This window comes from Durotheca rogersii (assembly GCF_024521655.1).
Source record: "Durotheca rogersii strain YMJ 92031201 chromosome Unknown GGS23scaffold_8, whole genome shotgun sequence".
Classification (NCBI taxonomy): Eukaryota; Fungi; Ascomycota; class Sordariomycetes; order Xylariales; family Xylariaceae; genus Durotheca; species Durotheca rogersii.
Genome location: NW_026251239.1, coordinates 127,122 through 339,236, shown reverse-complemented (window position 1 = coordinate 339,236; position 212,115 = coordinate 127,122). Strand labels below are relative to the sequence as shown.

At 52.2% G+C, this 212,115-nt stretch overlaps 45 protein-coding genes and 1 non-coding gene across 46 annotated transcripts; 23 read left to right on the top strand and 23 right to left on the bottom strand.

Moving 5' to 3' along the window:
• The first annotated feature begins 28,572 nt into the window (after positions 1–28,572).
• Positions 28,573–33,519, top strand: GGS23DRAFT_509310 (uncharacterized protein). Its single transcript, XM_051514536.1, has 4 exons — positions 28,573–28,656; positions 28,706–29,462; positions 29,513–31,157; positions 31,213–33,519. The coding sequence occupies exons 2-4, from the start codon at positions 28,729–28,731 to the stop codon at positions 33,292–33,294; spliced, it is 4,461 nt and encodes a 1,486-aa protein (XP_051372367.1). The 5' UTR covers positions 28,573–28,656; positions 28,706–28,728; the 3' UTR covers positions 33,295–33,519.
• Positions 33,520–37,236: 3,717 nt separating this feature from the next.
• On the bottom strand, positions 37,237–44,156 carry GGS23DRAFT_620438 (nonribosomal peptide synthase side; the record flags this gene model as incomplete). The annotated part of the gene is made up of 7 exons (XM_051521103.1): positions 37,237–37,444; positions 37,558–37,672; positions 39,053–39,484; positions 39,569–39,857; positions 39,925–43,161; positions 43,231–43,939; positions 44,008–44,156. 7 exons carry the CDS (start codon positions 44,154–44,156, stop codon positions 37,237–37,239), a joined length of 5,139 nt encoding a protein of 1,712 aa, XP_051372366.1.
• A 583-nt stretch (positions 44,157–44,739) lies between these two features.
• On the top strand, positions 44,740–45,102 carry GGS23DRAFT_596159 (uncharacterized protein; the record flags this gene model as incomplete). The annotated part of the gene is made up of 1 exon (XM_051518441.1): positions 44,740–45,102. One exon carries the CDS (start codon positions 44,740–44,742, stop codon positions 45,100–45,102), a length of 363 nt encoding a protein of 120 aa, XP_051372365.1.
• Positions 45,103–53,651: 8,549 nt separating this feature from the next.
• Positions 53,652–56,527, top strand: GGS23DRAFT_564828 (putative amino acid transporter). Its single transcript, XM_051516164.1, has 4 exons — positions 53,652–54,617; positions 54,739–54,961; positions 55,059–55,171; positions 55,231–56,527. The coding sequence occupies exons 1-4, from the start codon at positions 54,352–54,354 to the stop codon at positions 56,240–56,242; spliced, it is 1,614 nt and encodes a 537-aa protein (XP_051372364.1). The 5' UTR covers positions 53,652–54,351; the 3' UTR covers positions 56,243–56,527.
• A 2,845-nt stretch (positions 56,528–59,372) lies between these two features.
• GGS23DRAFT_564822 (chaperonin Cpn60/TCP-1 family) lies at positions 59,373–61,924 on the top strand. Its single transcript, XM_051516163.1, has 4 exons — positions 59,373–59,712; positions 59,792–59,958; positions 60,022–60,343; positions 60,414–61,924. The coding sequence occupies exons 1-4, from the start codon at positions 59,667–59,669 to the stop codon at positions 61,550–61,552; spliced, it is 1,674 nt and encodes a 557-aa protein (XP_051372363.1). The 5' UTR covers positions 59,373–59,666; the 3' UTR covers positions 61,553–61,924.
• Positions 61,925–62,613: 689 nt separating this feature from the next.
• GGS23DRAFT_508948 (uncharacterized protein) lies at positions 62,614–65,268 on the bottom strand. Its single transcript, XM_051514534.1, has one exon. It carries the CDS (start codon positions 64,990–64,992, stop codon positions 62,749–62,751), a length of 2,244 nt encoding a protein of 747 aa, XP_051372362.1. The 5' UTR covers positions 64,993–65,268; the 3' UTR covers positions 62,614–62,748.
• A 914-nt stretch (positions 65,269–66,182) lies between these two features.
• Positions 66,183–70,368, bottom strand: GGS23DRAFT_604688 (uncharacterized protein; the record flags this gene model as incomplete). The annotated part of the gene is made up of 8 exons (XM_051519638.1): positions 66,183–66,468; positions 66,584–67,445; positions 67,502–67,512; positions 67,760–67,847; positions 68,169–68,217; positions 68,251–69,170; positions 69,234–70,107; positions 70,177–70,368. The coding sequence occupies 8 exons, from the start codon at positions 70,366–70,368 to the stop codon at positions 66,183–66,185; spliced, it is 3,282 nt and encodes a 1,093-aa protein (XP_051372361.1).
• A 4,298-nt stretch (positions 70,369–74,666) lies between these two features.
• GGS23DRAFT_508764 (uncharacterized protein) lies at positions 74,667–77,447 on the bottom strand. The gene is made up of 5 exons (XM_051514533.1): positions 76,884–77,447; positions 76,232–76,822; positions 75,819–76,152; positions 75,070–75,731; positions 74,667–75,006 (listed from the first exon to the last, which is right to left on the bottom strand). The coding sequence occupies exons 1-5, from the start codon at positions 77,123–77,125 to the stop codon at positions 74,907–74,909; spliced, it is 1,929 nt and encodes a 642-aa protein (XP_051372360.1). The 5' UTR covers positions 77,126–77,447; the 3' UTR covers positions 74,667–74,906.
• A 2,759-nt stretch (positions 77,448–80,206) lies between these two features.
• GGS23DRAFT_508728 (MFS general substrate transporter) lies at positions 80,207–82,490 on the top strand. Its single transcript, XM_051514532.1, has 3 exons — positions 80,207–80,886; positions 81,143–81,786; positions 81,861–82,490. The coding sequence occupies exons 1-3, from the start codon at positions 80,559–80,561 to the stop codon at positions 82,368–82,370; spliced, it is 1,482 nt and encodes a 493-aa protein (XP_051372359.1). The 5' UTR covers positions 80,207–80,558; the 3' UTR covers positions 82,371–82,490.
• Positions 82,491–84,620: 2,130 nt separating this feature from the next.
• On the top strand, positions 84,621–87,387 carry GGS23DRAFT_564776 (putative alcohol oxidase). The gene is made up of 4 exons (XM_051516162.1): positions 84,621–85,071; positions 85,191–85,275; positions 85,349–86,169; positions 86,259–87,387. Exons 1-4 carry the CDS (start codon positions 84,932–84,934, stop codon positions 86,878–86,880), a joined length of 1,668 nt encoding a protein of 555 aa, XP_051372358.1. The 5' UTR covers positions 84,621–84,931; the 3' UTR covers positions 86,881–87,387.
• Positions 87,388–87,544: 157 nt separating this feature from the next.
• Positions 87,545–87,618, top strand: GGS23DRAFT_t49. The gene has a single exon. It is a non-coding gene; the product is annotated as a tRNA-Val (tRNA).
• Positions 87,619–87,955: 337 nt separating this feature from the next.
• GGS23DRAFT_508356 (uncharacterized protein) lies at positions 87,956–89,013 on the bottom strand. The gene has a single exon (XM_051514529.1). It carries the CDS (start codon positions 88,878–88,880, stop codon positions 88,185–88,187), a length of 696 nt encoding a protein of 231 aa, XP_051372357.1. The 5' UTR covers positions 88,881–89,013; the 3' UTR covers positions 87,956–88,184.
• Positions 89,014–89,329: 316 nt separating this feature from the next.
• Positions 89,330–90,118, top strand: GGS23DRAFT_596151 (DSBA oxidoreductase; the record flags this gene model as incomplete). The annotated part of the gene is made up of 2 exons (XM_051518440.1): positions 89,330–89,377; positions 89,510–90,118. 2 exons carry the CDS (start codon positions 89,330–89,332, stop codon positions 90,116–90,118), a joined length of 657 nt encoding a protein of 218 aa, XP_051372356.1.
• Positions 90,119–90,235: 117 nt separating this feature from the next.
• On the bottom strand, positions 90,236–91,503 carry GGS23DRAFT_508685 (DASH complex, subunit Spc34). Its single transcript, XM_051514531.1, has 2 exons — positions 91,049–91,503; positions 90,236–90,958 (listed from the first exon to the last, which is right to left on the bottom strand). Exons 1-2 carry the CDS (start codon positions 91,111–91,113, stop codon positions 90,244–90,246), a joined length of 780 nt encoding a protein of 259 aa, XP_051372355.1. The 5' UTR covers positions 91,114–91,503; the 3' UTR covers positions 90,236–90,243.
• Positions 91,504–91,744: 241 nt separating this feature from the next.
• GGS23DRAFT_508673 (uncharacterized protein) lies at positions 91,745–92,672 on the bottom strand. Its single transcript, XM_051514530.1, has 2 exons — positions 92,047–92,672; positions 91,745–91,921 (listed from the first exon to the last, which is right to left on the bottom strand). Exons 1-2 carry the CDS (start codon positions 92,472–92,474, stop codon positions 91,894–91,896), a joined length of 456 nt encoding a protein of 151 aa, XP_051372354.1. The 5' UTR covers positions 92,475–92,672; the 3' UTR covers positions 91,745–91,893.
• Positions 92,673–94,180: 1,508 nt separating this feature from the next.
• GGS23DRAFT_596149 (uncharacterized protein) lies at positions 94,181–95,101 on the top strand (the record flags this gene model as incomplete). The annotated part of the gene is made up of 1 exon (XM_051518439.1): positions 94,181–95,101. The coding sequence occupies one exon, from the start codon at positions 94,181–94,183 to the stop codon at positions 95,099–95,101; it is 921 nt and encodes a 306-aa protein (XP_051372353.1).
• Positions 95,102–98,756: 3,655 nt separating this feature from the next.
• GGS23DRAFT_508270 (uncharacterized protein) lies at positions 98,757–101,346 on the top strand. The gene is made up of 2 exons (XM_051514528.1): positions 98,757–100,740; positions 100,888–101,346. Exons 1-2 carry the CDS (start codon positions 98,947–98,949, stop codon positions 101,143–101,145), a joined length of 2,052 nt encoding a protein of 683 aa, XP_051372352.1. The 5' UTR covers positions 98,757–98,946; the 3' UTR covers positions 101,146–101,346.
• Positions 101,347–104,436: 3,090 nt separating this feature from the next.
• Positions 104,437–106,555, top strand: GGS23DRAFT_508148 (proteasome regulatory subunit C-terminal-domain-containing protein). Its single transcript, XM_051514527.1, has 3 exons — positions 104,437–104,910; positions 104,980–106,307; positions 106,381–106,555. The coding sequence occupies exons 1-3, from the start codon at positions 104,625–104,627 to the stop codon at positions 106,522–106,524; spliced, it is 1,758 nt and encodes a 585-aa protein (XP_051372351.1). The 5' UTR covers positions 104,437–104,624; the 3' UTR covers positions 106,525–106,555.
• A 728-nt stretch (positions 106,556–107,283) lies between these two features.
• On the top strand, positions 107,284–110,131 carry GGS23DRAFT_604680 (acyl-CoA N-acyltransferase; the record flags this gene model as incomplete). Its single annotated transcript, XM_051519637.1, has 4 exons — positions 107,284–108,450; positions 108,538–108,675; positions 108,784–109,718; positions 110,110–110,131. 4 exons carry the CDS (start codon positions 107,284–107,286, stop codon positions 110,129–110,131), a joined length of 2,262 nt encoding a protein of 753 aa, XP_051372350.1.
• Positions 110,132–112,933: 2,802 nt separating this feature from the next.
• Positions 112,934–113,835, top strand: GGS23DRAFT_596145 (uncharacterized protein; the record flags this gene model as incomplete). The annotated part of the gene is made up of 3 exons (XM_051518438.1): positions 112,934–113,042; positions 113,201–113,534; positions 113,712–113,835. The coding sequence occupies 3 exons, from the start codon at positions 112,934–112,936 to the stop codon at positions 113,833–113,835; spliced, it is 567 nt and encodes a 188-aa protein (XP_051372349.1).
• Positions 113,836–119,982: 6,147 nt separating this feature from the next.
• Positions 119,983–120,548, bottom strand: GGS23DRAFT_507700 (uncharacterized protein). Its single transcript, XM_051514524.1, has one exon. The coding sequence runs from the start codon at positions 120,398–120,400 to the stop codon at positions 120,089–120,091; it is 312 nt and encodes a 103-aa protein (XP_051372348.1). The 5' UTR covers positions 120,401–120,548; the 3' UTR covers positions 119,983–120,088.
• Positions 120,549–120,675: 127 nt separating this feature from the next.
• GGS23DRAFT_596144 (uncharacterized protein) lies at positions 120,676–121,551 on the bottom strand (the record flags this gene model as incomplete). The annotated part of the gene is made up of 1 exon (XM_051518437.1): positions 120,676–121,551. The coding sequence occupies one exon, from the start codon at positions 121,549–121,551 to the stop codon at positions 120,676–120,678; it is 876 nt and encodes a 291-aa protein (XP_051372347.1).
• Positions 121,552–123,180: 1,629 nt separating this feature from the next.
• GGS23DRAFT_507616 (NAD(P)-binding protein) lies at positions 123,181–124,824 on the bottom strand. The gene is made up of 3 exons (XM_051514522.1): positions 124,106–124,824; positions 123,746–123,970; positions 123,181–123,650 (listed from the first exon to the last, which is right to left on the bottom strand). The coding sequence occupies exons 1-3, from the start codon at positions 124,503–124,505 to the stop codon at positions 123,430–123,432; spliced, it is 846 nt and encodes a 281-aa protein (XP_051372346.1). The 5' UTR covers positions 124,506–124,824; the 3' UTR covers positions 123,181–123,429.
• On the top strand, positions 124,825–125,867 carry GGS23DRAFT_507657 (uncharacterized protein). Its single transcript, XM_051514523.1, has one exon. It carries the CDS (start codon positions 125,144–125,146, stop codon positions 125,765–125,767), a length of 624 nt encoding a protein of 207 aa, XP_051372345.1. The 5' UTR covers positions 124,825–125,143; the 3' UTR covers positions 125,768–125,867.
• Positions 125,868–133,305: 7,438 nt separating this feature from the next.
• Positions 133,306–134,279, bottom strand: GGS23DRAFT_507572 (uncharacterized protein). The gene has a single exon (XM_051514521.1). It carries the CDS (start codon positions 134,108–134,110, stop codon positions 133,478–133,480), a length of 633 nt encoding a protein of 210 aa, XP_051372344.1. The 5' UTR covers positions 134,111–134,279; the 3' UTR covers positions 133,306–133,477.
• Positions 134,280–135,377: 1,098 nt separating this feature from the next.
• Positions 135,378–137,478, top strand: GGS23DRAFT_507479 (uncharacterized protein). Its single transcript, XM_051514519.1, has one exon. It carries the CDS (start codon positions 135,624–135,626, stop codon positions 137,373–137,375), a length of 1,752 nt encoding a protein of 583 aa, XP_051372343.1. The 5' UTR covers positions 135,378–135,623; the 3' UTR covers positions 137,376–137,478.
• Positions 137,479–137,841: 363 nt separating this feature from the next.
• Positions 137,842–140,089, bottom strand: GGS23DRAFT_507516 (uncharacterized protein). Its single transcript, XM_051514520.1, has 2 exons — positions 139,614–140,089; positions 137,842–139,458 (listed from the first exon to the last, which is right to left on the bottom strand). The coding sequence occupies exons 1-2, from the start codon at positions 139,907–139,909 to the stop codon at positions 137,883–137,885; spliced, it is 1,872 nt and encodes a 623-aa protein (XP_051372342.1). The 5' UTR covers positions 139,910–140,089; the 3' UTR covers positions 137,842–137,882.
• Positions 140,090–142,107: 2,018 nt separating this feature from the next.
• Positions 142,108–144,025, top strand: GGS23DRAFT_620414 (uncharacterized protein; the record flags this gene model as incomplete). The annotated part of the gene is made up of 8 exons (XM_051521102.1): positions 142,108–142,255; positions 142,355–142,380; positions 142,447–142,483; positions 142,540–142,610; positions 142,670–142,692; positions 142,755–142,911; positions 142,974–143,077; positions 143,151–144,025. 8 exons carry the CDS (start codon positions 142,108–142,110, stop codon positions 143,716–143,718), a joined length of 1,134 nt encoding a protein of 377 aa, XP_051372341.1. The 3' UTR covers positions 143,719–144,025.
• A 1,383-nt stretch (positions 144,026–145,408) lies between these two features.
• Positions 145,409–146,903, bottom strand: GGS23DRAFT_564674 (uncharacterized protein). The gene is made up of 2 exons (XM_051516161.1): positions 146,642–146,903; positions 145,409–146,554 (listed from the first exon to the last, which is right to left on the bottom strand). The coding sequence occupies exons 1-2, from the start codon at positions 146,660–146,662 to the stop codon at positions 146,057–146,059; spliced, it is 519 nt and encodes a 172-aa protein (XP_051372340.1). The 5' UTR covers positions 146,663–146,903; the 3' UTR covers positions 145,409–146,056.
• Positions 146,904–146,931: 28 nt separating this feature from the next.
• Positions 146,932–149,314, bottom strand: GGS23DRAFT_564672 (MFS general substrate transporter). Its single transcript, XM_051516160.1, has 3 exons — positions 148,614–149,314; positions 148,322–148,525; positions 146,932–148,252 (listed from the first exon to the last, which is right to left on the bottom strand). The coding sequence occupies exons 1-3, from the start codon at positions 149,051–149,053 to the stop codon at positions 147,331–147,333; spliced, it is 1,566 nt and encodes a 521-aa protein (XP_051372339.1). The 5' UTR covers positions 149,054–149,314; the 3' UTR covers positions 146,932–147,330.
• A 1,950-nt stretch (positions 149,315–151,264) lies between these two features.
• GGS23DRAFT_604674 (uncharacterized protein) lies at positions 151,265–152,311 on the bottom strand (the record flags this gene model as incomplete). Its single annotated transcript, XM_051519636.1, has 4 exons — positions 151,265–151,659; positions 151,744–151,925; positions 151,999–152,104; positions 152,197–152,311. The coding sequence occupies 4 exons, from the start codon at positions 152,309–152,311 to the stop codon at positions 151,265–151,267; spliced, it is 798 nt and encodes a 265-aa protein (XP_051372338.1).
• A 2,149-nt stretch (positions 152,312–154,460) lies between these two features.
• GGS23DRAFT_596134 (carbohydrate-binding module family 35 protein) lies at positions 154,461–155,951 on the top strand (the record flags this gene model as incomplete). The annotated part of the gene is made up of 2 exons (XM_051518436.1): positions 154,461–154,550; positions 154,662–155,951. The coding sequence occupies 2 exons, from the start codon at positions 154,461–154,463 to the stop codon at positions 155,949–155,951; spliced, it is 1,380 nt and encodes a 459-aa protein (XP_051372337.1).
• Positions 155,952–157,338: 1,387 nt separating this feature from the next.
• GGS23DRAFT_507074 (GTPase) lies at positions 157,339–160,244 on the bottom strand. The gene is made up of 5 exons (XM_051514518.1): positions 159,809–160,244; positions 159,602–159,735; positions 159,299–159,547; positions 157,633–159,226; positions 157,339–157,581 (listed from the first exon to the last, which is right to left on the bottom strand). Exons 1-5 carry the CDS (start codon positions 160,008–160,010, stop codon positions 157,421–157,423), a joined length of 2,340 nt encoding a protein of 779 aa, XP_051372336.1. The 5' UTR covers positions 160,011–160,244; the 3' UTR covers positions 157,339–157,420.
• A 6,745-nt stretch (positions 160,245–166,989) lies between these two features.
• GGS23DRAFT_564643 (uncharacterized protein) lies at positions 166,990–167,435 on the bottom strand. The gene has a single exon (XM_051516159.1). The coding sequence runs from the start codon at positions 167,381–167,383 to the stop codon at positions 167,072–167,074; it is 312 nt and encodes a 103-aa protein (XP_051372335.1). The 5' UTR covers positions 167,384–167,435; the 3' UTR covers positions 166,990–167,071.
• A 2,160-nt stretch (positions 167,436–169,595) lies between these two features.
• On the bottom strand, positions 169,596–170,817 carry GGS23DRAFT_620394 (uncharacterized protein; the record flags this gene model as incomplete). The annotated part of the gene is made up of 1 exon (XM_051521101.1): positions 169,596–170,817. The coding sequence occupies exon 1, from the start codon at positions 170,283–170,285 to the stop codon at positions 169,596–169,598; it is 690 nt and encodes a 229-aa protein (XP_051372334.1). The 5' UTR covers positions 170,286–170,817.
• A 2,985-nt stretch (positions 170,818–173,802) lies between these two features.
• Positions 173,803–174,284, top strand: GGS23DRAFT_596131 (uncharacterized protein; the record flags this gene model as incomplete). Its single annotated transcript, XM_051518435.1, has 2 exons — positions 173,803–173,889; positions 174,009–174,284. The coding sequence occupies 2 exons, from the start codon at positions 173,803–173,805 to the stop codon at positions 174,282–174,284; spliced, it is 363 nt and encodes a 120-aa protein (XP_051372333.1).
• A 3,425-nt stretch (positions 174,285–177,709) lies between these two features.
• Positions 177,710–178,591, top strand: GGS23DRAFT_564632 (uncharacterized protein). The gene has a single exon (XM_051516158.1). The coding sequence runs from the start codon at positions 177,841–177,843 to the stop codon at positions 178,294–178,296; it is 456 nt and encodes a 151-aa protein (XP_051372332.1). The 5' UTR covers positions 177,710–177,840; the 3' UTR covers positions 178,297–178,591.
• Positions 178,592–179,194: 603 nt separating this feature from the next.
• Positions 179,195–180,103, top strand: GGS23DRAFT_604671 (alpha/beta-hydrolase; the record flags this gene model as incomplete). The annotated part of the gene is made up of 1 exon (XM_051519635.1): positions 179,195–180,103. The coding sequence occupies one exon, from the start codon at positions 179,195–179,197 to the stop codon at positions 180,101–180,103; it is 909 nt and encodes a 302-aa protein (XP_051372331.1).
• Positions 180,104–180,951: 848 nt separating this feature from the next.
• On the top strand, positions 180,952–181,810 carry GGS23DRAFT_506975 (uncharacterized protein). Its single transcript, XM_051514517.1, has one exon. It carries the CDS (start codon positions 181,064–181,066, stop codon positions 181,574–181,576), a length of 513 nt encoding a protein of 170 aa, XP_051372330.1. The 5' UTR covers positions 180,952–181,063; the 3' UTR covers positions 181,577–181,810.
• Positions 181,811–181,822: 12 nt separating this feature from the next.
• On the bottom strand, positions 181,823–184,580 carry GGS23DRAFT_564630 (PTR2-domain-containing protein). Its single transcript, XM_051516157.1, has 3 exons — positions 183,851–184,580; positions 183,633–183,785; positions 181,823–183,555 (listed from the first exon to the last, which is right to left on the bottom strand). Exons 1-3 carry the CDS (start codon positions 184,116–184,118, stop codon positions 182,045–182,047), a joined length of 1,932 nt encoding a protein of 643 aa, XP_051372329.1. The 5' UTR covers positions 184,119–184,580; the 3' UTR covers positions 181,823–182,044.
• A 3,289-nt stretch (positions 184,581–187,869) lies between these two features.
• Positions 187,870–189,972, bottom strand: GGS23DRAFT_506914 (FMN-dependent dehydrogenase-domain-containing protein). Its single transcript, XM_051514516.1, has 3 exons — positions 189,598–189,972; positions 188,186–189,479; positions 187,870–188,111 (listed from the first exon to the last, which is right to left on the bottom strand). Exons 1-3 carry the CDS (start codon positions 189,739–189,741, stop codon positions 187,981–187,983), a joined length of 1,569 nt encoding a protein of 522 aa, XP_051372328.1. The 5' UTR covers positions 189,742–189,972; the 3' UTR covers positions 187,870–187,980.
• A 638-nt stretch (positions 189,973–190,610) lies between these two features.
• GGS23DRAFT_506869 (ASF1 like histone chaperone-domain-containing protein) lies at positions 190,611–192,115 on the bottom strand. The gene is made up of 4 exons (XM_051514515.1): positions 191,862–192,115; positions 191,748–191,787; positions 191,366–191,674; positions 190,611–191,286 (listed from the first exon to the last, which is right to left on the bottom strand). The coding sequence occupies exons 1-4, from the start codon at positions 191,968–191,970 to the stop codon at positions 190,887–190,889; spliced, it is 858 nt and encodes a 285-aa protein (XP_051372327.1). The 5' UTR covers positions 191,971–192,115; the 3' UTR covers positions 190,611–190,886.
• A 1,647-nt stretch (positions 192,116–193,762) lies between these two features.
• GGS23DRAFT_506825 (uncharacterized protein) lies at positions 193,763–197,622 on the top strand. The gene is made up of 4 exons (XM_051514514.1): positions 193,763–194,731; positions 194,810–195,238; positions 195,292–196,324; positions 196,378–197,622. The coding sequence occupies exons 1-4, from the start codon at positions 193,997–193,999 to the stop codon at positions 197,421–197,423; spliced, it is 3,243 nt and encodes a 1,080-aa protein (XP_051372326.1). The 5' UTR covers positions 193,763–193,996; the 3' UTR covers positions 197,424–197,622.
• A 2,512-nt stretch (positions 197,623–200,134) lies between these two features.
• On the top strand, positions 200,135–203,547 carry GGS23DRAFT_604666 (Piwi-domain-containing protein; the record flags this gene model as incomplete). The annotated part of the gene is made up of 8 exons (XM_051519634.1): positions 200,135–200,332; positions 200,433–200,558; positions 200,619–200,746; positions 200,798–201,018; positions 201,090–201,238; positions 201,298–201,427; positions 201,482–201,906; positions 201,970–203,547. 8 exons carry the CDS (start codon positions 200,135–200,137, stop codon positions 203,545–203,547), a joined length of 2,955 nt encoding a protein of 984 aa, XP_051372325.1.
• Positions 203,548–204,322: 775 nt separating this feature from the next.
• Positions 204,323–205,148, bottom strand: GGS23DRAFT_620384 (DUF1680-domain-containing protein; the record flags this gene model as incomplete). The annotated part of the gene is made up of 3 exons (XM_051521100.1): positions 204,323–204,585; positions 204,721–204,981; positions 205,041–205,148. The coding sequence occupies 3 exons, from the start codon at positions 205,146–205,148 to the stop codon at positions 204,379–204,381; spliced, it is 576 nt and encodes a 191-aa protein (XP_051372324.1). The 3' UTR covers positions 204,323–204,378.
• A 2,943-nt stretch (positions 205,149–208,091) lies between these two features.
• On the bottom strand, positions 208,092–209,918 carry GGS23DRAFT_506793 (uncharacterized protein). The gene is made up of 3 exons (XM_051514513.1): positions 209,595–209,918; positions 209,277–209,501; positions 208,092–209,192 (listed from the first exon to the last, which is right to left on the bottom strand). The coding sequence occupies exons 1-3, from the start codon at positions 209,786–209,788 to the stop codon at positions 208,307–208,309; spliced, it is 1,305 nt and encodes a 434-aa protein (XP_051372323.1). The 5' UTR covers positions 209,789–209,918; the 3' UTR covers positions 208,092–208,306.
• Positions 209,919–212,115: the final 2,197 nt, after the last annotated feature.

The following is a 212,115-nucleotide window of genomic DNA, read 5'->3' as shown; positions in this document are numbered from 1 at the left end:
TGTATTACGTGATACGCTACGATAGGCCTTATGCCTATATAGAGTAACCATAGCTCCCGTAAGTACGGAATATACTACGCTTATTATCGAGTTTATTACCTAGCTAGATTATTATCTTTATTATTTTTACCTTAATTAAAGATTCGTTTTTATTATTAGATTCGTCGTTCTCCGATTAATATATTTATTTTAATTATAGGCGCTTAAGTTACTTCGTCGTACCGCTATAGCCGAATAAGTAACTTTTGCGTTTTACTTCTTTTTTCCCCTTACCTCTTATGCCTTCGGGCTAGCGATTATTATATCTTTACGATTAAAGGACATAGCTAAGATACGATAACTATATTAGATTCCTTGCCTTTCGATTAATATAGCGATACTAGTTTTATCCGTTTTAAACCATCGTACGTACTATAGTCTTCGATAGAGTGTACTTTCGAATAAACCTATCCGGGTTTTTAGTATCGCGTACGCTTTACTCCTCCTTAGTAGCGACTACCTTATAACTTTTTCGACCCTTTAACCTTTAGTTTACGGAGTTTCTATTACGCTACTAGGATTTAAAGGATACCGATCGCCGTCGGCGCTACCATTTAACCCGCGAAGTAGCCCGCGTTTTACGTTAAATAAAGTATCCCGTTTTATAGTTATTCATTTACTATAGGAAGGTACGTATAAGCCCGGGAACCTTTACTACGATACCATAGCCGTTAGGATATTACCTAGCCCTTAATACTTATAATATTAATAAGCTATCGATACTACGATATAATACGACGACTAAACCGCGTTTATACCGATTAGGATATCCCTCGTATCGTTATTTACCTATTTATACGGAGGAACCCGTAAGCCTAGGGAACTATCGTCGTAATACTACCGTTACTAGGGATAGTACTTAGCCCTCGATATTAATCGCTCCCTCGAACCGCTAATAATATAATATATCTCGTACGAGTAAATAAAACTCGTAGCGATTAGGATAGCCCCCTTATAGTTATCTACTTACTATATAAAGGACGTACGAACGCCTTAATATAAATTACGATAACTTATACGACCCGTTACTCCCTTATTAATACTAAGGGCGGATAAAGGCTAATAGTAATTATACCTTAGCCGACCTTACGATAGCTTCTTTTTCCCTTTAAACCTATTAATCGATATAAACTAAATATATAAATACTAATAACTTATTATACTAGAGTTATTTTAGGATACCTAAGCGTAGCGACTCGACGATATAGTATACGATATAATATGGATATTTATATTAATAGTATAGATAGAAATTAATAGATTAATAGCTACTAATAACCGATAGTTTTAAAGAAAACTAGGAATTAATATTAATAGGACTACGTAAATATAAAGGATTAAGGAAACGGAACTAGAGTCGAGCTAATAAGTATACCTATATATAGGCTGGTTTTATATTACTAACTAATAGCTAGTATAACGAGAAGTATTAATATAGGCGTAAAACGGCGCTTAGCGGTAATACCGTTAATACTATTAAATAACCCCCGATAAATCGAAACCGGCCTATGGCTATAACCGGTATCGTATCTAGCGCGATCCTTTACTCGGGATCTATCCCTTATACGTATTACTTTAACGAAGGTTATACGTTAGGAGTTTTAGACCTTAATAAGAGGAATTATCGTCGACTTATTTATAATAATTAAACTATTAGTTTAGGGAATACGTATCGTACTTTAGTTAGGCGTTAGCCGATTAAAGAAGCTCGTATAATACCCGGATTTTATCGATCGGGATAATATAATAAATAATAACATACCCATACCAGAGGAAAAGTATTAGGATATAAATAATAACTATTATACCTTTACCCTTATATTAAATAATAAGACCCTTACTACCTCCCTTTTTACTTTATACCTCGTACCGATAAACTAAACGGAGTCCGTAACTAGGAAACGAAGTAAATCGCCGTTAAGACCCGAAGTAATAAAGACTAAACCACTAGTAAAGACCTTAAGAATCGATACTAGCTTTCCGCCCTTATATCCGCCCGAAGAAAAGAAGGACGACGATAAAACTCCTACTTAGCTACCCCTTACCCGCGGCTCTATACTTATTCCGCTAATCCTTATGGTATTATCTTAAAATAATAATAACGGAGCTTCTAGTAGCTAAAATATACCGGTAGCTACCCCGATTATCGTAATACTAGCTATTAAATTCCCTAACCTTATCGATTACCCTAGGCTTAAGTTTAATAAATATAATATAACTTAATAGCTAGAAAGGGTAAATCGATTATTTAACCGTTACCGTATAAGCGACGACGATAAGATTAAGAAGATCGGCGAATGGATTACGACTAAGACCATTAGGGAGCGTATTAACGACGTTACGAAGGATTAAACGATTTAGAAAGTTATCGTTATAGCCTTAAAGTACCGTTTTAGGATTACCGATAAACTAAGCTAAGTTAACGTTAAACGTAAACTCGTATAGCTAGAACGAGGTAACGTAATTAACGATCCTAAGGCGATTTTTACGTATCTTATAAACCATAAACGCCTTTCCAAGCTCGTAAACGATAACGGAAAGCTTCCTTAGAAAGTAAAATACCTAACCGATAAACTCCGGATATCTTTAATTATAAAGTTCTATAAGACGGGAAACTATAATTATAATAAGATCGGAAATGTCGACTATCGGATTCTTTATACTTAACTTTATAAGTAAACGAAACGTCGTATAGTAATATAAATTACCGATAAGGCCTAAGCCGAAGAACGACGATAATAAAAAACGATAACTTTCGAAGAACCCGAAAAGCCTATAATATAAATAGTTTAGCGATTAACGACTCCTAGCCTCTAGATACCTTTATTACCGCCTCCCTCGTAACCTAAATCCTTTTACGGCTACCTAAGTATTAGTTAGGAAGTTAGTATATAAGCCTTTTACGACCGACTTAACGCTTTAGAGATAAAGATAACTTCGTAGAACTATCGTTAGGAAAGTAGCTCTTATAGCCCTAAAGGTACGTACGGCGCCGATTAATAATATTAATAGGAAAACCCGTTCCTAGTAAACGCGGTTCGGAACCTAAGTCTTTATAATTTATAAACTAACGAAAGGACCCTAGTAGGCTTTAAACGTAGTACCATATTAAACTACCGAAGTATACGTAATAAGATTTTACTAACCTAAACAAATAACTATAAGGAATTCGAATATTAGTTTTATAATATTCTCGATCGGCTTTATAACTATAGCCGTTACCCGCTACTAATAAATATAACCTAAAATCGGTTCTACTATAGGAATAATAAGCGACTATACTACCTCGAGAACGGAGACCCGGATAAGCTAGAGTTAACGTTAATCCTAGGATCGATTATTACTTAAGCTAAGCGTAAAGAAGAACCGATCGCTTACTATATCTTATTTTACGTATACTAAAGTAAGGAATCTTTAGAGTAAGTACGTAGGATAATATATTATTACCTAACCGGAAAGCTAAAGCTTATACCCTTTAACCTACGATACTCTAAGAACGAGGAAATAATACTAAAGCAGGAAGAGATACCAAGAGCTATATCGGAAATTAACGTTATTTAAATAATCGAACGTAAATATAACTACGAATTATACGAAACGGGGATCTTAGGTTATAATTAAACCAAGGGTTTTATCGACGACGAGGATATCTATTATTATAAGGGTACTATTAAAACGGACCTAGTCGAAGTTAACGTAGTTAAGCGAGCTAAAGGTCCTAACGGCGAGTATATCGAAAGAGAAGTACCCGATTAAGAGGATATAAAAGTCCTATCGTTATAGCCTAAGCGTAGACCGACTAAAGCCGGTAAGAACGTTACTTCGAATACGAACGACCTAGCTAGGAAGGTAAAAACTATTAACGAGTTATTAAAAGAGTTTTAGCTAAATAAGATTAGTAAGAATAATAGGAAACGCTTCGAGGTTTCGTAGGACGACTTAATTAAATTTATACCTAGGTTTTCGGAATAAGTAGTTAAGTACCTTACGATACGCGTTATAAAGATTAACGAAGGTTAGCCTAAGGTTATTAAGATTATAAAGGAATAAGTATAAAAGGATCGGGAAAAAAGCGTTAAGATATCTAGCGTACCGTAAACTACCGCCCCGTTTATTAACCCTTCGAATGAAATAGCGGTAAATTCTATTATCGCGAAGGATACTAAAAACTATATCCGGCCTTTCCCTAAACTAATAATTAACGTAGGACCTAACGGGAACGAAGCTCTCGTATCTACGGTAATCGATATAGAGACGTAGTCTAGTATAATCGTAGAAAGCTATATAAAGAAGTAACGTCTTCTTATAACCGGTACTAAGGCGACATAGCGAGGTTTTAAATCCTTTATAGAGACCCTATATATAAAAATAATCGACGGTTCTATCTAGCTTACCGATTATTACCTTCGCTTACCGATTTACGTCGTTAAAAATAGGTTCGTTAGTTACCCCTTATTACTTAGTATAAACTTTATCTTTTAGTTCCGTATAAAACTCGAATTCGACGGAAGTACCTTTATAGGAACCGTTAACTTTAGCTCGGTCCGGATAATAATTCCTTTCGTTATTAACTTAAGAAGCGATACGCTACTAAGCCTTATACTCGGCGATTAGGAAAACTAGATGCTATTAATACCCTAGGCCGCTTTAATAACGCATATAGGCCTGAAAACGCGTTCCTAGCCGAGTACCTAGAGACCGACGCTAGCTTTTAAGCTAAAATTAATTATGCCCGCCTTTATAACGACGATATAAAGGTAATACTTATCTCCGAAGCCAAGGACTCGTCGGCCTTCGAACTTAATCTAAATAAGGGAAATAAAGCGATCGCTAGATTAAGCGATAAAGAATTCTTCTACGTCTTTAGTAAAGCCGTTACGAAGGTAATTCGATATACGACGTAAGAATCGAAATAATATAAGCGAGACCTAGCCCTTATTTCGGAATTAACTCGCTAAGCTAAACGTACGTTTTTAATTAATACTATATTATCACGTAGGCATGCACCCCTAGTAGGAACCACCTAGCTTACCTAAGCTAGCTAAGCACTACTATATATACCTATAGATCGCTCTATACTCTCTAGTAGCTTTCCTTCTTTTCTAGTTAGTTAATATATACCTTCTTACCTTTATTCTATTACTTTCCTTGCGAATAACCTATTAACCTAAGCTTAGCTCTCGCTAGCTACGTAATAATTATAAGCCCGGGGTACTTTTAAGGAGCTATTATTACTTAGGTTATTCTAGCGTAAGTAAGTAATATATTTATCCATTTCTTAGATCTTACGATCATACTCCCTTCTTATTTCTATACCGGTACTCTACTCTTACATCTAGTAATAAATAATCGCTTACTTATTTTACTATAATAATTAATACGTCCGAATTTTCCCTAGATAAGATTCTTATTAACGTTTACTTACGAACTTACGATAAATAGCTACGTTAGTTCCTTACGCTTAAGTCGATAGCTACTTAGTTCGGTATTTAAAAGGACGTTAATCTAGATAGAGCTAAGTTTAACGCTATTCGAGTCGTAGTAGGTACTCTTAAGGAATATATTACTTAAGAAAACGAACTCCTTAAAGAAAACTATAAGAAAGCTATCTACGAATAAGCGTCGATTCTAACCGAAGACCGAGGAGATTAGCTACCAAGGCCTAAGGTACGAACTTAAAAGTAATAAACGGTAGCGTATAATAAGCTCGTCTCCTAATAAATAACGATCGAGGCTTAGATTATAGCTACTAATAAGTAATATAAGGTCCTTTATAGTTAGATTCTCGTATCTATTTTTATAGGTTTTCTTAAGGTAGTTAATATAAAGATATAGTTCCTAAACCTTAACCCGATTATCTAAAATCTCGTAAAGATCCTCCGTAAGTAAATTATTCCTACCGAAGCCGCTATTAAAACGTTCGTTAAACGAAAATACCGTAAGATACTTTAAAGAGTAAAGGCAGATACCTATAATCCCGAGTAATTTTATACTATATAATAACATACCTTCCTTTACGCTCGCGCTTATTATATTAACGAAATTAAAGGCGTTATAGGAGCAAAGGATTTTCTCGAAGTAGTTAGGGCTAAGATCGTAATCGACTAAGCTATACGGGTATTAATCGCTTTTACTAAAGCTAATAAACTCGGCGAGTAACTAAAGACCCTTAAGTAATTAAGCATCGTATTTAACGCTTTCGCTACCGAGAATAAGTAAAAAAGTAAATTAGGTTATAAAATTTTCGTAATAGCCTACTAAGGACCGACTCTAGGACCGAAATTAGGTAATAATAACGGCTAAGGAAAAGTAACGAGCTACGAATACCTTTATAAGTCTAAAGGTAAACCATACTCATGAGTAACTCGTTTTTATAAAATCCTATAGAAATCCGTTACTAGTTAATCTATACGTAACCTAAAGCCGATCCCGGCTAATATTATACGAAAAATTAAAGCTAAATACGACTTACTTAAATACGCTAAGCTCCGAAATTAAATCAACCGCTAGGAATAAGACGTTCCCGTAAATAATGCATTTAATAATCGCTCCGGGAACGGGGGAGGAAATAACTCTATTACCTAGCTAGTTAATATTAACGTAATAATAATCGACCTACGTATTATATACCTATCTACCTAAACTAAGATTTACTTTATTATAAACCTAATCCGATACTTATTATCGGAAAGTACCGTCTTCGATAATTATAAAGTAATCTACCTTATTAATAATCGCAATCTTCTAATAAAAGGGTCGTTTATTCCCGCTAGAGACGGATAGACGGTCGAAGCTAATACCACGAGCTTTCCTATTACTAGCACGGGTCGTAGGATTATCGAAAAATATATCTTAGATTAATTTAATAAACCTACCTTTAATCTAAAGCTTAAGGACGTCGTACTTATTAAAGATTTTTACGTTAATATTATCTCTAAAGCGAAACTTCGTAGTATAGGTATTTAGTTTTACGGTTTAGATTATACTTTAAGGAATAAAACCCTCGAGAAAAGTACTATAATAAGGAAGCTAGAGCGACGCTTTAACCTAGTCTTTTTCGAATTTAAGTAGTTCTTTTCTTACTCGTAAGTCCTACCCGTGATACTATTTATAATACCATCGAGCATTCTACGTAACGTAGCGTCGATCGTAGTAATATCCTATTTCCCGGAGAAAAACGTCCGGTAAAAAAGATCGAGAGATACTACTAAACCGAGAAAAGACTCCGAGGTACTCTAGCATTAGCGAGTAAGGCATCTTAATCCTAAGGCGCTTAAAACCCTCGTTAAAAACGCCCGGAACGTTAAAATTAACGGTATACCTATAATTAAGTACGAGTATTATAGTTAAGCGATAAATAAGAGAGTAATCTCGCGCCGTTTATTAATATATCGCTCGCTACGTCCTTTTTAAAAGATATATTAAGATCTATTTAACTACTCGGAAGGTTACGACGGATCTAAGTAACTTATCGTAATTAAAGATAAATTTAACGGAATGTTATAAATTAAAACCCTAAAAAGTAAGCAAGGTTTATTAGTAATAAGAATTCTTCGATTCTTTAAAAGATAGGTTCGGAAGTAATTCCGATTCTTAATTTATAAGATACGCTACGATAACGAACGCTTAATAATAAGCATTAAAAGTATATCCGGATATAAGATCTAGGTAATAGAAAAGGGCATTAATCTCGAACTCCCGCCGGTTAATACTAAAGAGCTAACCGGTAGGAGGGAAAAAGCTAGATAGATTATTATCGTTAAATCGATTAAGATAAGGATTAAAGTAAGGCTACTAAAGAAACTATAGCCGGAAACCGTTAAAGCCGTAGCATATTTAATTAATATTAGCCCTAGCTAAGCTTATAATCTTCGTATACTTTACGAGCTCTTAAATACCTAGTTTAAGTAATACTTTAAATGGTATATTCTAGAGGTAATAAAGAAGCTAACGAGCGACCTACGACCGGACTAGAACGGTATCTATATATACGGGTATCGCGCGTATCCCTTAATAAGAAAACGTACCTAGGACCTTAATAAGAAAGGATTTAAAGTAAACCTACGAGCTTATATCGGATATTTAATAGGATATTATACTAATAACCTATACCGAATTTAGGTTCCTAAGCTAGGTAAAGTAATCCTAACTAGGAATGTAATTTTTAACGAAGAAACGTTTTATAACTAGATAGATAAGCTAAAAGCTTAGTAACTCGAACGGAAAGAAATTAATCGAATAAATCTCTCGATACGTATAAGTAATAACGTTACTTAATTAATTATCGAAGCACTAAACCTATAGGATTCGCTCGTATTATTTAATCGAGAGCTAAGTAACGAGCTAACTTCCCTCGGGGATAGCGAGCCTACCTCGGGTAACGAGGATTTAGATACGACTTAATCCGCCGGTCCTAGTTCGGGGGAGGAGTAGCCTTTAGAAGAAGAACTAGAGATAAATTCCGATAATTTAAAATACGAAACGGCTAGGTCTAAAGACGAATAACCGTAAGAGCTAATAAAATTACCCGAATTAATCGAGCAAGAGATATAAAAGTAACTCGAAGCGGAAACCTAGAAGAAATTAAACGAAGAAGCGGATATATCCTACGGGCTCCCGAGTTTAAGACTTACTCTAATCGTACCCGCGGAAGCTACGGGAAGTAAAAGTACTCCGATAAGGAATATAAAGTAACTAAAGTTAGGTACGGCTACTAGTAAAAGTACCGAAAGTCCGAAGCGGCGAATATACTTCGCCGACGGAATAAATACTCGGGAATAACCTCTAGAATAATTAACTAAAGAAACGCGTACTTCCTCCGAAGAAGAAGAATAACATAGCCTATCCCTATAAATTACTTAGCGTAAGTAGCGCAAGAGAAAGGTCTATCCTCCTATTATTCGTTATAGTAAAAGGAAGAAAGGAGAAAGCCCGGAAAGGGATAAAGTAATAGGTAACTTAAGTACTAAAGTTTACGTAATATCGGGTAACCTAACGGCTAGGAATAACCTCCTAAGAAATCGCTAGTTCGACTTCGTAATAACCTTCTAACCTAATTAATTAAAAGGGTAATAAGTAAAGAGCTACGATAAATATATTACGCTATACTTAGTTTTCGTAATAGCCGTTAATTAAACGAAGGCTAAGCGATTAAGCGTATCGCTTAATAAGATAAGAATTTACCGCGACGATTTACTTAAACCGCTAAAGATATAAAAGGACCTAAATAAGTATTTATTAAAAGAGCGATTTAAAGAAAACGCTAGATCTAAAATTAAGGCCTTCCTACGTACTAAAATATAGCGTATTATTAATCGCGAACGGATAAAAATAAAGCTAATTTTATTAATATAGGTCTTCGATTATAAATTCGACGAAGATAATTTCCTTACTACTTATAAGTTACGCTTAATAACGCGAGGAGATTTATAGCTTAAAGAGTTACTCGAAAGTACTTACGTAATTACGTTAATAGCGAAATCGTTCCGTATAATAATAACTATCGTAGCCTAATTTAACCTCGAAGTTAACTAATATAACATTAAAAACGCGTTCCTTAACGTAGTAAGACCGAAAAGCGACCTTATACCTATAGAGTTATTAAACGGGTTCAAGGAAGAGGGAAAATACGCCTTCGCTATAAAAGTAATATACGGGTTTAAAGATTTACCCCTACTTTAGTTTAAGGAGATCGAAAATATCCTTAATCGCTTAAGACTTTAGAGCTCTCTAGAGAAGCCGTACTTATTCTATATAAAAGGACGAGAAGTCTTCGTATTAATATACGTAAACGATATATTAATTATAAACCATAAAAGCTTAAAAGCGATAGCCTAAAAGGTAGCTTAAGGGTTAAAGGATACCTATAAAACGAAAGAGCTTAAACCGGTAAAGTAGTATTTAAGGATTAAGGTAATACGTAATCGTAAAATACGAACTATAACCTTAATATACGACGCTTATATCGAAAAGATTACTAAACGCTTTAAACTAGCGGATAATAATTAGTTTCCGATAATACTACTACTAATTACCGAGCTAGTAAAGTATATAGGCGTTACTTCGAAATAATAAGTCAAGGAATACCAGGAGAAAGTAAGGTTATTACTTTATAGCGTAATTATAATACGTCTAAACGTCGCTTTCGTAACGTCCTAACTATCTTATTTCCTAATTAATCTAGGACCTTAATACTTTAAAGCGATTAATTAAACGATTAAATACCTATATATTACTCGCTTCCTTAGTATAAGGTATAGGGGTAAAAGTAATAACGCTTAGGTATTCTTAATTAATAATAACGCTTCGTTTATAAACGATTCTAAGTTAAAAAAGTCGTCTTAAGGATACGTAATATCCTTATTTAAAGGTCCGATTATATGAAGAGCCGCTCGCTAAGATATAGTATTAATATCGACGACTAAAGCTAAACTACTCGTACTAAAGTATATAGCTAAGGAAACGATAATTTTTAAACCTTTCTTTAGGGATATTACCTTAGAGCTAGGAAAACCTTAGAGGATATATAACGATAACTAGTAAACGATAAAACTAATAATAGGGAAGAAAGAAAGGATTAATACTAGGCTACGTTATATAAATATATAGAATATATAGCTACGCTAAGAATACTAAAAGGATACCTTCGAAGTAATTTATCTCCCTACTAATTAAATATTAATAAACGGACTTACGAAAGCTTTATTACGTTAATCGTTCGAATACTTTAAAGTATTATTTAACCTATAAAACGCTCGCGGAAAAATAATTATAATAATACTTAAAGAATTACCGTAAGTACTAACGATACGTAAATTCTCCCTTTAATTAATTAATATATAGATATAAAGTACTACCGCTATATAGAAATAACTCTCCTTACCGCTAAATACCGAACTCGTATTATTCCTAGATCCTAGTATAGGAAGGCTACCTTAAGATAAAGAACTTAATTACGGAAGTAATAAATAAGGCCGGACTAGCGGGAAATATAAGTACTAGCGAGTTCGTTTTAATACTCGATAATCTCCTCGTATAAACGGTCGGCTTATCGATATAATACTTCGTATAGGTATTACTCGAAAAAAATAGGCGCGGGAGCGCGAGCGATTTTAAATATTACTTCCTTAAAAGATTACTCTTCGTCCTCGGAAGTCTCCTCTTTTCCTTTCCTTCCTTTAACGTCCTTTATCTCTATATTTAACTCCTACTTAGGGGCGATAACGAACGAGGCTACGTTAGGTACTACGGTCGATAGGCCGGCGGAAGCGTTACTTACGCCGGCTAAAGTAATAAAAGGACTAGTAGGTATAAAGCTAGGAACGGGTACGATAGGAACGGTCGATAATCCGGTAACCGAAGGACTTACGCTTAGCTAGGTAAACTAACCGGAGTTAGTTACGCTTCGTCGCGATTTTACGGTCTCGGAAACCGCGGATATTTACTCCTTATTTTAATAAAGGATTAAGAGCTCTTTTATTATCGTAGCGAGCTTAAGGGCCTATAAGTAACGTTAACGAATACTAACTAACGTAAAATAAAGCTTATATATTAACTAAGGACTCGATACGGGCGACGATAAGGTAAGTAGCCGGTAGGATTAAAGCGTCGGCCCTATATAATATTAATTCTAAATCTCGACGTACGGAAATAAGAATACTTATAAAGATACGTAGGCGTAGCCGGATAAGTAGCGGTAATAGCGGCCGGTACTCTAGAAAAAATCGAAGTACTTTTTAATAAACCTATTCTAAGCCGTATTACGTACGTAACTTAAGTAAGGAATTATACGGCGAGCTCCGTACTTTCGATTACGAATAACCGAAGTAGTTCCTAGGGCGACGGTAATAGAAGCGGAAACGGCCGGAACGACGGAGGTATTAAATAAAACCGCCGGAACGGCCGGGCTAAAGGAAATAATAGAAGCGGTAATAACTCCGGAAACCGAGGAAACGCTACGGCCTCGTCCTTATCCTCGTTTTCGTTTTATAATATTATTACGGATCGGTATAATAATAATAACGGTCGCTTAAGTTACGCGAATAACGGCGATATTATTAAAGAACGTAACTTAATATACGCGAGTTTAGACTCGGGTTTTACGCGAAAAAACCTTACGAGTAATTAATATAGCCGGGCGGTCGCTTTCCTCGACTACTCCCTCGTATAAGGAAGGGAAGTCTTCCTCGGAGGATTCCTTCTTAAAAGATTCGTCGGTAGAAACCTTAATAACTCGGGATACGGTACCCTAAGAAACGCGAGCTACTAAGGCCTAGGTACGCTACGCTAAGGCGTTAGGTATAATTATATCGACGTCGCCTTCGTCGATAAAAGGGTCCTTAAGAGGCTAAGCGATAACTAAGGCCCCGGACCCGGGAGTAGAAGATACCCTTCCGCGGCGGACTTAGCTACCGGCCGAAGTTCTAACGCTACCCCCCGTACGTATACGGAAGGTAAAAGGCTAGGTATTCGCGGCGAAAAAGCCGAGTACCCTTTACTTTAGCGAGGCTACGATACCCTAAAGCGTTAATACTATCTTACGAAGCTTTTAAGTATCGGATATATTAAAAGATCGTTAATTACGGTACTATACTACTACCGGTAAATAACGAGTAAATAATAAACGGATTATTTCGAATAACCCTTTATTTATTAATATAAAGTAATTAACGGTCGTTCTATCGTCCTAGGATACTTTAATACTAAAAGTAATATACTAATTATAAATAATAACCCTTACCGCGATAAGCTAAGATATTATCCTACGGTCGCTTAATAAAAGTATATTACGACTCGTATAATACGCGAGCTACGCTCTACGTAAACTATAAAGGAAGTAAACTTACCTTACGATAATAAATTAACGAAGCTTTACTAGTTATATTAGCTTACGATCGCGTAATTAATAGAATTACTTAATTATAGTTAGGTATATATACCTATAATAAATAACCTAGGAAAGAAAGAAAGAAAAAGAGATACGCTTAATTCGAAAGCGAGAAATCCGAGATATATTTATACTTAACCGCCTTCGTAAGAGAAACGGTAGAATCGGTTAATATAAGTAACGCGCGCGAACGCGCGCGATAGTAACAAAGGAAATCAAATCCTAGTATTAATACTAAAGCTATTATTATTACTACTACTATATTACCTATATAGCTAACTACCGCTTAATCGAAAGCGAATAATTATACGAATAATTATACGAATAATTACTTTTATTTATAATAAACTATAAAGTACTAAGTAAGGGATACGAAAAGTATATAACTTAGGAGAAAATACTACTAGTAATAAACCGGAACATATACGAATAAAGGGACATAAGAAAGCCCGAGATAAGGTACCTAGTAATCGATTAACCTTAACGAGGCATAGCGAAACTAAGGAACAACCCCTTAGGCTATTATCGTAAGCAAAGAACTATAATTAACCTTACTATCGTAAGCTTAACTAAGAGGTATATTACGTAAGTATATACCCCTAGTAGGAACTACCTAGCTTACCTAAGCTAGCTAAGTACTACTATATATACCTATAGATCGCTCTATACTCTCTAATAGCTTTCCTTCTTTTCTAGTTAGTCAATATATACCTTCTTACCCTCATTCCATTACTCTCCTTACGAATAACCTATTAACCTAAGCTTAGCTCTCGCTAGCTACGTAACATATATATAAACCTAAGTCGCGTAAAGTTTAACCCGTAGATAACGTACCGTTAAATAGTTAAATACCGCTAGGAATACTAGATTAAAAGAATTAGGTAATAAAAGAAGTTAAGTCGAAGTACGAACCGCTAAAGGTATTATAACGCGATAGACCCTATAAGAATATTATATTAAGATTCGCTAGCAACCCCCGAGGTATAGATTAATAACGGAAAGACTTAACGCTATTAAAGTAGGTTTATTAAATACGGAACTAACCGATTAAGAGAAAGACGTATTTATTAAGATCCTATACCGAAAAGAGATAGCCCTAGCCTAGGATTTCTCTAAAATCGGGAAAATCCGACCTAAGGTTTACCCTGACTATAAGATTAGGACGGTATTACATAACGCCTAATAAGCTAAGGGTATCCCTATCCTAATATCCCTTAAGAAACGAATAATCGAAGTCTTACGTATACGACTAAAGAACGAAATCCTAGAAGAAAGTTACGGTCCTTATCGAAATACGTAATTCGTAATCGAAAAGAAAGATAATAATTTACGACTTATTAACTTTACGATAAAACTTAACGCCTAAACTATTCGCAACGCCTTCCTACCTCGAGATAAAGACTCCTTTGCCTAAGAATTCGCTATATATTTAATCCTTATAATCGTCGACTTTTTCTCTAGGTACGATTAAGTAACGCTAGCGGAAACGAACCGTAACCTAATTACGTTCGCTACTTTTATTAGCCTTTTACGTATAACGACTCTACTATAGGGCGCGACGAACTTAATTACCGCTTTTCTCCGAACCGTTATACGAATTCTTTACGATTTAATTCCTATTAAGTACGAGCCCTTCTTCGACGACGTTAATATTAAAGGGCTAGTATCGAGATACGATAACTAAAAGGCTTTTCCGGGAATACGACGCTTTATCCTAAAGTACTTAAAGAATATCGACGCCGTCCTTTTAAACTTCGAATTAACCGGTACTACTACTAGCGCCGTTAAATCTACTTAGTATAAAGGTAGTACGGTAATCGTCGGATATCTATACGGTATAAACGATAGGAAGCTCTCGGAAGCGAAGATAGTTAAGATTTTAGAATAAAAGTTATATAAGAATATAAACGAAGTAAGGTCTTTTATCGGTATTACGGTTTTCTTTAGAATATAGATCGACTACTACGCCATAGTCGCTAAACCCCTCCTAATATTAATACGTAAGGAAGCATACTTTATTTAAGGTATCGATTAATAATATACTATGGATTCGCTTAAAACTACTTTTATTAACGTACCGGTATTAATTATTTTAAATTATATTATCGAATAATTAATCCGCGTAAAAGTCGACGTATTAAGAGACGGTTAGGGCTACGTACTAGGTTAGGATAACGATAAAGGTAACTTTAAACCTTCGAGATACGAGTTAGGGATCTAGAGAGGAACGGAGTTAAATTACGACGCTACGAAACGAGAATATCTAGGAGTCGTTAAGTCCTTACGACGGCTTCGAAACTACTTTTACGGCATCTACTTCGTACTTAAAACCAACGCTAAAGTATTAATCGCCTAGCTTAACGACGGATTCTCTAGTTTCCCGGGCGCTATCCTTATTAAGTAAATAGCCTATATTAAGATATTTAGCTTCGATATTTAATATATACCCGGCAAGAGATATTCCGCTACGGATAATTTCTTACGTAAACCTAATAACCTAAGCGACGACGACGACGATTAATAAGAAGGCGATATAAAGGACTTTATTAATATATAGCTTAATATAATATACGTAAATATAATCGTATTACTTAACGTCGTCGAATAATCTAGCGATAAAGCCCTATCATTATAACCGCCGGAAGAATAATCGATAAAGTCGTAAAAAATAATAACGTTTTTTACGCGATTTTAATTACCTAGCCGATTAAGAAATAACCGATTAACAGGGTACTAAAAGCGATAGACCCGGTTTAAAAAGGAAGCGCTTAAATACGTCGTTTCGGAGGATATCCTATAGAGGAAGCCCGAGAAATATAAGGACATACGACGAGTTATCGACTAAGAGAAACTACGTAAAGCTATAGTTAAGGATTACTATAAGGATTTCGGCTATAGGGGACGTATTTCGACCTACGATCGGATAATTAAACTATACTACTAACGCGGCATATTCGAATACGTCGCCCGAGAGGTTAAATCGTATCCTAAATACTAAAAAGGAAATAATACCCGGAAAGTCGACCCTACCTTATATAACGAGCTAGTTAACGTTCTTACTTACTAAGTAATAAACGTATAATATATACTAATAAATAACGGATTTATCGTAATAATCGAAGTACGAAACGAATTATCCGGTTTTCTCGAAGCCCGAGCTATTAAAAAAATAGATTCTAAAACGATCGCTAAGTTTCTCTAGGAGTAAATATTCCTATAGCACGGCGTACCCCTAGTAATTAAGTATAATAATAATTCCGAAAATAAAAAGGAGGTCCGTAAAGTAATAAAGCTAGTCGGTATTAGAGTTAAAGTCGGCATTACCTATTTCCCGTAATCCTAGGGTATAATCGAGGTTAAGTATAAAGTAATTCGCGAAGGCCTTATAAAAGGTATAAACGGTAGCGATCGGGAATAAACGAACCTATTAAGGGTAATTATATAAGTAAATAAAACCTCGACGCGTTTATACGGAATATCGTTATACGAATTAATATATAAGCGTAAGGCTATTATCCCGATAGAAACCGTTATCCTAACCTAGCGTATTATAAACTAAAAGAATATCCCGGACCGAGAATCGCTTTTAGCTATACGCGTACGACTAATCGAGAAACGCTAGGAAGATATATTAGCCGTAGCTAAGGTTCTAGCGATTAAACATAAGAAAGCTATCCGGTACTAGGACGAAAAAAACGCTTACCGGATACGAAAAAAGCCCCTAAAAGCCGACGACCTCGTACTACTATACGATACGCTACGATATATAAATAAGTCGATAACCGTAAAACTAAAATACTACTAGAAGAAACCGTACCTAATCGCCGAAGATCTAGGCTATAGTCGTTATAAGCTTAAAGAACCGGATAAAGTTACGCTATTATACCTAGTTTTAAGCCATAAACTACGGAAATTTATTTAAGATATTAACGGGTTTTAGGAACTAAAAAACCCGAAGGAGGACGAATAAACTATACGCTTATTACCGACTAAATATAAGAACTAAGAATCGACGATTACTAACGACCCCTAAGCTAAAGAAGGCCTAGAGCCTATGCCTTCGGTAATCGACGACGAAGAAGAAGAATGGTTAGCCCCGAACGACAAGATACGAATTATAGTAAAAATACTAAATAAAAAGCTTAAAGGATACGAAGTTATACCTAACGATAAACCCGGATTAAGAAGATCGACCCGACTTAATAAATAACCCTCTTACTATAATACGATAAGGCTATAGTACCTTAAAATAACCTACTTATACCGATCGAAAAGTAATAAAGCCTAGGAGCTTAACATATAGTCGCTCTCCTAAGTAAGGGAGAAAAGAAGTTATCCCTATATGGTTATTAAACCGGCAGCCTATATACGAAATTAATACCCTAAATCATAATACTAATAAATACGCCCCTCCCTTACCTCTTACCTTAAAAGAAAGTATGTTTCTATAAATTATTAACGCCGATTAACGCGTTCCTATACTTAAATAAGTTATCCTTTACGTTTATCGTTAGGAATCCGGGATATTAACATCCTAGTATTACGTAATTATTACATTTTAATATAGGTATATTTTAATATTTAAAGGGAAAGTAAGGAAAGTAATTTATATTAGTAAAAGCAAAAGAAAAAGAAAAGGAAAGGAAAGGAATACGCGTTTAAAAAAAAAATAAGCCAGAAGTAACGTATACCCGCCGATTAATACCTCTCTTTTCCTCTCTACCTTCTTACCCTATCCTTTACTTACTAATTACTAAGAAAACTAAAAACTTACTTGCTTCCCGACTCCCGAAAAATAGTAATCTTCGAGTCTATTATAAATAATAACTCCTTTCCCGTTACCCGTATTATAAGCGGGTATACGGCTTAGCTTAAATCCTTTATTAAAAGGGAATTACGATCTATTCTTACCCGTAGGTAGGTAAACCGCTCGTCCCGGAATTCATAACGTACCCCGTTAATAAAAAAGAGGTAGATACCGTAAGAATACCTAAAGATACGATCGGGGGCTAAGGATCGGTAGGAAAAGAAAGGCTATATACCTACGTATTTAGCGGTATCGGAAAAGGCGAGCCGGCGCTCGTAATACTAATAAGGTATCTCGTTAAATACCTTATATTATTAAACGAATAAGCTAACGACGTAACGAGGATCCGTCGCTAACCGACGGAAATACTCGCTAACCGGGCTCTTATTATTAATCTTTATAAATAACGTCCGGCGGCGAAAGGATTAAACGTAACGGGCGAGGGATATAACGTAGCTCTAAAGGTAGGTAACCTCCTAAAAGTCCTTACTTATAATCTCCTATGCGATATACCGGCCGGCCGCCGGCCTATCTAAAAAATAAAACCGGACGTTATAAATTATTTTATTATTAGTTAGTATAGCTTTCGATTAATAGATCTTATTAATATTAAGAGTTATATACCTAGCGTTATTAGTTTATTACCCGAATTTCCTCGATACTCCGGAGCTACCGGCCGATAATTACTTTCGGGCTTTAGTTTAACGGGCGGAAGTACGAGGCGTACGGTACCTACTAAGGCTTAGGAATTAGCCGATTAACGTCCCGGAATTCCTCGATAAAAGGTAGGCGGCGGAAGGATTCGTCGGGCTACTTATTCATTAGGTTTACCGGTAGCGGTATCGACTTAGCCCGTTAATACGTTACGGCCTTTTTCTTATTCTCCTTAGCCTTCTTAAACGCCCCGGTAATTTCCTCGTCGGTAATTCCCGTAGTCTTTAGCTACTCGAGTAGCTTAAGGACGGACGCCCGGTTTAGTTTAAAGAGTTACTTTTAAATAATAAGGTTTATTATATATATATATATATATAAAAGAGAAACAAGGACGACGAAATTATAAATCTAGAATTAAGAAAAATCGAAAAACGAATTAAAACGAAGATAGAGGACCTAGGGAATAAAAGAAAGGAAGTAAATCGGAACCATAGAATAGCGAAAAATAAGAAGGAAGGTCGGACGAGAACGAAAGAGTCGAATACGTTACTTAAATTATAAATACCGTACTTAGGAGAGTCTCGATAATACCTATCCTAACCTACGTTTAATTACGAGTCTACGAACGTACGTACTTATTACTTTACTAAGAACATATAATAAGAAGCTATAAACTAACGCGTCTCCTATCGTAGCTCTATACGTACGCGGGAAAACGCGCTTTCCTAAAGCGTTAGCCGTAAAGGTATATCTAACTATATCGTTAATACGTCTCCCTCCTTTCCTCTCTTTTTCCTCTTTAGGTATCTTATTCCGAAACCCTTTCCCTTATAATTATTATATTCCTATTAATCTCTAGCCTACCTTTCTTATTATTAATATAAATTCTTATTTTTACTTTTAACTTATTATCTTTTCTTTCCCTTTCCTTAATTCTTTTTTTTTTTCTTTTATTATGTCTTTCCCTCGTTCCGCCGGAATCCCCCTCTTCTTCTTCTTTCCCTCCGTTTATAAAGACGTACGTCGCGTCGATCTAACCGACTTAAATAAATTCCTACGGGAGATTTACGGTAATAAAGATAACTAAAGTAATATAGAGAAATATTAGCTTAATATTCTAGATAATTACGATTCGGGGAAGGATCCGATCGAGTTAGGATCCGATATAACCTAAGCCTTCCGGCTATCCGCTAATCGATCCCGAACTATAAACTAATAGCTATAGGAATAAACGAAGGTAGTCCTAGCTAACTCTTTCGTTTACGTCGCCCGTTACGATTACCTTATTAACGAAGATATCCGCGCCTTCTATATTATAACTAACTACGACCTCGAAGATAAGAAAGCGGCCTTCGAAATAGATCCGTATTAAACGATAAGCTACCGATCGATAGGATCGTTCGATTTCCTAACCCGCTAGTACCTCCTCGATAACCCTACCTTTATTTTAGTTTTTACGATCTATACGGATCTAATAGACCCCGAACGAGCTAGTACCGACCCTTTAAAGTTCTCCTAAGCCTACTTCGCCGTAATATTATACCTCCTTAAGCCCCGAAAATTATTTAGCTTTAATATAGTTAAGAACGGCGCCTTCGATCGGGCGGCGTACGCGCTCGGCTAGCTACGGCGGGCATAGGAAGACGGTAATTTCGAGCCTAATATAACCCCTTAGTTTACTTACTACGTCGCGTTAATAAACTAATAAAATAGCTTTAGTTACGGTTTTTAAAGCGGTATTTTACCGTATCTTATCTTTAAACGACCGATCGAAGTCGCGCGTTAAGCCTAAAAAAATAAGAGCCTCGATCCCCTTAATACCATAAGAAAATACGCCGAAGTAATAAAGTAATTTTATAGCGTTCGGGTTTTAAAGGAAGGGGTTAATATCGTTAAGCGTTTCCGATAAGCCGTAAATTACTAGAAGCGAATCGACCTTATTAACGCTATAGCCTCGGCGTAAAGTACGCCGATCGGCGAGCCCCCTAGCCGTAAATCCTCCGTCCGGTTTATCGCGTAAGCCGAAGTCCGTCGTTCCTTTATAGCCTTAGTACCTAATCCCCCTTACTCCTTCGTATTAACGGACGTAAACCTCCGCTATAATAACCTCGTTAAGGTTATAACGTATCCCTTCCCTCCCCCCGGACTAGAAAGGATTAAGGCTTTTTAATTAAAGGAAACCTTTATACCGTATAGGTAAAGGAGAAATACTTAATTAACCCTTAGGACGCGTCCGTTCCCTTGCTATCCCCTTAATTAAGAGGGCTAAAACGAAACTAAGAAAAAGGTAGCCGAGATAAAGAAGGAAAACGCCGATCGGGTTAGATCGGCGAGGATAAACCGGGCTAAGTTAGCCGTAAAGTAATAAAGAGGCCCCTTTATAATATTAGACGAGAAATTAAAGGCGCGGCCGTAATAATTAAATAATAACCGAAGGAATAGAGTTTCGCGGTAGTTTTTAAGGGGAAATATTAATCGGAACATACCGTATTATCCTTTTTAATTTAATTATTTCTTACGATATAATTAAACTAAGGAAGCTATAGTAATACGGTAAGACATATCCTTTTAATATATTACGTAATACGCTACGATAGGCCTTATACCTATATAGAGTAACCATAGCTCCCGTAAGTACGGAATATATTACGCTTATTATCGAGTTTATTACCTAACTAAATTACTATCTTTACTATTTTTACCTTAATTAAAGATTCGTTTTTACTATTAGATTCGTCGTTCTCCGATTAATATATCTATCTTAATTATAGGCGCTTAAGTTACTTCGTCGTACCGCTATAACCGAATAAGTAACTTTTGCGTTTTACCCCTTTTTTCCCCTTACCTCTTATGCCTTCGGGCTAGCGACTACTATATCTCTACGACCAAGGGGCATAGCTAAGATACGATAACTATATTAAATTCCTTGCCTTTCGATTAATATAGCGATATTAGTTTCATCCGTCTTAGACCATCGTACGTACTATAGTCTTCGATAGAGTATACTTTCGAGTAAACCTATCCGGGTCTCTAGCATCGCGTACGCTCTGCTCCTCCTTAGTACCTATCTTTAGACGTAAACCGCTAGGAGAACCCCTAGGAGGTTAGGACCTTAGGAACCTAAACGACCTCTACGACCTACTTAAACTTATTATAGGACGATTAGCCGTAGTAATAACTTAATTTAACCTATAAGTGGTTAGATGGTAGTAATTCTTAGCGGAGGTTACTAATTTACGGTAAAAAGTAATATAGGTATTAATAATAATAACGGACTTCGAGGTAGCGGATATTAATATCCTTAATGTTCGTATCATAGATAAGGCCCTAAGTAAATATTAGGAACGATTTAGAGGCTATAGTCTAAGAGATTTCGAACTTATGCCCGTTATTCTTCGCTCGTTATTACGGAATGCTTTAATAAGGTAAGGTATCTATATAGGAAGGAGTAATGCGAAATATTCCCGGGAACTTACCGAACTAATACAGGCGAAAGGCCTTCCGACTTAGAATTACTAGGAACTCTAAACGGCTAAGGCTAAATAGCCTAATATACTAGCATGGAGAATGCTAATAATAAAAACTAACTAAAGAACGGTATATCCTAAGCTAATAGGATCGATAAGGGGAAGACTAACTTCCTTATAGTTCGGGGAGGTAGCGGCCGAATCATTAGCCTAATAAACCCCTGCTCCGCTTCGAAGGGCTATATATAGAGGTAACCTTCCTTTTATCCCGGCTAATCCGTAGTTCGAAACCCCGCTTAGACATAGTTTCCTTTACCCTGGATCCTTTAACGAGCTAACGCTAAGGCCGTAGTAGGTAGGATTAGCTAAGGGCCGATAGGGATTACCGCCTAATCCTCCGTTAGTATCTCGAACCGACTAACCATAGTAACCTAACGTCCTAACCCCTCCCCCTCGAACCGATATCCCGGTAATACCTAATAATTCTTCCCTTCCTCGGTAGGACGTACTTCGTTAGTAGGTACCTATATCGTAGGCGCCTAGGGCGCCTTTACCCCCTTAATAACTACGGGTACCCTAGCTATTACCTTTTATACCTCTTTCCCCTCCCCTTATCGGATATTCATACCCGCTATACCTAGGGTACCCGCCGTATGGATACCCGCTATTTCCGCTATTAGGTCTCTAGACGGGTTATAAACCGTATAGGCCGTATAATTTATATAGCCTATGGATGCTATTGTTTTTTCCTTAGTTATATCCGTTAATAAAAGGAAACGATCGGGCGAGAAAGAAAACGTAACCCTCCCGGGGAAATTAATACGTTACTCCGGAGCTAGGATATAATTAATATCCTAGTAGCTAACCACTAGTAAGTTACTTAAACGAAGGGATTCCCGGAGGACGCGGTTCCTTTTCGTTAATAGGATAATCGCGTACGCCGGGAACTAAGCTACTACTACCGTCCGTTCTAGTACCGGAGCTCCTTCGATAGTTACCTATGCCCGTTAGGAATTAAAAGTAATAGACCTATTACGATATCCTACCTACGAAAGTACCGAACGAATTATGCCTCCCTATTATCGTAGGATACTTTAAGAAGGCGTAGAATAAGGAAAATAACTATACGGGGAAGGTATATAATATCCTAGAGGATAAGTTTAGGTTCTTCTTAAACGTTTGTTATATTATTAGGATCCGATAAACTTAATTTTACGCCGTTTTTTCGATAATCCTATTAGGAAAGGTAGCCATCTACTTCCTATATAACGTACTACGGTACTAGTATTTCGTGAATATATATCTAGCCATGAAACGCTACTTTAATACGGAATAGAATAAAGTCTAGTATTATTATAACTAAACGGCGATTATCTTTTATAATACGAAAGCTAAGAAGGGTAATAAGGATAAGTCGGACCTAGAGGTACTCTAAGCTATATTAGATAAACTAGCCCTGTATTAAAGGGCCCTCGGCCCCGACTTTAAGGGCGAATAGTAGTTAATCGTAGTAGTCTACCGAGCCTACCGTAACGTTCCTTAGTTATAATACGCCTTATTCGAACCTTTAGCGCGCTTCGAAGATATAGCTAGTAAGCTCCGTGCTTTAATTAATACCTACGAAAACCTTAAAGGAGTACGATAATTCGTAGTAGATAGCGACGACGATACCGATAAACCTAACTAGTATTACGTCGACCGTAAATACTACCGTAACGATAAAGGAGGTAAATATTACGATAATAAAAAAGGAAGGGGTCGATTCGGGTAATAGCGGGTATGGAAAAGAAGATGCTAGGTATATAAGAAAGAAGGGTATTAGTCTATTAAATACTCCGAGAAGGAAAGGAAGGAGGTAAGGATACGATGGAACGCTAGTAAGGATAACAAGGGTAACTATGCGACCTTTTTAGCCGATTACGAGGGAATTAAGAACATAGAGGAGATCTCGGAAACGGAACGGAAAGGCGAACCCGATACGGACTAATTATCCGACGACGAATAATATATAATGGCCGCTTATTTATTTAACTAAGCATTTTAGTACCGAATTACCGCTATTAATCCCTTTAAGGACTCGTCGGTATTAGGAACGTCCTTTATCCTCGACCGGTATATAAAGAAGGTATTCCAGGGTATTATATTAAATATAAGTACGGCGCGGGTATCTACTACCGGTAAGGAGTAGTATCTCGCGCTCGCTAGGGAATACCTAAAATAATAACTAAAGATTAATAGTAGCCGGGTAGGAGAAGCGAATATCCGATTCGGAGATAGGCTACTCTTCGGATCCCTAGGAACCGTATTAGTTAATACCCTATTCGGATAAGTCGATTTCTACGTTATAGAAACGGATATTCCATTCCTTTTATTACTTAAGGATATGAACTAACTAAGGGTATACCTTAATAATATTACTAATTAATTAATCTTAAAGGATAGTATAGTAATCCCGATTATACGTAAATAGGGATATCCGTAGTTCTAACTCTACGATAGGGCTTACCTCGCCGTAGCCTACTTTACGGAAACGGAACTACGACGGATCTATACCCGCTTCGGGTACCCCTTAGTTAATAAGCTATACGATTTACTCGATAAAGCCGGACATAAGGTCGACGTTAAAGACCTTAAGGTAATTAATAAGTTTTGCTACTATTACTAAGTTAAGGGTAAATCGTTATAGAGGTTTAGATTCGCCTTAAGGGACCTAGATATGGACTTTAACTACGAAATAATCGTCGATATTATATACCTAGACGGATAATTAGTGCTTTATATAGTCGATATAGTAACTAGCTTTTAAGCGGTAAGGTTTATAAGGAGTATTTCCGCTAAAGAGACGTAGGAAGCCCTTAAATAATGCTAAATAAATACGTACTTAAGGCCCCTAGACGTTATTACTTACGATGCCGGTACGAACTTTAATAGCGCCGAGTTCCGTAACGAGGTACGGCTCGTAGGGATTACCTATAAGTAGGTATTAGTAGAAGTATACTGGTCCGTCGGAAAAGTCGAAGAATACCATAGCCCTATACGTAGGATATACGAGATCGTTACGTAAGAAGTCCAGGGCTTAATAAAGGCATCCCGCTTATAGATAGTAGTTAAAGCCGTTAACGATATAGTAAATCCAGACGGATTAATCCCTACGCTACTTATCTTTAGAGCGTATCCGAAGATTAATATGGATTTATTACTTACCCCGTTATAGACGTAAAGAGCCTAAGTAGTTTAAAAGGCGATGGTAAAGGTTAAGAAGATAAAGGTATAGAGGTTTATACGGGATGCCCTTAATATACGTAATAAACTAAATATATTAAGGATATTACTAGCCCTTCTACTACTAGGTAGTAAGGTCCTAGTCTTCCGCGAAAAAGAAGGATAGAAAGGGCCGTATAAGGTTATTGCCGTTATAAATAAGGACGTAATTATTACCTTAAACGCGTTAGCGGGGACGTCGACCTTTAGAAGCTTTTACGTTAAACCGTATATTCAGCCTATAGATGGGTAACGGACCCCGAAGGATCTAAAGATCGAATTACCGAAGCCGGGCTTTAATCCGAAGGATTACGAGATCATCCCCGAAGAAGATCTTAACGGACCCTCCCCCGACGTATCCTACTTAAGCATAAAGGAGAAGGACGACTACGTCCTAGTACTAAGATTACGAGCCACGGGAAAGATTATCGCTCCTAGTTAACCGTATAAGGCATCTAACTTAAAGGAACTAAACGCGCTCTTCGACGAAGGCATCCTTTAACCCGAGATATACGACTACGTAGTTTATTAAGGAGCTATTATTTTTAAGTTACGAATAATTCGTAAGATTAAAGGCAAGAATATCCTAACGCCGTACGAGAAGTCCCGATTAATGGTTTAAGGTTATAGAAACCGCGAGAAAGAGTCTATAATAACGTACGCGCTTATTATATAGAAGATAAGTTAACGCCTAATACTAATATTAGCTTTAATACTTTAATAATAACAGTACGGTATAAAAATAATAATCCGGGATATTATAATGGCGTATACGTAATTAAAGACCCTAATGTAACGAATAATCTTCGTACGCTTATTATCCGAACTAAAAAATAAATACCCCGAGGAAACGCTATTACGTATTATTAAACCGCTATATAGACTCGCGGAAGCAGGCACGTATTAGTTCGAAACCTACTCGAAGTACCACTAACGGGAATTAAAAATGGAACCGTCGGTATTCGACCCGTACTTATTAATTACGAATACCAACTAACCGTTTAAAGTTATAGGCCTTTAGATAGATAATACCCTAAATATCGGTATAAAGGAATTCCTCGAATAAGAAAATAAGGCGTTAGTAAAAGTAGGAATTAAAGCGAAGCCCTAGAAGATATTTAAACCCGGGATAACTAAGGATTTTAATGGATTATGTATTATAGTCTACGCCGAGGGAGTCTCCGTAACCTAAAAAGGGTAAGTCGAGAAACTAAAGCCATTAGATCCGAAGGTAATTAATATAGCTAAAAGGTTCGTAGAATAACGCGTAAGAAGAGCATATATCTCCTTAATCTACTAACTTAAAGTAGCCTTCGATTATTCCACGGCCGCTTAATACGTTAACCCCGGGGCTAAGGAAGCGAAGGCTCTTAACACGAGAATTAATTAGTAAATAATTAATAAAGACCGAGGCCTTAACTATATCGCCCTCGACCCTAAGAACCTCCGCCTATATATCTTCGTAGACGGCTCCTTCGTTAATAATACCGACATAAGCTCCTAGATCGGTTACCTTATAATACTCGGAATTAAGAAACCTACTCCTACCGCTAAGGATAACGAGCTACGGATCGTCGGTAATATAGTCCATTAATCTTCGACCAAGTATAAGAGAGTTACCCGGAGTATACTCGCTAGTAAGATCTATGGGATGATTTAAGGATACGACGTCGGCTACGTTATCTACTATATAATTAATACTATCTTAAAGCGTTTAGCATTACCTCGGGCGCCCTTAATATTATATACTAACTCATTATCGCTATACTAATACTTGGTATAGATAGGTAATACCAATAAGAAGCGCCTAATAATTAACCTAATAGCCTTAAGATAGTTATATGAGAATCGGGAAATTAACGATATCAAATGGATCCACGGAAGCTATAACCTAGCTAACGTAATAATAAAGGCCTCGCCGAATAAAGCCATAAGAACTTTAGTAGAGGAGAATTACGTCGATTTAAGGTTAGAAGGATGGGTAAAGCGGGAGTAATGGTTCGTAATTAGGGACGGTAGTTTATAATTACTAGTCGCTAATTGCGAAAAGAAAAAAAACAGAGTAAGTAATGGTTTATTTATTAATTAAAGGTAGCGTAAGTACTTCCGTACTTGCGTGGCATATAAGGGACGGCTTCCCCGTCCTACTCTTAGATAGATAGCTCCTAGATCAGATATCTTAATATAACCAGTCTTACCCCTATTATTTCCTACCTACCTATTATTTACTTTGCTTTACGTACGTACCTACCAATAGGTAAAACGCAAAAGTCACTTATTCGGCTATAGCGGTACGACGAAGTAACTTAAGCGCCTGTAATTAAAATAGATGCACTAATCGGAGAACGACGAATCTAATAGCAAAAACGAATCTTTAATTAAGGTAAAAATGGTAAAGATAATAATCTAGCTAGGTAATGAACTAAATGATTAGCATGGCATGTCCCGCATTTACGGGAGCTATGGTTACTCTATATAGGCATAAGGCCTATCGTAGCGTGTTACGTAATGCATCAAGAGGGTATGTCTTACCGCACCACTATAATAATTAAAGATCTATTAATAAAACCTAATATTAAAGATAAATAAGTTTTAAGAAAGGATTTTTATTTAATTAATAATAATAATAAAATTAATTTTTTTTCTCGAAATATATAAAAGTATAAAGGTATAAAATGTATAAAAATCATAAAATTCGTGCATATTTCTAGCATAAAAAAACTTAAAAAACTTAAAAAAACTTAAACTTAAACTTAACTTAACTTAAACTAAAAAAAACTTAACTTAACTTAACTTAAGTAGAAAAAAACTTAACTTAACTTAAGCTGAAAAAAACTTAACTTAAACTTAACTTAACTTAAAAAACTTAACTTAAACTTAACTTAACTTAAAAAACTTAAACTTTTTTTTGTAACCCTGGCTGCTACTAGGGCAGGGCTTACCCCATGGCTGCACGTGACCGATTACGTGCTTGCGCGCCCACAGTAAGTCTAGATATTAAAAGCGGAGAATCCTACCCCGAAACGAGGGTTTTTCCCAAATGTAGCTATACGAGCCGCCTAAACACAAACCCCGGGCTGAGGACGAAGGTCGTGTCCCTCAGCAGAAATTGGAATTTCTTATCCTCTGACCCGGCGCCCTCAACCAGAATGATGCCCATCAGAGACAGGCTGCGGAGGGTCTGGCCGCATCATGGCAGATCGAACCTGGCCGCCACGCAGGCCCAGGGCCAAGCCCAAATCAGCGATGTCAATCAGCAAACCCCGCTCGCTGCGGCAGACTCATCCTCGGCAGCGACAGGGCCAGGCTCGTCTGGGCAGGAGAATAGTCCTGCCAGCCAAGAGCGGGTAACAGCCGAAGCGAGAGAAGACAGCCAGTATGGTACTGTTCCCCGACACGATTTGCAGGAGCATGGCCAAGAAAAAGAGGTGCAATCCCTCTGGGACCGTGCGTATGACGAGCTCAGAGCGAAGGAACCACAGACGGTCAACAAGTACGAGAAACTGCTTGAGGCAGAGCTGAAGTCAAGTCCGTTGTTCAACGTGAATACATCCCATAGCCACCGAATAACACCTTTCATAACAGACCCAGCAGAAAGCAGTTATTTTAAAGATATGAATCCAAAGCAACGACAAGCACAACTCGACATGATAACGAAAAACGGCCTTGATCGCATGCGTAAACATCTGCTCACATATACCGTGGCTGGCAACGAATTTGTCGTACGGGACCAGATGGCACAGGTTACGACGTTCGTGCTGAAGATAAAGAGCGTTGTGGATGAGGCTGTCAAGGCCTCCGTGGAAGCCTCAATAGTGTGGGCCAGCGTCTGTCTCGTCCTCCCCCTCCTTACCAACCCCAATGCAGCAGAACAAGCCAACAGAGACGGCCTCATTTATGTTACCTCTCGCATGCGCTTCTACATCGCCCTCGAGCCTCTGTTATTACCTAGAGATCAGAGTCGAAGTTCCACTATTCCCAAGGGCCTCAGAGTCGAATTTGAAATCCATGTTAGAGACCTCTACCAAAAGATTCTCGAATTTCAACTGCAAAGCGTTTTGCGCTTCTATGAAAGGCGTCTCAACAGACTTGGCAAAGATCTTGTCCGATATGAAGATTGGGAGGGCATGTTATCCGAGGTCCATCGCCTCGAAAACGTTGTTGATGGCGACTTCCATAAAATCAATGACGCAGCTTTGAGAGCAATGGTGGAGGATCTCAAGGATGACGCAAGACAGTCTCTGGAGTCTACTCAGGGATTATTGTCACTGGCAACGAAGCAACTCCGAGTTACAGAAGAGCATCGAGATATCGGATCAGCGCAACTACAGGAGCAGAGGCGTACAAAGTATGCTTCCACAGATAACTTCTCTCCGTCCTAACTAACGTTTTCTTTAGTGCACTCATCGCCAAGTCGGTCAATGCCATTCGACTGCCGACTGTCTCCAGCGCCGTGTACGGCAGTAGCGCAGATCAACATATTCCACTGTGCCAATCGGGAACAAGGGCTAGCATCTTGAAATACATCAATTCATGGGCAAATGACCCACTCAGCAAGACCATCTTCTGGCTTCAGGGTCCTGCTGGTACTGGCAAATCGACAATCAGTCGTACCCTGGCGCATGACTGGAAATATAATCATCGTCGCCTGTTCGCTAGCTACTTTTTCAAACGAGGAGAGAAAGATCGCAATGGTTCGGCTTTCGTATTCCCAACAATTGCTAATCAAATGACGAAACTTAGTCCAGGCTTCCAGACACATCTCCATTTGTCTCTCGAAAGCCTAGGCGATGACAAGATCGAAGATAGGGCCTTGGACGAACAATTCGAAATTCTTTTTTTGACGCCACTTTCTGAAATTGACCGTGATTCACCAGATAGTCCGGCGAAAGTTATTGTCATTGATGGCCTAGACGAATGCGATAACGCCCGGGATGTCCAATTGATTTGCAAGCAGCTATCTCGGTTTCAGGAGGTTGTTTTGCCGCGAATACGTATATTTCTGACGAGTAGGCCTACTGGTGCTATTACTAGTGCTTTCAATGGCCTTGACACTGCGAAATACACCAAATTAGCATTGAATGAGGACTTCGTAGGCGAAACGAAGGAAGACATATCTACATTCCTGAGCAAGCAGTTTGAGGACATCAAGCTTCGGCTGGAGATCGAAGACCCTTGGCCAATGTCAAAAGACTTAGAGCGTCTGGTCTCCTTGGCAACGACTCCGTGGCCATTATTTATATACGCATCAACGGTTTGTCGTTTTATTGACGATGAAGAGGGATTGAAAGATCCGGTGGAGAGACTGGAACTTTGGCTAGAACAAAGTGACGCCAACACTCCACAACTTGATCAGATCTATAACCCCATCCTTCATAATATCTTCTTCGGCAGCCACGATCAACGCGAGAAACCCAAGCCTCTCAGTGACTCAGAGAAGTCGGAACTGCGTGGAGTTCTGGGAGCAATAATTCTCATTGTCACCCCGCTACCGGTTCGATGCCTAGCTACTCTTCTCGGCATATCTCAAACCGGCCTGAACCGCTGGCTCCGACAACTCCGTTCGGTGCTAAATATTCCTAGTGACCAAAGCATTGCGATACCCCCACCGCACAAGTCATTCAGTGACTTCCTCCTCGGCCAAGAAGGTACCGGATCGGATTCTTTCCAGATTGATGCATTAGAAGCACATGCCGATCTCGCGTCAAGGTGTCTCAATCGCTTGAGGCACAAAGACGACGGACTCCGGAAGGACATGTGTGGTCTTCAAAAACCCGGGATATTGGTGAATGACATAGATCAAACTGTCGCAGCCAGCAGATTTCCTGCTGACCTTGTATATGCATGTGTTCATTGGTCGTATCACCTGGAGAGTAGTGTGGGTGAAAATAAGAATGCGGAAGTATCATTACGACTAGATCTATTGAAAGATGTCGAGGCCTTTCTTCAGCAACATTTCCTTCACTGGTTGGAATGTTTGTCCCTATTAGGCAGGTTCACAGATGGACTACTGTCAATCAGAAGGCTTCTCCGGATTGTCCAGGTATCTCTATCAAATCTTGTGTTGCTTCATGAATACTAACCGCTACCAGGGGCAGCCGGATATAAGTATGGAGCTGACTCGGTTCCTGAGAGACGCTGAGAGGTTTGCTCTCAACTACCGTTCTATCATCGAAAATGCTCCCCTACAAATCTACGGCGCCGCACTTGTATTTTGTCCGACTGAGACGGACACAAGAAGATATTTTTGGAAAGACCGACATCGGTTTGTTAAAGATGTACTGGGAATCGGAAACACCTGGGACCCGTGTCTCCAGACGTTCGAGTGTCATAATCAGGACGTCAGGGCCATTGCTTTTTCACCAGATGGAAAGACGCTCGCCTCAGCTTCTTGGTTCTCGCCGCTCCCTCCAGGTCTCCACGAGCATACTATCCGACTCTGGGACGCGGAGTCGGGCGCTCACATAAGAACACTTGGGACCTACCGTGGCGTGACGACCATCGCATTCCCCAACAATACGACGCTTGTGGCGGCTTCTCCAGACCATGTAGTTAGGTTTTGGGATATAAAAGAGGGCAAGCACTGGGGATTCCGAGACAGTTTTGCAGGCGACACCCAGAACACTGGGATATTTGATTTGTCGCCACATGGCACTCTACTTCCATCATCCTTTAAGGACGGCACAATCCGGCTGTTAGAAACGGAAAGCAAATGTTCTCGGCACAAATTCAAGTGTTTCGGCAGTAATTTTCACCACGTTACTTTCTCACAGGATAACACGTTGCTTGCGGCGGTTTCTGAAAATCCCCAATCGTCGGCCCGGGCTATTCAGTGTTGGAACATAGAAACAGGCGAGCAGTTGGTGTTCGAATGCAACGACAATTGTGCTTCAGCTATTGCATTCTCACCTGATAATGCAACGCTTGCTCTGGCATTCGAAGAAAAAACCATTCAATTCTGGGATATAGACTCCGGTGATCATCGGCAAGTCAATATCAGCTTCTGGCTTCAGCATATCACTTTCTCGCCAGATGGTAGAAAGCTCGCATCTACTTTCGAAGACAGTGTCTGGCTGTATCATATAGAATCAAACAATCAGCAAACATTCAAAAACCATACCAATTGGGTTAATGCCATTGCCTTTTCACCGGATGGGACAAAGCTCGCATCGGCTTCTGGTGACTCGACAATCCGCATGTGGGATGTTGAAATGAACAGTCGTCAGCCACTGGAAGGTCATAGTCGTGATATCTCAGCTTCTGCTTTCTCGCCGGGCTTCAAGATGCTTGCAGTAGCCTTTGCCAACGAGGAAATCCAGCTCTGGGACACGAAAACGGGTAACTCTCTGCGGGTCCTTCATAATCGGGAATACATTACAGCTATGGCTTTCTCTCCGGACGGCGCAACGCTTGCTTCAACGTGCTGGGAGTGTAAAGTTCAGACCTGGATCGTCGAATCAGGCAGCTGTATGTGTATACTTGAGGGCCATACCGATTACGTTCAGGCTGTCGCTTTCTCGCCGGATGGGCAAACAATCGCGTCGGCCTCCGCTGATCAAACAGTTCGCCTCTGGAAAGTGACGACGGGAGATTGTCAAAGAATACTCGACGGCCATTCCAAGGATATTACAGATGTCGTTTTCTCGTCGGGTGGCACCACGATTGCATCGGCTTCGCGGGATGAGAGGGTTCGGATATGGAATATTGAAACGGGCGATTGTTTGGCAATATTTGAAGGCCATATTGGTTACGTCTCAGCCATGGCTTTCTCACCAGACGACGCCAAACTTGTAGCGGTTTCTGGCAGGTTGATCCAGCTGTGGGATGTGAATGAACCTGCGCATTTGGGAACGGGGAGCCTTAATCAATATGTGCCCCATATATCATTCTCAAACGATGGTCAACATCTTGAAATCGACGGTTCATATTCAAAATACGTCTTAGCTATCGACGCTCTAGACATAGCACCCCACCAGATCCCATCGGATCCGACAGTCTATGTCAATGACGGCTGGATTTCGCGAGATGGAAAAAATCTTCTCAGGGTGGCTCCCGGCTATCGAGCTATCCGCTCCTGTCGAGTGATACGCACAGCAGACAATTGCCAGATGTTGGCCCTGATGCATGCCACGGGACAACTAGCATTCCTCTCGTTCACATTCTCTGAAATGACTATATGAATCAAGAATTTAACTGGTCTATCTGGAGCGAGGATGTCAATGAAGAGTGGTCGTTGTACGTACGCTATTTTGAAGCGACATATGAATTTGTCACGTAGAGGTGGCTCCTTAGGTTGCTCCTCTTCGTTGCTTACCTCAGCAACAGGAGCTCCTATATATACGCTTCCGTTGCTTCCATTCCTTTAGCTAGTTCTTAGATAGAACAAGACCTTTTCCTTCCTTTTGCTCCTCTTCCCGTTACTCGCCGCTCGTGAGATAGCTTCTCGCGCGCGCTCTCGCGTACGTAGTGCTAGCTACGTGATAGTTATGAGCCCGGTTAGCGCTTTAAGGACCTCTTGGAGCCGCAGGGCGCGCGCGAACGTTTAGAGCTCTTCGAACTTTATTTTTCCGAGCTTTATTTCTTCGACTTTCCTAGCGTTCGATACTTTCCCTCGTCGCTCGCCTTAAAGCTCGACTTAATCGGGTAGTAAGGTAAGCGGCGGGAGGCAGCCAGGAAATCCCTTGGGCTTCTCCTTTTCTCCGACTGCTTCGCGTTTCGGCGAGCGGGGTATTAATCGCTTTAGTAAGTAATAGGCTTTAATAAGTAACCCCGTTTCGGTATCGCTCCCGATTAATAGTAACGGACCTCAACTAGTTCTAGCCACGGGCCTTGGCTCGTTCTATTTTAAAGGGGGTCGATCCGAAGTCAGAGAACGGAGATTCAGGTAGAGATAGCTCGTCGAGGAGAGAGCTAGTTAATCGGGAATCGGTCCTAAGAGAGCTCTAAGGAGCAACGGCTCTTGCTCTCTTCGTAGCCGTGGTAGTTTCCTGCTGTACGGTAAAAGCCCTGGCTCCCTAAAAGTATTTTTGGCCTTCCTGTTTTTTCTGGCTCCTCCCTCCGCGATAGAGAGTAGCCCGAGGGGGTGAGGAAAGGAAGGGAGCTAGGGCGTTGATTAACGCCGCGAGCTCTTAGTTAAGCTACTCGCGGTAGAAGGCGTATGCTAGGAGCGTATACCTTTCTGATAGAACGCCGTTTTATAGAGCGCTACGAGTAACTACCGTAGCTTCTCTTCCTTTAGCCGAGCTCGAGCTCGGCCCGAACCTCGACGAAAGCTGCTTAGTACCGGAGCTCCGGTTATCGAGGATTTACGTAAATCGGCCGGTTTAATTAACGGCGTTTACGGGTCGATAGTAGCTTTCGAAAAGGGTTCGATTAACCCCGATCGTAGATCGACTATTCCCGGAAGGAGTTACCCCCGGGGTTTTAGTCCTACTTTTAGAGATACCAGATTAGTTCTTCGATCGTAGGTTTATAGGTCCCCGGGAGTTTTATTGGTTGTTCCCGGGTAGTCGACCGTTATACCCTCGGGGGGAGTTACTCCTGGGGTTTTCTCGCTCTCTTGCCGGTTATACCTGAGCCGTTTGGTATACGGCTAGTAAGGTACGGTAGGAGAGCTTTCCTTCGCCTTCTTGTAGGTTACTTTAGAGCTCGACTTGATCGGGTAGTAAGGTACGGTAGGAGGGCTCCCCGATAACCCTTACTCTTTCCTGTAATCCCTCGATCTCGTTCCTAGGAAGCAAGCGGCGGCGAGTTACTACGATAGCTCGCCCTTAGGAAACGAGCGGAAGAGAGGGCCCTTTTGTTGCTATACGGATGCTCTTACGCCGTTTAGAGCTATTAGTAGTACCCCCGAGAGCTCTTTCCGGGGGACCCCCCGTCCCGCGCTCCTCTAAGAAGGGGGCCTCGTCGGATGGTTACGTTAGCTCTACTAGTAGGTCGCATAGCGAGAGAGCTACTACCCGGGAGCTGCCGAGCTTAGTAACTATATCCCTTTTGCTCCTTTGATATTACGCCGTTGGGTGGCGTTTTGGTTAGGCTTTAGCAGAGGTGGATTTACCGAGAGAGAAGTTTAATTCTTCGGAGAGCAACGGACGACGAAATTGCCGGGCTCGCAAGAGAAGCGACCTGCCCGGCGCTTATCAACCCCGGGATCGCATATATACGAAAGCGACCTGCCTGGAAGAGCTTCCCGCCGTGAGGGGGCTAATAGCTTTTGAACGAGCTTTTCTTTTGTTATTTGGTTTGGTTTTCGAGGTAGCTTCCCTATGTATAGTAGATGGCTCGTTTTCGTTTCCGCGCCGTATATAGCTCTCCTTGCCTTACGTGAGAGAGTAGTTAACGCCGTTCGTGTACGTCGTCGACTGGGGGGTGTGTTACGTAGAGGTAGCTCCTTAGGTTGCTCCTCTTCGTTGCTTACCTTAGTAATAGGGGCTCTTATATATACGCTCCCGTTGCTTCTATTCCTTTAGCTAGTTTTTAGATAGAATAATATCTTTTCCTTCCTTTTGTTCCTCCTTCCGTTACTCGCTGCTCGTGAGATAGCTCCTCACGCGCGCTCTCGCGCATGTAGTGCTAGCTACGTGACAGAATTTAAATATGAGATAATATGAGATAGCCTCTTATATATAAGTAGTAAGTTCACCGATAATTAGTTTTCTCTAACTCGTGGTTCAAAATACAGACAGTACACTACACGTAAAAGGCTTTCGAGGGTGGCGTGTTCGTTGATGAACTAGGTCGGCCGTTGATATTCGGCCATCACGCTTAATATTTCCTATCTTCTACGGACGAAATTATTGCTGACCATATCTGGTCATCTGGTACCGCGTGATGTTACCATGATCGGGGTATCAACGATGTCTGAGTGTCTTCGCATATACTATGCAGTAGTTCAACAGGACAACTATAATCTACGTCCTTTGGCATTGTCTCAAATCCGTGTAAGAATGCAAATCGTAACTCACGGAAACTTCCTGTCGCTCTATCTGTGGTAAGTCTTAGTTCGTATTGGGGTTGGTCGTCACTCATCCAGCCACGAATAAGTGTTATAGCGAGAAACTATGAGTAAGTTTCGTCGACCCACTCTTACGACCAGTATCCCAACCTCTACATAGATATGGAGAGTAATCCTCTATGGGATAAGCCCATTCCGCGTTGTCACCCGATAGGTGTAACTCCGGAATCATGTACTGTAGTCTGTGGATTTTCTGGTAAGACTTCACTTCTGCCGCTGTCACGTAGCCATCTCGGAAGGAGTTGCCCAGAGGAGCGGAGATAGTAAACGATGGTAGCCACCAAATAATTAAATTGGTAGTTTCTATTTTGAAGTTTGTAGTAGGAAACTCCAGCAGTATTCGGCATGGAACTATGGAAACCGACGACGTCGTGATGTAGAAACCCTAAATCTCCAGCCATGATAGCGAGTCCTAAAGACTCTGGTACATTCTGTAATCATATAAACTCTTAAACCCGGTTGTCATGGTCCGTGTGCCTTATAGATCCGGTATATTTTGGTCACCAAAGTTACCTGGGGGGGATAGAGGGAGGGTAGTCGGCTTATTTCGGACAGCTATGGATTAATATCAATTGGCTTCGCCTGTGGGGATGTCGCTCTCATTGTATCCAACTTTCAGCCTCTCGCTTTTTCCTCAAGCTCCTCAATAGATATTGACCGTAATTACAGAAAAACGATTGGAAGATAAACTCTCCCAACACTTAGCATCTTACCATTGTGCGTGATCTACCACGTGACGAACATCCTGCGATTCTTTTGATCGTTCTTCTATTTGTCTGCATTGGCCGACTGGCTGCACACTGCTTCAGGCCACGGGCTACGTCAGTTGGTCTTTCTGAATAGACCATGGACTAAACATGAATGTTTAACACAATATTATTCTTTGGGAGTACTTGCTTAGAAATTAGACGGAAGATGCTATGATTCTACAGCAGCGTCGCTTGTGGACCTGGACTAGGACAGAAGCTTGTTACTCGAACAATGAAAGTGACTAGGCACATCCAATGGCGTAGCTTTGTTTGTAGTGTATAGACAGATTACGAGAGACAAATCTCAATTGATTCCTCCACTGATCCGTTTTATCTTTATCCTCGTTGGCCCTCCGCCGTCAACTCCTCGAGCAGTTTACTCCGCTCATAGCATTCGGGTATTGTCGATGATAGGAAACGGTAGTCATAAGCGTACCTCTACCCTTTGTTCCTATAATGGAATGGTCATATCTGGCATGAAAACCCTCGGCATTAGCGCCGATGAACTGAAAGTCGAACTTCTGGACCAATGTAGCGAGCGTGAAATATAGTCGTGCCCAGGCGACACTATATAGCACCGTAGCGCGTCAGCTACCAGAACTGGCCAATGTCAACTGTTGGCATCTGCAGGGGACTCACTATATGCCGAGACAAACTCACTTTATGCTCGAGCCACTTACGTTGCATCTACAACCCAGGCATACTTGTCCCAACGTCCATCTTGGCGATATGAGACGTCGTAGAATTCCGGATCATTGACATGAAGCTCGTACGGACTGATACGCAAGATTGGACCTATTGTGAGACGAAGTATTGTCAGCATAATGGCGTCATGGAGAATGCCGTTATGTCATTGATGAAGGAGGATTTAATACCATATATCTTATGTAGTTTAGCTATTTGGAATATGTAATGGCCGTTCTTAACGAGACCGTAATATCCTTGATAAAAGCGCGTGATGGCAGCTAATTTTAGGCCGGGAAAACGTGCCAGGGGGTGAAATAGAACTCAGACCCAGTTCGTACGTTTTCATAGCTAGGGTCATGTGTATGTCGCCGTGCTCCCGATTATATATCTATCAGGACATACAACCTGGCAGTTTTCTGGGGGCCCTTCCACGTGCGGCAACGAAATTCCACTCGTTCTAGAAATACTAACGAAAACCTGGATATTGGTCTATAATATGAACTCTGCCATACTAGGCTGGCTCTTGTCTGTTGATTCGCTGTTTGCGGCTTTAGAAGGTCGTGCGATCACATGGCCTCAATTATCTGATCGTGATCCTACTGACTGGATTCAACCCTGAGAAACGCCGTCTGAAGTGTTCGCGGGCAGCCACCTCTATCTAGTCACGGTGATAGCTGACAGAGCCTGATTCAGGTACTGATTGGTTCTCGTATGTCTCGGCAGTTCCTTTCGTCGTCTAGATTACTGATTCTAGCAATATTCCGGGTTGTTGCTCAGTCATTGTCTGGAGGGCACCCTTGCCAAAAGGTAGCCCTTATTCATCAAGAACACTCGATTAATAGAATTGCCGTGGGTTCGATTTAGACTGAGCTCCTTTGCGTCTCTTAAAAATGCTATCGAAAATGATTCTTATAAGGTACTACAGGTGCAGGGTGCGGTAGGCTTCCACCCCATCTCGTTACATTATTACTTGTGAAGGATTCTAATCCTCTTACCTATCATTCAACTATTAGTTAGTAGTGAAAGAGAACACTTTTTTTTCTCTTGCAGGCCATGATTTCGATAATGAAGACAATTTCGGACGCAGGTAACGGTGGTTGGATTCTGCTCACGTATCTATTATTAAAACTTATATCTCCCTGACGAAGTAATTAGGCATGCTTTAGGACGAGACATACATGATAAGGCATATTAGTAACAAGACTAACATGCCCAACGCAGCCTTTAGTAAAATCCAAAGAGATACGAACTTCGCTATGGACGTAATCACTGAGCACCCACTCGAAAATTAACCCTGCGCTTTTGGGAAGTCAAGTCTACAAGATAGGCAGTTGGAGAATCGCTGGTGATTGTCTTTTAATGTCAGTGAACAATCATCGTTCGATCATCAGAAAAAAGCACATGCCGTAGAATTATAAATCAATGCAAAAACTAAGCTAATTGTCTAACAAAGGGCAGATATACCTATCCAGTCATGATATCAAATACACAATTCAATATCGCCGTCAACGCCGAATTCCTTAATGCCCGTAACTACGTCCCAAATACCCGCGCCGCACTCCTTCGCTCCAGTTTCTGAAATGAACTTCTCATCATATGTTACCTTGATCTTGTACCCGTCCGTCATCTGCAGTCTGTGCACCTCAACCACCAAGCCGTACGGCTGCACCATCGTGACCTCGGAGCCTGCCATTACCACCCATCGCATGTCACCGGCCTCCCCGTCTCCCCCGCCAACCGCCGTAGGCTCCGGTACCGGCTCGAACGGCTGGAAAAGAAAGAGCGCCTTGTTTCCGTAGCGCGCGCGATCAACGCCTGCCAACTTGTAAATATCGTCAAGCCCTACGACATCGTGCTCCGCCATCTCCCAGAAATCGCTCTGTGTGCGCTGGAGATAAGCACCAATGGAACCCTTTACGTCTGCGTGTAAGGGAAGGAAGTTTGCTGTGCAGCCGTTGATCTGCTGTACGTCCAACTCGGCTGGACCTGCTCACATGTTCCGACCGGTCTGGAGATAATCGAAGTGCACGGCCCGCCGGCCCGTCTGGCGCGCCAACCACGCCTGGAAGCCTGCCTGGAAGAGTATGGCAACCGTGACGTTTGCATCTCGGGCCAGGGCGTTGAGGCCGTCGACGCGGCCTGGCACGACTACCGAACGCGTGGCTGCCGGCTCGCCGTCGATGTTCGGGTAACGGACAGCCGCATTTGGGAATCTTTCTGCATCCGTGGAGTAGGCTAGGGCATCATTGCGCTTCCGACGATCCAGGCCGGCCATGTAGGTAGTGTGCATAGTCTCGGAACTGGGACAGTCGCGGTAGTGAAGTTCCGTTATGGATGGCCTTGAAGGGTGCGGCAAGCACGCGCAGAAGCGTCCCATCATAGAGTCCATGATCCATCTTGGTGACTATTTCGACTCGACCCGTTGACGAATTGTGGATGGCGGCATAGCGGATAAAGGGCTCGCCGAAGCGAAAGCGCGAAGCGTAGGTGGCGTCAATTGCCTTCTGTCTCTCTTCGTCGGACGCGACGCGGATCAAATCCATCGTGATCTTGCTGTTCTTGAGCACGGCGCCGTACCAGGTGCTGCCCTGACGGGTGAAAGTGGTCCGGAGAATGTCGTCAACCTCTGTCAGACGCTCCACCGCAGACACCCGGGCCTGCAAATCATGCGGGGACGGTAGCGGTCGGACTGTCATGAGAACCCAACCTTGGGACACATCGCTGCCTCGGCTCAAGAACTCGGCTTGGCCGGGAGGACATACGTAGATATCTTCGACATTGTCCTCACTCAACCCAACTCTCTTCATATCCTCGAGTACGACAGGGTGCTTAGACACGCCCCGCGTTGCAACAACTCCCTCCACTATCTTTTGACTCTCAGCCGTCGAGATGAGATGCTCCGCCATGTCACACAGCCTCGGGTTCTTCAGAATGGCGCTGACTGAAATTGATTTCTTGTGTTTTCGGGCGTACGCTGAGAGGTTGATGGCAGTGATGGGGTCACCACCGACGGAGAGGAAGTTTGCATTGCGGCCGAGAAGCTTATAGTCAACTCCTAAGACGTGGTGGAAGGCTGACTCGAGGAACTTCTCGGCCGATGAGAAAGTTGCTACGGTAGTTGTGGTGCCACCAAACGCTTGGAAGTTATACTTAACTAGCTCCTCGCTGCCGAGTTCGCTAATCAAAGACACCAAACGCTTCCTGTCAGATTTGCCCGAGGGCGTCAGGGGCATCGTAAGCAAAGGAAACAGAACCTTGGGATACATGTAGTGGGCAAGGCCACTAAGCCTGCTTCTGAGTTCGGAAACAACAGCCACATACTGTTCCGGCTGTTGGATGCCTTTGGTGTCGCTCGAGTGGTCAAAGGATACAAATGCAGCAAGCTGGGGCTTGCCCTCCAAGTCAGCCACAACAACAGTGCATTGTTTTGGGAGCCCCGTTGCCATTATCTGCTCTTCAACCTCGGATAACTCGATGCGGTGGCCATTTATCTTTACCTGATGATCTTTTCGCCCGATGATTTCGAGCTCTCCATCGGGCATCCACCGGACCAGATCACCAGTGCGGTATATCTTAGAGAATCCGCCTAGGTTGATGTCCACAAACGCAGCGGCTGTGACTTCTGGCCTATTGAGGTAGCCCTCGCCGAGTTGGGGTCCAGCCAAGCAAAGCTCGCCGATGGCACCGTAAGGAACGAGCTCCTCGCCATCCCTCTGCAAGATGAAGGCGCGAGTTGTCGGGAAGAGACGCCCTAGGTTGCGCGGGTTCGGATCAGATGCCATGTCGCGCATGGTTACCATCATGGCCGTCTCGGTCGGTCCGAAACACTCGACTAGGCGGACATCCTTGCCCCATATTTCCAAGATGTCGTTGGTGACGGCCTCACCCCCGACACTGATGTGTCGAAGGGACGGCACGTCCTCGGGACGCAAGAGTCGCGCGACGGTGGGGGTTAGAAAGGCCTGGGTCACAAGCATCTCGTTCATGACACCCGCGAGGTCTGAAAGGAGTCGGTCTTTTGGCGCCATGCAGAGCGTGCTGCCTGAGTTGAGCGTGTTGAAGATATCAAGAACACTGGCATCGAAGATGCAGTTTGAGGATTGCAGCGCACGCCAGGAGCCCAGAATTCGACCTTCATACGCCATCATACTCTGGATCCCGGCGGCAGCCGCACCGTACGACATCTGCACACCCTTAGGAAGTCCTGTTGAGCCCGAGGTGTATATTATGTAGGCTATTCTCTTGCTGGGGATGTTAATGCCTATAGCCGCCTCCGAGTACTGAGTCAAGTCCACATCTTCGACGAGCAGCGTTCTGCCTACGACCGTGTGCTGCTCAACGTCTTGCTCGGTGACAGTAAGCCGCGCTTGAGCCTCGTTGATGATGAACAAGTTTCGGTCAGCTGGGTTGTCCGGGCTGAGTGGAACATAAGTAGCCCCTGCCTTGAGGATTCCAAGAATGGAGATGAGCATCATGGTAGACTTCTCGAGCAATACCGTAACGCAATCGCCAGGTGCAACGCCATACTGTCTTAAGAGGCGGGCCATCTGATTTGAGACCCGGTTCAACCTGTCATAGCTGTAGGACTCAAGACTTTGCCGTTGAAGTGCTATGCGGTGGGGATATCGCTCAACCATCTTGTCGAAGTTCGTGAGCATGTTTGGAGGCAGGTCGGTAGGCATTTCAACCGGTTCTTGGAGCATGGCAAGCTCGGCTGGTGTGATGAAGTTCAAGGTTGAGATGGGCCGTTCTGGCTCATGGAAGATGGTCTGCAAGGCAACAGCGAATTGGCTAACGATGAACTCGGCCCGCTGGCGTTCCATAGTAGTGTTGAATCGAATCTTGACTTGTCCATCTACTTGACGTAGTTCCAACGTGGTCATCTCGCTCTCCCATGTCACAGATTCTCCGGCAGCCTTGAAAACGTGTGTAGTCTCAGCTTGTGCGTCACGGGTCGGGAGAATGTTGATCATGGTATCGAAGATATCGAGGGGTTGAGACGCCGCCTTGAGGCTACGACGCATTCCATGCTGGGAGTGTGACATGATGCTTCCGGACTGTCTGTGGGCTTCCTCAGTAGCCTGGCGGAGGGTGCTCTGGCGGTTCAGCATGTGGCGTCTTGGCACAATAGTTAGAGTCGGTCCGTCAATCTTGTCAGCGTCGACGACTGGTATGTCCCGCCCTGCAAGGGTGGTGGCAAAGACTACATCCTCAGTCCCGATGTGCTGCGCTAGCACCAAAGCCCAGGCCGTGTAAACAACCGAACTAATGCTAACGCCCAAGCCCTTTGCCATCTCTTCCAAACTGAAAGGCAACACAGCTGTTATTATGTTTTGGCTCACAGAGGTCGGGGCGAAGTTGAGAGTGCACTGCGACGCCCCGTCGAGGTACTGTTGCCAGAAGTCATCGGCTTCCTTGCTATTGCTTTGCGCAATATGTCGAACGAATAGTTGAAATTCTGGTCTCGGTGTCGGCAATAAGCCGTTATAGAGTGCAGAAACATCATCGTAGATAAGCATGCTGGGACTAGTTAAGAATGCAATATGGAACGCAAGGCGAAGGCGCAGGAGATCGAGGCCTCTCACGTCCCAGACGCGCTGATATTATGTGCATTTGGTGCTTCCCTGAATGGTGGGGATCAGAACGCTTGCTTGGAACTCAGTTACTGGGAATGCGTCGATGGCCTCTTCCACGGACTGCATCTGCTGACGAAGTGCTGTATCCTGAAGAAGACTAAAGGGCAAAGGCATCATCTCGTCTTCAATAATATCCGCTTGCTGACCCAGATCTTCGACGCTGTCTTTGCGAAAGAAAGAGTCAAACGTCAAGCTTATCTTGTTGCTTCGCAGTTTGTTGAGCATTTGGACCGCCTGAAGCGAGCTGCCACCCAAGTCGAAAAAGTTGTCCTGACGACCGGTCTCCGACAGATTGAGGCCAAGGACATCAGCCCAAACACTAGCAATGGTCTTTTCTATTGGATCTTGGATCTTCGTCGTTTCCTTTTGGCGCCCGAGCATAGCCACAGCTGGAGTTTCCTGGATCAGCGCCTTGATCGCCATCTCATCAACCGTCCCGTTCTGGTTCAGTGGAACCGATCCAAGTTGCAGCCAATAAGTCGGGATCATGTAAGATGGTAGAAGGCGTAGGCAAAGACGTCGCAGCTCCTGGACGGCCTCGGACCAGTCTCGCTCTTGACGCAGCACGATAGCCGCCACGAGAGAACGGTTCCCCTCAACGTTGGTGGCGACAACCACATATTTTTCAACAGTGGGCTTGCTACTCGAACCCGAGGATTGTATGACATAGGCGGGCGATTCGGGAAGAATCTCGACCGGTGTGTCTCTGCCGCAGACATGGCTAGGGCCATTGTTGAGTCTACTTCGGCCTTTCAAGAGATGGTCGATATTCTCAATGGTATGAATAGGTGCGCGTGCTTCTTGGACGTCAAAACGAAAGGTGCCTGGAGGTCATCGACCATGAGCTCGGCTGGTTCCGCACCGTCGACCCTTCCGGATCGAGTAGCGTGTACGCTGAGCCCGCAGTCAGAACGCCTAGGATAGCTATTGCTAATGCTGGTGTCCGCTCCAGACATATCGGAATGATCGCCTGTGACGGGAGCGAAGAAGCGATGAGCCGGGCCGCATTAGCGAGTTCTGAGTAGGTGATGGCTTGGCTATCCTCCGTCTCGACCGCTAAGCCCAGTGGAAGGGCGTGCGCCTAGGCGAAGAACAGTTCTGTGATGGTGCAATTTTGCTGGGTCTGCGCCACTCTCTGAGCCCGTATGGTGAATTCTTGGACCGAGAAGTCGTCAACCTTAGACCAAGTGTCAACAATTTAGCAGCCGTGTTACTGTCCTACCTTCAATGAACGTTCAGCTCCCCAAACCTTCCCCGCAGTCCGGCCAGGCATTGCAATGGTAGAGCGGCTTTCCTTCTAGACGAAAGTAAAACAAGGTGGAATGAGACGTTTCAACACTCTATTTGCATCGAGAGACGAAGGAAATAGGAAAGGAAGAAAGCACAGGACAGCGAGCTGTCGATATTCGATGGTGTCACGTAGAGGTTGCGCCTCTCCTTGACTACCAATAGCATCTCCCGAACCCTTTGCTATTGTTTCTTATCCATCATCTCGCCAGGTCGCCGCCCGCGGCCATGACAGAAAGAGTTCAATCCAAGATGGATAGTCTTGCCTCTTGGCAAGCTGACCAGCGGCGCGTGCGGCCATTAGTCGATGGTGGCCACGAAGCAGAAGGGAATCAACGCGACGACGATATGATCATTCGAATATACGACATCGGTCGCGACTTATTCCAGGCCTTTGTGAGAGCTTTGAAAAACGTAGACGATTTACCCAAACCATTGTACCGTAGATTTGAGTGCGGGTATACTCGTTATGTGGGTTGGGCCCTCGACTACAATGTCCAAGACGATACGCTTGACCGTCTCCTTGCGGAGTCACGAAGGCTTCGTGAACTCACCGTGGAGATATTGATCGACATCTGTGCTCTACTTCGACAAGGTCAGACTCCCCTCCACTGAGAGCCTTTCTCAGCTAAATATGGCAGTCTGCTTGTCAAACCCATCCACGAAGGATGACAAACATGTCCGGGGACTCTGTCAAGCCGCGTTGGTGATAGCAGAAGGGGGCGCCTACACCATCCACACTACCGATGACCGTTGGGGGAACGAAACCGATGCACACAAAATTCATACTTATTCTCACGGGGAATCCCTCAACGAGATCGCAGAGGATTTGCTGACGGGAATTGGCAATCTTCAAGATCTTGGCCCAATGCTAGATAGAGCAGTACTGGATCATTCCCACAGAGTGGCCACGCCATCTCGCTCTTGGGACTCTAATAGGCAGCACCTTGCCGAAACAGTGCAAATTTTGTTTCCGAAATGCCACGCGACTTTAGCTAAAGATATAGGCACGGCAACTTACAAATCTTGGAAGAGGCTACGCCGTAGCCGAGCTGCACACTTACGCTCTGCAGAAGAGGGCAAGGATATCGAACAATCAGTATTACAGGGCGAAATGGAAACATTTCATAGAGACTCTGGTATAGGCACAAGTATAGGCTCCTACGCCGACACCGTTGTCTCGTATCGCAAGACAACTGAGGCAGGGGTGAGAATCCCACCAATGCCAAAACATGTACGCATAAACCAGCTATTCCCGTGCATCGCGTGCGAAAGACTGGTCAGAAAAGGGGATAATAAGGCATGGAAGTATGCCAGAGCCTATCTTTTTCCCCTTGTTAACATCCGCTAACCGAGCTTAGGCGACATCTACTCGCGGATCTTCAACCTTGGATATGCTGCCAACCCTCTTGCCAGTGTGATCGCAAACCATTCTTGTCACACGGGGATGGAACCCTGCGCCAATAAATCAGGCCATAAAGGTTAGGAGGATAATATCGGGTATTAAGGCCGTTACCTCGGCGACCTGCTAAGGAAAGTCCTAGATAAGCTTCGGATAGCTACGGTATTAAGGTATAAAGGTATAAAGGTATAGAGGTACTTCCGGGTTATATTAGGACGAGAAAGGAACGTAAAACTTAGAAGAAGATAAGGACCTAAAAGACCCCCTATAGAATTATTAATTAAATTAAACCTATTTTAAGTATATCCCCTTGTTATAGATAATTCTATATTATTCTTACCCTTATAACTTTATTATAAGTTAATAATAAAAAAAGCCTAAGCCGGCGTTATACGTTAAAGCCGCCGCCCCGGTACTATTACTACCGGATTAACCTCGATCCTTTACTAAAGGACTAGAGCCGTAGACTTTCCTATTCCTGCGACTAGCCGCTTCGGAAATAACGCCGATCTTTATAGCGAAGGTAGCCTAAATAATAGCTACGATTAACGAACTAAAGGCCGTAATAACGGAATTAAAGGCAAAGGACGCCGAACGAATTACTCTAGCGCTTTAGCCGGAGCTAACCTCCGAACTAACTAATAAATCCCTCGTCGTATACTAACCCTAGGAATATAAGGTAGTTATAATAAATGCTCCGGAAATCGCGAACTTAGAAGTAGTTATACGTAATCCTCCGTAGTAGATCGTAGATTTACATAAGTAAATAAAATAGGTATATTAAAGCCTAGTAATACTAGTTAACTAAGTCGACGTAGGATACCGATAAAATACGATCCTAAAGAAGTAATACGAATAATTACGATAGCTTTACTAAACCGCTACGGTAATATAAACTACCGGTATCCGAATTACGAAGATATAGATCTACGAGTTTTAAAAATAAGTCGTAGAGTAAAGTACTTACTTCGCTTAAAACGTATAGGAAACCGTAGCTAAGTTTACCCGGTAGGATAAAGTACGAATAGCCGTAATAAATTAACTTCGAAACGCCGTATTATAAAACTAACGAGCCTTAACCTAACTACGTAAGGAATATAATAAGTTAGTAACGGACGTTAGTTCCTAGGCTACGTAAAAGGATAGATAAATTAACGAGATCCTTAGTAAAGAATACCTTATCCCCGGGGCTATAAAGGAAAAAACCTAGCTAATTAAAGACGACTTTAAGGCTTACGCGGCTAATCTAATTAAGGAATATTAATAACGACGACTAAGTAATAAGCTAACGGATATTAAGTTTATTATTACGGGAGTTAGCTAGAGGATAAGAACGCTTACTCCCGCGCCGGGTACCCGTATTACGATAGCGTCTACCGGAAGATATATTAATAACGAAGCTAGAATAAGGGAAATTATTTCCGACGGCGTATTCTAAAACGCCGCGGCTAAATATATCGCCGCGCGCGTAAGAGCCCGTTTCTAAGACGCCGCGGCCGGCGCTTTTATATTAAGAAGAGCCGGGTAAGGACTACCGTAACCGCCTCGAACCCCGCGGAATATCCTAAAAGACCTAAAGGATTCCGACGATTCGGACGACTTAAAATCTAGGGACCCGTAAAGGCCGCGACGCCCGCCCGGCGCCTCTAAAGAACCGTAGGAGCCTCTCGACCCGGCCGAGGAACGTATAATTAGGGCTTAAACTAAAGCTATGGATAATTAACGAAGTATTACGGTAACGATTAATCTAGTATACCTTATTAAACCTACGGCTTATAACGATAAAAACTTAGCTAAGTTCCGACTATAATAAATTAAGGTTAAATCCTACCTCGAAACTTATAAAGAAAGCTTTACCCGGGACGTTTAAAAGATTAACTAAGTAGGATCGATACTTACCGAAAAGGCCTAGCTCTAATATTAATAACGGCTAGCCTAAGTAGAAAGGTTAATAATCGTCGATACGTAAGCGGGATATTCCTAAGTACTTTAAAAACGGTTTAAAAACCCCGCCGAACGATATCGTAACTCTAAGAAGATATAGGAACTAAAGTATTAAGGAGATATTTCTTAGTACCTTACCGAGCTTATAGACCTTAACGATATCGTCTAATGATCCGGAACTACCTTTTAAAATTATATCGCCCGTACCTTACCTAACGAAATAACTAAGTTAGTTTATTTACGACTAGGTAGTATTCCCGAAAGCGATAAAGCCTTCCTTAAAGTAATTAAGGAAGCCGGTTAAATCTACGAAAATATAATAGCTAACCTAGGGATTTCGGGAAAAGGAAGGTCCGCTTCGTAAAAGGAGTATACGAAAGCGAATTAGTAATAGCGGTAACCCGTAAAAGAAACTCGCTCCCGCTTAAGCTAACCGGTAAACGAACGTAAGGAAAAGGATAGTAAAAAACCCGTACCGGCTAAGGACTTACGATAGGTAGGTAATAAGGAAGCTTTAGTTAAGATTAACTAGGCCGCTATCGACTAGCAAAAGAAGGATAAGAAGGCTTACTAGAAATACGGAAGGAATAATTACTAAACCCTAGCCTACTTCGTAAAAAAGGACTTAAAAGGACGGGACTTACCGGCGCTACCTAAAAAAGTCTCATCGGGAAAAAAAGGAAGGAAGAAATCCAAACTACTACCTAATAAAAGGGCTAGGATCGATACTATTATACGATAGGAGGAAACTCTTTCCCGTATTATAGAGCTATCCGACTCTAATAAAGAACGGGATTTTTAAAAGCCCTTCCGTAAGCGTAGACGGGAAAAAGAGGCGATAAAAACTACGCGAAGATTACGGCTACTAAACGGCTTAGAACGTTAGAAGTAGCGGGAGCGGTACTAATAGCGAAAAAACTACGAGTCCCTTAGCGTAACCTTAACGAGCTAAGGTTAGGTAAACGGCCTATTCATACGATATAAATAAATTATCAGGGAAAAGAATACCCCTTACGAATCCTCTTAAATACCGGTAATAAAATACCCTTAATTAACGCCGCTAAAATCGAATAATTACGCCTTTCCGTTAACTAACGCTTTAGAGCTAGAACCCTAGTAGGATTCGATGGCTTGGAAATCTCGTTAGGAGAACTTTAATATACTAATAAAATAAAGCTCCGTAGCTACGAATATATCTACCGTATCGCTTAGGAAGTTAGTAAATTAAACGAAAAGGTCGATACTATCCTACCCTAGTAATAAATAAAAGAATATCCCCCTTAGGAATTATTTATAAACGGACGGTTATACTTTAATTCGCTACGATACTAGAGTTACCGCCTACGGCTAGCTCGCGTAGGAATAGTACGAAAAGTAAAGGCTTTAGTATAAGTACCGGAATAATTTCGTAACTTCGTTCCTATTATAACCAAGGAAGCCGGATAGCGGTTCCCTAATCGGTAACCGTAGGACTACGCTATTAAGCTCCGACCGGGAACTACCTCCCCGTAGGAACCTTTATATATCATAAGCGAACGATAGTTAAATGCCTTAAAACCCTAGCTCGACGAAATAATAATTATAGGAAGAATCCGAAAATCTAAGGCCCCTTACGACGCATTTATAATATTTATAAATAAGAAGGACCCGGGCGCCCTAAGACCGGTAGCGGATTACCGGGGGCTAAATAAAATTATAATACCCGTCCGATATCCGATTCCGCTAATTAACGAACTATAAAACCTATTTTAAACGACGCGGTAATTTACTAAGATTAATCTAAAATCTAGGTTCTATATAATACGAATTAAGGAAGGCGATAAATAGAAAACCGCCTTTAAAACGCGCTACGGGCTATACGAATATATAGTTATACCTATAGGATTAATTAACGCCCCCGCTACCTTTTAGGTAATAATAAATCATATCTTCCGCGACCTCCTAAACGCCGGGGTTATCGCTTACTTAAATAATATCCTAATCTATATTAATACGCTAAAGGAATATAATAACCTAGTTAAGGAAGTCTTAAAACGGCTTATAGAAAACTATTTAGCGGTAGCCCTAAAAAAATATACCTAGCGAACGTAAGAAGTTAAATTCTTAGGATATAATATAAGTCCTAGGGGTATTACTATATCTAAAGATAAAATAAAAGTTATCCTTAACTAGCGTACCCTAGCCATACTTAAGAACTTATAGAGCTTTATTAGGTTCGCTAACTTTTACCGTAAATTCATACGTAATTTCTTAGGCATAGCTAGGCTAATTATTAGCGCTAATAAAAGAAACCGTAAGCTATAGAAATAGAAAATCGAAATAAAGAAGGCCTTTTAAGAATTAAAAGAAACCTTTACGAAGGCCCCGGTACTTATATATTTCGACCCTAACCGAGTCCTAATCGTCGAAGCCGACGCCTTAGATTTTATTATTTCCGCGGTTTTCTTATAAAAGGATAATAAAGGAAGACTAAAACTAGTAGCCTTTTTCTTACGACGACTTACCCTAGCGGAAATAAATTATAAAATATATAATAAGGAACTACTAGTAATCGTCGACGCTTTCGAGAAGTAGCGATATTATCTCGAAGGTACTTAGCATTAAATAGAAGTATATTCCGATTATTAGAACTTAACGTACTTTACTACGGCAAAAGTATTAAATCGACGCTAAGCCCGCTAGGCCTAATAACTTTCCTCGTATTACTTTATAATATATTATCGCCTAAGGAAGTAAAATAAAAAGGCCGATATTTTATTTAGATTATTTTAATATCGCCTTAAAAAAGGAGGAGCTAAGGACTAGCCGATAGCGACGGTCCTATAGAAAAAGCATTTTTTAAAAAATTTAGGCTTACCTACGGTAATATTCTCTAGCGTACGACTAAGTAATATCCTAATACCCGCTTAAACCCTAAAGTTCGTTAAATAGGTTAAAACGGTAGCTATATAGGACCCGGAATACTAGGCCTAGCTAGCTAAATTATTCGGTAAGGAAATAAAGCTCTAAGAGGGCCTTCTTTATCGGCGAAACCGTCTCTAGATACCTAAGGACCTATAATAAGAAGTAATTAAATCGGAATACGATATTAAAATAACGGGATATATAGGTATAAATAAAACCACGGAACTTATTACTCGTAACTTTTAATAACTTAACCTAGAAGTAATAGTTAGGGAATTCGTTAAAGAATACCGCGAGTACTAGTAAAATAAGGTACCCCGATATACCCCGTTCGGATTACTATAGCTTATGGAACTATATTATCGATTATAATAAACGATCGCGATAGACTTTATTACGGACTTATTAATATCTAACGGTTACGATTCTATCTAGGTTATTATAAACCCTTTTATTAAAATAGCGTACTTTATTCCGTTAAAAAAGGACGGTAAAAAAGCCGAAGACTTAATACCTATTTTTATACGTAGTTATTAACGACTATATAAGATCTCCTTAGACATTATTTCCGACCGAGACTCGCGATTTACCTCCTATATATAAAAGGACGTCTTAAAACTCCTCGGCGTTAAACTTAGAATAAGTACCGCCTTTTACCCTTAAACGAATGGATAAACGGAAAGACTTAACTAAATCCTAAAAGCATACCTACGCGCCTTCGTAAATTACGAAATAAGCGACTAAGAAAGCTTACTACCTACTACCGAATTTACTTATAATAATACTACTTTAATAACTACCGGTATATTATCCTTTTACGCTAATTATAAGTAGTACCTAATAATATATAACCTTCCTCTAGGTATCCCTAAGAATCTAGGAAGTAACCTCTATATTTATTAAATAACTCGGGTATATAACGAAGCTAAGTAATATTTAGAAAAAGTACGGTAGCGGATAAAAGGATAGGTAGATAAATACCGAAAGAAGGAACCCCCTCTAAAAGTCGGATAGCTCGTTATATTAAATACCCGTAATATTAAAACCAAGCGCCTTATAAAGAAGATAGATAAAAAGATACTCGGTTTCTTTAAGATCTAAAAGGTCGTTTCCCCTACCGCCGTAACTCTAATACTCCCGAAAGGCTAGCGTATTTATAATACCTTTTACGTATCTTTTATCGAACCCTACCGCGCTAGTAATTAGGAATTACCTAACCCTAACTAGGTCCTACGGAAGGCAGCCCCGATCGAGGTAAAAAACTACGAGGTAAATAAGGTATTAGATTCCGTAAAAACCGGAAAAGTTATTAGGTACTTAGTAAAATAGTAAGGCTAACCGGCTAAGCGCTACTAAACTTAGGAACCATAGGAATACTTTACTACCGAAGGGACGAAAGGAGCCGTTAAGTTATTCTACCTATAGAACCCTAATAAACTTATTAACCATCGGGCCTAGGTATTACGCTTAAGGACGAGCTCTTCCGAAGAAAGGAGATAATATTACACGGGGATGGAACCCTACGCTAATAAATCAGGCTATAAAGGTTAGGAGGATAATATCGGGCATTAAGGCCGTTACCTCGGCGACCTATTAAGGAAAGTCCTAGATAAGCTTCGGATAGCTACGGTATTAAGGTATAAAGGTATAAAAGTACAGAGGTACTTCCGGGTTATATTAAAACGAAAAAGGAACGTAAAACTTAGAAGAAGATAAGGACCTAAGAGACCCCCTATAGAATTATTAGTTAAATTAAACCTATTCCAAGCATATCCCCTTGTTATAATTCTCGACCCGCGAAAAATGGATTCAACACCTAAACGAGGAGCACCAGCGCCATCCCGAATGGGACGATAAAACATGCCCTATCTGTGTCGATAAAGTTGGGGACTATGTTCAGATGGTTTCTCACATCGGGGATCACCTCCAAGAGATATCGTTCGCTACTTTGCCCCGCGCGCTACAAGATGGCGACGAGACGGGCGAGGAGGCATCCTCCGAGCTGCCGCCAGACAATGTAACCGAGAACCGTTGGCCGGATCTATCTGATTCCAGTATCACCCATAACCCCTCCCCAAAGCCGTCTTCGTATAAGGATGGAGAAATGAGGCCGACCGGGAGTGGTAATAATATCGAGCCCACCGATCTCCTTGTTAAAGATATTACCGCTGCGCTCCCTCACTTTCCCACAGCCGACGGGCCTCTGACGCGAGGTGGCGGTGGTGGTGGTGGAAGGGCACAGTCACTCAAGAGTGCAGCCGAGGCCAGGTATAGCAAGATACCTGAGTGGGTTTGCGTGCGTGTTCCTATCCCCTTGCTTAATCTATAATATCTTTAAATACTTACCGGGACGTTTAGTGCAACTGCGGTGACGGAGGATATCTTGTTGCTACTAATCCACAGTGCCCGAATTGCCAGCATAGAAAATGTCCCAATTGTACGGTCGAGATGTCGAAATAGACGGTCATGGGATATTATCGGTCTCTGATGCGTGGTTACATTCCGCCACAGCAATGTGTAGGCGGACGCTTGTAACACTGCCCATTTGGAGACGCAGATGGGGACAGACCATGCCTAGGTACATCGTGGACATCAAGGACGTGAAGGCCGATTCGAACAGTTCCTATCTAGAAGAGCGGCCGAGCTCGCTCGCTTCTCTCATTGCCTTGTTCTCGCTATCATATCGGCGTGGACCCGACCCGCAGTATCGATTGGGGGAAACGGGTACGGGGCAAAGACTATGTGAGCCGGGGTAGACTATATGTATGGCGAGACGAGGTTAGCCCGACGAGGTGAAGCGCTCGGCCCCATCGTCGGTGACCAGACAAGGCATCGTACCATGAATAGATAGGTAGTACTACGAGGATATACTATGAGTATTATACGTGTTGCCACATTCCTGCCGGCCCGGCTGCCTCAACGGGTTAGGCGCCGTCAGTTGCGCCAACGCTAGGCTGGATAGAGGAGACGGGTGCCGACAGCTGGGCGCGGTTGGGCGTCGCCACGCCACAATCGGTCACGCAATTTCAGCCGGGGATGAGTGGAGAAACGAGAAAAATGTTACCGATAAAGGTAGGTATAGCCAGGTTGTCGAGGTGGTATCCATCGCGTCCCCCGGTCTCGAGATAGCCAGCAGCCCGCAATCTCCACGGCGTCGTAATTCGCTTGGTTATCGGAATTTGTCCATTTATCTCGTTCCCCGGCCTGGTTTATCGCTCTCCCCATGGCCGCGCGCCTGCACACCGGCCCGACCTCACGAGGACACGCGTAGCCTGGCCGTCCGACGAGACGTCCGCCCTTCCGCGGCAGGGCGCGATCGACCTGGCCAAGTCGACGTGATATCGGTCTTCTCCCCCGCTCCCCCCCCGGCCCTGGACCAGATAGCAAGCACACAGGCCCCAGGATCGAGAGCGACCACGAGAAATCCCCCTTCGTCCGACGCATGGCCTAGCCTAGGGCCCCCACCGCCGTCCCTCTTCTCTTTTTGCCTTGCGAGCACAGGCCGTACTTGCGCCGTTGCTAAATACTCGACCACCACCCCTTTTTCCCGCTGCCCGCCGCCCTTCCCTCTCACCCACCCACCCAATCAGCCAACCAGACCCGGTCAGCACGCCATGGACAACCTCAAGTACGTCGAGGAGGACGAGGAGCGCGCGGGCGCTTCGCCGCCTCGCAAAGGCGACGTCGACGGCGACGACTTCCGCGTCATCGACCCCGAGTCCGGCGTCAAGCGCGGCCTCAAGACCCGCCATCTCAGCATGATGGCTCTCGCCGGCATCATCGGCCCCGGCCTGCTCGTCGGCAGCGGCAGCGCCCTCGCCGGGGGCGGCCCAGCCTCCCTGATCATCGGTTTCGGCCTTGTCGGTATCATCGCTTTCAGGTACGCCCCCCCCCCCCCCTTCCCGCCCACCTGCGTTTCTCTCTCCACCTGTTCGTCGAGGGGGCGTGTGTCGTGTGTCGTGTGTCGCGTGTGCGCTCGCGTGCTAACCCCGCGCGCGCAGCGTCATGCAGAGCATCGGCGAGCTGACGACCCTGTACCCGTCGGGCGGCGCCTTCATCCAACTCGCCTCGCGCATGGTCGACCCGGCCTTCGGCGTCGCTGTCGGCTGGAACTACTTCATCATCTGGTTCACCGTCCTTGCCAACGAGTACAACGCCGTGTCCAGCATTCTCGTCTTCTGGAGCGACAAGGTCCCCATCTGGGGTTACTTCCTCCTCCTGTGGGTACGTTACCGGCCAGAACCCCACCTCTCTCTCCCTTGTCTCCTCTAAATCCTTGCATCTCGGTTGCTGATCCCCGCGCGCACGTGCTTCCTCGCAGACTGCCTTTCTGCTGTTCCAGCTCTGCGGTGTGTCCACTTTCGGCGAGGCCGAGTTCTGGCTCGCTCTCATTAAGCTTGTGGGGCTGGTCGCGTTTTACATCTTCGCCATCATGTAAGCTGGCTGCAGACGATCCCAAATCGCTCGCGGACCGTGGTTCTAATCGGGTACAGTTACGTATCTGGCGGGGTGATCGGGGCCGACGCCATAGGGTTCCGGTATTGGCACGATCCGGGGCCGTTCGCCGACGGCTTCCGCGGTGTCGCCAAGGTGTTCGTCTTCTGTTCGACCTTCTATGCCGGCGTCGAGTCGGTAGCCGTCGCCGCGACGGAGACGAAGAACCCGGGCGTTGCCGTGCCGCTGGCCATCCGGCAAGTGTTCTGGCGCATCCTGTTCGTCTACATGGGCGCCGCCTTCTTCTTCGGCCTGACGTGCCCGTCGAACTCCGACCAGCTCCTCAACGGCCCGAGCCGCGCGCTGCAGAGCCCGATGACCGTCGCGTTGCAGAACGCCGGCTGGCAGGGCGGCGTCCACCTCATCAACGCCTTCATCCTCATCACCTGCGTCTCCGCCATCAACAGCTCCATCTACATCGCCTCGCGCACCCTGCTCTTCATGGCCCAGCAGCGCATGGCGCCCGCCGTCCTCGGGTGGACCGACCGCCGCGGCGTCCCCATCCCCGCCATCGTCGTCGCCAACACGTTCGGCGCCCTCTCGATGATGAACGTCTCGACTGGCGCTGCCAGGGCCTACGGCTACATCGTCAACCTCAGCGGCGTCTCAACCTTCATCGTCTGGGGCGCCATCTCCTTCACCCACATCCGCTTCCGCCGGGCCTGGAAGTCTCAGGGGCACAGCGCCGCCGAGCTGCCGTTCGCCTCGCTCTGGTACCCGTGGAACGCCTACTTCGGCCTGGGCTCGAACGTGTTCCTAGCTCTCGTGCAGGGCTGGTCCTACTTCTCTCCGTTCGACGTCGGCGGGTTCATCGACGCCTACATCCTGCTGCCGCTGTTCTTCATCATCTTCGTCGGATACAAGGTTATTTTCAAAACCAAGTTCTGGGGCCTGGCGGAGGTCGATTTGCACTCGGGCAGGCGGCGCGACTTAAAGGACGCCAACGAGGTAGCCGAGGCCGAAGGAGCGGCTGCCCAGCCTTGGTGGCGCCGTCTTTGGAATGTCATCTAGGCTAGCTAACGGGTCCAGGGATCGGGGACCGCCTCTCTTGGGACGCATGGGGTTGACTATATGCTTGTTCATGATATATTATATACCACAATCCATTCTAGACATGCAGTAACAAGATATAGATATGTTAACCAGTAATTAGTCCCTAACACATACCTAGCTAGTTCGCATATAGAGATCTACTACCATGTATTCTCGTTTAGGATTCTCGTTTAGGGCCACGGACGTCCGCCGTAGCGTTATTGAACCTTAGCCAACGTGCGAGCCCTCGGAAATAAAAATAGCGATTCCAAGAACTCTCTGGAGAGTCGCGTTTCGAGCACCGTCTGCATCACTCTTTATCTCCCTTTCTCCCTTCTTCAGCATGTGTGAGTCGGTCACATGTAAAAACTAAAACCGCCAGAAATCAGAAATGTTGGTGTGCATTCCGTATTATTATGTCTGGTTCAATTCTCGATTTTCCTGTTGACTTATCGTGACACACTACCTACCCTGCTAGCAGCGGAAGCTACACGCTGTTCCACGCGAGCGGCCGTAGTACTACTAGATCAGAGGAACCTCGTGGAATAAGCCTGCAGAGAGCCACACGGAACCATACTAGAGGTAAGCATCCCTTCGGATGGCTGCCATGGATTCGACCTGGCGCGACGTGGTAGCTTTAGCCGCGTAACCGATGACTATGGTCCCAGTCACCCCACGGACTTACACACACCGCTCCCCTGGCGGGATTACCCTATGCCAGGACGCGATTTCGTGACAGTGAAAACAGTCGAGGTTGATTAATCCGGCCCCAAACACCGTGCCGAACCAGATTGCCGTCACAGACATGATTACGTGTTCAACGGGTCGTACTGTCAACACTGATCTCCCGAACGTGGCCCTCCTGACAGGCTTTGTTTTCTAATTCTGTCATGCTGCCTCTCACTTCTCTTCCGTTACGTGAAAACGTAGACACCTACATCTCCCTCGTGGGACACGTAGGTTTGTAAGCACAGATTCCCTACGTGACATCTCCCGTTTTACCCCCTTACTACTACGGAAATCGCGTTACTTTACAAGAAGGGAACGTACCAAACCTGAATCATATTTTACCCCGAATGGCGGCGGATCATTCCACGGCAGTATACCCTTTTTAGTATGCATTCGTTCCGGAATCGTAGATGGCGTCAGCACATTTCCAGTGGCGGCTCCAGACGAGATATCGAGATAACATCGTTGCGGGACCTGTGCGCCTCATCGAGCTGATCATACGTATCAAGGATGAGTGGGTGACTCGGCTGCCATGGGGTGTCAATTTCGTATGGAAATATTGGCCCTCTAAGCGTGGTGGGTTTCGGGAAGATCCCCTAAGATAAGCTTAGCAACGTCGTACGGACGGTCATCAAGGACTGGCACGCTCACCCTATATCCTAAGCACTAAGTAGCTAGTAGTATCTCGTGGGCGCTTCCCGTCTAGCTTTCCGTAGAACGACGTGGATGTACTAGTGAGATGAGTAGGCGAGAGCTGAAGCGGTGGCGCTCCCCGTCTCGAGACGAATTAACTATTATGCGAACTGCGGTGGCGGTATCGTCCAAAAGGCTATCTTCGTAGTCATATTTGTACTCTAGCGATACTGAGTGATTATGAGGGTGAGAATAGTGAGGCGATTTGACACAAAGCCCTCCATGAAAGATGAGAATACAACGACAGGACGGAGCCAGTATTCTAACAGGCCGTGATGCTAGCTGGCGAGGTTCCAGACGCATGAAGCCGCACGAAAATATGAACTTCACTTATTCGCCATCAATGACAGCGAATAAATACTTAGTAGTGACTCGTGACAGCAAGGAGAACTTGGGAGAGGATCATTGTCTACGGGTATAAGTAGGAGGACGATGTTAGCACTCCAAGCGTGCTCAGAGGCAAATGCTCAAGACAGAAAAACGACCAAAATAACAGCGTTTAGACGGCCTCACATACGGGAGAAAACCTAGATTCGCGATCTGACGCAGTTATAGAGCCTGAAAATCCCACCACCGCTAAGTCGACTACGCGAGCTTCGACATGTGCAAATACTCCGAGGTCATTGTGAAGTGTCCAGGATGTCGGCACGTCCTGGAAGTGAAGAGAGACTGGAAATATTGTCCGGAAAAGGGCAGATGCGATGTTGTCAAGACGGGTTCCGGCCTTGTCAGCGCGCTCTGCAAAGATTGCCACAGTAAATATCACGTAAGTGCAAAGGGGTCTTTCGCTACCTCGTCTGGCCCGAGTTCCTCTCTAAGAACACCCTTCTCTCAAGGAAAGAGAAGATAAGAAGGAGCGTAGGCTCTGAGCACCGCTGACAAAAGTCCGATACAGCCCGACGATGAAGGGGAGGCAACGGAAAGGGAGAAGGGGCGGGAAAGGAGAAAAGGCCGTGGGGGGTAAAAGACAGGCCAAGAAGTAGAATTGGGTCGTGGATGCTCTTGTCCCAATTTTAGCAGAGGGTTCAACTAAGGAGAGCCCTAGACCGTGTCGCCGTCTGGGACCGAGGGTCTCGCGACAGTGACATTGCTATCCTCACTAGGAGCTCGAGTATCGAAATAGAGGCCGACATATTAGGGCTTTTTACATCCCTAGGTGATAACTATCCTCAATGAGTATTCTGTGGTCTAGTGCTACTGAAATACACCACTCGCTGCCCTGGAGTCCCCCTTCGCCTGTTCGGATTCGAATACACGCGTCCTTGCTCGTTGGTATTATAAAGTTCAGCACTTGCCTAGAGAACATACCTAGGTAATAATCAGTGTTGATGTGACAACGCGAGCAAAAGAAAAGGTTTAAGTGGTTGGTAGGTCAGGACCTGGCTAGCTGACCTCAAAGGTAAGTGTGAAGGTTGCTATCGAGGAGTGTAGGGCAAGCAAAAGGGGGAAGGGGGCGGTTAAGGAGACATAGGCTGGGGACTTGCATACAAGGATAGCCCGCATAAGAGAATGCAGCGCGACGCTTGTGCGGGTTTTGGGGGAGAGTGCGGGGCATGGTATGCGTAAGAGGCATATTTATGCGAATATAGCGGTTCTCATGCATATATCGGGATTCCAACTACGTAACCAGCAGCGAGAAGACACGGGTTGTGGTCCGTGCATGGCGACAGGACCCCACCTCCCCACCTCGCAAAAGGCATTCGTTCCTAATTTTTCGAAGCTCCCCACTGCCAACGGCGAAACGGGAGCTTCTCCCTCCCACTTATCACCCAGTCCGTCCCTCCCACGATCCCAAGTCAGGCCCCGAACCGGGACGATCACCAGATACCACGCTCATCCTGAATCTGCGGCTGTTAGCTTCCGAGCACGGGCAACCCGTATCGCACCGTCCACCCTCCGCCCTCTCTTCCACCTCCCTCGATATCTCCGAAGTTTACCGTAGCTATTGCTGCCCGCTCACGCGAGCGCCATCGTCGCCACCATGTCCTTCGGCGGCCAGACCCCCACCATCATCGTCCTCAAAGAGGGTGAGTTCTACCCGAAACACACATCTCCTTACCCTGCTACGAGGATATCCGCCTGACCGTTGGCATCTCCCTCCCCCAGGCACCGATACCTCGCAGGGGAGGGGCCAGATCATATCAAATATCAATGCCTGCCAAGCTGTCCAGGCCACCATCAAGTCTACCCTGGGCCCGTACGGCGGGGACCTGTTGATGGTGGATGAGAATGGCAAGCAGACCATCACCAATGACGGCGCCACTGTTATGAAGGTTAGACCCTCTCTCAATATCCTCTGCCGTTAGACGCGAGATATCTGACTGTATCCCGCGCAGCTTCTCGATATCATACACCCCGCAGCCAGGATCCTAGTCGATATCGCGCGGTCGCAAGATGCCGAGGTGGGGGATGGCACGACGTCGGTCGTCGTCCTGGCTGGAGAGATACTCAAGGAGGTTCGCGAACATGTCGAGCAAGGCGTCAGCTCCCAGGTCATCATCAAGGGCCTGAGGAAGGCGTCGAGCCTAGCCGTCAACAAGATCAAGGAGATCGCTATCCGAACAGACGAGTCCGACAGGCGAGAAACCCTCGAGAAGCTGGCGGCTACTGCTATGACGAGCAAGTTGATCAAGAGGAATACCACCTTCTTCACCAAGAGTACGTTGCCCTTGCCGTTCAGCATCATGGTGTATATACGCGTTGCATCTAGGAAGCTAACTGCCTCAAGTGGTTGTGGACGCGGTCCTGACGTTAGATCAAGAGGACCTGAATGAGAAGCTCATCGGCATCAAGAAGATACCGGGCGGCTCGCTGACCGACTCGCTCTTCGTCAACGGCGTCGCCTTCAAGAAGACCTTCTCCTACGCTGGCTTCGAGCAGCAACCTAAGTCCTTCACCAAGCCTAAGATCGTCTGCCTTAACGTGGAGCTCGAGCTCAAGGCCGAGAAGGATAATGCCGAGGTCCGCGTCGAGCAGGTCTCCGAGTACCAGGCCATCGTCGACGCCGAGTGGCAGATCATCTACAAGAAGCTAGAGGCCATCCACCAGACCGGCGCCAAGGTTGTGCTCTCGAAGCTACCCATCGGCGACCTAGCTACCCAGTTCTTCGCCGACCGCGACGTGTTCTGCGCCGGCCGCGTCGCCTCCGAAGACATGGAGCGCGTGGTCCAAGCGACGGGTGCGACGGTCCAGTCGACGTGCTCCGATATTCAGCCCCACCACCTCGGCACCTGCGGCTCGTTCGAGGAGCGTCAGATCGGCGGCGAGCGCTTCAACTTCTTCGAGGACTGCCCCGAGGCGAAGACGTGCACGCTCGTGCTGCGGGGTGGCGCCGAGCAGTTCATCGCCGAGGTCGAGCGGTCGCTACACGACGCCATCATGATCGTGAAGCGCGCCATCCGGAACCGGCTCGTGGTCGGCGGCGGCGGCGCCTGCGAGATGGAGGTGTCGGCGTACCTGCACGGGTTCGCCGACGCGAACCTGCCGAACAAGCAGCAGGTGGTGATCAAGTCGTTCGCGAAGGCGCTCGAGGTGATCCCGCGGCAGCTGTGCGACAACGCCGGGTTCGACGCGACCGACATCCTCAACAAGCTGCGGGTCGAGCACCGCAAGGGCCGGGTCTGGGCCGGCGTCGACTTCGCCACCGAGGGCGTCGCCGACATGGTGGAGCGCTTCGTCTGGGAGCCCGCCCTGGTCAAGACCAACGCCATCCAGGCCGCCACCGAGGCCTGCTGCCTCATCCTCGGCGTCGACGAGACCATCCGCAACGAGGAGAGCGCCCAGCCCCAGGCCCCGGGCCAGCCCCTGCCGCCCGGCGCCGCCCAGAGGGCCCTCCGGGGCCGCGGCCGAGGCATGCCGCGGCGGTGAGCGCGAGTGCTCTTCGCAGGGCGGCGAGGGGAAGTGGTGGCGGTGGCGGTGGCGCCCTGAGGAGAGGGGGTGCTACGGACAGAAATGGATAAAAAGAAAGCCGTACCTGATATCCCCAGGTTAGCGGCGGTGCCGTCGGTATGTGTGTGTACCTTTAAAAGATACCTGTGTTCTTGGAGGGGATAAAAAGAAACGCGGGGGAGAAGAGGAGAGGAAAAGAATCCCCGAGGACACCGAGAATATAGACGCTTTGCTACTACGAGATGGAGGGATGCGAGAGAGAAACAGTTTGAAAAATGAAGCGTGAGAGTGTGTGAAAAGGAAATGAACATGTGCACACTATGCGAAGACACACACACACACAGAGAGAGAGGGGGGAGGGGCCATGAGATGCCGCTTGCTGCTCCAAGCAGTGCGTCCGCGCGTGTGTGGGTACGTGTAGCTTAACATCGGACAGTACGGGCGCGAGAGCATCTAGGGAGTCGGCGCCCTGCCACGGGGGGGGGGGACATGCATCACCATCTCGGGCGTTGGCCGTCCAGGAGAATACATGTCATCTATGATCTATGGAAGAGTACTTATCCAACTCTGTCCCTCGTCCTCCTATACCTAGCAATTCCTGCTTAGAACCCAACCTCCCCATCACCCCTCTCCGCTTCCGAGACGGGTACCTATATATATATATATACCATACCCCCGGGGGGCGACGCACCGGGTTTCTACGAAGCGAAGAAGAAGGGGAAAAAGAAAACATGCATGCGCCCCAGGAGAGGCAGGCCGGAGGGATAGAGGGGGCTCAGACCCCAGACCTCGACCCGAGCCCCGCGCCCAGGCCAGCTCCTCCAGGGCAACTACCATCGCTCCTCTCGGTGCCTGTGACGGTACGGGATAAGCTGCTATCCGTAGAGGGGTCGGGCGCGAGGTGAGGAAGCTTGAGGTTTGGGTAGCTAGCTAGACGGGGAAGACCGCTCCCGCTGCTGCGGTTCCCGGCGTTGTCGCCTCCTACCACCTCGCCGCGGTGATCGGATTGCTCCCGACGCCCTCCCCTCCCCTGCCTTTCGCGTGCACATCTACAGAAACTAATTCGCACTGCGTGCGTCCGCCGTCCCGCTCCCACGTCTACGTATACGCATAGCTCCGTCGGCCCTTTCCCCCCGCGCGCCGCACTGGCCACCGGCGGTCGTCGGGGCTCGCGCTCACACGTGCTCGTGGGGGTCCGAGTCGAGGCCGTGGTCGTGATGCTGGTGCTCGTGGTGGTGGTGGTGGAGGTCCGAGTCAGGATCGGAGCCGCGGGCGATGACTTCGTCGATATCCATGTGGATTCCCGAGGGCGGGGAGGCGGGGCCGGGAGAGACGTGGAGGGATCCCGAGCCCGACGAGTCCGACGAGTCGTGGTGTTCGATGAGCATGTCCAGGTCGCGGTCCATAGCGTCCTGGTCTACCACTACCGAGTTGCTCGCATCGTGATGGTCGTGCGGGTCTACTACTAGATCTACTGGGTGGTGGTGGTGTTGGTGCTCGTGGTGGGAGTCGAGCCGATGGCGGTAATGCTGATGGTGATTATGATTACTGTGGACATGGTGGTAGTTTTCTGGGTCGGTGAGGGACAGAGCGAAGTGGTGATGGTGGTGATTATGATGATGGCTGGTGGGATCTAGATCAGACTCGTCGTGGAGCAGGGCCTGGAAAGAATCCGGGTCGTGGCGATGATGATTATGATGATGGTGGTGCATGGGAGTGTCGAACGAGGGATCATGGCTCAGCGCATGGATAGCGTGGAGGGATGATACGATGTGGGGATCGTGCGGACTGTACGGTTCGTGCCCCGACAGCGAATGGTGCGCGGAGTGCGAGCTATGATGCGGGATGGTATCCCTAGGATTAGTGTGAAAGGGGTCGAATAAATGGGGATGATGATGATGATGAGAGACGGAATGGTGGTGGGCGGCCTGGGATATCATCTGGGGGTCTATCGGGTGGTACATATCTACAGCCTCATGGAGCGAAGCGAGGGTCGCGGCCGAGTCGTGGTGGAGCTGACTCGGTAGCAGGGGGTGGTGTTGGTGGTGGTGGTGGTGTGATAACAACCCGGCGTCGTGTGACGACTGCATCGGAGGGGGATTCAGCAAGGATGAGATGTCACTGTGATGCTCGTAAGGGTTCGCAGGGCCAAGTAGCGGCGGTAGGTCATTGTGTGCCGGCGCCGGCGCTTGCAGTTCGAGGACCCTCCCGGTCCCCTCCGCGCCGTTGCCGCATACCCCAGTGCCTAACACGGGCGACGGTTCGGGCGAGAGAGGATCGACGCTAGAGCCGGCGGTGGCCCTGTCGGAATTTACGATGGGACGCCGGTAACTGGCAGTGTTTGGAACGGAGGGGATCTTGCCCGATTCCTTGCATTGGTCACACATCCTGATTACATCCGAGACCGTCTCCTTAATACGGCTCCAGTGATACTTCTCGGCAATGGTAGCGGTGGTCTTGTTGATGCCGGCGTGGCCACCAGCCTCGTGGAGACGGCGCGAGATATCCATCTGGCGGACGGGGTCGCTGATGACTTCTTTATCCTTCAACATCAGCACATCGTTGTCGAGCAGCTTATAGTGCGTCGCGGCGCTACGGAGCCTACTTTTCTCGGCGCGGTCAGAGCCATTCGGGTAGCGCCCGTACTTGAGATAGAACTTGATCTTGTCGAAACGCTCTTCACTCACGAGAAGGGGTTCGCCGCTGCCGCTGCCGCCACCCTCGCCGGCGTCGCCCAAGTCGCGGCCGTAGATGATGGCGTCGACCAGCCGGTCGGGATAGGACTTGAGATTGCCGCAACCCTTGACGCGGCCGATGCGCTTGAAGCCCAGGGCGTCCCAGATCCTACAGGAGGCGACGTTCGTCTCGTAGACGAGGTTAAAGACCGAGTACGTGTAGCCGAGCTTGGGGGCCCAGTCGAGGTAGCTCTCGCCCATGAGGCGACCGACACCGCGATTGCGAGAGGCGTCGGTGACGAGAAAACCGCCGTTGCAGACGTGGCTGCTACGGCCAGGGTAGTTGGGCTTGATGTAAAAGCTGCCGAGACACTCCTTGGACCAGTCCTTGCCCTCGACAACGTCGGAGGCACTTTCGATGCGGCCGAGCAGCATGATGCCGGCAAAGTTCTGCACCCAGTAGGCGGAGAACTTCTCGAGAGGCATGGGCTCGATCATGGGATAGGTGTCGCCGCCCTCGATCTCCTTCGCGAACTGGTCCGAGAGATACGCGAGCAACGAGGCGGGCACCTGGTCGCGCGAAGCGAAGGGCACGACGGTCGCAATGGTCTGGCGGTCACGCAGGGTGACTTGGCGGGGTAGGACATTGGGCGGGAGCTCCGGCTTGCCGGGGATTGGGTACGGCGCAGGCCCGGTAACACGGTGGATGGTGGGACTCGATGGGTCATCCATGATTGCCGGCATCGTGACCCGCAGGCCCTCCAAGGCCGTGGAGGCGGTTATGTTACCGGACCTAGATGTGTGACCTATCAATAATTCGCACTCGATGGATGAATAACTGGCGAGAGTCTCGTCATCTCCATCTCTTCGCTCCCCTCCTTCGTCTCCTCCCTCCTCACCTTCCTCGCCGTCATCGCTAGCCTCTCTTCTCCCTATTCCTCGTTTTCCTTTCACATCGCTAACGATGTCCTCGACCCCACAGGTGAGCACACACACACACAAATACACAAATACACACACACATATATATGTGTATATACGTATAGGTGTAGATGTATATAGGTGTATGGATCCCTAAGGGAGACGGGCCCCCGCTAGCATGAAAAAGGAGGGGTGTCAGACAACCCCTGCCTGCCGCCACCGGACATGATGCACCAGAGCTCGCTATGTATATAATGGCGGTCTTACCGGAGTTGGGACAATGGCTGGTAACAGAGAGATCCACGGGGACCGCCGCTCGATTCGGTGTCGGATAGGTATATCTGTCCGTACGACCGCAGCCAAGCGAGTCAAGCCTTATGGCACACTCGAGCCCTCTCCTCCGATAGGAGACGGGCGGGCGAGACGGACAGGGTCGGCCGAGCTAGGGGAGAGGAAGAATAGGAGAGCAATTTGGCGATGGTGATGGAGTGTGCGTCGGGAGGGGAAATTCGTAGGTGTGAATATTTTGGAACGACAGGCCCGCGGCGGCTGTGCGAGGTTTCTCTCGGCTATGCCCTCTTCCGGTGGCTGGTCCTGTGGCTGACTCGCCGACCACCGACAAACCGTCGGACTTATCTGTGGCGCATTGCCCGTCGAGCGCTTACCTAAGCTACGCTGGAAAAGGGGGGGAGAGAAGAGCCTAGGTGGGAGGGCTGACCTGGCCTCGGGGTGGTGACCACCGTCGTCGTGGCGGAGAGAGACTACACACATCGGCAACCACTTCGTCCGTACGGCTCAAGTAGGTAGGTAGGGGGTAGATACCTAGGTAGATGGACAACCGACCTGTTTGTCACTTCGTAGGTCGAACACGCAAGTGATGCTCGCTCCCTCCCGTTCTAACCAGGTTTCTTGAGCTTTAACTTATTTATTTTTCTCTGTGCATATACAACACGAGCGTATCTACAGCAATGGCACGTCCATTATCTCCCGATGTGCTCTCTCCCATCCGGGGTCTATACAAATCGGATCTTGTCCGTACCCCCCTCTGTCGCACCCCGTGCCTCGTTGGCCTCGCTAAATTCGCGCCAGGCCGCGGCGTCTCTGGCCGCGACCTCTCTCGCCTCGGCCTCCTTCGCTTCTTCGTTCGCGACCCCGGCCAGCTCGTTGCGCATAAACGCCCTGATGTCCATCGGCGTCTGCCAGGCCACGAAGCCACTCTGCGCGTCTTGTAGCCGGCGGCTGTGGCCCTTCTCGCCGGCCCGCCCGAGCACGCTAGCGATGACGGCTAGGCATCGCAGACTACACCAGTTGGTTAGCATCCCAGGGGGGGGGGGACGTAGATGCGTGGTGGGAGGGGAAGGGGGGTTTGGAGCCGACGAGGTGATGTCAGGAGCATGGATGGGACTAGACGTACCTGTCGTCGTTGGCCGGAATGACGTACGTCACCCACGAGGGCTCGGCGTTGGTGTCTATGACGCCGATGGTCGGCACGTTGACGAGGGCGCACTCGTGCAGGAGCACGTAGTTCTCCATGGGGTTGAGGCAGACGACGAGGTCGGGGATCAGGGGACGGCGGTCATTGATGTGGCGATCGAACCCTTCGAGGGGCTGGTCGTGCTCGTCGATGATCCGCAGCGGCATACCGGCCAGAATCACGTCGCTGTTCGTGATCGCCCCCGGCGTCCACTTCGTGAACAGGTGGCACCCCTTCGCCAGCCGTGCCGCCTGCGTCACGATCTGCGTCTGCCCCGGCCGGTTGCCCACGAACAGGATCAGCCCCGCTCGGTACGCGACCTCTTCTACCACTCGCGCCGCCCGCCGCAGGTGCGCCGCCGTCTCTTCCAGCGATATGATGTGGATTCCCTGACGAATACCGAATATGTATCGCGCATTCGCCGGGTTCCACAGCGAGGCGTGGTGACCCATGTGCGCCTGGGACGCCATGAGAAGCTCTAGCGTGACATCCTTCGGCCCGGGAGGATTTATAAAGACGTCGGCCGGCCTGTACGTCCGCTCGACCTTCGCGCCCACCCTACTGATCTTTTTCTTCAGCTCCTTAGCCAGGTAGTAATTCTCGACCGTCTTATCCTCCTCCTTGGGCTTAGGCCGCCGCGTGGCGGCTTTTGCATGGGCTTCGAAGATAGACGGCGGCTGCGCTTGCGCACTCGGGGGGGGCGGAGTCGGTGCTGCGAGACCGGTTGCGCCTGTCGGCGATGTTGGCTGTGTCGACATTGTGCGGAGGCGGGTTTGGCGCAAGGGTGCCGCCAATGCCCGGACTGCGAGGGTAACAACGTCAACGGATGCCAATGGCATGGAATGCCGACGAACTCACCTTGGCGGACACTGGATCCCCTTATAATCATGGTGGCGGACGTGTTTTGGCCGTCGCATGTAAGCTTGGGAGAGCTCTCGCGACCTTTTTTCGATAGAGGGCCAAATGCACGTTGCTTAGCAGATGGTCGAAAATACCTACCTGGGTACCGTTGTATGTACCTCCTTACGTAACTCAAAAGGTGGGGGTCTATCTCGATAGGTGGGGGATCTATCGCATGCCCCGGAAACCGAGTATCTCCTGTCCGCTCTAGCTTACCTCAGACTGGCTGGCTGGTTTCTTGTTAGTAATGGAGGGGTTCCCCTTGGCCGCTTGCCAAACCCCCTCTTCCTCTCTTCCTCTCTTCCTCTACCCCTCGTCTCCCCGAGTTCTCCTCAATAGGTACCTACCTTACCTACTTGACATCCTATTAAAGGTACCTACTGCTAGGACGTATGTCACGGGATATAGGGGAGCACGCGACATACGGCGATCCTTGCCGATCTATAAAGACCCAGAGACAACTCCATACTACAGGGAAATTCAGCCATAATAATAATCGCTTTGACTAAGTACTATGTAGGCTATTAAGTCTTATAACACGAGAGCTAGCGTCTATCCCCGGCTGCCATGCCACGAAATTGCTATTACCCCGACGCAATCGCGGAACTCCAGCGGCGCAATGCACCATCAATCAACCCCGGAAAGACTTCGAGTGACGGAACACGCGCACCTCCCTACCGGTTAGTGGCCCTCGAGATGGTAAAGACGCCGATGATGACGACCGCGAGGGTGACGATGGCGCCGGGAAGCAACAGCTCATTGGGGACACCGGCGATGAATTGCTCGGGCTCGGCGAACGAATTGGTCTTCCTACGACGCCGGACAGCCGAGAAGTCCTCTTCCTCGCTGTCTTCGTCGTCGTCGTCTACCGTACCCCGCCTGCGGCGCAAATCTGAAGGGGCGGTGCTGTGTGCAGGTGTGTGAACCGTAATCTCGGGCTGGGAAGTGGTGACGGGGGGCTTGTCGGGGTCGTGGACGAAGAGGTCAACCTTCTCGAGGTGGTGGTGCCGCGCTAGCAGGATCGCCTCGAGGAGGTCCTGGTCGGTTGTGATGCTTACCGTGTCCCCTTCGTCGTCCAGGTAGCTCATGGCAAACCCCCCCGGGATCACCTTGCCGTCTTCGTCCACATCGGGCGCGCCTCCAATAGCTTCTACCTCGGCACCGAGCTTACCTACGATGTTGGTAACGAATTCAGCGATACCGCGGTTGGCAATGACCTGAAATCGGTGCACGCGGCCGCTCGGCGCCTTAAACTTGAACGCGAAAGGCACCTCGGCCGGCGAGTGCGGGGCCACGGCAGAGTGTATCGGCGACGACTCGATACCCACGTGCGAGGCACTATCTCCGGGCGCGACGGTATCATTAAGACGTTCACGGCCGGCGTCGGGGGATATGATGGAGCGGGTCGCGATAGTGCCGTGATGGTGGCTACCGTCACCCGAGACCATGGACTCGGTCTCGTTGTCGAGCGAGAGCCAGAACTTGTTCCATGCAGGGCCCTCGTTATCAGCGGAGGTAGACATGGTGTTGATCTGTTCGAGTGTCGCATAAGTCAGCTTCAGCACATCAACCATGCCAACAATTTCGCCCTGGTCATTCATGACCGGGAGGTTGAGGTAGTGGCCATCTGCCAGACGCATTAGCTAAACAGGTTTTGACGTAGCGTTTCCCGTTGGTCTCGAGAGCTCACCATGCATTTTGCGCAGAGCGGCCTGGATGCTCATATCCATGGGGGCAAAGTCGGGGTGTGGCGTCATAACGCGCACGACGCTGCACGTGGCGGGATCCAGGCCCGGAGCGATGACGCGCAGGACGACATCCTTGCTCGTGAAGATACCCGTAATCTGGCCTTGGTCCTGGACTAATACGGCGGTAGTGTGGTTCTCCTTCATCATCATCGCAGCCTCCTTCACGGTCGTCCTGACACTCACGGTCGTAGGCGGCAAGCCGTTAAGGACGCTCTCTAAAGTCGGGCCAGACATCTTGGAGCGGAGGGCCTCGACATATTGGATGATCTGCTGAGGTTGGCTCGCACCAAGCTCTGACTGGACACCTTCCAAGGCGGCATAAAGCTTAGTCGAGGATGCATAAGCCCGTTCCAACTTTTCCATGGCATCGTAAAAGCACTTGGTGATGTCGAGAATCCCAGAGATGTCCTGGTTCTCGTCCATGACGGGTAGATGCCGGAACCCCTTGCGAACCATGAGATCCAAGGCATCGGTGGCGCTGGTGTCGGTGCGGGCGCACAACGGGTTCTTGGTCATGATTTCGGCGATGGTGATATTGTTGGCCTTCTGGCCAGCGCCGACCACCCGAAACGCGAGATCTTTGGCAGTGAAAATGCCGGCAATCCGGTCGTCGTCATCGGTTACCAACACGCAATCCTCTCGCTTAGCGGCCATCAGCTGGGCTGCCTCGGCAACCGTCGTGCCGGGCTTGATCTGAAGGGCAGGGCTCGGCTTCAGGGCGAGGACGGTTCCCGGGGGTGCCTTACGCGAGTGTCGGGCTCGGCTCGTGAGGTGCTTCTTCTTGGAGAGGTCGCTCTCCAGCTTACGACGAATAGCCTGGCGAATAGAAGGTCAGCATAGGGTCGGTTGGCTGGCGGGGGACAGACAGCGTGTCACGGGACGTACCTCATCCCGCTTGCTCTGCTTCTGCCTGCTCGCGCTGATGCCGGCGGCAGCATCGGGCGGAGGGGGTTGCGACAGGTGGTTGTCGAGGACGGGTCTCGGGATGCCGGAATTGGCGGGACTGGCAGGTCCGTAGGGGGCAGCAGATCCACGCCCCTGGTTGCGGCTGGGGGTGTTTCTCGAGGCGCTCGACATCGTGCCTGATATTTCAGGGATGGGTGCTGAGCGGATCCAGAGAGAGAGAGGATAGGGCTTGGTAGCAGTGTCGTGGACCACGGTGCTGCGTCCTAAGCGAGCAGGCGAGGATGGACGACGCCCCAGGATAGCAGCCGCGGAGGGAATGCGAAAGGAGACGGGATTGATTGGAAGGGGGAAAAGTCGGGTCGGCCAGACGTCGACTCTATAGTATCATTCGGCAGCGCGACTGGCAGCAGCAGAAGTTGTGGTCCAATTGTGTTTGCCTGACTCCCTATCGATGCTCAATGACGCCGTGAGGATTATCACGGAGCGAAATAGAAGCGCAGGTTGGTTGTGGGTAGGATAGACAGGACGGTTGGGCGGGCGGTCAGAATAATGGCGCGGGCCTATTCGGCAAAAAAAAAAAAAGAGAGAAGTCATTCAAGTGGTCGCCAAGGAGACGCCGTCTGGGACCGGCTGCCACACCTGTCATTCCCGCCCTCATCAGCTGAGGACGACTCGAGCCACTTCCGAGACAGGTGGTGCATGTGAATAGCACCGTTGTACCTCTCCCGTACCCTGACGTGGGGCAGCAGAGCTTCGCGCCACAGCACCGTCCACGTGGGGTCAGAGCAATACAAAGTGCCTTCCTAAGTACCCGAGGTACCAGCCCCCACCTGTTGCAAACGCAGATGTGCACCGACACAAGCAGGAAACAGCAGAAGCAGTACTAAGCAGGTACGTAGTGGCCGGTCAAGTCACAGCGGGCAGCGGCATGGACCTGAGAAGGTAGGTAGGTACCTAAGGTACCTACGTCAGGTGGGGAACGAGGCAGCTGTAGGTGCTAATACGTCGATGTACTGCTCGGTACCTGACCGACCCAGTCCCTCCCGTAGCGAGACGCTACGCATTGCGAACCCCTGAGGTGGGTGCCGTTCATTTCTCCGCCGCGGGCCAACAGAGGTATAAGAGCAGAACAGATGACATGATATGACATTGGTAGGCAAATGGAAAAAAATCGGAAAGAAAGGATTGGGGAAAAGAGGGGAAGAGAAGAGAAGGCTATGCTCGGAGCCATCCTATGGCAATTTGCAATCTTCAACATCTGATTGCTTCTTCAGCTGGCAAATGAGACAGACTATCATTCGTCCAATGTTCCGGCGGGACCCTTCATTCGGTACCTACATGGGTACCTGTAGGTATAGGGGATACCATATAGGGAGGGGGGGGTCTATGGATAGTATGTCAGCTATAGAGTCGGGGTACCGATACGGTAATAAAATCTAGTAAGGGTTACCTTAGCTAGTTATTCTTTCGGAGGGGCTAAAAGAATTATAGCAAGGGTCGCGGTACCGACCTTATTACCTTCCCTTCTTATAATTTTAGGATGGTTTTTATAACTACGTAGGAATTAATATCTAGACGGATATGATAATATTTAGACGGATATAATGTCTATATATTCCATAGGTACCTACCTACTTACCTACCTAGGTACCTACCTATCTAGGTACCTACCTACCTACCTACCTACCTACCTACCTACCTACCTACCTACCTACCTACCTACCTACCTACCTACCTACCTACCTACCTACCTACCTATCTATCTACCTAGACCTACTTATTATCTTCATCTTTTTTCTATAAATATTATAATCTATTACCTATCTACGAACCTATCTACGAATCTATTTACGAACTTATCTTCGAACCTATCTACGAACCTATCTACGAACCTATCTACGAACTTATAGGAGCTAGTTTAGGCGCGTGGAATCTATCTATCTTCGAACCTATCTACGAACCTATTTACGAACCTATAGGAGCTAGTTTAGACGCGTAGAATCTATTTATCTATCTTCGAACCTATCTTCGAACCTATAAGAGCTAGTTTAGGCGTATGGAATCTATCTATTTATTTACGAACTTATCTTAGAATCTATCTACGAACCTATCTACGAACCTATAGGAGCTAGTTCGCGCGTAGAATTTATTTATTTATCTTCGAATCTATCTTCGAACCTATGGAAGCTAGTTTAGGCGTATAGAATCTATCTATCTTCGAACCTATAGGAGCTAATTCGTACGTGGAATCTATTTATTTATTTTCGAACCTATCTTCGAACCTATAAGAGTTAGTTTAGGCGTATGGAATTTATTTATTTATTTACGAACCTATCTTAGAACCTATTTACGAACTTATCTACGAACCTATGGGAGCTAGTTCGCGCGTAGAATCTATTTATTTTCGAACTTATTTACGAACCTATAGGAGCTAGTTTACGTACGTAGAATCTATTTATTTACGAACCTATCTACGAACCTATTTACGAATCTATTTACGAACCTATCTACGAACCTATAGGAGCTAGTTCGCGCGCGTAGAATCTATTTATCTTCGAACTTATGAAAGAGAGGTAGGAGGTAGGTAATAAACGTAAAAGATATAAAGGTACAAAGGTACGTACTTAGTAACCTAGAGGTAACCGGGTAATCCTATAAAATATACCTTTTTTTAAAATAAAGACATTATATCCGGATAGTAACTATATTAGGAAATGGTAATAATGTTAGCCTAGAGTTTAACTCCTTTTTATTACGAGGTAGATACTATGTCTAGTTATAGAAAGGGTTGCTAACATAATATTAATAGACCCCCCTCTCCTTGTATGGTATGTAATGTCGCTAACTGGGGCATTAGAGGTACCTCAGGTAACCCAATCATTGCTTATACGTATCAGGTAGGTACCTCCTATTCCATCTTGCTATTGGCGTTGGGGGCGGGGTTAAACATCTAAGGTACATCAGGTACCTAAGGTACATAACGCCGACTCTTCAGCCGCTCCCTATTTGTTTGAAGCCGAGTCTCGTGGCGTCCTGCCTAAGGTACCTTAGCGTACTTAGGAGGTACCTACCTGTCGACGACCACGGAGAGGATCCATAGACTCATAGAGAGAAAGAGCCTGGAGAGAGAGGGCTAGCGAGGGCTAGCGAGGGCTTTAGGGCCTGTGGCATGACGTGCCGGGCAAGTGCCGTCGTTATCATACGAGGCGCGAAAACTAAGAGTTGGGATTTCAACCGCTCATCCAACAACAGCTTCGCATCGTCGCTAACAACCTCCTACGCCTCTCCAGTACATCCGGCTTCCCCCGAAACCTCCCATACGCTTGTTCCGACAGCGAACCCGCCGGCTACGAACAAGATGGACCGAGAGAGAGAGAGAGAGAGACTGTATTCTGCGTTTCCGAAAGGTGCCGGTCCCGGGATACAGCGGCTGTCCGTGCCTAGAGCCAATTCCGGCTTGCCACCTGCGATTCGATACCGACATACCTAAATAGCAACGGTCGTGTCAGGGAGGCCTAGATACCAGGTAACCAACCAACATGGGTCCCACGACACTGCCACGACTAGGAACGACGTGCGTAATGTTGGTGACCTGCCTAGGTATGTATGCTCCGCGAGCGGGAAACAAGACGGCAAACCCATCCGCCAGCATGGGCTGAGCGATGATGTGCATACATGTTTTCGAGAACAGCCCGCAGCCAGGATCGACGTAGACCATCCGAGACTCCTTCATCAGCCGACCTGAGAAGTCATACTTTGGAGAATGACCCAATTATTCCCTTCCCCAAGGATGCCTCAAAGAGGGAAACCCTTAGTGAAGTTGCCCGTCCATCTATACCTAGGTATATGTCCATATTCATCGAGACCGCTACCCAGTTTGAGCCATCATCATCCCGGCGCCGTTTACTCCCCTACATAAATCTTGACGGCAGGCAGCAACTGGTACATGGGCGTAAAGGGCGTCGGACAACATGACGCCGGCGGATCCGACAAGAAGGGGGCTCATCAACAGGCATATCCACTCAAGCATCGCAATTCGGTCCCCCCCAAAGAAATGTCAGGAGGGTAACCCGCTACAGACAGCTTCGTAAACGACCAATTATCAGCATGGGCGAGGGCGTACGTGCGGATGCCTACAAGAACCGAGGTGGGAAATGCGAATAAAGGTAAGACGGGGACAGTCCCGAAATCATCGCGCTTCACAGGCCGAGGTGAGGGCACATTTTCCATCGACAAGACCTAGATGGGGCAGCCCACCCGCGAGGACATCGCCTAGTATCACGATTGTGGCTCCAGTGCCGTAGGCAAGTGTTCCCTCCATCATCAATAGTCATCGCCAGAGCACACACCCACGTCGAACCTCCCCCGGACATCTACCTATCATATCGTGGAACATTAGGTATGTTGGCCCAGGAAGTTCGCCTGGCAGCAAATTGGGGATGGTTATGTGTAAAGCAACGCGCGCCAGGACCGCCCGGTCACCAACAGCACAAAAAAGAGAGGGAACACGTCAAGCTACGTATGTATGCTTGCGGGTAAACAGGGCCACGGTTAGATCACCAACTATATCACGCTTTGGTATCATAACGGTATTTGAAGCAGATCCGAACGCCGCCACCGCGCAGGTACACCACCATTCCCAGCCCACTTCTACGAAAAAGCACCCTCAGCTAGTTAGCGAGCCATATCACACTGTGACTGCTACCCTATCAGTGTCTCCCGGCGCCGCCGTACGGCCGCGGCGCACCCAGGTGCGTCGGGTCCTCAATTTTAGCTACAGGCGCGTAGCGCTTCCGCCCGCGGTAGAAACTATTGAGGGAGCGTACGCGTTAGCATACTGGCGTACCGGTGAAAGGGGGTACCGGGACTTACTATATCACAGAGGCGATGCCCGCGAGCACGGGGACACCGAGGCCGACGCTCAAGCCGATGATGAGGCGAGTGTCGACGCCGTTGACCGTGCCGAGGGGTTGGTCGGTCGACGTGATTTCGTCGGCCGTCGCCGCAGCGCCGTCTCCCTCGGTAGATGATGCCGGTGGGGGCGGCGGTACGTACGAAGCCGGCGCGCCAGTCGTCGCGGCGACCTTTACGGCGCCGGGGCCGAAGGGCACGGGCGAGGCGACCGTAGTCGCCACGGACTCCGGAAACACGGGCTCGTCCGCGCCTGATGGCACGGCTGTCACGTGCGTCAGCGTGCTGGTGACCTTGGTTGTCGTTTGCGCGGACAGTGGGCAGTTGACGAGTCCCGTGGTCAGGCACGCGATGCCGACGAATGTCACCTTCTTGGTCAGTGTCGTCGTTGTCAGCTCGCCGTCGCCATCGGCGCGCGCCGTGAGCACCGCGCTCGGCAGCGCTGTCACGCCGCTACCGCTCGAAGCCGCCACATTGGTGTCAACACTGGCGCTGGCGCTGGCGCTGCCGCTTACCGAGACGGTGGTGCTGCCGCTTGAGGCCGTCACCGCCGTTGTGGCTACGCCGCGGCCCTTTGTCGCGCAGAGGTCGGCGATCGTGGTATAGAAGATGGGGATATTGGTCTAGATACGCCGACGAACAAGGGTTAGCATACTCCGGATGCACAATTTGAAAGAAGGAGAAACAGCCGTTTCGAAAGGAAAGCTCACCTCGGGAGCAGGGCCCCATGTCTCAGCACCGATGGCGAGGGTAGCGCCGGCGGCGGCGCCGAGGCCGAACTGGTAGGTCTGCTCCATGACGAGGGCGCACTCGCCGTCGCCGGCGTCGGGTACGGCAGTGATGTTAGTAGCGAACTCGGCGACGTCAGCCCACACGCGGACGGCGACGCCAGCACTAGCCTTGGTCGCGAAGCCAACGCTCGGAATCGTCACGCGCGGCGTCTCAATCTCGAAGCCTGCGTTCACGCCGATCCGCAGCACCGCCTTGATGAGACCGCCCGCGCTCTCGACCGTCACGGGCAAGAACTCGAAGTTAGCGCCGTTGCTGTACGATTGCCAGACCGTTAGCGAATCGGGGGCGTGACTCGGACGCAGTGGCAAAGAGGAGCGCCAGTTTTACTTACAAGGTGATGCTCGAGACATTCTTCCCGAACAAGGCCATGTCGAGGCCAACACCGTCTTCGAGCAGGATATGGATGCCGCTGCTGATGTCGATCTCGGTGTCGACGCTCAGGATCAAGTCTACCGAGAAGATGACCCCGATGAACAGGTCGCTATTCGCGGCGACACCGATAGGCGTGTTAGACGAGAACAAGTTTAGGTTGTAAGTGGCCCCGGCAGTGAGCACGGTGTCAACCAGCATGTACAGCTCGAGGTTGTCGAACTGGAATTTTAGACGGCACTCAGGGATGTCGGGGATGTCGACGTTGAAGTCGATGTCCAGGGGAGGGAAGTCGAAGTCGTCCAAGTCGATCCCGTCCTGGAGATTGGCGAGTACGCCTGAGAAGTAACTCTGGACGTAGTCGATGGCCGCATCGGTGGTGTTCAGGACCTCCTCGCGAATTTCACCGGTGAAGTTTCTGACAGCGTTGGATACGTTGAACTTGCTGTCGACTGAGAACTCAGCCGTCGCCAAACCCCGGATATAACATGTCGTGCAGGTGATGTCGACACCACCTGCCACGCTGACGCCCGCGCTCTCAGTCTGGGTAGTCCTGGTGGCAAACACCGAATCAGAATCGGGCCCTCCGTCGGCACGGTAGTTGGGGTTCTTACATGCTAAGCAGCGTCGCGCCATCCCAGCTCTTTTCCAACGACGTGCTGTTCTTAAAAATCGTATCCCTCTTCTGGGATTGGAGCCTTCGGAGGGATCTCCCAAGAGCTTGGAGGGTGTAGGCTGATGAGGCGCCGGGCATATCTCTCACGCTCACCGAGATGTCCGACGAAGGTATCGTCGCTGCGGCGGCACCCCACACGGCGGCCCAGCCCAGGGCAACGAAAGAATTAGCTAACAACATCTTGTGATACGAGTTTTCTAGTTGGTTCGCAGACTAGAAAGTACAGAGCAGAGGTCCATCCGGGGGAAGGATCTCATAACTATCTTATATGGGCACATACCTACTACATCTCACAGAACAGCCACGCGATCCTTTCCTATATGCCTGTATATGCATACATCTACGTGCTCATACACACATTGTATCCCCCCTAAGGAGCGCATTTGCCAAACCGTGGCGGAGTCTCGACGATGCTCCCGAATATGGATCTAGGACATATTTGGGGGGCAGGGCAGGGAAGCTATTCCTCCGGCCTCGCGAAGGCTGCAGATGGCACGCCAAAAGCAGACGGGTGAAACTGTTTGAAACCAGTCGCCAGGGGCATCGCCGGACGTGTTACCAACAGCTCTTGAAGCTTCAGGTCGTCGAGAACTGGCACATCACTGACCCAGCTCGACGGCGGAATGCATCGCGGTAAGACGCCAGCTCAAGCTCGAAGATTATCGGTGCAGCGAAAATAGCATCGTCGTCGTCGTCTCGCCCACTCGAGCCTCACCCGTCGACAGCCCGAGTCATCACTCTCCCAACGGCCATTCTAAGCGCACCAGGCTCGAAGGATCAATAATAGCTTAGCCTGCAGGCGCCCCAGAGCCACAACCTACCTGAATGGGTAGACCAACACATGACAAAATGCCACCTTCAGCCGCATGTTATAAAAATAACATCCACAGTACAACGTACTACGTAGGTAGTAGTACCTATAGCTATCTAGTACGACTTGATTACCAAATGCCAGGCCGAGGACGACGGCTAGAGGGTTTCGGGCTAGGTAAGCGGGTGTCCCGCTCCTCCGCCTCTTTCTTTCGCCCACGTTATATCCCCATCCTGTCCAGGGGTGGGCTCGCCATCCCTGGCGTAGCGTGTCGAAGAACAAGCATCTCCAGGTGTATTCCCCTATTGGTCACCAGGCACACTCGGGTACCATCTCTCTACCGTGAGGTCGGGTGGCTGTGGAGGGAGAGGACAGGACAAACCCCGACCCCAACTTGTCTCGCTATTCAACGTAACATACATCGTACTGTATAGTACTGCCTAACGCAGTATACATGCGCATCGTGGAACTACTTAATATTGTGATTCCCCAGACTTACATACTTTAGGTCAAGGGTGTATCCAAAAATAATACTAGCGAAGGCCCCAAGTTGGTCCAGGGTTTCGATTCGGTAAAGCGCTGAAAAGGGGTTGCATGGGGGAGAGAGCGAAAGACTAGACTAATATTGATTCCAGCGAAGCGCATCTGGCGTGGCAGCGTTGGTGTTTCGTGTTCCCAGTCTGCCTAACACCAGCCTATTACATATGTACCTGGACGGCCAGCTCGTCTGCGACCTGAAGCGCTGGTTCTGGTCGGCCGGGTGTTCTTTTGAAGTCTCGTCAGGACCAGGACCCAGGTCAAGCACCTGCGCACTGACTTTGGGTGCAGATCTTTTTGGTTCTGGGGTCGAGAGGATCCCCTATATGAAAGGGAGATAAGGGAAGCAGTTCGGCCCCGCCTAAGCCTCGGCGACTAGGTGCTCGCTAGAACACGTTGAAGAATTCCAGCATTCAAGGACGGGATTCTTGTACAAGCTAAGCGGTTTGAAAGTACCCCCCCCCCCCCCCAAAGGAGATATGTATATGCATGAGTAGACGACGGATGAACTAAGGGGATGAGATGAGACAGGCTCGGCCGGGGATAGGCCGAAGCTCGGTGTATGTCTCGAGCAGACGGGTGAGGAACCGTTGTCGTGCCACGGTAAGCAAGGGAGGCTTTACCACGGCAAATAGAACCAAACCCCCCCCCCCCGGGGTGGTAGCAAGACCCCGAATGAGGAGAAGAGCGGAGAGCTGGACAGACAGCAACAAGAGATTACCAACATGGCCACACCGAGATGCAGAGATAACGAATGCGATTTCGGACGACATGGAATTGTTATTTTACATAATTGTTATCTCTCGTGTCGCCCCTCGCATCTCCAGCTATCGGTATGTCTGCTCGCGTCTCGTTCTCTCTCCCACGTCCGTTTCCCTTTCTCTCCACGCGCCGAGGTGAGGGCACCCAGGCAGGTAGGTATAAGTCGGCGTGCTATCGCCAATCGAGCGGCCGTAGACCAACACGTTGAGGTGCCACGCCGGAGAAGCCCACATTTCCCATTCTAAGCTGGCGCTGTCGTCAGATATTCGCGGGTTCTCGGCTCGGTCGGTATCGCGCCTAGGTACGTGACGACCAACGACATGTCTCAAGACGGCAGCAGAGAGACATGGATTCGAAGCCACGCACGGGTGTACGCACGTAATATTACCGACACCACGCGGCTTGTGGACTGACCAGGTAGTATCCGGCCAGGCAGAGAGAGCCATACTGATACGACATTCCTGTGATATATTCCGCCGACAGCGATTGGAGCAGACAAGAGAGAGATCGAAAGCTCTTTGTCCTCGTCCTCGCGCCGGCGTGCTACGTGGGGCCCCCTCACCGCCCGCACAATCTCTCATAATGCTCCCAGGGCCCTGCGATGCTCAGGGTTTACGTAAAGCGGCCGGCGTGCTGGGGGATCCGCGCCGACTCGGAGGTCGGGCTGCAGGAGGCTACGGGCTGGCTCTGGCTGGTGGATGTCGCCCGGCTTCGACGGCGCACATCCGCTTGTCCCCCCCAGACGAATCCGGCTAGGCTGCTTGAGGTTCGCGTCTTGTTGTGACGGCCAACAATTCATGCCGTCGCCTGGGGGCTGTTGGGACGAAACGGAAGGGCCCAATCGCCCAAACAACCCTTGCGAGCAAGGTTGAGAGACGAGAGTCTGGGGTTGATCAACCCTCCGGTTAGAGGTTTGGGTGAGGTACAGGGGGACCAGTTGGGCTGGTTGGCGACCTCGCAGCGACCCGGTCCGACGTCGACCGCCTCTGCCCAATGGCGAGGCACGAGGATCATCGACTTCTCCCTTTGCTACGTAGTCTCTCGACGATCGCCTCGATCCGTTCCGGTCTCCCCTTCACACCGGATGCCTGCACGTTGGCTCCACAGTGAAGACAGTCGGCACCGTGCTCAGGGCCTGTCGATGGGCTCGCACTGAGCTTTTGGGGAAGAGGAGGGGGCTCGCAAGTTGCGTTATCAAAGTCCCTTGGGTAATAACTTGGTCAAATGAGGCCGAAGACGGAGCGGTGAGACGGTCTATGTCAGTAGTAGGATTCGCCTCGTATTAGAGAAATTTCTTTCATGTCGCTTTCCCTCCATGTCCAGTCAATTTTCGCTTTTGAGATGGTTATCACCGCCGCGTTAGGCTTCACGGAATTCTGCTGCTTACCCGACCCTCGACCACACCAGCACCCGCCTCAGCCGCAACTACTGAACCGGCTGCTGTGCCGACCGTTGCAATAACCCCAAGCATCGCCCTCGCATTGAAAGCGAACACCGCCGGCCATGGCGAGCCAGGTCCGCGACCACGAAGTCGGCGAGAAGCCTCACGCCGCGCCGGACGAGTCCCACGACGACGGCGGGTCCCGCACGTCTTCCTCGCACGACGGCGATGGCGCCGACGCCGACGCGACCCGGGCGGGAGTCGCCAAGGACGAATCCCTGCCCGTGCAGAGAACGCAAACCAGAGACCGGGCCTCGAGGATCTCCGAGGACCTGAGGAGGACGACCAGCAACGTTCTCGCCCGCGTCGCCTCGCGCATGACTACGAGGACATGGCCTGAGCCGCCGCCGCCGCCCGACGGCGGCCTCAACGCCTGGACGCAAGTCGCGAGTATGCAAGCCTTTGTGATCACCCTCCCCCTTATACCACTCCCCTATTTATTCGTTTTTTACACAGTCTTCTTTCCCCTTCCCTCCCCCCCCTCCCTATTATTCTAAATGAGAGAGAAAGAGGAAAGGGAGGAGCAGGCGGATACCTTTCCCCCCTAGAGCCTACTTGCGAGCCGTAGACTCCTCGTGCGAGCTGTCGAGCTCCCCGACCTACTCCAGAAGTGTCGCGCGCGCGGGTTTGCTAACGCGAGAGACAGTGGGCTGGCTGGTCATATTCACAACCTGGGGATGGGTTAACTCGTTCGGCAGCTTCCAGGCCTACTACACGACAGTGCTCCCGCAGTCGCCGTCGACGGTCTCGTGGATCGGGTCGGTGCAGATCTGGTTCTGCCTCATCATCAGCGTCTTCTCGGGCCGGCTGCTGGACGCGGGCCTCTTCCTGCCCACCTTCCTCGTCGGCGCCGTCATCCAGGTCGTCGGCATGTTCCTCATGAGCATCTCCACCCAGTACTGGTCCCTCATGCTCACCCAGGGCGTCCTCACCGGCATCGGCAGCGGCATTTTCTTCACCCCCTCCCTCGCCCTCGTCGCCACCTACTTCAGCAAGCGCCGCGGCTTCGCCGTCGGCCTCGCCACCACCGGCAACTCCGCCGGCGGCATGATCTACCCCGTCGTCGTCAGGCAGCTGCTGCCCACGCTCGGCTTCGCCTGGACCGCGAGGGTGCTCGCCTTCATCAACCTCGCCTGCCTCTCCGTCGTCTTCACCTTCATGCGCCCCCGCTTGCCGCCCCGCAAATCCGGTCCCATCATCGATTTTACTGCCTTCCGCGAGCTCGTATACAACGGCGTGACGGTTGGGATATTCGCCACGTCGATGAGCAATTACTTTACCTTCTACTACGTGAGTAGCCCCCCTCCCCCCCTTCTCCCTTTCCCCTAGCATCCTCAGACGGGAATGTGCTCACGCGGCAGCAGATTGCATCGTACGGCAGGGAGATATTAGGCCTCCCCTACTCGGAGGCGTCGGTCATGGTCATCCTAATCAACGGAGCCGGCATCGTCTTCCGGGTGATACCGCCGCTGATCGCGGACCGGATCGGGCCGATCAACGTGGTCACGCCGGTGACCCTCTGCTGGGCGGTCGTGGCGTTCTCGTGGCTCGCAGTCGACAGCATCCCGGGGCTGTACGTGTTCACATGCTTCTACGGGGTCATGTCGGGCAGCTTCCAGTGCCTCACGCCGACCACGGTCGCCAGCATCACCGACAGGCTCGACATGGTCGGCACGCGGCTCGGCATGGTCTTCAGCATCTCCTCGTTCGCGTCCCTCACCGGCCCGCCCATCGGCGGCGCCATCCAGGCCGCCCACGCCGGCCAGTTCAAGCACGCCCAGGCCTGGGCCGCCTGCATGACGCTCATCGGCTTCGTCAGCTTCGTCGTCGCGAGGGTGAGCAAGGCCGGGCTGACGCTGAAGGTGAGATGTTGAATCGTGAGGGTGGACAGGAGAGGAAAGTGAGGGGGGATGGGAGAGGAAATGGGGGTGCCCCCCCCGGTCCGAGGGGACTCATGGGCTATTAGCGATGCTGGTCTGGGAATAAAACAACGATACCTCTTGGGAAGAAAAAAGCCCCGCAGTTGCAGGTACCTAGTTAATATTTATTGCCGGCGACTTGACCCTCGAAATAAAACGCGCACGAAGGTTGGTCGGCCAGGTAGTCTGCTTCAATGAGATATAATTATGAGCGCCTATTATTTCCTGGCTTACTTACACGCAGACAAATCTCCGGGAGGGCGTGGAATGACATACCAAAAAGGGGCTGTTGCAGTAAGCGATTCTGCTCTAACCTATTCTTCCTCTTCTTATCTCCGAGTCCCCCCTTGGCCTTCCAGGGGGCTTCGTGTTGGCTATGCTGGGCGGCCTATACAGTCCACTATTACGGTATAGGGCCGTACGAATCTCCAACTCTAGTCAATGTATGCCGGTACGGATACGGGATAGTCATTTCTTCAGCAATATTTATTGCCTCGGGGTCGTAGGCTGGGGGGCCTCTGCTTCGGGGCTTGGAGAGGGGTAATAGGGGAGGTAGGCGTAGTATGTGAGCACGGCAGTTATCGAACAGCTAGTCTAAAGTGATGGGCGTTCAGCTCACGATTCCTATATCTTCTAAAATCGGCCTTTTCCAAGCCATCGAATCCGGAGAGCCCGGATCCTGACCCCAGTTTCTAGGCACCGACAGTATCGGTCTAGTCAGCACATCAAGAGACAACATTGAGCCGGGGACAGACACCGCCGTCCAGTCTATACGTGCGTGCTGATATGCCAAGTCCTGGCCAATCGCTAGGACGGGGACCGCCGGTATAATCCGAACCAACCTGACTTCTGAGTTTTGAAAACATCGGCGTTTTCTGCCTTAGACTACTTAGTAATAGCGAATATCGAAGTGCTATGGGGATCACGGTCTAGAACATGCGTACCCGGTATACTTTTTCCCTTTAATCAGCCGTGAATCTAAGCCGTACTAGCTCCGGGGCGGTGGGTAAGATATTACTTAGTACTGCTGTTTACGAAATCCCTAGTATTGCTCTATATCATCTACTCCCCCTCGCCGACATCGACGCGCTCGGCACAGCTCACGCCCTCCCGATCAGAGGCGACCGCTGCTGACGAGCAGCAGCGGTATTACCGGTGTCAATCACACGACCCTCCCGTCGCTCGGAGAAGAAGGGGAGGGGGGGATTTCCGAGTCGCGCATGGTTTCTCACCCGTGGGCAAGTCCCGATGTATAGCGAGCCAGTCTAGTAGACCGATCCTGCTGTATCTAAGGGTTGTGGTGCTAGGCTTCTGGCTGTGGCTTTATTTTCTCCCAATCGGCTCTGGTTTCGCTTCCTAGTATTCCGGGTGTGGTTACGGGACACTTCCGCAGGTCCAGGAGAACTCACTCCCTTGCCGTCGTATTATGGTCGATCGCGGCCCTCCTCGCTGTCTCATGCAGGTTCCTGTTCTGCCCGTCACATCGCCTGCACCACGAACCATGCACCATCTCATTGGTACAGACTAAAAGGATGCCCGGTTCCCTTGGCATATTATATTGTGGCTTTTATGACACCCCTTGGTTGCCATCTCACTCATCAAAACCGAAGCGTCGCCCAATGAAAACTGCAGCGTGCTGTCTCGATAACTTGGCGGCGTGGAGAAGATGTGCAACCCCAGATTCTAAACCCTTCCTGGTATCGCCTCTAGCGGAAACTGATGGCCAAATCTCGCCTCTAGTCCTCGTTAGTCGTCGATGGTTGTACGCTCGGAGCTTCACCGCTTTATAGCTAGATGCCGAACTGCGGTTAAAGAGACCCCTATAGAACAAGGCCTTGGAGACATAATATGCATCAAGGGCACCTAGTCCTCGCAGCCCGCATCCGGCTACGCCTACGGAAACCAATGGCCGATGATATTACGGTATGTCCCGTGATCTCCCCGAGATAGGTTCCGAGGCCAAGGGCTCATCTGTGAAGTGCCGTAGCATCAGACGATCACAGAGAACAGTCCTAAGCGGGGGAGGTGTGCCTCATGACTAAACAAACTACGGGGGGGGGGGGGGCTTGCGCCGCATAGAGTGTTGTTAAAATGGATCTAAGTGTCAAGCAAGTCCTTTGTCAGATCGTGGACGGCCACATACGGTGCTCCCTGGAAATCTCCCCCCCCCCCCCCCTAATTGTATAATAACAACCCCCCCTCCCCCCAACGCCACCCCTAACAACTCTCCCAGACCATCCAATAACCAAAGCCGCATCTCTAAAGTCCCCGAGACACAATGGGCTTGTACCGAAAGCTGAACCCGAATATCGAGGAGGTGGATGTTATTATTGCCGGCGGCAAGTTGATCGTGCTGCACTAGTGGCGTCCTCGGGGCTAACCAGGGACAATTCGTAGGGGGCACGGCAGGATGTATCTTAGCCGGTCGCCTGTCCGCGGCCGACCCGCAGCTATCGATCTTAGTCATCGAGGGTGGCCGTGATAACTACGAGGACCCTACTATCGTGACGCCGGCGATGTACGCCTCCCACCTCTTCCCTGGATCCGAGACAGCGATTTTCCACAAGACGGTCAAGTCGAAGGACCTTGGCAACATAGAACGCATCGTCCCCTCGGGAGGGGTGCTCGGCGGCGGATCGTCCATAAACTTCATGATGTGAGTACTAATATGGTGACAAAAGAGGGTGGTCAGCTTTGGGTGTTGAAATGGAAAGGCTGCCCAGTCTCCGGTAGCACCGATCCTTTTCCGTTCCGTACGATTTATGCGGCTAGTAGGTACACACGAGCCCAACGCGATGATTACGACGCGTGGGAAACCCCAGGGTGGACCGCGGACGAGCTGTGGCCGTATCTTAACAAGGTACGTAGGCGATCTGCTGCGTGGCCCCGAGCAACTAAGCAACGTAGGGCTAATCGTGGCGATCTCCCCGCAGCTTGAGACCTACCATGGCCCTGGCGACCCAAAGCACCACGGCTCCGATGGCCCGATACAAGTGTCCGGAGGCACATTCCGCAGCACGCGTTTGGAGGACGAGTGGCTACGCGCCGCGGCGCAGGTCGGAATCCCGGAAATCGTCGACCTACAAAACCTCGACACCAACAACGGCTTCCAGCGCTGGCTTCGCTACATCTCGCCCGAAGGCAGGCGCTCAGACACGGCGCACGCGTACTTGCATCCCCGGCTGCGCGACGGCTTACATCCTAACCTGCACGTCCTGGTGGAATCAAGTGTCGTACGTGTTCTGTTCGACGAGGACAAGCGCGCTTGCGGAGTAGAGATCGTGCCCACCTCGCGGCTCAGCGTTCACTCTAGCTCAGCGCCGCATCCGAAGCAAACCGTCAAAGCCCGCAAGCTCGTTGTAGTATCTTGCGGCGCCTGCGCCACGCCGTCCGTGCTGGAGCGATCCGGAATCGGCGCTAGGGAGGTGCTGGGCCGGGCCGGGGTTCCCTTAGTCGAAGACCTCCCCGGCGTAGGGAGCAACTATCAGGACCACCACCTGGTGCAGTACCTATACCGGACATCTCTAGAGCCGCACGAGACATGCGACGCCCTGATTAATGGAAGGTTGTCCGTGGAGGAGGCTAAAGCCCAGAACCACCCCCATCTCGGATGGAACTTTATAGACCTCTCCTCGAAGCTCAGGCCGACGGAAGCGGATGTCGCAGAGCTGGGGCCTGAATTTCGGGCCATGTGGGACAGAGAATACAAGGATCGGCCTAACCGACCGCTCACGCTCCTAGCGATAGCCAGCGGGTATGTGTAAAAAAGCCCTTCGATGCCAGATAGCGCGCGGTGATACCGGGGAGGGGGAGCCGCGAGAAGCAACGCTAACGACACGTTAGGACTTTGGCCCCCGTTTCTGACTTGCCCCCTGAGCAATACGTCTCGGCGGCAGCGTATGCGGCATACCCCCTCTCGCGAGGACATATACACATCACGGGGCCCGAGGTCGACGACCCAGTCGAGTTCGAGCTTGGCTTCTTCAAAGGTGACGGCGCGATCGACATCAAAACGCAAATCTGGACGTACAAGAAGGCACGGGAGATCATGCGGCGCACGAGCATCTATCGGGGCGAGGTGACGAGGACGCACCCTCGTTTTCCCGCGGGGTCGGCGGCGGCCGCCGTGGAGGAGAGGCCTTCGCAGGCGGGCGGAGGCGAGGGGCAGGAGGCCCTCGCCGACATCGTGTACACGGCGGAGGACGACAAGGCCATCGAGCAGTACCTGCGCGAGAACGTCCAGACGACGTGGCATTCGATAGGCACGGCCAAGATGGCGCCGCGCGACCGCCTCGGCGTCGTCGACGCGAACCTCAGCGTGCACGGCGTCCGCGGGCTCAAGGTCGTGGATATCAGCATCGCGCCCGAGAACGTGGGCGCCAACACGAACAACACAGCACTCATGATCGGGGAGAAGGCGGCGGACATCATCGCCAAGGAGCTCGGCTTGGTCGCCGCGAACTGACCGATTGGCCCGGGGGGGCGAGCCTCTGAATGTAGCCTAGGGGTTGCACAAGTCAACCAAAGCCGTGAGAGAGCGGGATAGGCGAAGGGATAACGGCATAGCTATGCAGATAGGAGATAGGAGGTAGTCTCGAAGGTTCTGTCTGTCAAACCACTCGTTCAAAATAGTATAGTTGTGTAGAGATCTTATCAACACTTCAGCGGCCCGTTATTCCCCTTTCCTTACTACGCCGCCTCGGGCCGGCGAAAGGAGAGATGGCAATCGGAAGGACGAGGGGTCGTAGAGGTTACGTTACTAGACGACCCCGAGCCCTCTCGACGGGAACATGCGACAGAATCCAACGATCACATCAAGTCAGAAAGTCGTAGTGCCATGGCCTCGTATATATACCCATAGAGATAGGCCCGGCAATCCCCGGTACAGAAGTAGAAAGGGAGGCGTTGGTACACAGCCCATGTCGTCGATGACCTGGGTGAAAAAGGAGGAAGAAGGAAAAGGGGAAATAACCGATTGGTGATAAGGAAAGAAGGGAAAAGTGCCATTGAATATGCCCAAGAAGTAGGTATACGTAGATACCAAAGCTTGGCAATGCAATCTTTGCACTTAAACGGAATAACTCCGCTTGCTTCCAACGCATGTCCGATCCTCTCTGGATGGATACATCGGTCGGATGGTGTAGTTGGTTATCACGTCAGTCTAACACACTGAAGGTCCCCAGTTCGAGCCTGGGTTCGATCATTGCAATCCTAATGTTTTTGATGTTTTCACCCCCTATTGTGCGGGTAGACTTCTTTTTCTGTAACTACGGTTTCCACGTCCCTTGTTTTACAGCATTGATACCCTAGATGCGGAGAATTAAGGCAAAAACTGAACTGTATACTACCTGTGTTGGTGCCTCCCAAACGTTGACAAGGGCGACGTTCATCAAGTGGCCGAACCGAGCGCTCCTCGCCAAGACCCTTTCAGTCAGTTGGGTAGCTTGATCGAAAGAGGAAACAGGACATTGAAACACGTATATCTTCTTTTGTACCCACCCAATTCCTACACTTTGCCTATATTTAACAGAGATTGCGAAGGACGCCGGGCCATTTAGCCTCAGATAGCAGTGCTAGAAGCTGAGACCTGCCTGCCATCGTCTGCTTCAACGCGTCTGAAGTGTTTAGTTACCTACCTAGTTATTTCGACTTCTCTCGAGCGAAAGCTGAGCCTCGTTTACGACAGGCAGCCGTCTTACCCCGCCTAGGCAGCTCGGAGGAGCGGTTCCAGGGTTATCCTTAGCGAACGTGTAGAACGCCACCATGTACCTATGCTGGGTTCGAGGCGGGACAGGCGTGACCTCCACTCGACAGCTTGGAGATTCGGGCGGGAAGCTTTTCGGAAGCTAGACGCCTCGAAGAGGGACTCAGGAGTCGGCGGCAGAGGGCCTGCGGGGACATTGCCGGGAAGCAGATTAGCAGAGAATAGATCGAGGACTCTCGGATATCGACGATACCTCCTAGAGGGGTTGCCGAACTCGAGTCGGGGGTATGAGTATCGGGAGCTGCCCCGACGCAATCGCCCAACGAGCACAACCGGGCGAAGTGGTATCCATCTCGCGCTGATCTTCCTCCCACAGGGTGAAACTGCGATCCAAGCTCTGGTCTTATATACCTACCTACATTAACGATGAGGCCTTCCGGGTCGCGATGCGACGCGCTCCCGGGGCGGGACCTCCTGATAATATTCGCCCAATGCCGACGTACACATCGCCGCGATCCTTGACCCCGGAGATACTCGAACGCCGAGCCCACGGGCCAGGCCGTAGTCGTGCTGCTCCCCTGGTACGGTCCGTCCTCGAGGACGAGGCAGGGAATAGGAGGCGCATAGGAATCGAATTCGGGGTGATCTCGGCCCATATTTGCGCTCCGGAGGTTGCGATCCCGTTTGGACCCCTGGCGGGGTACGCGTAGTAGGCATAGACGGAGGAACGAGAGTGCCAGTGCAAGTGTATCGCGCACCATCTACTTAGTACGCACACAAGGCAACGATCGCGTGCATGTATCGTATCTGTGTGTATGTATACACATACGTCTACATTAGGTAGGTATACGGCGGCGCGCTATGAGACACGGAGCCGGACCGCCAAGGTCGCAGCGAAGAAGACAAAGCCAGGATGGCGGATGATGACATGTGTGGTTAGCCGGGGTTTAGTGGATGGTTCCCAGCGAACTACCCGTCCTTGGACTGGCGGTCGACGCCTCGCTCGCTCGCGGTTGGCGGGGCCAGGATGATACAGAAGCAGTGCGTCGCGATGGATTTGTCATACTCGCTAATCTCGTTGTCGCCTCCCCTCGGCGATCACAAACGCACACATATATATGCACACTTACCACTGCCGTCGCAGAACTCGAGGCATGAGCCATCTTCAATTATACCTCGCTCATCCCGCACACGGCGAATGCTACGCACCATGGCGAACATCAACATCAAGATAATATCCGACACCGTCTGCCCATGGGTGAGTTCTACTACCTACCTAGCCTTATACGAGGCTGAGGAAGACCGCCCTTCCCCACCCCCCTCTCCAAGACATTCGGCAGCTCGGAAGTGGCTGGTTGGCTGACGCGACCGGAATCGCCTACGCGCGCAGTGCTACGTGGGCAAGAAGCGGCTCGACAGGGCCATCGACTTGTATCGCAAGGTGTACCCGGGCGGCAAGGACGACACCTTCACCATCAGCTGGCACCCCTTCTACCTGGACCCGACGTCGCCGACGGTCGGGGTCCCGGTGCTGGAGCGGATGGCGCAGCGGTTCGGGGCGGACCGGGTGGCGGCGATGCAGCAGCGGCTGACGCTGATCGGGCGCGAGGAGGGCATCACCTTCAGCTTCGCCGGCAAGCTCGGCAACACGCGCGACTCCCACCGCGTCATCCAGCTCGGCAAGACCAAGGGCCCCGACGCCGAGAGCCGCGTCGTCCTCGAGCTCTTCCGCTCCTACTTCGAGGGCGACGGCGACATCACCTCCCACGACACCCTGATCGCCGCCGCCGAGAAGGCCGGCATCGACCGCGCCGAGGTCAAGGACTGGCTCGACTCTGGCAAGGGCGGCCCCGAGGTCGACCGCGAGGTCCAGGAGGCCTACGCCAACGACATCCACGGCGTGCCCCACTACACCATCCAGGGCAAGTACGAGGTCGATGGCGCCCAGGATCCCCAGGCGTTCCTCGAGGCCTTCGCGAAGGCCAGGCAAGGGAATTGAGCGGATATCTATGGAAAGCGAAAAGGGCTGGCGGAGTTGGTCGACGGCGTTTAAGAAGCACGTCGGTCGGAGGGGTTGGAGGGGGGGGGGGAATCGTAGGTGAGACATAGAGATGTATCTATGCGTTACATATTCAGGAGACCGCCGAGGTCCTTGTCCATCGCTTTTAAACGCTCTTGCAATTCCCGCTTCTTCCTGTCTAGTTCCCGGATTTCCTCCTCTCCTCTCCGCAAATCCTCTTCCGTCAGGATCTCCCCTTCCTCGTCTTGGCCCCTTTCGCCTTCGCCTTCGTCTTCGTCTTCCTCATCTTCGCCCATCCAGTGGTCTTTGTTCATGCGGCCGAGGGCTTCGGCTTGCTCGGCCACCTTCGCCTCGTAATACGCCAGCGTGTTGCGGCTGTGGGCGTACTTGGCTCGCTGGGCGGCTATCCTCTCGAGCGCGCCCGGCAGCGGGTAGACGCCGCACAGCTTCTCGGCACCCTTGAGGAGGATCTCGACGTCGACGTCTTCCTTGCCGCCGCGCCGTTCGCTGCGCCGGATCTGGTCGTGGAGCTGGCCGCCCAGCACGGCCGCCACAGCCGTGTGCCGCCGCGGCCCGCCCACGGCTCGCCCCGTCGCGCCGGTGCCGGACGTGGTCACCTCGCCGGACGCGACACTGAACACGGTCTGCCGGCGCGAGGACTGCTTCTGGGGCTCGGGGTCCTGAGACGCCGGTTGTTGTGGCGGCGGGGGCGGGGGAACGGAGAAGAGGGCACGCTCGTGAGCCTCAGTGTCGCGGATCAGCGAGGTGATGTCGTCGTTGGCGAGGAGCGCATTCGTGAATATCTTCGGCGGCGGGAAGCTATTTACGCGGCGCACGCGTTAACCAATTTAGCTATTCCGGGGGCGGATCCAAACAGGATGATGGCATCGGGGGGGCGTAGACACGTACGGGAGACTGTCGATGCCTTGGCAAGATATGGCGATCTGCTCAAAATGGGCGGAGAGGAGCGACATGGCTGCGTCGACGCGCGTCTACGCAACGGGACGGCCGGGTATGGCGGGTTGAAAACGAAAAGGAGGGAAACAAGGCTGCGATCCGATCAATCGATTCATCAGGCGACAATAAGCGGTGCTGCTGGCACACTATGGCGGGAGTTGTCCCGAGAACTGTCGGCTCTGCCAGAGCCGTACGCGACGTCACCGAGAAATGGATAGCGAGGAATTCCTAGGGCGTGTACCGGGTAGGTACCTAAAATATGCTAGCCCTACTATAAAGGTACGGAACCCCATAACTACCTAAGGTACCTACCTATCAGTACATTGGTGGACATGTACCCAGGCACACCTAGGCCTCTACCTAGGTGCCTATGTACCTTTCTCCGTACCAATTCTCCTCACCCGGCGGTGGTGGGGGAAATTGGGGCATCCCTTTGCCTGTTGTGGCTGAGCCACAGCCTGCCTATAGGCGGTGGAGGTACATATAGGTACACGCACTGATGGTGCCATCAGCCCATGGGGCCATGTTACAGCGAGGTACCCAATGCAGTTACATCAGGTACTACGTATAGGTACTTTCTTATCTGTGCCGGCCACCGACCGCCTTTTTCCATCGCCATAATTCCTGGAGCTTTTGGCATTTCATGCGGCCAGGGCTGAATTGTCAAAATCCATCGTTTCTATGCCTACGCACCCGCATCCGTCCGCCCAATCCGCCTCCGTGCCCACATACACCTCGCAGACGGGTCTACACACGCACACCCATCATTGCGCATCCCTACATCACTTCCGCGAGCTCTACACGCCTCGCCCTATCCGTACGGCTCTGTCTCTCGTGTGTGTCAGCAGTCCTAGGCCGCTCTAGGTGAAGAGAGCGAGGTGGCTCTCGTCCGGGGTTACCTTAGCAAGCCTCGCCTCCAGCGCTATCGTGTCCGGGTCAGCCTGGCCTACCTCTGACGCTCGGGGTTGATCTCGGATGAATTCGCCATCAATATCCTCTGCTCATACAATGCACTCACGACGGAGAAAGCACCCCAACCCACCGGGTTTGGCTCTCCTCTCTCTTCGCACCCCGCCCCTTTCCTGCCCCAAGTAGGCAGGTGAGGTCGGCCCCGGGGGCGGAGGGGGGAGCTGCATCGATTGACGAATATCCAGCGTGATTCAGCCAAAGCGGGCGGGAATTTACACGAGTCATCAATTCCACGGCAGCGTTGGAGAAATGTTGGTCTGACGGAAGCATCACGCACTTGTCCTGTAGGACGGACGGCGGAAGCACGATAGAGAAGAAAGCCCACGAAGGGACGGCCTACGACAGCCACACACGGGCTTGATATTACTTGCAGACCTAGTGCAGGCTTGGGCCGGATCCCTGACCTCATCGCCAGCCAAGCAGCGGATTTTTCCCTTCTCCACTACGGCTACTTCCCTTCCATCGTCTTCTTCCCTTGTCCGAGCTGGTGTCCCTCCAGTTCCTTAATCATTGGGCACGAGCGGCATGAGTGCTGCTACCTGACCCCTTGTTTAACTTCTTTTTTTTATCTCTCCTCGTACAGCTTCCTGAGGGACCGCATCCCGCCTATTCGGAACCGCCTACTGGCTGGTGTTGGCATTCGAGTCTCGTGAGTGGGCACCTTTTTTTTTTTTTTTCGGTCAGCGTCCGGGGTCTCAGAGGGCCATCCGCTACAGTACCTAGGTCAGTATTATCAACAACGAATTGCCACCGGGCCTCTCTCATCACGACATCGCCCGCCTTGGGTAGGCAGTTTGCTTTCCTCCGGTCGAAGGGTCAAGGCATTTTCACGCGTCTCTTCTCGCTCTCTTGTGTCCCCTTATATGCCTCATGCCGCACGCTGGCTACATGTCGTATTTTCTCTGGACACGCTATGCTTCCCACGGCATGTAGCCAGGGAGTCCTGGGAGCATTGGTGCCCAAGCCGTATCCTCTGCGAGATCGTCCCGCTGTGCGCTCCCCATAGGCTGGCTGGTTTGGCAGACGAGACCGAGAGAGACTAGTCCCCCTTCCCTCCTCACTCTCTCTCCCCCGACCCGGCAGCCCAGGCTCTATCTAATATGCTCACCACGCCCAAACTGCTCTATCATCACGGTATTGCAGGGGTGGTGAAGCTCTTATAATTGCCCGGCTCTATAAGACGGTTGGCTGTCCCGCCCCCAATACAGGTGCGTGCAAGGACATCTCCCCTCGACCCCCCATTTCGTTGTTTCTCTGCGCATACCGAGTTCCTCTCTCACACACGAATTGTTATTGCCTACGCAGTAAGCCCGGGCAGCGGGAATCCATACATACCTACCTACGTACATACATACATGCTACATGCCACATACAGACGCATACATGCGCATACATATAGACATATACATACGGGACATTGCCGCTTCTCGCACCCCATCTGGAATAAATACATTCATAACTTTCATTGACCGTTCCGCTGCCCTGCTCTCCCTGGGTCTTCTTAGCCCTCCGACCCAGGCGCTTCCTGGAGATCCACCAGCCCAGCGAGGGTTTTGGCACTACACAGATATTTCGAGCAATTCCCTCGGCGCGCTTTAATTGCCGCCTCGCTGTTTTCTTCTCCCTCTTATCTTGCTGTCGGCGGTGCACTTGTTCACCCCGACGCAGTCTTGCCTCGCCGCCGACAGAGACCGTCCGGGACTGCGATTTTCTACGCCCACCGTCTCGCCCGCACGTCTCTCGACCGCACATCGCCATCGCCCCAGGCCCTGGCGAAGTCCACAAGCCTCCGTAGGGTCGCATCCTCCCTCAGCGAGACGGCATCAACCCCATCGTCTTTGTGGAGGATCTGTGCAGCGGCGTCCGACCCCCGACCTGCTAGAATTCCCAAGAGACTAACATGACAAGTTACCGGAGCCCAACAACTTCTCCACGTTGGAGGTTTTTGCTCTGGGTGCTGACACCTTAAAAGTCCCCCGTTTCGCCTCTCTGCCCCGTCGCGATTCCTACCCCTCATTGTTACATCCAAGTCCATTGAACCCGACCAGACCCCAACCCAAGGCAAGGGACACGCAATTCACGGGCGAGGGCACACCGACGAAGCCGACACCCACCATGCGGCCGCACACTCCGTCTCTGGATACCCCCCGCGTAACCACAACCGCGGCGGCCGCGCCCACCTCGCCACCAGAGACGCCCACCACCGGTTCTCCCAAGATGAACCGCAAAATGACGAATGGTCGCCCGCGACGGCGCTCCAAGGGCCATGGCCACAACGGTCACCCCTCTAATCTGCGGCCTCTGGGCGGCACCAAATTCAGCTACACTCGCGGGCCTCGGCCCGAGGAGATATCGCCTCGTTCGTCCAACTCCTCCGACGAGGGGTCCGAATTGTCCGCGAGCCCGCCGCAATCGCCCCTCTCGGATATGCCCAACCTGCAACCCCAGCCGGTAAAGCGGGTTGCCCCGGTCCGGATCGATCAAGCATCGTTCTCCGTCGAGGAATTGAGCGACGACTGCTCGCTCAGCAGCGACTGGGATCACTTGGACGTCCTCCGGCCGTACGCGTTTGAGTACGCCGGGTCGGACCGAAGCCAATCGAAGCCTCGCCCTCCGCCAGATATGGACCCGACTGTCATGGCAGGCATAGAGAACCTGAACACGTTCGAGGACTCCGACGTCGATATCGACCACGACGACGAATTCACTCGGCAGCTGCAGAAGCGGCGCGAGGAACGCCGCATCCGGAGGATGAAGTCGGGCAGCCTCAGCAAGCGGACCGTGAGCGAGCGGGGCAGCGATTCTGATAGGGAGGATGTGCTACCGTATTACGAGGGGAACGACACCGGCCCTACTACCCGTCGGATGCGGCGCAAGGTCGGCGACCGCACCAGCATCCAATTCGCAGGCCCGCTGCCCGAACGGATCGAAGAGCTCAAGGAACCGAACAGCGACGACGAGATCATCTTGGACGACGCTGAGTTCTTCGCAAGAGAGCTGCCATACTGGACTTACATGGATGTCGACTCCGAATGAGACCAACGATGATACGTTTTAGAGATCGGACGGTAATACAAAAAATGAACGAGACGATCCCCCCCCCCTCCCCCAGCCTCATTTGGCCAAAAGAGAAAAAAAAAACCGGGCGCTAGATCAATTCGCAATTCACGCATGGCACGCCACTTACGATTACACGACACGACACCTCACGAATTATAGCCGGGCTCAGTCAGTTATCAGCACGTTTCCCCTCGTTATTGGAATTCGGCATCGCGACGGGATTTGCCTTAATTCGGAAATGGGCTCTGAACGGACCGTCGCAGGAGCAGAAATTGCGAAGGAAAAAGAAGAAAGGGCGGTACCCACCATATACCTAGCATATTGTGTGAATCGGGATTCCTTGCATAGAAGTTTTGGCTACGTGGCCTGGGGGCATAACCGCGGATTGCCCCATCTCCGTCTCGTACCGGACGGGGAGTTTTGTCACCATTCCTATTTATCATGATGATTATGTTTTTTGAGGGTGGCCGTTTCTCGTCTTGCTTTTAGATACCTCTTAGACTTGTGGAAACCTGACGGCTAGGAAGCGTGTGCGCGATTCGCGCTGTGACAACGACGAGGACGGGGGATGATCTGATGACGAGGTTTACGACATTTGCATCGCGGCTTGATCAAGAAGGGGGCGGGGAACGCGGCTGCGGCTTTCTCGTTTGGACATATAGACTTTGGGGGAAGAGGGGAGTGTGCGGCATCTCAATATATCGATGGATCGGGTGAGCAATAATGTGTGGTGTAAGTCGGGTGCTTCGGCGTTGGAGTGTGTGTAGTCTCTTTGGCTTAGAGGCCTGCCTGTGCAGGCTGCCTACGAGCGTCATGTAGGTAGACGTCCATCACCACCTCCTAGACCCTACGAGGGCCTCGTGTGTGCTGGGCTCAAAGCCATCTTCTCCGGCGTCATATCGCTATTTCGTATGCCAGTACATGTCTACCTACAGTGCCCCCCGTTAGGTCCCGGGATTATCGGGTGGGTGGCATCTACAAGTGCCTGTAGGTATTACTTACACCTAGGTATATCGAACGGCCGCCCGTCTTTGCGCTGCCTTTCTAGTGTCCGGCTGAAAGGGCGGGAGACATAGGCCGTATCAACGATGCAAGTACGTGCGTAGGTATTTATTGGCCGATCCAGGGCAAAAAATGGAGAGCAGCCTCGCCCTTGTTGCGTGCTACCCCATCGAAGATATCGACGATGGAGCGAATCTATCACCAACATCATAAGCTGCGTGACTCCTGGCTCTGCGGCTGATCTCAGCTCTGTGGGAGTTGATCTTAGCAAATCCTACCTAGCTAGCCTTCGACACAACCACGATAGGAGATATGAAGCACCGGCTCCGTGATCTTGTGTGGCATTGGAGGTGGGTGGGTGGTGAGGTAGGTAGGTATATTGATAAGGACGAGATACCTAGGCTTTCCCACTTGGGTATTTTGTTAGCTGGTTACCTAATATTAACACGGAGGTTCGTAGGGCCTCCTACTGCTTATAACTATTATACGCGAATACTCTCTGGTATCTAATCGATTACCTCTTCTTCCCAAGCCTCATGTAATTAGGAGTTGTTATATCTTCTGAATCTCAACCATCCTTTGACTTGCCCATTGACTGCCCTATTGACTACCTATTGAATAAAGTGGTATACTGCAATTGGTAATATTTACTTAAATTTAGTTGAGATAAATAAGCTTGATAGCTCCTAGTTATTCTCTTAATATTAGATCAACAAGATCGGGTTCAGTGTCTTAAGATTCTAAAATTACCTCAGTTACTTGCTAACTAGCGGGGTATACAATCTCGCTAACCTTAGGGTAGGTACTATTTATATACCATACAGGGAGGGGGGGGTCTATTGACACTATGTTAGTAACCCTTTCTATGACTGGACATAGTATCTGCCTCGTGATAAAAAGGAGTTAAACTTTAAGCTAATATTATTACCATTTCCCGATATAGTTACCATCCGGACATAATGTCTTTATTTTAAAAAAAGGTATATTCCATAGGATTACCCGGTTACCTCTAGGTTACTAAGTACGTACCTTTGTACCTTTGTATCTTTTACGTCTATTACCTACCTCCTACCTTTCTTCCATAGGTTCGAAGATAGATAGATTCCACGTGCGCGAACTAGCTCCCATAGGTTCGAAGATAGGTAGATAGATTCTACGCGCGCGAACTAGCTCCTATAGGTTCGCAGATAGGTTCGTAGATAGGTTCGTAGATAGGTTCGTAGATAGGTTCGTAGATAGATAGATTCCACGCACGCAAACTAGCTCCTACAGGTTCGCAGATAGGTTCGCAGATAGGTTCTAAGATAGGTTCGCAGATAGATAGATAGATTCCACACGCCTAAACTAGCTCCCACAGGTTCGAAGATAGGTTCGAAGATAGATAGATAGATTCCACGTGCGAACTAGCTCCTATAGGTTCGAAGATAGATAGATTCCACACGCCTGAACTAGCTCCCACAGGTTCGAAGATAGGTTCGAAGATAGATAGATAGATTCCACGCGTCTGAACTAGCTCCCACAGGTTCGCAGATAGGTTCGTAGATAGGTTTGAAGATAGGTTCTAAGATAGGTTCGCAAATAGATAGATAGATTCCACACGCCTGAACTAGCTCCCATAGGTTCGAAGATAGGTTCGAAGATAGATAGATAGATTCCACGCGTCTAAACTAGCTCCTATAGGTTCGCAGATAGATTCGTAGATAGGTTCGAAGATAGATAGATTCCACGCGCCTGAACTAGCTCCCATAGGTTCGCAGATAGGTTCGTTGATAGGTTCGCAGATAGGTTCGTAGATAGGTTCGTAGATAGGTTTACAGATAGGTTCGAAGATAGGTTCGCAAATAGGTTCGTAGATAGGTTCGCAGATAGGTTCGTAGATGGGTAATAGATCATAGTATTTGTAGAAAAAAGATGAAGACAATAGGTAGGTCTAGGTAGATAGATAGGTAGGTAGGTACCTAAGGTAGGTATGTAGGTAGGTAGGTAGGTACCTATGGAATATATAGACATTATATCCGTCTAGACATTATCATATCCGTCTGGACATTAGTTCCTACGTAGTCATAAAAACCATCCTGAAATTATAAGAAGGGAAGGTAATAAGGTCGGTACCGCGACCCTTGCTGTAATTCTTTTAGCTCTTTCGAAAGAATAGGTAACCCTTACTAGATTTAGTTACCGTATCCGTACCCCGACTCTATTACTGACATACTATCCGTAGACCCCCCCCTCCCGGTATGGTACCTATGCGGCTCTAATTAGGGACCTGCTCAGGTACCTCAGGCACCTAACACAACACTGAATGCCCGGCTGATAGGAGCACGAGCACATAAAGTAAGATGTATTAAATGAATACCTACATAGGTACCTACCTAGGTATGCCTAAGAGGCTGGGTACCTCAGATACTTAAGTCAGGTACCTGACTACATGTTATAGGTGCAACGATGTATATTACATACTAGAATATTACTTTAGGTACTTATCTCCGGTTCCTTTATAGCACTCACGGGGCTCTGCAGGGTCTGCAGGGGCTACATCGCTATAAGCAGTGTTGACTTTATCCAGCACTTGGCTATGGGGACTTTGTCAGGCTGAGGCTGGTAGCGAACTCTTCTTCTCTTCCAGCCTCAGAGCAGCTCAACCAACAGCGACCCCCATCTCCATCGGGGCCTGTACCAGATCAGCTCCTCATCCTTCCACCGTGTGTTTAGTTTCTCCCATCAGTATCCCTCAGCCGATTACCCAGAACGTAGCGACTTTTGCAACGAGACCCGACCCTTAAATTCACCAGCACGCGCACCCGAATAGGAATCGCAGAATGAATCCGCAGCCACAAGGCCAGGCCGGTCAAGGCCATCATCCTCCGCCCATTCGCCTCCTCCAACCTGAACACATGCGCAACCTAAACTATCTGACACCTGACGACAAGGCGAAGTATGAAGAGGGCCTGAAACTGCTATATGCCAAGATGGAGCAGTACGGACCCGAGACTGTAGAGCACCAGAGCGCGAAACAGAAAGTCACCGATTTTTCCAGAATGGTATTCACCAAGATTAAGAGTATACAAGCGAGGAATCAGGCCGCCTCCCAAGCCCAGGCAGGTCAGCCAGGTCAGCCAGTCCAGTCAGGGCACCCCAACGTGCAACCTCAAGGAGCACAGAACGGACAATATCAGAATGCCCTAGCGGCAGCCCAGGCAGCACAGAAACCCGGGATGCAGCCAAACAGGCCACCAGGGCCCGGCACCAGTGCTGGCGCTGCGAACCCCGGCGCACCAGCTTCGGGGACCGGACCGACCACCGGTTCCAACCCCCAACCCGTCTCCAAGCCCATCTTGGACCATGTCAACAAGTTGCCCTGGAGCATACTTCCGATCCCGTCTCAACTACCCCAAGACCAGGCCCAGAAATGGTTGGCAGAGACGAAGAATCGGTTTATACGAAACCTAACCCAGATGGAGAGTCTCAAGCTGAGATCCGCGAGACTGGATGCGCTCGTCAAGGATCGACAGGAAAAAGGGCAGTCTCTCCCACCTGAGGAGCTCAAGAAGATCCAAGACCAGAAAATACAAGATCAGAGGAGCTATCAGGACGCTGAGAGATTCATCAAGGGGGTCCGCGCTCAGATGCATGCTGCCGGGCAGAACGGTAGCTCCCAGGGGCCGAACGCTCAGCAGGCTCGGCCTCAGCCTATGCCGCCGCCTCAAAACCTAGCCAGCACAGCTTCGAGCCACCCGATGCAGGCTGCGTCGGCGTCCGTGACTGCGGCGATGGACGCCGCAAAAACTCAGCAGGCCGCTGCTGCTGCTCGTGTCACGGCACCAGGACCTACAGGACAACCTCAGTCTCAAACCCAGATACAGCATCCTGGAACTCCAGCCACCCCGGCAACGCCGATGAGTGCCCAGCAACAGCATAACCAACAACAACCGCAACCGCAACCTCCACAGACGCATCCGACCCCAGCTCCACAACCGCAGATCAAGAGCGAGCCTGGAACACATCCGCCGCCAGTGAATACCGCTCTCGCCACAGCCGCCTCGTCTGCTCACCTACCGGCCTCGGTGGGGACACCAACTCAGCCCTCGGCACGCGTTCAGACACCCCAATCTGCATCACAACAGGCGCCGGGATCCCGAGTACAACCATTGTCGCATGCGGCAGCGGTGAATCGCGCTAACTCGTCAGCGAACATCAGCGGCCAGCCAAGCAACTCTTCCGGAGGTATTACCCCTACGCCTGGGTCCGGTAACCTAGTCGGAAGCGCCTCTCACTCCGGCCACACGCACGCACACCCGCAACCCAACCCCCCGCCGGCCCTTACCACTAAGATGCCAATCAATAAGAATCTGCCGGCCAAATCGACCGAGACCCCTCAGCCGACCTCTGTGGGTGGCGGCAACACGCCCGGCCGTCCTTCTATGAGCGGAGGTGGCGCTACCGGCGGTGGAGTCATGGGGCAGACCGTCATTCCGAAGATGACCATCCCGCAGTACGATACCGAGGGCGACCACGTGTTGTCCAAGAAGAAGCTCGACGAGCTCGTCCGCCAGATTTGCGGTGGTGGCTCCCCAGGCACTGATGGCAACTATCTGACGCCGGATGTTGAGGAGGTTAGCTCATTGCCGTCCTCAAGAGAACCCGTCCTCTTTCCGCCCTCACTTACCCTTCTGTCTCTCTCTCTCTCTCTCTTTCTCTCTCCATCTTCTTCCTACCGCCGCCGATAGACCGTGTGCTTTGCTGACAATCCGTCTCGATAGTCCGTCCTAAGCGTGGCTGATAACTTCGTCGATAACGTCTTGCACACGGCTTGCCGCCTGGCTAAGGAACGGGGCAGCAAAGTGCTCGAGATTCGCGATATTCAACTCGTCCTAGAGCGCGTATACAACATCCGCATCCCCGGCTACACCTCGGACGAGTTGCGCATCGTTCGCAAGGTGCAGCCGGCAGCCAATTGGATTTCCAAGGTGCACGCCGTGCAAGCCGCCAAAGTCATGCCTGGCAAGGACGACAAGTAGGACATGTCTGAACTTGCAAGTAAGGCTAGCGGAAAGCGGAAAGCATCAGGAGTGACGGAAGAGAGAACCACCATCACGAAACGCAGCAGGACAACTCACCCAGGTGTCTAGGGTGTTGCGCATGTTTGCCGCGGGGGAGAGAAGGGAGGAAGGGGGCAAAACTAGATATACCCCCAAAGACTCCCATGTGCCTTGACAATGCGGCTATGCATAGTTTCTCAAGTGATGGGGACGGCGTTCTCAGGGACTGATTTGAGAGGGTTGTACGGCACGATGCCGATAATGCGGCCTGGAAAGGGACGGAAAGGAGGCCGGGTATAACTAGCAATCCACCCCCGGTTCGGCGTTCGCTATAGCTTATCTTTTTACCGATGCGTTTCTTTGTTCTAATACATCCTACTTTTACTCCCCCCCCCGGGCCATCTCTCTATTACCTGGGTGTGGCGGAGAAGGGAAGGGCGACGGATATGCTGTGGTGTGTGCACACAAACCGAACGCCACGGGAGGCGGATGGATGGATAGTATAGTAAGCGTGAACTGCTGCCGCCTCCTGTGTTTCCCACACAGTGTTCTCGAGCATGCGGGCTCCGGCGGCGTGCCGTCGGTGGGTGATGCTGGCATCTTCGTGGCCCATCCTCCGAATAGGGGGGGAGGGAAGAGAAAAAAGCAGTCGTCTTTCGGTATGGTCGGCAGGCAGGTAATTCGATTGATTGGCCGATTCCCCCCCAGCGACGCACGCCTGGTTCAGACATTGATATACAGCTTACGCCTCTAATTTCGGTGTTTTCACCAGGGGCTTATGGACCCTGCCTCGTAGCTATGCGGGCGCCTGTTGAGAGCCACTACCTGCCTGTATTTGCATCTGTATATATACATGTGTGTGTATGTGTGTGCGTGTTGAGAAAGGGAGTAAGACTTGCTCGCGCACCCACACATACTGTCTCCCTCTCCCCCTCGTCTTTACTTTATTTCACTTCCCCTGCCCTTTTCCCCTATGACTTTGATGACTCTCCTCCCCCTCAGAGATACCGCGATGCAGTTGTGTCGCGGGTGTACGCACCGTCGTATACACTTACCCGAGGTATAGATCTAGCAGCACAGGCAGCCGGCGAGAAGAGGCGTACCTCTCGAGTGCCGACATGTGGCGCTCCAGGCCCGAGGGGGGTCGGGCGGTGCGCCTATGGCGACTGGCGGACGGGATGGAGGAGGGGGGGGTGTGGATGATGGGGGAGTTGACCGTCGACTCTACCGTATTATTGGTACAAGCGGATATATATATACCTTTGTGCATGGTGCGATAGGTTGGAGCAGCGGCGGGATGACGACGGTGGTCGTACCGGCGTTGGTGGCGACGATGACGACGATACCAGGTGTGGTGTAGGAGATATAAGGAGGTGGCTGTAGGAGACAGCAGATTTCGATTGACCACGGCCGCGAGGGCAAACTCGGCGTGTCTCACTCAGGCGCGCTTTGCTGCTAGGAAAGGGTAGGGGATAGAGATGTGGACGAGGTTGAACCCGGCTGCGTAGAGAATGCCTTGAAGGGAAGCGTCGCGAACAGGGACGGCATATGTAGGTAGGCATACCGACGGTGGGGGATCGAGATTAGGAAATAATAATAATAAAGGAATAGGGAATTAAATAAATTAGAAATTAAATGCAATAAAAGAAATAAAAATCCTTGACTTCAGTATTAGGAGGTAGGTATATCAAAGCTGAGCTGGAGGAGTACTCATATGGAAGGTAAGCTGTAAGTCAGCTGGAGAGTTCCCGGTAAACGGGCGGTACCTAGGTATACAGGTACCTAGGTACCTCGAAGCCATAGATTCGGTCGGAGCTCTGGGTCTCCAGGCCTCGGAAGGTCCAGACAGGCACCAGTTCGCAAACGTCACTGCCTCGCCTCCAGCACGGGGCAGAATGCGGGTCTCTTCTGCGATCCAACCCACGAATGTACCTGCCTACTAGGTAGGTACAATTGATGTACCTGGACCCGAGGTACACATTGCCTCTCCTTAGGGCTGTGCGTACTGCGTTGGGAGGTACCTCCAATGTAGGTAGGCACCGTAGTTAGGTACCTGTAGGAGGTAGCAATGCCGGCACTGGGTTTGACGTACCTCCTACCTTCTACCTGCCTCTTGGACTGGCCTAGCCCCCCCCCCTCGAGTAGGTACCTCCCCGGTCCCAGCTTTGTACCCTAACTTGGCGCCCTTAAGCCTGCCTACGAGTACATATAGAGGTCGCATTCGACCGTGTTAGCACGCACAGCCCACTATCGGCCCACCGACTATCCGCCTGTAGGTACCTAGCTGCTACAGCTTCCGGTGTTTCGCCTGCTGAGGCCTGTAGGCGCTGTAAGTGCCCTAACGTAGGTGCGCCGAGACGGTCTAGGTACCTGTTGGATACCTGATAGGACACTCCCAGGTCCCGGGGCAGCAGGCATGTATATTTTTTCTGTCTTTCCGGTTCCTGTCTCTTCCTGTTGCATCACCGTGACCGTACGTAGAGGTAGGAGGTACCTCTTCCATCCGGTCCGCCCTCAGCGACCTACCTACCTAGGTACCTAAGGTACCTACCTCCTATGGCACATACACATACCCAACAGGTACCTAACCTAAGCGGATCTTGGGCAGGGTCGGGTCGGTACTTGGCGTCTGCGAAAGGGTACCTGCGACGTCGGCTTCCGCATGTAGATCAGATACGCTTACCGGGTCTGCCGCATACACGGTGAGCGCGCAGCTGCGTGGCCGCCTAGCTAGAGGTACATGGCTCGGGCGCTTCGGCGAGTATCCGGAGACGGAACCGACAAACGACATCGATCAGTCAGCCAAGTCCATCAAGGCCTCAAACTCGCCCTCTCACCTCATCATCCCTTCAACAACTGCTACCCACCACCACCACCACTACCACCACCACCAACCACCACGGCCTGCCTACACCTGTACTTTTGCCTACCTACCCGACTTATCTGCCCTGCCCGATTCTCTCTTCCGTCTACATACTCGACTGACCATCCGACTCGTTTCCAATTCCACAGCCGCCGCTTTCTTCCCGTTTCCTTCACCCGTACGTACAGCACAGTCAGTCTTCTTTCTCCTCTTTGTTGATTTTTTTTATCATTATCCAGACACGCACTCCGTGTTCCACCCCCGGCCGGCTGCCAGCCTTCGACCACACCAGCCCCGTTTCGGTTTCCCTGCGGCGCCCGATCCAGCGCGCCTCGCGACAGTCACCTGTCGACCCTGCGAAAACCCGGCGTCGCCTCTGTCGTCGTCACCATTATCACGGTAGCCCTCCCCCGTCTTCTCCATTTTCTCCGCCCGCCCTCTCTTCTCCCTTCTCCGGCGTCCGTCTTATGTGTTGACGCGGTCTAATCATTCGATATATGACTAGACGTCGACCCAAGCCGATTGATTAGCCCGCCCGCCACGGCCTAATACCGTTGCCTCGTCTCTTTCCTATCTCCCGTTTCCCACAACCGCTATGCCAGGGAAAACACCTCATGCAAACGGCAACGAGCCGGTCGAGAATGGTGTCCGGAATAACCAGGATGTCGACATGACTGACGAGAAGTCGTCTCTCAAGGGAAAGGCCAAGAAGGGTGTAAACGAGGGCGATGATATCACCGTTGTCGTTCCGCTAACCAAGACCACAAAACAATCGTCTCAACCGCCCCCGCCCGACGCTGACGGAGACGTTCCCATGGAGCTATCCGAGAAGACAGAAGACCTCGAGGTCAAGGTCGACCCCGTCACTCAGACCGTCGCAGGTGCGTCCCCAGGCCTGTCCAAAATGACTCGTTACCATCTGCGTGCTGACGTACCTCCCCACATCCCAGATATCAAGAGCAACTTCGCCCTACTCGACCGCGCAGTGGCCCTTTTTGATGCTAGGTTCTCATTAAGAGCTCTGCGGTCCATCTCTTCCCTCCGCAAACGCCTCACGCCGGACATTCTCGCCCAGGTCATCTCGGAGACGTTCTCCCCCACGAGCCCGTCTGCCAGCGTTGCGAAGCAGCTCCTGCTTGCCGTCGGGAAGCCAGATGTACCCCTGGGCCGCCAGGTGGGCCCGGAGATGGACGTCGATAGCGAACCGAAGGCGCCGGCTAAGAGCGGCAGCAAGAAGGAGAGCAGAGACATCATCCCGGAGATCGACATCTTCCTCAGCATCCTGGTCCAGGTCTACCTGTTTGACACGAAGCAGTTCCAGCTGGGTGCCGAATTTTCCAAGTACCTATCCGAGCGCATCCACTCTCTGAACCGCCGGACCCTAGATTCGTTGTCCGCCAAGATCTATTTCTACTACTCTCTGTTCTGCGAGCAGCTGGCCCCCCTACCACCATCGCCTCAGTCTCCGATTGTCGCCATCCGTCCCACACTCTTGGCTGCGCTTCGGACTGCCGTGCTGCGAAAAGACATAGACATACAGGCCTCCGTCATAGTGCTGCTGCTGCGAAGTTACCTCCTCACCTCTCACATCTCCCAAGCCGACCTTCTCGTATCCCACACCCAGTTCCCCGAGAATGCTGCCAATAACCAAGTCGCCCGCTTCCTCTACTACCTGGGCAGGATCCGCGCCATCCAGCTACGGTACACCGAGGCACACGAGCACCTGACCGCGGCCACGCGGAAAGCACCAGCCAGCACCTGCGCCCTCGGCTTCACCCAGACGGCGACGAAGCTCCTGCTCGTCGTGGAGCTGCTGATGGGCGATATTCCCGAGCGAGCCACGTTCCGCATCCCCAGCATGGAGCAAACCCTGCACCCGTACTTCCTGCTCGTTCGGGCCGTGCGGGTGGGCAACCTGGAAGACTTCGAGATCGCGATCGCCGACCACGCCGAGACTTTCCGTCACGACGGCACGTACTCGCTCATCCTGCGCCTCCGCCAGAACGTCATCAAGACGGGCATCCGCATGATGAGCTTAAGCTATAGCCGCATCTCGCTTCGCGACATCTGCATCCGGCTCCACCTAGGAAGCGAAGAGAGCGCCGAGTACATCGTCGCGAAGGCGATCCGAGACGGCGTCATCGAGGCTACCCTCGACCGGGAACGAGGCTTCATGAAGAGCAAGGAGATTGGCGACGTGTACGCGACCCGGGAACCCGGAGAGGCCTTCCACGACCGTATCCGAGCCTGTCTCGCCTTGCATGACGAGAGTGTCAAGGTATGTCGCCGCTTTTTTGTTTCAGAGCGCGCTATGTGAGACAGGATGCAGGCTAACTTGACGGGTTTCACAGGCCATGCGGTTCCCGATGAACCAGCACCGTCTCGAGTTGAAGAACGCGCAGGAAGCGCGTGAGCGCGAGCGCGAGATGGCCAAAGAGATACAAGAGGGGGACCTGGACGAAGACGATCTCGGCGGGGACTTCGAAGGCATGTAAAGACACGGGGAGCCGTGTGTAATCCGGGACGGGAGGTCTCACCGGCGCCACCTCGTGGCTCCTACCGACCCGTGACGGTGGTACGCGAAGTAGGAGCTGCTGGATGGACGGAGGTGTAGTTTGCTACAGATAAGTTTGAGGCTGCATCGCCGGCGCAGCTATTATAAACACGCGTCATCGGGCCCATTGTAATAGATACGGCAGACTCTTTTTTTATTTCGGCACCTGGAGGGTGGGAAATGGAGCGCGGTGGTTTGGCAAGCCTCTGACATCTCTTCGCACGATGCCGGTTGGCCCGAGGAGAGAGCCCCCTCCCTTCTCGCGCACAATTGATATCGCGCATTGCTAGTACTACTTGTATAAGCATATCTTGCACCGCGGCATATCCGACACGGGACGTGCTGGGGCGAACATATTGTAGCACTATACTGTATTATTACATCCGCCGCCTACGGTACGCGTGTGATGGTGATGGCGGCGTGCTCATACACGTAGAGCAGGGAACCACCGCTCATGTGTGTCACGTGACGACTCTCTACGTCAAGTGGGTCTTGAGGACGGACCGGTCTCCGCTACGTCTGCTTATGTAATCGTTCTCGAGTCGGTACTATACGCATAGTGAACCGTCGCTGACTGAATTCGACAACTTTACGGGATTCCCGTTTCTTTATCTTTCTCTACGAACTCATTCTGCTCAGTGCCGGATGTCAATGGTTAGTGCGATGACCTGGATAGACAGCGCTCTTGTTCGATTGAACGATGCCTCCCCAGAAGCGCAAGAGACCCCACGACACGGTCGCGCCAGAGACCTCGCCACAAGCTCCACCTCGTCGCGCGACTCGCCAGCATCCGCTCGCTGGCCCTGAGCCGAAACACCAGCTGAGGAGCGGTCGTAAACGCGTCAGTATCACCGAAGAGCTTCCTGCCGCGTCCGTGGAACTGCAGGCGCCAAGAGGCAGGAGAAATGACGCGCCGAAGACGACAATCGCACACGACGCCACGGTGCCCCCCGCGAAGAAACAGACGAGAGCGACGAGACACAGTATAGCGGAACACGACCCGGTAGAAGAGGCCGCTGCGAGTACGACCGTTAGCGCAATCGCAGCTTCGAAGGAGAATATAAAGCCCTCCTCCCCGTCCGAGGGTGAGGTCGGACACCGGAATCTGTCCATATCCCCCCTGGGACACGCACAAACGCTCCGTGTCTCCCCGGTGCGACTGCCGGAAGCGAGACCGATTTCGCCGACTCAAGTGCGCCATGCGCCGCTGCTGAAGACGACCCAGCAGTCACAAACCTCACGATTAGCCCATCCCACCGCGGCACCGGTAGCGTCGACACCTAGGCGCCCCGCTTCGTCCCCGGACAAACCGCCGAGGCCTCCGCCGACACCCCGTTCCGATCGTAATGTCGATAAGGTTGTGTTGGGGAATGTGTGTTTTAAAGCGTGGTACCCGTCATACTACGGGAAGGAGGTTCTAGGCGACCTGAGTAACAACCATGGCAACAGCGGTAACGGGGACGCCGGCAAGGACGGCGGAAAGCTGGGACGCATAGGCGGCGGCAAGAGGGCGACCGTCCCGCCGCCCATGCTCGACCGCCTGTACGTGTGCCCGTGCTGCTTCAAGTACTCGAGAGAGCTGGTCATGTGGTGGGAGCACGTGCGGACCTGTGAGCGTACGTTTCAGATGCCCGGCACGAAGGTGTACACCCACCCCAAGGGCACGAGGACGATCAGGGTCCCGGCCGCGACGCCCCCGGCCGCCGAGCACGGCGTGTCGGTCCCCGTAGGCGGGGGCAAGGGGAAGGGCAAGGGGAAGAGAGGCGACGTAGGTGGGGGCGTGTTCACACCTGTAGCCATGGAAGAGGTGGTTGTTAGCGACGAAGGGGAGTGGAGCGTCTGGGAGGTCGACGGCGAGAAGGATAGGGTAGGTGATAACATATTACCAGCGGCCTCTGCCTCATTACCCAGCGCTGAATCTAGTTTTGATGTTGACCTCTCCGTCATTCTATAGCTCTTCTGCCAGAACCTCTCCCTATTCGCGAAGCTTTTTCTCGACAACAAGTCCGTCTTCTTCGACGTTACGGGGTTTAACTATTTTCTCCTCGTGTACACCCCGCCGCCGCCGCCACCCGAACTCTTCCAGAATCCCGTCCTCCCGCCGCCCCCGCCGCCACCGTTTTCCGTTGCCATGGACTTGCCTGAACCCCCGCCCTATCCCCTGCCTCACCCCTATCCGTATCCCCACTCCCATTCCCAGCCGCAGACTCAATCCCCGCCTCCTCCGTCAGCACCTACGACGACCGACAGCCCCTCGCAACCGCCGGCGGGGCCATCGTCCCCGACGGAAACGGGAAAGGAGAAGCCGGCGGTGACGAAGCGGCGGCCGCAGGTCGTCGGGTTCTTCTCGAAGGAGAAGCTATCGTGGGACAACAACAACCTCGCGTGCATCCTGGTGTTCCCACCTTGGCAGCGCAAGGGGCTCGGCGCGCTGCTGATGGGCGTGTCGTACGAGATCTCGCGGCGCGAGGGCGTGCTCGGCGGGCCGGAGAAGCCGATCTCGGAGCTAGGGCGTAAGGGGTACCGGCGCTTCTGGGCGGGCGAGATCGCGCGGTGGATCCTGGGGCTCGACATGACGCCGTCGCCGCCGCCTTCGCCCGAAGCGGACGCGCGGAAACGGAGAGGAGACGACGCGGCGGAGAAAGAGCCGGATCCGGAACAGGAAGCCGGGGAGGACGGCGACGACGAGGTGGAGATGATCGAGCTAGGGGATAGGGCGGAGGACGAGCGGAGGAAGGACGGCGAAGGAGAGAGAGAAGGCGGGCCTAACGGGGGAGGGGCGGCGAAGGCGAGGGGACGAAGGCGGACTAGGGAGGTGACTGTCAGCGTCGAACAGTGCTCGCGCGCGACGTGGATCGTGCCCGAGGACTGCCTCGCGGTGCTCCGCGAGATGGGAGTGGTGGTGGCAACGGCAGCGGCCGATGAGCGGAGGGGAGAGGAGGATACCAAGGAAGAAGAGGAAGATGAGAGAGTGGAGGCGGAGGAGCACGAGGGCAAGACGCGGAAGACGCCGACGCGGACGACCGCGCCGCGGCCGCCCCGGGTCCTGCTCGACAGGGAGGTAGTCCGCCGCTGGGTCCAGGCGAACAGGGTCGAGCTCACGCGGACGTGCGACCCGCACGGGTTCGTCGAGGGGTACGCGCTGGCGCCCGGGGGCGAGGGCGCGGCCGCGGCGGCTGCTGCTGCTGGAGGAGGAGTCGGAGAGGGCAAGGGGAAGAAGGGGGGAAGGGAGGAAAATGAGGAAAAGGGGGCGAAGGGGGGAAAGGGAGGAGGAGCGGGAGGGGAGGGGAAGGGGGAGGGGTAGAGGTAGGGGGGTTAGACCGCGTGGAGAAGGAGAAGACTGGAGAGGAATCATAATAGCCAGGAGACAAGAGATGAGAGAAGTAGGCGAGCAGAGAAGGGAAGAGAGACAAGCACGGAACACATGGAGGTTGTACATGGCATAGGGTATATAGGCTACTGTGTATATATACATACATATCCGCGGACGCGGACAGCGAACATGCGGCCGCAAACACTCACGTAGATGGGCACGCCGCCTCCCCTAGCAATTCACCCAGCGTCTCTCCCTCCGTCCGTCGGACTGCGTCGTAGTCTCGGCGCCTCCCCGTTCCCCCACCCCGCGGGACCCAAGACGGCGGCTGTCCGCGCTCGACTGCGACGTGTCTGGCTATCTATTCTGTGCGGACGAGCACGCCGCCGGCCCCTTACGCGCTGCAGGGGGGGGCGACCCGGCGTCGGCGGGTTCGCGTGGCGGGCCGGGGCTTGCGGGCGCGGAAGATTGAGAGGCCGAGGGTGCGGGTGCGCTGGCGCTGGGCGTGGGGGTGGCAGGGGGGGTGGCAGGGGGGGGGGGGTTGATCAGGTGGTCAGCCATCATCGAAAAACTTTTTTTTTTTCCTGCTCTCTCCCTCGTCACACTTGCAGGAGCGGAATCTGATCTCAGCTCGCTTCGGTTCGTGCGTCGGGGGGGAGAAATAGGGAATTGAAAAATAAGAAAATAAAAATCCATCACAGACCCTGGTCGACGCAGGCAGTAGAACTGGTGCAGAGTGAGCCCAACAGTATTGATGTAGGTAATTACTGCTGATTGTGTGTGTTTCTGTGCTACTACGACGACGGCATACGCATGCGTCTACATATGGATGGACTCCTTTTTCTTCTTTTCTTATCCATCTTGTCTTCACGCTTTCCTCTCCATCCGACTTTTCTTTCCCATCTCTTTTTTTCGTCCTCTTTTCCGCGGCTACACTTCCGTGTCGTCTCTTCTCTCTCTACGTCCGCTCGCGTGCATTTACGCGTAGGTACTATAGGCGCGGAGGCAATGGCCCGCGGGTGGGTGACGGCGCAGCGGCGATGGCACCGAGTGATGACATCCTGCGGCAATGAGGCTTAAAAGGGGACATCCCTGGCCGCTGCAACGTCCGACCTGGCTGGCCCGAAAAGTTTTCGTGCCAGGCCCACCCGCTTCTTCCTCCTCCTCCTCCTCCTCTGCTTTACGTGTATTTCTCGGTATCGAGGGCACATTTCCAACGGAAATTCGCCCACCCATGTGAGAGTATGCAACCGCCAGTCCGGCTCGGCTTTTGCTGGCGACCTAGGAAAAGGAAGAAACGGGGAAAAAAAGAAGAAAAAAAAGGAAAACCAGGATGCTGCAGTACGTCGTCGTGGTCTTCCCCATTGGTCGCTTGGCCCATAAACAAGGGTTAGATCGAGAGCGACCTGACAGGTCAGATTCATCACACAGCTAGATGCCGGACAGCAATCCAGGGGTAACCTCTCTTGTTCGTCTTTCTCCTCTCCTTCTCACACGTACTTTTGTGCGAGCGAGCTAGGTGAGGGCGAGGAGAGGAGGGAGAGCGACAGATCAGACGCAGAACTGAATTGTCCGGGCGGAGGAACGCGAAGCTTATCGTGGCCTACCTGGCACGCCTAGCGAATACGCCCCTCCCAGTAAAGGGGGAGAAGAAGACCAGCGAGCGCACTTGCATACCAAGCGGTATGCGTACGTGTGGGAGAGTGCGCGAGCGAGTGCGGGAATTACTCACACCCGGGGAAAGGCGAGAAGCCGAGGGTGCCTCACGCTTTTTATCCTTCGCATCCAGACTACCGCCGGTTTACTGCGCTCCCACCAGGCTCCACCCACGTGTGTCTCTCCGAGTCGCAAGTTGTCGCCCACGAGTTGCTGGGGGAGGAGGAAGAAGAAGAAGAGGAGGGGAGAGTGTCGCTAGGTTACGACAGGTAGTGGGGGTCACTTTCATTACGGGTCTGCACATTTCTTGCTCCTTGCGCATCCTCGTTTCGTGTCGCCTGTGTCGCCCTACAGGGTGGGACACGCAGGCCACACACTCATCGAGGACGTGCTGGCGCTGGAAAAGCGAGATCTTGGTTGAGAAAAAAAGGGAAGAAAAAACCCCCCAAGAAACCAAGATTCCGCAGAGGCTGAAATAAGGACGCCCGTCCCATCTACACGCTATATAGATGGCGAAGACAAGGAAACGCAAGTAAGATGGCGACGAAGTATAAAAAAAGAGGATTCCTGGAAATACCTAAGCGGAGGGAAAAGAACTCGACAGCACCAGCGACAAAATAAGCTCGGGATCCCCCCTGTCGCAGCAGAGACCCGGTATTGCCCGACTGGCCACGCTCAGTTGTGTCCAACCATGATGAATTCTCGTCAGCCTTGTCCTCTTCGGGTAGTTCCCGACGCCGCCGCAGCCCAAAAGAAAAAAAATTGAGGAAATGAAAATTTCTCTCTGCCGCTTGGGATCGCGCTCCTGGCGCCCTCGTGGCCCACTGTCTCTTCTCCTTACGACGGGCTTCGAGCCCGTAGATTGGGCGTGCCGGCGTTGCAGGCCAGACAGAGATACCTAGGTAGGTATACCTACCTACCTAGAGGTATGGGTGTAGACATGTACTGGAGACAGGTATGTGTGTATGTATACATCCCGTACGGTACATCGTCTCTCGCTCCGCTTCCAGGTATCTCTCTTTTTCTTCTCTTCCCAAGGACCGACCGGATACCAGGTGTGTCTGCGCCTGGCACTGTGTCCCCCCCCTCCCCCCCCTCCTCCCTCTCAGGTAGGTACATCGCCTGTCACCGGCTACCCAGGCGACAAACTTGTTCCGGTTGCCCTCTCGCGCGCTCCCGTTGTTCTCCCGCACACCCTCCTCTCCCTTCTTTTCTTCCTTTCCCACACACACACAATACCTCTCACACAAAACACACCAAGTCAGCAAGCTCTTTTTTTCTTCCCTGACTTTTGTGCAGCTCCTCCGAATCTTCTCCTGCCCGTCAGCCTTCTCTTCTCTCACGTCTCTCCCCTCCATTACACATCCGTATATCCGTCACAATGGCCTCTGCTCGCATTGTCGCCTCGCGAATCGCCTCCGTGGGCACCAAGGTCGCTCGACCTGCCATGCGAGCTCCCTTGAGCGGCGTCGCTGCTACGCGAGCCATCAGTATGTCCTCACCTTCTCTTTACCCCTCATTGACGCACGGCCAAAGGGGCCACGATGCCACGGGTTTCTCATCTCAATGCCCCTTGACGACGTCGATGTGAAAAATTTTTTTCTCTCGGCCTCTGCGCAAGCCCATTGACTTAACCCGACCCCTCCAGGCACCGTCTCTCCCTTCCAGGCCGTCAAGCGCCAGCAGGTCTCCAAGATCCTGAGCATCACAACCCGCCAGGCCTTCCAACAGGTGCCCCGCCGAGCATACTCGTCTGAGATCGCCGAGGCCATGGTCGAGGTGTCCAAGAACCTGGGTATGGGTTCGGCTGCCATCGGTCTGGCCGGCGCTGGTGTCGGTATCGGTCTCGTCTTCGCCGCCCTCCTCAACGGCGTCGCCCGCAACCCCGCCCTCCGTGGCCAGCTCTTTTCTTACGCCATTCTGGGTTTCGCCTTCGTCGAGGCCATTGGTCTTTTCGACCTCATGATTGCCCTCATGGCCAAGTTCGTACGTGCCCCCCCCCCCCCTCCTCCCTCCCCAACACCCCCTCGCCTCGGAAATAAAATGCCGCACCCGCCGATTCCGCGACTACCGGCCTCGGCCTCGGCCCCGGTCCGGGTCCTCAGCATGGTCAATTGGTCCGATGGACTTGCTAACTCCCGTGTCCGAACAGACTTAAGCAACTTTCCCTCCATACTTACGGAGGCTGGGGTTCGCGCCACCGCTTGGGACGGTGCGGACGGACGGGCTGGAAATGCGGAGGGCCGCATGGCGGCATTGCGCTGCTCCGCCGTGTCCATTTAGGAGAACCAGCAAATAGAGTAATAGAGGTCCGTTAGAGAGGCTTCCTGTGCATAGGAGCGGGGGGGAGAGACGGCGGGAAACCCGACGGAGGCGGGAGCGGATCGGGCATCGATTGCATTGCATCCACGTGTAAAGATGGAAAGAAAAGCTTCTGCCGAAAAAAGAGAAAATAACCAACACTGCTGCCATCTCGGGCGGCCGGGGGCGATCTGTAACAATACGAACCATCTTGACCGAACCGATATCGATCTCGTCCCTCTTCTTCCTCCCCTTTTCCGTTCCGGCCCCTTGCCTTACCTCCCCCCTTCGAATTCGACATGGTCTCTAGCACACGGCGAAGCGGCGTATGAGTAATTTTCTCTCGGGATCCGTACAAGCAGATGTAAGCCGCCTCGAGGTCGTCCGCGAAGCAGGTACAATCGATGCCAGGCTCCTCCGGGATAGATAGATATCCCGTCGTGTAGCGGTCACATAGGCCGGCTGGAGAGCGGGTAACAGCTGGTTACGCTACCTCGAAGGGAGAAACCACCTGCGTACGAAAGAAACCCCGTGACTTGCGTAGTTTTTTTTCGGGCGGGCGGGTAGGACCCTACAGGTGCCTAACCCGCCTACAGGGCTGATCGGTGCAGCGGGTTGTAGCCCAGGAGTACTCGGGTTTTCAGGCGGGTGGCTGGCCCTGAGTATCCGAGGTTCGGGGCCCCGTAGGTACCCTAATGGAGGTAGGGTACCTAACCTAAGTTACCTGGATATCATCTCAAGTGTTACCTGCGTGGCACCTAGGAGCTGTCTGTTAGTGGTTATAGGTTAGGTTAGTTCAGGCCCCCGCCCCTTCTGTGGAAGTGCACAACTTTATGCACCAGCAAGTGGTGTATGGGTAAGTGTACCTCGGGTACATGCGCTGCACAGTGAGCATTGCACGGTGGACATCAGGCCGTGTAGGTACATGCCCACCTAGGTAGGTAGGTACCTAAGGTAGGGTTTAGTGCGGAGGTACAGGGCGATGGCGGGAAACAGACGAGAGAGACGAGAGAGGTACCTGGGGAGAAGAGCGAAGGGGCGGCCTGGCCCACTTGGTCACCCGCCCATCGCACCAACTAACTCATCGAACTGCTGCAACTCATCTTCCTCCCCCCCCCTCCCGTCCTCTCTCCCTTCTTCCCCACGGCCGACTCTTTCTGGCTTTTGCCGCACGACAGGGCTCCGAGACGGCTTCGAGAGGGCTTCTCAGCTAGAGTTTATCGTGTCTCTCTCTCGTAACGCATCTCCCCCCTCCCCCCGTACGTGCTGTGCACACTTGAACACGATACTTCCCTCTTCTCCCTCCTCCTCCTCCTCCTCTTCCCCCTCCTCCTCTTCTCCCTCCTCCTCCTCCTCCTCCTCCTCCAGCTTCTTCCAATCAGAGACGGCCGCTACACGCTACCACTGCCACTAGGCCGATCGTGTGGGGACGCTCGGGTTGGCGTGATGGGGAGGAAGAAGCGGAGGAGGGACAGGGAGCAGTGTGGGTAGAGGGTACTACGCAAGAAGAGGCGCCAGACAAACGAGGTACATACGACAAGATGGAGCGATCGGGAGGGATGGCGTCTGTACACACGTACGGCCCATCCCTCCCATGCCATCCATTGATGCTGACTCCTAAGGGGGTACATCTCAGGGCTGGTATGGGGGTTTCGAGAGAGACCGGGAGAGAGAGAGACGGACAGAGACGAGAGTACACATCGACACACAGACACACGAAGCCAGAAGACGGAATCGGGGACGGGGCGAGGTAAAATGGATGGACCCGACTAGCTACATCGGGTAGGTAGACTGCGTTGCGGGCTGGGTCGGCTCGGCCTTGGGCTAGTTAGTAGGGCTAACCCCTTCTCTCCTCCTTTCTTCATCCCTCTTCCTGGGGGCGAATCGTCTCTTGTTCTTCTGCGTTGCGTCGTGCCGCTGTCCCCGTCTATTCAGTCTGGGGTGAGAGGTGACATGCGTGGGTCTCCCCTGTGATCCTCACTCCCCTCTCCTAGTGTGTATGTATACATGCGTATACATACATGGTATATAATGGGAACACGGGAGATGGGGGTCACTCGTCGTCGGGAGGGTACGGTAAGGTGAGTGAGTGGCATCCAACAGCGAAGGGGGGGCGGTGGGTCTCTGACGCCGTATGGAGTGCGCGTGTGTGTGTGGCGATGGGTATACAAGTGTATATATATATCTGACGCCCCCCCCCCCCCCCCTTATCCCGTTCCTACTAAACTCTTTCTCGAGATGGGGCCTGAGTCGGCCTCCCCCATTTCTGGTGGCGATGCTAATCGTTGACGACTAACGGCCACGGTGATATCCAGCCTTCAGCGTCCCCGGCCATTACCATTCGTTACCGATGTTGTCGTGATCGTTACTAGAATTATCTGATGGATCGACAACTGTGCGTAGGCAACCATGTCATTCCTCAACCACCCCCAGGGGACGGCGTCAGGGGACATGGCGATTTCCTTCGAACGATTCGATCCGACAAAGACCAGACTCGGCTAGACCTGGAGCGATACTGACACGAAGCAATTCATGACGACGATTCGCGACAGACATTGAACAGGCCTGGCTCCTACATCAACGACAGCATCTCGGTAGCCACGGTCCGGTTGAGACGAGACGGGGCGAGACAGGCATGACGCCAACGTTGGCCCTGTTTGGTTCTGTGAGCTTGCTGCACCCGCGACAGAATAACATCGGTCGGTTACCGACATGCGAGACGAAGGACGCTACATCGTTAACAAGCCAGCCGGACCACCCGTGAGTTCCTACTTCGACCTAGGATCGGCCTCCAGACGATGCCAGAATCTGGTGTGGCTTTACCGGTGCCCAAAGGAAGTCCGGTGTGACTGGCCGTCCTTGAGAGCTGACCGCAGCCAAACCGACGAATAGCGAATATGGAAGGTATCAAGAAGAGGCTGGGACAGGTGGATCAACCAAGGAGCCTAACGATCGATAGATAGGCATGGATGCGGGCCGATGCGACACGCGCATGAACCGCTGCACGGCTTGACGCAGAGCAGAGAGGCTCCCATCCCATGTTTCGGTCAGCCACCACAGATCCCCGCAGCTCCCCAATATCGCCTTTCGTGGAAGCCGGCCCAAGGGCCTAGGCTGCTTGCCCATGAGAAGTTCCCAGACCCTGTCGTAATGATATGAACATCCAGGAACCAGACAGCCCCGTTAGCTTTGGCCAGTTAGTTGACCTCGCCAATGTCGGGCTGATGAGGCTACTCTTCGTGTTGTTGAGGGCCATTGGTGCTTCTGTGACGGCCATTGGTGCTTCTGTGACGGCAACTCCCGAATGCGGGCGGGTTCGCGTCAACTGCTGACCATAACCTAGAGTCGGCGCCCGAACGTATTGCACCATCGATACCCCGCCGTGGACGATAGATAGTCGCGATATCTCAAGATCCGGATGGCGTCCTTCCTACCGGATTCCCTCGAAACGATGGTACCGTCATTTCCTTGCCTTTCGGCACATCAACGCGATGGTTTCAAACCCATAATCGGAACGATTACCGATAGCATTAGACGCGTTAGCGGCTGGCAGCGCCCACCGTTCATATACCGTTGTGTCGGGGTCCCCCGCGCGGCCCAAACTCGAGGCCTAAGCCGATCCACCATAACCAACTGAGGTGTACTCGAGACGACGCAGAGTTCGAAGTGAGTAGGATAAAACAGCACCGCCGGGAGCACTCGATCCCATTAGCGGCACCACAGCCTCCTCACAGGCGAAAAAGAAAAACAACCTCGGCCGTGTAGTCAACGGAAAGAAAGTCTGGCTAAACGTGTAGGGCGGGTAGCCTATATACACGCTCAGGATTTCGAGTCATCATTCATTCGTCGTGTCTAGGCCGACGACGCGTCTCGTCTCGGGGTGTCTTCAGATGCCCCGAGAGCTATAACGAGTGAGGGAGGGGGGGGGAAATGCCGCGGTTAGGAATACAGGTGCGCACGATAACTTGAGGGGCACATGCGGGAATTAGAAATGAAAGGTATGTCGTGTCGGATGTAGATTCGACAGCCAAGGTAGGCGGACGAAGGCGAACCACCGTACCCTGCGGACGAAGCCGTGTAGCGACATGCTGGGCAGGCCGGATATCTATCCATCGATGTCGGGAAGGTCGACGAGGCGAAAAGAAGGGGAAAGAGGCCCAAAAAAGAGAGGCAGCAATCCCTAGACGACGTGAGGTTGAAATAAGAGTTCTCCGAAAACAGAACGGGGGAATGGAGAAGGGGAAGAGGGGAAGGGAAAGGGAAGAGTCGACGTCGTGCGGCCAGAACGATAATAATTAGCCGTCCATCGCACACCCTGTCCCCATCCCCATCTCCATCCCATCCAGTTCCGTTCCTGTACACATACGTACACACCGTCCTGTGCTCCCCCCCCCTCCCAGCGGGTTCTGAGCCCACTAACCTGGTCGGTCCACAGCCTGCTGAGCTCGTCTGCGCGTCCAAGCTCGGGTCCTTCTTCTCCTCGTTTCTCCATTCCCACTGCTTTCTCACACTTCCCTTATTTCTCCCGTTGCAATCTCCTCTCTCTACGTCTTGCTGACTTTCGTTCTGTGTCTCTTCCTCTCCTCATACAATCGTGTGCCAACCTTCCTGTTCGATCGGGCGTAATGCTACCCCAGACTGCTATTTTACCCCAGAACAGGGGGGATGGGCGAGGAGGGCCAGCCCAGACATGGGTACAGGAGATGCGTCCTCTTCCCCGCGTGGGCCTGGGGCGGAAAAGGCCTCGCTCGCTGCTGTCAGCCCCCAACGCGAGCCCGCTGATTCGCTGGCGATCCCTGATTCCCTGGACCCGCACGTCCGCCTCTCGCCGTTAGTGTTCTCCCCTAAGTGCGGCCTGAGTCTGGGGGATCCGGGGGCTAGCGTTGTGCGAGCGTGTGGAGAGACCGTTGCGTACTCGCCCAAGTGGCCTAGTCTGTGCCGTCTGATCTGTCTGTCTATCCAACTGTCTATCTGTCTATTCACATGTATGTGTTGTGTCGTGTGTGGACGTTGTGCGTAGGTGTCGCGTATGGTACGGGGGGCCTATGCTTGTGTGCGTGAGTACATGTATAGGTGTATGGTGGTATGGGGGATGGGATATAGTACGGACACGGAATCAGCTCTCCCCACGACGTCGCATGCGCATGTACAGGGCTCTACAATACTCTACATAGCTGCGTACACTCACATAGAAGCAGACACATAAATATACCTACCTACGTACACATACGTGCATACATACCTACAGACGTGGGTTGAGCATCGACAGATATCGTAGTCGTAAGATTTTCCGACCCTTTGGTGTGAGGGGATGGGTGCGTGCAGCGTGCAGCGCAGGGAGGGAGAGGACAGGGGGGAGGACGAGGGAGGGCGGAGGAGGGGCAGTGCTCTCGTCGTCGTCGTCTGAGCCAGAGATGGCAATTCAATTCGCTCTCCCCCCAAAACAAGCGCTCGTCTTCCCAATCACCTCGCGATCCGGGGTTCGAGACGGGGCACGGAATCGTCGGGCTCTCCTCTCCTCCGTCTGCCCTCCCGCTCCTCTCCCTCGTCGCTCCCGCCCTCGAACCTCCCGTCCCGCGCGATACACACCGCACCTATATGTGCCTATTTAGGTATACGTATGCGCATACAACCCGCCTATAGTGCGCACTCTCGATCCTCGCCGTCGTACGAGGCCGCGTTGACCACCGCACGGCCGAGCAGGCGAACGGGCGAATGAGCGAGCAGCACTTTGCCGGCCGGCCAGCGTGGGATGGGATATGGAGACGAGAGATCCCGTGTGGATCCGTAGTAGACCTGCACGTCCATTGTAGATGCACCCGCGCAGGGTTACATAGGGTATTAGCTATCTTCACCCATTCATTCGCTTCACCGCTTTGGCAGATCCTACGAGCACGTAGCAAGGAGAAGGCAAGGCGCAAGCTAGGCGCGGTGCGTGGAAAACTCAGACGAACGAGCGGGCATCATTATTCCATGTTGATGATGGCGGCGACAATCTGGTGTAGAAGCGGTGCTAAGTGGTAACGTCTGTCCGCCCTAGCGTTCCTCCTCCCGTCTCTGCCCGTCCCTCCGTCCATCCTGGTGTCTCGATCCGTTCTCATCCCTCCTCCCTCCTCCTCTGCCCGCCCGCCCGTCTGTCCATCCGTCCCCGGTGCAACCTTACAAACAACGACTGTACGTCGCCAGCAGATACCCAAGCTCCCAGTCCCAATTCGACGATATCCCAACTCATCAATCAGACCTCCCAGAAACAAGACACAAAAAAACACCACAAGCAAAAACTCGTAGAACCACCCTCGACCCGGCCCCGCGCCCCCCCCCCATACGGCCGCCCGTAAGATCCGAACGTCGGCCCAGGTAGGATGAGACAGGCCGCGGCGGACGTAGGTATTTGCTGACTGTGACTTTGCGGCGGCCCGGTTGGTCGAAGGTGAAGGCGAAGATGGGGGGGGGGGGTATTAGCCGAGACGAGGGTGAAAAGTGGAAGCAAAAAAAACAATCGAATCCAATCCAATCCGAATTTCACAAGCCCAAAATAACAACGCATAATATGCTCTCGCGAGCGCTCGTATAATACCTAACAGTGTCACGTAGAGTCGAACCAGCATCTCTGCACGCTGTCCCCCATCCCATCAACCACGTAGGTCATATTCTCCGCTTGCGCCGTCCGTCCTCAGCAACCAACGAGTGATATCAAAAGCATCCAGATTCCGTCTCTGTCTCCTTCTCTCCTTTTTTTTCCCCTACCGGTTTTCGTTTTCCCCAAAATCTTTTCTCATTTCTCCGTTCTCCCAAATTTTTGGTTTCTTTTTCGCTTTTCATCTACCGCTGCATACTCCTCTCCTCAGCTACCCCAGCCGCGGGGTTCTTTCTCTCTCTCTCGCCGCCGGCCCCGGCGCCCCGGGGCGCCCCGCTGCCTACCGGGCCGAAGGAAAGCGGCGCGGCCTGCTCGGCGCGGCGGCGCTCGTTGGGCGGGGGCCCGCCGGGGTAGGGGCCGGACACGCGCGCGTCGTCGGGGGCGGCGCGGTGGGGGGGCCCCGGCGCCGCGCGCCCCGGCGGCCAGCGCTCGCCCCGTTGGGCCGCCGCCGTCGCGGCCGCGAGCGCCGACGCCGACGCCGCGGGGCAGTACCACGACGGCGTCCGCGGCCGCCGCGGCGGGACGCCCCGCCGCTCCATCGTCCGCCGCGCTATGTCCGCGAAGAACCGGTCCACGTGCTCCCCGTCCTCCATCGTGTAGCCGCGCCCGCGGCACACCCGGCACCCGCGGTCCTCGCACACGCGCCAGTCGTTGCTGGCGCGGGCGCCGTCGTCTGCGGGCGCCTGGCTGGTGGGGCCGGGTCGGGGGGTGCCGGAGCTGGGTCCCGCGTGCGCGCTGTGGACGGGGTGTTTGTTCGCGGCGTCGATGTGCCTGGCGTTGCGGGGGTTGGTCACAATATTGGGCCTGTAGCTAGCCCTGCTGCTGGTGTTGTTAATGTTCGAGCCGGCTGCCCTGCGGTCGTTGCCGTGGTACCGGTTGTCTCTGTCCGACTGTGGGAACGCCGAAGCCGTACGAGAGCAGGACTCGCCATTCGTGTCCGGTGGGCGGTGCAACGAAGACTCCCGTGGTGAGATTGCCTCGTCGGAGATCGACAGGGCTTTGAAGTCTTTTGGCATGCGAACCTGGGTAGGGGGCTGACGGAAGATGATTGGGGGGGCCATTGCGTCCGGCGTTGACGCGGTCGCTTCCTTCAAGTACGGGGTCTCGCCCTGGCTGGCGAGGATATGTTTTGGGTATAGACGAAACGGGTTGCTCAATAAAGCAGGTCAATCGCCTAGAAAAACGAACTTTGTTGGCAAATCGGGTGCGCAGGTCGAGCCTGAAGACAGGAGAGAACAGGCGAGAGAAACGATATCTGGGACAGACTTCTCGTTTCCGTCTTTTCCCACGCTCTAAAAATGCCGCCGACGCGCCGCGGTGGCAACGCCTGCCTCTTCCTTTCACACGTTTGATGGAGGGAAACGGCCGAGGGGGGAGACGGTGAAGACCAAGAGCAAGAAGGATAAGAAGCGATAGGTTTTCCTCCCCACGCTTGGGGCTCAAGCAGAAGGCAAATAACGGCCAAAAACGAAAACGGGGCAGGAAAAAGAGAGATTGGGTGAAGAGGCTGATGGTTTCTGATCGTTAGATCTTGTGGCTCCTCCTTATGTACCCGTATGAATATTGCCTGTAGACGGGCCGGTATGCTCCAAGAGCGTGCTCTGTGCTTGTAGTAGCGATAGTGTAGCGATTCCCTGGACGATCGGTTGCGGCGATATTAGGTAAACAATATTAACTGACCGCGACCGCCTAGAGATGGTCTTGGCTGAACAGGGTAGAGCGGAAGGAAGTAAAGAACGAAGCGGGGACAAGGTAGATTAAGTAGATCAGAGGGCCGACAAGAACGAAGCCGAGAGAGGGTGGGTTGAGTAGAGCAGAAGGAAGTGAGGAACGAAAGAGGGGAGAGGGCGGGTTAAATACGGAGAACAGACAGTTTGCCTTTCCAGTAGTAGGTAATAGCGGACAACGAATGCAAGAGACATAGACGGGGCGGAGTGCTGCGTACAAATCCCCAACCCGAGGGCCTCTCCCCCTCTGAAGTTCCTAGTTAAAGTTTCTGGGGGGAGACATCGTGGAATTCGACAGAAAAAGGGGTCGCACCCCTCTTCAACTTATACTACAGAAACGTGTCCACGTCATAAGTATCGGACTTAAAGAGTCCGTTAATACGGCCCTCCGTCGCGTGAAGCTACATTGGGGGCTGGATGGGAACTCTAAATCTATGGCGTTGTCACATGGGGTCTCTATATACGCAACGTCCGGTAGTCGTGGCGGTGGTGGTGGTGAACGCGGCAGCAGTATTTGAGCACCCTAGAAAAGGCACTCCCTGTCTCGTTCTGGCCGCCACTACACGGTTGCGCTCTCCGCTTGTAACAGCCTCTCGGCCAGGAGTTCTGGAATATTCCCACCGCTATCCGCACCGGAACCCAGGCGTGATACCTCGTGACTCTGGATGTACGTCGAAGCTCCGTCCGAAGCTCCGTCCGATGGGCCTGTCCTAAGCACTCACACCTGCCATACACAAAGGAGAATCATTGGGGTTCTAGATTTCGAGATACCTGTATATTGTCAATTGGCTTTTCATTCGGGTGTAATTCTCCGCAAGAGGGATGAGTAGGATAGAAAACTGTGGCCCGAAAACATGGGACGGCCACACCTCGCTCGTGGGCTATGCAGGAAGACAAAGTTGAACGCCCTTCACAATTTAGAGCTACGCTGAACGTCCGGTATCGAATACGTACCTAATATTACGTGAAAATGTACCCAAGGAATTACACCGATGTAAGGTGCCAAGGCATGCCAACATAACAATGCCATTACTATGCCCAAGTGCCCAGCCGAGCCCGGCTGGGATCCCGCTGACTCCGTACGCAGTCGTCTCCCGCGAATTCTATAGCTACACGCTGTTTTTCCATCTTACAACCTGTGTACCGTTACCCGAGGCCCGAGGCCGACGCCCCCTTCAAGTGAGTAGTAGTATGCCGCTAAGTAAGGTGGCTTTAAGCCTCACCGCGTCTCCAGAACGTCTCCAAGTTGGCCTCCGTGTCCTCGTCGACGTAGTCGTGATGCGGCCGTATCGTAACCTTGTCGCCGTGGATCTCGGCCACGGCCCCGGACACGCTGGCGTCCCCGACCAGCTGAGCGACGCCGCGTACTAGCGTCTCCGGGGGCGTCACGATCATCTCTTCAAACAGGGCCTTCGATGGCGCGATCGAGCTCTCTGCAGCACGATTAGAACCGCATTCCTTCGTCGGCCGAGTTTCCGAGAGGTAGGCGTGAAAAAGAACACCAGGGGGGGGGGGGGGGGAATCTCACCGAGAACGGCAGGAGCCAGAGCGTTGATCTGGATGTTTACGCGCCCGAGGACGCGGGCGAGCGACCGCACGAGCCCAATGACGCCGGCCTTGGATGCAGCGTACACCGGCGCTACGGGGAAAGGGTAGAGACCCGCGTTCGATGCCGTGCAGATTATGCTACCGCGCGACCCCGTCGTGGGATCTGGCTGATTCTTTTTGATGTAGTGGGCCGCGAGCTTGACAGCTATTTCCGCATTGTCAGTCGCCAGAACGAGGGTAATTTGTCACACGTGCAGCCGAGCACGCAGAATTACCGTTTCTAGGGGACGGAGAAGATGGTGCGGGTGGGTGTTAGTCATGCACGAATGGCTGCACTTACTGTATATCGTGCCTGTGAGGTTGACCTCGAGCGTGCGCAATCGTGGTTGAGAGGGCTCTTCCTCGTCGACGAGCGTAAGGCTGCTGACGCCCTGCTCGGAGATGCCGGCGTTGGCCAAGACGACGTGGATGGCGCCGTAGCGCTGGTATACGTAGCGGAAGGCCTCGGAAACGTCGTGCCACGAGGCGATGTCGCAGCGCTCAAAGGTCACCGTGGACCCGGGGTTCTCCGCGGCAACCTGGGCGGCGACCTGAGGCCCGTTGTTCGCGTTGACGTCGAGAATGGCCACCTTGTGCCCCTGCGATGCGAAATGTTTCGCCATCGAGAGCCCGAGGCCGCTCGCGCCGCCGGTGACGACGACGCTGAGCTGCCGCGTCTGGTTGGCCGAGTTGCTGCCCATTGTGTGTAGCGAGCAGGCGGGTTGGGCGGGCTGAGGGAAGAGAAGCTTGAACGAGTAGTACCTAAACAACTAGGATGGGTCGAAGCTGGGTGGAAGTGAGCGGCTGTGGAAAGTGGACAAGAGTCGTCGAGGCGGCAGAGAGACGTGAGGTTAATATGAGATCTCAGTCAGGCTTGTCGGTGTCGATTCTGTAGGCGTGTGCCGAATCGATTGATAGGTAATGGCGCTGAGCGCGGTTAAGGGGTGATGCGCGGGGCTGTTCATGCCACTATACCCGGGCGGGTTATCGTAAGTGGATCGCATTGTGTAGTCGGCAGTTGTCGGCAAGTCATGCAACAGCTCAACCTGGGCAGGGCGGAGAACACCGCCTGATGGAATGCCAACACAATGCCCTACCTGCTCCGTCTTCGAGCCCGAAGGATTCGGCTCGGTATTAAGTTATAGGCAGGTAGTGCCCGCGAGGCCCCCAGGAGGCGATGCCTTCTCGACGATGCTGGTCGACACCGCCGAGGTCACGATGCTAATTGACGCCGCCGAAGCCACGAGATTTCCAAGTGCACACAATAGGTACCTATCGTTGATGGTTTACGACTATTGGTAAGCCCGCGGAAGCTTCGCGGAACACCGTGTTTCTCCTCATGACTCCTCGTCTCGGCTTCTCGTCCATCCCAAAGTCAAAAGTGCCTCAGCCCACCCCGGAACCGCCAGCTCCAGATGCAATCCTGTCTCAAGTGACACGCGCGGGGGCGGTGGCGGTGCATAGCGTTACGCGTCGACCCCAGGCATCCTTACTCACTGATATCGATACCTGGTTAGACTCGTCTTGTCGGGCGGGCGTGGCAGCGAGCGCGGTCCGTCTACTGGCCTCGGTTCTTCTCCCACTGCTTCGGCATGCCCCGGAAGTGCGTGGGCAACTGCGGTCGCGAAGCGGGTTGCGAGGCGGGTTGCGAGGTGCTGGACGCGGCATCGGCAGCAGGGCCGTCGGCCTTCTTGTCCTCGCTACGATCTGCCGGAGCTGTGCCGTGGGAGGCTGGGTCGTCGGCTGGCTTAGCCGTGTCTTGGGGAGCGGAGACTCCCTTGTTCTGCCTGTCGTCGGCCATTTTTTTAATCCAGCTCCGCTAGGACGATGGGGGGTTGGAGTAGGATGCAGGGAGCGGGGAGGCGAGCCGGCTTCGTCGGTTGATGATGCGATGTGTAATCCTTCCTATACAGGTAGGGCTGTCTATGTGCGGGCAAGTCGTAGGGAAGAGTGTGTCTGGTAGTTGAGCAACTGGAGGACTGAGATAGAGGACGGAGGAAAAACTGAGCACTACTTCTCAACATCGGGGAGGTTCGTCTATGAGGTCACTTACCTACCTAGGTGGTACCTAAACCTGCCTACAGATCGACGTAATAGAGGTAGGTACCTAGGGTAGGTACCTCCTATAATCCACCCAAGGGAGGTACCGCGCAGAAAAGTAACAATGACCGACTTTTCCCCACGTCTTTGGCCGGAGGCCGTCGCTGACGCCGTTGACGTCGTTGGCGTCGCTTGTCACCCACGAGCGTGCCGGATCGCAGGTCTCCGCCTCCCATTCGCGTCAATCACAACTTCAAGAGCGGGGTATCAAAATATTAACTGCCGTAAAAGATGCTCGGGAGAAGGTTCCGGAGAATGGGTTGCGTGAGCTTCTGGACACTAGGTATCCCTGCGCGACTTTAAGCTGTAACTGACGCGAATGGGATGTACACGAAATTCTAAGTCGAGAGCACCAACCTCATACAATCTTTTTGCCTCCTACCACGTATCAGGATAAACCATGCTGAAAAGGAGGGAGAGATAGCTTAAAACCGCGCCAGGAACTGCCCTTAAAGAAAGGAGAGAGAATACTTAGGTGTGGCTTACTCGTAAAACGCGTAAAACGCGCGCCACGAAACAGCAAGATGTTACCTAAATAGGGAGCTAAATGCTAGGTGTGGCTATCTAAGGAACGGGTGAATAGTTAATTGAATTATAGTTATTTACGTAGCCTTTTGGAGCCGTTTTACGTGCCTTTTATATCCCGATTAGCCCTCGTTAAGGCAGGGCTTACCTTATAGCTATACGTAACCGATTACGTACTTACGCGCCTATACGCCTTCTTAGCCTAGGTAAGGCTATCGTTAGGCTCTTAAATAACGTAAGGCCTTAATTCCGTAGTATTTTCTTCCCTTATCGCTTTATTTATATACTTATTTCGTTTAAGGAATAAGGCTATTACGGGTCCTTTAGATATAATAGCTTAATAAACCTCTGGTATTCCTTCGCTTCTAAAGGCTTCGTAAACCTATTAGCCGCGTTCTTAGCTAATAATACGTATCTTAGCTTAACGTATTCCTCTTCTACCTCTTACCTTACGTAGTAGTAATCCTTTCGGATATACCGCTTTTATTTATTTATCGCGGTTTCCTTTACTTACGTATTCGCCGTCGTATTATCGTATCGTAAGGTAATAAGGCCTACGAATATTACGCTTAATTCCGTAAGAAAATTACGTATTTACGCGGCATTTACTACCGCCGTCGATAAAGCTATATACTTAGCCTCTTCCGAGCTTTGCGCGACTACCGACTAAAGCTTCGATATTTATACGATCGAGGCTCTTATTATAAAGAATACGTAATTATTCGTTAACTTAATTATAAATATATTTCCCGCGTAATTCGAATCTACGTAGCCGTAAAGACTTATTTCGTTATATTCTTTATAAGGATAATTTTCGTTTAATTACCGATACCGGATTCCTCGGCTTACCGTTCCCTTAAGATATCGCATTACGCGTTTAATTCCTATTTAATACTCTTATAAGGGGTTATTTATAAAACGCGCCTAGGTCGAAGCTACGTAATTAATATTAGGCCTCGTAATATATACCGAAAAGTTTGCTTTTCTTATTAACGAGGTATACTTTTAAACCTTTCGTAGGTCGGCTTTATCGTTAGCCTTTTTCGGTACGACCGCGTTCTAATTCTTCGGGTTATACGGTAACGGGTATAGCTTCGTATCGCCGTAGTTAAGTTCCTTTAAAGCCTTTTCCGTATATTACTATTAATCGAGCCGGACGTCCCCCGTAAGAAACGATCGTCTTATCCGGATCCCGAGAAATTAATTAACGTTTCCTAAGTTAATTACCTTAACCTCCTCTTTAATTATATTCGCGAGTTTATAAAGTCGTTCCTCTTTAGGTCCGAATAATAGGAAATCGTTTACATACGAAGCGATTACGTTTCCTATTTCGGGTTTTATATAAATAACGTCGTCTAAGGTTAATAAAACGTAGCCGTATTTCTTTAAGATACCTCTTATACGTTATTACTACGCGGCTTTAGCTTATTTTAAGCTATATAACGGGTTAATTAGCTCGATAATCTTCGACTCGTTATAACTATAGGTTTATTTCTCTTTCTTATAAGCCTCGAAATACTTCTTTAATATAAGGAATTATTTTATAAAGATCCTTTCGTTTAGCTTCCCGTTAAAGTAGGCGGTAATAAAGTCGATCTAAAGGATATATTATTAATAAATAACGGCTAACGCTATTAGCATTCTTTACGATATTATCCTCGCCGTTATCGCCTTAATTTCGTTATAATCGATGCCTTTTCTTTATATAAATCCTCGGGCGTAAATCCGTACCTTTAGCTTATCGAGATCTCCGTTAAATAGAAACTTTTTTTTTAAGACTTATTTAGCGTCGATAAAATAGCCGTTAATTACTTCGCTCGGTTATATAAACTTAAACGTATTACGTTCTAGGTTCTCTCGGATCTCCTTAAAAACGGCTTAGGTCTAAAGATTACGCTTTAATTCCTTTATTACCTTTTTAAAGAGCGGTTTATTCTCGTTTATCTTAAATAGGTCCGCCGTTATTAATGCTATTTACCTATGGCTTTACTCCTACGGTACGGTAGTAAGCGTATTAATATAATATAGCTTCTCTTAAGGCGCGTTTCTAAACGCGATTTTAAGCGTATCTTATTCGCCTTTAAATACTCCCTTTAACTTACTTTCTTACGAGCCGCTTAGCGCTAAAACGGAACGTACCTTATTTAACTTAAGTAATACCTCTAGCATATAAATCTAAGGTAGTTTCTTTTTCGGGCGCCTTTTCCGGGGGCGTATCTTATCCTTATCTTCGTTTATAACGTTTTCGTCGACGATATTATTATCCTTATTACGAACGCTAGTCGCCGCGATCTTCTTTCGATGCTATAGCCGTTTTTAAACGTACTTAGGTAAGAACCTAACGACGTTTCTTAGGTTTAAGGCCCTTTTAGAATCTTTTAGTTCTTCGTAAAAGATAACGTAAGGCGTTTTTAAAAAACGACCTCCTTTTACGAATTAAACTAAGTAGTTATATTTCCCTTCGTAACCTATAAAAACGGCGCGGGTTTTACGTAGTTTTATCTTCTCGGAAACTACCCGATAATTCTTATCGATATAGGCTACGTAACGGTTACCGACGATACGTAAATACGCGTTATTAGGTTTATAGTTCTTTCCTAGCTCTATGCCGTTTATAAATCTCTCGTATAGCGTAAGCTTTTTTACGAACGAAACGCTAGTCCTATTAATCGTATACGCCGTTACTACGAAAACGTAGTCCTAGAAGTAAGTAAGGATCTTTATTTAAACGTAGATTACTTTAGTATCGTTTTATAGGAAGCGTATGCTCCTTTCCGCTACGCCGTTCTAATATTAATTATCTAACGTAAAGGCATTTAACGTAATATTCCTTTCGTTATAAAATTATTCGATAGCGCTTATACCGAACTCTCGGCCGCCGTTAAAGCGTAATATTCTTATTTATCGCCGGCTCTTATCCGGGGCGCTCGGTAATACCTTAAATAACTAATAAACTCGGATAAGATAAGTTATTAATACTTATTAAGCCTTTTCCTTAGACTTATATTAGGTAAATTCTTTATTTCGGCTATCGTTATTTACGATTAATATAAAATAACGGTAGTTTTCGATCGATAGAGGCTATAACTTTCCGAGGTCGTATTAAGTAATTTCCTTAGGGATCTAGGTACGCCTTTAAGGGTCCTTCGAGGATATCCTAGTAATCTTTACCCGATTATACGCGTAATAAGGCACCGTTTTTACGAGTATTAGGTTTAAGTCGATCCCTATCGACCTTTTAATGGTTTATATAAGTCTCTCCGTACTAGGGTAATAAAGGCGGCGATACTATAATATTAATTACTTTATAATATTATCGTCTAGCTATATTAGTATCGCTTATAGTATCTTATTAAACTTACCGAATTAGTACCTTAGCGCGCCTCCTTAGTACCGTTTAAAGGGAAGGAGTTTCGGCTTTTCTTTCTTATGTTCCTATAATAAGAAACCTCGTTTCTTAGGGTTTAAGGTCGTTAAAACGGTCCCGTTAGGGTTTATAATATTATTCTTATCTAACTAACCTCCGCTACGATAAAATAACTCTCCCGAGAAGATCTTAATTAAAAAGGAGCTAATAAATAACGTATAATTTAACTACGTTCGGTTATATTCCCCGTCGTCGCCGGTAAGGTAATAAATAGCCTTACTTATTTTCGTAACGTTTATAAGGCTTCCTTTCGTATTAATAACGTAACCCGGTAGTAACGTTATTATCGTTTTTAGGTCTAGATCTCTTAAATCGTTTGTAACGTAAACGTTAGCTTCTATATTGAAGAATAGGTAATCCTTATAAGCGTTAGCCTCTGTTCCGTAATTAATTCTTAAAGGCTTTACGGGCCGTTCGCCTTTTAACGGGTTAGTTATAATTAAGTTATTACCGGGGTTAATAAGAATAAGCTTTTATTTAGGGTCCTTCTTACGGCGTAATTCGTTATAGGCGTTTATTAACTTAGAGAGCTTTACCGTATTTATTTTCGTTCGATATATCCCGCCTCCGTTATCGTAATAACCGAATTAAGGTAGCGTATACGATACGTACGTAGTATATTACGTCGACGGTTATTTTAAACCGCCCCTTAATCCGCCGGGAGCGCTATCGCCGTTATTATTACCGCCGCCGTTACCTTTGCCCTTTCGTTCCTTTAGCGGTTTCGGGTAATCCTTAGTTTTATACCTATATTCCTTATAATTAAAGTAAAGGGGCTTTTCTTATTAATTTTACGAGGGCTTCTTCTTCTTATCCTTTTCTTTGCCTTAAGCGTTATTAGCCTAGTTATTATTACCGCCGTTACTCTTATTATCCTTATACTTATTAATCTTATTACGGAACTTTCCGCGGAAGTTATTAAGTACGTTTAGTAGGTTTATAGGTCTCATTTTAATTATAGTATTTACGATCTTAACTTAGTTAGCTACCTTATCTTATATATAGCTAAGGAATATCGTAATTTATTATTCTTCGCCGATTACGAGGCCGGTATTTATATATTAATAAACGGTTAGTTATTACTTAAACGTAAACTCTACCGGGTTCTTATCGTCGTATTTTATTTTAATAAGTTATTCCTATAACTCTTATTAACGAGCCTTTTCTATAAAGGCATAGGTTTAATCGAATATCTTTAGTATTTTCGTACCTAAGCGTACGTTTGTTATTAATTATAAGGGTTAATCCCGGTAGGTCCCGGCGATTACTTTCGCTAGGAATATCTCGTTTTATTCGTCGAATTCTATTCCTTTTCTATACCTTACTTTCTTTATAAAGAGTATAAATATATCCCGATATAAGCTTTAGTTCGAGATTCCTTTAAAATAAGCGTCCTTATCGGGGTTAAAAACGAACTTCTTTTAGTTAATCCTACCGTCCTTCTTAAACGTAATACCTTTATTCTTACTTCTTATCCTTCGGTTACGTCGTTTATCGTAATCGGAGTTACTATCGGAAGAGCTTCCTAATAAGCTACTTAAGCTACGGCCCCGGCGGCGGTAGCTCTTACGCCGGGCTAAGCGCGAGGTACGATAGTAGCGGCTATCCTCGCGGCTCTTACGGTAGTCCTTACCGTAAACTCGTTAAGTCTTTATAGCCGACTTATTTAATTTCCTCGGAATCTCTAGATCTTTAATATAAGGTTTATTCTTACCTTCGTTAGCGTCGGTAAAGTCGCCTTTTTTTATTAAATCGGCGACGTCTTATTAAGATTAACGATAACTTCCTTACCGTTATTCGCTTATTATTTCTAACTTAATTATTATTTCCTTAAAGAAATACTTTACGGTATTTATACGCTAATTAATATATTCGGTCGTTTTACGTAAGCCTTCCTATAGCTCCTTACGTATTTCCTTACGGAGGTTCTTTAACGCGATATCTTACGTAATCTCTTATTCGGTTCCTTCCTCGGCCGCCTTATCTTATAATCTCGTAGCTATCCTCGTAGCTATCCTCGCGATTTAATCGTTTAACTTATCGATAACCTCTCTCTACCGTTAATCGTAATTATACGGTTACCCCGGGCCGCTCGTTTATTAGAGCTTTCGTTACTTAATTACCTCCGTAGCGTAAGTAGTTAAATAATAATAAAATAACGTAGTAATAAGCTTACGAAACGTATAAGGTATTACCATATAGCTATCTAAGGAACGGGTAAATAGTTAATTAAATTATAGTTATTTACGTAGCCTTTTAGAGCCGTTTTACGTACCTTTTATATCCCGATTAGCCCTCGCTAGGGCAGGGCTTACCTTGTAGCTATACGTAACCGATTACGTGCTTGCGCGCCTATACTAGGTATAAATATCTTGTCTTAGCGCATCCTTAGTACCCTAAGGGAGGCCACGGGATAGCCATAGGCGGTTTTTGCGGGCGTTAATCAATACTACGTGTACTAGGTATTACTAGGTAGGTAGTATGTAGTAGCTGCGGACTGAGCTCAAGCGGGTCCCTCCAGGTAGCCCACCCCCTATAAGGGACCAGTTTAAGCCTGTTGAGGTCGCCTATGGCTTCGCTCGGGCACCCGAGGCGCCTAATAGCGGGCTTGAGGTCCCTTCCGGAGCCTCCCCCCCGACGCCCCGACATCACCTGCGTCAGCCCCTAGCCACCAATTTACGAGTGTCTCTTGCTCGATGTCACGTGCTACTCTAGGCAAGTAGGGAGAAATCGTGCAACACCGTCCGTGCCCTGACCTCCTCTCCACTCCAACTACATCAGCCACCGCTGGAATTGCTGTCTACACGTATCCTATAGTAACATCACGCTCGAAGCGCCCAGGCGATCTTATGCGGCTGCTGCGTGTATCTAGGGCTTACACCGAGTACAAGTCAACTAACTCTGACCGGGCCGATGACTGCCTCGGAACCCATACCTATATCCCGGCCGCACCTCGATGATTTCTGCCACGCTGCCCTAGCTGGACGTGCCTCTCACGAAGCGTTCAATCTCCCGATACGGGAGCGGCTCCCCCGATGCGACCCTGCCGCCGATGTTCCCCGTTTAGGGCTCCTTTCACGAGGGGATGCGACGGTCCCACCCGCGGTGTGCTGCTTTTTACCGTAGACCACGAGAGCGGTTGGCCTACCGCGTATCGGGGAGGGAAAGGGTGGATCGATATCGTCTTCCTTGGGTATCAAAACCTTGGGTTCATGATAGAGATGGGTAGGGTACCATGTCCAATTTCTACTTCATTTGCCGTACTATCTCGTGCTTAGGACCAGGCAGGCTGGGCGCATGCATGACGCATCACGTCTCTGAAGTGGTCGACGTGACACGCACCCGGGTCTTGTGTGAATTGGCAATGGAAACCAAATGGCAACCTATGGACGCTCGATCGATCAACTATTGGCGGAGCAATTTCGCTTTTTAATCTGTCAGACTCGGCTGAGTTCATTTCCCTCGCTTCGGAAGACGCCATTGTCTGCCGACTAACCTACCACGACGCATGGTCCCATCTTCGGAGGAGTCCCGTCTCCTCTAGACGAGCACCTATGTCTATTATCACTATCTACCTATGCGTAGGTGCTCGTTACTACGGAGTCGCACACGCAATCCAACCTAATTGAAGCAGCAACATACTGGGCATGGAACCCCTCCGAGGATGACGGAGAGATCAAGCGGCTCATGACAGGTATAGCACCGGGGTGCTGTCGCACAGCTCGCCAAGCCTGTTTCTTGTTTTCCCCCATGTTCTCCGCGGCGGGAGCTATTCTCGAGCTCCTCCCCCGAAGGCTGCACCGCTGCCCAGTCGCAGTCGGGGTCGTTCCAGAAGGCGTTAAGAGTACATGTCCTCTTTCTTTTCATATGTTCTTCCTCCTCATCCTCGTCCTCCTCGTCCTCATCAGCGCTCCGAACAACACCCCAGGCGTCGTTGTCGCTGTCGCCTGCTCTTCCCACGACTTCAGCGGGCCTACTCTGGTCTGTCTTCCACGCCATATCCGAAGGGTCCCGGGACGTGTCAGTAGTGGCAGAGGAATACCCCGAGTGCATACAATTGTAGGCATGGAGCAGATGCAGGTCGTAGGGGAGGCCGAACTCACCGGCGTCTGATTCAGAGGGTGTGGATGGGGTGAGTTCGACCTCTGACAGGGACACAGACTGAGCGGACGGTGAAGAGGTGCTCGTATCTGTGCTCCTGGCTGCGCTTGATGAGGGCGTACACGACGGCGACGACGAGCCTGATTGGTCCATGGCAAGGATGCGCGGTCACGTCGGATGGGAACTATCAACTCGTATAGCACAGGTAGATTCCCCGACGTAATTGAGTGGCTAGCCCCCTTTGCCCGCTGCGGCCTAGCTACCTATCTGCAGAACTCTTACTTACCGAAAGCCTGTTAATAGTTACCTGATTTCCGACGCAGAGCGCTTCAACTTCAACCCTCTAAACAGGATATTGGGGATAGATAACCTTGGGTTAGCTCTCAAAGCAAGATAAGCAGAAGCTGGCAGCACACTAGACGAAACCGCGATGGCCCCTAATGGGAGGAGCGTGTGTTATACTATCGTGGCTTGGCGCTAGGCGTTCAGTTTCATTGTACAGCACACGGCTCGCGGCTTAGGAAAACAAAACTACATATCAAAATAGCAAGAAAGAGGTAGGTCGGTAGGAACAATGCCTCTGTTATAGGGTCTAGTCGGATGGGAGCATCATTTGTTCTGTCGCTTTCTTCTAGGTCTCGGATCAAAGTGGGCGAGAGGGGTGCTTTGTACTCTTCTGTCTCCTTGCCCCGGGACGAGATGCCTTTGGGTCGTGGGATGCTTCTGCTGGATCTTTGCATTGGTATGCGGATCAGGGAGTGGGATATTCATCGGGACGTTCTCTCTAGATAGAGGCTCCCGTCGGAGTGTTCCGCTAGTTAGGCTTACGGTGTTCGATGCTTAGGATCCATGGTGGATGGAGATTTGACAGCCTGGCCAATTGGTATCTAGAGACACAGCACATTCACGATAACGAATACTTCTGTACGTGAGACACCTAACCAGCTAGTATGTGACGATCACTTGTTATCCTAACTCGGCCAACCGTCGACGTCGAATAGTCTTCCTACCACCTCGGTAAGCAAGACGGGTAAGATGCTATACGGTGAGTCTGGTTCTAGGAGATAAAAGAGAGAGAGAAAGACGTCGTTGACATTTACGATTCCAGCAGGCTCAACGGCACTCCGCTAAGTGCGTCACCTCTGAGGTAGGCAGGTACCTAGGTACATCCCAGTTTCTGTGTGAATACCTAAGTACCTCAGATATGCACAATTCTGTCTCCTGGGAGGCAAGTACTTGCCTCCTCCTATTCTAGGTTAGGTACCTGGACTCGACAGGGTACCTAAATTTACCATATCGCCACATACATAACCCTACGTAATGATGTACCATCTCAATCTGCAGTACCTGTGGACCATACTTCAATAAGGTACCCCTCGGTACACGGGTACAACCTGCCTGCCCCCATCGATCTCCTCATGAACATCCATTGGGATAGAGCTGAGATCTCCGCCCCCCTCCGCCCCCTCGACGTCTTTCCTCTCTCCATCCTCTCCCACCATTTCCAGTCTTCTTTTCCCAATCGCCTCCAGTCCAGTCCTCGCCCTCTCCCTAGAACGTAGTAGCAGCAGCATCGTTAGTGCACCCGGCTGGCGGCCATGACGGTTCTACCCCTCTGAATCGACCTGCCTCCAAGACCGCTTCCTCCCTCCGCTTGACAGCTACGATGAAATTCCTTCTTGGCAAAATCCGGAAGTCGGCGAATATGCCAGGAGGCGGAAAGGTCGATATCGTCAGTCGCCTACCTTTTGAATTGCACATTCTCGTCCTTTCTCATCTCGAGCCTCAAGACATAGACGCTGGCCTAAGCGCATCCCACCGCTGGCGAAACATCTGGCTGAGCGGCGAAATATGGCCTAGGCTCGCCGATATATGGTTCCCAGGTCTAAAAGACTACATCCACGGGTCTGTAGCCGATGAGAAGTCCGCTGGTGACATGTTCCGGCGCACGCTGCACAAGGTCCAGAAGAGGGTGGGTGGCAGGTTTGCATCCGCTCTGCGCAGCGAGATGCGCCTGGGGTCCGACCAATTCACCTTGAACAAGAGCGTCTCCGTCAAGCAGGGCGGCGTTCATTCATACGCCGATGTCGATGGGCTCGAACCCGAGTTTGGCCAACATTTCCCCTACTTCATGCTGTACAACAATGGCCGGCTGGCCTGGTGGCCCGAGGTGAAGATGCTTCCCTATTTTGCCGTCGTGGACGACTTGCGTACGAGAGAGCGCCGCGCCTACTTGTTCCCCGGCCATCGGGGTCAGACCGAAGGCTTCAAAACCACCATGGGGGACAAGCTCTTCCTCATGGGCCATGGGAGGACACTGCACGCCTGGCATCTCGAGAAGGACCGACTTTGCTCTATCGAAATCCCGCAAGAGTTTCATCGGTGCAGTGCCGAGGGGGAAACCGTTCTAATCGTTGCGAGGAATGCGCAACTCTTTCTATGGAACTTCGGGCACGAGCTACAGCACGTTGCTGTAGCCGATTTTGGCCGCTTCAAGAGGGGCCCGCTCGGGTCACGGCAGTCTAGCAACATACTTTCGGAACAGTACTTTCTTCGGAGTGCCGGTACGCGCCTGGTCGAAGACGGCACCCAGTTAGAATTCATCGTCTCTCCAACGGAACGTAATGTCTTCTTTGTCGTCACCTTTAGCCAGTCGCCCGCGTACGAGCTCCAGGTGCACGAAATACGTAACGGTGAGCTTTGCGGGACGTATACACTAGATAAGAGTGAGTGGTCCGTCTTCGGTATGTCGCCTATGACGACGGGATTCCGCCAGGAAAAGGCCGATTCGTACGGCGGATACAGTTTGCTACATGCTATATTCGAACCTCCTCGAGGCATTCTGGATACAAACGGACTTGGCTGGGATTCGACCCGTCACAAGACCACTTGCGATGCCCAGAGCAGTAGCCTTAGATCTGTGTGCTTCAACATCTACACGAAGTCCTTCACCGTCCTTCATTGCCATAACATCCTGTGCTACACGCCTCCGAACCCGTTCCAAATCTGGAACGGTCGAATAATCGTAAGCGATGCCGATAGCTCGGGAGACCCGGTCGTGTCCTTGCGTGCTTGCGCTGGCGTCGCCTATCCGCCCGTCGACCCGCCTCCGACCCGTCTCTACACGACGATACCTAGTGGGCAAGGCGATCTCATGCGACGGTGTAAAGTCCCCCCCCAGAGGCACCGGCTCGGCACCGAATTTGCCGATGCCGACTTCGCTCTCGATCCTTGCCAGCGCTTTCTCGGCGAGCTTGCTCAGAGCAACGGCATCGGGCTCCCCAGGATCGTTGGCGACGGCGAGTTCCTGATCCTAGTTACGGAGCCGTCGTACATAGCCTGGAGTTTCGGGGGCGAACTCGGCGGCGAGCCGGCGGCTAACGGTCGTCGCATCCGGTGGAAGAGTCTAATCCGCTGAATGTCGCGCTTCGGGGACGTGTGACGGAACGGAATATATCACCCGTCCCCTGGGCTGTAACTCATCGTTTCGTGGAGGAAAATACACGTGTATTTTCCCATCTTGGCTCTGCGTGAGGCTACGTCGCTTCGTGAGAAGCATAGTTCTTCCTCAGATTGTAGGTGCAGTGCGTTTTTGCTTCACGTGGTTTGGTCGTTGTTACCAGCATGGTCGCGTTCCGCCCGAGACACGGGGCCGTCGGTGACGGAAGAAGTCGACATTACCATGGATCTGAGATCCATTGCGTCGCATGTAGGAAGCTATGTAGACATGCATATCCAAATAGGAGCTGTGGGCGTCTATATTTCCTTGTGAGGCAATGGGGAGAGAAGTTTGACCAGGGCACGCCGGAATGGGTACCGAAGACTGGGCCATGCTCTGGGTGATTAGTGGCAGGGGATGCAATTGGTTGTTCTATATACATAAATGCCTCTGCGGTCTGGTAAGTTCCGGAGGACAAGGAGGCTTCTAGGGCAGCTGTACTCGCATTTCCGCGGCCTGGTCATCACCGTCCGTGTCGGTGGCGGGAGCTCTGCCCCCATCGGCCCTGCACATGCGCCCCTCCTCGCTGACAGTCCAGAACTCGCTGCCGACTGTGACGGCGCCGTATAGCAGCCGGTCTGGGTCATACTTCTGCTTGACGCGCAGCAGCGCGGGGTAGTTGGCGCCGTAGAATACGTCTTGCCAGTCGGGCTGGCGGAAGTCGGCCTCGTTGATGTACGCGCCGGAGCCGGGCGTCGCGGCCTCGATGATGGGCTGGATGACATCGGTGATGCGCCGCTGTTCGGCCAAACCTTGCTCGAAAGGGTCCTGAGAGCCCCAGGCGAGGGTAAGCGACGCAGAGACGAGGGTGTCGCGCCACTGTGGCAGCACCGCGTTCACTCTCTCGCCGCCGCCTTTCTTGCCTCTCCCACCCCTCCCGAACCGAGACACGTCGAGCCCGACGCCGATGAACACAACGCCGAGCTCGACAAGCTTCCGCGAGGCGGGGCCGAAGCTCGGGAGTTCCGAGCGCGGGATCAAGCGCCCACCGAAGAGCTGCGTACCGACCTCGATGTTGCCTGCAGGCGGCGGGCCCCAGTAGTGGTTGTAGTGGTCTCCATAGCTGTCGAACTGGGTCAGCGTCGGCGCGAGCGTGACGTTGAGCGCGGCTAGCGCATTCCCCAGCGGTGTCAGCATCTGCGCTACGTCCTCGCGTGTCTTGCCGTACGCCGTCAACGCCGGAACACGTAGGAACCCATCGCCGAAGAAGTAGATGACCATGGCGCCGGCATCGACGATGGCCGGCAGCGCCGCGTGGAAGGTATCGATCACCTCAGAGAGGAGGTTCTGTTTACCATTTTCTCCTTCGCATGGGGAAGACGAGCATGAGGAAGAGGGGACGTTAATATCGAACGAGGCGCCGCTGACGACGGTGTCCGGGTGCGCGCGCACCGTGATAGCGACTACCACACCGAAGGCGCCGCCGCCGCCGCCGCTCAGCGCCCAATAGAGGTCGCTATTCTTCGTGCGCGACGCCGTTAGCAGCTTTCCCCTCGGCGTGACAACATCGAAGGACAGCGTGTTGTCGGCCGCGAGCCCAAAGCTCGTGCTCAGCGCCGAGTGGCCACCACCCTGGACGTAGCCGCCAGCGACGCCGACGGAAGGACACTCGCCCGTGAGCACGACGAGGCCGGCGGCGCGGGCGGCCGCGAGGGCCTCGTAGCCGAGGACGCCGGCGCCGAGGCGCATCGCCTTGCCCGAATAGAAGGGGGGGTCGCGCCAGTTGACGACCTCGATGCTCTTAAGGCGACGCGTCCAGACAGCGAGGGCGCCGGCGCCAGTCGACCGTCCGAGATAGTCATGGCCCGTGTTACGGACGACGAAGCGCAGGTTACGCTCACGCGCGAAACGGAGGGTGGCAGCGATGTCGGCGGCGCCCGAGACCTCGACGGCGTAGCTCACGTAATTGCCGAGTGCGCAGGGGGTGCTGCGCGGCTGCTGCCACGGGTCGCAGCTCTGGTTTGCGAATATCGGAGCCATCACCGATGACGAGGATTCCAGACTAGATTATTTTCCCGTCGGAGTCAGTAGTTTAGCTCTATAAGATATGTTGCGTTTGCGGATGTATGCGTATAACGGAGAAAGTAATTACAGCAATGGTAGGAGAGCAAGAAGAGGAGAGGGAGAGCAGAGCGGAGGAGATGGGTTCACACTCACTGGATCGCGGAATCGTGCCACTGCTCTCTCAGAAAGTTGCACTTCTCTTCATCGAACGTCGGGTCGTGGCACGGCGAGCCCAGGGGAACGGTAGCGATGAGACGGCCACCCACGGTGCGGTTGAAGGCGTCCCAGGTCTTTACCGACGGCCAGCAGGGGTCGGTGGGCAGACATTTGCACCTCGGCGCAATGCCGCCGACGGCGACGGCGCTCGCAGACGGCGCGAATAGGGACGGTACCAGCCCCAATACAGCCGGGAGAAGAAGACGAACTAACGACGACATGATCGAGGTCATTCCCTTGTGGCGTTATGACCGATGTCGTCCCGCTGGGCCCCCGGTTCCTAGACCCTCCCCTCTCGCACTGACAAAGACACAGCTTATCGTGGTGGTACAACCATATAGACACCGAAAGACTCAGCCGTGTCAGAGAGCTCGATTTTTTCCTCTTCTTTTTCAGCACCACCCCCAAGCGCGGGTGACGATGTGGATATAAATAATAAGGGCGCAAGTGTAGATATGTGTGTTGGCTGGTGTTTAATATGCCGGTTGGTTGCGCTCCTCTCGAATTCGGACCTGCCTACTCCAACTAACCCAACAACTTCCGGGAAGCTTCTCAAAATCCTTGCGCACTGTAGAAGATCCCCGGTGATCCTTCTTAAAGAAACCCAATCACGGAAGACGAACGTATCGATGTTCCTTTTTCTCTTTCTTTTCTGTTGAGACGGAGCTGACATCGCCCTGCTCTTATCTTCGCTGTCACCACCGGCTGACGGAGGCATTTTGCGACAAGATTACTTGACGGCTCCCCTATCGCTTCGTCCTGTGATAGCGGCTCACCAGACAGCGCCGCCGGGACGAATATGTAGCAGATTGCCGCGTCCCCAGACATGCATAAACACCTCGAATTGGGGATGGAGGGGAGAGGGGCTTCTCCTCCTTTGACCCCGATGACCGGAATGCCCGGCTGCCCTTCGGCAACCCAGTAGGTACCATCTTTCCCCAAGCCCGAGCGACGGGGTCGTCACGTCACGAGCGATCGGGAACTACATGTGCGTTTACATGTGTGTGTGTGTGTGTGGTGTGTGTGGGTGTATGCATGTGTCTCGACAAGCAGTCCGGAAAGACACTTGGCAAAATCCCAATACCTCATCGGCTCGTGAGAGGGGGACGCAGGAGAGGCAGTGAGGAGCAGGTGTGAATGTATTTGTGTTTCCCTCCCCTCTCTCATGTGGGAGCGCAGGAGATGCTGCTTGGATTCTCGGAGCTCTATCTATTCCTGTGTTAACGGCAATTATCATCGGTCCCGGACAGCTAACTGCCTACCTACCTAACTTACTGTCACAATTCACATGCCTGCTTGCGTTGCAGCATTGGCAGCGAGGGCGAGCGCGCGGCCTGTCCTCGGTGGTGTCCCCCATACAGGCCACCCTCCGCTCGGCGTGCCGAGAATGGAAGCCGTTTTATCGTGATTCACGTGGCATCGATGGCAAGCAAATCTTAATGATAGGTATGGCCGCCAGCCTGCTTGCGCACGCCTACTTATAATACCAAGCCTGCTTGCACGTGTTGCGAGCGCGGGATGTGATGACCAGGCCGACTACACGGCGACGAGAGCCCCGTCCAGGTCGATTGGCAATATACATGGCGACAATTTGCGCCTGCATGAGATGCACAGCCGGTATTGAGAAGGACCGCAGCGATCGTCTCTTACGCGCACTGCAATCCCCGTATGCGCGTAGCACAGCACGGGTCTCTCTCTCCTGGGTAGGGTCGCAGCGTCTGACCTGCAGGGCGCCGGATGCGACGTTGAAGAAATATTAAGCTCCCATCGCTCCCGTCGCTCCCGCAGGGCAACCCACGCGGGGGGTGGGAAAGCGAGGGCAGGCCCGCTGTAAACGAGCTGCGATGAAAACCGGCGGCGTCGATATTGATCCGGCATGGTTTCACGTGCGGCGGCTTGGTGAAGGAGAGGGTGTGGATGGCAGTTGACGGTGTGTGTGTGTGTGTGGGCTCGACGATGTCTCTTCTGACTCGCCCATCCAACTTGGTCCCAAGTCACATCATATAGCGACCGGCAGGGATTCCCTGCCTGCTTTTGCATGGCGAGACGGCAGATTGGAAACAAGGCCATTCGAGGCCGTCATCAACACCTAATAACGCTGAGTTGCTTTGGCAGTGATCAACACGCATGTGGGTGTGCACGCACGATTCTGCCCTCCAGCGAGACCACCCTCCCTCATCCCGCCTCCTCGCCTCGTCGTTCTCGTCAGATCTCACAATACGTATGTGCCGTCTCTCATACACATATGTACGTGTACAAAATGCCCGGCCCTTCCCCCTCTCTCCCTCATTCCCCACAAACCCGCTTCCCGCTGAGAGAAGAGCAAGATCGGGAAGAGACTCGATGAGCGGCACCTGACACTGTCCATCTATTCCCGCGCGTTTCGACGGCGCCCGGCGCCCTGTACAGGCAAAGGTATACCTATATCACCATGGGCTGGACGTACAACGCCCCCGACGGCACGCCGACGAACGGACCCCGGATCGTGGCCGTCACGATCACATTTACCGGCTTCACCCTCGCCATAGTCTGTCTGCGGGCCTACGTGAGAGGATGGATGGTCAAGGCTTTCGGCCACGGTGAGTCCACGGTACCCTCGAGCTAGCTTCGGTAGATTGCTATCCTCCTCGCCCCCCTAAGGTGTATATGCTAACGATGGCAATTCCCGCCCGATATAGATGACTGGATGATAATGGTGTCGTGGGTACGAAAACCCCCATCCCAGAGCCGAGTGCCGTGCCGTGCCGTGCTTATTGACAGACGACTCTAGGTCGGGACGTGCGTGTATTCGCTGTGCACGGTAGTTCGTTCGTACCCCCTCCCCTTTTTCTGCTCCCCTCGCTCTCCTCTGACCGTCGGTCAGAGACGAAATGGGGCTTGGGCGTGATGAGCCTCGAGGACATGCCCCCCGGAAACGTCTACAATTTCGGACTGGTGAGCTTTCCGCACCCGCGCCAACGTGGTGGAGCAACATGATGCTTATGGTTAGACAGGTCCAGTACATCGGCGCTCCGTTGTAAGTCGTCGGACGAATGCCGACCCGAGAGCTCGACCGCTAATCGCCGCCGTCGGCGCCAGTTACGTTGTGGGAATATGGGGGTTTAAAATGAGCCTGCTGCTGTCGTACCTCCGGTTCTTCCAAGGGAGATATCACACAGCAGCGGTCTTCGTAGGGATAGCTTGCACGCTGGCGCACATCGCCTTCGTCTGTGTCTTCCTCTTCCTCTGCACGCCGGTATGTTTCCCCCTTAGAGAATGTCCGGTTATGACCGATGTCGTTTAACAAGCGCGGCGTAGATAAGCAAGCAATGGGATCCAGCTATCACGTATGGACACTGCGCCGCAGCGGTGCCATTTTATTTGAGCTTCTCGTCTCTGACGATCTGCTTCGACCTGATGGTGTAAGTCCCGCCAATGCTATCGCGCGCCCGTACCTATCTCCCACAGACTCTAACCAGCCGTTGGGGCGGCCAGTATCATCCTCCCGTTCCCAGTGCTACTGCAGTCCAAGATCCCGCGGCGGCGGAAGGCGGCGCTGCTGATCCTCTTCGCGCTGGGCATCTTCGTGACGGTGATCCAGGTGATCCGGATCCAGACGATCCGCAGCCTGGCGAACTACCTGGACTCGGCGGAGCCGATAACGTGGTCGATCGTGGAAGCGAATATCGGGGTGACGATCGCGTGCATCCCGACGCTGGCGCCGCTCTTCAAGTACTTCTCGGAGCGGTCGCGGAGCGGGACGGGGTCGGGCTCGCGCCGGCCGCCGGAGCTGCGGTACGCGCTGCGCACCTGGGGCAGCGGCACGCGCGCGCTCGGCCACCGCAGCCACAACGAGACCGAGGTCAGCGGCGTGCGCCGCGGCACCGGCGACAGCACCGAGCTCATCCTCGACGCTGACGGCATCACCAAGACCCTCGACGTCACCGTCACGCGCCAGCCGCACCAGCCGGCGCCCGACTCCCGCGCGAGCGCCGACACCCTGGACGACGACCGCGGCCACCTGCAGGTCCCCGCGAAGGCTGCGGCACCGCAGGACATGTGATGGGGGGGTCAGTTCCGACGGCGCACAGGGTAAATAGGGGGGTTTTTTTTTTTTAAAAAAAGGAGTAAAAAACCCCGGAAATCGGGAACAAGGGATAGAGGAGGCAAAGTGGCGCAGGGCAAAGGGCAAAAGGGAAGGACGGAAAAAAAAAAGAACAACTGGGATAAAGTAACTATGATGCACGGCAAGACAGGTTCGGGGTTACAACGGTATACTACACGAAGATATTACACGGCGGCGCGAGGGCGAATCCGGGATATACAAGTAAAGGGGGGGAGGGCTTTTCAGGTTCGGGTTCACGGAAGCGCAAGGGCATCGCGTTGCGGGTCGGGCCAGCGGCAGTTGGGTGTTCTATGAGTACTATCTAGTTTCTCTCGGGCGGGACCGCGCCGGCGATGCGGCAGGGTGGTCCTCTCTATTAATACCTTGTGTCGGCTTCATTAAGCAGTTTCGGGTACCTGTATCATTTACGTCTCGAGCGAGCGAGTTCTTGGGAGTTTACGATCTGCTTCGGGGCCTGCTATCTTTTTCCAGGACCTCCTTTTTTTTTGCCCTTGTGTAGTCCCTCGCGCTGTGCTCCACGTATCTATTCGCGCCGCCACACGTGGCCGCTTGGGTTAATACCTACCTACGATTACAGCGTGTCTAGCGTTAGGAGACGAGTTCCCGCTCATGAAAAAAGAGCACTGCTTCCTCATACACCGTTTCGTCAGGTCCTCCATCATAGGGACGGGCACCCAGATCGGCCAACTCAGCCTCTTCTTCCCCTTCGTCCCCAGCCCTCTCTCTCTAGCAGCGGACGTAGACTTCGGACCCCCTGCGCAGACGGCCATATCCCACGGGAAACACTAGCGAGCGCGCGAGCGCAGGATGAACTCGCTAACGGCCGCTCTGTAGTTGTGGCGTCGCGTAGAGGTCGCTAGTCAACCTGCGGGAAGAGCCGTGGGAGGCGCTGCTGCTGTGACAGCGAACGTGGAGTAACACCGTAGGAGAGAGCTAACGGGACCGGTAGAGGAGCCGTCGGTGTTGGTCGTGGGAGAGACACGCAGGGAAGAGGAGGATGTAGGTATTCGAGAGGCAGTCGCATCGCCTAGTCTGGCAGTCCGCGTCCGCATGTCTTGTAGAGACTTGATAACCTGCTTCACGATGAGCAGGGGGTGTCTAGCGACGTACCGAGTGCCATAAGCTTGGCACCGAGGGCCTTGGTCCCTGATGCTATGGCTCTTACCACCGCTATTACTACTACGGAACGGCGAGGCATGCTCGAACGCGAACCTTGCCTCGCCATCACATAAAACGAATAAAGGGGCGTTGATGGTGGGATCGAAAGTCGCTCTGTTTATTCTGCATACTAGACTAAAGGAGGAGGCTAGGCTGTCGGACAGTCCTCACATGCTGGGAGCTGAAGTTTCCAGGAGTGCCTGTCACCGAGCTCATAAACAACGAAGTAATAATACCGATGCAATCTCATGGCCGACTTCCTCCCTAAGAACGCCCTAACTCCTGCGCAGGGCTCCCCCCGCTAACCTACCTGGAGTTGGGGCACTGAACACGCCCCTACCGCGAAGTCGAGAGAAATTGGTACCTAGGCAAATGTTAGTCGGCGATGGTTAAATAGGACTGGAGGCTTCTTTTGCCCACCTACCTCGTCTCTTTTCTCGCTCTAATACCCCCCCCCCCCCCCCCAAGTCCTACAGACGATGAATACGGCGCGGGCCTCTCTCGCAATCTGGGTACGGTGATGGTGAATAGCAAATCGTTAGCGGCTGGCACGACCTGGGCGTAGCCATTCCGATGGAAACCGAACGACAGAAGCAAGGCCCGAGCCGCAACGTAAAACGACAATTAATAACAAGAAGCCGCCTCGGATTGGCATCTCGAGAGATGGGGAGAGTTGGGTCTGCCACAAACGACGGCTCTAGAAGAGGTCGGGCTGAAAGGACACGGCGAAGTCAAGGGTGTCCTCGACGACCTTCACGTCTACCTCCTGCCTGTTGTCGCGAAAGACCTTGCGCACCCTGCCGGCGTACTTCTCGGCCATGCGCTGGAGCGTGGCGCACTGCGGTTCGTTGTAGCGGCGCACCGCCGCGTGGTAGGGGTTCATGCGGATAGCGCCGGCGAAGTAGGGGTTCGTGCGGAGAGCGCCGGCGGACCGGTCGATGGCCATGAAGCCAAGCTCGTCAACGTCGCCGGGGCAGCTGGGGATCGGCATCCAAGGACACGGCGCGCAGATGTATAGTGTCTTCAGTGCACACAGCTGGCGGAGCACCATCTTGTCCGCCTGCGCCAGCGACCGGTTGTTCGGGATGTTAATAACCAACTGACGGATGTGTCGGCACTAGTGACCATCGTCGAGCTGCTTGGGCGCCTGGCTGTTGATCCGCGGGTACATGAAGCGCAGATGGCCCGGCATCTCGGACCACGAATGGAAGAAGAAAAAGTCCTTGTGGAAGTTGACCCGGGCGAAGGGCGAGCGGAGCGGCCTCCCTATCACGTTGTAGTCGTACGAGACATTGCGCAGCTCGTACCAGCTGTCCGCGCTGGCCACCTCTCCCGTCAGGCGGATCTTGATATCCATGGGGTCCACCGCCTCGCCCGGGGTCAGAAGTGGCCTCGGGTCTAGGAAGGCTCTCGTGGCCATGGCGCCCTTAGACATGTCGTAGGCAGCGTAACGGCGCTTTCCGTCACTGTCGGTGAACATGTAGTGGCGGATGATGGGTTGGGACGCCCGCCAGAGGTCCCAGATCATCAGTTGAAGCTCCATGGGCAGCTTCGAGAAGAGGTGGAAGCGATCCAAGATTTTTTGCTGCTGGACCGCTCCGCTCTGGGATGGCCGCTGTCAAGAGGCTATCGTCAGCACGCTGCCATTCTAGGTACAAACTGCTGCGTCGGGTAGGTGGATGATAGGTAGACGTATACGTACAATCAAATTTCCGGAGGGCATCTTAGCGGGCAGGGACTGGTTGATGTTTGTCGAGATGTCTGCACAAGCACAGCCTGTGCAAAGCCGATATGTTGGTGGCTTTGTTGGTGAAAAGGAGAGAGAAGAGAGAAGTGGAATGTGTTGGTTGGACCTGATAATAGTACTGAGGTTGAGAGTGCGGTTAGGAGAGAGGAAAGGATTTTCCCTTCTCGGTTTCCGGATGGGTTGTTATAAATTTAAGAAAGTTGGGTTTGGGTTGATGTGGGCGAGTTAAACATTAGGTGACTAGGGAAGAATACAGTTGTGAGAATTCTCAAGGCAACCAACCAACCTCGTGAATACCGGAACTTGATGCCTCATGTGGCCGCAACATCGGGCCCCGGGGCACCCACCACCGTGCGGTTACCGTGTGCATTTCTCCGTATGCTCGTCGGCTGCGGGCAAAATAAACAAACAGACTGGTCAGGATGCTAGAATTTCTCTTGTTCCGTTCGGATATATGTTTGTACGCGAGGGACGGACGCAGTAGAATTCCGTGTTGTCTTCAAAAAGTATCGGGGATTGTGTTGAAAGAAAACAACCAGCCAGGGCTGGAGGAGGAAAGGAGGGAGTGTCAAAAATCCTTCTAAATACCTAGTTCAACTTCGGCCATCTTGTCAATATCTATCTTCTATCGACTCCTTTCTGTATTACAAGACATTTGGCCCATCTTCATCGCGGCCATTAATTTCCGGGACGCGTACGAATAGCGATAACACAAACATAGCAACACAGGTGAGCGAGACGCCGAGGTAGGGTAAACCGATCCACCCGCCGCCCCATCGCATGCCCAGGGTGAAAAGTGCCGCCAGAGCAGGCATAGCCCACACATTGCTGACAACATCTAGGAGGGACATGAGAGTGAACAACCTCGATCTATGCTCGGGATCAACATGCAGCGCGGCAATGCTCTTGATAAAACTTGCAGACCCGGATCCGAGAGACATGACGACGAGACCGGCGACGAAGACGGGCAGCGACGGAGAGATGCTGAGGATAAAAGTGCCTGCTACGTACGCAGCGTAGGACCAACGGACCAGAACCAAGTCCCGGCGGTTCTCGTTCGGTGCGCGTAGCCAACTGGGCAGCGACGGTCGGACTATTAGGTTAGAGATGCACGGAACTATCAGTAGGACCACGACTATGTGGGCAACACCATAGATGGATTGGACGTAGCCGGTCTGTTCTAAGGGGATCTGATAACGTTTCGAGATGAATTGCACCATAAATTGAAAGGTGCATACGATCACCGGGAGCGACAGGAGACAGATGGCGAGAACCAGGGATATTGAAGGTAACCGTACGATAGACAGGGTGTCTCGAGCCTGGGCGATGCTTTCGCGTGCGCGCGCTCGGATGGTGAAGGGCTGGGACTCGGTGCCGTCAACGTGCGGACTCCGGCGGAAAGTCTCCGGTATGAAGACGACGAGTGCGGTGGACACGGCCCAGAGGACGAGGGTAAGTAGCATGACGGGCCAGGGGCCAGTCGAGGACATCATCGCCGACGACAGCGCGGGCGAGATGAGATTCCCGACCAGGCTCGTGACGTGAACACGCATGAAGCTGATGGACCTGAACGGCGCGATCAGCACGAGAGTCGGAAACGATACCGGCCAGAGCAGGAAATCTATGCGTAATTACCTGTTAGACTCTGGCACGAGATCGGTGAGAATGCTATATATACAAGCATTCATGACCGGACTACCCCCGAGCAAGTAGGCAACGGCGGAGAACCAGATGGACCGCGCAGGCAAGATGTCGGAAAACCAGGCGAGCACGGTCATCATCAGGATAGAGAGTGCGATGCCTGAGGCACTCGAGATGTACACCGGCTTGCGGCCGACGCTACGACGCGTAGGTAATAGTGGTTAGCTCAGTAGAACGCAGTGGGGGGGGAGGGGGGGAGAGACTAGGCTGAGGGACTCGATCTCACCGGTCGGCCACGATACCCCAAGGCATGGCCACGAGGCAGCTAATGACGGAATTGAGGGACTCGAGGACGGCAAGAAGGTATGCTAGCCTGGACTGGACGATGTCATTCTTGCAGTCTCCGGCGTCGAAGGGCGTGGTGTCCCGAAGATCGTCGTAGTACTGACGACACAGGATATTCTCGTATATCTTGGTGATGGGAATCTGATAGAGGGCGCCGGCGGAGGAAACGAGGAAGATTATGAAATAGAAGAGGCCGATGATGGCGGGCTTCGTGCTGTACGGCGTCGAGGCGCTAATGCTGCCGCGGGAGAGGGACGGGGCCCTAGACGGCCCCGAATGGCCGGACTTGCCAGGCGATGCGGGGGCGTCCGGCCCAACTAGCGGAGTACGCTCGGTGGCGGGCGCGGAGACCACATCGTCGCCGGCGTCTTCTCGGCTCATATTGGCAGTCGACGTCGGCTTGGAGTTTTGTTTGGGTGGTATTTCGAATCAGGGGAGCACATGGGGGAGGGGGAGTAGGAGAAGAAGAGAGAGAAGCGTCAGCAAGAAGGGATCCCGAGTGACACTCGGGTCAAACCCGTATTACCACCTCAGATGGCAGTAACAGGAAAAAGCAGCAGCGGTATTGTTGGCAGCTTCCCCCCCTTGTTCCCTCCTTCGCACTCGTAGGTACCTCTACCGAGCAAGGGAGGTACCCGATTGGGTGCTCGCGGTCCCTTTCCCACGCAACCTCGCCGGCTAGGGTACATGCCCAAGGGGTTCTCTCTACTTACCATTCTCCTGCTGTATGAGTGTCTTCCTGTCGCCGTCGCGCCTGCCTGATGTGCACGTATGCGCGCATGCAGTCATTGTGATGGTCCTTCGCCCTGGTACCTGCTCATAGGTACTTCTTCACGGTATAAAGTGGCATCTCACCACTGTAAGATTAGGTACCTAAGGTAGCCCTAAAGGGGGCAAGTAGCTGACCCGGCGCCCCTGCCCAGGCGGCCCTTGGCGTTTTGCGAGTGCCGGCAGGATCGGATCGCTCTCGTTCCTAACCCGAGCCGGAAGTACAGACACTTACATAGGTAGGTATGTAGGTACCTGCACGCATTGATCTCAAGCAGGTTAGGTACTTAGATACCTAGGTCCCTAAGGACCTCAGTAGGTACCTAACCTGCCTGACCTAAGGCTACTTTACTGATCGACTTGACTGATTGATCCCGATGATGATGATGATGGTGATGATGCCGGGCAACAACACGGAGGCATTGCTCAACAGCCAGTGCGATTCCCATATTGCTCCCCGACCTGGAGTTGACTATAGGAGCCCCCGGTACGTAATCATGTCCCCTGCCTGAATCCTCACGGACCTCCTTGTCGCCACGAACTTCCATGTGAAGCGCGTCGTGTCGCGTCGCCTTGTCGCCGACAGGTGATCAGCCTACAGTCTAACATGCCTATAATTATCCTTTCGGGGCTTGCGCTTTCCTGCCGGCTAACCACCTCGACGACTTTTACATCCACCCCGACCAGGTCAAAGTCGCCCACCAGTCGGTAAGCAGGCAGCACGCATACCGGAGAGCTCGCCCGCGCCCTAGCTAGGTGGGCGGCCGACGAAGCTATCGAAAACACAGGTAGCAGCCACCACCATCACCATCACCGTCCTGATCTAGCCGGCAAGCGAGTTGAGGCCAGCACTGTTGCTGCACCAAACCGTACGGCTACCTCCTCCCCCCGGTGCCGGCTGCTCCTCTGGCAGATCGAAGGCGCGGTGCGCGACGAGTGCGAGTACGCGGGGACGCTGCCGTGCCCAGACAACGCGCGACCCCTTCAGCTACGCCTCGATCCCGCGCTGCCTCCCTCGACATGGCCGACGATACACACTCGTACGCTCTTTCGGGAGGGTCTCATAACTGCTACCGCTCGAGGTAAGCCGTCCTATCACAATCGATCTTGAGGACAGGACCAGGCGAAATCTAAGCCTATTGGAGGCATACACGCGCCAGCGGCCTGGGAGAGTCTTGTAGTAGTAATCTCCGGTAAAAAAGGGGAAGTTGGTAAGACCGTCACCACACTCCCGTGTGGTGACGGTCGGTTGGTTCTGAGTTTGGACGACGCGTTCGGCTATTCAGAAGCGATTCCTCGGGGCCTAAGTTTATAAACATTTGTCAGATTGCCACAAATCTGACAACTCTGGTGTTTCCTTGCAGACTCCTTGGGGCTGATGTCGAAACTGCGATCTCAGAGTGCAACAGGTCGTGTCGTGTAATGCCACAGACACCCGAGCCTCCACGGTGCCTATCGCGGTTCGGTCAACCCCCGTTTCAGCGTCTCTTAAACCGGAAGTACCTTACATGGAAACGTACAGCATCCTGCCTAGAATACCTCATACTCGCCGGCTAGGCACACGTCTACGCCTAACTTCCAGTAGGGGATCCTTGAAGTACGTCTGACCTGTCGTGGCCGATGCCCCTTTTTCAGTTAGCCAGCCCTGGTGAAGCACCACAACAAGCCTCTGGGTACGAGAGGAAAAGAGCGGTTCACGGAAATACCAATCTCTTCTTTTGGGCCTATAACCTTGTCGATTTCCTCTCTGTCCCTTTGATTAGATACCAGCATGAGCAGGCCGGCAACAACCGCGACAGCATGGGGCGAGCTGCGGCCGGCCTCCTAAGCCGGCGGGGTCTTATCGGTGCTCCTAGCCACGTCCTCCCACGCCTCGCAGATCTTCAGCGTGTCCTCGCACTTGGCCTTGATGCGCAGCCACCCGTCGGTGCCGAGCGGGACGCGCAGCGGCACCTCCCGGCCCGCCGCTGCGCCCGTCCCCTTGACGAGGTCGATCATGCGGTCGACCGCCTTGTCGGCGTCGCCGGGCTCGTGGCCGATGACGCCGGCCGCGTAGGCTCGGCTGCTGGCCTGAAAGGCCCCGTAGTCGGCGGCGTTGCGCAGCGGCGCGAAGCTGATCTTGCGGAACGCGTGCGTCCCGAAGTAGCCCGGCTCCACGAGCAGCACCCTGATCCCCGGCGCCACGAGGGCGAGCTCCTTCGCGAGGCACTCGGCCATGCCTAGAGGAGAGAAAGTGGGGGGAGTCATTATCGCTGTTCTAGTTTGCAGGGCTGAGGAGTCGATGCTGCGAGGATCCAACGTACCCTCGAGGGCGAACTTCGACGCGCAGTAGCCCGAAGCGCCGGGGTCCGCGTGCCACGCTGCTTGCGAACTCATGTAGAATAAGGTGCTGTGGCCCTTGGCGCGCATTTTGGGGAGGACGGCTTGGGTGATGTGAAAGGGGCAGAAGAAGTTGGTCTTCATCACGTCCTCCAGCTCCTTCGGGCTATGCGCCGTGGATGTTAAGCAACGTTGCACATCATGTATGGGCTCGTCACGTAGGTAGGGGCACCCCTCACCTGAGCTCCTCGACGGCACCGTTTAGGATGTACCCGGCGTTGTTGATGACGACGTCGATGCCCTCCGGGTACAAGCCCCAGGCATGCTCCACCTTGGCCTTGATAACTTAACCGAGGAGGCCTTCCGAGAGATAGATGAACAGGTATGGATGCAAGGCTACACAAGACGGAAGACCACACTGCTATATTTATAGGTACACCATATCGCCATTCTCCGCTGGATAGTGCTGATCGCCACCCCGCGGTTCACAGAGTTCCCTTCTGATGTAATCCGCCCGCCCTTCAACTCGTCCCCAGCAACGTGTCGGACCATGGCTGATCCTGGATCAGGAAGCAGCAAAAACCGCAAGCCATAGGCTAGATGAGGCCACTGGGATGCGCAACCGACCTTGAACTCCGCAAGTCCGGCAGCAAGTAGATAGAAGTGAATTGTTTACGGCGGAGCATCAGCCTCGATCTTTGCTGCCTGTAGCCAGGACATCGTGTCTCGCCGGCTTGGGCCTTCATCAAACGAATAGCGCCGTAGCTGATATAGTACTACCGTCTCACGGCGACTTGGAAAGCTTCGCCTTTTTTGGGAGCCATGTCTGCTTGGTGAGGGTCAGGGATGGATGCGTCGCCGCTTGTGCTCGAGATGGGCTTGAATAGGGTTACGCATGGCGGGGCACTAGCCCCGGCACATGAATGGTTTCTAATAGGTGCATCATCACCATCATTTCTCGTCTGGGTTTCGAACGCCGAAAGATAATAATAAAAATCGCCATGTCACTTAGTATTCGTCGCCTTCGGACCCTGGGGACGGCTCATCTACTGCCGATTCCAAGTTATTAGCAAAGTCGGTTTCTCCGAGCTCAACCCCGGCCGCAAGCTTTGCTTCCGTGCTGTGGTGCAGCAACCGCCTCTCCAGCTTGGAGAGGCAGCAGATGAACTGAAGGTGCGCGTAACTCAGAAGCCTATCCTTCGATTCTGCCAGGGCCCTCCTTACAACATATTGCGCGCTGTTGAAGCCTGGCGAGAACGTACGAATTAACAGTAAAGGCCCATGTTGTCAAATAGTCTTAAAGGGCCGTCCCCGGCCTGAAACTCCGGGCCTCACGTGATGGATCTAGCTCAAGCTTGAGCGCCGGAAACGCACTACGGCTAACTAGGTATTCAACTGTTCGGCTGCTTGGGCTAGAATCTCTATTGAATCTAGGAATCGAGGCGTACTTCGCTCCTTTCGGGCATGTAGGCCAATCCCGACAACCGGAGAAGACACGGAAAACGATACAGCAACTGTGAGATGCCTTAAGAACGTCTGTGTGTGAGATCCGTCGGTCATGGAAGCGAATACTTGGGCGTATATCCTATACGTGGCAGCGGATGGCAGCTTTTATCACGAGAAGCAATACTCTCATGACTCACGCGTCCGGCCGTTTTGTAGTTATATACATCACCGAGAGATGTCCTCGTTGACAAATTACCGAAACGACAAGACCTGTCGGTGTCGAGCTACGGGAAACTTGGTTCCCTGAACGCGCCCCAGAAACGCAGGGAGTTCGTGCAGAATACGACGGCGCCCCATACTCCCTGTCCGCCAGCGTAGCATCGGCTACCCACTCCCCCCCTCGAGGGGGGCATCGCCAGCATTTCTTGGTACCCAGAGCGGTCCCATTGATGGGACATTTCCCCCTTCCACCCTCCACCCCCCCCCTTCTCTCTCTGCGATCTGCATGCAGCCGGCCGGCCGGCGGGCCAGGAAAACCCGGCGTGATATCAGCCCAGCCAGCCAGCAAATTGGTGTTTAGCCGCCCCTATAAACGTGGCGCGACTTAGCCGGCGCGAAGAAGAGAACGGAGGAGGGGGGGGGGGGGCACGCGCAGAACCGCCAGGACCGGGGTGCGAGGTCCAAGGAAGACGAGCGAGAAAAGCAGAGGCGGGGAGGCGCTGCACGTTGTTGGCTGCCTAGCATCGGCGCTGTTGTCTCAACAGAGCAGCTCGGAGAATAAAGCAAGAAGACGCATGATGGTGGTGCTCTAAGCGACCCGCTCGCCGCCCGCACGCGGCCGCGTGCTCCGGTTGGCGCGCTTGCTCGCCCTGCCGTCCCCGGCTGGGAAGCGTGGAGAGAAGGTCTCGACTCGCGACGGCAGATCGCAATCAATTACGGGTGATGTCCGCCGAGGAATCCGGTTCGAGATTGCCTCTCTCTCCACCGCGGGTGGAAGCATTCATCTATGTAATATACCCTTGCGCCCCCCCTCTACCCCCCGGAGCTGTCCTATCGCCTATATTTATACCTACGTAGGGGCACGGGTTTCTCCCCGCCCTCTGCCGCTGAGCAGCATGTAGGTCGGCGATCTCGCATGCACATCTCGGTTACCTGCCTGCGTCCAACCTATATGAGGTAAGTAGGTCGGCAGATTGTGAGCTCACCTCAAGGTTATATACATACACACCTAGGTCTACACGACAGAAGCGCAAAGATGCATCCTCTGCGCGCGCTTCTCCTTGGGGCGCTTGCCTCCCTCGCGGAGGCGACCCTGCAGATCGTTCCCGGCGCGACTTGGACTACTGTGCGTCCTCCACCCCCCTCTCTAGGCTCCAGGTGGCCATCTACCACGGCCACCAGAAGAATCCTACCTACGTGAACAACGCCCCCCCCCTCTCTGACCTCGTGGAACCAGTCAAACAACGAGCACCTGCAGGCCCACGGCCCGGGCGTCATCAAGGTCGACTCGACGTACTACCTGATCGGCGAGGACAAGACCAACGGCAGCGCGTTCCAGAACGTCAACTGCTACTCGTCGCAGAACCTGGTCGAGTGGACGTACGAGGGCGCGCTGCTGTCGCGCACGGCGGAGGCGGGCGACCTCGGGCCGAACCGGGTGGTGGAGCGGCCCAAGGTGGTGTACAACGCGCGGACGCGGCAGTACGTGCTGTACCTGCACATCGACAGCAGCAACTACGGCGAGGCCAAGGTGGGCGTGGCGACGGGGACGTCGGTGTGCGGCACGTACGCGTACCGGGGGTCCTTCCGGCCGCAGGGCCGCCAGAGCCGCGACATGGGGCTCTTCGTCGACGACGACGGCGCCGGCTACCTGCTGACCGAGGACCGCGAGAGCGGGCTGCGCATCCTGCGCCTCGCCGACGACTACCTCTCCGTCGCCGCCGACACCCACCTCTGGAGCGACAGCATCGAGTCCCCCGCCCTCGTCCGCCTCGCCGGCCGCTACTACGTCTTCGGCTCCAAGCTCACCGGCTGGGACCCCAACGACAACGTCTACAGCACCGCCACCGCCCTCGCCGGCCCCTGGTCCGCCTGGCAGACTTTCGCCGCCGCCGGCTCCAAGACGTACACCTCGCAGACCAGCTTCGTCCTGCCCGTCGGCGGCGACGCCAACGGCTCCGCCCCCACCGGCGCCCTCTACCTCGGCGACCGCTGGGTCAGCCGCAACCTGATGGCGTCGACGTACGTGTGGCTGCCGCTCCGGATCGCGGGCGCCACCGTGAGCCTGGACGACGCCGAGTCGTGGGTGCCGGACCTGGGCGCGGCGTCGGGCGCGCGCGCCAAGCCCGCCGAGACGAGCTACGAGGGCGAGGCGGCCGCGTACGGCGGCGGCGCGCGCGACGTGCAGTGCGGCGCGTGCTCGGGCGGCGTCGCGGCCGGGTACCTGGGCGGCCCGGCCGCGGCCGCGGGAACGGTGACCTTCACCGGCGTGCGCAGCGACGCCGACGCGCGCACCACGGTGCGCGTGCGCTACGCCAACGGCGACTCCGCGCCGCGCTATGCCCGCGTCCGCGTCAACGGCGGCGCCCCCGCCACCCTCGCCTTCCTCCCCACCGCCGGCGCCGTCAGCGCGAGCACCCTCCACGCCGACCTCCGCGCCGGCGCCCAGAACGAGATCGTGTTCGAAGGCGTCGGCGACGGCCGCTGGGGCCCTGACATCGACCGCCTCATCGTGCCGGTGCAGTGAGGGCCGAGGAGCGGGGGCGAGCTTACGCAAAGGGTGTATCTAGGTACGTGGCTGCTTCGCCGACGGAGGGGAGGTGTCGAGGATGGGTTGGGGAGAAGGGGGTGTAGAGAGAGAGAGAGAGAGAGAGCACTTACACCATCTGCTTGTGTGCCTCGGTCTGCCGGAGATCAATCTGAATATAGGTAGTAGGCGGTTTTTGACACAATCGAATACGACGGCGATACTGATGTGGCTCTCGTCGGGATGCATTCCCCAGCAACGGGAGGCTGTTTTCGTTAACTTCATGAATCTGCGCCTGTGCCTCTTGTCTGCGCCTGCGTGTCACGATGGTGGCTACGCTACATATCCGCAGTCCGCACATACATACATATATAGTGTATATATGTCAACTGAGTGAGCGATCGGTCTCTTACAATTCAACACCACTCCTCCCCCCACCGCCATCACCACTGCGTAATAAAAATAAAACAATAAATAGCTCGCAGGTACAGCAGGATTCCTTCGAAAAAATAGCGTAATGACAACTCTGCCGCCGGACCAGCCGAAGTTCACCAAACAGCTAAGTAAAGCAAGCGGGAAACAGGAACTCGTGTGAGCGTGTGGAGAACGCCCGTCCATCCTATCCCGTTCCATTCCTGTCCCATCCACCCTCTCCCCTCCCCCCTTTCGCTCTCGATCTTCCTCCCGTCTGATAAACGAAAGAAGAAGGCCCTGGAGACCTCGACGATTAAGACGAACCGTCTTCCGCCTCTGTCTTCCCTTCCACGCGAACGGGGACCTCCGACAAGTCGGGTCTGCATTCGAATCACATACGTAATCGCAAGTCGCAAGAGGCCCTCGCCTCTCCTTCGGTGTTGTCGCTCGCTCGCCGACTACCCGGTCCTACCGAATAGGTAGATGTGGCCAGAGACTGACAGTTGTTATTCCGGGCCACCAACTCCGTCGAGAAAAAACCACGCCACATACCCGCGCGCGCGCCTGTCATGGTATACCACGATTACTATTAGGGAGTGGAAACGGAAAGGAAAGGAAAAAGAAGTACTAGGGAAGCCACCAAATGACTCCCTGCATATAATAAAGAGATTCATGATTACGGCCTGGGAAACTGGGCATGATGTTTTTGATAGGGATCGCTCGGTCTAGCCTAACCCGCCGAGAGACGAGGGTCCCAGTAAGATAGATTGTTCGTATGAGTCGTGAGAAGTATGGGTTGACAGGTAATTAAAGTCTCCGCAGTCCGCCTCCAACAGTAAAACAAACACCTCCGTGTGCGCGCCAGCCAAGGCGGTGAAAGCACACGAGCCATACCCGGAGTCGATGTTATGACTTGGGCAATCAAATGAAATTGGTATCACGTCGTAATCAGCCGTAAACGCCGCGCCAAGTCCTAGAAACGAAGGTGCCGCAAATTGCTCGGTAACGAGCCGCAAAGGCCCGGGGTATGTCAATAAGATGCTGCCGGTTCGTGATCACCAGCCTTTCTTCCTGGCAAAGCGTTTGTTTAATAAGGCCAACACCTTGGTGACGTTGAACTGGACGTATTCGAGATCCAGATCGTCTTGGTTGTCCTTCTGCATCTCCAACAGGTCGTCGAGCTTGAGATCGAGTTCCAAAAGGCCACGGTTGCGCCCTACGCAAGATTAGCTGGGGGATGATGTGATGTGCGCGAACCCTGACTTACCTTTGTAGTGCAGGGAGATTACAAAAGTCCCCGGAAGCGGGCTGGTGAAGTTGAAGTAGATGTTCGCTCTTCTATTATCAGGAACATTGCTCTTTTGGATCACGCCCTCCTTCTCTAGTTGCTGATGGGTGAATTTGTAGGGCCCAAGCACTTGCTGTTTCTGCTGCTTCCGCCGTGTGCCCTCGGACTGGCTCCGCACGTTGTGGAGATAGCTCTTATACGTCTCAAGCTGGCCGTTGAGGTAAGAATTATGATCCCGAATCGTCTTGTACACCTCCTCGAGCTTTTCCGTCTCGGCGATGACGCCGTCCTTGAGGGAACCTAGGTGCTGCAATTCTTGCTCGACCTCATCCCTCAGGAGGCTGAACTGGTCCGATTTGTCGATTACTTTCATCTCCTGCAGTTGGCTAAGCAATTCCATCGCCCGGATTCCCTTGCGCACCATGACCGCGTCGTTCCTTGACGTGGCTGCTGCGTCGGCAATTCTTTCCAGGCGCAGCGGTCTTCGAGCGACCGAGCTGTTCGCGGGTATAGAGCGCATGACCTGGACGAATATGGACTTGGCCTCCATGAAGAAGATCTCCTCCTGAGTGATGTCTAGAGCGGCGGTTAGGTCGTCTATCGCGGTTTCCCAGCGGCTAAACAGTGGCAGGTTGATGGCGCGATTCTCCTTCCGCGGTACCTGCTGAGGCGCGTGGCCCAGCTCTGATATAATTTGTGACAAGTGCGAGTTCTCGTCCTTGCACAGTTCTCCCGTGTGCTTTTCGATCAAGCCGTGCATGGCATATATCTCGTTCAGCGTTATGGAGAGCTCGAGATCCTTCTTCGAAAGGGCGACGTAGTTATCCATCTCGAGGCTCTCGTAGAAGTCCTGAACTTCGCAGAGGTCAAGCATGAACTTGTTGACGCGGTCCTTATTCTGCTGGATAAACGGCTGCAGCTTCGCCATGTAGGGCTCCTTCGCATAGGAGGGCTTGTTAGCTAGGTTCTGAAGCATCTTCGCAACCAGGGTAAGCGTCCGCCGCGGCCGGTCCGAAGGCACTCCATCGATGAGCATGTAGGACTTGGGCGTGACTATAGCGGGGTTGATGAAGCGCAGGAAGAAAAAGCCGCCGATTAGTGTGCAGATAACCTGGTCGTTCGCGTCGGGATACTTTCGCTTGGTCAAACTCCGGATCTGCTTGCATATCCATCGAATACCGTATGGGGCCTCCTCGAGCCCGTCAATGATCGTGCTTAGGAACCCATTCGCGATCTCGGTGAGCATCGTCAAACGCGGCTCAATGATAGCTTGCACTTGCATGTTTTCGGCTGCTTGCTCGCCCGTGATACCCCTAGGGAGCGATGGTGGGAGACCGCCGGTATCTTCCTCGATCTGCTCACACATTCGTTCGTAGACTTTCAACGGATTGATCTCGAGATCCAGATCGGTCAGCTCGATCAAGCTGTTTATTCTATGGGCCAACACCGATCGCAAGAAGCTCTGCCCCGGTCCACGGCGAGTGTAGGTGGTCATCATACGAGAGACTGGCGTGTTGGCTCGGAGAAGGGACGAGTACTCGGGAGTCGTATCGAATTGATAGGTTAGGACGGACTACGCATCGACGAGATTAGTCAGCAGCTAGGCGAAACCACTTCTTGAACGAAGAGGAGGAAACAATCGTACCTGAAACATGGTTAATAGGAGGTGCTCTTCACGACTCTCGTACTGATTCCCGTAGATGGTGAACATGACGGTCTGCAGCAGAGAGTCGATCTCGGACATGGATACAAGACGACACAGATGAGCGATATGCCTCGGCTCGGACTGCAGGAGAAACATGAGATTGCCGTATTTCTGAGTCTTGTCATCGTTCGGAAATGCGCCCTCTTGCAATTCGGTGGCGTCTTCGAGATGACTTGCTACTTCGTTTTGCTAATTGCGGTGTCAGCTGGGAAATCATAACCGCCGTGGAGAAATCCCACAAACCTCTTCCAACGCCATGCGATTCTGGATAAGCAGGGCAATGCGAGAGTCGAGGTATCGGACGTCCTTTTCGAGCACGAAGTTCTTTTTGGACTGCGAGGAGATCTTGGATTTTAGCTCGCGAAGTATCTTTTGCGCTGTAAAAATTCACCGTATGTTAGCATCAATTTCGAAGCCGGGAAAGACTCATGCGGCACAGCGCCGTCCCACCTTTAGCTAGGTCGTCTTCGATCTCGAGGTCCGACTCGTTGGCCGACATGGACAGGTACAGCGCGGACATGGAGTACCGCTTGGATTGGCGCGCGGAGCGCGACCCTTCGTAGGAAGACATGGTGTTCTGGCGGGAGATGGGTTGAAAGGATGACGACGAGGCTGTGGATGCCCTCGATGGTGTTTGCAGCATAACGGACATGTTCGGCAGCAGACACCGCCCTAGAAAAGTCGACGGGGTCCCGAGTCTTTAACTGCTGCTCCTTAGACCATCAATATCGACTGCAGTATCGGGCTGGGGATGACGGTGGACGGGGGGGACCATTCCACTCTTGCCAATGCAGGACAATGCAAGCCTATACGTAGTGCGCAATTGGTAAAGTCCTGTTTATTCAATACAGATCGCGCACGGAGGGGGTCGTTTCGTGAATGATGACAACTTGCAGCCTATCCAGCTTCAATTGGCCATGTGTAGTCCAAATTCAAGGGAAGCGTTATACAAGGGGGCCGTCTCGTCGTCGGTTCGTGCCTAGCAGGTTTGTGTTAATGCGGTAAGATTTATTTATTTAGTGGTCTGCGCGGACGTGTTTGTCGAGCCAGGACGCCAAGTCGATCGGGGCTGGTCGGGATCGCGGTTGGCACAACGGGCCAGCGGAGCGCCAGTGTCGATATGGTTAAACCGGAACACAGCCTGGGGCGGTCGAAACCTGGTGAGGCGACGACTCGGGTCCCGGAAGGGAGAGCAGATACTTTCGGTCGTTCGAATCAATTAATAGGAGAGCGACACGGGAGAGGTGGGCGTATATGGTTAGTTATATGGCCCAAGGCCGGCGTCGTCGGCCACGAGGCAGGATCAAAGACGGACGGGCCAAAAGGCTGACGGAAATGGCTGTGGCGATAACCAATTGGGGGGGCTCAGGGAAGAGGCACTCAAGGTAAACTGTACCGTTAGAATCGTCAATGCTCGCTCGGCCAGTAGATGAAGGTGTGATGGCGCAGGGCGTGCGGGCGGTTGCGTGCAAGGGCGACGAGAAGGGCGGCGCGGCGTTGCGCTCCGACGAGGAGAAGACGGGGGGGGGGGAGTAGGAAGAAGAGGAGGGCCAGGAGGGCAGGGTGTGGTAGAAAGGCAGGTCGCACGCAGATGGGGCGGGCCGTTGTCGAGACACAGGCTCGCGCGAGCTTGTCGTGCTGGACGCACGGAACTGATTGGAGATCGAGTGGACTTACTAGAACAAAGAGGGGTCGGCGCTCACGACTGGGCTACGACAAGGGCGCGCAAGGCGGTCGGGCGTGGGACGTGTGGTGCAGCGCGTGTGTGATGCGAGAGAGGTGTGTGTGGTGTAGGCGGATATCAGACTGCGGCGTCGACGACGGCTGGCGAGGGTCGCCGAGAGAGAGGCAGAGAGGGTAGGGATCGTGGGAAGGGGTAAAAGGAAGGGTGTTCGGTGCTGGGACGTGTTGGATGTGTGGGCGTGCCGGAATGGCAGATACTAACGAGCCCGGTCAGTGAGAGAAATGGACGGACACAGCGAGAGACTAAGCCAAAGTCGAGTCGCGGCGAGAAGAGGGGAAGAGAGGGCAAAATGGGTCAGGAAAACGGGCTGACTGTGTGTGTGTATGTACGCGTAGATAGACAGCGAGATGCTCACGGAAAATGGGGGGGGGAGGAAATAATACACCTGGACTGGGGGGGATGAACGGGTTCGGCCACTTTCTTGGCGCTTGCGATAAACTCGGGGCTTCGCTTGGTGGATTTTCTGCTTAACGTACTAGGGTTTCTCTCCAGGGGTCGGGGCCAGTGGACGTGACGGGAACACCAGGGGCAAATGCCTGGCCGCTTCAGGTACGCATGCGTATACCGGGGGCGGAGGGCGTGTATGCACATATGCCTATATACATCCTACGCATGTGAAAAGGCAAGGGGGGGTTGATGGAAGGTCGCATGGATGGAGAGGGGGAGGAGGAGGTACCTACGAGGCAGAGAGGTGGGAAGGTAGCGTGCCTCTAGGTACCCAAATGCTGGAAGAAGGGCCGGAGCTATAGCGATTAAACCGCAAGCGGGATGGAATCAGAAGCGGGAGCCCTCATCGGGCTAGCGAAGCAATAGTGCTCAAGCGGGCGGAGGATGGCAATACCTAGTAATAACGACAATAATAATAACAAGAACAAGAACGAGGGTACCTCAAGGCTGGCAGGCTGGCAGACAGACAAGACAGACAGGCAGACAGACAGACAGACAGACAGACAGACAGGGGCAACTAGCCCAGAGAAGCAACGGCTAACCCCCAAAACGCATCTATAAAAGGTCGATCGATCTATATGTGGTGAGAGGTATATGAGTACGAGCAGGCGTGCAGGCTTGAATCGAGGTTCATAGCTAGCTACCTACCTACCTACTTGGGATATCCGTCCTCCTCCTCACCGGCAAGAATGGAAGCAGAGAAAAGACCTACCGATATCAGATATCGACTATGGCGGCAGGTTGAGGCAGGCAAGGCAAGTATGCAACGCACATACTACGCAGTATATGGGTGGGCGTAGATAGGAGACGTCTTGGAAAGCGGGGGGGGTGCAGGGTCGAGAGAGACGGGATAATGGGGACAGCAAGAGGACAGATTGGACAGGTGAACAGATAGGCGCCAACAACGGCAAGTCGAATAAGATAGGATGCCGTCGAGTTACGTCGACTGGGTATGTAACAGAGGCAGCCTAGGCAAGGCGATGGTCGATAGGGCCAGAGTGAAGAGACGGACGGACGGCTTTGCACCGCATCTTTACTTGGACTTTAAATGCGTCGAGAAGAAACGAACCGAAAAAAAAAGAGAAAGAAAAAGATTTAAAAATAAACAGATAAAATAAATAAATATAGGAAAGGTAGATGAGGCTCAATATTGAGGACCTCGATCTACAATTTTTTTTTTCTTTTTCTTTTTTCGCTTTTTCTTCCCTCGTCGTCTTCTCTTTTCTTTTCGGTGAAGGGAAGGCCCTGGGAGGGTAGCATTTTAAATGGTATGCGGTGCAACGGATGCCACTGGGCCAGGGGGGTTTCTCGCCTGTCTCTCTCTATCTCTCTCTCTCTGGCTCTGCCTTTGGCGGTCAAGCAATTCAACGCCATTCGACGGGTCGCACAGTCGCAATCACAAAATATGGACATCCATGGATGGTACCTCAAAGGCAATTCCCGCAAAGAATATGCATATAGGTAACCTTCCCCGTAGGTTCCTTACCTAAAAGGGGCAGGATTGTATGTACATATTTTCGGTTAGTAAATTTCGTAGCAGTACGGATTGCAGTTAATATATTACCCAGGTACCTGTATAGGTATACATGTGTGTATATAACGTATGCATACAAAGGAGGTCGTAAATATATCAGCACATAAATGTTTCAATAGGGTCAATCGATCATTCCACGCTAGACCCGTCTGCGTGCGACGTACCTGGGTATCAGGCATGTATGGATCATAATGTACTGCTTGTGCCATTCGCCACCTTTCTAGGCGAGATGGTACCTCGCTGACACTATACCAGGCACCTCTTAGGTAGAAGCCAAGGGAGTCGAATCTCTTCTCCACAGCAGCAGGGACAACGCTTCTGAGATAGAGGGAGAAGGTGGTGATGCGGGCGGGGGTCTGTGGATTGTGCATCTACCCCATCCAGGTTGTGGTCGTGCTAGTAGGTGTACGGCAGGTTCCTTGTCGATACCCTCGCGGGCATATGTATGAGTAGTTCGGTCGTTTGATGGCTTGAAGGGACCGACAGATCCTACACGACATCATTTTTCCCCGTTCGCCCCGGCGCCACCCAGGACTCAGATATGTAGAGTACCATAGGTGGTGGGCTAGCCGCTCACCTCGCCCGCGTGCCAGCCACCGCCGCCGATGGGCCAGGATGATGGTTGACAAGGCGCATAGGATGGATATGGATGTGCCGATGGATAGGCAGGATCTTGACGCCGTGGCTTGGCTGGTCAGCCAGTGCATTTATTTCGTGAAACACCTCGAGGCAATCCCCGGCAGGGTCGAAACGACGAAACCAGGGCCAGGTCTACATATAGAAGCTGACGGCGAGAGAAGACATACGTGCGTACAACAGGCAGACGACGGACAAGCAACAAAGGCTTAACTGAGTGCCCTTTTCATCAGCCTGTTCTTCCGCCTCGCGTTGAGGAATCCCGACGGGGAAAGGGGCGGAGAAGGGGGGGGGGGGAGGGGAGAGCAACGATCATGCACCAGATATTGATCGCATCCCATATATGTAAGTAGTTCCACGGACCCAGTGCATCCCACCCCGTCCCATCCTCGTCGAATCCAAGCCATATCACGGCCGCGTTGTCTGAGAAATACAACCATATCCCGTAGGAGTGGTTAGAGAATGCGACTCTGCGCAAGCACTGACTGGCCCACCACGGAAGACATGCAGGGCCCTGGACGGTCTTGGCCCTTGGCCCGGGCACAAGCAGGAGGGGAGGGGGAAAGCCAGGTACCTATAATGCTGGAGCCAGAGGGATGATTGTTGTATGCCTTAGGTACGCATGTGCTGTCCGGTTCCTGAGATCTGGCCCAAGTTCGACATCGTAGGGTTCCGAATCCATACACGCATAATACTCATACATCCGTGGAGAGGCACCGGTGCGTCTGCGAGGCATGTGTGCGGTTTTGGCTGGCTGGCTGGCTGGCTGGCTCGCTAGCTGGCCGCGACCGAGACACGCAGGGAAACCCAAGGCGATTTGATCCCCAGCAGTGGCCGTTTCCAGCGCGCCGGATCATCGCGGGCATTTTGGTACGGCGGACGGCTCGGACTCTCTCTATAATCGTATAAGGTACCTTGCCTAACCTAGGGAGGTAGGTGCTTATATATGTAACAGGTACCTCAACACCATTCAGGGCGTAAATCCGGGACGAGGAGATTGGTGAGGGCAACTCCCTAACGTAGAGGTACCTACCTAAGCTTAGGTACCTGTCAAGTCCCGTAGCCAGCATCCACTTGTACATCAACGCATACTTTACATGCAGTAGATACCCTCTTGCCAGGGTCCCTGAGATACCCCCTACAACAGAGGTACCTCTCTCCTACTGCGCAGCATCAAGGTCGCAGCAGCGCACGATATAGCTACCGCAATAGTCTTAGTCTGCTCTTCGGAATTAGCCATCTAGCCTAGAACAGCCTCCCCCCCCTCCTCTCTTGCGTCGTGCTCCAGTTATCCAGGAACGGCCTTGATGATGACTGCCAATAAAGGTGTCCGTCTGACAGGGGCAGCCAGGGGGCATGAAGGCTCGAGAAGGGAGGGGGTCAACAGTCATGCATGTACCCCGTTTATGCAGTACCCGGATACCTGCCGAGACGCCAATAAAGCGATTTCCGGATTATTCGATAAAAGATGGGAGCTAGGTATGTTCTGCATGATCCAAGCCAGCGATCCAATCGAGGAAAATTGCCATCCACCAAACCCACGTTCCGGCAGCCGACGGAAAGCATTGCGTCAGGGCGAATCGCTGTGCCTCACCCTCTACTCATAGGACTGTTGAGACCCTGGTCAGCTCGTAACGTCCCGCGTCATTCGTCGTGCGAGCGACGGCTCGTCCGTCATCTTCTCCATCCTCAGCATCATCGCCATCTCTAGTGCTGCCTGCTATCGTCACCCGTCATCATCGCCGTCGTCGTTATCGTCCGCATCGACAGCCTCATGGATGTCTGCGTACGCACGTACAGCACGCATAGGTGCGATGTACTCCGTACAAAGTGCGTATTATACCCTTGATCGTATCCGTTAGGCTTGGTTAAGCGTGCAAACTTGCACGCGCGATATGTCACGTATGGCACGATGGCCTAAAATGACATACGATGACCGGGGCCGAGTTGGGGATGACCAGCCGTAGTCTGGCACTCGGACTCCCTGACGACCTGCCCGCTGCCCACCTCGGTCCCAGCCCTAGCTGGCACCCCCCTCTACTTGCCTATATATATAGGTATATATATAGGTGTGTGTGTGTGTGCTATATACATACAAGGTGCCCTACTGGAGAGTGTGTGTCTGCGTACTTACGTAGGTGTGTATGTGGGTGTGCGTCGACAGGTGCCGGTACACGCTACAGAGGGTGGGCTGGATAGGTATCTGACACGTGCGATCCCGCCGGCTACGGTTGCGACGGCGTATTCGACGTGAGGAACCGGTGTGTCAACGAACGGGCTACGTCACGACTAGTTCGCGGCCACCCCCTCTCTCCATCCCTCTAGGCTTCTCTAGGCCGGCTTCCCTCGCTCCGTCCCAAGGCGCCAACGTTGGATCCGCCAGATCAGGTGAAGGGAAAAGAACGAGATCAGGTTTGGAGATAAGCGACAGGGATCTCGCACCAATCGCCGCTGGCAGCCGGGTTTGCCAACCCCCTCGATTTCTCAGTTGGGCGAGGACGTCGAACAAGAGCTCGCTCCCTGGCTTCTTCTTATTTCCAGAGGTCCCCAACCGAACCACACAAGATTCCTTTGTCATCGAAACACCCATCCACACATATTACCTGTGTACCTGCATACCTCACATAGCACCATCCCACGTACTTACGTAGGCAGGTAGATGGATGGGTGACACGTAGGTATGTATTATGTAGGTCTGTAAGTACGAATGCCGCCTGTAGACTCATATGGACCGCGCGGTGGACACATAATGCAGCAACCCTCTTCGCCTCGCGTCGCTTCAGAGTGAGCGAGTCCCCTCTCGGGCATCCGAAGAGACGCCGTAACCAACGAAGCCAAAACCCAACCTCGGTCTCGGCGATCATCGACTCTACATGCATGTTTACTTGCGTCACTTACTGCTTACCTACCTACGTACATGTACGCGAGTCTGCGCTTCACCTGCTGGGACCGAGTCTGCCACACAGTACGCAAGGGGTCGACCCAACTAGCTGTCACCGAGGGTTAGCTACCCTGGGCCCCCCCCCCTCTCCCTTCGTACCCATAGTCTATCCCAAACCGTCTTCCCCAAGCGTCTCACCAAGCGCGTTCGTATTCATGACAGATGACAGCGCGCTCTGGTAACACCCATCTTAGCGCTGCAGCTGCAGCTCGTCGGACTCTGGGGTTTCGGAGCATTTTAGAATTAGCAACCAGTCCGCGAACCATGGCGACTAAGCCGTCCGCCCACGCCCGGCTCGTTCACTCGCCCTAATTAGCCTACCTTGTGTAGGCAGATTCATCATACCTACCTCGGTGCCTAGGAGGTGTGCATCGCCTGTGGGCATACGATATTCTGCATACATACATGCCTCTATACATACATACATATATATATGCATATATAGAGGCATGTATATACTACCTGCCTACCTCCTGTGTATGTTAAGTAGGAGTAGATATAGACATGTATATAAGGCGCATATATGTATGTAAGGGATGTGCCTATATGCAGCTCTGTCCCATTTCGGCGTGTCCGGACGCGGCCATTGGCTTTTCGACAATTGGGCGTCTCGTGCTCCCAATCTCCGCCGCGGACAACCTCGAAACGAAACCGCCGAATGCCCGCGCGAAAGAGAGATCCCCCTGGCGCCGTACCAGAATATATATATATATATACATACATATATATATGTGTGTGTGCAGCGCGCCTGGGTTTTATGCCCGCTTGCCCAGCCCGTCGGTCGGGCTATCCAACAACCATAATATCCAGAGATATAGGATAGGGGCCGACTCCAACTGGTCGGGACCGTTCGTGATGCCCCCTTCTCTCCGCCCCCCTTGCCTGCCCTGCCTAGAGATACGACGCAGACGTGCATACACAGGCGCATACAGAAACGGACAGACCCAGGATGACATGGGTTTCCGACGCCGTCCCTCGACAAATCTCGTGCTCGCCTGTGGCTGTGGGGTAATATCTCCGCGTCTCCCACATCCGTCGTCTCGTCTCCTTCGTTCTGCATTTTGCGTACCTGTCCTAAGGGGCATGCATACACATACATTACTTGCTTACCTGCCATGCATACAGACACGGGCTACAGACACCTCCTAGGCAGACCTATAGGTACAGATATCATCTATACCTACGTACCGTAGACTGTCTGCCGCCCTCGCCGATCTATATTAACGACCAGACAATCTCTGCCGCGGATCGCTTCCTCAGCTTCGCGCCCACCCGCCTACACGCGTATTTCCGCCCATGGGGTAAACCCGATCGGGACCTATCCTCGTTGCTTTTTCTTATTCTCTGTCCTCTCCCTCCCTTCCTGTTGTCCTCCCTCGGCGATCACGACCAGGGTCCCCCAAGGTCTTAGCGGGATAAGTCTTGTGACGGGCAATCCAATATGACTCAGGCTGTGTCGCGTCTCTCGCACTTCCATCCTTCGTTTCTCGTACTACCCGACGGAGCTTAGACCTGGGGGCGCGAGGAAGGACGTCGCCGTCATGTATCCAACTCTGCAGACGGCAAAGAGGGGGTAATAGCCTGATTCTCGCTATTATTACCGTTATCAGCAGAGCATGTGGAAATTGGTAGCGCATATATACTACGTAGCACGCAGGTATAACTACCTACCTACCTAACGTAGGTTCTCAGCAACGTGGGTGTAAGCCGGGGCTGCATCTCGCTAGACCTACCTAGGTAACGAAGGCATGTAGGTAGAAAATCTGTCACCAACAAAGAGAGCGAGAGAGGGGAGCGGGATGGGGAGGAGGGTGGTGAGGTTGACTACGATATCGAAAAAAGGAATAAAAACAAAATAAAATAGGACGAAACCCCAAACCAGAACTTCTACACGGCTTCCATGCGAGCAAGGGTCGGTATTAGTTGGCGCAGGTATTGCCGAGCTATACCCCCGGGAATCGTGATAGTCGCCAGGGAGGGGGATCGCATCGCCACCATGGCTCCGTGCCAGTCGCATCCCCACTGGCCTTCGTTTACGAACGTCATCCGTAACGCGATCCCATGCAATAAATAATATGTAGGTATGTACATGGCCCATGACCGGGGTGCTGCCGGAGAGCCTTTCGGTTCCGGTGTGATCAACTAAGACTCTTTCTCTCTCTTTTTTTTTTCTTTCCCTTTTTCCCTTGCTTCTCTTTCTTTTCGGAAATCATAGGTACACGTAGGCAAGGCACACAGACACATCGCGCCCCCAACTAAGGAGAGGATGTCCCCAGTCCCGCCACGCAACGACGCAACGCCACTGCGAAAAAGGGCGCGCGGGCTGAGAGAGGAGGGTGTGCGAATTCTGGATCGCTTTTCGCTAGCTTCCGCTTCACCCCGAAGCTCCGAGGGCCGCGCGAGCTTGTAAGTCATCGTCTGCTGCGTAGGTACCGTTCGCAGAACGTCCGTATGGAGGAGGGTTGACTGCGCGTGCGCATCGCGCGCCTCCGTACATAGGCGTCGGTATTGTGCATTGCTACGAAAGACGAAGAGAGAGAGGCTCAGTACCTGGCAAGGACCGCTACACGCAGGCAGGTGAAATGTACGGACACTGAGACAGGTCTCGGATACGGTTGGTTCTTAATTCTCTGCACCAGCTACTACGTAAGTATATTATTGTGTGCATACGCACACGAGACGTAGCTACGGTTAAAGGGCAAGGGAAGTTAAGCAGGCATACAGGCAGTCATAGCACCGCACGCACATCCATACTGACACGACGGCACAGCAGCCGAAGCAATTCGCACACACGACATCTGTAGATATCTATCTCCCTAGCCACTAGCCCCGCCTGAGCTTTCCTCCTAGGTGCGTATGAAGTTGGTTAGGTTTCCTCCGCTTGCGCAGCTCCCGGTTCCCGCGCTGCCCTCCCGCTCCCAGCCCTCTCTCCGTCCTAGTCCGCCGCGGCGCACGGCTCAGCGGGCGGCGCCGCCGGCTCCACGGGCATGGTGCTGGCCTTGACGGGGCGCGGCCTGCCAGCGGGGCCTGCGCCCTCCCGCCTCCAGCCGGCGCCCTCGGTGAAGCGGCGCAGCAGCGAGCGGGGGCGCGGCCCCCCCGCCGCCGCGGCGTTGTTGTTGCTCTGGCGCGCCTGCCAGCGCTCGAGGATCGCGATGCCGGACCGCCGCCGCGGCGCCGGCGCCGCCTCGCCGCGCGGCACGTACTGGCACGGCCCCGCGCGCGGCACGAACGCGTCGCCCGACGCCCAGGGCGCGCGCGCCTGGCCGCGCGGCCCGTCCGCCGGCAGGTCCGCGGCGGGCCCGCGGAGGAGGAGGGCCGCCCGCCCCCGCGCCTGCGCCTGCGGCGTCCCCGGCGGCGACATCCAGCTCCCCCGCCCAAAGTACGACGTCGCGGCGCCGCTCGCGCCCGCGCACGCGCCCGCGCTCGCCGGCGGCGACGGCAGGTCCTCGAGGTCCGGGATCGGCGCGAGCGCCGTCCCGCCGCCCGCGCGCTGGCGGATGCGCGTGCGGAAGCTGAGCGTCTGGGGGGGCGGGGGCGCTGCCGCCGCTGCCGCCGTCGGGGGTGTATCGGTCATCGGGTCTGCTGTGACGGTGAGCGCGATACTGTTAGAGTTTTGGGGGAGCATTGATATTTTTATTCAAGAGGGGGGGGACTAAAGGGGAGGCTTTGTCAGAGGGAGGACGGGGAGACGGGCCGAGACGGGAGCGGGAGTCCCCGCGTCTGAGTCCTGACCCGGGCGATCCCTGTGCCCGGGAGAAGTTGCGGTCTCGAGGCTACGTGGTAGTTGGTACTGCGGCGGCGCGGCTTGATTTCCGAGCGTGGGAGTAGTATTGCGTAGTTTGTGTGCTCAGCATAGTTTTATGTCTCGACATTCGATCCTCGCAGTCGAGTACGAGGGACTGGCGTGGCTATCCGATCTAATATATGGGAATAGTTCCTCGGCGCCACGAGCATAGAAAGGAAACAATACGGCTGTTCTGCATCAGCCTTCTTTGTCTATCCTTGGTGTGAACGGTCTCTTGTCACGCTTGTTTCGCCCCTCCACAACAACCCCCTGGAGTGTGTCTCGGGCACATGTACGGCAATGTATGTATGTATTCACAGGTAGCGGCAGATGACAATTCATAGGTCGATGTCTGCATCTTTATACTAGTGGCTTCCCTTTTGCATCGTCTTCTGAGATGGATGTGCCTGTCACCTTGGCCCCTGGATTTCCGGCCCCTGACCGCCCCGGACCGATCTTTGGCCCGCGTGCCCTACGAGGAACTCACAGCCCTTTACTCTTCCCTCCTCCCGAGCTTTCTCTGGCCCTGCCCCGTTCCATGCCATACTTACTTACCTACGCTCCTCTCTCCTCTCCCTACCGACCCCACCGTGCTGTTGCCCCGGAAATTTGACTCTGGTCACGGAGGAGTTCCCTTCGCATGGCCCTCTCCGAGTACGATATGTAGCGGCACCGGCTAATCTTTAGCTCACGCCGAGTCGGTCGTACTCTACGCGTACTAGACGTAGTTATCGCCGACTTCCTAGTTCAACGGAGTCTCTCACAGCCTATGAGGCCAGAGCGTACGGCTCCCTGACGCTGTATAGTGTGAGGCCAATTTCTCTTTGAACTCTGTTTCCGAGCGCTACCAGGGATTGTGACGGCGTTGACCCCCCCGAATATGCTGGTGTCAAGTGACGTCGTATTTTCCGTTCTCTTCTCACCTGGTCCATAGAAGGCGTACAGAAAACAGTAAAACAGCGCGGTAGATGATCTGACTCTCAGATCGAAAGGTTCAGGCAACACGTGCGTTTCCGCTTGCCGCCTCAGGATGAGCTCTGTGCGTCCTCAGTTGCTTTATATCAAGTTCGAACCATGTTATGCCCTGTAAACGCCAAAGCTTCGAATAAAGCAAGTTAAACAATGAAACGGGGGACAATAGGCTTTTGCCGCATCGAAACGGCCGAGTATGCCCGATCCCTAAGCACAAATACATACGTACATCTACGTTTCCCGCCATCGCATCTTTAAACGGAGCGGACTCGAGATCCCTGTAGAACTGTCGTCTTTATTCCGTCTACTGTTTTGACGGCTTACGCGGAGGTTTCGTGGGCTGATATGGTTATACCGGGTTTCACGACCAGGTTTCCTGTTCTTTGTTTGATCGGTATCTGTCACTGCCTAGCCAACATTGCCGGATCCAGGTCTCTACTATGCTATGGGTGAATACACACTTCCGCATGTATCGACCGTCTATGCCGTAACTCTGATGAAGATCCCTCAAACGCGGCTGCAGATTGGCCATGGCCTAGACTCTTTATGCATATAGAAGTCGAAGGCAACGCCGGTGCCCAGCCGGTTTTCTCGAAGATCACTCGGTGATCCTCCAACTATATCAGGGGTCTCGACAGCTCGTTCAACCTGATAGGGCCCCTCCTCCGCATATGCTCTGGGAGGCAATTCTTCATCACATGCCAAGGGTATTGCATCCAGGTCGACAGTTATCACGGACCACTTGGCGATTCCATCTCATTCCCGGGTGTCTCTCGTGTTAGGGTAGTCGATGGCAGCCAAGAATGCAAGCATCTCCTGATCGGGAATGCGTGGTCTGGGGGATATGCTAGATAGGCAATTTGCCGGGGCTCAGGGGCTAGAAAGGGGTGGAACCCGGTACGTTGGTGTGATGTGACGGCAAAGTCGGATCAGCTCTAGATACACCTTACTCTCCACGCAGACATGCAGGATTGCTTCGGAAGATGCCTATCGAGTCCGAAACTTCGTCTGAGAGGCCTGTGAAGAATTATTAGGTATGATATAGGCGGTTGCGGCGAAAAGAAGTTGATGTTTCGTACTCTGACCTGCGCCAAACAATCACCTATGAGAAGTCATCCCTGTGTATACTCGCTCTGTCTCCCGTCGATGCCCTGTAAGCGCTCATCTACACCCACACTCGGGCTGACGTGTGCGCCGCTTGCTCTGTCCGGGTCCTCATCAGCGTCTGTCAAAACTATCTGGTGGTCTTTCAACGCGACTGCTGTGAGGTTCGCCGGGTCGAAGCTGGACCGCCTCCCTAGTTTGGCCTGAAGGCGCGGCGGGACGCCGCAGGTCGAAAATAAACAAATCACCGTGCGGAAGCCGGCCGGTGGAGCCGAGGAGGAACTCGTGGGAGTCGGCTGCTCGCAAGATACGGTGCCAGGTCTGTTGCCTCTGGGTCCCGGTAGTTCTCACAGCGCCCCACCGCGACCACCCACGGCGCCAAAGGACATCTCGATGGCGGCTTCATGAAACGGCCACGCCGGGTGGTGGCTCGCTATATGTCGCAGAAGAGCGTCCACTATTCCCTCGTCATGCTGTAGACAGGCCTAATGCAACGGGGTCCGGCCGTCGTCGTCGTCTGCCACGTCAACCAACGTGCTGTCCTTTTCAAGTACCCTAGGGATAACTCACCCCGCCGCGCTTCCCGTGGCGAGATGTAATGCCTTCCTCTCCGAGACGTTCCCGCTCGCTGCCCTCGCTTCGCCGGTGGTGGTAAATAGCTTCAAGAGGTCTAGACGGTCTCTCTTAGCTATCAGGAGAATTGGAAGCCGGCCTATCGTGTCCTGATTCCCGACGACGAATTTGTACTCCCTGTTTGCCCACTCCGTTCGATTGTGCTCGCCGTTGCCGGTAGTGGCGTACCAAAACGTCCGTCTGCCCTTTAAAGATAGGGGATGTCACCGCCATGGACCACGTACAGGGCGAAGGATACCGCCGCATGACATAATTCATCATTGTCATAATAGCAAATTCCGTCTGTTACACGTACGGCCTGCCTATTACCCTCTAGCTTGTAACCTTCGCGTATGCGGTGCTGCCTACTTGATAGACGCTTTAGTAAGCTGTGCTATGGTCAGCTGGGCATTCTTCTGACAAGTTTTGGGAATACCGGACAGTGAGGAAACCGGGAATGGGGGTGATAGGTACCTATCGAGACGGGCTCCAGGTGAAGTCGGTCCTCATCACTTATTTGTGGTCGACACGTTGGTAACTAAGTATTTCACAGTCATGTACCGTGTTACGATGTTAAAAAGACGCCGACATGGACGTATCGGATCATTAGGACCCTGAAGTGGTCGACCATATACGGACCGCAGTTCACACACAAAGCTAGACGATGACGATGACACGAGCATTGCTTCCAGCTCTTAGCAGCCCCCCGCTGTCGGCCAAGAGGGTCTCGATAACAGCGGTGACGCCGATGAGATGGGTGGGAATCAAAGGAAACTCTCTATCAAAGAAAGGCGCGTGGGTTTATCGGGGGTAATATAAGGGACGGCTGATGCAGCTGCTGAGTAGATTGTGGTAAGAGGCATCAACGGCGACTAGGAGTATTATGTAGAAATTGGGTTTGACGTTTCGGACCTCACCATCACTCACTTCGCTGTAAGCAAATGGCACCACGCCCTGGACCGGCGTCGAACACAGAGCGAGGAGGACAAGGTTCATCTCCCGGAGCTCCTCATACGGCGCGCCCTCAAGAGGAACCTGGAACCCTTGGGAATCAAATTCGACATACAACAGCTAAGCACTATCTTCTATGTCGCCTTGAATTTCTACTTTGACGAATTCGTTAAGCTTTTATGCGACGAGACAGGAGGCTAAGCGTTGAAGTTCATATCCATCCTGAACAGGGCGGTATCCTTACCTATGCTGTCTCTCATCTCGCAAAGCTTTCTCCCAAAACATTAGCGATTCCGGATTCTGAGATGAAAAGGGGCGAGTAATATATCGCAATGGGCAAGAAAACTGCATCCGCGGACCGGCCAGAATTGCCAGCTTCACAGCGCCTTCCGGTCGCCGCGAGGATGACTGGCACGAAGATGTGAGGAGCTTTGGAAGCATATTTTCGCTACCACGGGAACGGAGCACGAAACAAATTCTGAAGTTGCGATATTCTAATAACGGAAACGGACGGTCAGGCGGGCTGTCATGAATAACGTGGCGCCGAGTACCAACCAAAAAAAGGAGGTCGACGAGCTGAAGAGCTGGATTACTGCCACGAGGCGTACATCGTCTATCCAGTGGCAAGAGCCTGGCCTTCGGCACGGAAAACACGCGCACCATCTTCCCGAAGCTGACAGTAGGGAGCGCCAACAGAGGGGCGGATGTCACCAGGCTCTTCGAGGGCGCGTCTAAGCTGGAAGATATAAGACCAGGATCGAGGCACTGTGTTTATCTTCCCGCGGACGGGCAAGACGGTCGGCCGTGAGGAGCCCTCGTCGCCGCAGGCTGGTTCGCTGAGTGGGAGGAACACGTTCAACCGGGAGACGACGGGGAAATAGGAGGGTGGTGGCACCAAACGTAGGAAATGACAGTGACAGGCCCTGTCGTATGTTATCACGCCCGGTGACAGATAAATATTCCTCGAAAGCTTTTGTTTACGTTTCGCAGCGGGTGAAACATACCCACGCTGCTATTCTGAAGCTACCTTCCCCGGATACTGTATCTATCACGAAGCGTTAAGTGCCCTTGTCTCATAATTCATGATATACCTACGTGCTATGCCAATTGACGTCGTTCACGCTCGACCATTCTCTCCTCCGTATTGGGCAGGATAACCTTTTTGAAGTAAAGAGCCTCAAAACACCCACGGAGTTGCCAAAGCATCGCCGCAGAGAGGCGCCTGTCCGGGAAGGGGAACTTCCCATGTTCAACCAGTTCCCCCCGTGGTTTAAACGCGTATTTCCCTGCCCTGAACCTTTTCGATCATCGTCCTGTATACACGCGCCAGTATGGACCAAGACACCTGAGGCAAGTGGGATTCTAGATCCAACACGCCCGGAACTGAGCCCCCCTCTGTCAAAGCTTACCTTAGAGATTCACAATTCCTACGCTATTAATAAATCCCCCATACAACCCCGGATTTCAATTTCAGATCCACGGAACGGTTATCATGGACAATCGTATGGTGGATACAGTTGCAGTACTCCCCACTAGAGTGGTCATAGTCCCCTCGGTTAAACTTACGATGGACGAGGTCCAAGTAGCAAAGAAGAACGTCGAGATTAGGTGCTTCGGATTGGGAAGGTCGGATATTGTCCATGCACAAGCTGGGTTTAGGGCCGAAGACTTCGCTCCGTGTGAGGACGACCACTCCGTAACGGTGGGCAACGCTAATTACGATACCCTGGGTGAAGATTATGACGATAACCACGCCTGAAAGGCACCGTTCGTTCTATACTCGTTACTAGAAGCGTGCTTCGATTAATTATTAGAACGTAACGGTGGAGGGATGACATCACGGGGCCTACCGAATAATAATACAAGAAACTGACTGGACCTGAATGTCCGCCACGAGGCCGGGGAAGGACACTCGTGAACAACGAAAGTGAGAACGATCTAGCGTCAAAAGCTAACTCCAGACTCGATGATCGTAATCAAAAGGGTATCCTCGGGTAACCCTGGCGAGGTTGGGCCAGAGGAGGGTGAAATATGGATGGGAAGAGGCGAAATCTACGATACGCGAACACCCCCATTGATCCATAGGGAACTGCTGCCTTTGGGATAGAATCGGCGGGACTGCCCGTTCTGGACAAGAGGGTGGGCGGTGACGTATGATGCCTTATGGGGGAGGCGTGTCGTGAGACGGTGGCTATTAAGCGATGCGGCGAATTTTGGGAGCAAGGGTCGTGAGAAAAGGAAGACGCCGAGAGGAGCCAAGGGCCAAGGGCGAGTTAAGCGCAGGTGTTGTAGCAGTGCTACATACTAGTAGACATTTGCATGCACACACGGTTAATCAAACCAACCTCGCATCCTGGGCTGGAGAACGCCCAGGGGCCGCCGGTCAGGTCCACGGAAGATTACAGACTAGCTGAGATGCAAGAGAGAAAGATCAGCACACATCTAGAAAGCTGAAAAGCTTCCATACATACGAAGGACCCGGTTGCCCGGCGAATATCGAATACAAGGAATGACAAAACAGGCAACGGACGTGGCCTGCCAAGAGGTGTCAACTTCGGCAAACGCGGACCGGTAGAGCTGGGAACAGAGGTCCTCGACGTCGCGGCGCGCGAAGGCTTCAACTGTGGATCGACGAGCTAGGGCTGAAGGTGGGCATATACGAAGACTCTGGTATAGCGTTGTTGTCTTTGCCCAACGTAATAATCTCCATCCCTGCCATACTACTGTGTACAGAGGCAATAGCTATGTACTTATGGACAACCCCTAACGGTCCTAGAGACTCTTGGGCGGTTCATGCGATCCGATATGTATACACCCACTTGGGATGCAGGCCTACAAATCTGGGTACCCATGTGTGTTAGCGCGTGCCTACATCGACACCTAACATACGAACGCGAGATGGCACCAAGTTGCGGGCACGATACAGAGGCAGGTTCCGTGTAGACGCAAGCGGAATGTGAGAACCGAGTCGGCGGTCGAAGACGGCAGCGGATGGGGAGAGGTCCCGGTGCCTTGGGACGAGCACGATAGGTATATATCGTCGCCCAGCGGGTAAGAAGGATGAACGATGTAAGGCTATATATATATATATGTCACTATAAATATGCGTTCGTCTATTTTTTTCTTTTTTTTTCTCGTCCGAAGTGGAAAGCAGGACAATGACGAACTTCAGGCAAGGGATATTTATGTATGCAAGTAGCGTGAACCAACCCCACGGGACCATACAGAAGCTTGACCGTTCTGTCACATATCACATTGATATGTCCTCAGGCAATGAATGCGTACGTGCATTAGGTTATGTAGGTTAGACATGGATGGATGTAAATGTGGATGGGGAGATGTAGACACAGGTAGTGCTACGACGCAGTATAGGTATTTACTTGCTGCCACCCGAGACGAAGATCTCGCGTAAACACACGACACGGTGGGCTGGGCCAGGACGTATGCTGCCCGTCCGTCCACCACCATCCGCAGCACACATGCGTACATATACGGATACACACCAGCCAGCATGTCCGGAAGGCGTAGGAATGGTCTCCGGAGGGTGGAGACGCGAATCAGTCACACCATGTTTGGGCCGAAACAGGCGAGAAATCGTCCAAGCAGTCCTCGCCAGCGTGATCCGTGCCATTCCGAATTTCCCACGACGAGACGATTGTGTGTACACTACTATGTGAGGTATGGGACGGCGCGCACCGTGGGGAGATGATGTAGGAATTCACAGCCGACACCGACAAGGACTCCGGTGAATTCGATTATGATGTCGCTCGACTGCATCCTCCCGTCCACGTCGGGGCCCTTCGCGCTCGCTGAGGTTTGTCTTGGTGGACCGTCTCGGGCAAGGGGTCTCGTGTGTGTGTGGAGGCCAAGAGGAGCGCAGACAGGCCTGTCTACCAGCTTCCCGGCAGGGATGGTCGCGACCATGTCGGCACTACGATGTGTGCACACATACCTATCACAATCCCTATTATCTGCCGCACACACCACCTCCAATGTAGACGTGCAGCAGGCCTCTCTGCAGACGTACTCTGGACAGGAAGACCACCACCACGGCGCAGTCATTGCCGTGGTGGTTAGTCTCATCTTAGCCCACAGGCTAGCCATGGAACAAAACTTGGTTCTCGTCGAAGCCTGTGCGTCGTTGCTCGACGGGGCTCGGGTTCGAAAACACACAGGGTTTGGTTGCCATCCCCAGGCATCCTGGACTTGCTAGCACGGATACCGATTCTCTCTAATCCTTTAGTATAGCCAGACGGGGCCGACGGGGGCCAATGGGAGACAACGCGTCGGCACATTATCGTAGAGAACCCTTGCATAAACCGCCAGCCATGGCTTTGGAAAGACAACTAATGCGCGCTCGCCTGGGTTGAACCATGCTGAACCCACCACATCAAGAAGGGGGAGGGGAGGGGAGAGAGAGAAAGAGAGGAGGAGGGAAGAGGAGGAGGAGAAGGCGAGTATGGAGAAAATAATAACATGTCACCTGTCTCGCTGATGGGGCGCCTGTCTAAACAAGCTCTGCCCCGGCCAGGAGCCAGCGATAATAATAAAGGGCTTGATCCCGATCAGAGGGGCCAGAGAAGAAGGGGTCCAAGGGCAGCAAAGTTGCTGCTACACCTTTCCCGTCTTTGTTGCGCTTGCTTGCCCACTCCGTCGTCAGTCTGCCCATCGAACGAATTCGGCACTCTCTCCTCGCCAGCGCCGTCGTTCTTCATCCCCCAAGACTCCCTCCCTTTCTTGCCGCTGACCCCGTCGTCGGACAAGAAAGCGTAGCGTTGTCGTGCCTGGAGAAGGAATGGATGCCCGTTTAGTACCTAGTATCCGACGTTTGAGATCATCATAGGATGGACGGACGAAACGCGACGCCGCTCACCATGCGTAGCGCTAAATCGTCGGCGACGACCACTAACAGTGACGGCGGCAGTGGTGGCGGCAGTGGTGCCGATGCTAAGACTCCCGGTGGTGGTGCCAGCGGCAATGCTGGCAGTGGTGGTGCCAGTGGTGACGGTGCGAACACCGGCGGCAGCGGTAATGCCGGCAATGCCGCCTGGCGCAGCAGAGATACCCTGCCCGTGGTCAGCAGAACGATATCGACCAGTAGCTGGACCACGATGAGTGTACCGGCCGATGCGAGCACCGAGGGCCTATTCTTCAGCTCGCTCAACCCGCTTGCGCCCATCACCATCGTGTTGCTGCATGCGCTGATGGGTTCCCATCTCGAATGGGCCCATTGCTGGCCCAAGCTGTCCGAGTACCACCTCCTCATCCCCGACCTGCCGCAACACTCGCGCTCGCGGCACGTCGGGCCCTTCTCGTACCTCCTATCCGCAGATCTAATCGCCAAGATCATCCGAGACCACGCGCACGACGGGCGCGCCCACGTTGTCGGCGTGTCGGCCGGCGGCTACGTCGCCTTGGAGCTCGTCAGGCGGCACCCCGACACCGTCCTGAGCGCGTTCGTGTCGGGCGCAGCCCCGCTCGAGGACTTCTGGAAGAGCTTCAACTCGCAGCCCAAGATCGCCCAGATCGGCCTGTCCGTCATCCTGCACAGCCCCAGGAGCGTCATGACCAAGGCCACCGGCTGGGCGCCCGAGCTGCGGAACGACGAGCTCGTTAAGGAGATGAAGCGCAACAACACCGCGCGCCTGTACGAAACCGGCTGCCGCGAAGCGCAAAATTGGACGCGCGAAAACCTAGAGGAGGTCGGGAGGAGAGACAAGCGGATCGCTCTAGTCGCCAGCAGGCACGAGAAAGTCGAGCACATACAGGAAATGGCCCGAGTTCTGGGAGCCCTAGGCTCAGACCAGGGCCAGAAAACCCGGGCGTTCCTCGTAAAGGATGCCATCCAAGCTTGGAATTTGCAGAACCCCCAGCTGTTTGCCAGAGGGATCAGGGCTTGGGCAGAGAAGATGCCGATGCCGATGGACTACGAGCCGTTAGAGGGGGAGGCCGGCGCCAACCCTCGTCGAGAGGTGCCGAGTAGAGGTCAGAGCAACCGAGGACCAAGCTCGAGCAAGTAATGACTGGAGGGGAATGAATAATAAGGGAGCGGTGCCTTCTTACACCCTTCGAACGGCGGTCTCGGATCCTGGCCTACGAGGCCCCAACCAGACTACAGCTCGTCAATAGTTGCAGCCAGGTCGTCGGGCATGATGATGCTAAGCCAGACATCAATGCGACCTCTAGCAGAGCGGCGAATCACGACGCGCGCGCGCGACTTGGCGGTCGAGCCAACGCGAGAGGGACGCAGCGAGCTGAGGACAGACGACGGCTCACCGTCGCACCCAGCGCAACACAGGGCGACGTCGAGGATGCCCAGCTACACTTGTATACTATTCATTGGAGAGGAGCCCACCGTATGAGGGGATAAGGGACTTCTTGCGAGTCGATGGGCGTAGCACGCCGCAGTCAACTCCGTCTCAACGAGACCAGCAGCCTGCGTCACGAAAGAAAGAAGATTGCGTGGCGATACCTAGCGAGCCTTACTAATGATATATACCTATGGCCGCATACAGAATCAGAACTCGTACTTCACCCAGTCAGGTGCCGTGACAGGAACAGAGCCGAGGGGATCTCTTCGTACTACAATAAATTAGCCGGCGTGATCATCCCCGTTGTCTTCTCTACCAACTCCGCCCCTCGGTTGCCTCGCTCAACATGTCGTACACCTAGCTTCTTCTTTCTTCATAAACGAACTGGCCATGCCTTTCAATCAACAGTCCCCAAGATGCTGAACGCGTTAGCACTCGACGTCTGAGGTAGAGTATGCCGCCGACGATGGTCCCCTATCTAAACCTCTTTCCCTTCCTGTCCTTGGTTCGTAGCTTGGCCCGCCAGGTACAGAATCCGTCGTAAGCTAGCGTGCCCGTGACCACAACAGCTTAGGAGATCCACGGCGAGACGCTTGCCATGATCGACGACACGAGCGCAACTTCTCCTCGCCAGATAAACTCTAGACACACAGCCTCGAGAAAGCTACTATGCGCAACGCCCACACGCGCGGATTAACCCGCAGTCGACGCACTACCATGCCTGCTCCTCTCGCCCTACCTCCCGATCGATCCCACCCGCCCCAGACACACTTACAACAAGACACCCCTATCAAGAGAAACAGAGAGAGGCAGCTAGCTCACGAGCCTCTACCGACGAGGCCCCGTCGACTCGTCCTTAGCAGCCCACCTCAGCGAAGGGGCCAGCGGCGTGCGCTAGAAAGGGGGGTGGGAGACGGCCGGGCGGCCCGGGCGGTCGCCAGAAGGACTACGTCGTCGACGCCCCAAGAAACACGCGAGACCCAGACTCCCCAGGCTGACCTAACTAGTATCACGCCCTGTTGTCAGCGTGGCGGCCTCGCCTGTCGTCTTTGTTCCGGGGGGGTCCTTTGCCGCACGTTCCGGTTTCGGGCGCGGCTAGACGCGGCCGCCAGCTTTTGGAAAGCTAGCCCGCTGCTGGCTGTTCTTTGCCCCCTCTGCGCATTGGCCCCGGTCTGGGTCTAGATCCGGCGGGCGTGGTGAGGAGATGGGCCCGCCTTTGAGAGAGGTCTTACATGGTCGTCCGGGGTCCCCTTAATCTTGCACGCTAGCCTAAGGTCGATTGTCTTGTCTCCAGCAATCAATTCCAGCCTGTCCTTTCTGCCCGACTCGAGTCGATGGTGGTGGATTCAGTTTAGTCCTCAGACCGCGTAACACAAGGTCGATTCGCTGTTGATACAGTCAGGATTGGTAACGCCTAAAACGCGGATAGCGAGGAAATAGATCACAGGGCTGAATTAGCTCTTCAATATGGGGTATATATATGACAGGTATCTACTGCAACATCGATACAGGTAAAGGGTATTATTCCATTTCCACCTCCCCAGGAACAAGGTGGTCCTCGGTTCATCTCTATGCGCCCAGCCAACTTCGCTGTGGAAACACGTGTGCGGGTCCTTAAGGGACTATTCGAGATCCAGTTGTCCGAGGATCCTACCCCTGAATCTTGTCTAGTCCTTGCGCGTGCCTGATCTTCTCTTGCTCCGCCTGAGCCGCCTCAATGGCACTCAAGTCCGCGTCCTTATTCCTGCTCCCCTTGAACACGCTGTCGGGTAGGGCGTTCAGGGCCTCCTCCTCGCGGTCTAGCTTCGCGAAGTTGAACCAGAACCCGACGCCGCCGATGGCCGAAATGATGGCGATTGTCATGTACAGCCATACCAGCAGAGGGTCGGTGGCGAGGGGGACGAAGGCCTGGCTGATGGCGGCGGAGAAGGCCTGCGAGAACCAGAAGACGCCCGTGATGAAGCCGCGCATATTCTTGGGTGCCTTGGTGAAGGCGTACTCCAGACCCGTGATCGACGCGCAGATCTCGGCCAGAGCGATGGCAATGTATGCCGGCGTCTGGATCCAGACGCTCAACGGCGGCTTAAAATCGGACTCGGGCGCGTCGGCGGGGAGTCCGAGGTGCGCTCTGCAGTCATCGACGTATCCGTATCCGGCCACGTCCCGGCACGGCGATTGCATGTAGATGTAGTGCTGGATGATGGCAGCGATAACCATCGACAAAGTACCGAGGATGAATCCGCCAGTGATCTTCCGGATAGGGGTGAGGCGAACACCGGCGCGCCTCAGAGCGGGATATAGTAGCTTGTCGCAGATGGGAATGAAGATCAACAAGGCGATAGGGTCAAGGTTGTTGACCACGTCGTTCGGCACGCCTCTAAGGGTCATTGTAGCAGCTTGGGAAACCAGGTTGTTGTTCAGCTGGTTGTACGAGAGCCAGTAAATCGGGTACCAGACGAAGACACTGCAAGCCTTGAGCCCTCGGCGCACTTCATCAACCCAGTGGTCGTCGAAGGTCATCCATTCCGGGCGTTCGGACTCGGGGATGTTGCTGGGCTTTACCCTCTCGAAGAACCCAGGCTCGCGCATGTTCTTAATAGTGGTGACCGGGTTGAGAGACCAGCGACCCTTCATAGATAAGCCGATCAAGCCGAGGGCCTTGCCGAGGACCGAGCCGGTAGGCGGGTTACGCACGTACTTGCTCCTAAATGCGAGCAAGACTATCGGACAGAAGATGAACATGGCAGTAGGCAGCGTGTACGAGAGCCAGAAGCCAACGTATTTCTCGGCGTACACCATAGCGATAGACCCGACCAAAGACCCGACGTTGATGAAGAAGTAGTAGCGCATATAGATAACCGAGATGGTCATAACGGGGTCGACGATGACGCGCTCGCCGCTCTCCAAGACCTGGATGACCGCTCTTGGCTGCTGGCTCTCGTACTGCTCGGCAATCATCGGCGAGATGTTGGCCTTGAAGAATCCGACGCCAATACCGAAGAAGATGAGACCGACGGCGAAGCAGCCAAGCGAGCCCCGCGGGTTCGCTATTACGGGAGGTAGGGCGGCGATGATGAGGATGATGTGACCGAACATAGCTACCACGATGGCGATGTGGATCGTCTTGTATTTGCCCCAATACGTATCGGCGAGGTATCCTCCTGTAGAAGGGAACGGAGGAGAAACAGTCAGTTATCGGCTGCATCACACGCCGTAGAGTCCCAGGAAAGCTGCTTACCGAGAAGAGGCATCAGATAAGACCAGAAGCTGTTAAACAATACGAGACCAGTTGAGGCCTGTTGGCCCTGGTCAAGAGCACCGGCCTGTAGGTGTGTGCCACCGGCGCCGGTAGTAGACCCGGCGGGGAGCGGCTCCGCGATGAAATTGACGACTATGCCAAGCATATTAGACGGATGATGGGCGATGCGGGACTGTGGTTAGGCTAGGTAGACGTACAGACAGCGGTCGTGCCATAGTAGGCGAATCGCTCACAAAGCTCGATGAAGGCGATGGTGTAGATGATCAAGTTGATGGGACCTTTCACGCGACGCAGGGTCTGCAGCTCGTCGTGGGTCGGATACACCTCGCCGTTCGGCCCTCTCAGAACTTCATCGACATCCGACCCCGGCGCTTCGGCACCTGATTCCTTCGGTATCTTATCCTCCACGGGAGAAGGGCTGCCCTTTGCAGCATCAACGCCGCTATCAGTCGCGCCGGCCGACATTGTAGACAAGACAGCAGGCCAGAGCGCGTCCTGATTCTTCGTAGTCGACAGCAGTGCAGAGAAGCGCGATTACGGTATGGCGATGCGCTGACAATGATACCGCTGTCTTAAATGCAATACTCCAGCGCCCCCCACGTCACTCGATAGACTTTAAGGGAAACCGTCTAGCGAGCAGAAAACCGCGTTGCTGAGGAGGGTGAGTGAGACGGAGGGAAGAAGGGAGGGGGGAAGGGAAAAAGAGAGGTACAGAAGCGAGGCGGGTGTCGTGGATGCAACCAAAATATAAGGTACTCCCTGGTCGACGTGGCCAAGAAACTCAATATGGAATGCTTCCTTACCTCTGCCATCATCTCCGTCCCGTCTTGGGTCCCCGTCCATACGGAGGGTAGAGATAGATAGGTAGGTAAGTAGGCATGCATCACGACCTACCTAGTAGAGGTAGGATTCGCCTCTGTCCGTCTCGTACCCTTTACCCTCTGCCCTCCCCCAATCCTGTCCCTCCACTCACTCTGCGATCCTCGCCGCTCCGCGCCCCAGTCCAACAGCGCGTACCATGGAGCGAGCCATGCACACGCGCTTACACATGCGGTGCTACCCTGTCCATCTCCACCCGTCTCCGGATCCTGCCTGTGGTTCCTCTCACAGTCTGACGATCTTAGCCGGATTGACGACTCGTTTTGGCGGGTGAGCGAACTGCCCAGTATGGGAAATCGGGTCACGCCACAGCCCGGCTGCCCAAGGCGTAGGCCGCCATTGGCTTATCGCGACATTGCCATGCTGACGGAGAGCCAAGCAGCGGAATGGATGAGTTAGGAAGTTCAGTTCCTCGCCACGAAGTCCGACAGGCCACAAAGTCGCTCTGCTCAACCTCAGCTCGCAGCCTAGCCAGGCGACGCCAGCTTCCGCGCTCTTGTGCTCATGTCGAGAAGATACCCGTTGAATTGGCATCGTCTTACAATCTCGGCTCTAGGGCGGAAAATCTCGACAGGCCGCACGCGATCGGCCAGATGTCGAGCCGTAACTCCAAAGATGACCGAGGCAGCTTCCGCCCTCCGGCCCCACACAAGTCGAGGCGATGGCTCCAGAGATGTTGCCCTCTGGTTACGTTGTATTGTGAGGCTCGCCGTCTGTCAGCGCCAACGGCCCTTCTGACCGCCTTCTAGAAGCCGGCGCGCAAAAGAACCCATCACGCTGCTCGATATTTTGCGTCTTAGTCTCGCCGTCCTCACCCACAATCAAAACGCCTATCGCAATGGTGGCGTCGCCAAGTCTCCCTTTCGGCCCGTCCAGGTCGCTAGTTCGATGTCGCGCAGTCCTTACGATGTAGGTAATACCACGCACAGCAGCGCTCTTTTTCCCACCGAGCTGGTACCTCCTCAACGCACGGGACAGCCGCAGTTGTTCCTGGGCTGTGCAGCGGCGATCAACCCGTAGCACTGTAGACGTTTATGTATATATGTATAGACACGCAGACCGGGCGCAGCGGGTAAAATCGAGAGCTACTGTACGGCAGAGGGAGATTGGGTGGACCGGTCTAGGCATCGGCTTTCGCTCGTGTTCCGAGGCTCTCCCTCGTTCTCTGTGCCTACACGGACCAGGGAAGAGTCCCTGCTTGCCTTGGCGTCAGATCCAAGAGTCGCCCATGCAACCAACCGACGGGTGGGGTGGCCGGGGAGCACCAGAATGCCGCATCGGGAGTTTTCTTTGTGTTTTTCTTGCTGTTGTTGTGGGCGTCGATCTTCCTACCTCGTTCTGGAGCCCATGGTCGATCGGCGTGTGTGTGATGGTTTCGGGAGTTAATTCGCGATGTCGAACGATCAACACATCGATACGGATACTTGCCATGCCTGGTAGAGACCGCAGACCATCGCCCACGTTGTCTTTGTCAGGTCTATCTCACCTTCTTACTAAGGTAGGTATGTGACACGTATTAATTACCTACCTATATGGAGGTAGATTGCTGTCAGGAAGATAACGGATATACGCAAGTATCCGGGTATAGACTGCCGCTTGAGATCTTCCTACGTGCACATATACATATAAGCGACCGGCTCCTCGCGGCAATCCTTCGTCGCGGGGTTGTCCCTACATATTCGCGCGCGTCCTCTTTGGTCGCGTGATTCCCGGTCCCCCAACCCATCGCCGACACACACGATCGGGTCCTAGGCTTTACATACATATTTCATGCGTCCGCCACAAACCAACGAGCGATGCTCCCGTCGACTAGTGCTTCGCCGAGACGCTCCCGTCTCGTTGTTGTCAGCTGTCTCTTGGTTAGGTGGGCCGCCAGTCGAATCGAGTAAGCCGCGCCCCCCGCTGGCTTGGACCGGGCTGGAGCTCTGTAGCGGAACGGAGCGGAGCGGATGCCTCCTACGCGCCGTCTCGCAACCCTGTTCTGACCTTCTAGCGGTCTTCTCTGCGTGCGGCCCTCGAAATCGTGGTTAAAATCGCTCCGGGCAGGTGAATTGTCACCGCCGGTGGTGGTGGTGGTGGTGGTGGCGGCGGCGGCGCTCCACGACGTATGATTTGTCTAGACCGATTCCCCATCATTTCTCGTTCAGAGACTATTGGGACCGTATATCTGCTCCATGTGGGAGGGAAGCTACTTATCTGTCAAGGCTTGCGATCTGGCGACCTATCGCTACCTATATCAATTGCACCTTTATGTTTGCTCTTTCTAGGAAGACAACAGCGCCGGCAGTGGATATGACAGGTAAGACTCCCAAGACTCAGGCTAACGGAGCCGTACTGTTCGTCAACTGCACGAGCCTCTCGTATAGTCCACATCTCCCTCATGGCGAGGGCGGCCACGTACGGTTCTCCCCAGCTCTAGAACCCTATGACAGCCAGCCACTCCCGGAACCGCATACTAGCGACATCCGAAACCGGCCGTATATCGCTCCCCCGTCCCGTCAAACTTGTTTGCAACAAACCTCGACTGTTTTTTGTAGATGCACGTACTTCCCCGTGCTAGAATGTCCCTCAGTATCTATGCTTGTGCAAACTAGAGAGATTCTACCTATGAAACAGTGCTGCGGCTGAACGCGGTTCCCTGATGAGGAACTGCCACACCGCCGGGTGCCCTGCTCAGCATCACACCGCGTTCACTGTAGATACGTGATAACCACTTGTACATGGTGCCATGGATATATAACCGTAAAACAGATATGTCAGTGATCGTTTCTTGGAAAGGGGATCATAAGGCAGTAGAACGGCAGATATCTAACGGCGGTGAGGTACTCAGAACAAAGACAGCTGAAGACCCTCATTTCTAAAATTTGAGGACTCGTGATGCGTAATTTCGTTCTTCGCCTTGGGCGTGGTGACACGACCACGTCGGAGCGCAAGCTGTTTCTATTAAGGAACCCTTAAATCTAGAGGGCAATTGTGGGTTGTCGGACATATTCTGGCAAAGTGGCTGACGGAATGCATGGAGTTCTGAACATAGTCGGGGGGGTTGAGTTGTGGCTAATGGAATGACTCTGGATTTAACGTAGTAGTCCGAACAAGATGAGCTAGAGACGTTCAAGATAGTATACCTAACTAGCACGAAGGTAGATACGTAGAGATGAGGCAAAATGATAGGCATCAAAGAAAGGGTAGACAGGCGTACGGTATAAGGAGAGACACACGGTAGCATATTTGGCGACAGGCTGGGGTTGACAGAGGAGATTGTGACGAGGAGAACGTAACTTAGGTCTCAGACCAGACAACAGGGCGTGAGATGGTCGCTCAAGTACACACACATATTCGGTCTCTGCCTGCAAACTTCATGTAGGTAGATCTAGGGACACGACGCTCTAACCCGCGACAACTCATAAACAAATGCGTCAAGTATCCGCCGTGGTACAGGAGCGCCGATTCACAGCCGGCTCTTCTCCGGATACCATATCTCGTTCATCAGACGACTAGCATTCACCCTGTCGGGCCGCGCCTCGTCGAGCGACGAGATGCCGAGGAGCCGCATTCCCGTGACCAGCTCCTCCGAGAGGACTACACGGAGACGCAGTGTCAGCGAAAACTCCAGAGCGGGGGGCCATAGGGGAAAGAAATGGGGGGTAACGTACTATCGATGCACCTCTCTACACCGCGGGCACCATACGCCCCGAGCGCATACAGGAAGGGCCGGCCGATACCCACCGCGGTGGCGCCGAGGCAGATGGCCTTGAGCACGTCGGCGCCGTCGCGCAGCCCGCCGTCGACGTAGATCTCGAGGTGGCCGAGGACCTCGGGGCAATGAGCGCGGATCTCGAGCAGCGTCGACAGGGCGTCGGGCGCGGCGTGGGCCTGGCGGCCGCCGTGGTTGCTCAGCAGCACGCCGCGCAGGCCGTGACGCAGCGCGAGCCGGGCGTCCTCGGCGCACTGCACGCCCTTAAGCAGGATCGGCCGCTCGTCGCCCCACTCGCGCCGGATCCAGTCGAGGTCGGCCCACGACAGCGACGGCTGGAAGTGGTCCGGCGGCGCGTGGCTGCGCCGGCCGAAGCCCGCCTGCTCCGCCGCGTCCTCGAGCCCGGCGTCGAGTGCCTCGGCCGCCTGCAGCCGCCGGTCCGGCGTGCGCTTGCCGAGCGCCGGCACGTCGACGGTGATCCACAGGCTTTGGAAGCCGGCGGCGCGCGCGCGCCGGATGCGGGCCACGGTCACGGCGCGGTCCGAGTGGACGTAGAGCTGGAAGTGGAGCTGCGAGGGGGGGAAGAGGACGGCGTCGGCGCGCTCGGCGTCGCCGCGGCTGCCGAGGCGGCGCTGCTCGGCCCGTAGCGCCTCGGCGATCTCCTCCATGGGCAGCGTCGACTCGTTGCTGACGAGGTAGTGGACGCCGCGGCGCGCGAGCCCGCGCGCGAGCTCGGCCTCGGCGCCGGCGTGCGCGCGGCCGAGCTGGCCCATCGGCGCAACGAAGAAGGGGAAGGGCGAGGCGAGGCCGAGGATGGCGGTCCGCGGCGAGGCGCGCCGCACGTCGCGCAGCACCCGCGGCCGGAACGTCACGCGTGACCACGACGCGAGGTTGTTGTCCAGCGAGGAGCCCGCGTGCGCTGCGCTCGCCGCGTACGTGTACGCCGTGCGCGACAGCACGCCTCGGGCCACGTCCTCGAAGTCGGTCACCCGCACGCAGTGCGCGATGTGCGGCACCTGGCCGTCCCGGACCTCGAGCTGCGGGGAAGCAGGCGGGGGCGAGGCCGAGGGCGGGGACAGGGAGGGGGACGGAGGCTTCGTAGCCGCCGTCGCAGCGGCGTCGGCTGACTGGCTTGGGGTCCCCGCGGGGAGCGAGGCTACATCTACGGGGTTCATCGTGCCGAGGTAGCTCCCCTTGGGCAGATATTCGAGGACGTCCGGGGAATGGACCGTGCGGAACTCAGCGGTGGCGTCCTGTTTCCTGATTGTTAATTCTCTCCGTATCTCGAGCGTGCTGATCCCCCGTCAGAGAAGGGAGGGTTTCTTGGTAGACTGGGGTAGGCAATGCCAGTTCCTACGGATTCTCACTTACTCGGCCGCCCTGCTTCACCAAGATCGCTGTTCCTCCAGGATGCTCCTCGAGATACGGCGTCACGTCGTAGACTTTGTTGTCGATGACGATCCAGCACGAGGAAATCGACTTGTGCTTGGAGACCTCGGCGGCGCTGAGTGCCATTATTCGTGGCGCAGTTCTGAGCGGCGGTCGAGAGGAGTGCAAGAGGTGGTTGCTTGGAACCCGCTTGACAATCAGACTCGTCGGGAATGCCTCCAACAAAAAAAGGAGGGATGCGGGATGGCTTTCATTGGAAAACGGGGGGGGACCCCCATCGGCAGCCAGATGCGTATATGTATTGCATCGCAGGCTGCCCGCCCCGGTATCTGCTCTCGGGAATGAGCTGGAGCTCCATCAACAGAGGACAGGAGGATGGATGTCTGTGTGTTCTGTGACCCCGCCATACAACTACGCCCCACATGCATATTCAGGGCCTCCCTATACCTATAACCTCCGTATAGGGAAGGTCGTGCCAGCTAGATGCATGGGAGTTGCGATCAGACCTATCGACCATCACGGCATTAGCTTTGGGAGAGGTCCAATTGGTTGGCTTACAACCTCGGGGTCGCGCACGGAGGTGAGGTAAATACCTCGATACACGCGCATTTCCGCCTGGGACTTGGAGGTGGCTCGACGTTGAATAAATACCCGGGTGCTGCGCATGGGCAGGTAGGTGTATTATGCAGTTACCAACGTCGAGCCTGAATCATCCAAGTAAAAGATCCGACAGACCCGGCATTCGCGAGTTCCAGGCTACGTAACCATCTCGGAAGCGGTACGATGCGAATAGGGAATAGGGCGTATAATCGAGAGCCCGAGCTGTCAACTAGAAGCTTGGCTTCTTCTTTCGGTGGCAAAGGGAGATATTGGGGTTGAACACCTTGCATAGACACGGCGCTGGCTTCACCACGAGACAGGTAATCGGTGGAGCGGGTACAGGTCGTCTACGAAAAGGGGCGCGCCCACGGAACGCAAGTCCCGATCCGGTTACGCATCACAGGCATGAGATCAAGTGGTATGTAGTGTATGTATTAACTCAAAGGGGATCTACCGTGCCGTGTCCTCGTACCTGAATGCGAGTTCCGTACATAGGTGCTCGACCCATCACTCCATGTTCCAACTCGTATGCCTCAACTCTCATGCAAACCTTCTCATAACTTCGTATGTCATTTCATCATTGCCCGCGGAAAGCGGGAAGACCCAAAGGGGGGATAGAAAAAAATGGTCACGCGACGAGTTGTGCGGAAGGGCCAGCGGCGAGACGATGACTAGTGAGCAGCGACGCCTGGGGGTTTGGTCGAACCGGCGGCGGGCTTCTCGTCGACATCCATAGCGTCGTCGCCAACCTCGCCAGCCTCGCCACCATCGCCCTCATCGACTTCCTCGAGCTCATCCTCGCTCTCGTTCTCTAGGTCGACGCTTCCCTCCTCGGAGATCTCGTCCTCCTCGGCCGGCTCTCCGTTCTCCACGCCCGCCATCTCGGCATCTCCGTCGGCAGTGGCTGCGGCGGCGCTGCCCTCGCCAGCGGTTTCGGCGGCCGCATCGCCTGCCTCGTCCTCCTCTCCATCCTCGTCAAGCTCGTCAGCTCCATACTCCTCCTCGTCGGGCTGCAGATCGGCCTCTGGCTGCTCGGGAGGGAACTCTGGGGGAGCAGATGCCTCGGAATCCCTATCACGCAGCGTCAGTATTTATTTGGAGAATGGGTAATTTTAAGAGGATATAGCTGCTTGCTTGGATGCTAACGTACCATTTGATAGCAAAACGAGTAACTCGGGGCTTGTCAGCTAATACGTTGCGACGGATCTTCTCAACAATAGGCTTTGCGGGAGGGTCTGCGCTAAGCTCGTCCGTCTCGTATTCGTTGTTTACATAGTATCCGACACGGACAAACTCGCGCCCATCGTAGGAACAGGTCAGAAGGACCACGGTGACTCCGAGGATGTCGGCATCGGGGATACGGTTGGTCTTTGGGGCGTCGGCTTCAAAGATGAACTTATTGACACCGACAGGAATAGGACCGACAAGGAGAGAGTCCAGCTCCTGGTCGTACTGGTCGCTATTATGCCAGGATGGGTCAGCAACGGCCAGGGTAGCAGGGGAGAGACGCGAGCCATCAGTAGGAGACTTACGAGGTGGCAGAGCCAACATAGGTGAGCTTCCACTCAAGGTCTGGTATCATTTAGTTAGCAAGCTCGGCCCCATTAACGATTGGTTTAACGGGTGCCAAGAAATAGGTGCTGTACCTTTTTCAAGTTGCTCGAGGCACTCAAAGGTGATCTCGAAGACGTAGTTGTCGGTGAACTTGGCGGGGTTGTTTAGGATGTTCACACCCAAGAGAGAAACGACCGACATTGTGATAGGTACTGGCGGTGTGCAAAGTTGAAAGATGTGGATAAATCAGAGGAGACAGCGGAAAGGAAAAAAAGGAGAGGTTGGAGAGGGGAAGAGATGCCGAAGACCAGTTTGTTAGAGGAAAGGCGTGCAGTTGTTGTAGGTTGGGAGGTTTGGAGGTTGTGTGCTGCGTGTCTCGAATATTCGGGCAAGATTGTTTTTTCGCGACGAAGGGAAGAAAAGGTTACCCAGGTACCCAACGCTGGCCTGTTGGACTGGGTCCTTATTTTTTTTTTCTGGGACTACCTCCAGCTAGGAAACGCGCTTCTGGCGAAAAAGCGCGTTCAGTGCTTGCATGGGTTCAAACAGGGGAAGAAAGGCACGTACTCTGTACACGTAGATCCTGCGTCTGTCCAGTGGGTGGGCAGGTATCAGCAACAAAATAGTGAGGTCTGATATTTATATAACTACCTAAGGTACCTCTTACCTGCCTAAGATAGGTAAGGTGATATCTGCTTTGTTATGCATCTAACACATGTTGGATTCGATACTTAGATCTGTAGGTACCTACATCCTAGGCACCTTCCTACCTTTACTCATAGGTGTAAACAAGCCTGTTACAGGTAACCATCAACCAACGTGCAGTAAGCCTAACCTCTCAGGAACCTGTGCTTATAAGATCTCCAATTAAGAGAAGACATTGGATGGTACTTAGGGAGGTACATTAAGTACCTAAGTAATGTGCTTGGCTATATTTACCTACTTAGGCAAGTTAGTATCACGTTTTATTCTGGAGGATAAAAACCAAGATAACACTCTTAAATATAGGTAAGGCGCTAACTTAGGTACAACTGTGTTGCTGCAGTACTTGTCCTATTTACATTGGTTAGGTACCTAACCCAGGTACCTACCTACCTTTCTTTAACCTTTGCCTTACCTGCAGATGAGCTAAATAACGAAGACTACCAAGTAGTGCTGTTAGGAATCGAACCTATCCCTTGTTAAGTGTGGAACCTACTGATCTCCTACCTCCTCTAGGTACCTTGGTACCTACCTAAGGAGGTACCTCGTGTGGTACCTTCAGTACATCATATTAAATTCGGTACATACTGTACTTTGCCTAGATACCTCTAGGAGGGCAGGTACCTTTTACTGCCTCTTATTATAAGTACCGAGGTAGATACCGTACCTTGTATTTACTTGCCTCCTTAAGTGACTGGATTCAGCACTTTAGGAGGTCGGTGGGCAGGCGGGTTATTCATTCTAAGATAGAAGGTAGGTAGGTACCTGGGCAGGTAGGTACATGAACATAAATGTCTGCCTGTATTTATCAAGACGAGAAAGTACTGGGTACCTGAGCTAACAGGGGTTAGAGCTCTGGATGGGTGAGGTCCTTTGCAGGTCCTGTCCATCTTATGTAACTAACCTTACTAACTGTGACATATCCGTCGAGGTACCGAATTGGATGAAGTTTCTTTGAACATCTTTTTTCTTCCCGTTGTTCTCGTCGAGAACCTCTTCTTCTCATCTCGACATCCATCAACCCACATCATTCGTGCGTCTATTGATACAGGCTGATCGCGGATATCCTAGTGCTGGAAGATAAACCAGAGCAGCTTACTCAAACGTCACTGCCATTGTCATCAATTTTTCCTTCACCTCCGTCCCCATCCTCGTTTCCTTCACGCGTTCCCTCTCATGACCTGACCGATTCGCGACGTCTTTGCACTCTCTTCCCCCACCCTCATCCCCAGCATTGTCAACGTCGCCAACATCGCCAGCATCACCAGCATTGCCAGCATCTCTCAAAGGCAACAAGCTAAAGGCCCTCTTCAGTAGTTGTGATAAGCTGTATCGTTGCTAGAATCAATACCCAGCCACCTTCATACCTGACGACCTTTCCCACCTCGAACCGAACGCGCGACCGACTCCCTAGGAGATAGGGCTTTCGTTATTGCTCGACGCCCTGGATCCCTTGTCATTCCTGTCGCCGATCCCTTCCCGAGTATTAAACCTAGGCCCTCCTCGGCCTCCCAGCTCTTGCGACATGGTCTCCGAAGGCTCAGGGGGGGCATCCGCGCAGGAGGGCAGCACCCCATCCTGGAGTGCAGATGGCTGGAGTGTCGCCCTAGAAAATCCAAATCCCCAGGCTGAAGCTGGCGATCAGCCTGCCCAAGAGCCTCCTGTTCTTCCTGACCTCGCCCCGCACCACTCTGGGAATGCATCCAACCAAGACGAGGATGAGGACGAGGAAGTGGAAGATGAAGATGAAGGTGGGGAATACGACCCCGAATCTGTTACAATCACTACTGCGCCCGCCCCGGTTGTAGAGCGCCCTTCTTCGGATTCTCCGCGTCCGTCTAAGAAACCCAAGACAGCTGGAGGGTTCATCGTCGGCTCGTCTGATGACGAAGATGACACGCCGGTTCCGGCGCCGACCTATCCCGGCGCCTTGAAGCCAACTCCCTCAGATATACAGGCCCGGCCTTTTACTAGAGACACCCCCGGCTATTCCCATACGCAGGCAGGAAACGGCCCTTCAGCTCCACCAGATCTATCTGCTGATGTAACTGCCCCTACTGGCGTCAATGCTTCCGCTGCCGCCACAGCACGCTCGAGACTCCCCACCGATGTTGTGGGCCTCCTTGAAGACCGCATTAAAGAGGATCCTCGGGGAGATCTAGACGCCTGGTTGGCTCTCATCGACGAGCAAAAACGACGACACAAGATTGAGGATGCTCGTGCCGTCTACGAGCGCTTCCTCGAGGTTTTCCCTCAGGCTGTAAGCTCATACCATCGCATCGAATCTGCCCCCTGTTTATTCTGCTCTTTCATGGGTCTAACTTGCCATCTCTTCTAGGCTGAAATTTGGGTCGCATATGTGGACATGGAACTAAGTCTGAACAACTATAAGGAAGCCGAGGGCATTTTCACCCGCACGTTGTTGGCGGTGCCTAGCGTCCAGCTGTGGACGACTTATCTCAACTATGTACGCCGCATCAATGACCTTAGCGACCCGACGGGTCGAGCCCGCCAGACGGTTAGCCAGTCCTACGAGTTCGTTTTGGGGACAATTGGCCAAGATCGGGATTCGGCAGCCTTGTGGCAAGACTATATACAGTTCATCAAGACGGGGCCCGGCCAGATCGGCGGGGCCGGCTGGCAGGACCAACAAAAGATGGACCTTCTTCGTAAAGCCTACCAACGTGCTACCGCGATTCCTCTCCCGAATCTGAGTTCTCTGTGGAGAGAGTATGATTTATTCGAGATGGGTCTGAATAAGATGACGGTGAGTCGTCCGCTGTGGCTCGAGCGGACACGTTACTAATAGGTCACCCCCAGGGACGGAAATTTATCCAAGAACGATCTCCTTCGTATATAACTGCCCGGAGCGCTCATACCTATCTGGAGAATATCACGCGTGGCCTTCAGAGAACAACTCTGCCCCGCCTACCTCCTGCTCCCGGATTCGAGGGGGATCAGGAGTATCTAGAGCAAGTCTCGTTGTGGAAGGGTTGGATTGCGTGGGAGAAGGACGACCCGCTCGTCATAAAGGCTGATGATCCGGAAACCTATCGGCTACGGGTTCTCCACGTTTACAAGCAGGCGCTCATGGCGTTGCGCTATTGGCCTGAGATGTGGGTTGATGCGGCGGAGTGGTGCTTCTCAAACGGCGTCGTCAGCAAAGCAGGCCAGGACGCCGGTCTCCAATTCCTCATTGATGGCATCGAGGCAAACCCGGAAAGCTCCTTATTAGCCCTCAAACATGCCGATCGTATCGAGTCCACCCAACCCGCTCGCGATGATGATACAGGGAAGGTTGATCTCGCGCAGTCTATCCGGGAACCCTATGACAAGGTCCTCGAGACGCTCTACGGCATGATTAAGAAGTTGAAGGATCGCGAAGCCGCGGCTATATCGAAGATTGAAGAGGAGGCGGCTGCTGACACTTCCGGTCCCGAAAACGTCGATGCGGACGAAGAGGACGAAGGGGAAATCAAGGAAAAGCAGTCGACCGACGCCACGAAGAGTAAAATCAAGGCCATACAGGATGGCTTTGCCGTTCAGATCCAGATGCTATCCCAACATATATCTTACCTCTGGATCGCTCTTGCGCGCACTTTCCGAAGACTGCAAGGGCAGGGGCAGGGCAAAAGCACACCCGCTACGGGTATACGGGGTATTTTCACCGAAGCTCGATTGAAGGGTCGCCTCACGAGCGATGTCTACCTCGAAATCGCTCACATGGAGTGGGATGTCTACCAGGATAACGTGGCTACGAAGATCTTTGATCGCGGCGCGAAGCTATTTCCGGAACAGGAATACTTCATCGTTGAATATCTGAAGCACCTCCACGCTCGGCGCGATTTTACGAGTGAGTCTAAACCGACCCATCAAGCGGAGTCACAGTATACTAATGCCATCTAGACGCTCGAGTCGTGTTCTCGCAAACTGTCCAACGGTTCAAGGGGAAGCCAGAACTCGTCCACAAGTTGAAGCCGATCTACGCCTACTTCCATAGTTACGAAGCGCGTTTTGGCGAATTGGCCCAGATCAAAGAGCTCGAGAAACAGATGGCCGAACTCTTTCCGGAAGACCCCAGTCTTGCGCACTTTGCGGCCAGATTCTCCACGGATAGATTTAACCCCATTACCGCTCGCGTCATAATCTCGCCAGCGAGACAGATGCGTCCCAAGGCCGTCATGCAATCCGTCGAACATACGTCTCTGTCCGCCCGCAGCACCCCCCACCCAGCGCCCCAAGCCGAACGGAGCCCGCAGCCTCAGTATTTACCAACCGTCAACTCCCCGAAGCGCCCCTTCCAAGCGGATGACCAGGACGACTACCCTCCACGCAAGTTAGCCCGCGGAGCATCGCCGCTAAAAGGAGCTGCCGGCCGGCGGCTCGACCAGCAACGACGCGCACAGCAGGGTCAGGGCGCTTCCTCCCACGCCAATGCCCCCGCCCCTATTCCCAGGGACATCACGTTCCTACTCGGCCTGATTCCGCCTGCCGAGGCATTCCGTGTCTACCAATTCAACGCCGAGGGTATGGTACGCTTGATTCGGGATACCCCGGTACCGAGCCTCAGCGAGTGGAGGAGCTTGAAAGAGGGGAACGCCTTGCCACGTATGCAAAACCGACACGCCGCCGCTGATTACCCGATATACACACACTCTTCAGACTCGCCGGGTTCCTCGGGACGACCCACCAGCCCCTTTGGCGGAATGAGCAGAACACAATCGTCTGCTCCTTACCGTAATTCGCCGCTCCGACCCGGCTCGAGCGGATCCTACGAGCCGCCTCCTGCCGTCTACCAGGCTCCCGGGACGGTTCAGTTCAACCCGTTGGCGCCCAGTTCCGCTGCCGAGAACGCAGGGTTTGCCGGCTGGCCGGGCGGTTTTCTGCCATCTACCCAGTACAACGTGGCGCAACCTCAACATCAAACGTCACAATACGGTGGATATTACTAGTAGTAGTCGGGTTTATCGGCCAACCGTCCCGGCATGAGGACGTGGTCGGCAACGAACCTCGGCCGGGTGGGGCGGGGAACTCTAGCGGACAATCGTGGCCAGCAATCCGTATGACCAGCCGCGGTCGTTACGCCGATGGTTCTCGTATTGCTGTCCCGGTGCCTCTTGCCGGCCCGAAGGAGAGAGGCATTGATTTGCGGCGTTGCGAGGGAAGGATCTGCATCCGGTGTGTTGTTACGATGTGCATTTTCCGGCGTTTTCTTGTGGGACATTTCGGCGGGCCTTATACGCTGCTTCACCGTGGGGGGGGCACTTGATGATCAAAATCTTCGGCCTGGACTCTTCGGGACTTTGTCAACCTGGTCGGTCCATAGATGGGTTTTAGTCGGCGGATGGCATGTTAATTGATAGCCGATACCAGTTCTTTGTTGTCCCACATAATACCCAAGTATCCCGCATGAAGCCGGTGTCCGCGACTCACCATCTGCGCGCGTGCGCGGGTGTCGACGTTCACTTGTTCTGCTGCTGCTCCTCGTGGCGTGGGCTAATTCGGATTCCTGACCTACGTAGGTAGGTATCTACCTACCCATTCCCTACCCTACTACTGTAGCCACCACTAAGAGCAGCTTGCAGTGTGATGTTGTACCTATTAGGCGGTACCTAACGTAGGTAGGTAGCTTGTAACAATAACAAAAGATACTAAAGGTAGTTGACCTAGCCCGTTAGGCCACCAGAAGCGGTGATTCTGTGGGTGCTTTCTTCAGGTACCTAACCTCGAATGGACTGAGTGCTGATTGGGGGGTCTGCGACATCCCCGACTGGGTCTGCACTGTCTGCCAGTTGGCTGCTATACTCCCAGCTTGTTGGACCAATCATCTGATGGTTTCCTATTCGTGTGCTGCTCTTCTTCTCTGTGGATATGAATAATATTGAGCTGAACTTCCTTTCTGGCGTTAACTATCTGTCTGGGATGCTACGAGTGTTTCTCTAACTACCTCGGGTACTTTATTATATCGAAGCCTCCTTACTTGAATGAGAGCTGTCGGGGAATATGCTAATGAACATGCTAATGCAAAGTAGTCGTATTTGGTCGTTCTGCCCTGCCAAGGCATGTGTCAAGTGTATTAAACGACTGATGTGAACTGTAGCAATCAACTTCCAAAGGGTATCTAAACCGTTGGGGGACGTCTGAAGAGGCAGGCACCTACCTAATCAGCTAGATCGACGACATCCATGGCACCTTCCCATCGAAATATCTTTCCCGGTTCTGACGCCCTCTTCATCTTCTCATCTTCCCCTTCCCACCACCAACACCCACCAGGAGAGCTCTCCTTCAATAACTTCAACGTCGGCATCGACATCTCCAACGTCCCAGATACCATTCTAATTGCTGGCTTCGGCTTCTGAAAGCTCACGGAATCGCCGAAGGTAAGAGTGACGAGCCCAGCACCCGCCTTGGCCGTCGTACCCTTCCATCTTCCCGAGCTAGCCACGATGTCCACCCTTCTCTTCCCTGCCTCTCTCCTCCCGAGCCCTCGTGCCTCATCTGTCGTGCCTCATACCAACGTCTCCTAACCCATCGCCGATTCACGCTCAGCTCTAACCCTACTAGACACGCCCTCTCTTGGGCCAACGATCCGAATCAAGGTATTCGCCCGCCAGTTTCTTAACTGGCAGCCGCTTCAGGTAGGAACTTGATCTGCCACTCGCAGCCCTCCCCAGCAGACCGACATCAACGAACCGCCACATCCCGCACCGAGCCCGTTATTAATCCCGTTCCCTCTCTCCTCTCATGCCCACCAACCTCCCTGCCACAGGACAAGCCCGCACGCCGCTCGCACACGCTTCATAGAGAGCAACAATACATTTCCCATACAGTGCGCTGAAGCAAACGTTGCGTTGCTCTGTCCCCATCAAACTTGCTCACAGTGTAAACAGTGCAAGTGTCCCATCACCCCTTCCTCCTACCTCGACGCCTTCCCTCGAAGCACCCCCTCGGAGAGCACACACACACACACACACACACACACACACGTGTCCTCATAGCCCATCTCTCTCCATCATCTATAAACACCACACACACACACACACTTGTCCTATTAACCCTCCCTTCTCCATCAACATCTGAACACCAGCACAACACCAACACAACACCAACACGTCCATTCTTCCCATCCTACTTCCTATCGCTAGGCATCGGACTGAGTCCATCCCATACAAATACAACGACGGGGCTAGTATTGACGACAGTCGTACTCACAGGGAATACCGATATCCGCCGCGTCACGCACAGGTAAGTAGCTACCCAGACCGCAACCGAGGTTCAACGTCGCCATTGGAACATTGCCTCGCCGCTCCGTCGCTATATCAGCTTCAGATTCTTCCACCGGTTCCCTCTCGTTCCTCATGAGCACTATCCCAACCTAGGCCAAGCTTCCCAAGGCGGATGGTCCACCGCAATAGATGTCATTTCCTCAAATCCCGTAGGCCCTTTCTCTCACGTACAACTTCTACTCCAAATACGACACTAACTGCCCAACACCTCTCCATCCTCCCTCCCAAGAGCCATTGCTCCCATACTCAAATTGTACCCATTCCCGTTCTAACCCTATCTCGTGAGGTTCACGCGATTTCCGGTGCTGCCAAAAACCACCCGCTTACCTTGCCTGATTCTGTGCTAACACATGTCCCAAGTCCCTCCGGCCGCCCAAATGTCGGGCCATGCTTCCACGGCCGGCCAAGGCTCCCGTCACGATTCCCCTGTAGCTTCTCAGGCTGGAACATCGCACGGGGGCACCGCGGACCCCTCCTCGCACCAAGGAGGCAAAGACAATAAGCCCAAGTATGAATTAACAGACGCGCAGTTGATTGGTAGGCGGGTTGACCTACCTGCAGAGGCATTCCACAAGGTACGTTTATAGCTACAGCCTCACGTCTGGAATATAAACATTCCATGAAGACACGGTTCCCGCCAGTCTAAATTCAACTCCAACTGACCGATACCTATAGGCGGGTCAAGAGCAGACTCGTTTCACGGCTCGCCCCGGTTATAATGAGAAGGGCAAGCCTATCAAGGTTCAGTTGAACCTATTCCCCGTTTCCAGCTGGTCGGACTCGGAGATATACCAATATGACGTACGTTAATTATACTCATCCCAAAGTTTCGAGTTGTAGCTGCTTCTGACATCCAGCTAGATCAACGTTTCTCCAAATATCCACGACTCTCGCGGTTTGGTGACGAAAGTGTGGAACACAACGACAGTCCTGGAGGCTCTAAGGGCCAAGGGTGGCAAGTGGCTGTGCGACGGCCACAAGCTTGCCTGGTAGGTGATTTTATATCTCGATGTGGAGAATGTTGGCTAATATACTCGAAGGTCCTCCGAGAAGATTGATCGTAACGAAACACGCATTGTTGTTGACCTGGATACTCTGGAAGAGAAGGAGGCCCAGAGCCCCGAGGTGTACAAGAAGGTGGTCGATAGAAACAGCGTCTATTATTTGACAATTCGCCAGACCAAGACGATCCGTCTTTCCTATCTCAAGGCCTATCTCCAAGGCAAGATCCCCTGGGACGCCCATGTCCTGGAATGCATGAGTAAGTACAGAAAACAGGCAGGGAAAGAATTCGAAGGAAACTATATAGATCACCAGCTAACGGGTCGATAGACTTCTTCGATCATTGCATGCGCCAGTATCCGTCTCAGAAACTGTTGTGCATCAAGCGCAACTTCTATGACCGAGACCGCCCTAAGGCTAAACTTGGGTTTGACCTGGTCATCAATCAGGGAATTTACTCGACAGTACGGCTGAGCGAGGTAAGCTATACGTCACCAAGGGCCACGTACTGACGGTAGCTAACCGAATGTTCTCGCAGGCTATCAATCGCGGTGGCACAGGACTTGCCATAAATGTCGATAGGTGCAACACAGCGTTCTGGCCGTTCGACAGCCTGGACCAATTGGCCCTTCGAATGGTGAATTGTCACAAGTATGACTGGTCACATGGTAAGCCGTCACGACTCCGAATAGAAAATGCAAGATCTTAATTGACGAAAATAGCCGACATCAATAAGCTGGTCACTTATCTGAGACCGGAAGAGAGGGTGCACCCAAAAACAGGCGAACAGGCGTGGACCATGTCTGAGGCGTTCTTATGCTTGCGTCGAATGACGAAGCTTAAATTTGTCGTGAACCATCGTGGAAAGATGGGAGAGACTAAGGTCTACACGCTCAAGCGTCTCATCTTCGAGCAGAAGTATGGTCGTGACGGCGCTCATTCAAAGGCTGTCACTTTCGAGAAGAAGATGCCAGATGGGACGACGAAAACCACAACCGTACACGACCACTACCTTGAACGCTGGGGCTTCAGGCTCCTTTACCCCTATTTGCCGATCATAGAGACTACACGTGGTGGTCTGTATCCGATGGAACTGTGCAATACATTGCCAGATCAGCGATACTTATTCAAGCTGAATCCTGAGCAGGTAATATCCCTCGTGTGGCAACCTTGCAACGGGCTGAGTATCATGGGCTAACTTTACACACAGACCAAAGATATGATCAAGAAGGCGGTTTGCAAACCGCCTCAACGACTGAAAGATATCATGGAAGGCGTTAGGGAGTTGGATTGGCCGAAAGATCCATACCTCAACGCGTTCGGAATCAAAATCAGTCCCCAAATGGCGGTAACTCAAGCCAGACTCCTGCAAAACCCGGAGGTGTCATTCGGCAATCAGAAGATCAACCCAGGCACCTCCGGGAGATGGGATCTTCGGGGCAAGACATTCCTAGAGCCGAACGCCTATGAGCTGAAGTCATGGTCATTCATCTGCTTAGGACAAGCCTGCAAACAAAACGAGCTAGAGAACTTTGCCAGACAGTTCTCAGGTGCCTATCGAAACCATGGAGCGAAGATCACAAAGGCCCCTTACATGCGGATGATGTCGTACAGCGAAGGCAACTACTCGGATCTCGTCAAAATAGCGGTCCAAGAAACGACACGTTACTGCAAGGAGTACCCGCAAATCATCTTCTTCCTCCTAGAAAACAAGAATATCCTCTCGTACGAACGTATCAAGAAGACCATGGATTGCACGTTCAATATTGTGTCGCAGTGCCTTCAGGGAGGACACGCCTCAAAGTGCAATGCTCAATACATAAGCAATCTGGCGATGAAGGTGAACAGCAAGCTTGGCGGTGTCACTTGCAGGGTTCCGGTGAGGGAGAATCGTGCACCAGCTTTCTGGTCTCGGCCTACCCTCATCATAGGCCTGGACGTGTCTCATGGTGGCGCCATAGGCCAGAATCCGTCTATGGCAGCTTTGACTATGTCTCTAGATAAAGACGCAACGCGCTATGCTGCCGCTTGTGAGACCAACGGTTACCGCGTTGAAGTAGTCAGGGCGACGACCATGCACATGATGCTTCCCAAGCTTGTTCGACACTGGAAGTCGATTAACGGATGTGCGCCGAGGCACGTTTACTTTATTCGCGATGGTGTTTCCGAGGGGCAGTTCCAGGATGTCCTCGACATAGAATTGGGAGAGATTCGACGAATCTTTAGAGAGAATGACTGCCACCCGCAGTTTACTGTCATTATTGCGACAAAACGCCATCACGTGCGCTTCTTCCCGAAGTCGGGTGATAGGACGACCGCTGACCATAACGGAAACCCATTGCCCGGCACTCTGGTTGAGCGGGATGTGACACATCCTCAGCATTTCGACTTCTACCTCTGTTCGCACGTGGCAATTCAAGGCACCGCTCGACCGGTGCACTACCAAGTCATCTTGGACGAGGCAGGTATCAAGCCTGACGACCTTCAAAAGATGATTTATCAACAGTGCTACCAGTATTGCCGATCGACTACGCCGGTATCTCTTCACCCGGCCGTGTATTATTCCCATTTGGCGTCCAACCGTGCACGCTGCCACGAGAACATCGACCCCGATCATCTTATCCTGGCGTATGGTAAACCTGGTTTCCCATACGGAAAGATGCCGGAGGAGATTTACCCTGACCACGAAGAACAGTCCGCCATAGCGCCATACCTGATTCCCATGGCTGCCCGGGGCGTGTCCAAAGACGCCATTCGATTCATGAACACCACGATGTGGTACGTCTAAGCCGGCTCTGGGTGGTTCTCAGAGAATCCTCGTGCGTGCGGTCAATAGTGTCCATCGATCAGCCGTGCTACCGTACACCACTGCTTTAGTAGCACGACTCAATATGCGTCTCGTTATGGCTGGCCTGCAGAAATTCTTCTCTTGCGGTTGTTACCGAGTTTAGCTAGGCCCCGAATAGCCTTATTTTCGGGTTTCTCGATTTCTTTCCTTTTCTTCTCGATTGAGACGAAGACCTCACAAGTTCCGATTTGCGTATTGCCGGAACCTGTGGGGGATTTGTTCTTGTGATCAATCGCGAACCATTTCATTGCGGTCATATTAGCTTCAGGTTGAGCCTTCTCTGCTCCCGGTGGACAAGGTGGACTTCGTTAGAAGCCGAGTTAGCATTAAGGCCACGAAGCTATTCGCGCAGATTTCGTTGTAGTTGCATTCGATGAAGGAGGGCACAAAACGCTCGGTTTCCGGTAGCTAGATAGTTAATAGTACTCGGAGTGAATTCACGCTTATGAATGAACTAAGTCTTGATATGGCATTGATATATGCGTCTCCCCACAGAATCCAGAATGCTAGGTTGAATGATCATCTTCCACTACGCTTTAGGGTAGGGGAAGACGTGGGCTATCACTTTTGAGCACTGTTATGACCTTGGAGGCATACCTATTCCCGGCTTCTCTCAGCGTAACAATGGTCAGCTAGCCCTTGGGCAGTCCCACCCTCCATATGTCCGTTTCCTCCTCGATTTTTCCAAAAACAGTATGACACAGACACGATCTCTATCTCCTCGCCATAAGTTTCTCAACACTTTCTCGCGTTCGCCCCGGAAGCCCTTATCTAGCCGTGCAGAGCGCGCATCCGGTACCTCGTCCGCAACGCTACGTACTCCTCGCCGGTTGGCTCATGGACTCGCCCCCCTTCTGTGACGACCCCAGATGATTCCTCTTCTTGATGAATGGCGACGTCTTTGAAGTGATTCGTCTCCCAGGCGTCGTCCGCGTCTCCGGTGCAGTAGACGATGGGGCCGCGGGCTAGGGCTAACGTCTGTCGGTTCGTGCGCAGGCGCGGCGTGACGTATCACGGCCCGAAGTGCCTGATTTCGAGCACGAGGGCTAGGTACGCGGCGCGTAGGTAGCTAGTAACGAGCGCCAGGTAACCCCTTAACTATGCTAACCTAACCTGCGGCGGGGGCGGCCAGCTGGAGAACTTGACGGTGCCCTCCCAGGGCCATCTGGACCGCGGCTCGCACGGGACGGTCTTGCCGCCAACCTCGAAGGTCACCCCGGCGGTCGTGTACAGGTGGACGTCTGCGAAGACACTGTCGGTGCCGTGGCCGACGCCGTAGTCCCCCACGTAGCCGCCAAGGCTGCCGAACGAGCGGGCCATGCTGGGCGGGCGGCAGCCGCACCAGAACCAGCCGAAGCGCGTCCGACGCTCTTGCTGGCGTCGGAGCTAGCGAGCTTGTTATCGCCCGTGAAGGCCTCGTGGTCGAGGCTCACGGCGGCCATGACGCTGTTGTAGAGGCACAGCTCTATGACGTTGGCGAAAGCGCGTCGAGGTCGAGGTGCAGCAGCAAGGAGATTCCCTAAGAGGATTCCCTCGCGCATTACCTACCTATATCGTGCTCAGCCAGGCCATACTCGAGGACGACCAGGGGGAGGGCTTCCAACTCGCTTCGCCGGTATTCCTGGTAGAACGCGCCGCCCCAGGACAGAGGAGGGCGTAGTCGCGTAGCGAGGCTTGGCTCAGCTAATCACGGCTCAGCATAGCACACCCCACTTTCCTAATTAGCCCCTCGACGGGCTGCTGCACCAATGAGCGTACTTTCTGCTTACTTGCATGTGGACATGTACATAGCCAGGTTAGCCATTTACTGGGCAGTTTACCCTGGGAGACGAGGGAAGGCAAAGAGGACACGGCAGATAGCAAAGAGCGCTGCCGTTGGATTTCCATGTAGGTATAATGTGTAGAGTAGTGGCGGAGAGGGGCAAGGGGTGAGTTGTAGGGAGGGATCCGATCTGACGGATGGTCTCTGAGCGCGGTTAAGTACCTATATCCACATGTCACCACAAGATAGCGAGATGTAGACACGTCCGCAGTCGGAATCCGAGTATGGGGCCGTATGGTATGACAAGAGCTGTCTGGCAAGTCCGGTCCTTATTTATCCTATTCATGTATCTCGCTATGCTTCCCGGATCCTTCAAGAACTGCTGTAGCTTTTTGAGATTTTGACAGGAAGCATAGTTGGGGACATGCTTATGAGGTACGTGGGTAGGTATCGCATGGGCCCCTACGACTCTATCGAGGAGGAGATCGTCGCGTGTCTCAGCCTCTGCTTACCCATAGCCCTGGTTTCGACAGGATGCTTGTCCGCGGGAAATGAACGCACACGTAAACAAACACGAACGCGATCCATAAACTCGCTGGATTGAACCTAGCTTGCGCGAGCCGTGCTTGGCAAGCCAGTATTAGTGTACGTAATATAGCTCGACACGGCCCAACCCGATTGTCTTCCGTGGCTCCCTCATCTGCCCTTCTACCACTGAGCAGAGAGCGTTATCGCGGCTACAGCAGAGTACTACGATCCCAATCTAGGCACGCAGCATCCGAGTCCCTGCTTTCGCGTGGCCCGGCGTATGACCGGACCGCCCTATCGTTCCGGCGAACCGAACGATCCGCATACCTACATATGAGTAAACCCGAGACGAGTGTCTGTAGACTACAGGCGCACGGATGGGAACGGCGGAACGACCACTCAGTTCTTACAGACGAGGAGGGGGAGGGGGGCAGATATAGCGTAAATTTATATAAGCCAGTCGCTGCGGATGGCGGATAGCATAGATGCGGCGCCGTGACAAAAGACGCACCTATCTGAGCGACGACGTGACCAGGCAGACAGGTAAGTTGGCAGGTACATCATCGACCTGCCTACGGGCAAGCGCTGGCGTGGCGGGAGCAAAGAAGAGCTGAAACGTCGTGGCCATGGCTGAGCTATTACCTACCTACGATTCAGTCGAGAGATCGTAGCCCCCGATCAGGAGAACACATAGAACACGCCCGAGGAAGGGGGTTGTTCCGCCCCGTCGTTGCCGAGCGCGAACTTGGGTATTGCCCCATGTACGGAAGCCTGCTCCCTCTCCGAGTCCCCTTCTCGCTAATAAGTCGTGGTTCTGTCCCTGTCGCCTGTTAATATTAGTGAGGTAACAAAGTCTGACCAGGTACTATTCGCAACCCCTTTTTATAAAAGAGATCGGATATACAACTTTGTTCCCTTTCGTACCCTGCATATCCATGAATACATGGTCACTGTCCCAGGCGCATCAAATCTACCATCCCCCCGTAATATTTTGGAGAGGGTAACGAATGGATTGGCTGAGAAAACAGTTATCATCGCCCGCCTTTCCCCCTGAGCTCCCTCTACCTGCCCCCATCACGCTTACGGGATCCTTCATACGTGTTGAGTAGGGCCCAGAAGTGTAGTCCCCCTAAACGGCGCGGTATCCGATATATGTATATGTGTAGGTATCAACCTACCTATGTACAAACGCCCCTCGACCTCACGCCCAAGCCGATGCGAAAAACTCCTACCGGACGAAAGCAGCCCTTTGCCTGGCGCCTCGAATACGATCACGAGGCTTCCGCTGTTAATCCCTCTTGGTAACACGATGCGCCGAGACACATTTGCGTCCTCTCCAGCCTCCGCGGGCCATAGTCATACCTCCCCCCTCCCCCTTCCTACTCCCGCAGTCGAAGTAGAACAGCATATCCCCGCAAGCTCTCAAAGCAACAGTGTCTCGGGCGCTGAATAAGTCGGGGAAAAGAGAGCAACGAACTCTCTAGGCGCAACGTATCACAGCGAAAGCCGACCGACCGGGGTTAAAGCAAGTCTAGCGCTCGAAACTCGCACGGGGGTACACACGCAACGCCCGATCGCGCAACTCAGGGGCCCGTCGACGCAACTGCGACGCATCCGAGGCCCCCCAGGACGGGTAGCGACTCATCGGCCAGGGTCTCGAGACGGCATGCGGAGGAACGCCACCGCAAGCCTCGCGCCCGAGGCGCCCCCCTCCTCGACACGCGCAAGCCCTCGCCTCGGTCTGGCGCCAGGGATCCCGACCTCCTCCGACCGAGCCGCCTCCTAGATCCGAGCCGCATCCATCGCCGACGCCAGCGCTTGCCAGCGCGCAGGTCACGCGACGGTTACCGGCGGTCTGCGTGCTCCCGCGCGAAGGGCCGCGCGCTAGCTCGTCTCAGCGAGCGGAATGAGGCCGGCGTTCGCCCGCGCTATCTAGGTCGAGGCAAAGGCACGGCTGATTCATCGTGGAAGCGTCTGGCTTAAGACGTGGATAGGTAGGACGACCGGGGTTTGGAATACGTATGTAAATCGTTCCTGGCGTTGTGAGCGTGGGTTGTGGACATGAAGAGGGGGGGGGATTTGTCGGCGATCTTGACATCCGGATGACCCTTTAGGATATTATACTTACGCTTGAGGTCCTACCATACGCAACTGACATCGATAGCTTATTGTGGGAACGGGGCATTGAAGGGCATGCATAGCTCGTCGAGACCTCATGGTGCGTATCAATAGGGGCTTCTTAGGTGGCCCTCCTACACGCGCCTGCCCTGTGTGTGTCTGTACGGCGACGACGAAGCTGGATAGGGGCGAGATAAAGAACGAAAAATGTAGTCAATGATTATCGTATCACATTCTATTGGCGTGCGTGCTTCTTACTTGGTATATGCACTGCCTCGTATCGGGTATCAATCACGGCCCCCTCTTTCGCTTCTGGCCCTCCAGTTCAATCTCCTCTAGCCCGTCTATGTGCTCAATCCTGGATACACTCCCCCCGCTACTTGAGCGAGAGGACCTCCCTTTGACCGTTACCACGTCGTAACTCAGCAGGGCCTTTCGATCTGAGCTGTTACCGTTGCCGTCCTCCTCCTCGCGCGCCTCGGGCACGCTGTTGAGACTATGTGCCCTCCCCATCGCGTTCGGCGCTTCCAGGGTCGAAGGAGTAGGTGCGGAAACGGTGGCCGTACTAGTCGTGGTGGTAGTAGTACTACCACTGCCGCTCCGGCTGATACTCGCCTCGAGGCTCACCTGCCTCGTGGATAGGGAGTCACCCCGGGGCCGTGCTTGCGCTACGGGTACCATGCCTGCTGAGACGACGCTATCACGTTGCGCCCGCTCCTCATCTTGCCAGCCAAACTCGACACCCATAGCGTGCTCCACGTCCTCCCTCGTGTAAAGGCTCGACCGCCGCCGCACGTATTCGTCAAACTGTGTGTCCCGCTCGTGATTATAACTCGCACGCCGCTCAGATGACAGCTGTGGCCGTAATTGTGGTGACGGTGAGGGTTGTGGTACACCGTTGCGGTTCAGGTTTAACGACAAACGCCGGCTAGCGGCGGAGAGGGAGCGCGGGCGCGTGTTATCCGTTGTGGTCGTCGCCGCGGCAGTCGTAGAGGGATTTGTCGGGTCGTAAGGCACGGGCGGTTCGAATGTTGACGATCGGTATGTAGTGTCTTCAGGCTCGTCCCCCGAGGCGAAGCCGTACGGCTTGATGTTTCCGGGTATGTGATAGTCATCATAGCTTAATAGGCGGCGATAGATGACGACGGAATAGAACAGAGGGATAAGTGTGAAAAATCTGAGCCGTGCACATTAGCATTTATACATTGTTGTGGTCTCGTAGGCAGCGGTGTGGTCCCTTGGTAGGACATCAGCAGCTTACATGAGGGCACAGTCCATCACTAGTCCTATCAGCGAATACTGTTTGTCGGCGTGCTGGACATAAACAACAATGTCTAGCGCCAAGATGGCGGAGGATAACACCAAGTTCAGGATATTTCCGAACAGTAACGGGAGTGGCGTTAACACCTCGGCGATGAACCTTGCTATCGCGATGAACGTTACGACGAGGGAAATAAAAGAGAAGCCGACGTTCACGCTTTCCCACCTGCACCGAGTCAGATTAGCCCAGCCGATTCTCTCGTCTCTCCCCCTGACGCTGCCACTCTTTCCCACCGAGAGATCGATCCTTGAAACTTACACGAACTCCACCAAAGGGACGTGGCCATTATCCTCCTCTTCTTTCCATGTTCTGGCCGTATGGGAGAGCCGATAGGAGAATAACCCCATCATGCCCAACAGGAGTAGAATCTGAGCGATCCAACACGGTAGAAGCAGCCTCTTCCTCCACCCTGCCCGGCTAAACTGGCCATTATCGCGATGTTTGTAGCCCATCGTCGGATTCGTTGTTTGTCCTGGTCACAACGAGCTCTTCGATATTCCGATAGGTATAATAGGTTCTGTCCTCGATCGGGAGCGGAAGGAACCTAGTTCCTCTGGTTAGGTTAGGCCCAGAGCTTGAACGGCCCGTTAGTTTGGCGACAGCCCTATAGATCCATTACCGTTGCGGGCGGTCGGTTCTATTCTTCTTTACGCTCAGAGCCAGTGGCAGTTGAGTAGCGAATAAAGGCGGTGCGGTAGGGACCTAGTCTCTATTTAGTTCGACCGGTCTCGCGGCCGCCAGTTGGTGAGCGGGAAGCAGTTCCTATATAAAGGTTTTGCTGAAGAAAGCAGTGAGGCAAGGAGCCCGTACGGGCGAGAGAGCATAGCCTCAATAACCCCATATCCGCCAATCCCGACAAGGGAAAGCAAAGCACGGATCTCACTTCGAAATACCAGCATTGGCACAAAGTGCGCCAACCAGGTCCGGCGTCGCGCCCAGGTGCTGCCCCTCTGGATTCGAAGGCTACTCCCAAGTGCTATTCTGGGGATTGCAGCGTCCTGTAGCGTTGAATAGGGCTTAGGGCCAGGCGCACTGCCATCGTAAACAATGTGTAGGTACATACACGCCGGTGCAAGGTCGGGAGGAGTGCGCCTTGTGTGGTTCGCGGCGCCGGCGTCGGTAAGAAGCAGGATTTATTGGGCGACTACGCAAGACGGCTTGCAACTAGCACCCACCGTGCCCACATAGCGGAATGAGGGCTGGCGCCTCCTAGGCTGGGATGGGAAATGGTAGGGTTTACGAATAGGTGTGCGGCTGAGGGGGAGCTGCCGGGGCGTCCTGGGATTCGACGCGTCGGCCGCAGTTTGGCTGACGGGACGGACGGACTTGGGCAGGATGATGAATTGTCATCGACAAGACGCCAATGAGCAAAAACCGGCTCTGGTGTTGTTGGCGTCGTTGGTGTCGTTGGTGCGTCGTCGCCCTATTAATTCGGGTCCTTCATCATCCAGCATCGTCACCATGACACGAAATGCATTCGACTGAAGCTGACAGAGACATCCCGTCGCAACATCCGATGATCCTCTTTCCCGCTGCTGGCGCGAACAGGGCTTAGCCCCGATTCTGATTAGGCAGCGATATTCGAGGTGTCCAGGCTCATTTCGATGCTCTGACCCCGCCGGGAGGCGTGGATCCAAGGACTAAGCGATATAGCATGATCTTCGGGAACATCGGGGCGAGATAGGCTGAAGAAGAGCGCGGGTTCGGGGTCTCTCCACCCTCATCGTCCTGGATGCGCAGGTCGGTTGACAGTTCTATAATAAGACTGATTATTCCATCACCGTGTTCCCGCAATCGTAAAATTGGGAATAGCCGATTCAATCTCCTGTCCTTGGGATGAGTAGACAGGGCTCAGCCCCTCCCTCGCCATCCCTAGTAACCAATTCCACCCAGCCTGGAGCGGCGATGGGTGCCGCTGTCTACTTGCTTGAGTAATTTGGAGCGTTGCTATTCCCCATTCCATAGCGCGGCCTGTGTCTGGGGCTGTGCACCGACGGGTGGCTCGATCACGCAAGACTGGCAAATGTTGCGCAGTCTTAGTTGAGGGAGTTGAGCACTTCGCGCTATCATGCAAAAATGAGAGAGCGCGCAAGAGGATGGGAGAAGAGAGAAATGGAAAATGATCTGGATTTGTGGGTGCCTCTCTCTTTCTCCTCTCTTCTTTTAGTCATCTGGTCACATGGTCTGCATATCGCCGGTAGGTGGCAAGCTGCTTGCCAGAACGTCTAACCCTTGTATCAGCCGTCGCCACCTGGCATGCCAGTCCTTAGTAGAGCTAAACAGGTGGCATTGTAATTGGCACCGAGCCTGATATTCTTAGTTACGGGTCTGCAGCAATAACAACACGTCTGCCTGTCTCCCACATCGCTATTACTTAGTATGCTATACCTATTATTCCACCATTCTGCGCGACGAGTCGATCTATCTACCTGTGTAATAATCTATCTCGATAAGGTACGCGTATCGCCGATGTAGTTGAGCTGAGCATTCGTAGTCCGGGATATTCATCCGGGTATTCTTATTCCCCTCGGACGTCGGCTGGCCGTCGCCTGGTCCCAAAGCCAACTTTATCGAACACCAAGAGCATCGTATGGAAGGTATCTAGATCAGCATACGTGGCATATACCTACATCCATTCGTACCTAGGTAGGTAGCTATGCACTCTGATTTATCGCGGCGGTGCCAGATCACAACTTAGGCACATAAATACGACCTTCTAGTCCATGTGCCTACATCCTAAAAACAGGAAGAGGGAACGCGCGGAGACTTACTTAATCTA

Excerpts from the sequence above, each read along its gene's own strand:
- GGS23DRAFT_509310 (XM_051514536.1), top strand. The coding sequence starts at position 28,729 with ATGAATCCAAAGCAACGACAAGCACAACTCGACATGATAACGAAAAAC. Across the intron at positions 29,463-29,512 it reads CAGGAGCAGAGGCGTACAAA|TGCACTCATCGCCAAGTCGG; the intron begins GTATGCTTCCAC and ends CGTTTTCTTTAG. Across the intron at positions 31,158-31,212 it reads GGCTTCTCCGGATTGTCCAG|CCGGATATAAGTATGGAGCT; the intron begins GTATCTCTATCA and ends TACCAGGGGCAG.
- GGS23DRAFT_564828 (XM_051516164.1), top strand. The coding sequence starts at position 54,352 with ATGGACAACCTCAAGTACGTCGAGGAGGACGAGGAGCGCGCGGGCGCT. Across the intron at positions 54,962-55,058 it reads GTTACTTCCTCCTCCTGTGG|ACTGCCTTTCTGCTGTTCCA; the intron begins GTACGTTACCGG and ends GCTTCCTCGCAG. Across the intron at positions 55,172-55,230 it reads TTTTACATCTTCGCCATCAT|TTACGTATCTGGCGGGGTGA; the intron begins GTAAGCTGGCTG and ends AATCGGGTACAG.
- GGS23DRAFT_564822 (XM_051516163.1), top strand. The coding sequence starts at position 59,667 with ATGTCCTTCGGCGGCCAGACCCCCACCATCATCGTCCTCAAAGAGG. Across the intron at positions 59,713-59,791 it reads CATCATCGTCCTCAAAGAGG|GCACCGATACCTCGCAGGGG; the intron begins GTGAGTTCTACC and ends TCCCTCCCCCAG. Across the intron at positions 60,344-60,413 it reads TACCACCTTCTTCACCAAGA|TGGTTGTGGACGCGGTCCTG; the intron begins GTACGTTGCCCT and ends AACTGCCTCAAG.
- GGS23DRAFT_508948 (XM_051514534.1), bottom strand. The coding sequence starts at position 64,992 with ATGCCGGCAATCATGGATGACCCATCGAGTCCCACCATCCACCGTGTT.
- GGS23DRAFT_508764 (XM_051514533.1), bottom strand. The coding sequence starts at position 77,125 with ATGTTGTTAGCTAATTCTTTCGTTGCCCTGGGCTGGGCCGCCGTGTGG. Across the intron at positions 76,153-76,231 it reads AATGTCTCGAGCATCACCTT|CAACGGCGCTAACTTCGAGT; the intron begins GTAAGTAAAACT and ends GCAATCGTACAG. Across the intron at positions 75,732-75,818 it reads CATGGGGCCCTGCTCCCGAG|ACCAATATCCCCATCTTCTA; the intron begins GTGAGCTTTCCT and ends CGGCGTATCTAG.
- GGS23DRAFT_508728 (XM_051514532.1), top strand. The coding sequence starts at position 80,559 with ATGGCGAGCCAGGTCCGCGACCACGAAGTCGGCGAGAAGCCTCACGCC. Across the intron at positions 80,887-81,142 it reads CGCCTGGACGCAAGTCGCGA|TGGGCTGGCTGGTCATATTC; the intron begins GTATGCAAGCCT and ends CGCGAGAGACAG. Across the intron at positions 81,787-81,860 it reads ATTACTTTACCTTCTACTAC|ATTGCATCGTACGGCAGGGA; the intron begins GTGAGTAGCCCC and ends ACGCGGCAGCAG.
- GGS23DRAFT_564776 (XM_051516162.1), top strand. The coding sequence starts at position 84,932 with ATGTACGCCTCCCACCTCTTCCCTGGATCCGAGACAGCGATTTTCCAC. Across the intron at positions 85,276-85,348 it reads TGTGGCCGTATCTTAACAAG|CTTGAGACCTACCATGGCCC; the intron begins GTACGTAGGCGA and ends ATCTCCCCGCAG. Across the intron at positions 86,170-86,258 it reads CTCCTAGCGATAGCCAGCGG|GACTTTGGCCCCCGTTTCTG; the intron begins GTATGTGTAAAA and ends ACGACACGTTAG.
- GGS23DRAFT_508356 (XM_051514529.1), bottom strand. The coding sequence starts at position 88,880 with ATGGTGCGCGATACACTTGCACTGGCACTCTCGTTCCTCCGTCTATGC.
- GGS23DRAFT_508685 (XM_051514531.1), bottom strand. The coding sequence starts at position 91,113 with ATGTCGCTCCTCTCCGCCCATTTTGAGCAGATCGCCATATCTTGCCAA. Across the intron at positions 90,959-91,048 it reads CAAGGCATCGACAGTCTCCC|CTTCCCGCCGCCGAAGATAT; the intron begins GTACGTGTCTAC and ends CCGCGTAAATAG.
- GGS23DRAFT_508673 (XM_051514530.1), bottom strand. The coding sequence starts at position 92,474 with ATGAGGTCAGGGATCCGGCCCAAGCCTGCACTAGGTCTGCAAGTAATA. Across the intron at positions 91,922-92,046 it reads ATCAACCCCGAGCGTCAGAG|AGCCGTACGGATAGGGCGAG; the intron begins GTAGGCCAGGCT and ends CACGAGAGACAG.
- GGS23DRAFT_508270 (XM_051514528.1), top strand. The coding sequence starts at position 98,947 with ATGAATCCGCAGCCACAAGGCCAGGCCGGTCAAGGCCATCATCCTCCG. Across the intron at positions 100,741-100,887 it reads TGACGCCGGATGTTGAGGAG|TCCGTCCTAAGCGTGGCTGA; the intron begins GTTAGCTCATTG and ends CCGTCTCGATAG.
- GGS23DRAFT_508148 (XM_051514527.1), top strand. The coding sequence starts at position 104,625 with ATGCCAGGGAAAACACCTCATGCAAACGGCAACGAGCCGGTCGAGAAT. Across the intron at positions 104,911-104,979 it reads CGTCACTCAGACCGTCGCAG|ATATCAAGAGCAACTTCGCC; the intron begins GTGCGTCCCCAG and ends CCCACATCCCAG. Across the intron at positions 106,308-106,380 it reads TGCATGACGAGAGTGTCAAG|GCCATGCGGTTCCCGATGAA; the intron begins GTATGTCGCCGC and ends CGGGTTTCACAG.
- GGS23DRAFT_507700 (XM_051514524.1), bottom strand. The coding sequence starts at position 120,400 with ATGCGTTGTTATTTTGGGCTTGTGAAATTCGGATTGGATTGGATTCGA.
- GGS23DRAFT_507616 (XM_051514522.1), bottom strand. The coding sequence starts at position 124,505 with ATGGGCAGCAACTCGGCCAACCAGACGCGGCAGCTCAGCGTCGTCGTC. Across the intron at positions 123,971-124,105 it reads CCTCACAGGCACGATATACA|CTGTCAAGCTCGCGGCCCAC; the intron begins GTAAGTGCAGCC and ends ATGCGGAAATAG. Across the intron at positions 123,651-123,745 it reads TCTGGCTCCTGCCGTTCTCG|AGAGCTCGATCGCGCCATCG; the intron begins GTGAGATTCCCC and ends ATCGTGCTGCAG.
- GGS23DRAFT_507657 (XM_051514523.1), top strand. The coding sequence starts at position 125,144 with ATGACTCCTCGTCTCGGCTTCTCGTCCATCCCAAAGTCAAAAGTGCCT.
- GGS23DRAFT_507572 (XM_051514521.1), bottom strand. The coding sequence starts at position 134,110 with ATGGACCAATCAGGCTCGTCGTCGCCGTCGTGTACGCCCTCATCAAGC.
- GGS23DRAFT_507479 (XM_051514519.1), top strand. The coding sequence starts at position 135,624 with ATGAAATTCCTTCTTGGCAAAATCCGGAAGTCGGCGAATATGCCAGGA.
- GGS23DRAFT_507516 (XM_051514520.1), bottom strand. The coding sequence starts at position 139,909 with ATGACCTCGATCATGTCGTCGTTAGTTCGTCTTCTTCTCCCGGCTGTA. Across the intron at positions 139,459-139,613 it reads TGGCACGATTCCGCGATCCA|TCTGGAATCCTCGTCATCGG; the intron begins GTGAGTGTGAAC and ends AAAATAATCTAG.
- GGS23DRAFT_564674 (XM_051516161.1), bottom strand. The coding sequence starts at position 146,662 with ATGCCCTCCGGAAATTTGATT. Across the intron at positions 146,555-146,641 it reads TGCCCTCCGGAAATTTGATT|CGGCCATCCCAGAGCGGAGC; the intron begins GTACGTATACGT and ends GCCTCTTGACAG.
- GGS23DRAFT_564672 (XM_051516160.1), bottom strand. The coding sequence starts at position 149,053 with ATGAGCCGAGAAGACGCCGGCGACGATGTGGTCTCCGCGCCCGCCACC. Across the intron at positions 148,526-148,613 it reads TGGGGTATCGTGGCCGACCG|CGTCGGCCGCAAGCCGGTGT; the intron begins GTGAGATCGAGT and ends TACGCGTCGTAG. Across the intron at positions 148,253-148,321 it reads CTCGTGCCAGAGTCTAACAG|GTCCATCAGCTTCATGCGTG; the intron begins GTAATTACGCAT and ends CGCGCCGTTCAG.
- GGS23DRAFT_507074 (XM_051514518.1), bottom strand. The coding sequence starts at position 160,010 with ATGTCCGTTATGCTGCAAACACCATCGAGGGCATCCACAGCCTCGTCG. Across the intron at positions 159,736-159,808 it reads CGAAGACGACCTAGCTAAAG|CGCAAAAGATACTTCGCGAG; the intron begins GTGGGACGGCGC and ends GAATTTTTACAG. Across the intron at positions 159,548-159,601 it reads ATCGCATGGCGTTGGAAGAG|CAAAACGAAGTAGCAAGTCA; the intron begins GTTTGTGGGATT and ends CACCGCAATTAG.
- GGS23DRAFT_564643 (XM_051516159.1), bottom strand. The coding sequence starts at position 167,383 with ATGTATGTATATATATATATATATTCTGGTACGGCGCCAGGGGGATCT.
- GGS23DRAFT_564632 (XM_051516158.1), top strand. The coding sequence starts at position 177,841 with ATGATGTCGCTCGACTGCATCCTCCCGTCCACGTCGGGGCCCTTCGCG.
- GGS23DRAFT_506975 (XM_051514517.1), top strand. The coding sequence starts at position 181,064 with ATGCGCAACGCCCACACGCGCGGATTAACCCGCAGTCGACGCACTACC.
- GGS23DRAFT_564630 (XM_051516157.1), bottom strand. The coding sequence starts at position 184,118 with ATGTCGGCCGGCGCGACTGATAGCGGCGTTGATGCTGCAAAGGGCAGC. Across the intron at positions 183,786-183,850 it reads CTATGGCACGACCGCTGTCT|TCGTCAATTTCATCGCGGAG; the intron begins GTACGTCTACCT and ends TGCTTGGCATAG. Across the intron at positions 183,556-183,632 it reads TTATCTGATGCCTCTTCTCG|GAGGATACCTCGCCGATACG; the intron begins GTAAGCAGCTTT and ends TCCCTTCTACAG.
- GGS23DRAFT_506914 (XM_051514516.1), bottom strand. The coding sequence starts at position 189,741 with ATGGCACTCAGCGCCGCCGAGGTCTCCAAGCACAAGTCGATTTCCTCG. Across the intron at positions 189,480-189,597 it reads TGGTGAAGCAGGGCGGCCGA|GACGCCACCGCTGAGTTCCG; the intron begins GTAAGTGAGAAT and ends ATCAGGAAACAG. Across the intron at positions 188,112-188,185 it reads TGTAGAGAGGTGCATCGATA|TCCTCTCGGAGGAGCTGGTC; the intron begins GTACGTTACCCC and ends GTCTCCGTGTAG.
- GGS23DRAFT_506869 (XM_051514515.1), bottom strand. The coding sequence starts at position 191,970 with ATGTCGGTCGTTTCTCTCTTGGGTGTGAACATCCTAAACAACCCCGCC. Across the intron at positions 191,788-191,861 it reads CCTCGAGCAACTTGAAAAAG|ACCTTGAGTGGAAGCTCACC; the intron begins GTACAGCACCTA and ends AAATGATACCAG. Across the intron at positions 191,287-191,365 it reads ACTCGTTTTGCTATCAAATG|GGATTCCGAGGCATCTGCTC; the intron begins GTACGTTAGCAT and ends GCTGCGTGATAG.
- GGS23DRAFT_506825 (XM_051514514.1), top strand. The coding sequence starts at position 193,997 with ATGGTCTCCGAAGGCTCAGGGGGGGCATCCGCGCAGGAGGGCAGCACC. Across the intron at positions 194,732-194,809 it reads TCGAGGTTTTCCCTCAGGCT|GCTGAAATTTGGGTCGCATA; the intron begins GTAAGCTCATAC and ends CATCTCTTCTAG. Across the intron at positions 195,239-195,291 it reads TGGGTCTGAATAAGATGACG|GGACGGAAATTTATCCAAGA; the intron begins GTGAGTCGTCCG and ends GGTCACCCCCAG.
- GGS23DRAFT_506793 (XM_051514513.1), bottom strand. The coding sequence starts at position 209,788 with ATGGGCTACAAACATCGCGATAATGGCCAGTTTAGCCGGGCAGGGTGG. Across the intron at positions 209,502-209,594 it reads GTCCCTTTGGTGGAGTTCGT|GTGGGAAAGCGTGAACGTCG; the intron begins GTAAGTTTCAAG and ends GACTCGGTGCAG. Across the intron at positions 209,193-209,276 it reads GTGATGGACTGTGCCCTCAT|ATTTTTCACACTTATCCCTC; the intron begins GTAAGCTGCTGA and ends TGCACGGCTCAG.